At 39.6% G+C, this 288,358-nt stretch overlaps 2 protein-coding genes and 2 pseudogenes across 7 annotated transcripts; 1 reads left to right on the plus strand and 3 right to left on the minus strand.

The window, feature by feature from the left end:
• Nucleotides 1-8,682: 8,682 nt before the first annotated feature.
• Klf8 (KLF transcription factor 8) lies at nt 8,683-183,512 on the minus strand. 5 transcript variants are annotated; one of them, XM_085837946.1, is made up of 7 exons: nt 183,495-183,512; nt 182,914-183,055; nt 34,622-34,695; nt 23,815-24,376; nt 22,173-22,284; nt 21,355-21,494; nt 8,683-14,260 (listed from the first exon to the last, which is right to left on the minus strand). In XM_085837946.1, exons 3-7 carry the CDS (start codon nt 34,691-34,693, stop codon nt 14,079-14,081), a joined length of 1,068 nt encoding a protein of 355 aa, XP_085694072.1. In that variant the 5' UTR covers nt 34,694-34,695; nt 182,914-183,055; nt 183,495-183,512; the 3' UTR covers nt 8,683-14,078. The 5 variants fall into 5 exon arrangements, with proteins under 5 accessions (XP_085694072.1, XP_085694071.1, XP_021009756.1 ...); XM_085837945.1 differs by lacking the exon at nt 183,495-183,512 and adding an exon at nt 183,157-183,488; XM_021154097.3 differs by lacking the exons at nt 182,914-183,055; nt 183,495-183,512 and adding exons at nt 44,755-44,942; nt 45,274-45,394.
• Nucleotides 68,000-68,664, plus strand: LOC110286426 (uncharacterized protein C16orf74 homolog pseudogene; annotated as a pseudogene).
• A 61,469-nt stretch (nt 183,513-244,981) lies between the features above and the next one.
• On the minus strand, nt 244,982-278,634 carry Rragb (Ras related GTP binding B). 2 transcript variants are annotated; one of them, XM_021152911.3, is made up of 11 exons: nt 278,000-278,634; nt 277,185-277,218; nt 274,526-274,625; nt 269,953-270,036; nt 268,048-268,114; nt 265,079-265,301; nt 260,147-260,242; nt 257,653-257,775; nt 254,958-255,049; nt 246,556-246,671; nt 244,982-245,648 (listed from the first exon to the last, which is right to left on the minus strand). In XM_021152911.3, the coding sequence occupies exons 1-11, from the start codon at nt 278,089-278,091 to the stop codon at nt 245,551-245,553; spliced, it is 1,125 nt and encodes a 374-aa protein (XP_021008570.1). In that variant the 5' UTR covers nt 278,092-278,634; the 3' UTR covers nt 244,982-245,550. The 2 variants fall into 2 exon arrangements, with proteins under 2 accessions (XP_021008570.1, XP_029329471.1); XM_029473611.2 differs by lacking the exon at nt 269,953-270,036.
• Nucleotides 249,098-249,525, minus strand: LOC110287034 (ubiquitin-ribosomal protein eL40 fusion protein-like; annotated as a pseudogene).
• Nucleotides 278,635-288,358: the final 9,724 nt, after the last annotated feature.

Here is a 288,358-nt window from a genome sequence, read left to right on the forward strand (position 1 = left end):
CTCTCTACTCCTTTATCTGATTTGCACATTGTGTACATGCATTGGAATACCATAATATACTCCATAAAGATACATGAACATATCTTCCCCCTGCCCCACCCACTCCAGCCCCACTTGCTCTGGCTCCACTTGCTCTGGCTGGTTTCTTTTATTTGCTTGTTTGTTTGTTTATTTGTTTGTTTATTTATTTTGATGGGAGGAGAGGCTCTTGGTCTTGTGAAGGTTCTATGGCCCAGTATAGGGGAATGCCAGGGCCAGGAAGCAAGAGTGGGTGGGTTGGTGAGCAGGGGGAAGGGGGAGGGACAGGGGGAGGGACAGGGGAAGGGACAGGGGGAGGGGGTATTCTGAGGGGAAACTAGGAAAGGGGATAACATTTGAAATGTAAATAAAGAAAATATCTAATAAAAAAGATTTATGTATATGAGTACACCACTGCTCTCTTCAAGCACACCAGAAGAGGACATCAGATCCCATTATAGATGGCTGTGAGCCACCATGTGGTTACTGGGATTTGAACTCAGGACCTCTGGAAGAGCAGTCAGTGCTCTTAACCGCTGAGCTATCTCTCCAGCCCTGAACATTATCTTCACTAGAAAAAGCTCATGCTGGTACATGACTGTAATTACAATACACATGAGGACAGAATTGGGGGCCAGCCAGGGTTAGATAGTGAGACAATGATTTTACACAGAGAGAGAAGAGAGAGGGAGAGAGGCAGTGGAAGAGATGGAAAGACAGAGTGGGAGGGGGCAGGTATGAGGACGCACCCATTCTACCTTGGTTGTACAGATACCAAGACAGGATTAGAAATTTGAGAACAGCCTGTACAATAAAGTAAGACCAAATGTATAAGGTACAAAGTCATATTATGATTTACAACCATAACAAAATTATCAAATTAAATAAAGTTTATTAATATATGTACTACCGTAAGTCATTTTATGGTGAGAATATTTGAAATTCAGTCTTAGCAATTTTGGAATGCATAATAAACTACTGTTAACCATGTTTGTTGTTGTTTTTGAGACAGGGTTTCTTTGTGTAGCCCTGCTTGTCCTGGAACTTGTTCTATAGACCAGGCTAGCTTTGAACTCACAGAGATCCACCTGTTTCTACTTCCTGAGTGCTGGGACTAATGGTATGTGCCACCACTGCCTGGAAAGCATCTTTAAAAAAGAGGAGCTGGAGAGATGGCTCAGAGATTAAAAGCACTCACTGGCTGTTCTTCCAGAGGTCCTGAGTTTAAGCCCTAGTACCCACACTTAGAATTGTCTGTAACTCCAGTTCCAGAGGAGCTGACACCCTCACACAGACATGCAGGCAGAATACCAATGTACATAAAAATAAACCTTTTTTTAAAAAAGAAAACAAAAGACAAAGCAACAACAACAAAAAACAATGAAGACTAAAGTGGCAAACTCCAAGGTGTATAACAGTATTCATTATAAAGTACAGTCAAAGTGAATTCATCCTACAAAGAAAAGTAGTAGAGCAATACTAGAAAAGTGACCATCTAAACCACCAAGTCAGTATCTGAAAGAATAAAAACATATGATGAGAGTTTTCATACCTGGTGCTAACCTTTATTATACAGCTAGTATGAATAATAACACTACATGCATCATCTTCTGTTCTCAGGAATCCCTTAAAAAACATATATTCTTCTTCTGTTCTCAGGAATCCCTTTAAAAACATATATTATCAGAGCTGTGATTAAAAACCTCACACATAAGTAAATAAATTGGTGAAATTGCATTGAAAAATATTTTACATTGCCAAGCTAAGCTTAAAAATCAATTGTCCTATGTATCAGGATTCCCTTCCCTAGATACTTTCCTTTGAGAAATTCTTACAAATGGGCATCAAAAAGCATTTAGGAGAACATCCACCAAAGTTGTGTTTCTTTTTTTTTAAAAAACACTAATTTTATTATAAATTAGTTTTGTCTAATTTAATCTTTTCCCCACTTCCCTTTTCCCTCTTGCTCCCCCACCTCACCCCACTCCCTGCTCTCTCCAGCCTTCACTCGCTCTGGGCCCCAAAGTTATGTTTTGTTAAGCATTTTTACATTTAGATTTGAAGCGGTGTAAGGAAAACCCAAATACCTCAGTGTAAGAGGAACTCCATACCCTGAAAGGGATAGTATATGTTGAGTATATAAGAACTTATTTCATTGTAGTAACATGATGAAATATCTCACAGCAATGAAAATAAAAGTACTAGAGTTACATATACCATCATAGTACAAAAGTACACAAACTTCAGGTTCACAAACAAGAAAAGTAAAAGTTGTGTTTGTGTTCATTGAGAGGAATGATATGATTACTGTTAAAGTAGAAGAGAGCCCCTGAGCTGGAGGTGACCTGAAAGCTGGCTCTTGGAGGACTAGCTCTCACTAAAAAGGAGGAGCCATGGAAGTTTCCAAAGGAGGGAAGCAAGCAACAGCTGTGATTCCTTTGCACTGCAACTCCAGCATGGCAACATACCACTAGGTTTCAGTAGTGGCACTTGTAGCTTGGCAACAAGCAATAGTTCAATCTCTAACTGGATTTAAACTCTGCTCAACAATAGGGAAATGTGCCTGATGCTGGAAATGTAGCAAGTGAAGTCATGGATCTTGGAGGAGAACATACAACTGTTCATTTACCAAACCAGCATACGTAAGAGTGGTATTCACCCTTCATCAAGGAAAAATCTTTGCAACAGATGGAGACCACTATAGAAAGCACCTCATGGTACCTTCTCCAATACTGACCATATAATCTGTCACAAAAAAAGGCCTCAACAGCTCTTTGCTGCTTCCTGTTTCAGAGACAGCCGCATCTTCTTGTGCGCTGCCAGCCTCATCCCATAGACAAAATGGTGAAGGTCAGTGTGAATAGATTTGGCTGTATTGGGCGTCTGGTTACCAGGGCTGCCTTCTGATCTGCACTTGGCAAAGTAAAGATTGTTGCCATCAACGACCCCTTCATTGACCCCAACTACATGATCTACCTGTTCCAGTGTGACTTCACCCATGGCAAATTCAACAGCACAGTCAAGGCTGAGAATGGGAAGTTTTTCATCAATGGGAAGCCCATCACCATCTTTCAGGAGAGAGATCCTGCTAACATCAAATAGGGTGATGCTGGTGCTGAATATGTCATGGAGTCTAAGGGTGTCTTCACCACCATGGAGAAGGTTGAAGGGTGGGGCCAAAAGGGTCATCATCTCCATCCCTTCTACAGATGCCCCCATGTTTGTGATGGGAGTGAACCATGAGAAATATGACAACTCACTCAAGATTGTCAGCAATGCATCCTGCACCACCAACTGCTTAGCCCCCCAGCCAAGGTCATCTATGACAACCTTGGCATTGTGGAAGGGCTCATGACCACAGTCCATGCCATCACTGCCTCTCAGAAGACTGCTGATGGCCCCTCTGGAAAACTGTTGTGTGACTGCCCAGAACATCATCCCTGTATCCACTGGTGTGGCAAAGGCTGTGGGCAAAGTTATCCCAGAGCTGAATGGGAAACTCACTGGCATGGCCTTCTGTGTTCCTATCCACAATGTATCCGTTGTGGATCTGCCGCCTGAAGAAACCTGCCAAGTATGATGACATCAAGAAGGTGGTGAAACAGGCATCTGAGGGCCCACTAAAGGGCATCCTGGGCTACACTGAGGACCAGGTTGTTTCCTGCGACTTCAACAGCAACTCCCAGTCTTCCACCTTCGAAGCCTGGACTGGCATTGCTCTTAATGACAACTCTGTAAAGCTCACTTCCTGTATGACAATGGATATAGTTACAGCAACAGGGTGGTGGACCTCATGGCCTACATAGCCTCCCTGGACCACCCATTCCAGCAAGGACACTGAGAGCAAAAGAGAGGCCCTTGGTTGCTGATGAGTCCCTATCCCAACTTGGCCCCCAACACTGAACATCTTCCTCACAATTTCCATCCCAGACCCCCATGATAACAGGAGGGGCTTAGGGAGCCCTCCCTACTCTCTTGAATACCATCAATAAAGTTTGCTGCACCCCCCCCAAAAGGCCTCAACAGATACAAGAAGATTGAAATAATGCCATATACCCTATCAGATCACCACGAACTAAGGCTGGTCTTAGAAAGCTCATATATACATGGAAGCTGACCAACGCCCTGCTCAATGATAATTTGGTCAAGGAAGAAATAAAGAAAGAAATTAAAGACTTTAGAATTTAACAAAAATGAAGGCACAACATACTCAAACTTATGGGACACAATGAAAGCAGTGGTAAGAGGAATACTCATACCTCTGAGTGCCTCCACAAAGAAACTAAAAAGAGCATACACTAGCAGCTTGACAGCACACCTGAAAGTTCTAGAACAAAAAGAAGCAAATACATCCAAGAGGAATACATGGCAGGAAACCATCAAACTCAGGGCTGAAATCAACCAAGTAGAAAAAAAGAAATACACAACGAATCAACAAAACCAGGAGCTGGTTCCTTGAGAAAACCAAAAGATAGATAGACCTGTATGTAGCCAGACTAACCAGAGGGCACAGAGACAGTATTCAAATTAACAAAATCAGAAATGAAAAGGGAGACATAACATCAGAAAGTGAGGAAATTAAAAAAATGATCAGATCCTACTATAAAAGCCTATACTCAACAAAACTGAAAACTCTGGATGAAATGGACAATTTTCTAGACAGATACCAGCTACCAACCTTAAATCGAGATCAGATAAACCATCTGTATTAGTCAGGGTTCTCTAGAGTCACAGAACATATGGGTAGTCTCTATATAGTAAGGAAATTTGTTGATGACTTACAGTCTGTAGTCCAGCTCCCAACAACGGTCAACAGCAGCTGTGAATGGAAGTCCAAGGATCTACCAGTTGCTCAGTCCCACAAGGCAAGCAGACAAATAAGAGGGACCAAATCTTCCTTCTTCCAATGTCCTTATGTAGTCTCCAGAAGAAGGTGTGACCCAGATTAAAGAGGTGTGTGCCACCATGCCTGGATCTGGGACTTGCTTTGTCCCAGATGACCTTGAACTCAGAGATCTCCCTGTCCTAATCTTCTGGGATTCACAGACACTATGCCTCAAGATCTCCATGCCAAGATCCAGGTCAAAAACTTGTATCTCCCAGCCTCCAGGTGAGGATCATAGGTAAGACTTCCAATTCTGGATTGTAGTTCATTGCAGATATAGTCAAGTTGACAGCCAGGAATAGCCACTACACCATCTAAACAGTCTCATAACCCCTAAAGAAATAGAAGCAGTCATTAAAAGTCTCCCAACCAAAACAAACAAACAAACAAACAAACAAGAAAATCCAGGGCCAGATGGTTTTAGTGAAAAATCTATCAGAACTTCAAAGAAGACCTAATAGCAATACTGTTCAAACTATTCCACAAGATAGAAACAGAAGGAACACTACCCAGTTCATTCTATGAAGCCACAGTTATGATGCATAGTCTCCCTTGGAGATGGAACAGTTTCTGTCTAATCAGGAACCTGCCACCATATCCTTTCATAGAGGACTTCATAAGAGATTTTCTTCTACTTTTATCATATTTAATATTCCAAAAAGATTTTAAAAACTGGTTCAATGCATATTACTTTTAGCTTCAGAAGGTATCGTGTATATTTAAGAGGCATGTAACTATTAAAAATTATTTTGAAGACTTAAAAAGTGCCAATACTGACTTGTATGTTTTAAAATAAATTGTATTAGTTTAAAAAATAAAAATAAAAAAATATGAAGTATAGATGATTGTGAGCCACCATGTGGTTGGTGGGAATTGAACTCAGGGCCTTTGGAAGAGTAGTCAGTGCTCTTAACCTCTGAGCCAGCTCTCCAGGCCCCCCAACAGATACATTTATAATACAATTCCTGTACCTAAGGCTCAAGTAACATTGATGAAGGAAAAGGGAGAGATTGTAAGAGCCAGGCAACAGGACATTTGCTATGAGATTGTATCCTCTAGAAAAGTCAGAAGCCACATCTATAAAGTCTGAACAGGATCTGAATAAGGCATGAGCATGCTAATATGGAGGGAAGGAAAGGGGCATGAAGCCTCAACCCTAGACAAAGAACTACAGGCAACTAAGGAATGCTGATTGCAGGAGAAATAGTTTTCTTCAGGGAACAATACCAAATGATCAGCCCACAAACATAAACATGCAAGTAACATTCAATGGACTGAGCAGATTGTATTTAGGAATATGCATTATATAATAATAGTTAACAAAAATGAGGGCCCAAATTTGAAAGCAAGGAAGAATATACAGGAGAGTTTGGAGGGAGGAAAAGGAAGGGAGAAATGAGGTTATTTATAATTTCAAAAATAAAAAATAATTTTAAAATGAGAGGGGAGACATAATTGTCATTGAAATAGGATGGAGATCACTTCTTAGGAAGGGGAACAACATGTGATCAGAGTAGTGGTGGCTTCAGATGATCTGAGCAATGAATGTCTTCTTTTCAGTCAGAAGAGTACAAATAAGTGAGTTGACTCTATTCATTCAACTACAGATATAAATTTTATTCACTCTTTCCCAAAGTGTTGATGACGTATTTAGATTCTCCTAGACACCTAAATTTGCCATTTCCGTACTAGGCAGCCAGCAAAAGAGAGCACTTGAAACCTTAAAAAAAAAAAAAAAAAAAAAAAAGGTTGAAAATAGTGGAAGAAAAGGTAGAGAAACCTTTAAACTCTTACCCACTAAAAGCAGCAGAGAGGTACAGGGATGACTGCTGTAGGTACTGGTGTCAGCAGCAGCACAGAGGCAGAGATGAGTCACCTCTGATCCACCCCTGACAATGTAATGACAATCAGTCTCAATGCAGAAACTGGAAAAGGTAAAAATCTTCATTTGAGGCCTTAAAGATTTCCATTTTGGAAGCGCAGGTTCAGCAGCTCTGAATCAGTGTTCTGAAGGTGGGATAAGAACATGCTTGTATTGGTGGGAGCTGTTGGATGTTAAGAAATGGGCTCCATGACAACCAGATGACACAAAATGGAAATGCAAATGAGGAAACTGTCCATTAATCATTTGTCACATGTATTAAGCTACCAGGCACAAAATAGTGGTCATTTACTCTGGTCATTGCAGGTGCTTCTGATGAGCAGGTGGAGGTGGTCAAAGTTCACATGCCCTGTTTCCTGAATGACAGCCCAACTTCATTTTGTAAAGCTCTCTTTAATGATACTTTCAAAATATGATTTGCTTCTCACAAATTAATAGTGCCAGGGAATCTGTAAACTCTGTGAATTATGTTTAGGATCTGTAGTGAAAACCTTATTCCAACAGCCCTCGGAACAGCCACTCCTGGCCTCAATCTCCATCACTGAATCTCTAGACTTATCTTCCTCCTAATGTTTCTCTGGAATACCAATGTTTTGGATGAGACTTTTTCCAACGGGTCTGCTCAGGACTACTTATGTATTGAGATGTCTTTTAAGTTGAAAGTTGTCCCAATACCCTCCTTTACCTATTGACTTCCCCTCTAAAAAATCTAAAAAGGCAAAGAGAACAGGGCAGGAAAATCTAGGTAAAGTCTGTACCCTTCCACCATCCCCACCCCACCCCCTGCCAAAATCTAGAGAGATCCAATATAGGAAATACAAAACACAGCATGCAGTTTTCAACAAGTCCTATTCATGGTTATGTGTGAATGTATCAGCAAGAATTGGGAGGGCAGCCCGTACTTAAAAAGGGAAAATCATAGTTTAAGATAGTCTGGCTTCCTTTGTTGTCGCACACTACTTCCAGCACAACCTTTTTGTTTGGTTGGTTTTTGAGACAGAGATTCTGTGTAGTAGCCCTGAGCATCCTGAAACTCAGTCTGTAGACCACACTGGCCTCCAACTCAGAGGTCTGTCTGCCTCTACCTCCAAGTGTTGGGATTAAAGTTGTGAGTCACCAAAACTGGACAACAACTGCAGTCAGTTTCTTGCTCCATGTTGAAGAAATACAATGAGAAGATACATTAAACACAAAACCCATGGTTTCTGGTTTAAAATATTTTTATTATTAAAAAAGTACAGTAATCAGACAGAACATGATTGCTTAGTACTCAAGCACACAGCCTGGCCTGGAAGCTACAATGGGAATGCCCCACTGAGCTACATCAGAGTAACCTCTGGGTAACCATGCTTCCTGAGGCAATTCTCTTTAGGTACACCACAGACTTGTCTATGAGAGATTGCTCAACACCATACTTCAACAGGAACAAGTATAAAATGGAGTGAAAATAGGTGCTGCTCTAAAGCACTAAAATGAGGAGGCTCAAAGTGAAGAGTCATAGAGACTAATGTGTAATATACTGCTTTATAATTTCTTTAAAGAATGACAAAAATCCAATAAATCCCTTCATTGCAGGCTCCTTTCCCCACCACAAAGAGTCAGCTTCTGGTGCTGCTCTCCTGTTGTGACCTCCTGTCAAAAACAGGGATGGCCAGCACTAGGGACTTTCTTCCCCCTTTATTCAAAAATACAATGAAAACAACACTGTATACAACATAGTTATAAAAGTAAGGTCCAACACAGCTATTTGTACTGACCCTAGGAAACATCTACTGGAAGGGAAGGAGAATTTGTTAACAAAATAGCATCTCTTCCCTTGCCCCAAACCCACCACCAGAAAAAAAAGAAATGGAAAGTGATAACAGGTGTTTGGAAAACACATCTGTAATTTCCCTTCTCTCCCAGTCCATGCCCAACCCAACCATCCCACCCACTCCCCTCCTACCTTGACTGTTCAATGTACAGTACACGCAGAAAGAGAAATATTAATTGATGGAACAGAACTGATCAAAGACTGAAACCCTTTGAGAAATTGTCTTTGTGCTTCTGACAAAGTTCTATGTAATGCAGTCCAACCAGAGTAAGAAAGGGAGATGAAACACAATTTGAAAATGACAATCTACTTTGCCTCCTACTGTTTTGGGTCCTCGTATGTTTCGAGTCTGGAAACACTTGATAGTCCTATACTTAGAGGATATAGGGAAAGTGAGGGTAACAGAATAAATAATCTTGCTTCCAGTGGCCACTCTTCATTGATCTTTTATTGACTTAATTTTAGCTGTTTACTAACAATGAGGCTAATCTCCTTTTCCATAGGATACATATAGGGTACTCTAATTATCATCATAGTAATGATTATAATACTTTCTTACTCATTTAGAGATTACATATTTTTAAAACATCTATTAATAAGAAGCCTCACAACACTCCTGTGAGGTAGATATGTGGATCCCCATTTCGAGATGGGTGAATAGAGGCACAGAGAGGTGATGTGACTTGCCTAAAAACTGGGGAAAATACAGAAGAGAGGCAAATCAGGGTACCGCCCAGTTGTCAGAGATCCATTTTCAGTAGAGAAAAGGACAGTGCTAAGTGTTTCTTTAAATTAGACCCATGCAGCTGCTTTCTCTTTGATCCCTTCTATAGGAATTAACATACTACAGAGGATCAACATGCTCCCTTGGCTTATTCAAGGCTAGGTCAATCACTGATGGTTTGTTTCATATATGAGAAAGCATTTGGGGACTAGGATAGAATTGAGAATACAGATTATCTCTAATTCAAGAATCTTGTAGATCATTTTGTTTCAAAGAGTTGAAGTTCTAAAAATGTTACTATCATGTACATAAGCACCGGGTTCTAGTTGACTTTTCTCATGGGTATACAGGATAACACATAAGACACTGTTAATATGTATTTCATTAGTATTAATGTGGATTTTAAAAAATAATAAATGGAAGAAGATGAGCTATGGTTCTTCCAGATGGAATGGAAAGATATGCAGATAACTAAGGATTGAAGACAATGATATAAACTTATATAGATCATCATAAAAATTATTATATATGGAAATGTTTACAAGCATATGTATATATAAAACTTAATATATGCATATATTTCTTTGTTCTAGTGACTGAGAACTTGAAGAAATATCTGCAAAGTAGCAAACATATATAGTACCTACACCTTGGTTATAATTCTTCAGTAAAAGGGATTAGAACTTATTGACAAAATGCCTGATTATAGAATTGTCCTCCATAAAACAAAAGCAAGATGTGTCTGGAACATCTTGCAACACCAAAAATTACTCACTTACTGAAAACAAAAAAACAATAATGGGGGTATGCAAACAAGACTTCATGATCAATTCAAAAAAGCTCCTAACAGTTAAAGTTACAATTTGAGCAACAAAATAAAAGTTGCATTGGATTATAAGATAAACTATAAAATAAATATCAGTGAGTCCATGTTGACAAAAATAAATATATAAGTAAATAAATAGAGAGGAGGCAAAGCTTCCAATGCAGAAAAATTCCAAAATATTTGAACACTTGCTCTCAAAGACATAGTACCTAACTCACCATTTTTGTATATGTGGGCTGAGCACAGTAACTTCCCTCCAAAGATTGCAGTATGATAGGAAAAAGGGTATAGGGGAGAAATCTCAGACACTATCTTAGTCATGTGACTAAGGATAATATGAAGAATGATAAGTCACAGAAAGATGATGTTATGAAAATAGTAACTCACTTGTGTGGTTGTTTGGACCCAAATCCATTGGGCTCATAAAGGTAGGGTTTATTTTTGTTTTGTTTTGTTTTCATTTTTTTTCTGAGACAGGGTTTTTCTCTGTGTAGCCGGGCTGTCCTGGAACTCACTCTGTAGACCAGAGATCCACTTGCCTTTGCTTCCCAAGTGCTGGGATTAAAAGGAAAGTGTTCGCCACCATGCCTGGCTTTCATTGACCTAGGTTTTTTATGAGAAAATTTTCATGAGAAGAATATAAAATACACCCCAACTGAAAAACATACTCCAAGGTCCTTGAGAACAAAGAACTCCAAGAAGCTATCACAACGAGGAGAATAAGGAGCTGTTATTATTAATACAATGTTGTATTTTGAAGGCGGTATTAAAACAGAAAAAAAAAGAACAGCAGATAAAAGCCAAGGTAGTCTGACCAAAGCATTGATTGTAGTTAATATTAATGTATCAGTATAATTTCACTAATCATAACAAGTATACCAAACTAATGTATAATGTAGAGTCAACAGGAACTCTCTTCTACCTTCACATTCTCCTGAAAATCTCAAAAAAAAGAGTTCCAACATGTAAAGTTTATTTAAAAAGAAATTCTCTTTACAAACATTCATGGGTTTGTACATAATGAACTCCACTAATCCATCAAACCAGTTTACATTTCTTACACTTTACAATGGCAATTACCAACAATTCTGTTCAGCTGCCAGATGTCTACAGAGGGAGAAACTTCACTACAATAAACTCCTGAATATTATCCATCCGGACAAAATTTCCATATCCTAGGCAAATGTCATCCTAACGGTCTTTGGCTGTTGTAAGCCAATTACACTTAGTTAAACTTCAGATGTTAACCAAGAGAAGTGGAATGGTTTCCTTTATATCCCACTATCTAGCAAATTTATGTGCTTTTGGTGCAGTAATTCCGCACTGTACTATTTGAGTTCATTTACTCTGCGAAGTTCTCTTAATCATGACACATTTGTAAAGATTATGCTTGTAACTGGAAAGATTTTTGCCATTTGGGAACAAAAAGAGCAAAGAGAATATGGTTAGAATTGGTTCTTGGCTAAAGACAATGGACAAAGCATTTGCAAAGTCTATTATGACTCTGCAGAAACATACTTGAATAAAGGCTCAGAGATGCTAGGAACATCAGTATCTGGGATCCTCAGCTGATCACCCTTATGAGTACTATAATTTCATAGTGCTCATTAATAAACATATGTCTCAATATCCTGAAGTCTAAGGGGCACATGCCAATTCCAATCTCTGGAAAACAAATTTAGGATCCAAAGTGGAACAGAAGTACATAACCCTTTGGACTCTGTTCTATAGTATTGTACCAACTACTCAATTATAAGCTTAAGCCCATATATGGTAGGAATATACATTTTTCAATCTGTTTTACATTGTGGTCCCCATTAGTAGACTAGCCCTAGATATTGATTAGTGCTTAGTAATTAGTATACAGCCTGGAACTTGTACACCCAGAGTCGGGGCAGATCCCTTACCAAAGCAGTAACAGTAAAACCTACATGCCACATTTAAAAGTACAAGTAGGCCTTAACTTATGGAGAATTTATGCTCTGCAAAGACATTGAAACTTGAAACAAGGTAAATTAAAACAAATCTAGAATTATCAAAAAATGCGACTTGAAACACTGTGTGCCTGGTGTTAAGTGGTCATGACCATGAGCACACCCTACTTACTTTGTCACCAAATATACATGAATTTAAGTGACTTAAAAGTTTTCTGAAGTGTAACATAAAATTGGACAAATATTGCAACCAATCACATAACTTCTTTTTCTTTAATTTGGTTTACTAGTGTGATCCCTGGGAGACGGTGTATACAGGTCTGTAAGGCCTCAAGGAATTATCTGGAGAAAGAATCTGACCCGTATTTGCCTCATCTGTAAAACGTGAGGGATGGGTAGAAGTAGACAGGACCCCTTCTGGATGGTAGAATTCTAGGCTTTAGTTAGAAAGTACAGCCACAGGAGGTAGTAACCTAAATTGTTCAAGCCAGAACATTTTGAATATCTGCCAAGAAATAAAGGTTCCATATGAAGAAAACCTTTAGGCGAGAGGCTGCGTCCAATCCTACTAATACAAAGCCCCTCTCCTTTTTCCCCAGGAGAGGAAATATGCCACGAAGAGGTAGATATGAGGTCCAGGGCCAGGAACAGAAGGTTTTATGCCCCAGAGAATATTATGAACAGTCTGATTGGGCAACCAAATGTATATTATGCATCTTGTTGTTATATCTAAATAAAATAAATGGCTTGGGTATTAATAGCAGTTGTAAAACATCAAAAAAAAAATGCTTTCTATATGTCAGTGTCAGAAAGAAAACCTTTTCCATCCCGTTAGAAAGAGAAGAACAAATGCCCAAAATGGCATGAAGTAAACAAAATTCCTTTAGTGCAACCCCTCACCTCTCTATAACGTGCTCAGTGTGCAATTTCTCATCAGGTAATACGCTGAATGGTTGCCTTATGTAAACAAAAGAATAAACAGTACAGTGGAGCCCATCGAAAGTGATGTTTCAACAGGCTGCCCTCTGAATGAGGTTTGGGATAAACAGCAGTTCTAACACCTTATCCAAGTAATTGTTCACAGGGTGCTCCCAGGTCTGCTCTTGCCTGTCACTGCCCACATATTTTCCTAGAATACTTCTCCCTACTGATCTATCTTTCTGTGCTTTGAATATTTGTCCAAACTTAACCTAAAAAGAATGGAATTGTGCCATAAAACCTTTTATTCTAAAGGAGCATGAGGAGGAAAAGGAGGTCAAGGAATCCCTTCATTGCTCTTGATGAACTTCAAAAGGAGGGCTGGCACTGCCTGTAAACCAAACTGTTAAGAACAAGTAAAACTGGATCTACAAAACCTTCACGGTTAGCATGAGACTCTGTATTTCAGACTCAATTCTATGTAAATTTGATCAACCAACTCTACTGTTATGCCCCTTGTAGCTACAACTTTGAAAAAAAAACTCATTTTAGGACATTGCTAAGTGATATTAAGTACTGGTTACAGTATGTATGTGTATATATATATATATATATATATATATATATATATATATATATACACATATATGTGTGTATATATATATATACACACACACATGAATAAAATCTTTAGAAAACAAGAGAAAACCGGGGGGAGGGGAGAGCAGCGGATGTTTGTTCACAGCCTTGAGTTTGATTCCTGTTTTGTTTGTTTTTGTAGGAAAAATGTCTATAATGTAGCATGAGGGATCAGGGAGGGCAGCCATGGGCGCCGCACTGAATTCAACCCAGGAAGAGGTTGCAAAAACTGAAGTCTGGACAGTGGAGAGGTGAAAGTGGAATATGAAGAGCCGCATGGGAGACCAGCTAACTTGTTTTCCAGTCTCATTAACCTGGCTCAGTAGGCTGTTCAAACCCCAATCATGGGGGCAAGTTGTAGTCAAAGAGGCAAACGTAGTTACAACTTCAGCACACACTCAGGAGGCCATTGCAGCGTGTCTGCTGTGGCCTGTGATATTCACATGGTGTCATGACGCCGGCGGTGGAGGGACAAGTGGTCAGATCGAGAAAAACTGCGGTTGCAGTCTGTGCACCGGAATGGCTTGATGCCCGTGTGCTTACGGAAATGGCGAGTAAGCTCATCCGAGCGAGCAAATTTCCAGGAACATCCATCCCAGGTGCACTTGTAAGGCTTCTCTCCTGCAGGAAAAACATGATGATATTGAAGGTAATCAGAAAAACAGCAGAAATACATAATTTACATGTATATCAAAGCTTCAGTCAAAAAGTAAGACAGTCGCCTTGAAGAAGTACTTGTTATTCACCTTTTAAATTAATTAGTTTGACAAATGAACATCATATTGCATGTCTTCTAGTTTCACACTACGGGACTGGTTAAATACAGTTAACTAGCATATGCATTATTTTACATATTGTTTTTGTTTGTTTTGTTTTGTTTTTGTGGTGAAAAACTTAAAAAATGCCTCTACATACTGCTGCTTGAAGTTCTGAAGTTAGGCTGAGACAGTGTAGCAGGAAGAACACAGGCTCTCAAAGAGCTATTGAATTCTGCTCGAATTCTACCTTTACCATGCTAACCATATACTGAGTAATCCTTTCCCCTGGCCAGGTCTATTTTCTCAACACTAAACCAAGGTAAAAATATCTCAAAAGGTTGTTCAAAGCATTTTAAAAGGGAGACAGTAGAGGCCAGAGGCAGGAGGAACAGTGCAAGTTTAAGGTCAGGCTAGTCTACATAGTGAGTTCCAGGCTATGCAAGTATAGTAAGGCATTGTCTCAAAAAGGAGTAGGAAAAAACCCCAAACAAAAGGAAACCTAGATTGCTAGTAAACAGTACAATCTGAACAATATTCATTACATTTCCCATTTCTGGAACCAAATGCCCGGCAAGACACTTATTTTGGCTCTCAGTTTGAGGAATGAATATAGTCCATTATGGTAAAGGAGACAAGGTGATGAGAGGCTCCATTAAGTCAGGAGCTTGGCTCACATCTCTATAGATCAGGAAGCAGAAAAAGGATAGAAAGTATGCATGGGCTATAAGCCTAGTCCCGGAGATTCACCTCCTACAGTCAACCTCCAACTGCCAGAATTTCTGTAACCTCCCCCAAACAGCACAACTAGCTGGAGAGCAAGTTTTCAAACACATGAGCCCATACGCGGAATTCTACATGCAAACTGTAACAGAGATCCAGGTTGCTGCCACTTTCCACCCTATTATAACTCTGTTCTCTCATCTGATACTTCCTAATGAACAATCTGAAATAAAGTCATCTACAATAAGAACAGGCGACTCAGTGGAAAGAGCACTCAGCAAAAGCTTGCTTCTGTGTAAGGTCAGAAATGTATACATAAAAAGGAATGGGAGAGTTGTTAAGCCCAAGTATTTTAGATAGCTCCATGCTTGGAGACTTCAGGTTATAGCTGGATTGTAACATGAGATATGCATGCTAAGGAAAGGAAAAGAAGGGATTAGTATAAGAAGAACTACCACAGCACAATGTGTGTGTGTGTGTATTAGTATGTACATATAACACATACTAAAGAAACTTAGGTAGGAGGGTCAAGAATTTGAGGCTAAACTAGGTTTCTAAGTGAGCTTCTGTTGCAAAAGTTGATTAATTGGGGTTAGAGAGATGGCCTAGTTGTTCAGAGCACTGGCTGCTCTTACAGAAGACCTAGGCTCAATTCCCAGCACCCAGATGTGGCTCACTACTATCTGTAACTCCAGTTCCAGGGGATCTGATGCCTTCTTCTGGGCTCTGTTGACACCATGTGACATGGTGTATAGACATACACATGGACAAAACACCCATATACATAAAATGAAAATAAATAAATCTAATTTTTTTCTTTGGCTTTTTTCTAGACAAGGTTCCACTGTGCAGCCCTGGCTATTTTGAGATTCACTCTGTAGTCCTGTCCTGTTTAAAAGAAATGCAGGGAGAAAGATGGAGCAGAGCCTCAAGAAATGGCCGACCAATAATCAGCCCAACATGGGATCCATTCCATGGACAAGCACCAATCCCTGACACTATTAATGATACTCTGTTATGCTTGCAGACAGTAGCCTAGCACAACTATCCTCTGAGAGGCTCCACCCAGAAGCTGACTGAAACAGATGCAGAGAGCCTCAGCCAAACACTGGAGCGGGGGGACTCTTATGGAAGAGTTGGGGGAAGAATTGAAGGAAATGAAGGGAACAGGAATGCCACAGGAGACCAACAGAATCAACTAACCTGGAACCTTGGGGGCTCCCAGAAACTGAATCACCAACCAAAGAGCATACATGGGCTGAACTGAGGCCCCTAGCATGAATGTAGCAGGTGTACAGTTCAGTCTTCATGTGGGTCCCCCAACAACTGCTGCAGAGGCTATCCCTAAAGCTGTTGCCTATCTCTGGAATCCTTTGCCAACTGGGCTGCCTTATCTGGCCTCAGTGGGAGAGGGATGCACCTAGCCCTGCAGAGACTTGATGTGTCAGGGTGGGGAGCGATACCTAGGGGGGCCCACCCTCTCAGAGGAGAGGGGAGGGGTGGGGGAGGGACTCTATGAGGGGAAACTGGGGGACAGCAATCGGGATGTAGAATGAATAAATAAATAAATAAATAAATGGAGAAAAAAAGAGGCTATCAGTCTTTGTTCTTCTATCCCTCCTTTCCCATTATAAAACTTCCAAGGCATTTACAGGTTCGCAGTTTTAATGTCTGGTGCCAATCAGATTTTCTTAGTTTCTTTTAACTTACTGCTAACACCTACTAACCCTCTCAAGTGTTCACTAATTAATTGTATACCTGTTAGATAATTGGACAACAGAATGGGGTCCAGCCTGACTTCACAGGTTTGGAGTAGTACCAGGAAACTATTTGGTTGATTAAAAATGTTAGTTACTGATCATTTCAATATTCAGAAATTTTTACATTAGCCTGTAAGAAGACTGACACACACCTGGATATTTTAAGAGTAAAGATAACCTAAGTGTAGTAGTACACACCTTTAATCCCAGACCCATAAGGAAGAAACAGAGTGATCTCTGAGTTCAAAGCCAGCTTGGTCTACATAATGAGTTCTAGACTAGGTAGGACTACCTTTGTCTATCTCTCTCACCAAACAAAAGGGAAAAGCCTAAACAGTTACACATGAGTATTGACATTTAAAAAGGAGATTATAGGGAATATAATTTTTTTTTACTTTTATTCAATAAAGTAGTAGCCCACCTCCACAGTTCACAACAGTTTCGCTATGTATAGAATTTATTATAATTGTTCAAGGATTTCTCCTAGGAATTCCTATTTTCACTACACCCAAATGAATAATTGGCTTGTTAAACTGCTGCCATCATGTGGCATTCTGAGCTCACTGCACCCTGAAGAAGTCTATTTCTTTTTCTTTCTTTCTTTCTTTTTTTTTTTTCCCCCCAGGTTTAAGAGTTCTCTGGTGGATTTTTTTTTTTAGATATTTTCTTTATATACATTTCAAATGCTATCCCGAAAGTTCCCTATACTCTCCCTCCATCCTGCTCCCCTACCCACCCACTCCCACCTCTTGGCCCTGGCATTCCCCTGTACGGGGGCATATATAGTTTGCAGTGCCAAGGGGCCTCTCTTCCCAGTGATGGCTGACTAGGCCATCTTCTGCTACATATACAGCTAGAGACACCAGCTCTGGGGGCACTGGTTAGTTCATATTGTTGTTCCACCTATAGGGTTGCAGACCCCTTCAGCTCCTTGGGTGCTTTCTCTAGCTTCTCAATTGGGGACCCTGGGTTCCATCTTACTGTGATTAAAAAAAGCTTGTGTTCAAACTGAGGTCAGTGTTATCTAGATATACACCAAAACCAGATGAGGACACATCAGGAAAAAAAAAGCAAACAAACAAGCTACAGGCCAACAGCTTTGATGAACACAGACACAAAAATCCCCAATAAAGTATTTTCAAACTGAATTAAACAGCATATAAAAATAATAAGCCATGGTTAACTTGATTTCATTCTTGGTGTGTCAGGATGGGTTAATGTACACAAATGAATAATGTAACACAGTACATAAATAGGATCAAAGATACATATCCCAGGATCATCTTGATAAATGTGGAACAGGACTCAGAGATAAGCCTTGAAGAAATTAGGAACAGGAGGATCACATCTCAACCTGACAAAGGATACAGTAAGCATATAATCAGCATAATACTGAATGAGGAGAGACTAAAAGAGCTTCTTGTAAAAAAAATAAATAAAACAAAATGTATACAAGCCATACTCTTTTTAAATATAATACTGAAATTTTATGCATGGCAATAAGGTAAGACAAATAAGAAAGAAGAAACAAAGAAAGATAGGCTGAGAAGGTTCAGTTGGTAAAGATGCTTGCTACCAAACCAAGCCCGACACTTGAAAATCCATATGGTGGAAAGAGAGAACCAACTCCTGCAATTTGTCCTCTGACCTCCATACAAATACCTGTGGCACAAGCACCTACCCAACACACAATATAAATCGATAAGTGTCATTTTTAAAGTAATGAACCCCAATCACAAATGTCGAAGATTATCCTGAAATAAATCTAGCCAAGGAGACAGAAGACCAAAAGATGGAAGACTAAAAATGAAAATTATAAAACACTGAAAAACAAAAACAAAACAAAACAAAAAAACCAAAACCCATAACTATTCCAACATGGACAGACCTCCCAGTTTCTTGGACAGGTCAAGGAAGTATTATAAAATGATCACATTTCTGAAATCAATCTACTTATTAATGTAACACCTATCACATTCTTCAAAAAAAAAAATAGAAAGAAAATCTTGAAATTTATATTAAAGCATAAGACCGAAATAGTCAAAACAATCCTAAGGGGCTGGAGAGATGGCTCAGCAGTTAAGAGCACTGGCTGCTCTTCCAGAGGTCCTGAGCTCAATTCCCCGCAACCATATGGTGGCTCACAACCATCTGTAATGGGATCTGATGCCCTCTTCTGGTGTGTATCTGAAGACAGCTACAGTGTACTCATATAAATAAAATAAATAAGTCTTTAAAAAAATCAATTCTGAGGAAATGTATTATGTTGAAGGTTGTTGTGAATTGCCCTGGTGCTATTGGTATATTGATGTTAATTCTGCTTTCTCAAGAGGGTCTGCCCAGATGAGGAGTGGATCATGTACTCAGGTGATTTCATGTGAACCTTGTGCTCATTTTGACTGGTCAAATAAAGGCTAGAGCCTGTGACTGGGAAGTGGAAGAAAAAGGTAGATCTGGGGGTTTCAGAGAGTAATGGAAGAGAAGAAGAAGGAGAGAAATGAGGAAATGGAGGAAAGAGAGAGGAATAAGAGGTGGAAGGAAGATGGAACAGAACCACGTGGCCTGGAGAAGCCACAAGTAGCAAGGGATCTCATAGCTGGGGAATAGAGTAGTATAGTAGTAAATCTGCCCAATCTAGGCCTACAGTTTATAAATATTGTAACTGAGTTGTGCATTCTTTATACAGGCTTATTGGGGTTGGAGATTTACTACAATAGAAGGTACTATAATATTTCATTTCAAAACATACTACAGAGCATTAGTAACAAAAAAACAAACATAGTACTGGTATAAAATCAGACACACATACCAACAGAATAGAATAAAGAATCTAGAAATAAACCACACATCTATAGCCAGCTAATCCTTGACTAAAGCAAAACAAAGAAACAACCCATACTGTTATGTTTTGGTACAAAGGTTATGTCCCTAGCTGGTAATGCGAGGAAGGACTGCATTATGAGGGTCATGATCAATGCTTAATACATTCGTGCTCTTAAAACTCTGTATCTCTTGTACACCACCGTGAGGTGAGCCACTTTCTTCTACCATAATGCTCTGCTTCACCAAAAGCAATGGAGGCAGGCAGGTGGCCAGAGACTACAACTTCTGAAATCAGGAACCATAATAAATCTTTTCCCCTTAAAGTTGTCTTACTTCAATATTTACTTTCAATGTCGAGAAGTAGCTAATATAAATATACTTGAGAAAGTTCATCCTGAAATTGTGCTGGGGAAATCTGGTTATATCCACATGCAAAACATTAAAAATATATATCCTTAGCATTCACTAAACAACACTCAACTCAAAGTGGGACCAAAATTAGTGTCAGACCCATCATTCTGAAACTATCTGAGCAAAGTATGTGAAATACTTCAAGATGTAGGCATGAGCAAGAATCTCCTCAAAATGACTCTAATAGATCAGGAAATAAAATCAAGACTTGACCCATGGTATGATAACAAATTAAAATGCATCTGTAGAATAAAGGACACAGTCAACAAAAGATATTAACAGCCTACAGAATGAAAGAAAAACCTTTGCTAGTCATTCATAGGGAGTGGGTAGGTAGGGGAGCAGGGCGGGGGGAGGGTGTAGGGACCTTTTGGGATAGCATTTGAAATGTAAATAAAGAAAATATCTAATAAAAAAAAGGAAGGTAGATGAGATAGATGATCAACAGCCAAAATAGACAAAGAAATCAGAAAAGTTAACAGGAAATGAGTAATTCACTCTCTAAAGGGGAAGATAATGTGAACATACACTATTGAAAAGAAGAAATACAAATACTCCAGTAAATACGTGAAAAAAATGCTTAGTTTTTACCCATCACAGATGCACAAAAGAAACCTATATTGAGATTCAACCCCAGCCTGGTCAGAAGGGCGATAATCAACAAACAAACAAATGAATAAACAAACAAATGAATAAATAAACAACCAATTGATCAATCACAATTACTGAAAAGAATATGGAGAAAAATGATTTTTTAAGATACTGTGGGTGGAAAAGTGAACTAATCCATAACAAACAGGATTGGAATTACTTAAACAACAAAAAAAAAAATTGGAGGTGGAGACAAAAGCATCAAAAATTCAAGGTCAGCCTCAGCTACATAGCAAGTTTGAGGGCAGACAAAGCAAAAAACCTATGGGACTAGTGATGTAGCTCAGTTGGTAGAGTACTTGCATAGGATAGCATGCAAGATGCCTTGGGTTTAATACCTAGCAATGAAAAACTAGACACAGTAGCATACTTGCTTGGAAGGTACCAGACTTTTTGTTTTGCTAGACAGTTTTTTTTGTTTGTTTTTATGAAAGTGGTTTTCAGGTAAGAACAACACAAAAGGGCAAACCCCATAAGTGGTCTTCTCTTCCTTGTAGCTTTTTGCTCCCTCCCTAGGCTCATCACTATGTATCTATGTATGCAAGTATGTATTGGAGCTGGAATAGTGGCAGGGGCAGGGGGCAGGGCTGACCTGTATGGATTCTGCGGTGAGCTTTCAGGTGAGAGCTTTTGGTGTACACTTTGCTGCATCCTGCAAAGTCACACTGATGAATCCGTCTTCTCTTTAAATCAAGAGACTCTTCTCCCTGCATGTGGACCATTGTTGCTGGTCTAAGCAAAGAAAGAGAGACAGGCCCAATTACAGTGGTGCTATTTCATACCATCTTATCATTTAGGCAAATTTTAATGCTAGCTCCCCTGGAGAAGAAATGGTTGGAACCCTGGAAGCCATTCCTTGAACCAGGCTATTTCGCTGAGGGAATGCAGCCTCCTGAGAAAGCACCGGAGGTGGTAATATTTCCTTGTCAAACAGTGTGAACATTTCACTTCAACAAGTGCCATTCTTGTGCTTAACAAAACACATTTTTCATACAACATGTTTTGCTCAATGCAAGCTAATTGCTCCCAAACCATTTTATGATTAGAAGACCAGGCTACTTTAAACTTAAGAGAAAAACACTACAAAACTACAATTTATAAGAAATTAGAACCTTTTTTTCATGGCTAGAATTCATGATATATACAATTTGAATGTAGCTCTATGAACATGTACAAACATTCACATGTACACACACTTGTATAGTTCTTGGGAAAAAGCAGCTTGTTTTTTTTTTTTTAATTTTCCTTAAACTTTTACTATTGTGTCCTGTTAATTCTACCTTCATACATGGATACCTGTACACACATATACTTGCCATGCATGTGTGCACACACATGGATGTATACACACACACACACACACATACACACACACACACACACACACACACACACACTTTAAGTACTCACTCATGATGAAATCCCTGGAGACTCTGTAAGGCTGAAGAGCCACTTTCAATTGCACTCTCATCACTATCACTTGGAAACTCCAGTGGACACATGGAGGCGGGGTCAACTTTGACTGAAAATAAAGAAAGGGGTGCTACTGTAGACCAGAATGTACAGATCTCTATGATTATTATCAGGATTCCAAGTTTGCCCCATATTGAGAAGTGGAAGTAAAATAGAAAAATCATTCAAAAAGAAAGAAGAGAAAGGCAGTGGCTTCTCAACCTTGTTTAGCATAGGAAGCGACAGAGGTGTCTTTGAAAGGTGGGCAGCTGTCCTTCTAGTGGATTTCCCTAGGACACAATCTAAGTGTGATCCATCCATCTCTAGGCCTCAGACTCCTGGGAAAGAGTCTACTAGAAAAGACAGCTTCAATATATCCTGGAGGCACTGAAGTCTATGACTAGTTCCGTGTCTTGAGAGAAGTCCTAGGATTATCCCAACATTTACAGCCCTAAAAACCTGATTGTAATAACACCCTTTGGTGACGATAACTATTTCCAATCATATCGGAAGCAAGAGACTTTCTTTGATCATTTCTGATTATAAACTAAAATAAACATAATTGTATAAAGGGAACTGTGCTGTTGAGGACAATGTTTTTGTTTGTTTGTTTACATCAAAAGAAAGCTGGGGGCAGAGTGCAGTAATACACTCTGCATTTGTATATTGTTTAGTATATTGTTTAGTATGTGTGAGATGCTCAATTCAATCAGCAGTACTACAAAATGTAAATATATAGATCCCTGTGGTGGGTGTCTCTGGAGAGTGCACAGGCACATCCTAACACAGGATTCTGGAGAACATCTAACTCGGTTAGGAAAAGTCCTTCACATTCTTGAAATCAAATAAAATCTTAAAAGCAATCAAACCTTAAAAGGAAGCTTATATTGGTGTCAACTAATGGGCTGCACAGGAAATGTGACTATACTGCAGAGACTCTTACACAGAGACCACGGAAAGTGTCTGAGTAACCAGAGCTAAGCATACCTAAGTATGGTAATGATAGGAAGGTTGAGTTTTCTACCAATAGCACAGGAAAAAAAACCCAGCACAATAATCTAGGAAGTCCCAGGGGCAGACAATGTCATAGTGAGTGTCAACATTTTTGTTGTTTAGTTGTAATTTAACTCAGTGTTCAGATTTTGCATTTTGCTTTAAATTGGCAGTATTTTGAATATAATGCTTTAAATGATTTTCCATTAGATAATAGTATATGAAGATGCTAGGAAAATACAGACTATTTCGCTCAAGAATATGCATTCCTGTTTGAGAAACATGGTCTAAAGGAGATCAATTATATGTTCTTTCGTTACAGGGTCTCCTTATGTAACTTAAAGCTAGCCTGGGATTCACAATCACTCTGCCCAGCCGTGCAATCTGAGACTACAGATACGTGCCAAGACACATAGTTCATTATACATTCTTAAGCATTATATAGAAATTATTTTTAAAACACTTTTTAAAAATTATTAGGACAGTTTCCCTTTAGAATAGTGTCCCTCAAAATTGTAAACCGTGAAAAGAGACAAGATAGGCTGACTGAGTTAGGGAAGATCTCTGAAGGTTCGTGTCTTGAGGAAGCAGTAAACTGCTTGCTTACCTGATCCAGCACTTTTGCCGTCTCCTCCAATGAGTGGGACAGTAATGGCTGCAGGGCTCCCATCTGCAGGCAGACTGGTATAGACCATAGGCAAAGACTGGACCACCAGCGGGATTGTCTTTAGTCCACTCATCTTATTTGGCAAACTGACTGAGGGGATGGTGTGGATCACATGTAAAATCGGCTGGCCACCGGTCCCCTGAGACGAGGCCAGGATAGAGCCCGGAGTGAGAACAGTAGGAATGGCTGCTGAAGTGACTGTGTCAGCTGAAGTAGGCACCATAATGGCTTGAGGTGCAGTCGGTGGCTTGGGAGGGCGGATTGGAGCTTGCAGCATGCTAGCAGGCTGGAGCGGAGCCTTCGGTTTGTGAAATGAGAGATCAACAGGTTCCACCTGGGGCATGTTGAAATCACTCTCCAGGAGCTCTTCTGGGGGCTCGATCTTGATATCATTAAACAGAGCTGGGTTCTCCATTGGGCTGGCAGCCAGGAATGGTGGAGAAGTCATATTCCTTCTGTCTGCTCTCACAGAAGGATCTCTGGTCGGAACAGGGCCAGTGACCTAAAACACAATTACAAAGGGAGACAGCCACTGTTGGTATTCTAAAGAGACATGGGAACAAAGAAAGAAAGAAAGCTCCACTCTTACAGGAAAGATACATGATGCTGAAAGAAATGAAACAGTAATGCACTAAAGAATGAAAAAGAGAATGTTATTAAGCACCATTGTTAAGAACTGGTATTACAGCATCACACAATTGGTAAAAATCCTTTTCATAGTTTTTCACAATCAAAGATCTAAAATGAAATTCAATTTTAACTTGAAAAGTCCAATAAAAGGATATTCATTTAGAAAATAGCTCTTCAAACAAAAAAAAAAGGAAGGAGGGAAGGAAGGAAGGAAGGAAGGAAGGAAGGAGGGAGGGAGGGAGGGAGGGAGGGAGGGAGGGAGGGAGGGAGGGAGGGAAGGAAGGAAGGAAGGAAGGAACATTTTACACAATCTTTCTGCAATTGCATTGTGCTAAGTCCACTGACAGCATTTATGAATAAGACACAGCTAAGAAGTACATACGAACTGTAATGCTGAGATAGTATGAGTAGCTTATAAATCATGCCAAAATAAGTGATTTGACATACGAACAAGAAGCTTCAGAGAAACAAAAGAGGAAGTGGATGTGGCACAGTGGTACATCACTTGCCTAGCCAAATCAGTCACAGGTTCCATTTCCAACAGGAGAAGGGTTTGCTGGGGCGGGGGAGGGGGTAGGTACTGTGTTCTATCTAGAGGAAGGCTTTAAGGAGAAGGTGACATTTTAGATGAGTCAGAGTTAATAGGCTTTCTCAAGGAGAGAAAAGAGGTAAGAGTAACACTTCTACTTGCAATGGTATAGTAGTGGGTATGATGCACAGGGAATGTGATACAGGGGAATGGTTGACTTTACATGCAAAATTCTAAATTATGGAATATTTTTTTAAAAATACATGCATGGCTGTAATTCCATCAATTGGAAGGCTGAGGAGGGAAAGGCTAAAGAGAGATCAAAGATCCTGAGTTTGAGCCAGCCTGGGATATACAGTAAGACTTGGTCTCAACACACACACACACACACACACACACACACACTCCCCCACACATGCACAAAGATAGAGAGAGAGGCACAGAGAAAGAGGCAGAGATTTGCATCCCCATATTCAGTGCAGTTCTATTCATAATAGCCAAGATATGGATGAAATCTCTCTAGCAATTGATAAAATGATGGATAGTATTCATTCCCAAAAGGAATACAATCTTGTCATTACTTCAACATAGATGAAATTGGAGATCTTTATTTTAAATAAAATAATGGAGGCACAGAAAGATAAGCATACCATGATCAGACTCATGTGTGGAATCTTATAAAAGCTCAATCCGTACATATCGGGAGCAGAAAGACTACCTGAGCTTGGGGACAATGGAAGGAAGAAGGAAGGGCAAAGAATGTCCAAAAGGAACCAATCTTGTTTGATAAAGCACAGAACCCTAGAATGCTATCTCATAGCTACTGTGTGGCTACATACAACACTGGGCTAGAGAGACAGTTCAGCCATTAAGAATGCGTACTGCTCTTACAGAAGACTTGCTTTCAGTTCTCAGCACCTACATGGCAGCTCACAGGCACCTATGATTTCAATTTAAGGGACACTCAACATTGTTTTATGCCTCCAGCACACTGCATGCACATGTATTCATATACATACATACATACATACATATAAATAAATATAAATTTAAAAACAAAGGAAAAATTTTGGAAAATGTCATGATAAAATGATGTTTAAGGAATTTAAGCACATTAGTCAATGTATACAGATATCCAAATATTACATGGCACCATATTAATATGTATGAACTTTGTTTTAAATTCACCAGTTAAAAGACATTTAAAAATACTAATCAATGGTTATTGAATATATAATATCAACATATAAAGTCCCAACCTAATTAAAATATTTGTAAAAATTGTATCCAATCAGATGTCAAGGATGCTGTGTACTGTGTATACAATAGCCAAGAAACATAAATCATGAAAATGGCCCTTGAGATTGTTGTGCCACTTCAGCTGATAACAGAGCAAGCCTTCAGTCTCTGACAACACGATATTTGAGTTATGGAAATTTTAAAGAGCAAGAGATGTTCAAAATGCCTACTTTACATAAAACTGAGCTAGTCTTCAGTTATATATTTGTAAAGAAAGCAAAAAAGGGTTCAAAAAAAGTCTGGGTTATGGAAGAGTAGAGGGACATGGACAGAGATGAGTGACAAGACAGCAGTGAATGAGGAGTAAGGACACTACAAAAAGACAAACAGAACCGTGTTGGTAAGACATTTGGAGAAGTGTCACTACTGTATGGTGGTATTAAAGAGTTTTTGCTAAACATGAGGTATGATGAAACTACTATAGCAGTAACTATTATGTTTAATTAATAAAAAATAAAGGCCTGAATTCTGCAAAATATCAGGAATATGGAGAGATAGTGACCTCTTGCTGTGACTTCATTTACAGACCACCCCAGGCAAGAGCATTCTGAGGACAGAAAATGAATTTATACTCAACCTCCAAACTTAACCAGACGACCATCTGCTTTTCTCTCTTGCTTGCTGAGACAATGTTTTCCTGACTTGCAAGCCCCTGTGTCAACTAGGGCCTTGTGTTCATTTTTTTTTTCCATTGTGCTCCTCCAGATGCTTTCTTCCACCATTTTACAACTATCTAATGCCATGGATAACCTGTGTGGATTAACGCCCTCTTGTGAAAGGGGGATCAGCAAAATCCTTAGCAGGAGCAGGTATGCAGTCAGCTGAAGATGAAAGCAATGAAGCCATCAAGAACTGCTTTACAGGAAGCAGAGTGGGGGTGTACGGGGCGGGGGGGGGGGACTGGAGGAGGCAGGGAGGCTAAGGAGATGGCTCTGTGGTTGAGAGCAGAGGTGCTCATGCAGAGGACTTAGCTTCAGTTCCCAGCACCCACATCAGGTGACTCACAACTCCCTGTAACTCCAGTTCAGGGGATCCAATGTCCTCTTCTGGCCCCTGTGAGCACACACACACACACAATTTTTAAAAAATTAACTGTGTTACTAAACATGGCTTTACTGCCCTCTGGACCTCCCTAATCAATTTAAGCTACCATTTTTCCTATATTCCTACTTGCCTCTGACTGACTAGCTTCATTTACTGGTAGAAGAAGTAGAATCAAAAGAATCTGTTAGCAAGTAGGTCATCCATTTCCATAGGGTGTTTTTTTGTTTGTTGGTTTGTTTGTTTGATTTTTTTTTTCCTACCAGGGCTTTCAATGATACGGCAGTCATAATAGAAGCATGTGTTGTTGTAAGATGTAATATTTTCTCTCTTTTATTCTTTTTAAAATGATTTACTTTCATCTTTAATTATGTATACATCTATAGGTATGTGCATTTAATTCTAGGTGTCAATGGAGGCCAGGTGCTGGGAACTGAAGCTAAGTCCTTTGTATGAGCACCAAGTGCTCTTAACCACAGAGCCATCTCCTTAGCCCTAGTAAAGCAGTTCCTGATGGCTTCATCACTGGAATTTTCAACTCCACCTGCTCCTGCTAACAGGACTTTACTGACCCCCTTTCACAAAAGGGCATTAATCCACACATAATAATACACACATGAGTTATGGATTACATTAGATGCTTATGAAAGGATGAAAGAATGAATATGGAGAAGCACAATGAGGTTGAATTCCCTGGACCTGGAGTTGCACATGGCTGCGAGCTGCTTGATAGAGGAGGAACCGAACTCAGCGTCCTCTGCAAAAACAGTATATACAATGAACCATTGAGCCATCTCCTCAGCCCTACACATGATAGTTTCTTTAATAAGATCATTGGTACTGATGTATAAATAGACACAACAAGGAAGTACCTAGTTAAAAATTGTAATGGGTTTTCTAGAGCCTATGCTTTAGGCCTAGAATTCTGAGTCTTAAATATAAAACAGAGACTATTTGTAAATTCCCTTTCGCCAAGGCCATTGCTAGGACAAAGAGTGTCACCTACGATAACACTATCAGCAGGAGAGCTTGTGCTGATCTACAGTAACTCTCTTTGCTGAAAACACTATTCAAGAATATCCATAATGGAAACTGAACAAAGAAGCAATAGAAACAAATACATACTCATTGCTCTGATGAGAGAGAATGTTACAGGCCCTGTTCAAACAATCCATCTTGGATTCCACATTCCACATTGGCACCACATTCCAAGCCTGCTTTGTGATTTGTCAATATCCCACCCAAATTGTCCACAATGGTGCTTAAATCACCGCTCTCTCTTGCTCCATGGCTTTGAAAGAAATGTTAGGTGGTTATTTAGACCTTAGTGTTTTAGTAGCTTCCTCAAAGAATATCATCACGTTTTCCTTCTGGACATATTGATTTCATGTGTGCTTGTTATGTGGAAATGAATCCAGCCTATAGCAAGTATTTCCTGGGTGTTAATGCTTCTCCAAGCAAGCTTCTTAGGAGAATGTACTAGAGAGTAGCTGTCAGGGTTCTTCTTACTTTCATTCCAACTGTTGTGTAGTTAGGACTTCTGTGGGACTCCTAAAGTGAGGGTAGGAGCTGTCTCTGACTACATCGCTTGCCTTTGGATCTCTTTCCTTAACTGAGCTGCCTTGCCTATGCACAAGAGGAGAAGATTCACCTAATCTTACTGCAACTTGATAGGCCAAGGCTGGTTGATGTACATGGGAGGCCTGCCCTTTTCTAAGGAGAAAAGGTGAGGGAGAAGGGCAAGGGAAAGGGAGGGACTGGGAGGAAAGGACAGAGGGCAAGAAGATACAATTGGGATGTAAGGTACATTTAAAAAAATGAGAAAAAAAGATAATCAACCCATATTTATTCACTAGTATAAGCAATGCTTTTGTTTGCATGCACTGATGATTATCTTTTAAATATGATCAAAATAATTTAAGAGTCCTGATATGCAGTACTGTTTATCCTATATTCTGTATAAAACAGTCACTATAGTTTAAAAAAAAAAACAACAACAACAACAAAAAACAAAACCCATGCACTACCTGAGTTATTTTCTTGTTCTACATAGAATGTCCTAGTTGGGTTTACAGCCCTAGAATTTTGGTGACTCACTAGGATGACTAAGGATGGGCGCCACATTCTATTCTTCACTGAATACAATGACTACAGATTTGAAAGCCCACAGGAAAATTAATGTAAAGCTCTATGAGATTTTTCTGTGTTAACATACGCTTTTCCTTCTTCAATTCTGTGGTCCAGTTTCAGGTTTTGAGTGTCGTCTAGTCAATAATTAACCACTCCCCAAAGAGAATGGCTGCTGCCTTTCCCCAATTGTCTTATTAACGCTTGAAGCTACAGCTTGCCAGTATTTCTGGCTATGTGTGGACAGTCCAGAAACTTGGGAATGGTGTAAAAGATATTTTATTTCCTATCATCCTCCTTAAATGCCCAGGATTCTAATCCGTTTTTAAAAACAAAAAAACAAACAAACAAAAACCAGTATTTGAGTCTGCATTTTTCTTAAGTTCGTTACTGACAAATTACCAGAGATCATGGAAAAAGGCAATTCTACAAAGAAATCCAGAAAGAAAAAGTGGTCACTTTCATAAATATTAGCTCTTGAACATCTGATGAAGACAGCCTTGGCTTCAGGAGAGTAAGGGAAATCAAGTGAGGGAACCAAACTGTTACCAACTGTTAGTTGAAATAGCTCTGATGTGGGCTTTAAAGCAGGAAGGCAAGACAAGAAAGAAAATGAAAGAACAAAATACTGCAGGCAGCACAGTAAGTAAAAAGGAGAGGAAGGAGTGTTGTCATGGTAACAAGATAAAACCCAGGCTCCTCCCCAAGAGAAAGATAAAAGCTGTTTTTGTCCACAGGTCCCTTCTAGCTTTGCTCTGGGTTTAGACTAACCATTTTCATGCCTGGGTGCACTTGTGTGTGCGTACACATATATTATGCACATTCAATTATTTTGGTCGAAAAACCAGTTTTACCCTCTGAAATTCCAATCCTTCTCCAATAATGCCATGATGTGTTTCAGTATTAAGAGAAAAATGGATGGAGATGAATATTATTAAAAGGCTAAATTTAATCTAAACCTAGAGGAATTTTGAATCTTACATCCCCATCATCTCAATGGTATTAGGAAATAAAGCGCTATTAGACAATTCCTCTTTACACACACTAATGAATGTGACAATTTTAAGAGACTAGAATACTAACAAAAGCACACAGGGGGAAAAAAACAAGATCAGAAATGCATACACCTGTAATCCCAGAATTCAAGGGGCTAAAGCTGGAAGATATTCAGTTCCAGACTAACCTAGACCTATAAGAGCCTTTCCCAGAACACAAAAACAGACAAAACCACAGAATATAAAAATATGCATATGTATATATGCATAGATGAAGTCTAGGTATTTGCTTTGTATGCAGCATGGAAATATTAGTATCTAGCTTGAAACTGAAAGTAAAGAAAAAAGGAGCAAATAATTTCTTTTTGTGTATGATTGCTTTAAATGACATGATCAAAATTATTTTAACAACTACATTTTTGTAATATATATTAGAAAAGTAACATTATACCAAGCTGAAGAATGGTCGGTCACCCAAAAATGATTTGCTCACATCTTAGTGCCCAGAATCAATGAATATCACCAATTTGGGAAAAGGATCATTGCATATAGAATTATGGATTTTTTTAAGACAGGGTCTCTCTGTAGCCCCGGCTATTCTGGAACTCACTCTGTGTACCAGGCTGGCCTTGATGTTACAGAGATCCACCTGCCTCTAACTCTGGAGTGCTGGGATTATTAAAGGCGTGCGCCACCACTAGACAGAATTATAGATCCTAAAGCAACCATTCTGGAATACCTAAATGGTGGGATTTAGTGGTCAGTATCTTTATAAGGACTACAAAATAAGATGATGTGAACACACAATCAGATAGCAGAGTGATAGGGCCATATGCCAAGGAATGCCTACACCTACCAGATGTGTGAAAAGAGAAGGAACTTTTTCTCTAACATGTACATTTTGATAGTCCAGGACAGTGGAGCAACATTCTTTGAGATGTCTGTTCCTAGGATTCTTCAAGAATAGATCTCTGTTATCTTATTAGCCATACTGGCCAGCTCACAACTACCTGAAACTACTTCAGCTCCAAAGGGATACAATGCTTCTGGCCTCCAACGGCACCTGCACATAGTCACATAAAGACATACATTTACAGTCAATTAGAAAAGTAAATCTTAAAAAAGAAGGACAAAAGCAAGAGAAATGTAAATTATATGTGACATAATAACAACTGAAGATAGTAAATGTGAAGTTTAGGAGATGAAAATCATTGTTAATAAGATATGAGATATTTCCGTGCTGCCACTGACAATACAGAACCAGGAAAAGAGTGAGACTACATGAATGACTGATAGAAATAAATTAGTATTCCAGGAGTATGAGTGTACTAGGCATTTATGGGCATTAGACTGTCAGGGAAAATTCTATAGAAGATATAGAATCTGGGCTCCCAAATGTGGTAAGGATTGAGCAGACTTACTTAGCTACAGTCCTGGTAGACAAAAAGAAGTTTAAGAAAATGTGCCGCTGGGCGTGGTGGCACACGCCTTTAATCCCAGCACTTGGGAGGCAGAGGCAGGCGGATTTCTGAGTTCGAGGCCAGGCTGGTCTACAAAGTGAGTTCCAGGACAGCCAGGGCTACACAGAGAAACCCTGTCTGGAAAAACAAAAAAAAAAAAAAGAAAGAAAGAAAGAAAAGGAAATATGCCATTGAAAGTATCTCTGAAATGTTTGTGTGTGTATGTGTGTATGTATGTACGCATGTATGTATGTATACATACAAGATATCATTATGGAAATATTGTTCATTTGGGGATGTGGCAATTCTTACAGAGTTTTAGAGGATAGTGCGATTTTTGCAGGTGATACCCAGCTATTAAGGAGCAAAGTTTTTTGATGCAGCTTACTTTCAAAGTAAAATGTGGTATGTGTGTGTGTGAGAGAGAGAGAGAGAGAGCGAGAGAGAGAGAGAGAGCGAGAGAGAGAGAGAGAGAGAGAGAGAGAGAGAGAGAAATAAAAGAATATGACAGCCAAATGCTCCATTTATTAGGTATGACTACAGAAATCAATAAAACAGACAGCAGTATGTATGTCCTAAGTTAGAAAGCTTTCTTTCAGTATTATTCTGTATTACTATGACCAAGCTCCAGTGATAATTTGCAACAACTAGCAAGTTTGTGATGTACTAATAGCTTCTAAATGGCAGCAAATACAAAGGTAAACAAGGTATTAAATTCAGTTTAACATCATTAAAACATTACAAGGAGTCTCATCCAAATGCATATGTAACTTAGACCCAATTATATGCCCTAGACCAATCATTCACTGATTAAAAATAGGAGTCATTAGCTGGGCATTATGATATGCACCTGTAATTCCAAAACTTGATAGGAAGAAGCAGGAAGATTACCCTAAATTCAAGGCCAGGCTGGTCTACATACTGAGTACCAAGCCAACAAGGGTTATATACTGAGGATTGATCTCAAGAAAACAAAAAGGTACATATGTGCACATGCGTATAACACACACACACACACACACACACACATTCGGCATATATGACTCCTAAATTAAGGAACAAAAATCCGTCAATATGGGCATGCTACTAGGGCCAAAAAAATCAGATGAGTACTATATAAAAAAATTTGGATATTCAATATACATGCAATTTTGACAGATTTTTCAAGGTAATTCTGACAGTATCTGGGGCTTACTTATATGATGCCTTATAACTCAACAAACAGGCATCATACAATGCCTATAATCCCAGAACTCAAGAGTCCGGCAGGAGGTTTGCTATGAGTTTGAGGGTGCCCAAAGTTATACAGCAAGTTCCAGCTCAGCCTGGTCTATGGAATAGTAAGAGCCTATCTCAAAAACAAACACTTGTTCACATCATTTAAAACCAGTTTTCTTTTCTGTAAAATGTGAACAATGAGACTAGTGATAAGTTGATGTTCTGTGACAATTTAGCAGGGCTATAGTGTCAGGTGGCTGGTTAAACGTTTTTCTAGATGTTTTCGTTTGTTTGTTTTGAGACAGGGTCTCACTATGGTGCTCGACGTGTAGACTAGGCTGGCCTTGAACTCATAGAGATCTAATTGTTGCTACCTCCTCAATAAAACAAGTACTTTACATCACTGTTGGAATAAGCCACTCACATAAAGTGAAGAGGCTTCAATCAATAATTAAAGACCTTCATAAAACAAAGACTAAGCCTCACAGACATACCTGGGAAGATGAAATTCCAACTGAGAAGCTCTCCCCACCAGGTTGCCCTGTGAGCAGTTAGTGGGAGCATTTCTTAATGATTGATTTGGGAGGGGCCAGGTGAGGCCTGGGTTATAAGCAAAGCAAGGGAAAAGAAGCAAGTAGTATTTTCTCAGTGGCTTCAGATTCCTGCCTTCAAATTCCTCCCTTGATCTTCTTTGATTGTGAACTATAAACAAATAAACCCTTTCCTCCGAAAGTAGCTTTTTTGGTCATGCTGTTTATCACAGCACAGGAGAGGCAAACTAGGACACCAAGACCAGTTTTCACATTCAAAGTCGGAATTGCTTTGTTCCTTCTGTTTTGTCGGTCTGTCTATTTTGTTTTGGACAGGATCTCCTTAGTAGCCCAGGATGGGCTAGAAATACCCATTTTCCTGGCTCAATCTGCTTATTATAGGGATTATAGACTTGTGCCACCACATATAAAAACAAACGTGGTGGCACAAGTCTATAACCCATACACACACACACACACACACACACACACACCACACCACACCACACACTACTCACCACTCACCAAAAGTAGTGTACTAGCCAGGGTTCTCCAGGGAAACAGTTAACAAGGAAATAGAGTCAAGAGGATGTTTCCTTAGAGAGAACCTAATACACTGTTCAGCAAGGCTACCAAGAACATTAAATAAAACAAAGCACACAATTCTCACCATACCAAAAATATGGGAGAGTGCTAAATAAATGGTTATGGCTCTTCACTAACGACTATAGGAACATTATGAAGCTGTTTCTTCAAGGTTAGGCAGACCCCTTAGTTGGAACTCACAACCAGACATTCAAATCATTCTGGGAAAATCTACCTTCCTTTATCCCTTCTCAATTCCCATCCATGTCATTTGAAAATGGAGCTTCAGTTCTCTAATGTCTAAGAGATGGATATCCAACACACAAAGCTCACCTGTTTGAATACCTGCATCGAACCACTTTCTGATTTAATTCGGACATCCATGTTGTCTATGAATTTATCCATACCTAGAAAAGATACAAGGGGAAAATAGTTTTTAAAATATTGAACCCAATATAGGCATAGAGTATGACATGTACACTTGGTTTTACCTGTATGTCCTCTATGAACAGCTTTTCAGAAAAACTTTATACTAGAAAGTCATTGAAACATTCTAAGTTAATCTACTCATAGAAAAGATCATCATTTGTCTCTGACTCTAGTTGCCTACTTCCTATATATAAGTCCTTCCCTTCCTTCATCTAAGTGAATCCAGCCGCTCTGACCTATCCAATTATGGTAATTATCAAAATAGTTCTATGGTTTTAAAACCTTTCCACTCCTGGTCCAGTTCTTTTTTTTTTTTTTTGCTAAGGACTTTTAAAGTGCTGTATGGATATCGACCAGAGCAGTATATGTACAAAGCCAACCAACAGACCACTTTTGTCTATACATCTTAAATCTATAAGCTAAGCATAGTTAAAATCAGTTTTCATCTTCCTCTATAAATAGCTGCCCCTCTTACAAAGAGATGGCACTAGTAGCTTCATTCAAATATTTTGAATCATCTCATAAAAAGTACCTATGTTTTCCTCTGCAACAGGTTTTGTTTTTCACAGTTCAATTTCAGTAGAGACGAAAAGAGGTTAAGGATACAAACCCAAATCTACAGTTTACCTACAAACTAACTAGTCAGACTTCAGATTACATTTATGCTTCCTCTACCCTGCCTGGTTTTAACCCTTAGGAACTGAAGACCAGACAGTAGATGACTTGTAATTTGTCCTCACTAGAAATAACAATTTGTCAAGGACAGTATGACTGCAAAGTAAATAAACTTTGTGACACTCCTACAGGTTTTCCTGGCAACAATCAAGCTCTTCTAGCTATTGAGCGCCCCCCTCTGGATTATAAGAGAATTATCTGACCGAACAGGGATTTTTTTTCCCCTGCCATCTCACCTCCTTTCCCAACTCACCTCCTTTCCCAACTTAGGAATTGGAAACTCTTAGCTATTCCTCATAGCACGTCTCACTTCATGTTAACGACGCCACTTGTATGTTTCATACATAACCTCTTCAATTTTTTCTCATGGTTCCGTACATTTTCCCAATTCTTGTTCTTAATGTAAAAGAAAAAGCCCCCCCCTCCCTTCTTTACTCCCCCTTTCTTTCTGTGAGATCCAGATGTTTTACACTGCCTGGAACTTACCTGTACCACAACCTGGTCTCAAACACAAGCAATCCTCCTGCCTTACCCACCCAAGTGCAGGTTAATACCACACCCGACTCCTTGCTCCGTTTTTTGTCACTACCCTGATAAACATTCAAAAATTTGTTGAATATCTACTATAATTTCAGACAATGTTCTCGGGCCTTAGAAGACATGCAGGGGTAAGCGCTTAAATTCAGTTAGATGTCAAAGTTCTCTTTCACCTGGCCCTAACTGTACTTATTCCTTAGTATGTGTTTTCCTCCATGGCCCTATCCCTGGGAGGCTCGATAGAAGCAGTAGGGCCTTGCAAATGATAATGTAAAATCCTATAGTTCTAGATGGTCAAGTTGAGTTGGATAAAGAAAAACACTTTTTCCAGTTATATACAATGTGACTCATGAGCATCTAACTCTAAGATCAATACTCTCTACTGCGTTTTCTTTGTGCCTATATATATATATATATATATATACATATATATATATATATATATATGCTTGACTCAACCAGAGTCTAAACTGGTAGTATTTTGCCTAGTATAGCCTCTGAATTTTCAAATGAAACTGGAAAGAATTGGTTTCAACTGTCAAAATTCTCTAAATTCTCCCTTTTATTTTTTAAAGAAGTGTCCTTGAGAATTACAGCTTTTCCAACTAGGAATGGTTTCCTCAGTTCTTGGCTTTCAATAGATAAAATAATTGATTTTAAATTCTTTTTTATTTTCTGTTTTGTGTTGCTGTATCTTGGCTGCAAATATTCAAACCGCCCTCTTCATACTGCATCTTGTTTTGGACAGGCTCTCAGTGTGTTGTAGCCCAGGTTATCCCAGAACTCATAACACCACCCCCTGCCTTAGCTTCTGAAGTGTTCGGATTATTAACAAGTGCCACCATTACCAGCTCAAAATTCTGTAATAGTAAAAAATAAAAAAATGGGGCAAGAGTTTCTGGTTTCTGAACTCCTTGTAACAATAACCAGCACATAGATTATTGTAGGATTTCTTAAGTAAATAAGTATACAAGTGTTTACCAACACCTAGCACAGATTTTTCCGATTCCCTAGTCATGCTCCTCTCTGTACCCCACCCATTTAGCAGAGTGGAATGCAGGTAGAGGCATACACAGAACTTCATCTTCAAAATTTAAAGGCCATGCCCACCTTTAAAAGTTCCGATGGTAAATTTAAAAAGCCAGTCAAGAGTTCGAGGCCAGCCTGGTCTACAAAGTGAGTTCCAGGACAGCCAGGGCTACACAGAGAAACCCTGTCTCGAAAAACCAAAAAAAAAAAGCCAGTCAAGTCTTACTTGCCCTGTCAATTTTTTTAGTCGAACGGCATACAGAGGCTATCTGACATTTGAGAATGCCTCAACTGGGCCAGGCATGGTGGTGCAGGCTTTTAATCCCAGCACTCAGGAGAAAGAGGGAACTGGATTTCCTATGAGTTTGAGGCTAGCCTGGTCTACACAGAAAAGTATGGGTCAGTCAGGGCAACATAATGAGACCAGGTGCACTGTGACCACTGAGCACTGACACAGGCAGGCTTAATAAGAACCTAGTTCCTTAGGAGGATAGAGCATTTGGACAATGGAAAGAATCACATATACATCTATATCACATTATAATAGGTAAAGGAACAATTTCATATAATTTCCGTTACATTGCACAGATAATGAACTTGGAGGCCTGAGCTCACAGAGTTTAGGAGGACTGAATTAATAGAACTTTTGTCCTCTGAGTCCAATTACAATATACTTTATTACTTTATGATACCCCAAATCTAATGATACCTTCTTTTTAAAAAGGAAAAATGTTTCATAAAAGGATATTAATTTTTAAGATAACAGCCTAATTGTTCAAGAGAATCTTGAGTAGATATCATTCCGTTCTCTCTTCTGACAAATAGTGAAGCTGACGATATATATCATGGGTGAATGTTAGTGTGGAAAATGAGATTGCTAACATATGGTAGCTTCCTACATTTCAAGTAGTGAAGCATTGTGAAAAGAAATGAAGAGACAATGAATGTGACTTTGGGAGACTCGTTGACCCTTTCTGTACACCTGGATTTTCTTCTGTACAAAATACAGATCTGTGAGTTTAACCTACTCCACATATGGTTGTCAAGAAGATATATCATAATGACATGTGGAATTTGCACAAAGCAATTATAAAAATCTCCAGGTAAGTTTTAAGGATTACTCCTTTAATCTGTGTAATTCGGTCAGAAGAAGAAAATAAAAATCACAAAAGGTACAAAAGTATAGTCTAGTCGCCTTGTAAAAATCCAAACCAGTTACTAGCACGACACCTATCATTATTTTATCAGTTCATCTTAACAATTCCAGAGGTTGAAGTTCTGCAGTGTCATTTCAACAAGCCCCAGTCATGTAGGTGGCCAGTAGCATAGCCTCGAGGGGTTTCATCCATTTTGTTCTCTCCTCTCTCTCTCATGGTGGCTCTAGGCCCCATTTTCTTTTATACAAGAATAAAACACGTACTATTGTTGATACCGTATACACACAAAGGAGTACAGGGTCAGAGAGATCAAGCAATGAATGCTAAAGCCATGTCAGATAGAAATGGTCGTCGGGCTGGGATCTGAGTCCAGGTTTGATGTACAGAAGCTCTTTTTCCACCTGAACATATTTGAATACTTTCTTCTAAACATGATCTAGTTATCCCACTCATGACCTGTGGCTACCTGCACAAGACCTGCTGGAACGTCCAGAGTGAATGGAGAAGCCCACAAGGCTCCGCCTCTCAGAAGCTACAGTTGCTGAGGCTGAGCATTCTTTGCGGGTGTGGCCATCAGTGGGTTGCACATGCTCCCTCCAGTAGATGGCTCCACATGCATGCACAAATAGGTAGTAGCCGTTCCTTAACCTTAGAGAGTTGGTTTTTTTAAAAAGGAAAGGAAAAAATGAAGTTGAGTGGGGAACAGATGGAGGCAAATTGGAAGTAGGAAAATGAGAGGTGGATATGATCATAGTCTACTATATACCTGTATAAAATTCTCAAAAATATTTTTTAGATGAAAAAAGAAATACAACCCTGCACTCTGGAATAGTTTGGTAAAGTTGAAAACGATAACAGAGGTACTTTCATACCTCACAATAAGCTTGGTTATTGATAAAGAGGGTAAAGGTGCCCACTTAATTGTGGTATGAATCATAAGACAAAATGTGCAGTGAATGCAACTGGCACACAGCAGTTAAGTTCCAGTTGAGAAAAAGAATGAAACGCCACAGCTGCAAAAACTCATTGATCTGTAATATTGTGGGGTTTGGGGGTTTTTTGGGGGGGTTGGTTTTTCAAGACAGGGTTTCTCTGTGTAGTCCTGGCTGTCTTGGAACTCACTTTGTAGACCAGGCTGACCTCAAACTCAGAAATCTGCCTGCCTCTGCCTCCCGAATGCTGGGATTAAAGGTGTGTGCCACGATCTGTAATATTGTATAAAACCTTACCATATTCTTTCATCTAATAATTATTGGAGAAAATGGAATCTAGACTTTAAATGAAATCCAACTTTAAAATGTTGGCAACTGGCCGATTTTTAGGAGCATGAGATTAGACAAAGTGGCTTGATACCCCCCTGCCCCCAATTTGTATGTGGAAGCTGTCACTCCTGAGGTGACTGTTTATAGATATATGGCCTTTATGGAAATAATTCAAAGTAAATGAGGTCATCTAGGTAGCACGCTAATCACAAAAGAGCAGTCCCCTAAGAAGAAACACAGGAGGCTTCTCCATCTCTTCACTTACACAAAGTAGACAGCCCAGAATGCAGCAATGTGAGGTAGGAAAGCAGTCATCGCAGTACATATATATGCTATGCTGAGACCCTGATCCCTAAATTCTAGCCCCTGCAACTAAAAAACCAGAACTTCTGTTGTTTAAAGCACCCAGTTAGTGAGATTTCATTATAACAGCTTTATATATACTACATAAGAGTTTTCATTCCTATTAGACACACTACAGAAATTTCAAATATCCTAAATGTTGATCAATAGAAAACTGGCTCAATAAAGTCTTAGCGATCTAGTTACAACCTATACAGTCAAAAAGAACAATGAGGCATTTTTGTGAACCTATAGGGAGGTACCACCAAAGTAGATTTTTAAGTAGGAAGAACAAACAGTAGAACAATACTGCAGAATGTGGTAGTATTTGTGTGTAAAAAGGAAGAGATATAATTCAATTACACTCTCAAAAATAAATTTTAAAAAATTAATGAGTTAAAAAGGCAAATAAGCATGTACAGAAAGGCAAAAAAAAGCTGATATAATTACACTTTAATTAAAATGTATAAAAACAGAAAATTTAAAAATGACTCCAGATTAAAAAATTAAAAAAATAAAAATGTTGAATAATATATATGTGTGTATTAATTATTTGCTATACCTCAAATATTTCCACAAAGAGTCATAAAAACTAGTAATTTTAGTTGCCTCTGGTGAGGAAGAAGAAGTAACAAATGGCCATGAACAAGAGGAAGAATTTTCACCGTATAGCCTTTTGTTTATACATCAGGTCTTGGGCCATACGGAACATTACCAATTTAAAATACGTCCATTAAGAAAATAAAATAAAATAAATAATCTGTTCAATGAGCATTTAAAATTTTTAGGAAAAATAAAACATTTATGTGAGCTGTAACTGGTATATAAGGTAATTATTTAAGCCTCTGGCCTAAATTAAGGTTGTAGCAATTTTGAGAATAATGAAAGACAGATAAGGCTGTATATTGTTCATAAGATATGAGAAACACAACTAAAACTACAGTTTTTTCACTGCTTACTATACTTTCATAAATTCTGAAAGTGTTTTCATAAGATTAAAGCAATTATGTTCCTCAATGCCACGCAAGTAGTTTGTACTACCATCTCTAGTCCACAGAGAACGCTCACATGCATAGTTTAAGTAACTTCGTCAAGGCAAGTTGTAGAAACAAGGAAATGAAAAGGGGAAAAGTGTTGAATGAGCCATGGTAAGTCTAGTGGTAAAAAAAAAAAAAAATAGGTTCTATTTCAGAAATGGTAAGCTGGTGGTTAAAACAAAATGTCAAAATGTGAGTGGTTTTTGTTGTTTGTTTTCGAAACAGGGTTTTTCTGTGTAGAACTGATTATCCTAGAACTCAAAGATTTGCCTGCCTGTGCCTCTGGTGGAGTTTTGGGATTAATGGCATGCCGCTACCACTATCAGAAGGCATGTTTGAAATATCTTAGCAAGTACTAGAGTTACATGATTGTACCTTCAAACTCTCATAGGCTAGGGATGTAGTTCATCGGCAAAATTCTTGTAGCATATACAAGACCCTTAAATTTCATTCCTAGCACAGCCAAAAAAAAATCCACATTGTACTTTAAAAAATCTAAATACACAGTTAACATTTTTAGTATATGATACAGAGCACGTAGCACGTTCTAGAGATTTATAACTAACTCCAGACCAATCATTTACATTTTGTCCCCTTCAGATACACAATGACGTTAAAAAGTAAACAACACACTCAAAATTGAAAAACAGCTAAAATCCTTCATTTCAATATATTATTTATAACTATAATGTACCACATCATTTTTGAAATAAGGAACGAGGCTAGGGGATAAAGTTAAATTATGGTTCATAAACAGATCAGAAATCTAACTTCTACTTATAAAATTGAAACAAATGATATCCATATGTAAGCTAGAAAGAAAACTGAACAGCTGATCAATTAGGTCAGCACTGTTAACTGATCAGTTTCTCTTCACTTACCAAAAAGCAGTTTAGTTAGAATAAGAACTTAGACAGGACCTGTGGTGGTGAATGCCTTTAAGCCCAGCACTCCAGACTCAGAAGCAGGCAAATCTGTGAGTTCTGAAACCAGCCCGGATCTATAAAGCAAGTTCCAGGACAGCAAGGGCTGCACTGAAAAACTAAACAAGGAGTAAGACCTTAGATCATCATCTCACAAAATATGTACCAAGTGCTTGCAAAGGAAAGGATGTAAGGGAAAGGTAAGTGGTATGAAGCTGCAATGGTATGGAGTGTCATCAACTAGCTCTGAGTCTCAAAGGGGACTGGGGGCTTAGTTATAAACACAACTAAGCCAAAATGCAGCAGGCAGTGATCAAGGTCCTAGAAAATTCAGGAACAATCATTTAGTTCTTCAAACTAATATTTACAGATGCAAAAGAAAATAAAGTTTTCATAGTAACACATTTTAGGTAGGAATGAGAGATCGATGGAATGCTATAAATACTTATCAGGACACACATAAAAACAAGCATATTATAAGACAGTTTATTTGTCTTATAGAAGAACATATGAAGACAATCTGATAATAGCTGAGGAGATAAGGAAGATCTGTGGAGGACAGGGACATCAGCAGGACTTAAATAAGAATACAAATCTGGTTGGAGGATAAAGAAAAGAATTCATACAGAAAGCAAGCTTTAAAACTTCTCAGTAGTTATAACAGTTCATGCTGATGATAACTGGAGCACTCAGGAGGTTGAGAGAGGAGAATTGAGAGAGTTCAAGGCCAGTTCTATTACACCCTGTTGCCATTTTTAAAAACTCCAATAATACACCAGCTCCTGGTTTCAATGTCTACTAGGGTGGGGAGGTGGCGCGTGGGTGGGGGGGCACCTTTTCCCCTCGGTACCTAACATCCAGTATGCCATTTTGCTAAATGAATTCTGTATTAAGGCATTTTTCCTTCATTCAACAATTTAAGTGAGCCCATAAAGTACAACTGACTCCAAACTAAGGCAAACATATAAATGCACAGGGCTGGAGTGATAGCTACAGGTTAAGAGCACTTTTTGCTCTTCCAGAGGACCCAGGTTCTGTTCCCAGCATCCATGTTGGGCAGCTCACAATTACCCATAATTCTAGCTTCTTCATACATGCAGCATTTACTTTATACGCGTACAAAAAAAAAAAAAACATGTAAAAAAAATAATAATAAAATACGAGAATAAAGAAAACATCTAAATGTATCAAGCATTAATAAGCCCCTGGCAGAGTCGAAACGGATGAGTAGTCAAGGCCCACCTCCTCACATGAGAAACAGGCACTCTAAAGACTAAGAATAGCTGGGCTTCGTACCCTGGAAATTTCAAAAACAAAACAAAACAAAAAAGCAACCAGCAGGAACCACTAAGAGCCTCATCTCTGAAATACACACACTACAAAAATGAGGGTGGCTGCTTTTTCCCCACCAATTTTTTTTTTATCCTGTATGCTCTGAAAGCAAGAGGGTTCTTTCTATGAACACAGAGCTTTTATGCAATTTGGTCTTGAGGACAGGCTGGGTAGTTATATTTATCACTTACACATTTGAAGTTGTATTTCCACCCTTCCTGCATCTTTTGCCTATCTGTCCTCTAAGCTAACCTAAAGGCACTGTGCCTAGCCTGTCTCACCAACAGTTTCCAAGGATTAATTGTCTCTCTCATAAGGGTTACCCCCAAGACTTTGAAGAAGAGGACGAAGTCACTTGTGAGCCACTGGTTTGCTGTTCAAAGGTCTTGCTGGTTACCTCATCGTGGTTAAACCAACCAAAGAATCAGAAGATAGACAGATTAGTGGCCTTTTCTCTTGCAGCCAGGGAGAACAATGTTAAATCGCAAGCAAATAAGGCATATATTCTAGCCTGTCTTTGAGCAAGCTATTCAAACTGCACAGGCCTTCTTTCCCCTTCATCTGAAATGTGCTTTAAGGACAGTGAAGTACAAAGTCTATCAGCAGTGAGCCAGAGAAAACCCCAGAGTAAGAAAACGTGAAGAACAGGGAGTTGGAACAGCCTATATCATATATACCTTCTGAATAAGAATTTTTAATATGCATCCCTCAGAGGAGAAAAGCAGGGTGCATGGTCATATAACTAGTTCATGCTGGTAGAAGGGTTTCAAAGTAGATCTTTTTATTATCACAAACCATCTTCAGGTTAAAATCCAAGTCTAGCGATGAGTCTCTTTTCCTCTTTTCTCCATCACTATTATGCTAAATGACATACAAGTACTTTATAAATTTTTCCTGCAATTACAGTATTAGAGAAAATAAGGTACTGTTCTCCTGGCCACCTGTTACGACATGGTTTAGTTTCTACAAAATTCTTAGGGTCAAAAAAAGTACAAAAAGCTTCACTTTGTGGCTAAGCAAGTCCCTTCACTCCAGTAGTCACAGCAATTCTGGCTGATCTTCCACCTACAGGAACTAACCCCTTGGCCACATCTTAAAGAGCCTAGACAGGGCTATGTTTTGGGTTCCTCCCCCAACCAAGGGGAGCACCCCCCCCCCCCCCCCCCCCCCGCCCCGCCACCCTTACAGAGGGGCTTGTCCTAAGCAGCTCCTCCACAGAAGGGATCTTGCTATCAGTACCTAGAGGGCAGGCTCCCAACTTAACTCTTCCCTTCCCCTCCTCCCTCGTTTTAGAAGCATCTCTAGGTACCTGCTACTGCTTGGGGGAAGGGAGGGGGTGACGTAAGTGGGTTCAGTGCTCCTCCAAATCCTCTTCTCTCGCGCTGAGACTTTGGATGTACAGGGTTAAAACAAACCGTACCACTTAAGGAGGGTTGAGAGCACCTAGACAGGACAGACTGAACTAGACATACCTATCCATTCGTGTCCCTTTTCAATTCTTCCACAAGCCCCCCTGAAGTACCCTTCCTCTTAGTCTCCGCGATCCTTAAGGGAAGTCTTTTTCCATTGAGTTGAATTTGATTCCACATGATGTTCTTACTGTCTTCCGCTTACTCGTCTCCCCCATCCGACTTCACTGCTAAAACCCAAAGCCAAGTGGGTGTGTGCGGTTGGCACGCGGGGTGCGGGGATTAGAACCCTGACTGAAGACTGAAAAGAGTGGTCCTTTCCCGAGTCACTTACCGCCTATGCCTCCAGCCGCCGCCGACTCCTGAAGTGTCCGGAGCTCACGCAGTCCTCTCAGAGACTCATACTCCAGAGCTGATCTCAAGGCAGCTGTTCCCCTTGCACCCGCCCATGTCTGACAGCGCGCCTGGTAACACGCTTTAGCCTTCTCTTCCTTGGTCCCCCACCTCCCTGTTTTCTCCAGGCTGGAAAAGGATAGGGAAAACGAAAAAGGGAGGGAGTCGATTTAGACCCAGCTGGGCCACCCTCAGAACAAGGGAAACAAAGCTTTCAAGCATCCAAGCCCCGAATCGGGGCGGTGGAGCCGACTTCCTAAAAAGAATCCTCCCACTGCAGCCTTCCCTGTGCTAAAAATACAGCGGCTTCTCCGGGGCGAAGTGGCCAGCGCTGAAGCTCCTGCGTTCCCCTTTTACCTCAACCGATTCAGTTCCGGCCAAGCCCATTCTCCACCCACCTCAGAACTCCTCAAACCCTCGCCTAGAGAGCACGGGCGGGGTCCCAGCAAAGCACCCAAACCTTAGATCACGACTTGAACGCAAAGTTGAGAGAGAGAGAGGGGGAGTCAGTGAAGACCCACAAGGAGACAGCGCCAGAGGATCCCCTCCTCGCAGCGGTTAGTGCTGCACACCCGGCGCCTTCCTAAAAAGAAAGGAGGAAAAGACGCCAACGATTGGTCGAAACATATAGGAAAACACCGGCCCAGGGCAGGGACTCCAACGCGAGTGGGAGGCACTCCCGCAGGACCGCGCCTGAGAGACTTCTCGGTGGTACCTGGCCGCCCCACTGGTATACCGCACCCGCGGGTCAAAGCCTGGTGCTCTCCCCAGGCAATCTGAGCAGATGGAGTACATAGCTCTTTCTGTGTCAGACTAGGCCCAGAAGAGAGGTGCGACTATGAGGACTCCACCTAGGGTGGAGTTCCTTAAAAGGGACAAGTGGCCGCTAGAGGGGAGTGGAGTAGGAGGGGGTAGAGATGGGTGGGGCAGAAGAGGCGGAGGGACAGAGGAGGGGGTGGGGCGGGCCCTAGGAGCCAGGAGCCAGTCTCGCCCCTGGCGGCCGTCTCAGTTGGCCTCCTGCAGCTGCAGGTAGGACTGAAAGCCTTTTCGGTGCATCCTTAGTCCCCGGCAGGGGTTTTCAGGCACACTACTTGGTCAACTATCCACCCAGATTTAAGCACTCCAAGGGAGGTTGGGAAGGGTGTGGTGATTAGGAGTAAGAGATTTCTAGGGAGAAAGGGAAGCAGAATGGGGAGTGCCAGTAAGATGGTAACAGTAAATGGATTTTTTTAACCTTCCCAGTTCTCCATGGCAACATGTGACACTAGCAAAGACAGAGGGGTCACAGTGTCTTTTTAGGGATGAAGCTTAAGAGGAAAGAAGAGCTGGGTGAATTTTCTAGCAATAGGAGGTGAGAGAAACTAGGTAAAGATGAAATGATCACGGATTGCCAACAAGAAGGCTTTCTGAGTCTCCCAGCTAGCAGCTCTCCAAGAATAGAGTTCTCAACCCCCTGAGACCGCCTCTCAGCTAAGCATTGGCTAATATCCCTGAAGAACTGGATCCGTAGAATAGAAGCCACCATGTTTCCAGCATTTCCTTGTCCTTGCCTTAAAGTCTGTCTCTAGTTCATTTTAATGGAAACCCAGGAAGTCACAGATAACCACAGCCTCCTTCCAGTGCCTTTTTCCTACCACAATTCTGAGAGAGAGAGAGAGAGAGAGAGAGAGAGAGAGAGAGAGAGAGAGGAGAAACAAAGCGGAGGAACAGAAGGAGCAGCCAAGCAAAAGAAATAATAATAGGTTCCATGTCTTCAGCACCTCATATGGGCAGTTCACTAGGCCAGGTACCATTACAGTCCTCAATTTTCCTTTATTCCTCATAACAACCCTAGACAGCAGGTAGCACTATATTTTTATGTCCCATCAGGGAGTAATGGAGATTGGATTCGGGGCCTAGTATATTCTAAGCAAGCATTCTATCACTCAGTTGGATCCCCAGCTTATTTTTCTTCTTGTTTTTTTGTTTGTTTGAAATAGGAGGTAATCTTATGATAGAGCTCAGGCTAATGCAGCCTAGACTGTCCTCAAACTCACCACTCACCTGCCTCAGCCTCCTTGGTTCTGAGTTTACAGGAATGCAATGTCACACCCAGCTTCAAAAGAAAAAGAGTAAAAACACCAAACAAACCTGAGGGTCACAGCTCAGTATGTGCCCAGCATGTTTGTCCATTTGCTTAATTGCTATTTCTGCTCAGATGTGTTTTAAATGTCTCCTTTTCCTTCCCTCCCCAGTCAGTTCTCCACTAGTAGTTCACCAACTACGCAAATGTTCAAGTCCTTTAACCTGTTGTGATGATCTGGACCCTACCTTTATCTCAAGCGGCAGGGGTTTTGCTGCTCTACTGGACTCCAAATCTCTGATAAGACCAGGCTTTTCCCAATTAATCTCTAGGCCACGAGACACCTTACCTTTTTTGTTGACGTGGCCTAAACTCTGTTCACCTTTTTAAAAGGACCACGTAAAGGCCATCCCCTCTCCTTATTTTGTTACATTTGGAAGAACTGACCATTTGCTTCAGCACCTCCAGGTACCTATGTGTTGTTATAACTGCTTCTCATTATTAAACTATAAAGTCCTGGTTAGGTATCAGGTGTCAGTAGGTCTGCAATGTAGATGCTGAGTGTTATTATCATTCATAGTTACAGAGCAGTAACTAAGTGCTGAACTCTGTTCTGAGCCTCACTGAATCGTTCTGACAGTGGTATAGGTAGGTACCAGCGCTATCATTTTCATACATAGAAATCAAGGGACAAAGATTAAACAGCAGATATGTATACTTGCTACGTAAAAGAATGCCCCTGTTATAGGGGTTTTTACAAGTGCCTCACTATCTCTCTATACCAAATTTCTACCACTGCCTACACACCTGCTGCAATTACAAGGTAAGACTTATTAAGAGGAAGCCACATAATGTATAACTCTATATATTCGTCTTTAAAAAGGGTCACATTATACCTTGTATCCTTATTGTTCTTAATATATAAAATCTAGTAAGTATTGCTTTTAAGAAAAGGATATTTCTCTAGCCTAAGGCTATCTTCAGTATTGACAGAAAGTTTTAGATTCAAGGATGTAAAATTGTGTATGTTCAAGACAAATACACTTTTGTGATGTGAAAAACAAAGATGGGTAGACTTCTGTAATACTGCCATTAATAGCCACTAGAACTCTTTATCTAAGCTGGGCGTACCCTTTTGTCATGGTAAATTCTTTGTTTAATCTACGCAGGTTCAAGAAGATGTGTCAATCCACCTGAAGATAGCCAAACAATTTATACTCTCGCTAAAAGTTTTTCTGGAGACCTAATTTATTTTACATCCCAGATTCTGTCTGCCTCAACTCCATTTGTAGAGAAAACTGTACTGGATGTGCAAATTCTGATTTTGGAAAAAAAAAAAAAAACAAAGTAAATTATTAAACCTTGGATACATAAACTCAAGGATCTTTCCTGTCCCTTTTTCCATTCATTTAGTCGATGAAACACACTGAACAACAATACACTTTTATCTAGGCTAGGTGTACCCTTTGTGTCAGATGGAATGTTGTGAGGGAGCAAACATCAAGAATTAACTAGACATAAGGCTTCTTCGTTTTAGGAAGCACCACGGGCTCCCCTTTTCTTTTTTTTTTTTTTTTTTTTTTTTTTTTTTTTTTTTTTTGGTTTTTCGAGACAGGGTTTCTCTGTGTAGCCCTGGCTATCCTGGAACTCACTCTGTAGACCAGGCTGGCCTCGAACTCAGAAATCCGCCTGCCTCTGCCTCCTGAGTGCTGGGATTAAAGGCGTGCGCCACCATACCCGGCAGGCTCCCCTTTTCTTAAGGGGCTTAAGAAATAAATCAAATAGCAACCCGCAGCATCTTCAACTTCTCCCTTTTCACCTGAAGCAAAAGGGAGCTCTCCTGTACATGTGTAAAGAAGAGGGTTAAATTACATACTGGACTTAAGGAATATGGCCACGAAGCCTGCGGACACCTGGGTCTCACAAGATGCTGCTCTGTAGTGCCCTTCTTCCATTTCATTCTCCTGCTTCCCTTCCTTCTTGAGAAGGTCAGCTAACAAACTATGGGGGTGGAGCCCAGAAGGAGGGCAAGGGGGAGAAGCAGAGGAAAAACCTCAGGAAGAGGCCTTCATCACCACCACCCCTACTGCTCCCAGCAGAAAAAAACAACAACAAATTTAAAATACTTTAAGACCTGTAGCTAAGGAGAAAGGGAAAAAGAGAGTGATGGGTGCCTGGTGGTGGTGGTGGTGCTGCATGCCTTTAATCCCAGCACTTGGGAGACAGAGGCAGGTGGATTTCTGAGTTTGAGGCCAGCCTGGTCTCCAGAGTGAGTGCCAGGACAGCCAGGGCTACACTGAGAAACCCTGTCTCAGAGGAGAGAGGGAGGAGAGGGAGGGGGAGGGGAGGGAGAGGGAGAGGGAGAGGGAGAGGGAGAGGGAGAGGGAGAGGGAGAGGGAGAGGGAGAGGGAGAGGGAGAGGGAGAGGGAGAGGGAGAGGGAGAGGGAGAGGGAGAGGGAGAGGGAGAGGGAGAGGGAGAGGGAGAGGGGGAAGGAGGAGTAAGGATAGGGACAGGACAGGGGAGGAAATGGAGGGGGCCAAGAGGATAGAGCAGCCTGGGGCCAAGGAGGAAAATAAACAGAAAAATTTGCCTCCTCTAGTTATTATTGCTCCTGAGACAACAAGACTATCACCCAAAACAATACAAGAGTGTCTCCACTCCCCTCTTTTTGTTTTCCCTTTGTAGTTCCCCAGGGGGTACAGTCCCCTGCAAGCTCAGTTAAAGGGAGATCTTTTGCCTCCCTGCTAATGTTGAACCAGCCTTGAGTTCCTCCTGAGTTTCAGAGAGTAACAACTAAGATTACTGGTGGCAAAGGACTTTGGAAGAAGGATATCTATTTAGCTAAGAAGAGAAGACCTGGAAAAAGACGAGGAAGCTTGGTTTATAAGCTCCGCAACATTGAGCAAAAGCTCTCCACATCTCAAAGCACCAGTTTCCATATGGATTTCTTTTACAGAGATTCTGTTAGTCCTTACTTCCCAGAACTGTCAGAAAAGATTAAATAACACACAGAGGAGGCTTTTGCAGTGACTATCAATGTTAAACTTCAGGGCTTCTTTCCCAGAATGGAAGGAACCAAACGGTTTTTCTCTTACTATCTCCATAGTCTTATCAGCAATCAGTCCCTAAAAATCCTACCTCAGCTCCAGTGAGATTAAGGCCTACAAAGCACAGTCCTTGGCATAAAGGAAGCTCTCAAAGGTTAACTAGTGGTAGTATTCTTAACAATGGAACCTCTGAACTTTGAGTCTCCTTTCTGGCTGCAGAAGTTGAAGCAACAACCCATAGTCTTTGTATTTACTACCCTTATATATATAAGCACACTGATTTACAAAAACAGTAACCAAATAGTTTGCTCTAAGACATCCAGAGGCTTAAATTCACCTTAAGAATGTCCAGTGAACCCAGAACCTATGACCAGAATTTAAAATCCTCTAAGGATAATACCATCCCATGCAAGCTCTAGCAAGCCTACAAACTGCTATAAACTTAGTTGTGCCTTAGGCTACTAACTTTATGAGTAAAAAGCTTGATTAGCTGTGGTGCTAGTAGTGGTGGTGGTGCGGTGCCATGTTAGGCTCCTGTGTGTTGGGCTCCCATCGATTTTCATACTACTCAGACTACAGAAGTTACCACACCCATAAGTTGGAAGAAGGAAGAGCCTTCCTTTATAGTCAGCAACCAAGTCAAACCAGAAAAACTGGGAGCCTCAGCCTCACCTGCAGGAAAGGAATAATATCCTTGGCCTTTTCCCTAGAATGTATATTCCAGAGTCAGTATAAGATTTGAATTCTTGCTTTCATATTAAACATATAAACATATGAAATTGCCTACAAATTATTATCCTTAAAATGGGATAGGAATCCCTTAATCACTGAGCTAATCCAGGAATACTAGGTCCCCAAAGTCACAATAAGCAGTTATCATATCCCTATAGAAGGATATGGCCTACTTGCCATTGTATCCCAAACAAGTAAGAAATTAATCTTTACCCCGAGGTCAGTCTATTGCTACTCCTAGAAAGTAAAATGGAAGACTCTGATTGGGGTTATACCTATGGTGAGTTCTTAGAATCTTTCTTAACACAGGCTACTAAAAGTACTGAAGCTTTATCCTATAGTTCTTTAGTTCTGTTTCGCCAGAGAGCCTTGAACTGTAGTAGATCCCTCAAGTCAATAAGACAGATACAGTTAAAGCAGCCTGACAGGGAGGGACGACAGGGCATTACTCTCTCAAGTCAGTACAGCAATGAATGTAAATGAGTATGGCAGGCAGATTAGCAGCAGCAATTCACTGCCTACGATGAGATAAATGGTTTGAGTCTAATTAGTATGCCACGGGGATACACCTGTTTACATGGGTGAAACACACAACTGAAATGGTCAGAGCTGTGTGGCCAAGTAAAAGAAATATGCACAGTGATGCTGAAAATAGAATGTGGGAGACACAAATCCTCACAAAGTTACTCACCCCAGTTACAGAATGTTGAGGCCTGATGATGCTATTTTGCTGGTTTTCACTGTGTGGCATGTACGCCAATACTGCCATAAAGCATCATTTTGGGTGGCACACAGATAAATACTTTCCCATACTGTGTGTTTATTTTGATGGTTACCTTCTATTTACAGAAAATAAAACTGGTTTTCCATTTTCAGTCATGCTATTGTCATAGAAATGTATTTTTATTAAAGTAAGTTCATTTAAAGACTAATAAGTAAATGATGCTACAGATACTGTCGTAGCTCCTGAAAGTAACTCAGACATAATTGATCTTCAGCAAAACAGTGTGAAACTAACTCTTCCAATCCAACAATTCACTTATTGAATAGACATCTTGATTTAGAGGAGGATTTTAATACCCTGCTCTACAAATAAAAATCAAACTTGCCTGTTTCTCCTAGAGCCATGGCAGACTTGGTAATAGGGCTCGGCATTTTCAATGTGGAACTTAGGGAAAGCCACCTGCCCTTATTTCTTGAACCCCCACTTTGTACTAAAAGGCTTTCTTCTGGCTCTTACATCATGATGCACACCTCTCTCATAGGGCTCACTTCCTTTTATTAAATTTATCTTTTTGGTGCAATCGCACTCATTTGATGATTAGCTCCTTGATATCAGGAGTTTAGTGGTCATAGGTCACTTTCTTCATGTTTTTCACTTTTGAGTGTAGTGCCTATACTGTGGCAAATACCCAGTGAAAGCTGGAACAGTGTAATAAATAAAAATAAGAGCTAGGTGTCTTGCATGTTAATGCTGCTATCATCACTTAGTAGCTGCGTGGCATCAGACAACTTATAAAAGCTACCTGGGCCTTGGTTTCATTGTTTGTAAAATGAGAAATGCATATATATATATATTATATATATGCTGCCAACAGGACAAAAGGACACCAAGAAGTTACTATAACGATACATCGATACATGTACTTGGTAAAGAGTAATTTTGCTATTACAAGTTGAGGAACCCTAACCCAGAACTCTAAAAGGCTCCGAATTCTGATGCATTTCTTGAGTCCTTAGATAGTACAAGTAGAAATATCTCTTATCTGCTCTCATAGTATTGTACTTAAAATACAGTTACACTAGGCTGGTTAGGTATGTTGACTGACCAACCTGATGAACTGAGTTTGAGACCCAGAATTCACTTACATGATGAAAAGACAAAACGGACTCTACACAATGGGTTCTCCTACTTCCACACATGTGCACATATGCACACACATACCCATGCCTTAAGTGAATATAAATGCAAAAAGTACATTTTTATTCAATATCATATATAAATTACCCTTTATTTCTATAAGTATGAAACAAAAGTGTTTTATGTTTAAGCATGAAACCTATATCCAACGATATATTACTTATACAATCAATGTATAACTATTCCAAGATCTGAGGGAAAAAAACCCTGCAACCTAAAACACTTCTATTTCCAAGCACTTGGATAAGGGACTCACAAGCTGTATCTGCATTGGACTCAATTACACCTTCTTGGTCCTGAGACTCAACTCTGGAGAAATACAGACAAGACTACTTTTTCCATTTATGGTCATTCAAATGCCTCACCTTCTTCCCTTTCTCATTCCTAGTGGCTCAATCTACTTCTGTAACATCATTTCCACACTCTTGGCTATCTGCTATCTCAGCTAGTTATGACAAATTATAGACTCCCAAATCAGCAAAGCCATCTCACAGAAACCAAGATGCTTTAGCATATTAGTTTACTAGGTAATTAAGTGCAAGACGTAAGTCTATTAACAGAAAAACGGAAATAAGGACAAAGGAAGGTCACTTTACACTTCAATAGAATGAGAAGAGATTCAGTGCTCAACAATAAGACATTAAGTAGCTAAATTGCAGAATGCAATTATAACAAATACACTGCTAGTCAGATTTTGTGTGCAGTCTCTCCAAGTTCATATATTTAAACCTTAATTCCCAAGGTGATGGTATTAAGAGGGAGGGTCCTTGAGAAAGCTATGAGTACTCTTATACAAGGGCATAAGGGAGAGGCTTTGCCCCTTGCCCCCTTTCCATTTCCTCTGCCAATGTGAAGAAAACACTCACACTTCTGGAAGGGCAGCAACAAAGTACCATCTTGAAAGCAAAAAACAGTCCTTATACAATACTACAAGATCCTTGATCTTATATGTACTGGGTTTCAGAACATTGAGACATACACTTTTATTGTAAATTTAGCCAATAAGTGATACTATTATAGCAGCATAAAGGATATAATATACAGACATCAGAATTTATGCTTTTAGCTATGCAGAGTGGCACATGCCCATAATCATAAATACCTGAGAGGCAGAAAGAACACAAATTGGAGTCCAGTCTTGGCTGCTAAGCAAGGTCCTGTCTCAAAGTAAAAATACGAATAGTAATATACTCCAGTCAGAATAGGCTTGCTTAATTTTGAGAAGCCAAGTCCTAGGTTCAATCCCCCCAGAACTGCTAAAAAGAAGGAAAGGAAGGGAGGGAGGAAAATGAAAGTAAATTAACTTTATCAATACAATACATCCATGGCTACATAAAATATTATGTAATATTGAGTTGAACAGTAAGACACAAAAGTACAGTGTCATTAAATTTATTCACACACACATTTTTTGTAACAGAAATAACATGTAGCATTAAAAAGAACTACTTACAGAATTATCTGAAATTTTATCTACTTTATTTAAACTAATTTTTATAATGATCATGAATTACTTTTAGAATTGGAAAATATGAGTTGAACATACATTATTGTTCTAGTGAATTTAATGTTTTCACTGTACGTATACATACAACAAGCAGATATAAATTAAGTTTTAACCTCTAATTGGTTTTCCTGACAACATTTGCCATCTTGAACTGCAGTTATGATTGAACAATCCAAGTCAGAAATTTCTCAAAGTATCTGTCTCAAGACAAAACCTATTTGTTGCTAAGTATGTGCTACAAGAAAGGCCTGCAGAAATAACCAATGGTTTTCTCCATAATGGCATCTCTTCAACCAGCATATGCCACCTGATAAAGACAATGCTTTGTGAGCCAAAGTTCACAAATCTTGGCAGAATGTTCTTCCACACTCACATGTTTGGCAAATCAATTTTCCTTAGCAACAATAATCACAATTTCTAATTGTGTATACTATGCATTTCTGTGATGATCTATTTCTTCTATGCCTGCTTCTCCCACAAGACCTCATTGTAAGAAGGCAGAATGTAGGTCAGATTTACTCATGGATGTAATTTAGTTCTTGGGCAAAAAGTAATTGCTCAATAAATATTTGTTAATTTCACTGAGTGGATAACTAAATCATTGATTTTTTTTTAAAAAATGTTATGCTTATCTATTTTGTTTTTAAAAAGGGTCTCTTTGTGAGACGTGGTCTGATCTCAAACTCACTATTGTTCCCAGTATATATGCCATTGTTTATCTTTAATAACTTTAATTTGACCCATATTTATCTTTAACCTCTCTGATCTACAACGTTTCCCGATGATATTTGGATGATGTTTTGATGCGAATAGGGTCACTTGTAGAAGCTTCTTTTTCCAAAATGAGAACTAGAAAAAGAACTTGAGGAAGAAATCAGTCAAAAGTTCTATAGTAGTAATAGTACAATTCAAACTGGGTGCTTGCTATATGCCTATCACTGTTCAAAACAGTTTACAAATAGTAAAACAATCCCTGCAGTAACCCTGTAAACACCATTGTCTCTACAGAGTAGAAATTGAGACAGAGGGAAGTAAAATTTGTGCAGATCACATATCAGAATTACCAATCCAGTTGTTCTGACAGTATGCATACTCCAGGCTAGCTTTCAACTCTCTACTTCATCCTCACCAGTGTTAGGATTCTAGGCATGTACCAACTTGCCCACCCGGATAAATTTACTGTATTTAGATTCAAAGAAATCAGGACATACCATAGGGTCCTCAAAAATAGACCTTTGACATCAATTAAGAAACTTCTGAATTTATATATATTTTTCCAAATAACAGTCCATTTTCCAAACCCATATCTGTCCTTGATTGTGCTATGCTGAAATGATAGAACTGGGGGGGGGGGGTAATTCCTGTACTAATAAATAAAATAAAATAAAAACAAGATGTACTTTTTCATGATGACAAAGGCATTTACTACAGAATGTTTTGAATGTACAGATTTCTTAAAAACTAATCCCCGCAATTCCAGTCTTACTGCTCCCTTTTTAGCATGCCAGAAAAGTGTGCACTTTTTTGCATAAAACAATCATTATGGCTTATTATGTTCAATAAGAAGATATAATTTAACTTAAATTATTTTTTACCAAAGATACAAATCAGAACATTAAAAAGAGAAACAAAAAAAAATCAGATTTTTTTTCCAAAGGACTCTCTGAGCTACAACTTCATACAGAGATGACTCTGTGCTTAAGAGCATGTACTGCTCTTACATAGGGCCTGAGTTTGGTTTCCAGAATCCACATCAGGTAACCATCTGTACCTCTAGCTCAGGGGGGATCTGACACATCTGGCCTCTATGAGTACCTGCAAACACGCACATACACATACAAACACACACACACAGAGGCAGAGAGACAGAGCTCTTGGAACACAAAGCTCTAAATGAGATGTCTCCATCAAATCCTTCCCCTCAGTGGTCAGAAAGGAGAGGCAGAAAGAGTGTAAGAGCCATAGGGGATGGAGGACACCAGGAAGCCATTTAACTCAATGTGAGCAAAGCTGATGCAAACTCACATCAGTTTAATGGTAGTTTTATATTATACTTTGTTTTAAAAAAATTGATTATTTAAAAAAGAGCAGGCTATTATATAAATTTGTGCATGAAACATGAACTAATTAGGTTAGATAAAAAGCTATGTAAATAACATCTCTTTGTGAAAAATAAGTGTCTCACACAGAACTAAGGTTTATGACAGTTCTTAAACCTCCAGATCATGGACCTCACACTTCAGCTTAGAGACTCATCTGAATGTCTTCCTACAATCCAGATTGTGGAGTCCTAGTCTCATTCTGATACAGTAGGTTACTGGAAGGACCCCCAAATTGTCATTTCTAGGTTTTCAGGAAAAGCTGCTGTTTCTATTTCAGAGACCACACTTGGAATACCATGGGGCCATGGGAACATGCATTCTGTTACTGTGCAACTGTTCTATGACTGCTAGACACTCTTACCATATACACAGCAACTACTTTTTGCTGCTACCCATAGCAAGGAATTATTTCTATCATTAATTGTAAAACATTCTTTCCATGGAAGCAGCTAAAAATAATGGCTACCATATTAGGACACAATAGACTATATACTCCATTTAGACTATATACTCCATTTACTTCCCACTACAACACTGAGATTCCTATTTTACTCCAAGATCTACTGATAAATAACTAAAGACAAAAGTAGCTCTGAAAAACACAACAGGATAATAGTAATAAAATTAATAATGAAGAAGCAGTGGCTAACAAGAATTGAATGATACACTAAGCAAACTGTTCATCTTATTTAAGCCATGTCATCATCCTGAAAGTTGTCCCTGTTTTTTTTTTAACCAAGTACTTGCTAGATTATATGTGCACTTCATCCCTAATGCCTCTCAATATTGACTCAGTCTCAACCTTTCCACAATTTTTAGTTAGGTGGTAGAGGAGAGAGGCAGGAATGGGGAGAAATAAAAAATAATAATAATAAATAAAATAAAATAAAATAAAATAAAAAGAATGGGGAGAAATGGAAGGAAAAGACATTAGGCAGAAGAAGGACATCAGTGGCCTTCTCTACTACTGGTTCTCATCTCATCAGAGTATCCCTAGAGTCTAGCCTCCTGTTGATGGTTCTTGTTCATTATGGCATGCTATTTTGTGTGTGTTACTGGGAATTAAACCTGTGAAGCTATGCACGCTAGGCAAGAATGAGGCACTGACTGAGCTTTATCTGCAGCCTTGTCATATTTTTGTTTTCATGTTTGTACCTTTCGTGCTCTATTTGTTTGTTTTTGGTTTTGTTTTTCATTTTGAGACAAGTCTCTAACTTGCCTGCACTGGTACTGAATTTCCTCTTTATCCCAGGCAGGCACCACAATTGTATCCTGTCTGCCAAAATACCTAGAATAAAAGGCCATTACAGGGTTAGTTTTATTATGGGTGCTATAAAGTAAATCTGGCCCCTTTAGTAACAACCAGGTTTTAGTTGCTGACCCATACCTGGGATTTAGAGACCATTGTGTTTGTCTGCATAGAACATTTGATAAATTGACCCTTCCTACTAGCATAGCTGTGATAACTGGTCACCAACCATGTAAGTTTAAGGCCACTGTCTTCTATCCTAGCCTATCATAGGGTGAGCCTGAAAAATAGCTTGGTCAAGGCCTTGCACTTACAAAATATATCAAAGTTAGACTTATGCCCTATTACCAAATTGCACCATGGAAGAATTCATCGTTTAAATTCAAATGTGGAGTCTATAGTTAGGTAATTTAAAAGTAATTATATCTTTTTTTATGAATTTCACAATTTAAAAAAATATTCCTTTTACCTTTTGAGATTATAATATATCATTTCTCCTTTCCCTTTCCTATGTATCTTCCTTGCTTTATTTCAATTTCAAGGTCTCCTTTTTCATTAATTGTTGTTACATATATATATATGTGTGTGTGTGTGTGTGTACATGTTTGTATGTGTGTGTATTTGTGTATGTGTGTATTCCTAAATAAGTAAGGACAACCTGCTCAATCTATACTTATCTGTATATTTTTCAGGGCTGACAGTTTGGTATTGGATAACCAACTGGTGTGCTCTTCTTTGAGAGAGACTATTTCTCTCACTCTCAGCATTCCCTAGTTGCCTGCAGTTCATTGTGTAGAATGGGCTTTTATCCATCCACTGTAATGTGTCTATTGTTGTCTTTGTTCCAATGTTTAAATAGTCATGTTGGTGAGACTCTATGAGTGTAAATTCTGAAATATGGAGGAGACACAATCTCATAGCAAATACCCCGCTCCCCTCTCAAAATCCTCCTGCCCCATCTTCTACAATAATCCCTGCGCCTTAGATGTGAGAGTTAAATTATAGTTGTATCAATTGGGACTGAGCTCCACAACTCTGCTTTTTAATTGGTTGCAGTTTTTTCTGCAAATGGCCTTCATCTTGTGTATAGAGAAGTTTCCTAGATCAAGGGGTGAAGACTATGCTTGTCTTGGTTAATTTTTCTATTGCTGTGCAGACACCATGACCAAAGTAACTCATAGAAGGAAGAGTTTTGGGCAGAACTTGCAGTTTCAGAGACTTAAGAGTCCATAACCATCATGGTTGGATGCATAGCAACATGCAGTAGGCATGACGCTGGATGAACAGCTAAGGACTTACATCTGATCCACTAGCAAGAGGCAGAAAGCTAACTATGAATGACAAACCTCAAAGCCCACCAACCATGACAAACCTCCTTCAACAAGGGCACAACAACTGGAGACTAAGCATTCAGATATCTAAGCATATGGGGTAGGCAGGGCACTGGAGCACTAGCTGAGACCTTCCATCTGTATGCATGTTTCCAAAAAGAAATACAAAATGTACACTTTAAAGAGAAAAAGAACACTTGGAAATATAATGCCAAAGCCAGTGTTTGTGCTGAAACAGATAAAACTGAATAAAGGGAGAGATACCCTCAGGGCATGACCTCACCCATCTAATCCTGCAACTAGTAAAAACAAAAGGCCTGGGTAATTATCTGTTCCTACAGGGTAACAAACAAAAGTTTGTGCAAATGTAGTTCAAGAAAGGGGCCAGAGGCCATGCCCAGCTGGCAGCAGAACTTGGGAACATCAGCCACCTGGTTCATGGAAGGTTTGGGAATCTTCCTCTGAGTCCAGGGAGGCCACTGTGGGAAGCTCTGGGAAGTGAAGCAAGAATTGCATTAGAAACTGCAGGATGTTAGGAGATGCCAGAGTCCTGGGATATACGCAAAGGCAAACTGCATACATAGAATGGAAACAGCCCAAAAGAGAGAAGTGTGCCATATCAGACTTAAGAGCTTCAAGATTTGGAGTTTGCCTTGCTGTGTTTTTAACTATGTGTTTGTCCTCTCCTTCTTCACTATCCCCTCATCTCTCCCTTTTGGAATAGTAATGTATATTCTATGTTGAAAGTATTCAATTTTTTTTAAATTTCCTAGGGGGTTACAACTAAGAGATCACCTTGAAACTTCTGAATTTGGACTTTTAAACTATGTTGAGACTGTGAAAGACTACAGAACCTTTTTAAGTTCTACCTGCATTTTGCATTATAAGTCCGTAAGCCTATGGGGCCAGGGAGTAGAATGTCATAGTTTGAATATGAATAACTTCTTTAGCCTTTTATATTTGAATGCTTAGTCCCCAGTATTTGGGAAGGAATAAAAAGTGTGACCTGGAGGAAGTGTGTCACTGGGAATGGGCTTTTAAAACGTCAAAGCTATTATCATGCTATTATCAGTTAGCTCTTTCGGCCTAATAAGTGGATTGTGAATTATATGTAAGATCTCAGCTACTGCTCCAACATGCCTGTCTATCTGATGCCATGCTCCCCACCATAAGTGTCATAGACTCACCCTCCAAAACTGAAAGGGTATACTAAATGCTTTCTTCAATAGGTTGCCTTAGTCATGGTATCTTAGCATAACAATAAAAAAGTAACTGAGGATAAAAGGACAAATATGTGTAATATAATGCATCTAGGAATTATGCTGGTTTAGTAAAGTGGTAGTTGGAGGTTCTCTTCCAAGATCCATGACTTCACTTGCCCTGGGTCATTTTCTAGGTTTCCAGTACCAGACACAATCTCCCTTTTGTTGGTTACTGCCACTGGTTTGAATGCCACTACTACACCCTTAGGACTATTATATCCTGATGCTCCTTATTGTGCTTCATAGGTATTATAACTAGGTAGGATTGCTAGCTGCTTCCCTCCTTTAAAATACCAAATGGTACTTTCTCATACTACAAAGGCTACTCCTCAGAGAGCAGGCTTTTGTGTCTGTTCCAGTTTAGGAGCTTCTGGGCTCTATGTCTTAAGTGGATGGTGTTTTCAGCAATAGGGACTTCCCTTCTTCCTCTGGGGGACAGCAATAGCAGGAAGAAAGAGAGCCACAGGGCCTGGCTTGGGCTTTGGAAACCCCAAAGCCAACTCGCTCCTGAGACACAATTCCTCCAACAAGGTCACACCCATTCCAAAAATGCCACATTTTTAATCTGTCTCTAAAGACCAAGGTTCAAATATTTGATCCATAGGAGCCATTCCTATTCATACCACCTTATCTGGGGACCATGTACATTTTGGAAGTATTTCTTAGCCATTTTTCTTTCTTCTCAGGTCCTAGTCCCAATTTTTTGAATAGGTCATTTGGGGTTTTAGTAAGTTTGTTTGTTTTCTGACAATTTGGGTTTTTTTTTAATTCTTTATATATTCTGGATATTAATGCTATGTCAGATGTATAGCTGACAAAGATTCTTTTCCATTCTGTGGGCTTCCTCTCTACTTGACTGATTCTTTAACTGTGCAAAAACATTTTAGTCTTATCACTGCATCACTTGTCAAATGTTTGTTTATCTTGACTGTTGGGCAAATAAGTCTTATTGAAAATGTCCTATCCTACACACACACACACACACACAGAGGGGGGGGGGATAGATATTACCTACATTTCCTTCTAGCACTATTTCAGGTTTCAAGTTTAGGTCTTTGACCTGTTTTGTGTTAGTTTTTATACAAGATGATAGATACAGGTCTACTTTTATTCTTTTGTATGTGGACAGGCAATTCTCCCAGAACCATTTATTGAACATGCTTTCTCTTCCCCAGGTTATTTTTTTGGTTAAATATTCAGTGGCTGAAGTTATGTGTACTCATGTTTGGGTCTTCACTTTTCTTCCATCGGTTTACATATCTGTTTCTGTGCCAGTAAACATAATGTTTTTGTGACTATTTCTCCATGGAAATCCCTCTAGCATTGGGGTGGGAGGATTACAGTTTACTACTTTCTAGTAACACTCTATCATGAAAGAAGGCAGGGCAGGAAGCTGGAGGCAAGAATTGAAGCAGAAGCAGAGGGAAAAAATACTTGTTTACTGACTTGATCCTCATGGCTTACTTATTTTTTTAAAAACCTTTTATTGAAAATAGATTTTTTTTCTCATATAATATATCCTGGCTGCAGAGTACCCTCCCTATACTCCTCCCAGTTCTTCCCCACCATTACTCCCATCCAGATTCACTCCCTTTCTGTCTCTCATTAGAAAACAAACAGGCTTGTAAAATAAAACAAAATTTTAACACACTGGAATCAGAAAGAAAAGAGTCCAAGAGAGGGCACAAGAATCAGAGATGTACTCATTCACACACATAGGAATCCCATGAAAACACTAAACTGGAAACCATAATAGCTACACAAAGGACCTGCTGCAGACCCTTGAAGGTCCTGTGCATGCTACCTCCCACTATCAGTGTGTGGAAGTCTTATGTGATTTAAGCGGTAATGGTGTTCTTTTAAACATTTTTGCCCTTGCATCTGCATTGTTTTCTTGGTGGATTTTCCCTTTGCTGAATTTGTATTGTCCTTCTCTAGCGCTTCTGATTAATTTTGAAGTCATATTAAAATGGCTATACCATTTTAAGAAACAATAGCTTGCTTCTTAGGTCCATTTGCTTGGAATGTCTTTTTCCAACCCTTTACCTTGAGCTTATGTCTATTCTTAACATTAAAGTGTACTTCTTGGATGCAGTAAAAGAATGGATCCTATTTTCTTCCATCTACTCTGTAAGTCTGTGTCTTTTTTATCGGTGAATTGAAGCCACTGATATTGAGAGAAACCCGTTACCAATGACTTCTGATTCCTGTTATTTTGTTGTTAGTGGTGGTGGTGGTTCTGGTGATGGTATGCATGTTTCCCTTCTTTTAGTTTTGCTGATATGAGATTATTTCCTGTGTTTTCATAGGTGTAGTTAACCTCCTTAGGTTAGAGTTTTCCTTCTAGTACCTTTTATAGGGCTGGATTTATAGATAGTGATAAAATTTGACTTTAGCATGGAGTATCTTATTTTTTCCATCTATGATGATTAAAACTTTGGCCTGGCATAGTAGCCTGGGCTGGTATCTGTGGTCTTTTAAGAGTCTGCAGCACAACTATCTAGGCCCTTCTGGCTTTTAGAGTCTTCATTGAGAAGTCAGTTATAATTTTTAACAAGTTTGTCTTTGTTTGTTTCTTGGTCTTTTTCCCTTTCAGCTTTTAATAATCTTTCTTTGTTCTGTACATTTAGTATTTTGATTATTATGTGCTAAATTTTCTGACCCTGTCTATTTGGTATTCTCTGTGCTTCCTGTACTTTGATAGGCATCTCCTTCTTTAGGTTAGGGAAATTTTCTTCTAGATTTTCTTTAAAATATTTTCTATGTCCTTGACCTGTGTTTCTCTTTCTATTCCTACTGTTCTTAGGTTTAGACTTTTCATAGTTTCCTGGATATCCTGGGTGTTTTGTTTCAGGAACTGTGAGATTTAACACTTTCTCTGTCTGATATATCCATCTCTTCTGTCGTATCTTCAAAGCCTGAGATTCTATCATCTTCTATCTCCTATATTCTGTTGGCAAGGCTTGCCTCTAAGGTTCCTTGCTCATGTTCCTAAATTTTCCATTTCTAGATTCCCCCAGTTTGGCTTATTTTTATTTTTATTTTTAATTGACTCACTTTTAGGTCTTGAATGGTTTTATTCACTTCTGTCCACTGTTTATGTTTTCATAGATTTCTTTAAGGAATTCATTCATATTCATCCATCTATTCATGTCCTCTTTAAGGACCTCTATCATCTTTCTACAGGCTGTTTTGGGGTCTTTTTCTTGAACTTTAGCCATGTTGGATTATTCAGGGCCTGCTGTGATAGAGTTGCTGGGCTATAGTGGAGATGTATTATCCTGACTGTTATTGATTATAGTTTGTTTGTTTGTTTTTTCCGAGACAGGGTTTCTCTGTATAGCCCTGGCTGTCCTGGAACTCACTTTTTAGACCGGGCTGGCCTCAAACTCAGAAATCCACCTGCCTCTGCCTCCTGAGTGCTGGGATTAAAGGTGTGCGCCACCACGCCCCGCTTTGATTATAGTTTTAAGCTGGCGTCTAGGTTCAAGATTATAATTCTAGGTGCTGATACATGTTTTTGTCTTTATAAGGTGGGTGTATTATTCCTTGGTGTTGATTTCCCTGTCTGGTTCTTAGTAGAGTGTGAGGACTATGTGTTGCCTGGTAGGAAATTCTTTTGGAATCCTGATAGGTGTGGTCTGGAGGTTCCAGGTAAAATGTGTTTGTAGGTATTAGAAACTGACACTTAGGGATGAGGATGGGATAGGAGAGGAGGGAGGGGCTGATGGGGTCCATGGGTGGGAGGAAATCAGGGTGTTCCCCAAAGATCTGCTTAGTCCCCTGGGAATGTGGGCAGAGAGTGAGGAGAGGCCACAGCACATGGCCTGCTATAGACCAGCATTGTTCTTTTATCTTTACAAAGTAATACTCTATTATATGTGCTTGTTAAATCTGTCATTTTGAAGGCTAGAGAAACAGTTTAGATTTCATTGCCTACATAACAAGTTGAGCATCTTACTAGCATGAAAACAGCTGTATCAAAATTATGGTACATTTACACAATGGAGTACTACTCAGCTATTAAAAAGAATGAATTTATGAAATTCCTAGCCAAATGGATGGACCTGGAGGGCATCATCTTGAGTGAAGTAACACAATCACAAAAGAACTCACACAATATGTATTCACTGATAAGTGGATATTAGCCCAAAACTTAGGATACCCAAGATATAAGATACAATTTGCTAAACGCATGAAACTCAAGAAGAATGAAGACCAAAGTGTGGACACTGTGCACCTTCTTAGAATTGGGAACAAAACACCCAGGGAAGGAGTTACAGAGACAAAGTTCGTAGCTGTGATGAAAGGATGGACCATTTAGAGACTGCCGTATCCAGCGATCCATCCCATAATCAGCTTCTAAACGCTGACACCATTGCATACACTAGCAAGATTTTGCTGAAAGGACCCAAATATAGCTGTCTCTTGTGAGACGATGCCGGGGCCTAGCAAACACAGGAGTGGATGTTCACAGTCAGCTATTGGATGTATCACAGGGCTCCCAATGGAGAAGCTAGAGAAAGTACCCAAGGAGCTAAAGGGATCTGCAACCCTATTGTTGGAACAACATGATGTACTAACCAGAACCCCGGAGCTCTTGTCTCTAGCTGCATATGTATCGAAAGATGGCCTAGTCGGCCATCAATGGAAAGAGAGGCCCATTGGACTTGCAAACTTTATATGCCCCAATATAGGGGAATGCCAGGGCCAAAAGAATGGGAATGGGTGGGTAGGGAAGTGGGGGGCACTATGGGGGACTTTTGGGATAGCATTGGAAATGTAATTGAGGAAAATATGTAATAAAAATATTAAAAATTAAAAAAAAGAAAAAGAAAAAAACAGCTGTATCACCAGATCCAATGTTTCCAACAGTCTCTTCTGGCCTCTGAGCAAGCCCGGGCACATTTATCCATATACAGATATGTGAGTATACGCACATACACAAATGAAGTATTTTAGTGTTTTGTGTGACAATTTAAAATGTGCTACATTTATGGACACTGTTTTTGACAGCTCATTCAAAACTATTCTGTGACTTTCAATAAACAGTTCAGATTCCTTTAACTACTGCAAAGACCTAATACACTAATACACTTATCTCAGGCCCTAACCTGCCTATTCAGGTTAACCTTACATTTCTACTGCATCCGGGTGAAAGCCAAACCAAACCTTCAAATCCTTTTCACAGTGCTACGGACTGGAACAGGATGACCAATTAATTTCTGAACAGTTAACGTTACTAACATCCACAGTACAATTAAAGAAACTTCTTATTGGTATTTCAACTTTCCTAGGACTTGTTCCTATTGGAGAAAAATAGCAATTATGTGCTCTGATAAACATGTTAGGTCAACTTTTAATTCTTTATATCACTAAGCTATAGAGGGTTCTCTTGTTCTTTACCTGTTCTTCAGATAAAATGGGGATGTGCTTCTAACACAGAAGAAAGACTGAGAGAAGACACTGATTTTATGTATACTGGTAGCTTTGCCTCTAAGAAATAGCCAATTTACTTAGGAGTTATTTTTTTCTTTTTTGGTTTTTGGTTTTGGTTTTGGTTTTTGTTTTGTTTTGTTTTTTGTTTTTTGAGACAGGGTTTCTCTGTGTAGCCCTGGCTGTCCTGGAACTCACTTTGTAGACCAGGCTGGCCTTGAACTCAGAAATCCGCCTGCCTCTGCCTCCTGAGTGCTAGGATTAAAGGCGTGCGCCACCAAGCCAGCTACTTAGGAGTTTTACCACCAAACATTTTAAAATTATAAGAGTAATATTTTCCCTTACAACTTAGTATACAGCCGCTACCAATCGCTCTAACCCAAACTCTTCACTAGCTCGCACTGTCGCAAGAGCAGAGCTTGAATACTTCATCGGATACCTCAGATATTTATACAGTTCTAAATGAACTTACTTCAACCTTCATATTCTTCTACACTTGCCACTAGGAACAGGTTATCTTGATTCTCCTCTATACAGACACTAGCACAGATTTTTCCTTGCTGCTTTGAGTTCAATGATTCTACCTCTGATTATGTCTGCTGCTGAAATGGCTGCTTCACAGTTCCATTGCTGACTCAATTAGGTGCTGGGATTCTTCCAATTATAGCTTCACTGTGACACGCCCCCTACACACACACACACACACACACACACACACACACACACACCCCTGCAGCAAGTGACCTTAGATGTCACCAGGGACCTTGAATCTTGGGGCTAGCCACCATTTACCCCTCTTTTTTTTAAATCTATCTATATATTTTTTCTCTCTCTTAAGTGTGTACCTCATTTCTTGTTAGTCCCTGTATTGACCCTCTTAGTTTGTTTCCTTTTTTCAACATTCTGCCTATAATAATATTTGTTCATTTCCAATGTTGGTTTATTACCCAAAGGCATATTTTCATCTGTTCAGAAAGTTCACTAAATTTCCAGAAGCAAATGCCAGTAGACTATTGCAGGTCTTAGTAAATAAATCCTCATTGACAGCATCATCTACTCTCACTCATGGGTCTTCAATCTTTAAAGGAGCAATTGAGAATAGCATGGCAGAGTACTGGATTGTGCGATTTTGATCATATAGAACCTGAAATAATTACCTTCAATTTAGAATCTGATAATAAAAATATAAACAAGGGATTCTTAACACATATTGTTGAAATTCAAGGAGAGATCTGGTGTAAAATGCATACTACATATGAAATCACTACCAAGATGTGGTTCATTGTCCTTAAGTATGCAACCAAGATACAAAATAAACAAGTGCAAATTTTTCAGCTAGTTACCATTCCCAAATGTGCAGCACATATTTTACTACCACGGTGAAAACAGCCATGCATAAATTACCATTTTTAGCCATGGAGTATAGCAGAGCTAAGTATGAAACATCAATAAAGACTTCCTCTCAAGGAATCTACTTAACAGGAAAGTTTCACACATGATACATGCTATAAATTAGAGACGATGGAACAAAGTGGCATGTGAACACCATCTGCAGAAAGTACTCCTCCAAAACACAACAAGAGGAACAAGAATACATGCAGCAAACTATTAGAGTAAGAGTGATGGGAATTAACTTCTTACAAGTAAAAGGTACTTTTGAAACTCCTGGTTTCAAAGTAAAAATTTATAATAAAAAATAACAAAGACTCAAAACATATTACAGGGCAAGTCATTTAATCATCAAGTAAAGGTTTAAGACAGTAATCCTCAGAGCTCCAAACTCCAACTCTTAATGTCTCCCTCAGATCAGACAGAGTGAGACTTTAAAACCTTGGACAGGCAGGTACTGTCTTTGTCCCTGTTCAGAAGTAAGAAACTTGAAAAATGGAATATTAGGTAAAGTCTCAGAGGGAGTAAAGCAGAATGGCAGTGAAACTCAAGGAGACAAGGGAGAAGAAGGAAGTTCTTCAATCCTGCTGGCTGAGAATCAAGAAAATCTGAACTATACCACACTCGACGTTATTTACAGTCAAACCATGTCCCGATCTCTCTGTGATCTGTACATAATAATGATACTTTAAATCCATTTTGATGTTTATTTTTTATCGTGTGTTTAAGCTTGTATAGTACAACAGCTCACAAACCATGTTATTTACTAAGGAAAAGTGCTTCAGGTATATGCAGGCATACCAAAATGCTTTCACTAAATCTTTTAAGTAATTCGAGTGATGTAACTTCAAAACCTACTAAAGTTGTGTATATAGCTATCATCAAGATGGTTAAATAAAACCTTGTCTTAAGAAGCCCACACTCTTTATATATATTAGATATTAGTCCCCTATCCGATTTGGGATAGGTAAATCTAATATATATATAAAGAACTCAAGAAGGTGGACTCCAGAAAAATCAAATAACCCCATTAAAAAATGGGGCTCAGAGCTGAACAAAGAATTCTCACCTGAGGAATATCGAATGGCAGAGAAGCACCTAAAAGAATGTTCAGGGCCCACGGCTGCAGGCGCGTCGCCTGGTGTCCCTCACGGCCGCCAGTGTCCGCGCCCAGCGCGCCCCAGGAAGCGGCCCGCAGAGGCGACACCATGGGGCTGAAGCCCTCCTGTCTGAAAGGCTTTAAGATGTGTGTCAGCAGCAGCAGCAGCAGCAACAACAACAACCACGACGAGCCCCCCCCCCCCCCCCCCCGTGCTGAACGATAAGCACCTGAGTGTGCCCAACATCATCATCACGCCCCCAACCCCGACGGGCATGGGGCTTTCCCGGGATTCTAACAAGCAAGTCTGGATGGATGAGCTGGGGTCTTATCAAGACGATGGAGAGCTGGAACCTGAAGCCTGAAGCGGTGAGACCTGTGTGGCAGCTACCTGCCCCCGCTGCCCCGGGTTTTGGGGACGTGGTTACCTGAGCAGCTGGATGGGGAACAGCGAATTGGGTCCTGGACCAAGACATGGATGGCCAGAAGAGTACAGCAGGTGGCTGGCCCCAACGGAACAGACATCCGTGGCCTCTGAGTCCACACCAACCCAGACCCCGGCTTGGTGAAGAGGAGGCCACCCTGCCCTACGGTCACCGTGACCATGGACCTCGGCCCTCGAGGCCCCAGAGCACAAGGACTTCTCGCCAGAGCAGGGCCTCTGTTTTTTTACAAGTTGTTTTACAGGTATGGAACCTACATCCTGAGCGAGATTTATAAATAAAGCTCCTTTGAAAAAAAAAATGTTCAACATCCTTAATCATCAGGGAAATGCAAATCAAAACAACCCTGAGATTCCACCTCACACCAGTCAGAATGGCTAAGATCAAAAATTCAGGTGACAGCAGATGCTGGCGAGGATGTGGAGAAAGAGGAACACTACTCCATTGTTGGTGGGATTGCAAGCTTGTACAACCACTCTGGAAATCAGTCTGGCGGTTCCTCAGAATATTGGACATAGTACTACTGGAGGATCCTGCAATACCTCTCCTGGGCATATATCCAGAAGATGTCCCAACCGGTAAGAAGGACACATGCTCCACTATGTTCATAGCAGCCTTATTTATAATAGCCAGAAGCTGGAAAGAACCCAGATGCGCCTCAACAGAGGAATGGATACAGAAAATGTGGTACATTTACACAATGGAGTACTACTCAGCTATTAAAAAGAATGAATTTATGAAATTCCTAGGCAAACGGATGGACCTGGAGGGCATCATCCTGAGTGAGGTAACCCAATCACAAAGGAACTCACACAATATGTACTCACTGATAAGCGGATATTAGCCCAGAAACTTAGGATACCCAAGATATAAGATACAATTTACTAAACGCATGAAACTCAAGAACGAAGACCAAAGTGTGGACACTTTGCCCCTTCTTAGAATTGGGAACAAAACACCCATGGAAGGAGTTACAGAGACAAAGTTTGGAGCTGTGATGAAAGGATGGACCATCTAGAGACTGCCGTATCCAGGGATCCATCCCATAATCAGCTTCTAAACGAGGACACCATTGCATACACTAGCAAGATTTTGCTGAAAGGACCCAGCTATAGCTGTCTCTCGTGAGGCTATGTCGGGGCCTAGCAAACACAGGAGTTGATGCTCACAGTCAGCTATTGGATGGATCACAGGGCCCCCATTGGAGGAGCTGGAGAAAGTACCCAAGGAGCTAAAGGGATCTGCAACCCTATAGGTGGAACAACATTATGAACTAACCAGTACCCCGGAGCTCTTGACTCTAGCTGCATATGTATCAAAAGATGGCCCAGTCAGCCATCACTGGAAAGAGAGGCCCATTGGACTTGCAAACTTTATATTCCCCAGTACAGGGGAACGCCAGGGCCAAAAAGGGGGAGTGGATGGGTAGGGGAGTGTGTGTGTGGGGGGGGGGGGGTGGGGGTATGGGAGACTTTTGGGATAGCATTGGAAATATAAATGAGGAAAATACCTAATAAAAAAATTAAAAAAAAAAAAAAGAAGCCCACACTCAGCCAGGCATGGTGGCGCATGCCTTTAATCCCAACACTTGGGAGGCAGAGGCAGGCAGATTTCTGAGTTTGAGACCAGCCTAGTCTACAGAGTGAGTTCCAGGACAGCCAGAGCTACACAGAGAAAAGAAAAAAAGAAGCCCACATTCTCTCTTAAGGCATTTTTTTCTTCATTGGGCATGAGGCACATGCCTATAATCCTAGCACTTGGGAAGCAGAGACAGGAGGGTCTCTGTGAGTTCAGGGCCAGCCTGGTCTACAGAGTAAGTTCCAGGACAGCCAGGACTGTTACAGGGAGAAACCCTGTTTCAAAAAGAAAAACACCAGATCTACAAAGTGAGTTCCAGGACAGCAAGGGCTATACAGAGAAACCCTGTCTCGAAAAAACCAAAAAAAAAAAAAAATCACTTCATTCAATTTTACATTTAAGAATACAGATAGGTTGAGCAGTGGTCTACAGAGTGAGTTCCAGGACAGCCAGGGCTACACAGAGAAACCCTGACTCAAAAACCAAAACAAAAAACCAAACAAACAAAAAAACCCAAAAAACAAATAAAAAACCCAAAATAAACAAGTAAACAAAAAAACCCCAAACAAACAAAAGAATATAAATAGATCCAGAGAAAGGGGATAAGATTAGATATTCAGTGTGAATGAAAACCAAGAGAAATGATGAGTAGACAACTATTCAGAGACAAAATAGAATTTGATATCAAATATAGTTTAAAGAAAAATCAACATAATGATAGAGATGTCAATTTAAAAAGAGCAAATAACAGCTATAAATAATATATAATATCAAAGTATAAAGAAATAAAAGTATAAAACAAGTATTAATAAACCTAAGTGAAGAGACAGACTCTAATATAGTCAAGGACTTTAACAGCCATGCTCATAAACAGGAAAAGCATTCAGACATAAAATCAATGAAGAAAAAAAGAGTTACATTGCACACATGGGGCTGCTGAGATGGCTCAGCAGGTAAGGACACTTGACAAGCAAACCTGGCAACCTGAGTTCAAGACCCACAAAAGTTGGAAGAAAAGAACTGACTCCATGAAGTTGCCTTCTGACTTTCCATATATAAGCCATGATATGTAGCCCTCATGGCAATAATAAATAAAATCTTAAAAAAATAAATTTACCCTTCATTAAATGGAGATAATAAGCATTTAAAGAAATTCTAAAGCAAGAATCAGAGAGTACTTGGAAGGCTGAGGCAAAAACACCATGAGTTTGAGGCCATGAAGGCTGTATGGGTTCAAGCCTAGCCTAGGATATATAGCAATATATAGGATATATATTCTCTTCTTGAAAGAGAAGAAGAGGAGGAGGAGGAGCCCATTCAATCACAGGGAAACAAATGTTTTCCTCATCAGCACAAAGAACATGCTCTGTGACAGATTATGTACCAACAAGGATTTTCACAAAGGAAAATCATACCAACTATTTTTCAGATTACAAAACGGGAAATCTAGAAATGAAAGACATCAAAAGAGTTTACATTTCACATGTGTATGAAAATAACTATCTTTTGAAAAAACGATGGAAGCAGAAAAATTTTTAGAAACAGCATGATTTTTGTTTTTGTTTTTGTTTTTTTGTTTTGTTTTGTTTTGTTTTGAAGAGAGGGTTAGCTGAAAGAACTAAACCCATGTTGTTGTTAAGTTCAAAGAAACACAGAGCTGCTTAAGGAAAAAAAAATAACTCAATAAACCTTGAAATGGAAACAAGAAGAATCAAAGTAAGAGATTACAACTGACAACAGGGGGTGCAAAAATATCTCATTAGAGATTATCACAAACTACTATATGTCCAAACTTCAATAACTTTGAAATGGAAAAATTCACCAAAACAGAAACATTGCCAAAGCTATATTAGGGAAACTTAGAAAACATGAACAGGCTAGTTGTATGTAATAAAAGGTTTCCTACTCCAGAAAAGCTGAGGACCAAAGAGTGTCATTAATAAGTTCTATCAAACATTTATGGAAGAAATAGCATAAAATTTCCTAAAGATATATCCCTTAAATAAAAGACATTCTTCCAAACATATTCTGCAAGGCAAATATTAGCTTGCTACCAAATCAGACAAGAACACAACAAATATTATAGCCTAATATTATTTTTTTACATTTTTATTAAATTTTTCATCTAACGTACTTGATACTATCCTTTTCCTTTCCCCAAGTCCTCCTAGATCTTCCACAGCACCAAACTTCACATTCTTTCTCTCAAAACAAAACAAAACCCCAAAAGACAGAAAACACTAAACAATAAAACAAAACACACACACATACACACACCATGGAATCGCTTTTGTATTGGTCAACTACTACTGAGCATGAAGCCTGACCTGGATGGAGTGTTGGTGATATATCCAGTATCACCCCAACAGAGAAACTGAATTTTCCTTTTTCCCAGCAGGTAGTAATTGGAAATAGCTTCTTGGTTAGGATGGGCCTTTGTGTTCACTTACCCTTTCTCTGTGCTGAGATTTTATCTGGCTTGAATCTGTGAATGTCTTGTACATGCTATTACAGGCTCTGTGAGTTCATGCGTGTATCAGTACTGCTGTGTGTAGAATATACCATTTCCTCAGAATCCTGCACTACCTGTGCCTTTTACAATACTTCTACCTCCCCTTCTACACCAATCTCTAAGCCTTAAGGAGAAAATGTAATACAGACATCCAGCACAAAGGCTTATGAGGTAGAGACCCTTGCCACACAAATCTAGCAATGAGAGTAGAAGGGGAGAACCAACTCCACAAAGCTGTCCCCTGACTTCCATCCATATGCCATGCCACATGAAGCACTCAAACAACACAATAATAAGGAATGAAACAATGTCTTAAAACAATATACCAGAAGTGGAGAATGTGAATCTAATATACAAACAGCAATAGTATTTTATACTACAAAAGGAAATTCTATAAAATGAACCAATAACTGAAATAAATTTAACTTAATAATAAATAATAAATTTAACTTAAGCAATAAAAAAATCTACAATGAAATTATAAAATGTGGATGAACAAATTAAATACCTCCCCAAAACACTGAAGATATTCTGTTGTTATAGACTGAAAGAAACAATATTGATGAATATCATATTGCAAAGCAATGCATAATTCAATGCAATCCCCATCAAAATTCCAATTAGCATATTTCTTAAAGCTAAAAGACATTCTAAATTTCACATTTAACCTCAAATATCTCCAAACCAACAAAGCTATTTTGAATAAAATGACCAGAGGAGGAGGAACTATGCTACCTGATTTCAAAATATACTGCAAAGCTGTATCAATCAAAAGAGCTGGCATCACAACACAGAGGCCAATGTGACCAAGTAGAATGACTGGAAGGTAATCTACACATCCACAGCAAACAGTGGAGTCAACTCCAGCATGGGATAAAATACTTGCCATGCACATATCCAACAAGGGAGGTTGCTGGGAATTTAAATGAGAAAAACTCAAAATCAGAAATTTCTGAAAATAAGACATAAATATCACCAATATAATTAATCCTTAGGCAATCACAACTCCAAGGCACGGGTTGAAATGGTTCAACCATAGCCTGAGGACCAATTTGATCCTTAGCACCCATATGCTGTAAAGAGAGAACTGAGTGTCACAAATGTCCTCTAACCTCCACATGTATGTTGTGGCACACATGTTCTGTATACCCTCACGCACATACAATTAACTAATTAATTAATGTAAAACCGTTATGGCACATCACTGCACTCTAGTAAGAAAAGCTTTTATCAAGAAGACATAGGAAGAGCTAGAAACATGTCTCAGTCCCTAAAGTACTTGCTATGTAAACATGATAACCCGAACTAAGATCTATTGTACTATGGAACATCCAGGTGCAATGAAGCACTGTTACAACCCCAGTACTGAATGAAGAGTGGGGTCAGAGACAGATGGATCTCGAAAGGTTTGTGGCCAGTCTGGCTAAATCAATCAACTCCAGGTTTGGTGAGACGTCCTATCTCAAAAAATCAAGATGGAGTGCAGTCAAAAACAGCATCTGGTGCCACATCATGCCACAGGGGCCCATGCTCCACTATGTTCATAGCAGCCTTATCTGTGATAGCCAGAAACTGGAAACAATCTAGATGTCCCACAACAGAAGAATGAATACAGAAAATGTGGTTCATTTACATAATGGAGTACTACTCAGCTATTAAGAATGAGGACATTCTGAGTTTTGCAGGCAAATGGTAACTCAGACCCAAAAGGACATGTGTGGTATGTACTCACTAATAAGTAAATATTAGCCAAAAAAAAAAAAAAGAAGAAGAAGAAGAAAAAAAAAAAGAAAAAGAAAAATCCCATACAGAACACACAAGATACAGTCCACAGAATTCAAAAGGCTCAACAAGCTGAAGTGCCCAATCAATGATACCTCAGTCCCACTTGGGATAGAGAAGAAAGCAATCACAAGTGGGGAGGGAGGTAGGGAGGGAAGGAGGGAGGGAGGGAGGGACTTAGGAAGGAATGTGGACAGGTTGGGGGGGACAGTAGTGGGTAGAGGGGAACCTGATCTGGTATTGGGTGAGGGCCAGCAGAAAGAACATAAACAGGCAACCTCAGGAAATAGGACCCACCCCCACCCCCCCACCCCCACCCCCCACCCCGGAATTCCCCAGAGACCTGTGAGGTGAGAGACTTCCAGGACTCAAAGGGAGGGACCTTAGATGAAATGCCCAACAGTAGAGAGAGGGAACGTATATAGCCCACCTCCAGCACAAAGACAGGACATCAAGTGAGGGATGGGGTTGCCATCTCACAGTCAAAAACTCTGACCCATAATTGTTCCTATCTGAAAGAACTGCACGAACAAAAATGGAGAAGAACCTGAGGAAAAGGAGATCCAGCGACAGGCCCAAGTTGAGATCCAGCTCAAGGGGAGGTCCCAAGGCCTGGCACTATTACTGAGGCTATGGAATGCTCACAAAAAGGGATCTATCATGACTGCTCTCCAAAAGACCCAACAAGCAGCTGGAAGAGTCAGATGCAGATATTTGCACCCAACCAATAGACAGAAGCAGATGACCCCGGTTGTTGAATTAGAGAAGGCTGAAAGAAGCTGAGGAGGAGGGCAACCCTGTAGGAGGACCAGCAGTCTGAATTAATCTGGCCCACCAAACAGACAGCATGCACCAGCTGATATGAGGCCCCCAACACACATACAGTAGAGGACTTCCAGGTCTGTGTTCATTCAGAGATGATGCACCTAACCCTCAAGAGACTAGAGGCCCAAGGAAGTTTAGAGGTCAGGTGGGGTGGGGGTGAGGGCATCCACATGGAGATGGAGTGGGGTGGGGAGGAGGTGTGGGATGTGGAGCACTCAGAAGGTGGATGGGGAGGGGTAGGGAATGGAATATGGAGGTGTAAAAAATGAATTACAAATAAAATTAAATTTAAAAAATACTCTAAAAAACGGCATCTGGTGTTGAACTCTGGTGTTCACATACATGAAAGCATATGCATACACACAAGTATACACATACAAAGTCTAAATATAACAAATGTTGATAAGGATGTTGGTGCAAGGGAACTTATGAACACTGTTGGGGGGAATGTAAATGAGTACAGCCATTATGGGAAACAGTGTTGATGTTTCTCCCCAAATTAAAATACAATGATCATATACCTCAGGGGGTCTATACTCCTTGTTCATTACAGTACTACACAGAATAGCCAAGAAGCCAAAATAACCTAATGGGAACAACAGTTGATGAATGGGCAAAGAAATTGTGGTCTATACATGCAATATGATTTTAGAAAAGAATGGAATTTATAACTTGTAGCAAGATGGGTGGAAGTAGCTATCCTGGTGATAAGCAGATAGATAGCGAAGTAATACTTCACTCATATGTGGAACTTACTACAGAAGTATAGAATGATAGTTATAAGAACTCAGGGAGCTTAGAGCTCAGGAATAGAAGGTGGCTAACAGGGATAGTGAGTCATAAATTAGACGGGAGCAAAAAGCTACAGTGAAGTGGTTGTAGATAATGAGGCCAAGAAAAGGGGTTTTAAACTTACACCTTGAGAAAACTGCCATGCTTTAAAATAAATATGATTAGCCTTATTTAAACATTATATAACACATACATATATCAAACTTTACATAATATGATATGAACAGCTTTTTACATTTAAGTATTAGTTGAAAAATAAGTATTTCAGATATGCCAGTTAAGTTCTGGATAGCTGAGCCGGGCAGTGGTGGCACACGCCTTTAATCCCAGCACTTTGGGAGGCAGAGGCAGGTGGATTTCTGAGTTCGAGGACATTCTGGTCTACAGAGTGAGTTCCAGGATAGCCAGGGCTACACAGAGAAACCCTGTCTCAAACAAACAAACAAACAAACAAACAAACAAACAGGTTTGGATAGCTAGTATAACCATACTCCCTACACAATGTCCTATTGTATACTTAAAATGTGCTGAGAATAGATATTTCCTTAAAGAAAATTATATTTTTAATTTATTCTTTGAGAATTTCATACATGCTTACAATATATTTCTATTATAGTTACCTTCTACCCCACCCCACCAACTCCACCCACACCCTCCACACCTCCTTCCAACTTCATGCCTCCCTTTTTAAAAAGAATGTTTTTATTAATTATTTGAAACTTTCATACATTGTACTTTTGATCATATTAACTTCCCTCGTCTAACTCCTCCCAGATCCACCTCCTTACATACCCACCCAAACTATGTGCCCTCTCTTTATACAATACAAAGTATAATTTGTGCTGTCCATGGTCTCAAGGGTATGGGGCTACCCACTGGATTACAGTCAACTTTACAGGGGCCACACCCTTAAAGAAAACTGACTGCCCCTTCCTCAGAAGCCATTGGGTATCAACAGCTCTTTAGGTAGGGCTGGGACTTGTGAGCCCTCCCCCATTCACTCTGGATTATTGACTGGCTTGATCTTGGGCAAACAGCTGCTGTGAGTTCATGAGAGCAGTGGTCCTATCATGTCCAGAAGTTGTCCCATTTATTCCTGAGCACTATACAGATATGTAATCTCTGTACTTTGACTGGTACATTCCAATACTATTAAAATTAGCTAACAGGGTGGAAGCTTCCAGGTAATCAAGTTCGATTTCTCCAATTCTTGTGACTGAAGTGTGCAGTGTTCTTCAGCAACAGGGGTCTCATCATTAACTTCTGGTGGGCAACCAACACCAATGGCAATAGCTTTTATTATTTTGGGGATCTCTTGAACTGACAAACAACTTGACGGAATGTGTCCCAGACCTTGCACTGAGATTATTCTGCTTGGCAACCTATAGCTTGTAGGAGAAGCATTATTCTCTGAGTAGAATATTCCAACTAAATTCCTTAGTAGGTTTCCATATGGCTCTTTCAAATGTTCTTACTGTTGATTATATTTCTCCTACTTCCTCTTCTGCCCCCCACTTTCTTCTCCCTATCTAAACCTCATCCAATTATTTGGGAATAGATCTTACGTTGTATTCTCATAGTTTAAAAAAATCCTACCTTCCAACTTCCCATCCTCTTCTGTTTTAAATTAATAACCCATTAAGTTCATTTAGTGCTTCCTATGTGTTCGTGAGTATGGAGCCATTCATTTATACCCAGAGACGGGGCTGTTCTCAACCTTAGTCAGAGAAGTTTCATTTCACAGTGCACAGAAGTCAAGGTAGAACCTAAGTCTGAGCAAAATTCAGAGAATGATTGAGTATGAGTGTTCTGCGCTAAATAGGACATTGTTATCAGCTCCCTTCTCTCAGTGTCAAGTCTTGGGAAATATCAAAGGAGAGGAGGCAGAAAAAATATAAGTAATCTAGAAAACATAGTATAATATCACAAACATGCAAAGTCTTTCTGTTTTTAGTCTCATGCTTTTTTCTCAGTAGATTATAATTGCTATTATAGAGGTCTTCTTACTTCCTTAGCTATATATATATATATATATATATATATATATATATATATGAGATGTTATTTTCCTTGTTATATAGTTCAAAAATTTGGCAGATTAACTATGCATACAGAATTTTCTCATAAATTGTTAGTTCTAAGGGCTTTTTTTCAAGTTTTAAAAACCTTTTTTATTATTTTGTATATGAGTGATTTGTTTGCACACATGTATGTTTAACATGTGCACATAGTATCCTCAAAGGGCATAAGATGGTATCAGAACCATGGAACTGGAGTGAACCAACAGCTGTAAGCTACCATGTGGGTTCTAGGGATTGAACCCAGGTCCTCTGAAAGAACAACCAATGATCTTAGCCATTGCTTGAGTCCCCAGTTCTGAGAGTTTTAAGAGTCTTTTTTATTGAGACGTATAATTGATGATTTCTTTGTCTAAAATTTCAAGTACTATAATTGAATGGAAGTAAAAATGAAACTTTGGTCATGTTTCTGATTTTAGAAGAAATGGTTAGGTTTTCCATTTCAGTATGATATTACTGTTTTTATATGCAGGTTTTTAAAACTATTTTATGTATATGAGCACTTTGTCTGCATGTATTTGTGTATACCACATGTGTGTCCGGTTCCCTTGAAAGTCAGAAGAAAGTGTCAGATCCACTGGGAGTGGAGTTATGGATGTAGGTGCTAGGAACTGAACCCAGGTTCTGTACAAGATCATCAAAACGCCTTCATATTTTTCTGAATTCATTGATGTGTGTTGTAATGTTTCCTTGTTGGTTTCTGACTCTGTTATGGGTCCCCTTCTCAAGTCCCCTTCTGTTCTGTGTAGACTCTACTGCATACATGTGCTTCCTTGCCCTAAACAAATGCCTTTTTTCAACCCTGATTCTGTCTGCTACCTGTTCTTCTTGCCTTTTAAGTCTTTAAAAGGCAGAGAAAGGCAGAGGGAAAACAAACTAAATCAAAGCTCCCTTAACAGTATCACTTTGGGGACTTTATCCCAAGATTTCTTTTGAGGACCACCAACTCATAAAAGTGAGTTATAAATCGGTCAAACCTCGAAAGGGTAAGAGAATATGCCCCTTAAGCTGCCTACACCCTTTCCCCACCCTGGGGAGAGACTGGCAATTTTCTTTTCTTTTTTTTCTATCAATGATTGGGCCCTCAGACCTTCTAACTCTAATGTTTGTGTATCCTAGGAAGCCAGTTAAACTGGTGATCAGAGACCTGCGAAAAGATACTAAAGCTACACTCCTAGCCTAAGCCCTGGCTCCAGAGCAATGTAGCCTCATTCTGGTCAGAGAGAAACCTGGATCTGATCTGTGTGCTGGAAGGAGACATTATTAGGGAAATTTGGAAAGTTCCTCTCTACTTGGAGACAAACAGACCTTTTGACATTCCTAAGTGCCTGTATCTCCTATCCTTCCCTCCACAACACTGAGAGAGACAGACAGAGACAGAGACAGAGACAGAGACAGAGACAGACAGACTACTGTTTTGAAATGAAATTGGATGGTGGTTAAATTTCTTCCCTATAGTGAGAATTCTGGAATTTTGGTTTCTTTTAAAAAAAAACACACGGAAAATATTGTAAGAATGTGCTTTCATTTTAATCCCAGGTGTGGGATATGGGCCTGCTTTAGACTGCCTGCAGCAGCTGACTATGAATTGCCTCTTGCTCTAGCAGAGGCATAGTTTTGCCAGCTGCAGATAAATTTCTACAGTTGTGTGACATTTGGAATTCTGGAAGCTTTTCAGAAGGTACATGAGAGACAGGGTTGGTAGATATTGGTCACTTGGGGGACAGGGTAGTGGTCGTGGTTTGCTAGTAGTCGTGTTCAAAGAAGAAACAGAAAGAAAATACATTCACAGATCTCTCTCCCCTCTATTCTTCCTTCCTATCTAGTGATTAGGGGTGAAACTGGGGGTTACAAAGGGTGGAAAAGAAGAATTAGCAAAATGGCAAAGACCAGCTAGCTAACCTTCCCTCTCCCTCTACAAGCTACCCGAGGGATCTCCCACTGGTGGTAGCTTTTCTGAGATGAGACTGTGGAACTCCTTCCTCTTTAGTGTGCTTTTGGAGGCCTACTTGCTGAGACCATAGGATTGCCTACTTGTATATCCACATTTACCTAACTAAAGTGTCGCTTGAAAGAAAAGGGTATAAAGGTCCACAATTAAACTGTTGTGACTTGGCTGCCATCTTTGCTAATGTCACATTTTTTGTTTGTTTGTTTGTTTGTTTGTTTGTTTGTTTGTTTGTTTCAAGACAGGGTTTCTCTTTTAGCCCTGGCTGTCCTAGAACTCACTCTGTAGACCAGGCTGGTCTCGAACTCAGAGATCAGCCTGCCTCTGCCTCCCAAGTGCTAGGATTAAAGGCGTGCACTATGTCACATTTTTAAAAAGACCAAATGCCACATGACTTTATCCCCATGCCTTCAATAACAATTAAGTCCTGGATATCTCTCAAAATGGCTTGTAACTGTGAAAAGTCACCTGTTCTCTTGTTTAGAGGGGACCTCATTGAGCAGACACTATCCAGTGTCCAGTCTATAAAGAGAGGGGGGGGGTCAACAGAGAGGAAAACATTTCCTCTACACTTTCAAATGAAACAATGATCGATGCCTTTGATTTCTCACTTAAATAAGAGGATAGAGGAGTCAGAGAGGCTCTTCCCAAGCACAGTTGACCCCTTAGGTCCAGATCTTCAACTGGCAGTTGAAGTAAAAAAAAAAATTCACAGTAAAAAAAAAAAAAAAAGAAGAGGAGGAAGAAGAAGAGGAAGAGGAAGGAGGAGGAGGAGAAGAAGAGATTAATTTTGGCCACCTATATGTTCTTAATCACCTGTCAGGAAAGGGTACCCAGGATTAAAGCAATCAGTATGTTTCCTTAGACACTGTATTTAACCATGTGAGATGTTATTTGGACAACTATTTCCCACTAATTAATCTCTTCCTCACAACACTATTTCTTTCTAAAAGATCACTTCTCACAGCTGTAATATGAGGCCCTATGCCCTAACCAATCATGTTCCCTAACTAAAGGAGGCTATCAGGTACCTTACTAAATTCACAGATTTGGGAAAATATTCAAGATATCCTGGGACATTGCTGAACAATTCGAAAACACAAAAGTATTTCCCTTTTACACAGTTAATTAAATGCTATTGTCTGGTTTGTAACATCAGTGAAGGAAGTCTGGATTTCATTCCATACTGTATCCCTACCCTGGATGTTACAGTTGGCACAAGAGCAGAGACATCTCTTGCTGATAAAGTACTGCCTATAGGCCTTGTACAGGATTCTGGTACAAAGGTTCTGGTACACAGTGCAGCCAGCTACACAATTATGCCTCACCTTAGTGAACCAAACTTATGTTAACCATGACGTTGAGTAACTTTCCACATTAAAAGTTTGTCTCTTGCCGAGCCTGGTGGCGCATGCCTTTAATCCCAGCACTTGGGAAGCAGAGGCAGACGGATTCCTGAGTTCGAGGCCAGCCTGGTCTACAAAGTGAGTTCCAGGACAGCCAGGGCTATATAGAGAAACCCTGTCTCGAAAAACAAAATAATAATAAAAAGAAAATTGTCTCTTAACATTCCCTGTTAGGTAACAGTAGAATAAACTCCACAGCTGACTTCTGAACTTAAACTGGCTGAGGAAAGGCTCCGTGAACTCTTAAACCAGACAAACAGCCTCCTTCGTGGTATACACCTCAAACGTTACAGTTTTAGCAGAGAAATCATCAATCATGCGGATCCCTGTGACAAAGCCTGCTACATGGTTTTCTTGCCTATTCTCTTCCTCAATTAAGGGCAGGACTGTCCAGCTATTTTTCTATGCTGTTAATGGCAGTCCCACTTTATATTACAGATGCCACCGCCCTGTGCAGCAACCTTCAAAGACATAGACTCATACCACATGGCTGGCTATCTTACATTCTGGATCATCACCAGTGGGTAAGTTTATCATGGTCCCTTAGATCAACCACTCTTTGAGCCACTCTGGCTACTGCCTTCCCTCCCATCTACCCTTGTTAGAAAGAAGCAGTTAAGAGCAGTCAGTACCACCCAACTTCCTGAGAGCAGTTAGGCTGACAGCTAGAAGGGAGGGAATAAGAGACTGGGGTTACACAGACTCTCTGGTAGGCAGACAGATAGGGAGAGGGGCAATAGCTAGGTAATAAAGTTGGTAAATTTCCAAGATGGTCAGCTTCTCCCTCACTCTCCTGATTTGAGACAAAAGTCTGGCAGCTTAAAACAAAGGCTTTGCAGGCTTTGGTCTCCCACCAGCAAGCCCCTACTGACAGACTGGCTCAACAAGTTCCAGTCTGGATCTGGACATGTTACGCAACAGTTGTGGGCTAATCAACCATCCTATCTTTTTTTCAAACTAATCAACCCTAAATCAGAGGAGGAAAACTCTTCAGAGACTTCAAAATCGCAGCCCTCAGAAGGAGACTGGATTTTTCAGCTTCCCAAGTCCTCCCTCTGCTTTACAGAGGGTCATTTTCTCTGTGTGTCTGTAATATGCTTGTGCTTCCTCACCCCCCATAAACACATTTCTTTAACTGCTCAAACAAGCAGAAAGTAAAAGAAAGAAAATCCTTGAGGTTTTTGTCCTCGCCAAATAAAAGGATGGAATTACCAGGTTAAAAGGACAAGACTACAGGTCATACATGCCTGATGATGAGGGAAAACAAGAATCAAGTAGCTGGTAGATAAAAAAAAAATATGATTCTTATAGGCATGATTTTATTGCAGTGTATAAAACTGAAGAATCATCTGCATGGCATGCACGATTGTGTGAAGTCATGGGATTAGATTTCATTAAAGGGGAATATGTGTAGAAGAAATATAAAGATTAAGCTTTATAGGACCCAAAAGTTTACAGTTCAAATGTGCAATTTAGCAAAGGAGACTGACAGATGAGATCAGAGGTTAAGGAAAAACAAAAACAAAAACAAAAGACAATGATAAGAGCCTGGACGCCAGAGATGGAAAATGATTTCACACCATTGGAATGACTAAGGTTATCTTTTGCTATATTAACTTGGAGGTCATCAGTGACTGGCTTGCCCACAAACATTTTCAATGAGATGGCACAGACCAAGGCTTATAGCTAAAAAGAGCACAAGAACAAATAGGACCAACAAGGAAAAGAATCAGAAGTGTGAAAACAAACAAAAAACAAAACAAAACAAAACAAAACAAGAATCAGATGTGTGGAAACTTGTATGTTTCTCTCAGTAATAACTCTAAAGATAAATACCTTAACTCCACAAATTAACAAACTAAAACTAGATGTTTGAATTTTAAAACCAGATCTAACTGTGTATCCTCTACTTCAAACATAACTGTCCTGGTTAGTTGCTGGACAAGTTGACACAAGTGAGAGCCATCTGGGAAGAAAGAACCCCCAAATGTGAAAAGACCTCCATCAATTTGGCCTGTAGACAAGTCTGTTAAACATTTTCTTAAGTAATGATTGATGTAGGCCCAGCAACCCTGCGCAGATGGTCCTGCATAAGAAAGCAGGCTAAGGAAGCAAGGGGGAGCAAGCCAGACACTCCTCCAGGAATTCTGCTTCAGTTCTTGCCTCCAGGCACTTGTCTTGAATTCCGGTTCTGAATTCCCTTCATGGACTACTGTGATAGGGATATGGAAGTTACAATTAGTACTCTTCACTCCAAGTCACTTGTGATCATGGTTTTTACAAAAGCAACAAACCAAACTAAAATATCACCTCCCAGGCAAAGAAGGACAATATAGAAAGGAAAGGAAGACAGAAATGGTCTATTAAATACAGAGAAGCAGCAAGCAAATTGGGCTAGCCATCTTCATATCTAACAAAATAGACTACAAGCCAAACTTTGTCAGAAAAGATAAAGAAGTTCAGCACATATTAATAAAGAGAATAATCCATCAAGAAAATATATTTATTGGGCCGGGCATGGTGGCACACACCTTTAATCCTAGCACTTGGGAGGCAGAGGCAGGCAGATTTCTGAGTTCGAGGACAGCCCGGTCTACAAAGTGAGTTCCAGGACAGCTAGGGCTACACAAAGAAACCCTGTCTTGAAAAACCAATATATTATATATAATATATATATAATATATATTATATATATATGATGTATATATAATTATTGCAAATATATATACATCAAACTTTCAACTTTTCTCAAACTTGTACTACTGGGTATAATCAGACTGATTTGCAAATACACAATAGCTATGAGAAGTCTCAATAACTCATCTAATAATCAGACCATCTAAACAAAAGTAAATAAAATAGAATTAAATTACAATATACTTAAGTGGATTAAATTACTGCTTTAGAATATTCCATCTGATAGCTGTGTAATATTCACTTTTTTTTTTTTTTTTTTTTGGTTTTTCGAGACAGGGTTTCTCTGTGTAGCCCTGGCTGTCCTGGCACTCACTTTGTAGACCAGGCTGGCCTCGAACTCAGAAATCCACCTGCCTCTGCCTCCCGAGTTCTGGGATTAAAGGCGTGCGCCACCATGCCCGGCTTCAAGCAAGTCTTAAAAAGAAAATTTTGAAATGATTTCTGGTATCTTATCCTAACACAATGGAATAAAATAAAAAAATCAACATCAAGAGACACTACAAAAAGTACAAGAACATGGAAATGAAATATTATGCTTTTAAATGTGTTATTGAAATAAGTGGGGAGATTGAAAACTTTCTAGCATTGAATGAAAATAAAAAAACAGCATTTATGGAACATTTTTCATATAACAAAAGTAGCCACAACCCACCCACAAAACTTTCAACCCAAAATTTATTCTGTCTACAAAAATATAGGCATGGGGGAGGGAGCCGAGACTAGGGGATTGGCCAACCAATAACCAGCCCAACTAGAGACCCATCCCATGGGCAAGCACCAACCCCAGACACTATTAATTAGATACTCTGTTTTACTTGCTGACAGGAGACTAGCATGGCTGTCCTCTGAGAGGCTCCACCCAGTAGTTGGTTAAGTCAGATGCAGACACCCACAGCCAGTGGATGGAGCTTGAGGACTCTTATGAAAGAATAGGAGGAAGGATTGTGGGCCCCAAAGTGGATAGGAACCGCACAGAAAGACTAATAGAGTCAAATTACCTGGACCCTTGGGAGCTTTCAGTCTGAGCCACCAACCAAAGAACATACACGTGCTGGAACAAGGTCCCTAGCACTTATGTAGCAGACATGTAGCTCAGCCTCAGTGGGAGAGGATGCACCTAATCTGGCACTTGATGTGCCAACGTTAGAGGTACCAAGGTGGGGGGGGCACCCTCTCAGAGTAGAAGAGGAGGGACTAGAAGGGAAAGCAACATTTGGGATATAAATAAATAAATAAGCACCTCATGTCATGGCCACATTACACAAAGGAGGAAGAGGAAGAGGAGGAGGAAGAGAAATATTATAACTAAGCATACTATATTAGAACAAATCAGAGAGCTCTCAGACAGGTAACCAACCACTGGCTACTTACAAATTCCATCTTACAAACCATAATAAAGCTCTGAGTTGGTCCACCCCCCCAACATCCCACCCACCTATGAACTGCTGTAACACATGAAGGGGCCAGGCCTGTCACGCAGATCCAAAGCTGTGGGATGATACAGGGCAACAACAGGATATTTGAGAAGAGTCCCAGGGATGATCCAGTGTTGACAGTGTGGCAGAAGCCAGAGGTCTCAGACCAATGACTCATTGCAATGACCATTTGCAAGTAAAGTATGGCCTGGAGGGTAGACTGTGTGACACACCACAGCTTACCAAGGCAAGACTTTTGTTTGCTTGTTTTTTGGTTTGGTTTTGGAGGGGAGGTTGGAGGGACAGAGGGCAGATATGAGGGTGTGGGGACATAGGTGGGATTGAGGTACATGATGTGAAATTCACAAAGAATAAATAAAAATTTCAATTAGAAAAGAACTAAAAAGCTGGGCGTGGTGGCGAACACCTTTAATCCCAGCATTCAGAAGGCAGAGGCGGGTGGATTTCTGAGTTCGAGGCCAGCCTGGTCTACAGAGTGAGTTCCAGGACAGCCAGGGCTATAGAGAGAAACCCTGTCTCAAAAAAACAAAAACAAAAAAAGAAAGAAAGAAAAGACATGCAATGTGTTATTAAGAAATGCAAATGTTGCTCTAATGAGATGTTTTAGACAAGTATGAAAAAACAGGTGTATGTGCAGTTGAAGCATATGTTAACTGACACAGACAATCTATTACGATTAAAAAGGGAGGAATAAAAATAAAATCTGGAGTGTAAAATAAATAAATAAATAACACAAGCGTCTTCCAGTCAGAAAAGCACCGGGGCAGCTGGGGTGCAGGGTCGGCTGACACTCACCAGCTACCCACAACACCCGCCACAGGATCTTAAGACTTCTGGAGAGTGGAACACAACTTCTGCTCCAATCCAATTGCGCACGGGACCTGAGACTACATTAGTTAGGGAAGCAGAAACCGGCCTGAGTAGGGCCACAGGCCTCATCCGGCCGGATCAGCAGCGGGGTAGCTGGAGCGCAGGGTTGCCTGACACCCGCCAGCTACCCACGACCCCCGCCGCAGGATTTTGGGACTGCTGGTGAGTGGAACAGAGCTTCTGCTCCAGTCCAATCACGCGGGACCTGAGACTGCTCTAGTTGGGGAGAGAGAAATCCGGCCTACATAGGGCCACAAGGCTCTTCCGGTCAGAAAAGAACCAGGGCAACTGGGGCGCAGGGTCGGCTGACACTCGCCAGCTACCCACAACACCCACCACAAGATCTTAAGACTTCTGGTGAGAGGAACACAGCTTCTGCTCCAATCCAATTGCACGCGGGACCAGAGACTGCATTAGTTAGGGAAGCAGAAAACCGGCCTGAGTAGGACCACAGGCCTCTTCCGACTGGACCAGCACCGGGGTACCGTCAGCTACCCACGACCCCCGCCGCAGGATTTTGGGACTGCTGGTGAGTGGAACACAGCTTCTGCTCCAATCTTTAAACAGTGACAACGATAACAACTAACCCCAGAGATTACCAGATGGCGAAAGGTAAACGTAATAATCTTACTAACAGAAACCAAGACCACTCACCATCATCAGAACCCAGCACCCCCACTTCGCCCAGTCCAGGGCACCCCAACACACCGGAAAAGCTAGACACGGATCTAAAAGCATATCTCCTGATGATGGTAGAGGAGTTCAAGAAGGACTTTAATAACACACTTAAAGAAATACAGGAGAACAATGCTAAACAGGCAGAAGACACTAAAGAGGAAGCACAAAAATCCCTTAAAGAATTGCAGGAGAACACTGCTAAAGAGTTACAAATCCTTAAAGAAAAACAGGATAACATAATCAAACAGGTAGAAGTCCTTACAGAAAAACAGGAAAACACATCCAAACAGATGATGGAAATGAACAAAACCATACTAGACCTAAAAAGGGAAGTAGACACAATAAAGAAAACCCAAAATGAGGCAACACTGGAGATAGAAACCCTAGGAAAGAAATCTGGAACCATAGATACGAGCATCAGCAACAGAATACAAGAGATGGAAGAGAGAATCTCAGGTGCAGAAGATTCCATAGAGAACATCGGCACAACAATCAAGGAAAATGTAAAATGCAAAAAGATCCTAACTCAAAACATCCAAGAAATACAGGACACAATGAGAAGACCAATAGGAGTGGATGAGAATGAAGATTTTCAACTCAAAGGACCAGCAAACATCTTCAACAAAATTATAGAAGAAAACTTCCCAAATCTAAAGAAAGAGATGCCCATGAACATACAAGAAGCCTACAGAACTCCAAATAGACTGGACCAGAAAAGAAATACCTCCCGACACATAATAATCAGAACAACAAATGCTCTAAATAAAGATAGAATACTAAAAGCAGTAAGAGAAAAAGGCCAAGTAACATATAAAGGCAAGCCTATCAGAATTACACCAGATTTTTCACCAGAGACTATGAAAGCCAGAAGATCCTGGACGGATGTTATACAGACACTAAAAGAACACAAATGCCAGCCCAGGCTACTATACCCAGCCAAACTCTCAATTAACATAGATGGAGAAACCAAAGTATTCCACGACAAAACCAAATTCACACATTATCTCTCCACGAATCCAGCCCTTCAAAGGATAATAACAGAAAAAAACCAATACAAGGACAGGAACCACGCCCTAGAAACAACAAGAAGGTAATCCCTCAACAAACCTAAAAGAAGACAGCCACAAGAACAAAATGCCAACTTTAACAACAAAAATAACAGGAAACAACAATTACTTTTCCTTAATATCTCTTAATATCAATGGACTCAACTCCCCGATAAAAAGACATAGACTAACAAACTGGCTACACAAACAAGACCCAACATTTTGCTGCTTACAGGAAACTCATCTCAGAGAAAAGGATAGACACTACCTCAGAATGAAAGGCTGGAAAACAATTTTCCAAGCAAATGGCATGAAGAAACAAGCTGGAGTAGCCATTCTAATATCTGATAAGATTGACTTCCAACCCAAAGTCATTAAAAAAGACAGGGAGGGACACTTCATACTCATCAAAGGTAAACTCCTCCAAGAGGAACTATCAATCCTGAATATCTATGCTCCAAATACAAAGCCAGCCACATTCATTAAAGAAACTTTAGTAAATCTCAAAGCACACATTGCACCTCATACAATAATAGTGGGAGACTTCAAAACACCATTTCACCAATGGACAGATCATGGAAACAGAAACTAAACAGGGACACAGAGAAACTAAGAGAAATTATGAATCAAATGGATCTGGCAGATATCTACAGAACATTCTATCCTAAAACAAAAGGATATACCTTCTTCTCAGCACCTCATGGTACCTTCTCCAAAATTGACCACATAATTGGTCACAAAACAGGCCTCAACAGATACAAAAATATTGAAATTGTCCCATGCATCCTATCAGATCACCATGGACTAAAGCTGATCTTCAATAACAAAATAAATAATAGAAAGCCAACCTTCACGTGGAAACTGAACAACACTCTTCTCAATGATACCTTGGTCAAGGAAGGAATAAAGAAAGAAATTAAGGACTTTTTAGAGTTCAATGAAAATGAAGCCACAACATACCCAAACTTATGGGACGCAATGAAAGCATTTCTAAGAGGAAAACTCATAGCTCTGAGTGCCTCCAAAAGGAAACTAGAGAGAGCACACATTAGCAGCTTGACAACACAACTAAAAGCACTAGAACAAAAGGAAGCAAATTCACCCAAGAGGAGTAGAAGGCAGGAAATAATCAAACTCAGGGGTGAAATCAACCAAGTGGAAACAAGAAAAACTATTCAAAGAATCAACCAATCAAGGAGCTGGTTCTTTGAGAAAATCAACAAGATAGATAAACCCTTAGCCAGACTCACTAGAGGGCACAGGGAAAGCATCCTAATTAACAAAATCAGAAATGAAAAAGGAGACATAACAACAGATCCTGAAGACATCCAAAACACCATCAGATCCTTCTACCAAAGGCTATACTCAACAAAACTGGAGAACCTGGATGAAATGGAGAAGTTCCTAGATAGATACCAGGTACCAAAGTTGAATCAAGATCAGGTTAATGATCTAAACAGCCCTATATCACCCAAAGAAATAGAAGCAGTCATTAATAGTCTCCCAACTAAAAAAAGCCCAGGACCAGATGGGTTTAGTGCAGAGTTCTATCAGACCTTCAAAGAAGATCTAATCCCAGTTCTTCACAAACTATTCCACAAAATAGAAACAGAAGGTACTCTACCCAACTCATTCTATGAAGCCACAATTACTCTGATACCTAAACCACAAAAAGACCCAACAAAGATAGAAAACTTCAGACCAATATCCCTTATGAATATTGATGCAAAAATCCTCAATAAAGTTCTTGCTAACCGAATCCAAGAACACATCAAAACAATCATCCATCCTGACCAAGTAGGTTTCATCCCAGGGATGCAGGGATGGTTCAATATACGGAAATCCATCAACGTAATCCAGTATATAAACAAACTCAAAGACAAAAATCACATGGTCATCTCGTTAGATGCGGAAAAAGCATTTGACAAGATCCAACACCCATTCATGATAAAAGTCTTGGAAAGATCAGGAATTCAAGGCCCATACCTAAACATGATAAAAGCAATCTACAGCAAACCAGTAGCCAACATCAAAGTAAATGGTGAGAAGCTTGAAGCAATCCCTCTAAAATCAGGGACTAGACAAGGCTGTCCACTTTCTCCATACCTATTCAACATTGTACTTGAAGTCCTAGCCAGAGCAATTCGACAACAAAAGGAGATCAAAGGGATACAAATTGGAAAAGATGAAGTCAAAATATCACTTTTTGCAGATGATATGATAGTATATATAAGTGACCCTAAAAATTCCACCAGAGAACTCCTAAGCCTGATAAACAGCTTCGGTGAAGTAGCTGGATATAATATTAACTCAAACAAATCAATGGCCTTTCTCTACACAAAGAATAAACAGGCTGAGAAAGAAATTAGGGAAACAACACCCTTCTCAATAGTCACAAATAATATAAAATATCTTGGCGTGACTCTAACTAAGGAAGTGAAAGATCTGTATAATAAAAACTTCAAGTCTCTGAAGAAAGAAATTATAGAAGATCTCAGAAGATGGAAAGATCTCCCATGCTCATGGATTGGCAGGATCAACATTGTAAAAATGGCTATCTTGCCAAAAGCAATCTACAGATTCAATGCAATCCCCATCAAAATTCCAAATCAATTCTTCAACGAATTAGAAAGTGCAATCTGCAAATTCATCTGGAATAACAAAAAACCTAGGATAGCAAAAACTCTTCTCAAGGATAAAAGAACCTCTGGTGGAATCACCATGCCGGACCTAAAGCTCTACTACAGAGCAATTGTGATAAAAACTGCATGGTACTGGTATAGTGCCAGACAAATAGACCAATGGAATAGAATTGAAGACCCAGAAATGAACCCACACACCTATGGTCACTTGATCTTCGACAAGGGAGCTAAAAACATCCAGTGGAAGAAAGACGGCATTTTCAACAAATGGTGCTGGCACAACTGGTTGTTAACATGTAGAAGAATGCGAATCGATCCATTCCTATCTCCTTGTACTAAGGTCAAGTCTAAGTGGATCAAGGAACTTCACATAAAACCAGAGACACTGAAACTTATAGAGGAGAAAGTGGGGAAAAGCCTTGAAGATATGGGCACAGGGGAAAAATTCCTGAATAGAACAGTAATGGCTTGTGCTGTAAGATCAAGAATTGACAAGTGGGACCTCATGAAACTACAAAGCTTCTGCAAGGCTAAAGACACCATCAATAAGACAAAAAAACCACCAACAGATTGGGAAAGGATCTTCACCTATCCTAAATCAGATAAGGGACTAATATCCAATATATATAAAGAACTCAAGAAGGTGGACTCCAGAAAGTCAAATAACCCCATTAAAAAATGGGGCTCAGAACTGAACAAAGAATTCTCACCTGAGGAATACCGAATGGCAGAGAAACACCTGAAAAAATGTTCAACATCCTTAATCATCAGGGAAATGCAAATCAAAACAACCCTGAGATTCCACCTCACACCAGTCAGAATGGCTAAGATCAAAAATTCAGATGACAGCAGATGCTGGCGAGGATGTGGAGAAAGAGGAACACTCCTCCACTGTTGGTGGGATTGCAAGCTTGTACAACCACTCTGGAAATCAGTCTGGCGGTTCCTCAGAAAATTGGACATAGTACTACCGGAGGATCCAGCAATACCTCTCCTGGGCATATATCCAGAAGATGTCCCAACCGGTAAAAAGGACACATGCTCCACTATGTTCATAGCAGCCCTATTTATAATAGCCAGAAGCTGGAAAGAACCCAGATGTCCCTCAACAGAGGAATGGATACAGAAATTATGGTACATTTACACAATGGAGTACTACTCAGCTATTAAAAAGAATGAATTTATGAAATTCCTAGCCAAATGGATGGACCTGGAGGGCATCATCTTGAGTGAAGTAACACAATCACAAAAGAACTCACACAATATGTATTCACTGATAAGTGGATATTAGCCCAAAACTTAGGATACCCAAGATATAAGATACAATTTGCTAAACGCATGAAACTCAAGAAGAATGAAGACCAAAGTGTGGACACTGTGCACCTTCTTAGAATTGGGAACAAAACACCCAGGGAAGGAGTTACAGAGACAAAGTTCGTAGCTGTGATGAAAGGATGGACCATTTAGAGACTGCCGTATCCAGCGATCCATCCCATAATCAGCTTCTAAACGCTGACACCATTGCATACACTAGCAAGATTTTGCTGAAAGGACCCAAATATAGCTGTCTCTTGTGAGACGATGCCGGGGCCTAGCAAACACAGGAGTGGATGTTCACAGTCAGCTATTGGATGTATCACAGGGCTCCCAATAGAGAAGCTAGAGAAAGTACCCAAGGAGCTAAAGGGATCTGCAACCCTATTGTTGGAACAACATGATGTACTAACCAGAACCCCGGAGCTCTTGTCTCTAGCTGCATATGTATCGAAAGATGGCCTAGTCGGCCATCAATGGAAAGAGAGGCCCATTGGACTTGCAAACTTTATATGCCCCAATATAGGGGAATGCCAGGGCCAAAAGAATGGGAATGGGTGGGTAGGGAATTGGGGGGCGCTATGGGGGACTTTTGGGATAGCATTGGAAATGTAATTGAGGAAAATACGTAATAAAAATATTAAAAAAAATAAATAAATAAATGAAAAAAAATTAAAACATGCTCTGGATGTCAAGCTCAGTGCTTGAGTCCTTATAAAGCATGGGTAAAGCCCTGGATGCAATTTCAGCACTATTTTAAAATACTTAAAATGTGGATACTTTTCTCTCAGTAATGTCTTATCCAGAGATCCAGCTATAGGTGTCCAAAGAGACATGATTGCATCAATGTATCATCATCCCTAATTACACAGGAATATGAACAAAGATTTTACCTATACTAGTCCATCTCATCCTCACAAGCCTGAGGCAGCTCCACTCACTTAGTATTCACTTTAATATGATGCAGCAGAAGGAAGATAATTTTACCCTTGAAGAAAGTGAGCAAAAGAATTCCTCCTTCCCACCATGTGTGCTGCATATTATATAGTCCCAGGAATGTCTCTCAACTTTCAAACTTATCCTTTTACATTTCAATATTATTCTATTTGCTCTCCTCTCAATGTGAACATCTTGTCAATATACCACTCAACACACCAACTTTCTCTCCTGTTAATCACTGAAGATTTGGCTCCAACTGTAGGTCACATATTTCCCTGCTCATAAAGCCTTCCATGGCTTATATCATCAAGCTCCCTCTTTAAAAACCCCACAGCATATGCAAAACTGGCATTAAGACTTATAATTATTTTTTTTAATTAGTGTATTATGTATGTGGGGCCTGAGGAAGATGCTGGGTTTTCTTAGCTACACTGCCTTATTTCCCCAAGACCTAGTCTCTTACTAAATCTGGCAGCAGCAAGCTCCTCTTGTCTCTGCTCCCCCAAAGCACTGGGGTTGGCTTTTCATGTGGATGATTAGAATTTGAACTCAGATCTTCACTGTTGCACAGGAAACACTAACCCACAGGACCATCTGCAGCCACTGTATTCTTATATGATTTCTTTTGAGGCATCATCTTTCTCCCACAGAGTACCAACACAGTTTTACGTGGAAGAGTTTATGGTTTACTTTCTCATGGTTTTATGAAGTAATTACTTGTCCCCAAATTTAATAGGGTATAAATGCCAAAACTGTGCATATTTATAATCTATACTGTGAGGTTTTAATGTATATACACAATGCAATAAGATTACCAATAAGTCTTCATCTTAGTTTTTGAACTCTTCAAGAGAAAGTTCATGATTTGTCTTATGATTTGTCTTAAACCTTTTTCAGAACCAGCATAATTGCAAATAATAAAATTCCCTATAGGTTTCATTGTAATCAAAGAAAATGGAAAATAATATGCCAAAGAAAGTAAGAATGTCTGATGAGGAATGCTTGAGACATTACTTGGCTATTAAACAGACCCCTCTGCAGTGGCAAACACAGGAAAAATGAATGCATATGGCTGTTAGAAAAGGATTCACACATAAAGAATGCCAGGTCCAGTGGGTTGAATAGAGTGAGTGAATGGGCTAAAGGTAGAAGATGGTATCAGAAGGGAGCAAACCTGAAGATTGTTGCATACCATGGCAAGCATATTGACTTTCAGTTGGAGTCAGACAGGAAAACAAATTTGTGAGGAAAAGCAATATGCTACCATTCAGGTGTAATAGAGCCACAAAGAGAGAAGAGTTGCGGCTAGTTAAGAGACCGCTATAATTCTGTAGGGGAGGGAAAATGACCCATTGGACCAGCTAGTAAAGCTTAATGGTGGTGAGAAGGGATTTGATTTAGGACTTGTTGTATTATGTATAGAGATAATCTTGTTTGTTCTATCTCTTATACAAAGATGACTGTGATCACTCTGATGTGTGGGTATACAAAAATACACTGCAGTTTACTGGTAAGGAGAAGTCTAAGAGTAGGTTGGTGCTAAGCATGGCATCTTGAATTCTGTGCTTCAGCCAAGCTAAACACAGAACAAGTTAAATGAATGAGTAAACACAGTTCTCATTTATTTCCTACAAACAGAAGTTTGCTTGCACATGTGTGTGTATATATGTGTGTATATACATATATACATACATACATATATACATATACCTATACATATACATATTTTAGTCTCTGCATCTGTTCACACACATAAAATATATAAAATATCTCTTGGAGTATCATGCATTACAAAGTTAACAAAATCCATTACTGCTTTTAAAATCCTTACAGACTAGAGCTGCAGCTCTGTGGCAGACTACCTGCTTAGCAAGTGCAAGAGCCTTAGGGTTGACTCCTAGCAACATACATGGAGAGGATTGTTACATGTAGCCTGCAATACACAGAACCATCCTCTTTACTTGTCACTGTCGTTTGAGATATTTTATTCCAGTACTCAGACAATTATAAGATGAAAAGGTGTGCATAACCCCCCCCCACACACACACACACAAACAAAGATGGCTAATAGTCTATGAAAGATATTAGTGAGGATTTTTTTCAGGGAAATGAGAAAGATTTGCATGAGATCTCTACACTATAGTGATTCGTGAATGAGCAAGATGTTGCTGGGTCTCACGTTCTAATTTAAAATGCATTGCCTCTCATACTTTATACTTCTTATAATTGTGGGCAAAAAAAAAAGTTATTATCAGCTGGGCGGTGGGTAGCGGCTTATACTTTTAATCCCAGCACTTGGGGGAGACAGGTAAATCTCTGGAAGTTCAAGGACAGCCTGGTCTACAGAGACGGTTCCAGGAGAGCCAGGGCTACACAGTGCGACCCTACCTCAAAAAAAAATCAAAAGAAGAAAAAAGTTACCATCATATCCATCCATACTAGCGTACGGAGGCATGAAAGGAGCTGTGCTTAGCCGACTGTGATGTCAGAGATCTTTCAGCAGTAGTCTGCTCACTTGACTGCTAGACTAAAACCCACTTCATACTAAAAATAAAGGTCAAAAAATAGCCAGGCATGGTGGCACATGCCTTTAATCCCAGCACTCAGGAGGCAGAGACAGGCAGATTTCTGAGTTCGAGGCCAGCCTGGTCTACAAAGTGAGTTCCAGGACAGTCAGGGCTATAGAGAGAAACCCTGTCTCGAAAAACAAACAAACAGGTCAAAAAATAAGATGATTCCTAATGATATTCTGCTAAATTCGTAGGCCAGTGCATAACCCAACTGCCATCAGAGGCTCCTATATCTGATGTTAACTGATGTAGAGATGATACACAAACATTTTTTCTTTTCTTTTTTTATTGGCTATTTTCTTCATTTACATTTCAATTGTTTTCCCCTTTCCAGGTCTCTCCTTCAGAAACCCCCTATCCCATCCCCCCTCCACCTGCTTCTGTGACGGTGCTCCCCCACCCACCCACCCACTCCCATCTTCCCTCCCTGGCATTCCCCTACACTGGGGCATCGAGCACCCTCAGGCCTAAGGGCCTCTCCTCCCACTGATGTCTAACAAGGCCATCCTCTGCCACATATGCAGCCAGAGCCATGGGTCCCTCTATGTGTACTCTTTGGTTGGTGGTCCAATCCTCAGGAGCTCCAGAGGAGGGGTGTCTGGCCGGTTGACACTGTTGCTCCCTCCATGGGGCTGCAAACCCCCTCAGCTCCTTCAGTTCCTTCTCCAACTCCTCCATCTGGGACCCCCATGCTCAGTTTCATGGTTGGCTGCGAGTGTCTGCCTCTATATTTGTCAGGCTCTGGCAAAGCCTCTCAGGAAACAGCTATACTATGCTCCTATCAGCAAGCACTTCCTGGCATCCACAAAAGTATCTGGGTTTGGTGGCTGTATATGGGATAGATCCCCAGGTCAGACAGTCTCTGGATGGCCTTTCCTTCAGTCTTTGTTCCACACTTTGTCTCTGTATTTCCTCCGGTGAGCATTTTGTTCCCCCTTCTGAGAAGTACTGAAGCATCCACTTTGGTCTTCCTTCTTGGGCTTCATATGGTCTGTGAATTGAATCTTGGGTATTCCAAACTTTTGGGCTAATAGTCACTTATCAGTGAGTGCATAACATGAAACACAAATATTAGCAAGAGCTTTGGAAAACCTGAAGATGGAGAGGAACAATTGAGGAACCAGAGAAATTAATGACACCAGGAGAACATGGTCTACAGATTCAACTAAGCAGGGATCATAGGGGCTCACAGAGACTGAACAATCAGGCAATCTGATTGGGTCTAACCTAGGTTCTCTGCATCTATGTTAAAGTTGTGTAGCTTGGTGTTCTTGTGGGGCTCTTAATAGAAGGAGTTGGGGCTGTTTCTGATACTTTTGCCTACTTTTGGGACCCTTGTCTTCCTATTGGGTTGCCTTGTCCAGCCTTAATATGTGAGGAGGTGCCTAACCTTATTGCAACTTGATAATCCATGCTTGGTTGATATCCCTGGGACCCCTGCCCTTTTCTGAAGGGAAATGGAGAAGTGGGTAGGGAGGGAACAGGTAGGGGAGATGGAGGGGTACGTGTTAGAGGGAGGGAGAAAAAACTATGGTAGGAATGTAATATATAAAAGAATATATTAAACAAAACAAAAACAAAAAAGAAACTTCTTAAAGAGATGCTGTAGTGTATTTCTACCTATGAACAAACTACACAGTTGAACTTCCACTGATTTAATCTTCATTAACAAGAGTTCTCTGACTCTAAAGGGGCCAGTGAGAAAAACTAGCCACTAAACACTGCAGTTAAATCAAACAAAAGAATCATTTTCTCTATATTCAGTAACAGCCAAGACTAAAAAAAAAAAAAAAAAAAAAAAAAAATGCACAAACCCTGATCTTGTCACCTTTCCTCAGTCAGAATGACTACACTGTCCATGAATCTGGCTAAGCTGAGCCCACAGGGGCTTTTTTTATGCTGTGATTGCTCCAGGGAAATACCTTACTGGTGATGAAGAAAAGTCTGACCTCTCCCTGTAGACACCACAGCGTTCTACGACTTATGGAGGCAGGTGTGAAAAGCACTATGTATCATATGACATAAAATTGATGAATAATTTATATTCTTCCGGTAGAAAACTAGTATAATCTAGTGGTTAAGAGAAGGCACTGGAGTTGCCTGGGCTTAGGTTGTATAGCCTCAGCTAACTTATCCAACATATATTTATTCTCCTAATATGTAAAAAGATACCTTAGGCATATTAGATGTCTCAATGAACAAATGGTAGGGATTCTTATCTTTGGAAAATATGAGTGAGACTTCATACTCTATTACTAACGACAAGCCTCTTTGCCATCCCCTTCCTTTAGACAACGTTCTGTTCTGTTTGCTTTTTTTTTTTACTGCATTTTGTGTGTGTGTGTGTGTGTGTGTGTGTAGGAGTGCATGGGGGAAGGTACATGTGTGGGGATCAGTGTGTGTATAAGTCAGGGAACAATTTATAGGAGTCAGCTCTTGCCTTCCACCAGGTGAGTCTTAGGGATTAAATGTGGGGCATCAGCCTAGGTAGCAAGTGCCTTCATCTCCTAAACCATCTTGCTGGCCAATTTGTTTTTGACAAAGGGTTTTACACCGTAGCCCCAGACTATCCTCAGTGCCATTATATAGCTCAGTTTGGCTTCAAACTCATGGTGATCCTCTGCCTCAGCTGTGATTTCAAGCCTGGCCTACCATCGCCAACTTAGCAAAATTTCTTCTTATAGTCTCAGTACTGGCCTCTTCCCAAATTCCTTGCTTTAGTGTGATAGTTATAGAGGGATTATAGCATTAAAGAAGCCAGAGTTTGTTTCTAGTTATCACCAATTTTAGGTCATGACTAACCATGATTTGTGACTCTTTTTGTAAATTAATGTGATTGTACTGGTTCTCTGCCAAATACACTTGACAAGAAAGTTTAAGAAATAAAAACAGTACATGTTAAAAAAAACAAGATGCCTCTTAAGACACTGAGACGTCAGGGAAGCAGGTACACTCATACATAGCTTCTTGGTTCCCATAGACTTACTCACTTATCAAATATATGTGGCTTCTGGGTTAGAAGATGAGAATTCAGGTAGATGGGAAGAATGATAGCCACCAAAGGAAAAAAAGTAAAGAAGGGAGGGGAATACAGGGAAACAAATGAAATGAGGGACTGAAAAATGACTTTCAAAATGTACCATTAAGTAGTATTTCATTTTTCTTTAAGGATGAATAATGCCCATTAAACACACACATACCATATTTTCTTTATATAGACATGGGTATTGAATTATCTCTCTGTTAAGTTGATTTCAATTCCTTTGTGTGTATACCTAGAAGAGGGCTTCTTTAATCATTTCGTATATTTACTTTTTTGGTTTCTTTTAGGAACTTCCATACTGATCTTCCACATGGTTATAGTCATTTACATTCCCATCAACACTGCATCAGAGTTCTTTCTTCCATACTCTTACCATAATTTGCTTTTTTTTTTTTTGTTTTTTCAAGACAGGGTTTCTCTGTGTAGCCCTGGCTGTCCTGGAACTCACTTTGTAGACCAGGCTGGCCTCGAACTCAGAAATCCGACTGCCTCTGCCTCCCTTTAATCTGCCTCTGCTGGGATTAAAGGCGTGCGCCACCACGCCCGGCTATAATTTGCTTTTTATTTTATTTTTAATCTCATTATTGATTTTTACTTTCCTGATGACTAATGATGTCATTGTGACATGTTTCCACATGCCTCATGGCCATTGTATCTCTTCTTTTGAGGAGGACCTATTCAAAGACTTTGTCCATTTACAACCACTTTGCTAGACCAGCATAATTTCTTCCTACATTCTAAATCTTACTCTTCCACCAATAGATAAGTCTAGCTTACCAAATAAGCTTCTATTTACAGCAAAAGAAAATACTTTATGTTCATAGGTGTTTTGCCTAAATGAATGTCTGTGCACCATATGCATGTCTGGTGCCCCCTGCATGCAGATCCCATGGAACTGGAGTTAGATTGTTGTGAACCACCATATGGGTGCTAGGAATCAAGGATGAATCCACTGAAATAGTAGGCAGTGCACTTAATAACTGAGCCATCTCTCTAGCCTATTTTGCCCTTTTAAAGTTTAATTATTGGGTATTCTTACTAGCTTTTCCAAGACCTTTATACTGGATAGCATTAATATTTATCATATAGACAAATATCAAATATTTTTTATTCTATAGGTTCTTCTCATTCAATTATTTCCTTTGCTGAGCAGGTCCCCGCCCCCCAGCTTGGTAGATATTATTTGTCTGTTCTAGCTATTGTTTCCTTTGGGGGTTATGTAAAAAAACAAAAAAAACCAAAACACTATTGACTACACAAATATAAATGTTCTCAAAGGTTTCTTTCATATATTTAGCTCATATGTTTAGATATTTAATCCATTTCAAGTTAATCTGAAGCTAGCCTTACCTAGATACCAAAACCAGATAAAGACATAACAACAAAAGATATACAATAATATTGACATTGAAAAAAGACATTATAATTTTCAACAAAATGCTAGCAAATGGAATCCAATAGCACATCATAAATCTTACTAATCATTATGATGAATTCACTTGGCCCAAAGAATGCAGCTACTAAATAGTAGAACCAGATTTTAAACTCAGATTTCAATCTTTCAATTGCCAACTTTTTCATTTAGTATGTTTACTTCCATGTATAACCTTTTCATATTTTGTCCCCCCCCTTTTTTTGTATATGAGTCCTACCTTTTCAAAAGATTGACAAACCATAACTGAGGGTTTTTTCCCCTCATCTGGCCCATAGCCCATATCACAGAGTACAGTATATAACCAATAGTATTAATTTCCTGCCAGACAGCCATAAACCTTTGTGACATTATCAACACTTTAGCTGACAATCTTAACAGTAATAAAAATTATCAACTTTTTACTCAGGATATAACTGTCTATTGAATATTGCCTAAGTACAAAGATTGCATAATAAAAGCACACATCCCGATACTTCTCGTAAACTGGGCGGAGTAAATTGGGTGGAGTAAACTGGGCAGAGTGGAGGTAGTATAGGACCAATCTCAGAACTTTAGATATAGGAGGAGGACCAGCAGTTCAAGGCCAGCCTTGTATAAAATGTACAAAGTAAGTGTGAGGCCAGCCCAGGTCAGAGTAAACACTGTCAAAACAAACAAAACACAAGACCACACCTCTAAAAATATTTCTCCTAGTTCCCGCTCAGTGCTCATTAGAAATGATACTTCAAGGTATTACACAGGTCATTTTCTTCACCTAATAAAACCACATTTACTAAGCACTGCCTGCTTTTTGATGTTTTCTAAATGCACCTCAAGATTATGTAGGTACTTTTGCACTATTAAAAGCTATCAGCAGGATACTGGAACAGCAGGTCTGTAGTGAACTCTAAAATATGCCAACATGAGGCATGTGGTTCTTCTCTAATAATCCTCCTACTAAACTGCGTCTGAAAAGCTAACTTAGGCAGAAATGCGTGACAAGGTCCATCACAATTCTGCTGCTCTGTCCTTGGAGAAGGAAGGTTTAAGTTAGGAGAACCAAATGCTCGGGGCAAAGTGAGAGAATTATAGCCACGTGAGTACTGAAAGACTCAGCTAGTCACAAACAAGAGACATCCCAGACAAGACAGTTCCACCCTCTCCCTAAGACATTTGCTTTTCCTTTTTTGGGAAACTTCCCTTCCTTTTGTCTCCTCTTCCATTCCTCTCTTTTCTTCCTTTCCCCTTTCATGCTGCTGGATTTTCTCCCTTTCACAGACTGGAGCAAGAAACCTTACACATGAGTGGGCTAAATGGAAGGCTTTCCTCCAGTGCGGCTGGAGCTATGCTCACACTACTCAGAACCCAGTGAGGATCCTTGAGAAAGGTCACACACTAACCCTCACTTATTAGAGGAGATTCTTTTGGTCTGGCTTTAACAAAACAGCATGGGCAGCTAGATGTAGATAGTAGGTACAGGCAGGCAGGGATGAACAAAGGTATTTTTCTGGCGCTACTAATACATATCATACAACAGGGTGACATTGAAAATGGAGAGACTAGGTAAAGGCTACATAAACTGGGGAAGGATTTTCTCCTCTCAGGCCTACATCTAAACATCAGGACACAGAAATGCCTTATGCAGTGCCGGGTCCTGTAGTGACCCAGGAATGTGCTCTCTCTTAAGATGAAGGGAGGCTGAAAATAAAGTAGAGATAGGAAGACTTAAAAAACACAAAGCTGTATTTGCATTGAAAGTATATTGTTTCCCTTAGATTGTAGATTACCAGTTCATTAAATGTGAAGTTTTCAAAGATGAGCTTATTTGCATTTGATACAAGACTGACAGAATACCATCTGACCACTTAAAAAGATGTTGTCAATACTACTGATAATATTGGTATGGTTGAAAAATATGGATGAAAATTATGTAGACACTACATCACACAGAGCCAAGGTAAGATGTTAAATGAGGTAACCAGGCCTTCTCAGGTGGCCTACAATCCTCCCCCGCTTCGCCCTTCAACAACAGAAACCCTTTTGGTGAAGGACTCTGGCTAGAGGGAAGAAGGCTCTGTGGGAAGTAAACTGGTCTCTGATTTCCTATTTCCTTCATACAAAAAATTCTTCGAACTATCGCAAATACATTTTGATCCTAGGGCTCTGATGACAATAGCCCTTAAAGACGAAAGAAAACTACCCTGTGTCCTACAACAATGAAGCATGGTCAAGTTACTCTACATCTTCTCATTTAAGAATTTCTAAATCTTTCTCTTACTCCATCCATCTATGAACCTCTGAGCACTACATTTACTATACAGAAATCAAATCTGAGATAGAAATACACACAACAAATAAATACATATAGAGTAAAAAAAAAAAAAAACAAAAAACCCAAGGTACATTAAAAACTCCTTCACAATAAATAGCATGGGCTCAGTTCAGTTACTGTAGGTCTCATGTACATATATAACCTTTATAACTGAATTCTAAATGATTCTTAAAATACATTTATTTTACTTGTTTTTATTAGTTCTTTGAAGTTTTTATACAAAGCCAGGTACTATATTAATATATTTGAGAATAACATACTACTGCTGAAAAGACACAGTCACAGAACATGGAGATATCAAGCTGTTTTCCAAATGCAACAGAGCAGCTGTACATATGAATTCACAGTGATTGGGACAGTATACATAAGCCCCATGTAAGCACAAGCTAGCCTAAATCTCAGACTGGAGAGGGAAGAGAGACATGAAGTCCCACCCCTAGTTGAGGCAACTGATAGCCATTAGGAGAAGCAGAGTCAGATTTCTTCAAGAATATTGCCCCTGCTAGGTTGACCACAATTCAGTTAGAGACCACACATCCATGAATATATGGACATTAGAAATTAGACTTGATGGGTGCAAACCCACAAAATTGGGTACATAGCAAAGGGAAGTATGGATCTGAGGGAAATTGGGGAGGAGGTCAATATGACTGAAATACATTGTATAAAAATGTCAGAGAACTAACAAAAAGAAATAAAAGAAATGTATTTTGAGAATAAAATTTAAAAAAGAAGATACTACTTACTATTTCAGAGTTCTCAAGATGTATCTGACTTTCCAAGCCACTGATGGAGTAACAGAATTCAGGAGCTGGCTTCCTATGGCACATAATAGTACATCATGACAATGACAACTATTTACACAGAGCAGTAGGTGCCAGGTACTATAATAAGTGGTTCTCATATATGACTAACTTTTAAACACACAATAGACCTATCAGGTAGGTAAACTGTTCTGTGAAAGGGGAAGTAACTTCTTTAAGGCAAGAAGTTGTAGCCAAATAGTGGTGATGCACATCTTTAATTCTAGCACTTTGGACAGGGAGGTGGGAATATCTCTGAGTCTGAGGCCAGCCTGGTCTATAGAGTAAATTCCAGGACAGGCAGGGCTACATAGAGAGACCCTGTCTCAAAAACAAAAACCAAAGCAAAAGTTGTTATATACTGAATATTGCATATTTCTCTCCTCAATTCACATATTGAACTCCTAATCTTCAAAGTGATAGTATTTAGAGGGATGTCTGTGAATGTGGTAAGGCTACAAAAGTGGAAGCCTCATAAGTGAAATTAGTTCCCTTACAGAAAAACACCACAGTGGGATCTCTTGTCTCATTTCTTATGTCAGAATACAAAGAGAACATAGCTTTCCATGAACCCAGAAGTAAGTCCTTATAAGATACCAACATCTGCTGGCACCTTCATGTTTAACCACCCAGCCTCCAGGGCTATTACAATTAAACTTAGTTCTTTATAACAAAAACAAAGCAATACAGAACAACAAACCAAAACCAAAAAAAAAAAACAGTATTTAACCAGTATTCGGCTACAAAATCACAAGACAGGTCTTGTTTAGGTAGCCATATTATTGTTGCGGTATCATGAATGAAGCTTGCCTGTCCCTTTTATAATATATACAAATTCACAGCAGAGTTCCTTATCCTCTAGCTCTCCCAGCCCTCTTGTGTAGTGTTCCCTAGCCTCAGGTGCAGGAGCTGTATTGTAGGTGGTGTTGTAGCTGGATTGCACACCGTACACTAGCTGTTCTCTTTGCCTGGTGGTAGTTTTCTATAAGCAACTCTGTCGCAAAAAGAAGTTTTATTGACGAGGGTGAGAGCTATATTTATCTTAAAACATTTATATATTAATGTCTTTGGATCCTACACAAAAATTTGATACATGAGGGAATACAGGTGATCAGAAAGGATCAGAAAGGTGGTGCATGCCTTTAAACCCAGCACTCAGGAGCAGAGTTCTGGGTGGATCTCTGAGTTCCAGTCCAGCCTGGTCTACAGAGTAAGTCCAGAACAGCAAGGGATACAGAGAGAAACCCTGTCTCAAATAAAAAAAAAAAAATCCAGGAATTTACTAAATTTATTAAGGCATATTATTCCATCTGAAAAAAAAAAGCAGATGAAAATTCTAACGCATTATGTTTCTGAACTGTTAACTATTTTAAAACCAGAACATTTTAAAAGTCTTGAACACTCTACACCAACATTCTACTCCAGTATAAATTCAATCCCAGTGCAGTCCTTTAATTCAAGTGTATTTGAGAGAAATCATGAGCAAAGCAGAAGGCTTTCTGGGACTTGAGTGCCAAATGCTTATTTCCTCTGGATTAAACTTGGAGCCTTCTCTAGTCATCATTATCATCACAAAAATCACACAGTTTACTAGAAATCAGGATTTTAGCTAAGTAGATTTTCCTATAAAAGGTCCCCCAAACAAAATAAAATTGTTATAAAATATCCATGGGCTATGGCACAAACCAGATACTTAACCAAAATGTGCCTCTCTTAAGTTCTGGCAAACTAATGATGGCATCATAAATATTTTCTAATAATAATGTACTATTCACATGTAATTCCCTAAGAGAGTACATCATAAATGTTTTTCAGCATACATGTACATATCAGCATACATGTACATATTAAATGATAACTATATTATGTGAATTATGTTAATTAGCTCAACAGTCTGTTAGCCACCATGTCGGTGCTGGGAATCAGACTGAGGTCCTCTGAAAGAGTATCCATTCAGCAATGCTCTTAACCACTGATCTTTAACAAAGGTCCATGCCCACTTCTATACTAACACACAGAGATTTTCAGTAACTTCAATTTCTCTTTCCCACCTCAGTTAGGGTTTTACTGCTGCGAGCAGACACCATGACCAAGGCAACTCTTATAAAGGACAGCATTCAATTGGAGCTGGCTTACAGGTTCTGGGGTTCAGTCCATAATCACGAAGGCAGGAAGCATGGTGGCATCTAGGCAGGCATGTACAGGCAGAGCTGAGAAAGTTCTTCATCTGAAGGCTGCTAGCAGAGTACTTACTTCCCAGCAGATAGGGTGAGGGTCTTAAAGCCCACACCCACAATGACACACCTATTCCAACAGGGCCACACCTACTCCCAACAGGGGCACACCTTCTAATAGTGCCACTCCCTGGGCCAAACATATTCAAATCATCACACCACCCTACAATACTTAAGACCAAACCTAGTACTTTGAGCATGCTAGTTAAGTACTCTTAATCACTGAGCCATATCCCCAACACCTCTATTATTTTGAGGCAGGGTCTCCCTGTGTTGTTTGTGAGACCCTGGAACTCACTCCATAACCACAGGTAGCCTTCAAGCTGCAATCCTCCTCCTGCTTTACCCTCCCACATAGCTAGGATTACAGTTATAAGCTACCTGACCTGGATAGAACTTGAAATCTCTGAACCTCTAGGTATAATATTGATTATGGGCAGAAAAGCAAGTTCACTGAAGAGGAAGTTATCTGAATCAGCTCTTCTCTGAGAAGATATTAGGACACTCATTCATCAGTTCTCAGACCATTTTTTTTCTCACAGGTACACTACTACAAAAGAACATGCTTTCCTCTCAGAATTCCTCACTTGCTCTATATTCTCACGCCTGTCTCTGTCAGGTGTCTCTACATATATGTGCTTAGACGCAAGCTGTGCACTACCATGTGTTCCTGCTGAGTTATCTAGATGCCCCCAGTATGCATAAACTCATATGTACTCAATATGTTTAATCATTTTGAGACTTGAAAACTAATGAACAGCTCTCAGGGAATAGAACCTTTAATTTTTTTCACAGCATATATTACTTGTAAAAGTAATGGGGAAAAATGGCCCCCATATATACTTGAATGTTTGTTTCCCAGTTGGTGGACTGTTCTGGAGGGGTTAGCAAGTAGGTGTCCCCTGGTCAGAGAAGGTGTGGGGGATGGGCTTTTAAGTTTCAAAAGTCTAGGGAAGTCCCCGTCTTGCTCTCTGCTTTGCCTCCTGCCTGCTGATCAGAATGTAAGCTCTCAGCTACTGCTCTAGCACCATGCCTGCCTACATACTACCACATACCCTACCATGAAGATCATGCACTAACCCTTTGAAACTGTAAGCAAGCCCCCAGTTATACGCTTTCTCCTAAAAGTTATGGTGCCTATTCACAGCACTGGAACAGTTCACTAAGACAGGTTTCATTAAGACATTTGCATGCATGTATATAACATACTTTAATGACCTTCAGTACGTTTTTGGCACCTGATAACCATGTTTCCTCTTTCCTTGTTTCTTTTAACTCATACCCCTCTATTTTATTTCCATGTCATTTTAGCCCTAAATTTTACATATGGGGAAAACAACATTTGTCTTTAGGAAGCTTCTATAGTAGGAGGTTTTCATATGACTTTTTTGAAAGGTCTTTAATGTTAGATATCTCCACTTGATACCTATATTCTCTCTTATATTTGCCCTCTCATCCCAATTCTAATTAATACTCTCTATTCCATTATATCCTCTTAATTTTTTATACCACCTAGTTCTATATATTTTCCCTCGAAAGCTTTTCCCACACTTCCTTACTGACTTTCTGACTCCTATGGGTATTCCAAATGAAACACTCATAGCAAAGCTAACATCCATAAATAAGAGAAACCATGTGCCATTTGTCTTTCTGGGTCTGGGCTATGTCACTCATGATTACTCTTTCTAGTTCCACCACTGGCCTTTGAATTTCACAACTGTATATTTTTTTTCTTAATAGCAGAGTAATATTTCACTGTGCAAGCATACCATATTTTTATTATTTTTCATCAGTTAATGGAAATCTAGGCTGCTTCCGTTCTTGACTATTATGAACAGAGCATCAATGAACATGGATGAAAAGGTATCTCTATAGTAAGCTGCAGAGTCCTTGGGGAATGTGCCCAAGAGTAATAGAACTGGATTATGTGATAGATTTATTTCTAGATTTTGGAAGAACTCCCACATCGATTTCCATGTGGCTGTACCAGTTTTCCCTCCAACCAGCACTGAGGAAGTCTTCAGCTTTCCTCACATCCATATCAGTAAGAGAAAACTCCACCAACAGGATATAACAATCCTAAACATATATTCAGCAAACATGGGTGACCTGGGGCTGGAGAGATGGCTCAGCGGTTAAGAGCACTGACTGTTCTTCTGAAGGTTCTGAGTTCACATCCCAGCAACCACATGGTGGCTTACAACCATCTGTAATGACATCTGACACCCTCTACTGGTGTGTCTGAAGACAGCTACAGTGTACTTACATATAAATAATAAATATTTAAAAAAAAAACACACGGGTGGCCATCCAGAAAATAATAGAACAAGAAATATTAAATAGGGTGGTTGATATGAGAGCAAGGTAGAGGAGGAAATAAGGAAGAGATAGTTAAATTCTAAGAATATTCTGAAAAAGTCATGTGAGAACCTACCACAAAAGGAGTTAAAATGAAGTTACACTGCAACAGAATAACAATGCCCCTACTAGATAACATAGGCAAACAAATAAAATCCCCAGTGCCAAGGATGCTTTCCTTCTTTTGGAATCATCAACAGTGAGGTCCCATGGACCCTTAAACATCACAGGCTCTTGTCAATGTTAAGACACGAATGCTGAAGAGACCATGTATTTGAATCATAGAACAGAAAGAACTCAAGCTAACATTCAACAGAAGATTCTTCTCTACAGACTAACTTTCACAGTACTGAAAAGAGCTATACATGTTGTCAGAGTTGAAAAGTAATAACCAATCTTATAGCGTGCTGTGAATCCTGTGAACAACAATAATTTCTGTCCTGGCAAAGCATGCTCACTGGTGCACTAGTGGCACAAACATCATAGAAGTAACCAACTACTTTCTGTTGGCGTTTAAGTCCCACTCCAAAAAATAAAACCCATATTTGACACTATTAACAGGGCCAAGGAGCTGTAGTCAGGTCATAAGCTCTAGGAGGAGAAACCACTATGATATTCTGCTCAATGGGCACAGTATTAAACCAACTCCTAATGATTTAACATTATTATATCCATAGATAGATGAATTTTTTTCAACATTCATTTCAAAAGCTTTTTCTTTTTCTTTTTTCTTTTCTTTCTTTTTTTTTTGTTTTTTTTGTTTGTTTGTTTGTTTTGTTTTTCAAGACAGGGTTTCTCTGTATAGCCCTGGCTGTCCTGGAACTCACTTTGTAGACCAGGCTGGCCTCGAACTCAGAAATCTGCCTGACTCTGCCTCCCGAGTGCTAGGATTAAAAGCGTGCACCACCACGCCCTGCTCAAAAGCTTTTTCTTGTAGCAGATGTGAGTAACAGAGATTCACAACGAGTCATGGTGTAGAGAAATAAGAGAATGCTTAGCACCAAATGGGGCATCTTTATTATAGGCCCTCCTCCCAAGTCTAGTAGATCATTTTCAAAGAGGAGGCAGAAAGAATATAAGAGCCACAGGTGGATGACTACAAGCAAACAGTGTTTTTTGGCCACAGACAAGCAACTGCACATATGAACTCATGGTAGTTATGACAGCATACACAGACCTATGAAAGCCCACACAGACAAAATCCCAGCATGGAAATGAGAGGAGAACATGAAGTCTCAAACCTCACTGAGGATCCCTTGTCAGTTAATAATTGCCAGGAGAAGGAGAGTCAAGTTTCTTTAAGAACACAGACTCTTGTGGATAGAACAGACTTCAGTGGGAAGCCATACATAGAGGACAAAGTGAACTTGATAGGTTTTTTTTTAAGCAAGACAAAGTTGGGTAGGTTGAAGGGGGCATGAACAGCCAGGCGTGGTGGTGCACGCCTTTATTCCCAGCACTTGGGAGGCAAAGGCAGGTGTATTTCTGAGTTCAAGGCCAGCCTGGTCTACAGAGTGAGTTCCAGGACAGCCAAAGCTACACAGAGAAACCCTGTCTCGAAAAACCAAAAGAGAGAGAGAGAGGAGAGAGAGAAGGGGGTATGAATCTGAAAAAAGTTGAGGAGGAAGGGGAATGAACATATATGAAAGTACAATGTAGGGGCTGGAGAAATGGCTCAGAGGTTAAGAGCATCAACTGCTCTTCTGAAGGTCATGAGTTCAAATCCCAGCAACCACATGATGGCTCACAACCATCCGTAATGAGATCTGATGCCCTCTTCTGGGGTGTCTGAAGACAGCTACAGTGTACTTACATATAATAAATAAATAAATAAATAAATAAATAAATAAATAAATAAATAAAGTACAATGTACAAACTTCTCAAAAAATTAATAAAAATGTGAAAAACTAAAAAGATCAATAAAAAGAAAATGATCATACTAAAAATGTCCCAAAGTTAGGACAAGAGATGTTAATTCAGATACAGAAAGCATCTGGGGTACCAAACAAGCAAGATGAGGAAAGAACCTACACTTGTCCAGGTATTATTAAAGTACTAAATATAATACAGAAGAAATACACTATATTGGAAGTAGTACAAGAGAAATAACAACTCACATATAAAGGGATTTTCAAATTACAGTGGATTATTCAACTGAAACTTTAAAAGACATGTGCTAACTGAGTCTACTATATTCAAAAATCAGCAAAGCTGTCTGTCACAATTGAAGGAAAAATAAAAACTCTGCATAATAAAAATAGACTGAAAGAATTTATAACTGGTAGCCCAGCTGTACAAAAGATATCTGAAAGGATTCTTCAAACAGAAGAGAAAAACAATTCCATCACTGAGGCCACAGGAAAGAATAAACCATGCTGGAAGAACAGTTAAGCATGAAAGGAAGAGGGGCAAGAACACCACAGAGAGAAAAGCACCAGGGCAGCTGGGGCGCAGGGTCTGCTGACACTCGCCAGCTACCCACAACACCCGCCACAGAATCTTAAGACTTCTGGTGAGTGGAGCACAGCTTCTGCTCCAATCCAATTGCGCGGGACCTGAGACTGCATTAGTTAGGGAAGCAGAAACCGGCCTGAGTAGGACCACAGGCCTCATCCGGCTGGATCAGCGCCGGGGTAGCGGGAGCGCAGGGTTGCCTGACACCCGCCAGCTACCCACGACCCCCGACCCCCGCCGCAGGTTTTTGGGACTGCTGGTGAGTGGAATACAGCTTCTGCTCCAATCCAATTGCGCGGGACCTGAGACTGCATTAGTTAGGGAAGCAGAAACCGGCCTGAGTAGGACCACAGGCCTCATCCGGCCGGATCAGCGCTGGGGTAGCGGGAGCGCAGGGTTGCCTGACACCCGCCAGCTACCCACGACCCCCGCCGCAGGATTTTGGGACTGCTGGTGAGTGGAACACAGCTTCTGCTCCAGTCCAATCACGCAGGACCTGAGACTGCTCTGGTTGGGGAGAGAGAAATCCGGCCTACATAGGGCCACAACCCTCTTCCGGTCAGAAAAGCACCTGGGCAGCTGGGGCACAGGGTCTGCTGACACTCGCCAACTGCCCACAACACCCGCCACAGAATCTTAAGACTTCTGGTGAGTGGAGCACAGCTTCTGCTCCAATCCAATTGCGCGGGACCTGAGACTGCATTAGTTAGGGAAGCAGAAACCGGCCTGAGTAGGGCCACAGGCCTCACCCAGCCGGATCAGCGCCAGGGTAGCGGGAGCTCAGGGTTGCCTGACACCCGCCAGCTACCCAAGACTCCCGCCACAGGATTTTGGGACTGCTGGTGAGTGGAACACAGCTTCTGCTCCAGTCCAATCACGCGGGACCTGAGACTGCTCTGGTTGGGGAGAGAGAAATCCGGCCTACATAGGGCCACAACCCTCTTCCGGTCAGAAAAGCACCTGGGCAGCTGGGGCGCAGGGTCAGCTGACACTCACCAGCTACCCACAACACCCACCACAGGATCTTAAGACTTCTGGAGAGTGGAACACAGCTTCTGCTCCAATCCAATTGCACGCGGGACCAGAGACTGCATTAGTTAGGGAAGCAGAAAAACGGCCTGAGTAGGACCACAGGCCTCTTCCGGCTGGACCAGCACCGGGGTACCGTCAGCTACCCACGACCCCCGCCGCAGGATTTAGAGACTGCTGGTGAGTGGAACACAGCTTCTGCTCCAATCTTTAAATAGTGACAACGATAACAACTAACCCCAGAGATTACCAGATGGCGAAAGGTAAACGTAATAATCTTACTAACAGGAACCAAGACCACTCACCATCATCAGAACCCAGCACCCCCACTTCGCCCAGTCCAGGGCACCCCAACACACCGGAAAAGCTAGACACGGATTTAAAAGCATATCTCCTGATGATGATAGAGGACTTCAAGAAGGACTTTAATAACACACTTAAAGAAATGCAGGAGAACACTGATAAAAAGGCAGAAGACAATAAAGAGGAAGCACAAAAATCCCTTAAAGAATTGCAGGAGAACACTGCTAAAGAGTTACAAATCCTTAAAGAAAAACATGATAACATAATCAAACAGGTAGAAGTCCTTACAGAAAAACAGGAAAACACATCCAAACAGATGATGGAAATGAACAAAACCATACTAGACCTAAAAAGGGAAGTAGACACAATAAAGAAAACCCAAAATGAGGCAACACTGGAGATAGAAACCCTAGGAAAGAAATCTGGAACCATAGATACGAGCATCAGCAACAGAATACAAGAGATGGAAGAGAGAATCTCAGGTGCAGAAGATTCCATAGAGAACATCGGCACAACAATCAAGGAAAATGTAAAATGCAAAAAGATCCTAACTCAAAACATCCAAGAAATACAGGACATAATGAGAAGACCAAACCTACGGATAATAGGAGTGGATGAGAATGAAGATTTTCAACTCAAAGGACCAGCAAACATCTTCAACAAAATTATAGAAGAAAACTTCCCAAATCTAAAGAAAGAGATGCCCATGAACATACAAGAAGCCTACAGAACTCCAAATAGACTGGACCAGAAAAGAAATACCTCCCGACACATAATAATCAGAGCAACAAATGCTCTAAATAAAGATAGAATACTAAAAGCAGTAAGAGAAAAAGGCCAAGTAACATATAAAGGCAAGCCTATCAGAATTACACCAGACTTTTCACCAGAGACTATGAAAGCCAGAAGATCCTGGACGGATGTTATACAGACACTAAAAGAACACAAATTCCAGCCCAGGCTACTATACCCAGCCAAACTCTCAATTAACATAGATGGAGAAACCAAAGTATTCCACGACAAAACCAAATTCACACATTATCTCTCCACGAATCCAGCCCTTCAAAGGATAATAACAGAAAAAAACCAATACAAGGACAGGAACCACGCCCTAGAAACAACAAGAAGGTAATCCCTCAACAAACCTAAAAGAAGACAGCCACAAGAACAAAATGCCAACTTTAACATCAAAAATAACAGGAAACAACAATTACTTTTCCTTAATATCTCTTAATATCAATGGACTCAACTCCCCGATAAAAAGACATAGACTAACAAACTGGCTACACAAACAAGACCCAACATTTTGCTGCTTACAGGAAACTCATCTCAGAGAAAAGGATAGACACTACCTCAGAATGAAAGGCTGGAAAACAATTTTCCAAGCAAATGGCATGAAGAAACAAGCTGGAGTAGCCATTCTAATATCTGATAAGATTGACTTCCAACCCAAAGTCATTAAAAAAGACAGGGAGGGACACTTCATACTCATCAAAGGTAAAATCCTCCAAGAGGAACTATCAATCCTGAATATCTATGCTCCAAATACAAAGGCAGCCACATTCATTAAAGAAACTTTAGTAAAGCTCAAAGCACACATTGCACCTCATACAATAATAGTGGGAGACTTCAACACACCACTTTCACCAATGGACAGATCATGGAAACAGAAACTAAACAGGGACACAGTGAAACTAACAGAAATTATGAATCAAATGGATCTGGCAGATATCTACAGAACATTCTATCCTAAAACAAAAGGATATACCTTCTTCTCAGCACCTCATGGTACCTTCTCCAAAATTGACCACATAATTGGTCACAAAACAGGCCTCAACAGATATAAAAATATTGAAATTGTCCCATGCATCCTATCAGATCACCATGGACTAAGGCTGATCTTCCATAACAAAATAAATAATAGAAAGCCAACCTTCACGTGGAAACTGAACAACACTCTTCTCAATGATACCTTGGTCAAGGAAGGAATAAAGAAAGAAATTAAGGACTTTTTAGAGTTCAATGAAAATGAAGCCACAACATACCCAAACTTATGGGACGCAATGAAAGCATTTCTAAGAGGAAAACTCATAGCTCTGAGTGCCTCCAAAAGGAAACTAGAGAGAGCACACATTAGCAGCTTGACAACACACCTAAAAGCACTAGAACAAAAGGAAGCAAATTCACCCAAGAGGAGTAGACGGCAGGAAATAATCAAACTCAGGGGGGAAATCAACCAAGTGGAAACAAGAAAAACTATTCAAAGAATCAACCAATCAAGGAGCTGGTTCTTTGAGAAAATCAACAAGATAGATAAACCCTTAGCCAGACTCACTAGAGGGCACAGGGAAAGCATCCTAATTAACAAAATCAGAAATGAAAAAGGAGACATAACAACAGATCCTGAAGACATCCAAAACACCATCAGATCCTTCTACCAAAGGCTATACTCAACAAAACTGGAGAACCTGGATGAAATGGAGAAGTTCCTAGACAGATACCAGGTACCAAAGTTGAATCAAGATCAGGTTAATGATCTAAACAGCCCTATATCCCCCAAAGAAATAGAAGCAGTCATTAATAGTCTCCCAACTAAAAAAAGCCCAGGACCAGATGGGTTTAGTGCAGAGTTCTATCAGACCTTCAAAGAAGATCTAATCCCAGTTCTTCACAAACTATTCCACAAAATAGAAACAGAAGGTACTCTACCCAACTCATTCTATGAAGCCACAATTACTCTGATACCTAAACCACAAAAAGACCCAACAAAGATAGAAAACTTCAGACCAATATCCCTTATGAATATTGATGCAAAAATCCTCAATAAAGTTCTTGCTAACCGAATCCAAGAACACATCAAAACAATCATCCATCCTGACCAAGTAGGTTTCATCCCAGGGATGCAGGGATGGTTCAATATACGGAAATCCATCAACGTAATCCAGTATATAAACAAACTCAAAGACAAAAACCACATGGTCATCTCGTTAGATGCGGAAAAAGCATTTGACAAGATCCAACACCCATTCATGATAAAAGTCTTGGAAAGATCAGGAATTCAAGGCCCATACCTAAACATGATAAAAGCAATCTACAGCAAACCAGTAGCCAACATCAAAGTAAATGGTGAGAAGCTTGAAGCAATCCCTCTAAAATCAGGGACTAGACAAGGCTGTCCACTTTCTCCATACCTATTCAACATTGTACTTGAAGTCCTAGCCAGAGCAATTCGACAACAAAAGGAGATCAAAGGGATACAAATTGGAAAAGATGAAGTCAAAATATCACTTTTTGCAGATGATATGATAGTATATATAAGTGACCCTAAAAATTCCACCAGAGAACTCCTAAGCCTGATAAACAGCTTCGGTGAAGTAGCTGGATATAAAATTAACTCAAACAAATCAATGGCCTTTCTCTACACAAAGAATAAACAGGCTGAGAAAGAAATTAGGGAAACAACACCCTTCTCAATAGTCACAAATAATATAAAATATCTTGGCGTGACTCTAACTAAGGAAGTGAAAGATCTGTATAATAAAAACTTCAAGTCTCTGAAGAAAGAAATTATAGAAGATCTCAGAAGATGGAAAGATCTCCCATGCTCATGGATTGGCAGGATCAACATTGTAAAAATGGCTATCTTGCCAAAAGCAATCTACAGATTCAATGCAATCCCCATCAAAATTCCAAATCAATTCTTCAACGAATTAGAAAGTGCAATCTGCAAATTCATCTGGAATAACAAAAAACCTAGGATAGCAAAAACTCTCCTCAAGGATAAAAGAACCTCTGGTGGAATCACCATGCCGGACCTAAAGCTCTACTACAGAGCAATTGTGATAAAAACTGCATGGTACTGGTATAGTGACAGACAAATAGACCAATGGAATAGAATTGAAGACCCAGAAATGAATCCACACACCTATGGTCACTTGATCTTCGACAAGGGAGCTAAAAACATCCAGTGGAAGAAAGACAGCATTTTCAACAAATGGTGCTGGCACAACTGGTTGTTAACATGTAGAAGAATGCGAATCGATCCATTCCTATCTCCTTGTACTAAGGTCAAGTCTAAGTGGATCAAGGAACTTCACATAAAACCAGAGACACTGAAACTTATAGAGGAGAAAGTGGGGAAAAGCCTTGAAGATATGGGCACAGGGGAAAAATTCCTGAATAGAACAGTAATGGCTTGTGCTGTAAGATCGAGAATTGACAAGTGGGACCTCATGAAACTACAAAGCTTCTGCAAGGCTAAAGACACCATCAATAAGACAAAAAAACCACCAACAGATTGGGAAAGGATCTTCACCTATCCTAAATCAGATAAGGGACTAATATCCAATATATATAAAGAACTCAAGAAGGTGGACTCCAGAAAGTCAAATAACCCCATTAAAAAATGGGGCTCAGAACTGAACAAAGAATTCTCACCTGAGGAATACCGAATGGCAGAGAAGCACCTGAAAAAATGTTCAACATCCTTAATCATCAGGGAAATGCAAATCAAAACAACCCTGAGATTCCACCTCACACCAGTCAGAATGGCTAAGATCAAAAATTCAGGTGACAGCAGATGCTGGCGAGGATGTGGAGAAAGTGGAACACTCCTCCATTGTTGGTGGGATTGCAAGCTTGTACAACCACTCTGGAAATCAGTCTGGCGGTTCCTCAGAAAATTGGACATAGTACTACCGGAGGATCCAGCAATACCTCTCCTGGGCATATATCCAGAAGATGTCCCAACCGGTAAAAAGGACACATGCTCCACTATGTTCATAGCAGCCCTATTTATAATAGCCAGAAGCTGGAAAGAACCCAGATGTCCCTCAACAGAGGAATGGATACAGAAATTATGGTACATTTACACAATGGAGTACTACTCAGCTATTAAAAAGAATGAATTTATGAAATTCCTAGCCAAATGGATGGACCTGGAGGGCATCATCTTGAGTGAAGTAACACAATCACAAAAGAACTCACACAATATGTATTCATTGATAAGTGGATATTAGCCCAAAACTTAGGATACCCAAGATATAAGATACAATTTGATAAACGCATGAAACTCAAGAAGAATGAAGACCAAAGTGTGGACATTGTGCACCTTCTTAGAATTGGGAACAAAACACCCAGGGAAGGAGATACAGAGACAAAGTTCGTAGCTGTGATGAAAGGATGGACCATTTAGAGACTGCTGTATCCAGGGATCCGTCCCATAATCAGCTTCTAAACGCTGACACCATTGCATACACTAGTAAGATCTTGCTGAAAGGACCCAAATATAGCTGTCTCTTGTGAGACGATGCCGGGGCCTAGCAAACACAGGAGTGGATGTTCACAGTCAGCTATTGGATGTATCACAGGGCTCCCAATGGAGAAGCTAGAGAAAGTACCCAAGGAGCTAAAGGGATCTGCAACCCTATTTTTGGAACAACATGATGTACTAACCAGAACCCTGGAGCTCTTGTCTCTAGCTGCATATGTATCGAAAGATGGCCTAGTCGGCCATCAATGGAAAGAGAGGCCCATTGGACTTGCAAACTTTATATGCCCCAATATAGGGGAATGCCAGGGCCAAAAGAATGGGAATGGGTGGGTAGGGAAGTGGGGGGCGCTATGGGGGACTTTTGGGATAGTATTGGAAATGTAATTGAGGAAAATATGTAATAAAAATATTAAAAAAAAAAAAAAAAAAAAAGAACACCACAGAATCAACAAAACAAATCCCAGGAATTATTGTTGAGAATACAGTTCTCAACAATAATTCTTAATATTAATGGTCTCAATTCCTCAGTCAAAAGATGCAGAAAAGCAGACTACATAAAAACAAGAAAACATCTATTTGCTGACCCCCCAAACATCTCACCACAAAAGATCGAAACTACCTTAGGATAAAAGGATGGGAAGAGGTGTTCCAGGGAAAACGAACTAGAAAACAAGCAGGCATCACTCCACTAATATCTGGCAAAACATACATTAAAACAAAACTAGTGAGAAAAGATAAAGTTACTTAACAGTGTTTAATCTAAACATATACCGTGAATACAGATGCATTCAATTTCATAAAAATTGTATTACATGTAAGGTCACAGCACAACAGTAGTAACTTCAATATGCCACTCTTACCAACTGAGATGTCTTTTCAACAAAAAGTAAATGAGAAATATGCAAATTAATTGGTGTCCTGAATCAAACGGACTTAAGAGACATCTACAGAACATTCATACAAACACCACAGGATGGATATGTATTTTCTCAGCAGTTAGTGAAACTTTCTCTAAAATAAGACTGTATATTAGGGCACAAAACAAGTGTCAACAAACACACAGGAAAATCGTGATCATTCGTTGCATTCTAGCTGATCATAATGTGACTACAAATCAGTAGCAAAAGAAATCCTTGGACACACAGAAATATGCCAATGAAATAGCACACAATGACTTGGTCCTAGAAGGAATCAAGAAGAAAATGAAAGTTCTTGGAATCAAATAAAAATGAAAACACAGCATATTAAAATGCATGGGATACAATGGAAGCATAGGGACGTTTATACCTCTAAGTACCTACATTAAGAAATTGGATAGATCTCAAACAACATAATGATACGCTTAGCCTCTAGGAAAAGAAGAACAGACAAACTCCAAACATTAGATGAAAAGCAATCCAACATCAGGGGAGAAATTAATGAAATGAAAAAAATAAAAGAAAATCAGTATAAGAAATCAATGAAATAAATAGTTGATTCTTTCAAAAAAGAAACAAGATTGAGAAATTCTTAGCTAACCAAAGAAAGGAAAGATCAATATTAGAGGTGAAGCCTGGCAGTGGTGGTGCATGCCTTTAACAAACCAGCACTTGGGAGATGGAGGCAAGCAGATTTCTGAGTTTGAGGCCAGCCTGGTCTACAGAGTGAGTTCCAGGACATCCAGGGCTACACAGAGAAACCCTGTCTCGAAAAAACTGAAGAAGAAGAAGAAGAAGAAGAAGAAGAAGAAGAAGAAGAAGAAGAAGAAGAAGAAGAAGAAGAAGAAGAAGAAGAAACGCACATAAACATGCAAAATGGTGTAAGTAACAAACTTATGATTATACTAAATGGGAAAACTCAAATAATTCCCACTAAAATACGGAACAAGAAAAGGGTTCCACTTTCTGTACCCGTATTTACTATATCGCTCTAAGTCTTAGCCAGAGCAGTAAGACAACAGAAGTAAATGAAAGAACTCCAAGTAGGAAAGAAAAATAAAGGGTGCTGGGCATGGTGGCGCACGCCTTTAATTCCAGCACTTGGGAGGCAGAGGCAGGCGAACTTCTGAGTTCGAGGCCAGCCTGGTCTACAGGGTGAGTTCCAGGACAGCCAGGACTACACAGAGAAACCCTGTCTCGAAAAACCAAAAAAAAAAAAAAAAAAAAAAAAAGAAAGTAAAAAGGGGGTATCCTTGTTTGCAGATGGCATGACCTTATGTATAAGAGACAATAAAGACTCCAACAGAAAACTCTTAGATTTAATAAACACTTCCAGCAATGTGGCAGGATGCAAAACTGTCATAAAAATCAGTATCCTTCCTATATACCAATAACAAACATAATGAGAAGAAAATCAGGGAAATTTCTATCTGCAAACAAAATACTCCAGAGTAAAACTAACCAAGGAAATGAAAGACCTCTACAATGGAAACTTTAAAAGACCAAAGAAAGAAATTGAGAAATACATCAAAAGCAAAACATAACAAAACAAAACCAGGAAGACCTCCCACATTCCTAGACTATGAAATTCAAAATTCTGAAAAGGGTCACCCTACCAAAAGCAATCTACAGATTTGATGCAACTCTAATAAAAATTCAGTGAAATTCTTCATAGAAACGGAGGGAAAGTCATAAAAATTGATGCAGAAGCACAAAAGACTTCAGACAGCCAAAACAATCCTGAACATTAAAAACACCATTGGAGATACCACCATCCATGATTTCAAGTTATACTGCAGGTTCATTTTAAGAAAAACAGCATGGTACTGTCACAAAAGAAAAAAAAAGGTGCAAGGCAATTAAACAGCATAAGGGACTCAAATAAAAAGTCAGGCTACTACTGCCACCAGTTTTTTTGACAAAGATGTCAAACATACACATTGGAGGAAATATGCCATCATCAACAAGAAGTGCTGGGAAGTGGGTATCTCCACATAGAACCTTATCTCTCATCCTCCACAAAATATTAGTGGACTGAGGAACTTTCTATAAGACCCTAAACTCTGAAACTGCCAGAGGCAAAAGTATAGCAGATTTCAAGAGATAAGTCCAGGTAAGGACTTTCTGAAGAGGATTTTGATCACTCGGGAAATAATGAGAATAATCAACAAATGCGATCTCATGAAATTAAAAGGCTTCTGTACAGTAGCAAAGGAAATTGCCACTCAAGTTAAGAGGCAGCCTATAGAATAAGAGACATGTTTTGCCAGCTTTACACACAACAAAGGATTAGTGTCTAGAATATACAAAGGATTCAAGAAACTTTAATTCCAGCACTTGGAAGGCAGAAGTACGTGGATCCTTTGTGAGTTGGAGGCCAGTCTGGTCTACATACATACTTCTGTGACAGCCAGAGTTACATAGAAAGACCCTGTGTCCAAAAAAATATTTCAAGAAACATCAATAAGACAAACAACCCAATCAAATTCACATTTGTTGAATGTGATTATGGTGTCTACGAGATTCCATGGATATTCCTTAGGGTATTAAAATGAGAAGCATGTCATTTGCAAAAGGGGTTCATTTGGATTCTTCCTTTTCTGTCATTTTCCTTGCCTCCTTGTTCTGGTTAAAGTTCCAAGCACTACTCAGTACAAGTGATGAGAGTGGACACATTTTGTTCAGGATTCTGGAAGAAACGGTCTGTCTGTATCCTGTTGATCATGGTGTCTGCTATAGGTTTGCAGCACATAGTCACATTACATTACATTGGGAATGACTATTTTTTTCTTACATTTTCAGGCATTTATCATGAAGGGATATTGAATTTTCTCAAATTCATTTTCTGCATCTATGAAAATAATATGGGATTTGTATAGTCCATGGTTATATGTTAGACTATGTTTATTGATACCCAAATTTTGAACTATCCTTGCAACCCTGGAGTGAAACTATGTTAATGATGGTATGTGATGTTTTTAATGGGTTGCTGAATTCAGCTTTCAAATATTTTGTTGATTATTGTTACTTCCCTGGTTATAAACTTTCTGTTTTGTCCATATGACTTTTTTTCCAGTTATCTTTTGAAATGCTGCGTTAGTTCTCATAAATTGCTCTAGTTTGTGCTTATCGTGGAAAGACTTTGCTTCTTTATTCATTTTAAAGGGTCCTATCTGCTGGACATAGTAATCACAATTAGCAATTATATGCTCTCAGGTTCGAAATGTACCCCATGCTTTCTTGGCCCTTAGGCTTTCTGCTGAGTAGTCTGATGGGATTCTGATACGTTTACCTTTATAAATAACTTGGCAGTCCTCTCTTGCAACTTTTAATCATTAACAATACAGTCTTGTTCTGTGCATAGATTAAGACTACAGAGCTAGGTTTTTTTTAGGTTAGTGTTAGGATTTATCCTGTGATCTTCATTCACATGGGCATGTGTTTTTCATATTTTGTTCTCATTCACTCTCCTTCCTTCCTGTCCTCCCCTGCACTCCTCACTCACATCCCCTAGCTAGTCTATGTTCTTTGGTTAGTCTCCTCCTTCTTCTGTCCTATTACATGTATTCCATTATCCTATTTTCACCTTCCCCCCACCATATGATCCTTATTCTTTTTTTTTTTTTTTTTTTTTTTTTTTGGTTTTTCGAGACAGGGTTTCTCTTTATAGCTCTGGCTGTCCTGGAGATCTCTTTGTAGACCAGGCTGGCCTCGAACTCAGAAATCCGCCTGCCTCTGCCTCCCGAGTGCTGGGATTAAAGGCGTGCGCCACCACGCCCGGCCCCCTTATTCTTTTTTTATGACCTACAAAATACACGCATATAAAAGCATGCATATGCAAAATACATATTCATATAAATTTTGATTTAAACAAACTTTTGGTTTACTTTTGCACTCCTCTCATACAATATACCCTAGTTTCCCCTCCCTGCACTCTGCCCACACCCACCTCTCCTCTCCCCAAAATCTACTGCTCCTTCATTTCTCTCCAGAAAGATTCATTTGTTTTATATGCACAAGTGTTTTGTCTGCATGTGTGCATGTGCCCAAGTGCTTGGTGGCTTGGTGGCCACAGAGTTAAGAAGAGGGCACCCGATTTCCTGGAACTGGAGTTATAGACAGTTCTGCAATGCCATTCAGGTGCTGGGAATCAAAACTGCTAGCACAATTAGAGTCAGCTGCAAAGTCTAGGTGCTTTTAATGTCTACCTCAAAGACTAAAGTGAAAGAGCAGTAAAGGAAGATTCTTGGCACCAATCTCTGACCTCTCTACATATACCTTTGTGCATACACACATTAGATATACATATGGAAAGAAGAAAAGATAAAAAGAATGGTTACACTTTATGTTATCTCCTTGGTCATTACTAAAGTGAGAGTAATGGTGAGTTTTGCTTTAAAAGCCTAATAGTGTCCAATCTACTATCTCCTCAAAATTATTTCCTCCTTCCTTCACTATGTTCCAGGTACTTGGGTCTGTTGGGTCTCTGTCATATATCTTCTTTCATTTCTACATGTCTGTTCTTTTTTCTTAGAATAGCCTCATCTCAGTTTTGCATAGCCATCATAGGTAAGGGATCACACTCCATTGTCATTACGTTTGTTTGTTTGTTTGTTTTTTGAGACAGGGTTTCTCTGTGCAGCCCTGGCTGTCCTGGAACTCACTCTGTAGACCAGGCTGGCCTCAAACTCACATTGTCTTTACTTTTAAACCTACTGCCCTGATTGTGTGTGTGTGTGTGTAAAATTTTATCTAAACATGTATGAAAATTATGTTATAAATGTGTTTTTTTCCTTCACTCACATTACACAAGCTCCATAAGAGAGATGATTTCTAGACACTACATGCCTAGCACTAACACTACTTAAAACAAAATAGACAAAAAATAAATGACTTTTACATTAAATAATCAAGGAATAAAAATTGCTGTGTCATAAGTATTGCCAAAGTCTGACATGTACATCACTGGTGACACAAGATGACTTAAGTTAGCACACAGATGAATTATTTTTAATGATCACTTTTCATACTATTAAATATTGTTGGCACATTCAATACATATGTATACACACACAAGAAATCACTGCAGAGAGCAAAATTAAGTACACAAAAGTTAAGATGTGAATATAGCTGGGCAGTGGTGGCGCAGGCCTTTAATCCCAGCACTTGGGAGTCAGAGGCAAGCAGATTTCTGAGTTCGAGGCCAGCCTGGTCTACAGAGTGAGTTCCAGGACAGCCAGTGCTACACAGAGAAACCCTGTCTCAAAAAAAAAAAGATGTAAATATAAATGTTATATATATATATGAATCTTCTCATACTCATTAGACTTTTCAAATGTTCCTTCAAACCCAGCGATTACATGGCTGTAAGGATTAACTACAGAAAAGAGATAAAGATTATAGTCATTGATTACTGATAGTCACTATTGGTTGACTTGACCCTTCAGAATAGCAAGTTACAAGACAGCCAGAACTATAGAAAGAGATCCTGCATGGTGGCGCACACCTTTGATCCCAGCACTTGGGAGGCAGAGGCAGGCGAATTTCTGAGTTCGAGGCCAGCCTGATCTACAGGACAGTCCCAGGGCTACACAGAGAAACCCTGTCTTGAAAAAATGAAAAAAAAAAAAAACCAAAAAAAGAGAATCTGTCTAAAAAACAAACAAACAACAACAACAACAACAACAAACAGACTAAAGATGACATTCTAGACTACTATACCGAGCATAACTTAAAGGAAAAAGAAAATATTTCCATTATATAAACAGGCTAAAAGAATTCATATCACACAGAATACCCCTAACAGAATACTGTAAGCAAGATTTTGGACTAAGGACAGGAATGAGCACAGCCAATATACTATAGAAGGAAACAAAGCTATAATCACTGAATCAGAAAATATGGCTATAAATACAATGAGCAAAAATGACTACAACTAACATATATGATTCAACAACAACTTTAAATATTAATGGCGTCAACTCTCCAATCAAAAGCTACAAATTAGCTGAACAGATTCAGAAACAAAAATTCATCTTTTTGTTGTCAACAAGAAATTCATCATAGTTTTAGTGATAGGTACCATTTCAGTGCAAATGGGACCAGGAAGCAAGCAAATATCACTCTCCTATTATTTGACAAAATAGATCTCAAACTAAAATTAATCAGAAGAAAAAGGGGTATTTCATTATAATGGAGGGAAAAATTACTAAAAGTTCAACATAATTCTAAACAAATATGCACCCAAGGTTTGTGTTTCCAATTTTATAAAGTGTTTATTAGTAGAATTAAAGACAAATATTAATCTAAAAAATAGTGGTGACTTCAATACTCTACTTTCTCTAAGAGACAGGCCATCAGAACAAAACCAAAACATAACAACAAAGAAATATCAGAAATAAATGACATGATACATCAAATTGACCTAACTTAGCTTCAGAGATTCTATTTAAATACCAAACAATGTACAGTGCATTTAGCAACCAATGGAAGATTCTCTAAAATATACCACATCCTGAATACAAAACAAACCTTAACAAATTTTAAAACTTCAAATATCTTCATGCATCCTATCTGACCAGGATTTGTGTATCCCTATCTGTCCTGAAACTACTGCTGTAGACTAAGGTGGTCTTGAACTCAGAGAGATCCATCTGTCTCTGCCTCTCAAGCACTGAAATTAAAAGCATGTGTCACCACTGCCCAGTGGCAAAAAAATATCCAGCATGTATCCATATTCATGAGCATTAAACAACAGTGTGTTAATGAATGATGAATGAATCAAAGAATGGATCAAAGGTGATATTTAAAATTTATTAGAATTAAAGAAAAATTTAAAAAATGAGACTCAAAATATTGAAACTGCTAGAAGAAAACTTCTTCCTTCTGCAGAGGTCAGGGATGGATGGATATACAGCTGATTCTTTTACCACCAGTTTCTAAGAGAAAATGACTTCCTAAATAGGATTCTATTTGCCCAAGAATTAAAGCCAACAATTGACAAGTGGGACACATGAAACATAAAGGAAACAAGCACTAGTTTAGAAGAATCCTACAGAGCAAGAAAGAATCATTGCCAGCTATACATCAGAGAAAAGATTAATAACAAGAAAATGCAAAGAACTCAAAAAGATAAAGATAAAAGAAACAAAACAAGATTAAAAATTGGGCTTCTGTCTTAGGGTTTTACTGCTGTGAACAGACACCATGACCAAGGCAACTTTTATAAGGACAACATTTAATTGGGGCTGGTACAGGTTCAGAAGTCCATTATCATCATGATGGGAAACATGGCGGCATCCAGGCAGCTAGGTCGAGGATCTTAAAGCTCACCTACTCCAACAAGGCCACACCTCCAAATAGTCCCTCTCCCTAGGCCAAGCATATTCAAACCACCACAGCTTTAGACCAAAATGGAGAGTTCAGTAAAATAAAATGGCAAAAAAAAAAAAAAAAATTCACAAGACGTTTTCATCATCCTTAGCAATTAGGGAAATGAAACCAAAAATATCTTTGAGATTTTAGCTTACCCAGGCCAGAATGGCTCAAACTAACAAAATAACTGAAAATAAACGCAGGCAAGGGTGTGGAGAAAAAAGGAACCCTTATTCATTATTGTTGGAAATGCAAACTAATGCAGCCACTCTGGAAATCAGTATGGAGAATCCTCAGAAAGCTAGAAATAAATGCCCCACATGGCCAAGTTATACCACTCTATGGCATGTGGACTAAACATCTTCCTCCACAGACAGTTGCTCATGTTCACTGCTGCTCTATTTACAACAGTCAGGAAATGAATGTCCTTCAACAGATGAACAGATAATGAAAATGTGGTATGTATACATAACAGAGGAGAAAAATGACATCGTGAAAGTTTCAAGTAAATCTACAGAACTAGAAAATATTATATTGAATGAGGTTAACTCAGACTGAGAAAGACAAACGCCACATTTTCTCTCATCTGTGGTTCCTAGTTCTAAATCCTCAGTTGAGGGTATATATAACCTAGAATAACCACATAAACCAGGAAAGTAAAAAGAGACTGTGGGGACAGGCAAGGGAGGGGGATAGAAGGATATAAGTAATCTGCTGGAGGACATGAGGAAACACAGAGGGAAGTTTTAGCTGGGGACGGGGTGGAAGATTAAAACAGAAGGAAAGCTAGAAAGAATAAATAACACTACAGATGTTTGAAAATGCCTTAATAAGTCAGATTAAATTCACCTGTAATTACATTTAATCAATATAATTATATGGTGAGAGGGAGAGAGAGAGAGAGAGAGAGAGAGAGAGAGAGAGAAAGAGAGAGAGAGAGTTAGTTTAATGCAGTTGCACCATTTCGAGAGGCAACCTCAGGAACTATAGACTAACAAAATCCCAGTTGCCAGGCACAGAAAACCTCCTTTCAAGTTGTTGGACAAGGGAGTCGAAGAGACTCCTAAAATAATATTGACTATTGCTACTACCATGGCTTGTCTCCCAGAACTTGAAGGTGAATCCATATTGCTGAAGATACCATACTCTTTGGACACCTGACATGAAGCAATCTACATGGATCTGACTCAATAACATCCTCCCAGAGGATGAGTGATGGGAGATGCCAAGGGAGGAAAAGTAATTAATACGAGCAATGAGCCACAACAATGATACACACGACACACACACACACACATACACACACACACACACATATATATATATACACACACACACACAACACACACAAGCAACACTAACCATACTCAGCAGGTTGCATTTATATATTTATATACTTATTCATTTATAGACATGTAACAGTAGGGGGAATTATGTAGTTATATTTAATTAAAGATGATTAAAATATTAGGAATACATTAAACTGCATAATACTTGCAGATCATAGTAATATATATTTCAAAACTGTGTCAAAGACATATAAGGAAAACATGAATGAAGAGCTCATTAGGCCTGATTGATAATGTCTGGTTTTTTGCTAGCACCTTGCCGGTTTTAGTATCTCATTTTTATAATGCAACTTGAAATAAGGTATCATGATATTCCAAGCATTATAATTTATTGTTATGGGTCCCTTTGTCTTCCATGTGAATTTTTTTAATGATTTATTTATTTTATGTATATGAGTACATTGTAGCTGTACATATGGTTGTGAGCCTTCATGTGGTTGTTGAGTATTGAATTTAGGACCTCTGCTCAATCTGGTCAGCCCTGCTCGCTCAGGCCCAAAGATTTATTTATTATTATATCTAAGTATACTGTAGCTGTTTTCAGATCTCATTATGGGTGGTTGTGAGCCACCATGTGGTTGCTGGGATTTGAACTCAGGACCTTCACAGGAGCAGTCAGTGCTCTTACCGGCTGAGCCATCTCACCAGCCCCCATGTGAATTTTAAGCCTCTTTTTTTTTTTTTTTTTTTGGTTTGTTTTTGTTTTTCGTTTTTCGAGACAGGGTTTCACTATATAGTCCTGGCTGTCCTGGAACTCACTTTGTAGACCAGGCTGGCCTAGAACTCAGAAATCCGCCTGCCTCTGCTTCCCAAGTGCTGGGATTAAAGGCATGCGCCACCACGCCCAACTAAGACTGTTTTGTTTATTTCTATAAAGACTACTATTCGAATTATGACAGAGTGCTTTGAATTTGTAGATGATCATTGGCAGTACTGCCATTTTCACAGTATTGATATATTCTAATATATATTTCATCTTCTAATGCAGCAGTTCTCAACCTGTGGGTCACAACCTTTGGGGGTCACATATTAGATAGCCTGCATATCAGACATTTACATTACAATTCATGACAGTAGCAAAATTACAGTGATGAAATAGCAACAAAATAATTTTATGGTGGCAGGGAGGGGTCACCACAACATGAGAAACAGCATTAGGAAGGTTGGGAACCATTGTTCTATTGTCTAATTCAATTTCTTTTTCTTTTTTTTTTTCAGAACAGAAGTATTTTTTTAATTAAGTATTTTCTTCAGTTACATTTCAAATGCTATCCCAAAGGTTTTAAATGTTCTGTTGTAGAGGTCTTTCACTTCTGATCAAGAGCTGGGGTTCTTTTTTTTTTTTGCTATATATATTTGCTTTAGGCAATTATAAGTAGGATGATTTTTCTGATATCTTTCTCAGCATGTCTGTTACTAGTACATAGGGAGATCTGTAGTATATAGCCTTCGTTGTGTTAAGGTACAACTGTTTTTTGTCAAAACCCTTTTAAGAGGGGATCGTGTAATTTCTAACACTGTGTGTCTTTTTGTTCTTCTATTACTGACTTCATTTCTATTAAATACCTTGCAACGTACCATTTTAATTCCTTTGTTTCTTTTATTGGTTTTTAAATACAGTCACTAATTTACAAATACTTTATTCTTATAAATCTCAATTCCCTACCTCGTCTTTTGTTGTGTAAATGGACTGTATGTATTGCATGCTCATCAGTATTCCTGTAGACATCACTCTCCCCAAATTGTCTTGCTACGTATTTTTATTAAAGTATTCTTTAATTGAATACTGAATATATTACCTTGGGTATCCGTGATAAATCGTTCTCTGGTTCTCCTGACAAATTTCCCTGGGTATAGAGTACTAAACATGAAGAAGATCTCAGTCAGACCAATAAAAGACACATTTGCACATGAGGCATTCCAAAGGGCTGCCACAAAAGTTAAATAATGACAATTTTCTGGAAATGGGACTTTAGAGAACTGACAAGTCTATTCTTCCCTTGCTAGTGGCTGCCAGATTTCTGCTTTCACTGAAAGCAGCTGGAGAAGAGAAATGGGAATGAGACAAATTATAATTATAAACTCACTGCTCTTACCAAAAAACGTTTCTCTTAATAAATGTCCCATGGATTTTTGCAAGCCTCAGGCTAATTCCCAGTATGCTAAAAACATCTAGCATGAATTTTTATTCCAGTGTTGTGTTGTGTGTGTGTATGTATGTGTATATATACATATATACATATGTATATATGTATACACATACACATATATATGATAGACATTCTATATAGGTCCTTGCTACAGCATTTTCACTAATGACAATCAAGCTGCAACATCTTAAATTCATGTGTTTTATTATTTGGATTTATTCTAATGACTACTCCTGCTTTAAGTTTTTCTAGGCTCCATTATTTGGCATTATTTGTCTCCATATTCTTCTGAATAGATGTATGGGACCCCAATAATCTTAATGTCCTGAATAAGGCTACAAAAGTGTACACTGAGGACTACCCTGAACATGTACACAGTATTCACTTGGTCAAAGGCAGTGCCAAGGTGAAGTGATCATAAGTTCAAGTGTATTTATTATGTTGGATTCCACTTTCATTAGAAGACATCTTACTTACTTCCCCGTCTTAGTCAGGGTTCCTACTGATGGGACAAAAATCAAGTTGGAGAAGAAAGGGTTTATTTGGCTTAAACTTCCACAATGTTGTTCATCATTGAAGGAAGTCAGGACAGGAAATCAAACAGGGCAGGAACCTGAAAGTAGGAGACCGTGGTGGGGTGCTGCTTACTGTCTTTGCTTCCTATGGCTTGCTCAGTTAGCTTTCTTACAGAACCCAGGACCACCAGCCCAGAGATGGCACCACCCACAATGGGCTGGGCCCTTCCCCATTGGTCACTAAGCCTTACAGCTGTATCTCATGGAGGCATTTTCTCAACTAAGGCTCCTTTCTCTCTAATGACTCTAGCTTGTGTCAGGTAAACACAAAACTGGCCAGTACAATCACTCATCTATTAATTAATATTTCCAGCCGGGCATGGTGGTGCACGCCTTTAATCCCAGCACTCAGGAGGCAGAGGCAGGTGGATTTCTGAGGCCAGCCTGGTCTACAGAGTGAGTTTCAGGACAGCCAGGGCTACACAGAGAAACTCTGTCTCAAAAAAAAAAGTAAGATTTCCAAACTTTGTATTTGTGAACATGAAACAGAATTCTATAATCTCTGCCACTTAACTGCCAAAAATGGAAATGAGAGAAACAGCTTTTCACATAGGGAAAAAGGAGAATGAATAAAGCCACATGAGAGATGTGTGTGGCAGCACTGACTAAACACATGAGTAACCTGTAACACAATTCAATTCTGTTATATATACCCAAGAGAAATAAATGTGCTTGCAACAAAAAAGTATCTATTAAAATATAAAATCATACAGCATCATTAATAACCAAAACTGCACATAGCTCACATATCCATGAAATGTACAATAATAACTAAATTATGGCACAGATGTGTAATGGAAATTTATGATAATATGAAAATAAATACAATGCAATATTATAAACCAATGTAAAAAAAAAAATCAAACCACTGCTGTATACAACAGCGTCAATAAATCATATAAAGCTGAGAAAAAATAAGCTAAATATAAATTAGTACATACCATATGGTTCCATTTAGATGATATATATAAACAGACAGTATTAATATATGATGCTAAAAATCTGCATAGTGGTTTCCTTTGGGATACAGCAGCTAATAGAGGATAGTGGGGACTTTTGACAGGCAAGTCATTTTCTGTTTTGTCTGATGTGGTTTATAGATGCATGTTCAGTTTAGGAAATTCAATACAGCAGTGCATGTGTAATTTCTGTACTCTCACTTTCTTTTTTATTTATTTTATTTTATTTATTTATTTATTTTTTTAGTTTCTTCGAGAGAGGGTTTCTCTGTATAGCCCTGGCTGTCCTGGAACTCACTTTGTAGACCAGGCTGGCCTGGAACTCAGAAATCCTCCTGCCTCTGCCTCCCAAGTGCTGGGATTAAAGGTGTGTGCCACCACACCCGGCCTCATTTTCTTTACTGCAATAAAATAGTGGCAAACCAGACTAACCTACATACTCTGAGTCCAGAAAGGATGTATTTAGCACAAAATTTATATGGGTACTGTGATATAGCAAAGTACTCTGTGTTCTTGGAATGGTGACTGATTTAGTGGAAAGGAGCCATCTAGCTAAACATTCCAGAAGCATATATACTGTGCAACAAAATGTCTGCACTCAGGAGTTACAGAGACAAAGTTTAGAGCTGAGACAAAAGGATGGACCATCTAGAGACTGCCATATCCAGGGATCCATCCCATAATTAGCCTCCAAACGATGACACCATTGCATACACTAGCAAGATTTTGCTGAAAGGACCCAGATATAGCTGTCTCTTGTGAGATTATGCCGGGGCCTAGCAAACACAGAAGTGGATGCTCACAGTCAGCTATTGGATGGATCACAGGGCTCCCAATGGAGGAGCTAGAGAAAGTATCCAAGGAGCTAAAGAGATCTGCAACCCTGTAGGTGCAACAACATTATGAACTAACCAGTACCCCGGAGCTCTTGACTCTAGCTGCATATGTATCAAAAGATGGCCTAGTCGGCCATCACTGGAAAGAGAGGCCCATTGGACATGCAAACTTTATACGACCCAGTACAGGGGAACGCCAGGGCCAAAAAGTGGGAGTGGGTGGGTAGGGGGGTTGTGGGGGAGGGTAGGGGGGACTTTTGGGATAGCATTGGAAATGTAAATGAGGAAAATACGTAATAAAAAATATTTTAAAAAAATATCTGCACTCAGATACTATAACCATACATGAAGAGTTGTTTTTTACTTGGTACCTTGCACTGGTCTCTACTCCATTGTCCAAGGCAAAAACTTAGGAGTCACCCTCACTTCCACCTGGCCCACAACTAATCAGCTACTCAACACTGTTGCTACTACCATGTCTTGTTTAAATCTTCTTTTGGTGTCTACTGCCATAGTGTGGGCCCTACTTGTTTGGTTGGTTTGTTTTGGGGGGGGGGTTGAGAGGGAAGGTGAGATTTTATTTTTCTTTTCGTTTTTGAGACAGGGTTTCTCTGTATAGCCCTGGCTATCCTAGAACTTTCTCTATAGCCCAGGGTGGCCTTGAACTCAGAGATCCACCTGCTTTTGCTGGGATAAAAGGAGTGCACCACCACCACTGCCCCATTCACAGTATTTCTGGTCTGAATATTATTGTCTTCTCTAAATAAAGGGGATATCCTTTTAAACATCACCGGATGTTTAAAACGCGCAGATTCCAATTACTAAGAGACTGAATGTCCAGCCCTAAGCCAGCCATCTAATTAACCCTAACACAAGAAGCCTCAGGGAACATCTCAGAAGCAGAAGCAGAAAGAATGCAAGCACCAGAGGATAAGGGAGGGTGAAAGGATAAGTTGTCTTGGCTGTCATAGCAGCTGTGATTACCTACCCAAGGCCTATACAAGATCAAACCAGGCAAACTTCCTGAACAGATGTAGTGGAGGCTCCCCAGGCCCCATGCATAGGGAGGGACTACTGGCAGTGGACAGTTGCTGAGGGAGAGAGACTCCTTCTTTTGTTAGGATGTGGCCCCTAGTAGGTTTGCCATGCTCTACTGGGTAGACCCACATCCATATACATATGGGCAATACTAACTAGCCCTAGAGGTTTATACTACAGGGAAGTTGTCGGGAAGAAATGAGGGGGAATATGATCATATTTTCTCATAAATATGCATGAAATTCTCAAAATTAAAGAAAAATATCATTCTACCTTAAAAATCCCTTTTATTTAGTGCTTGTAGAATTCTAGAATGGCACTCATTGTGCAAATAAATAAATAAATAACAATACAACAAATGACTGTCAATCAAGATAACCCAATAACCTTAAAAATTGACAGTGAGCAATTTGCTCAGAGAACAGCACATTTCATGCCTACATGTTCTTAGTGCTCTCTCTGAAATAAAAAATTATAAAATATCAAGTATAGTTTAATAGAGGTACAATCTCTGAAAGAAAAAATTGGGGACCATCTCCAGGGATGGAGTTGTATATAAAATGGACTGTCTGCCAAGATTTGGTCACAGTTACATAATTTGGTACAAATTTTTCCACTGCATATAAGATTAACCATCATACACAGCTGTATATTATTAATGCTAATGGTGCATTTCTTTTCATTCTTTAAGAATACAGAATTATTTATTTCTTTTCATTCCATAAGAATACAGAATCAAAGCAGGATCAGTTTTCAGAAAACTGTTTGTTATGTGAAAACACATAACAAACAAAGGCTGTTAGAGCCCCCTCCCAAACCACTGAAGCTTGGTGAGAAGCTGTTTAACTGCCTTCCTTTAAAACATGAAGATGGCAGGAGAGACAACTCAGCAGTTAAGAGCACTGGCTGCTCTTGCAGAGGATCTGGGTTCAATTCCCAGCTTCTACATAGTGGCTCACAACCATCTGTAACTCCAATTGTAGGGGGCTCGATGCCCTCCTCCACCCTCTGCAGGCACCAAGCACACACGTAGTGGTAGTGCACAGACAGACATGTAGGCAAAATACCACAAAAATCATAAAAAAAAATAAAAGAAAATAAAGATGAAAAATACGAAGAGCAAGATCCTCCCTGTGACAAGTCAGTGCTGGGAAAACCACCAGCTCACCGTGGGCTTCAAATTGCTGTGGGAAAAAAAATGTGATATCAACCATAACTTCAGTAAGTACCAACAGCAGGGCCTACATGAGATGAACATCTGCTGATATGGCAGTGGTCATAGACATGTTAAAGTACATGACTTTCCTGAGTGACTTAAAGACCATGGTGGAGACTAAGAAAATGACCAGGCTTTTCTTGCTGGGCACTTATGTAGATCACATCCCGATCCTACAGACTCTGGTACACACTACAGACCTCAGCAACCCCATCAGCTACTGGAGCTGTAAAACCAGTGAACTGACCACATTATAGCAAAATTCATCCAGCAGAGAGATTAAGAAGAGACCAGGCCTGTTGAAACAAGCATGTTACCAGCATGGAGAAGTCTTAGGTGACTTTCACAAGAACATAGTACACATGCAATGGGAGATGTGGGAAGACCTCACCCACCCAGATGCCCAAATATCTTAGACATATTGTAAGACAACTAGGACTAGTTATTACTATAGTACCATTTAGCAGAGCCCTTAGCAACCACTGCTGGAGGGCCAAGACACAATAAATTCCAGTTTAAGTTGACAGTAAAGGAGGAAGAGGAAAATGCATTGGACATTCAGGATTGCCTGGGGCTGGTAAAAACACCCTTTGCTCCAGATGAGATCACTGTCTAGGTGGAGAAATCATCCAAGGTCAAAGGCTGTGTGACTGCAGTGGTAGAGGTACAAGAGAATTTGAGGTAGAAGGAGACTGCAGGCTGTGGCAGCCCCTCAAGTCTTAGAAGCATTCCTGCTGCCTATCTTGAGAACCCCACACATACCAGAAGACTCTATAGGCTTCCTGGGTCTCCATTCCATGAAGACCTCTAAGCAACTGTCTAACTGCAAAGGGGGCTTGCTTTGCCTGCTTTGGGAATACCAGGGGATTACCCAGACCACCTAAAACCTACATCCCTCATCCTCAGACCATCCCTACTGCCTCCTTCCTCAGTCTACCACTGACCCCCTTCTCTGCTGCCTTAAAGACTCTAGGCCATCCTAAAAATAAGACAGAAAGGCCAAAAAGATTTGAAAAGCAAATGTTACATTCTTTCTCTAAGGCAGCTAATGAAATGACAATCAAGTCTATAACTGTTATCATATACATGGTTATAAGAGAGTCCTTCCTAAATACAGGTTTACAGATTCCTACAACTTGCAAATTGAATCTGTACATACATGACATACACCCCTTTCTCTTTCCATTTTCCTCATAACTCTACCTTGTGTTCATCCTAAGATGTATATACAACACACATATGTGCATATATATATATATATATACATATATATATATTACATATTACATGGACTTTCTGATAGGCAATACCATTTTTCCTGGCACTTTCACAGTACACAGTAAAATAATTAATGTTATCATAGGTTGAAGAAGAATGAGAGAAAATAAAGAGAGAAAAACAGAATTTTTTAGGGTATGGATCTATTCTAGAAGGTACTAGAATGGTGAATATGAAACACTATATGTTTACCAATTCTCACAAATCTATACAAGTACTTCAGCTATTAATGCTAGATCAATACTGATACCATTATATTGGTTCTGTGCTTACAACAAATACTCCACAGTAATGCAGGATGTAAATGACAGTAAAAAAAAACTGTAGTGGAGTACACATATATGATCATTTTTTTCTGTAAATTCATTTTCTTAAAACTGTCTGCTGAGAGATCTCCTTGGGGAAACCAGTATGAGTGGCTGAAAATCAACACCAAGGAGCTGCACTGATGTCATAGGAGCCCCAGGGAAGCATCTCCCCTCAAACACACTGGTCATGAAGGAACACAGCTGAATAGACAAAGAATGAACACATAACTATCAGTAAGGCCTGGAAGCTGAAGAATCTGAAGCTCAGAAAAGAGATTGCCCGAGATCAGTGGGTACCATAAGGCCCCATCAAATACCAAGAAGAGAGTTCCTACAAGATTCATGATGTAAGTGAAATCAAGGGCCCTACATACTTCCATGGGAAGAAACCACAGAAAACCATTCTGGCCAAAGTGAAATATTACAAGACCTTTGGAGACTCCCTGCTAAGACTGTACAGAGGTCAGCTAAGTTTTCCATGCTCCTTTCCCTAACACAGCACAGATCCAGACAGAGTATGAACCTGGGAACTACACAGCTCAACAGAGCATACCTGGACCAAAAACTCAATCCAACGGCTAACTATCTCAATGCTACTGGGGCAATAAATAACCCAAATATGATCTCATAAGCTTGAATTGCAATTATAAATTACATCACCCTCATCAGTGCAATTTGTTGCATGAAACATCATGTGGGAGGGATATTCAAAATGCATCCCACCAAACACTACCAACTAATGTATGTGATCACTGTAATTTAATGTACTTTATTATACTTTGTCCATTTTTTCATGTTAATATTTATCATTTAAAATATTTTTATTTGTTACTTTCATTCTCATAAGGGTCCTGTTTTAGTTTGTATCTTACTAGTTAGGTTTTATCACTGTGCTCTGTATTTCTTAACCCAGCCTACTGAGTCAGATCTACTGTTCTACTCTACTGATTCTTTCCTTCTCATTCCTCTTTTCTTCCTTATCTCTCCTCTACTGTCTTCAGGTTTCTATTGCTGTGAAGAGACACCATGACCACAGGAACTCTAATAAAGAAAAACATTTCAACAGAACTTCCTTACAAGTTCGGATGTTTAGTCTGGTCCATTATCATCATGGCGGCACATAGACAGACATGGTGCTTGAGAAGGACCCCAAGAGTTCTACATCTGGATCTGCCGGGGGGGGGGGGGGGGGGGGAAGGGGGGAGGGAAAGAGACAGAGACAGAGAGACAAAGACAGACAGACAGAGAGAAGAGGCCTGGATTGGGCTTCTGAAACCTCCAAGCCCACCCCTACTGACACACATACTCCAATAAAACCACACCTACTCCAATAAGGCCACACCTACTAGTAGCACCACTCCCTAGGAGCCAATGGGGCTATTTTCATTCAAACTACCACACCTACCTTTCTTCCGGTCATTACTTCTAGACTACAGCATTCCAGAGCTCCAAAAATCCCTAAAATCCACAGGCCTTAACAGTACCCTAGACTTCTCCTACCTTAGTTTTTTTCACGGCTGTTATATTAATTCTTTTTGTTTTGTTTTGCTTTGTTTTGTTTTTTGTTTTTCGAGACAGGGTTTCTCTATGTAGCCCTGGCTGTCCTGGAACTCACTCTGTAGACCAGGCTGGCCTCGAACTCAGAAATCCGCCTGCCTCTGCCTCCCAAGTGCTGGGATTAAAGGCATGCGCCACCACCATCAGGTTGTTATATTAATTCTTATCCTCATCTTGTCTACTTCTCTTTAGCTCCTAATATTTTTAAAATCATTACTACTACTACTCTATTGTTGGTGTATATGATATATGTGGGGGTTTGCAGCACATACCATAGAGGATACTCGAAGGTCAGAGGACATTTTTGTGGAGTCAGTTCTCTTCTTCCACCTTTATATGCATTCCAGAGATTAAATTCAGGTTATCCTAGCACTTCATTCACTGTCCCACCTTGCTGGCCCTTCAGTCTTTACCTTAGTAACATGCTATCCTTAACTATTTCCATTTCTCTCCCTATTGAAGGTAAAAGGAGCACTACTATGCATTGGCCAGTAGATTTGCATGGTGGGCCTACTCAGCAATAATGGTTTTCCTGTAGTTATTCTACTCTCTAGGAGTAATACACCAGATACCTTGAGCATATAGACTGAATGTCCAATTTCTAAAAGGATCAAGTCAAAATAATCCCACCACTCAAATATTATAAATACTTCAAATGGAAGAATACAGCTAATTTAGAACTCCAAGCAAAGAACCACCACAGATGTGTACATTCCAATGCAGTAATGTAACGAAGACAAAAAAAAGCACCCAAAACTGTATGACACACACCCCTGAAAAATACCAATTCCACATTAGTGGCTCCCAAATACAGTGAATTCAATGAAATCTCAAAGACTTTAAAGGAACGACTAGAGAGAGGCCCTTGGTCTTGCAAAGATTATATGTCCCAAGACAAGGGAATTCCAGAGCCAGGAAGTGGGAGGTGGGTTGGGGAGCAGGGTGGGAGTGTGGGAGATGATAGGGGACTTTTGGGATAGCATTTGAAATTGTAAATGAAGAAAATATCTAATTAAAAACACTAAAAGAAAAAGAATGATTAGGAAGGTTTGATAAAAATGAGGATACAAATAAACTCTTAAAAAACTCTAATAGAATACAAATAAACAACTGACTTCAGAAAATCAGCAAAGCTGGGCGTGGTGACGCAGGCCTTTAATCCCAGCACTCGGGAGGCAGACGCAGGCGGATTTCTGAGTTCAAGACCAGCCTGGGCTACAAAGTAGCCCCAGGGCTATACAGAGAAACCCTGTCTCGAAATCCCCCCCCCCAAAAAAAAAGAAAAAGAAAAGAAAATCAGCAAAAAGGACGAAAGGATGGACTATCCAGAGACTACCCCACCCCGGGATCCATCCCGTAATCAGCCACCAAACCCAGACACTATTGCATATGCCAGAAAGATTTTGCTGAAGGGACCCTGTTATAGCTGTCTCGTATGAGGCTATGCTAGTGACTGGCAAATACAGATGTGGATGCTCACAGTCATCTAAAAGATGGAACACAGGGCCCCCAATAGAGAAGCTAGAGAAAGCACCCAAGGAGCTGAAGGGGTCTGCAACCCTATAGGTGGAATAACAATATGAACTAACCAGTACCCCCAGAACTCGTGTCTCTAGCTGCATATGTAGCAGAAGATGGCCTAGTTGGCCATCACTGGGAAGAGAGGCCCCTTGGTATTACAAACTTTATATGGCCCATTACAGTGGAATGCCAGGGCCAAGAAGTGGGAGTGGGTGGGTAGGGGAGCAGGGTGGGGGAAGGGTATAGGGAACTTTCAGGATAGCATTTGAAATGTATATAAAGAAAATATCTAATAAAAAATCAAAAAAAAAAGAAAATCAGCAAAAGATTCAATAGCAATAAAATACTAAAACAAATGGAACTTAAAATTTAAAAATGCAAGACTCAGTAAGTCTAGTAAAAAAAAATCAGCAGAAAGGCTTAACAGAAGATTGGTTCAAGCAAGACAGACTAGGAGAAAAGGAGGATAAAACAGATGAATTAAGACATTCAGATACTAGCCGGGCGGTGGTGGCACACGCCTTTAATCCCAGCACTTGGGAGGCAGAGGCAGGCGGATTTCTGAGTTCCAGGCCAGCCTGGTCTACAGAGTGAGTTTCAGGACAGCCAGGACTATAAAGAGAAACCCTGTCTGGAAAAACCGAAAAAAAAAAAAAAAAAAGACGTTCAGATACTGACATGATATGATAAAACAAAATATGAACAGAACATGTATGTTCTGTAGGACACCATTATAAGACAAAATTTACAAATCATAGAAATAGAATATCAGAATAAAGGCATAAAAATATTCAATTAAACGGGGCCCTAAAAAATCCCTAATATAACGGAGATGATAACCTAGACTCAGGAGCCTTTAGAACTTCAAAACAAGACCAGAAAAGAATGTCCCCACCCCATGTGACAATTAAAATATTAACTAGAGAGAACAAAAGAACAACATTCATTGCTGCAAGAGGGAAACTCAACAGAAACCATAAAAGCCATGAGAATGTAGAATATTGACCAGCTTAGATTACTACAGCCAGCAAAACTAATTGACATCCTTTTGCAAGGAAAAATTACTTTTCCCCAATGGGATCTCATACATATATTAAGCATACTTAGGGACAGCCACATGCCCAGCAGTAGATGGCCAACAAAAAAAGAACTCAGTGATATTCTTTTTTTTTTTTTTTTTTTTTTAGGTTTTTCCAGACAGGGTTTCTCTGTGTAGCCCTGGCTGTCCTGGAACTCACTTTGTAGACCAGGCTGGCCTCGAACTCAGAAATCCACCTGCCTCTGCCTCCCAAGTGCTGGGATTAAAGGTGTGCGCCACCACGCCCAGTGCTCAGTGATATTCTTGTAGAAACTTTGTCTAATATTGCTTTGACTGGGCCTTGTTTTAAATCTTACTTGTTTTTTGCTTGTATATTATAGTTTTCGATTTTATGTTTTTATGGTTTGTATGTATGTGTGTGCCCATGCACATGCAAAAGTACCTATGTGTCTGTATGTTTTTTCTTCTTTTTCATTATGGCTTGTTTGTTTCTTTGTCTGTTTTCTAAAGAGGGGGGCGGATAAAAGGGCATAGAGTTGGATGGGTGAGGAAATAGGGAGGATCTGGAAAGAATTTGGGAAGAAGAAATCATGATCAGAATATATTACATAAAAAATAGTATTTTCAGTGAAAATATATTAAAACTTGTCATTTTGTATAGTTCAGTTATCTCTCTCTACATAGATAGAAAGAGATGATAAAGTAACATATATCACATATGTGTTTAAATATTTATATAAACAGTTCCATATACTTTTATTCCTGGAGATTTAGACAATATATAAGCTCCCACAAATATCAAATGACTAAATTTGGTGCCAATTTCATCATAATACAGATTAATTACTTGTTGCATTTTCCTTTTGTGATTGTTGGTCTTAGTTGTCAATTTAAGACTATTTAGAATCCACCAAGAGACTCTATGAGGGCATTTGAGGCAAGGTAAGGGCCATCCTGAAAGTTGACATCACTTCTCAGTTAAAAGTCGGAGAGAAAATTTGCTGTCTTCCTGACAGATCCTCTTCATGAATGCTTGAGTCTACAATCTCTACTGCCATCTCCTGCTGCTCTCAGAGCACAGCTTCAGCCTTCCAGTGTGAACTGATCTCCAACAGCTTGCCAAGGAGCTTCCAAGACTTAGAGTTAAAGCTATTTTCCTCCCGAGCGCAGACAGCTATGGGACTAACAAGCAAAGACATTGCAAGGCAATCTAATAAATTTTAACAAATGTAGAATAGACTACATATTATATACATAAATATTCTGCTGCTTATGCTACTCTATAGAAGGCTGTCTAATACAGCTTTTGATGTAAGATACACATTCATACAACAAGCAGAGGCAACTCAAAGCCTTTAAAATCACAGTGACTGAGGGCTATGTCAAAGACTGGTTTCATTGTCTCCTCTAAGCAGCTCATTTCTACTTGTAGTTACTAACATGGAAATTAAAATTTAAAAAGTATAAAAAATATAATATATAATAATATAATAAAATATAACAAATATAATAAATAAACGGTTCAAAATCTATTTAGAACAGGGTGATAATAGCAGAGAAAGGAGCAAAGCAGTAATGTAAGTAGAATTCTATTCTTTCACTCAAAATGAACACTAGTTTCACTTACTTTTGTTGTTAAAAGAAAAAAAACTCTATCTGGGGCTGCAGAGATGGCTCAGGGGTTAAGAGTACTGTTTGCTCTTCCAAAGGATCCAAGTTTTGTTTTGTTTTTGTTTTTGTTTTTGTTTTTGTTTTTGTTTTGTTTTGGTTGGTTTTTCGAGACAGGGTTTCTCTGTATAGCCCTGGCTGTCCTGGAACTCACTCTGTAGACCAGGCTGGCCTCAAACTCAGAAATCCACCTGCCTCTGCCTCCCAAGTGCTGGGATTAAAGACATGCGCCACCACTGCCTGGCTTAGGAACCAAGTTTTATAGCTAACATGCATAGTCATCCACATTAAATAAACAAATAAATACATAAATCCTCTTTCTTTTACCTTGAACTTGAGAGAGAATTAAATAAAGGATATTAAAGGATCAATATCTAACTCCAGGTGAGTCCTATTTTGACCCAGGCTATAAAGATCCAGTACCTATAAAAACCTAAACAGTTATGATACTAATATTCACTAATACCTCTAAACATTCAACAGTCCACTAGCAAAAATACACCACAAGCATTATCAATACCAACATTTCCCATGAGCACTGTGGAACAACGTGCTCATTTTTCATTTGAAAGCAATCGTGACACTAGCCCAACACTCTGACTAATGTCACCCTGCGACCCGCTGATATACCCTACACTACTTGTCCCTATTCTCCCTCCTTACACTAGACACATACACATCCTTCTTTTTCTCTAAAAGGCTTACTGTGTCTTTTGCTTCCTCCAGAGAATGAATGCTTTCATTGCCAGCCAGTAGCTTTAAACAGGGCAAGGAAGGAGGCTCTATTCTGAGCTTACTGCAATTATGCTTTGAAATCTACTTTTACCTCCATTACACCATCTGTAGAGCAAGTTCACCAAAGTGAATATGTCTCCAAGCTTGGTAGGTCCCAACTCCTAGCTCTATTTGCTTCTGTGCTATAGGAAAATAATGACAACGAATGAAAAATTTGTTTTTATGAGTCTTGCTGCTATTTCTTTCAGTCAAGACTTTGAGACTGAAAACATTAAATAAATTTCTAGACTATGCACTATTGTATACTCCAGAATAGGAGGCCCATTCTCAACTTTAAAGCAAATGGTAAAAGAGCTATAGCAACTCCTATAATGATCCAAATGAGCTAATCCCAAAGAGCTAATAAACTCAGGAAGGATTCCATGATGAAAAGCTTTCTTTTATAATATATCCCTAGGATATTTCGTTTGAATGTACATTTGTGTAACAAATATGAAAATAAACTCATAATGTAAAGTAACTAACATAGTAGAAGAGATTTGACAGGCAAAATATATCCTTATACAACAGAAAGACCCAAGATCTAGACGAGAACCTAGTCTAACACTAACCAATGGTGTAGAAGTTCCCCTTGAGTAAAGTGGTTAAAATGTAGACTTCAGCCAGTATGCACAAGACCATGACTTGCTTTACGCCTTCATTTCCCACCTAAAAAGTGATAATAATAATAATAATAGCATCTATTTCATAAGGGCTTAATTAATGTAAAACACTTATGCGAATATATAGATACAGTATTTAATGTGAGAGTTTTCCTTTCCTGTTATTTTTCATCTAAAATAGCAAATAGATGGCATGTTCTCTCAGGCTCGTGGTCTAGTAGCTAAGAATTACTGTTTGTATCACCAGAAATCGATACTTTTTAAATTAAATTATTATACAAGATAAGTTGGTAGTTTTCAGAACAACTCCAAATTACTAATCCTTGACTTCTAAAACGTTAGCAGTGATTGCAGGAGTTTAACTGATCCATTCAGCAAATGTGTGACAGGTACTTTCCCATGAACTTTAACTATCTCATACTTATCTAGCATAATATGTGGATCTATATTAAATTCTTTAAGGAATTCGAATACTGTTTCCATGATGGCTATCCTAATTTACTCTTCCATCACTAGGATATCAAGATACCCTTTCTCTGTATCATTAACATCTGGTATCGAAGTTGTGTCCCTAAAGGCTATGTCAGTGGATGTGAGACGATATCTCACTTTTGTTTTAATTTGAATATTTAAAATTGATTAGCACACATTTTTGAAATCTTAAGTGCTCTAACTGCAGTGGTAAATTCGGAAACTATTACCTATGACAGGAAAATGAATAAACTATAGCATAGCTGAACATAGCTGTAAACAGAGGAAAGACTTAGGTTTTTACGTATGAATATGGGTACATTGCAGAAGCCTCAGTGTGTATAGAGAAAACATGAAGATTAGCATGTGCAAGATACTTTCATTTATATGCCTATGATTCTGCATGTTCAACTATATGATCTACAGGTGAACCCATATATACAGATGTATTAAAAGCAGCAAATGGACTATGGATATAGGTTAAATATGAAATGCCCTCTGTATGTTTGTAGTGGTGCTGTTTTGGAAGGTTGTGGAGCCTTTTGGAGGTGGAGCCTTGCTGGAGAAAGTGAGTCACTGTGGCAGGGTGGAGGTGGGGGTGGAGGTTTTACAGCCAGGCTTCCAGACTGCTGATGCAGTAATGATCAGCCTGCCGCCTGCTCCTGCTGCTTCTGAGCTTTCCCTGACACGGGGGACTGCATTCCCCTGAGCTGTAGGTAACGTCCTTCTTTCCTTAAACTATTTCTTGTCAAGAACATGGCCACAGAAAAGAGCAAAGTAAGTAATGCATACACCAAACCCACCTAATGGCTTCACCTTGTGCAGCAGAGATGTCAGTCTGACAAGTATTTCTGAAATAATTCTACATTTGCACATTCTACCTCTTTGTATTTTTTTCTTTCACTGAAATACTTGTATTATCCCAACTGCTGAATGCCTATATCCAGAACTACTTTCCAGTTACTAGTGCCTGTAAGCCCAGGGCTCAAGAAGAGAGAAAAGAAGGTTTATGCCACAAGTTTAGGTCAATGTGTGCTACACAATGAGTTCTAGGCCACCCTGAAAGCTAGAACAAGACCCTGTCTAAAAAAATCAAACAAGTAAACAAGAATGAACAAGAACCATTCTTAAAAGTTTATATGATTTATATATGATATTAACATGTTCACAGAGCATTGTGTCTTTAAAGCTTTATTTCTACCATGGCGATATTAAGAGTTCATAGGACTTTTATGGTAGAGGGCCTAGCAAAAGTTGATTCCGTCAGTTAGACACAGCTCTTAAACGAAAGTTGCTCTTATAGACCTGAAATAGTTCTGACGAGCGATTCAAAAAAGAAAAAAAGAGAAAAAAAAAACATGTTTCTTCCTCCTTGATTGGCTTTCTGTCTTTCCGTGTGATGCTTCCCACTCTGTACGCATACATTACTGTCATTGGTATTCCATTATGTAAGTATTCATCACTGCCACACAGATACCAGTGATGCCCTTGACCTTCACAATGGTGAGCTGAAAGCACTTTCTTTAAATATATCCAACCATGAGTACCTCATAATACCAGGGTGGGAGGGTGGGGGGAAGGCAAGTGTATGGGGAATAAAAATCAAGGGAAGTCTTCATTGGAGCAGCTTCTGTTGAGATCATTAACTTGACTTCGAAACAAACTAGTTGATATAGTTTGGATCCAAAATCTTCCCCTAAGGATTATGGCTGAATACTTGCTTCTTGTCTTCAGGTAATGCTGGAAGTGTCTTTGGAAACGTTAGGGAGAGCCTTGCAGGTAAAAGTAGTCACCCAGTAATATTTCTAACCCTGGCTTCTCTGCTTCCTGATCTTGCCATCACATGATATTATCTACCACACACTCCAGTGACCATGCACTGAACTGTTCTTGCCACCAAGCCTCCTTTGCAGTAAGCTGAACCCTCTGAAACCATGAATCTAATTTATCTTTTCCTCCATTATATTGTTTCTGTTGTGTATGCCATAGTGATGCCAAACTCATCAACATTGTGAATAAATTTACGTGTAGACCAACATATATACCTTCCTAAAAAAATCTTTAAGGGCACATGCAGGTGATTTGTTCATAACAATACTACTTCACAAATTGTTTTCTATACAGAGAGTCATGACTGTCAATATTTTCTATTTTGTCCTGCAGATCATCTCCCCAACTCTCTCCACTCTGGGCTGAGACCCTGGAAGCTAGCATATGTATCATAAATGGGCTCCTTTTCTGTAGCTTTTGTCGGTGTTTACCAAATCAGAAATACCATCAGGAGTCCTGAAGGAGGAAGAATAAAGATGGCTGCAGACTGATTGCTACATCTATTCAAAGATCATCACTCTGTCCAGTGGCTACTAATAGACCTAAATATTAACTCTGAGTTTTCCAGATATTGTTCTCTATGTACGCCATATCAGTTCAAAGAATAATAATATCACTTGCTATTATTATACATAGAAAAAGATAATATCCTTTCCAATGATTTCCCTATCACTTCCTTGGAACTCTGTAAGTAGTTACAATACTAAACTCCCCCCAAATTACTAAGTATGACTTGGACCTACATTCTTTGATAGAATCATCTATAAATTACCTTATCCCTCCTTTTGTTCTTTCCAATCTAGATGGTTTCCTTTCCTTTCCACTATTACAAGAAATGGGGGCCATCTTGTTCACACATGGTTCAAAGGAATATAAAGGATAAGGCCTCCCCTATCCACCAAGAAATATAAAACTAATAATAATAAGGTAGCAAATAGGACATGTTGTGATATTCAGAATAAGATAAAACCTGAGTAGGGAAGCTTATCAACTGTATAATCCGAAAAATTGTATAAACAGAAAAGGTTCTTCCCCACCTTCCATTCTATAAAGATTTTTTTGTCCTTCTGTCACAGATAATTATTTTAAGACTAGACAGAATAAAGAGAAGTAAAAGGAAAGACAAATTATAAGGGAGTGAACTGTTTGATAAGCAAATAACAGAAAGAAATTATATCAATGGGTTTAAGAAATTGTTGAAATTATTCACCAAAAAGAGAAATAAAAAGGACTGTACTTAAAACGAGCTAGAAATGCAAACCATCAATACCTAATTAGAAATGTAGTGGGCTGGTGAAATGGCTCAGTGGTTAAGAACAATAGCTGCTCTTCCAGTGGACCTAGGTTCAATTCCCAGCACCCATATGGCAACTCACAACTGTCTGTAACTCCCATACCAGGGGATCTGACACCCTCTCACAGGCATACATGCAGTCAAATCACCAATATACATAAAATAAAAATAAATAAATAATATTTTAAAGTATTTGTTTAAAGAATATGGTCTTTTATTCTTCTGTCTAATGCTTTGTGATGATAACGGATTACCTCACACCATGTGCATGTGTGTCTGTGTATTCCATATACAGTCAGCTTATTGTTTAGTTATCTCCTATATGTTCTTGTTCTATTACAAAACAGAGGAAGATCCTTCCCTTTATGCATAAGGGAGCTTCTCTAAAAGGATTCTCACCAGAGATTTCTATGCTCCTGAAATGCCATCTACACTGTTTTCAAAGGCTGAAAGGATTGGGGAAGAGAGTACAGAGGGAAGAACTGATTGGCTGGTTTGGGAAGGCTAAAAACAAATAATGGTTTCTGTTTCCATTCAGTTTACCCTTTCCATCTCATTTTGAATCACATTCCCCTTTAGCTGCTGTATTTCAGTATATCAGTCCACTTGTGAAACACAGAAAATCTAGACTTCCCTTCGTATCAAGGACTTTGTAGTTACCATTCTCTTTGTCTGACATGCTAAGACAAAGACACAAATTCTATTATAGCAATTATATAGGAGTAACAAATCTCAGAAAAGAAATTTTCATTAATTAGGCCAATCACGCATGCCAGGTGTAAATTACAGTTCAACACTGGGTGTCTCTCTTAACTATTCCTCAACCTTAGTTTTTGAATGGATCTCAATTAAGCTGGGTTCAGTGATTTCACTAAACTGGCAGGCTAGTAAGCTCCAGATAGCCTTCTCTTTCTATCTCTCCAGTTCTGGGATTTCAGGGAATTTTTGTGAGTACAGGGAATCCAAACACATGTTACTATAACAAGCACTTTACCAAGAGAGCCTTTCCCTCTGTACCATTAAGCAACTAATTATATTTATATTTCTTATCAAAAATCAGGTGCTGCTGGATCCTCCGGTAGTACTATGTCCAATTTTCTGAGGAGCCGCCAGACTGATTTCCAGAGTGGTTGTACAAGCTTGCAATCCCACCAACAATGGAGGAGTGTTCCTCTTTCTCCACATCCTCGCCAGCATCTGCTGTCACCTGAATTTTTGATCTTAGCCATTCTGACTGGTGTGAGGTGGAATCTCAGGGTTGTTTTGATTTGCATTTCCCTGATGATTAAGGATGTTGAACATTTTTTCAGGTGTTTCTCTGCCATTCGGTATTCCTCAGGTGAGAATTCTTTGTTCAGTTCTGAGCCCCATTTTTTAATGGGGTTATTTGACTTTCTGGAGTCCACCTTCTTGAGTTCTTTATATATATTGGATATTAGTCCCTTATCTGATTTAGGATAGGTGAAGATCCTTTCCCAATCTGTTGGTGGTTTTTTTGTCTTATTGATGGTGTCTTTAGCCTTGCAGAAGCTTTGTAGTTTCATGAGGTCCCACTTGTCAATTCTCGATCTTACAGCACAAGCCATTACTGTTCTATTCAGGAATTTTTCCCCTGTGCCCATATCTTCAAGGCTTTTCCCCACTTTCTCCTCTATAAGTTTCAGTGTCTCTGGTTTTATGTGAAGTTCCTTGATCCACTTAGACTTGACCTTAGTACAAGGAGATAGGAATGGATCGATTCGCATTCTTCTACATGTTAACAACCAGTTGTGCCAGCACCATTTGTCCTCTCCTGGGCATATATCCAGAAGATGTCCCAACCGGTAAAAAGGACACATGCTCCACTATGTTCATAGCAGCCCTATTTATAATAGCCAGAAGCTGGAAAGAACCCAGATGTCCCTCAACAGAGGAATGGATACAGAAATTATGGTACATTTACACAATGGAGTACTACTCAGCTATTAAAAAGAATGAATTTATGAAATTCCTAGCCAAATGGATGGACCTGGAGGGCATCATCTTGAGTGAAGTAACACAATCACAAAAGAACTCACAAAATATGTATTCACTGATAAGTGGATATTAGCCCAAAACTTAGGATACCCAAGATATAAGATACAATTTGCTAAACGCATGAAACTCAAGAAGAATGAAGACCAAAGTGTGGACACTGTGCACCTTCTTAGAATTGGGAACAAAACACCCAGGGAAGGAGTTACAGAGACAAAGTTCGTAGCTGTGATGAAAGGATGGACCATTTAGAGACTGCCGTATCCAGGGATCCATCCCATAATCAGCTTCTAAACGCTGACACCATTGCATACACTAGCAAGATTTTGCTGAAAGGACCCAAATATAGCTGTCTCTTGTGAGACGATGCCGGGGCCTAGCAAACACAGGAGTGGATGTTCACAGTCAGCTATTGGATGTATCACAGGGCTCCCAATGGAGAAGCTAGAGAAAGTACCCAAGGAGCTAAAGGGTCTGCAACCCTATTGTTGGAACAACATGATGTACTAACCAGAACCCCAGAGCTCTTGTCTCTAGCTGCATATGTATCGAAAGATGGCCTAGTCGGCCATCAATGGAAAGAGAGGCCCATTGGACTTGCAAACTTTATATGCCCCAATATAGGGGAATGCCAGGGCCAAAAGAATGGGAATGGGTGGGTAGGGAAGTGGGGGGTGCTATGGGGGACTTTTGGGATAGCATTGGAAATGTAATTGAGGAAAATATGTAATAAAAATATTAAAAATCAAAAAAAAATCAGGTGCTAAGCCATGGATATGGCCATGTGGTCACGAGCTTGCCCAACTACATACTCACTTATAAGTGGATATCAGCCAAAAAAGTACAGAATTTCCATGATACAACCCATAGACCGTAAGAAGTTTAACAAGAAAGAAGACCCAGGTGAGATGCTTTAATCCCACTAAGAAAGGGAACAAAATAATCACCCAAGATAAAGGGAGGGAGGGACCTGGGTGGGACAAGGAAGGGGAAGCAGAAAGAGGAGCAGGATCAGGTATGGGAGGAAGGAAACAGGAGAGAAGCCCAGAGGGCCAATGAATGGAAATATGCAGTTTCTGGGGGTGGGGGTAGGAGGAACATCTAGAAAGTACTAGAGACCTGGAATCTAAGAGACTCCTAGGACTCAGTGGGGGTGACCTTAGCCAAAATGCCCAACAGTGGGGAGAAGGAACTTGAAAAAACCATCTCCTGTAGATAGAAAGGGTGGAGAGATGGGGTTACCAACCCACCATCAACATTTTTGACCTAGAATTGTTTCTGTCTAAAAGAAATGCAGGGACAAAAGATGGAGTAAAAACTAAAGGAAAGGCTGACCAGTGCCTGGTTCAACTTGGGATCCATCTCTCGGGGAGGGGGCACAAAACCCTGACACTATTACTGATGCTAAGATGTGCTTACAGATTAGCATGACTGTCCTCTGAGAGGCCTTACCAGTAGCTGACTGAGACAGATGCAGATACTTACATCCACCTATTGGATTGAAGTTGGGAGACCCCTATGGAGGAATTAGGGCAAGGATTGAACATAAGAAGAACAACAGAATCAACTAACCTGGACCACTGGGAGCTCCCAGAGACTGTGCCACTAATCAGGGAGCATACGTGGGCTAGCCCATGGCCCCCAGCACATATATAGGAGAGGACTGATGTGTCTGGTCTCAATGGGAGAGGATGCACTTAATCTTGTAGAGATGATGCCCCAGGGAAGGGGAATGAGGGGGGAGAGCACCCTCTCGGAGGCAAAGATGAGGAACTTATGAACAGGGGACAGAGAGGGGGAAACATTTGGAATTTAAATTTAAATAAGATAATTAATTTTTAAAAAGAGCTTGCCTGCCAAAGCTTAAAGCCTGGAGTTTGAATTCGCAGAACTGATGGAGTAGCCAGGTGGGCATGCTAGCCTGCCTATAATTCCAGCCTTAAAAGGTAGAGACACAGCCGGGTATGGTGGCGCATGCCTTTAATCCCAGCACTCAGGAGGCAAAGGCAGATGGATTTCTGAGTTCCAGGCCAGCCTGGTCTACAAAGTAAGGTCCAGGACAGCCAGAGCTATACAGAGAAACCCTGTCTCGAAAAACAAAAAACAAAACAAACAAACAAAAAATAAAAAATAAATAAAATGAAAAAAACTAAATTTTAAGGCCGAGTGGTGGTGGCACACACCTTTAATCCCAGCACTTGAGAGGCAGAGGCAGGTGGATTTCTGAGTTCGAGACCAGCCTGGTCTACAAAGTGAGTTCCAGGACAGCCAGGGCTATACAGAGAAACCCTGTCTCGAAAAACAAAACAAAACAAAACAAAACAAACAGGTTAGAGACACACAATCACAAGATCTCCTAAACAAGTTAGGAAGACTAGAATCAATAAGAACTTGGTTTAAGAGCCCCTGACTCAGTGAATAAGTTGAAAGAATAATTAAAGCTGATTTGAAATAACCATGGGCATACATATAAATACACACACACACTCACACTCACACACATTAAAATGGAAAAAAACCTCAGATGTTTCAGGATTCCAACTCAATTAATCAACCAATATTATTGGAGTAAGAAATATATACAAAACATTTTAATCATAATTTTTTATATTTAAAAATTATAAATAATCCCTGTTCCTGTGGAATATATTCTAGTGAAAGAAGTTAGTTTTTTTTTTCCAAGACAGGGTTTGGCTGTCCTGGAACTCACTCAGTAGACCAGGCTGGCCTCGAACTCAGAAATCCACCTGCCTCTGCCTCCCAAGTGGTGGAATTAAGGGCGTGCACTACCATTGCCCAGTGAAGAAGTTAGTTATTAAAACAACATAAATTGATTGTTTTCAATATTATCTACACTAGAAGTATGATGTACAAAGATCAATGAGTCTTAACCACAGAGAAAGCTCATCTATTCTGGGTATAGGAAGCAGTTTCATTAAGACATGACATTTAAAAACAGAAAGACAATTAAGAATTAAGAGGACAACAGGAAGTATATATATATATATGCACAAATTACATGATATACAAATATGAAATTATCATAAAGATACCAATTTATTAAAATTAAAATAAGAATGTTGACTCCCTGGAAGCCCACAGGCCACTCTGGTCATGGAAGCAGTTAGGCTAATGCCAGACCCTCACCTTCCCTTCTGTTCTTCCAAATCCAATTCCCCCAGTCTTATCCTTAGCACTGCAGACCACTTGCACAGCCTCCCTTCCTCCCTCCGCCCCCATCTCCAGTGAATCTCATATCTATCCCACTTCTTACTCCTCACCCCCAACTCTTGCTTTGTTGCAGACCCCAACTCTAGCAGCCACTCCCTGGGAAAGCACAGGCCACTCTGCCAGGCAAGCAGGTAAGCTGGCTGCAGATCTTTATCTCTCCATCTGCTCCTCCAGATCCAATCCCCCAGTCTCATCCCCAACTCTACAGCAGACCTGCTAGAGCCTCCCATCTCTATTACATCCCACATACTCTACTAACCTCCCTTCCCCAACTCATTTCTTTAATTCAGCTCCTTACTCTAGAATACACAACTCTAAACACACACACACCTCTACAGCCAGGGAAACAAGTAGGCTGACTATAAATCATCACCTCTCCTTCTGCTCCTTCAAATCTGACATCCCAGTCTCATAAACAGCTTTTGCCCCTACAATTATCTCCAGTGGATCATACAGATCTTCCCTCCAAACCACGTTCCAGCCACTCATTGCTTTATCCCAGCCCCCAATTCTAGCAGACACTCCACAGCAGGCTAACTGCAGATCAGATAAGCAATTTAAATAAGTCTACAACCCTTAGTGAAATATCACCTTTTGTGATTTCAAGTTGTACTATAGAGCTATGGTAATAATATAGTCTGTTTTATTGGCATAAAAACAGACACAGTGGTCTGACCAACAGTGGTCAATGGAATTAAATTGAGGGTCTAGATATAAATCTACACACTTATAGATACCTAGTCTTTGATTTTAAAAAAAGAAGAAGAAAAGGTCAGAAAATACACTAGAAAAGAGACAGCATCTTCAACAATGTTGATCAAACTATATGCATGTATAAGAATGCAAATAGACCCTTACATATCACTCTGCTGAAAACTCAACTCCAAATGGATCAAAGACCTCAAAATGAAACCAGATACACTGAATCTGATAAAAGAGAAAATAGGGAATAGCCTTGAACTCATTGACACAGGAGAAAACTTTCTGAACATAATGCTCTTAGTGCTGGCACCAAGAATTAAACAGGATCTCATGAAAGTGAAAAGCTTCTATAAGGCAAAAGACATTATCAATTGGACAAAGCAGCAGCCTCCAAAATGGTACAAGATTTTAACCAACTCCACATTCAATAAAGGGCTAATATACAAAATATATAAAGAACTCAAGAAAGTAGATATTAAGAAAACAAATAACCTAATTAAAATGGGGCACAAATTTAAACAGAAAACTATGAATAGAAGAAACTCAAATGACTGAGAAACACTTAAACATTCAACATCCTTGGTAACCAAAGACTACTTTGAGATTTCATCTTATATCTATCAGAATGGCTAAGATCAACAAAACAAGTGACAGCTAATTTTGAAAAGATGTGCAGTAAGAGGAACAAACATCCACTGCTAGTGAGAGTACAAACTTGGTACAACCATTATGGAAACCAATGTGGCAGTTCCTCAAGATGATGGCAGTTGACCTACCTCAAGATCCAGCTATACCACTCTTGGGCATAAGGATGTTTCATCCTACCACAATGATATTGTAAACATGTTCATTGATGCTCTATTTATAACAATCAGAAACTAGAAACAACCTAGATGCCTCTCAACAGAAGAATAGATAAAGAAAAGATGGTATACTTAAAAAATGGAATAGTACTCAGCTCTTTTTAAATGATATCATTAAGTTTGCAGGCAAAGCTCGTGGAACAAATGAATGGAACAAACAAACAAACAAAAAGTCATCATGAGTGAGGTAACCCAGACCCAGAAAGACAAATGTAGTTCATATTTACTGACGTGTGGATATTACCTGTGAAGTCAATGATAACCAAGCTACAATCATAGAATCACAGAGCATAAGTCTAGAGTAAGGAACTAGAGGGAACACATCAATCTCTTAGAAAAAGGAAATAGAATAGTTATGGAAGCATAGGTGGGGGTTGGAAAGGCAAAATCAAGTGGAGAAGGAGTGGAAAGAGGGTAGTGACAGAGGAAATATGGGGAAAGAAAGCTAAAATTAAGGGGCACTTGAAAGATTGTATGGAAACCTGATATAGTAAAAACTTCCTAAAGTATATGAATATATGATCTAGATGAAATTGCCAAATAATGGAGGAGAGAGAGTCCCAATGAACCATCTCTTTTCACCAAAGGAAGCTTCCAAGACTAAGATTAGGTTACATTTAATTGAGTTGTTGGCCAAAGAGGTTGGATAGAAATCTCCAAACATGCCAGACTGTTGTCCAGACTATAGGTTGCTTTTCACAGTCAGCAAGGCCCCATTGCTGAAGACCATATCTTCACATGGAAATGTCAGTGCCTACATAGAGCCTTCACCCCTACTTTCAAGCATTTTTGTTACAGGAAAGTACTCTGCACACTACCAAAGGAGACACATGAACACCAAGCCAGCGACAAACCCTTTGAGCTATAATGGTGTCCTGCCTGCAAGGTATGCTAGGGCAATGGTGGCATGAGTTTGTACCAACCAATAACTGATTTGACTTAACGCCCAATGCATAAGATAGAACCCATAACCCATACCCGATACTACTTGGGTGACCAAGAACCAAAGAACAGCCCAAAGACCTAGGGTAAAACCAAATACTACTGGTCTTGAAAGAACAAAAGAAAAGTAGTGATGAAATGCCTCCTAATGATATTCTGCTATACTAATAGATCAACCTATTTCAGCCATCATTAGAGAAGCTTCCTCCTACAGCATATAAAAACACATTTAGAGACTGGCAGCCAGATTATGGGGAGAGAGAGACAGAGAGACAGAGACAGAATACAGACAGACCTTGGAAAACATAGCTGTAAATGGGGTACCTCAATCAAATGTCTCCCCTCAGAGCTCAAGGAACCCCATAGAAGAGGAGATAGAAAGAGTATAAGAGTCAGAGGGAATGGAGGACACCAGGAGAACAAGGCCCTCTATATCAACATGAGCAAAGCTCATATAAACTCAGAAACTGAGGCAGCATACACAGGGCCTACATGGGTCTTCATCAAGTCCTAAGCATATATATCATGCCTTTGACTTTAGTGCTTTTATAGTATTCCTGAGTGTGCAAAGGTAAAGTTAGTTTGTACAAGGAGGCACCCATGTTTGAAAGTGATGTCTAATTGAGTGGCAGACAAAGTGACAAATGAGAAAATGATTTGACAAGATAGGATATGCCCAACTCTCTAAAGAAGCGAGAAGAAAGGAAAACTACTTAAGGAGCAGTGCAGAAAAAAGGCGAGGCAGTTTTACCGGGACAGTTTTACAGAGGCAGGTTGCAAAGAGAACAAGCTAGACAGAGATAAAGACAGAAGGAGCCAGAAGAGTAGAACTTATTGCCAAAATTAGTATGAGTCCAAGCAGAACGATTCAGGAGATGGCTGAGAGAGAAAAGCCAGACTGAATCAGTCCACTTGGAGAGGAGTTTGAGCCAGAACAGCTAATTGAAGCAGCCTGGCAAGGTTCAGAAACAACTAGAAATGGTGAGCGTATTTAGCAGTACATGTCAGAGGCTGAAAACATTCTAGGCCTAGATTGTACAGAGGCTGCAAGCCACTAGGACTAGACCTGGGTTAACAGATTGAGGCAGTAAGCCTCAGAAACAACAATTACTTCAGGAGAATAAAAGTGATTCTTACATAATGAATTGAAATCTGTAAAAGTATGAGCCCAAACAGACCTTTTTGTTTTGAGTTGAAATACACCTAGTAACACACATACCAAACTGACACCTCCATATACATCTTTAGAGAAAAGCAATTTACTACAAAGCCTCCTCCACAAAAGAGGTAGGAATAATTGATTCACCCGATATGCAAATTTCAACACAGAAGCACAAGAAATATAAACAGAACCCGATGAGAGATGACACATGGTAAGAAATTTAAAGGAGCCAAAGCAACAAAATGACTCTTAATGTAGACCCAGAGATCAGTGCATTACTCAGCCCTCAAGAGAAGCTGCTTTTTGCAGTAGATAGGAATTAATACCAAAAAAAAGGGGAACTTAAAGCAAGCCAATAGTGGTGGCTTACATTTGTAATCCCAGAATTTAGGAGGATGATATAAAGAGGATCAACAGTTGGAGGGCAGCCTGGATGACAGATGATTTGTGTCCAGTCTGTACGAAATATGAAGACATTTTGCTAGACAAATAAGAATCCGATAAAACAAAACATAAAATTGAATTGAAAAAAGAATCATATAAAATGATCAATGGAATTCAAGAATACAAATATATACAGGAGAAAATTAAGAGAATAACAGCTAGTAGGAATAAGATATTCAGCAAAGGAATAAGATATTCACACAAATCTCATTATAAGGAGCTCAATAAGTCAAATAAAAGATACAGTTTAGCCAGTTGTGGTGGCACAGACTGATAGTAGTCCTTGCTGAAGGATGTGGAAGCAGGAGGATCATGAAAAGATTGAGTTTAAAGCTACAACAATAGACTCTATCAGGTAGAGGAAGTAATACCTGAAGCTAAAGCTGGTCAGTATATTGAAATACCAATCAGACAAACAAAAAGAATGTGGGGAAAGGACTAGGAGAAAGGCCAGAAGTGGAGAGGAGGGGGGACACACAACAGTAAAGGTGATGGCAATAACCAGAATATACTTTGTCAAAGAACAAATTCAACAGAAGTTATTAAAAAAACAAAAGGAAGAAATAAGACAGCCTTAAGATGTAGGGTGTTATGAAAGCAACAAATGTACACATTCTGAGGTATTGCAGGAGAGGATCAAGTAAAAGGTGGGGGAAAACTGTACAAAGAAATAACAGCAGACAACTTCCCTAACCTCAAGGAAGATGTGAACACATACGAACTGGAGGCCCACAGGATATTAAATAAGCATGGTCTAAATAGAAAATACCTTCGCTCCTGACATATGTCAAAAATACAAGACAAAGAGAAATTTCCAAAAAGAACAATAGAAAAACACTGAGTTATATTTAAGAATAGCATTATTTGATCAACATCATTATTAACAGAAACCTTACAAGTCAGGAGCAGATGCAAAGAAGCCACCGTAAAACAATCACTTTCAAAAAAGACCTACCAGCAATACTTCTTAAAACACCCCCAAAACAAGAGTAACAAAAGGAGCACCCCCAAACTCATTCTATGAAGTGGAGACAAGACCAAAGGATCAACACCACTCACCAATCACTAGGCAAATACAACTCAAAGCTACAATTGACACATAACCTCACACTATTTCTTTTTTTTTTTAACATAAAGAAAATTTTATTATTATGTTTTTTTTAATATTTTTATTACATATTTTCCTCAATTACATTTCCAATGCTATCCCAAAAGTCCCCCATAGCGCCCCCCACTTCCCTACCCACCCATTCCCATTCTTTTGGCCCTGGCATTCCCCTATATTGGGGCATATAAAGTTTGCAAGTCCAATGGGCCTCTCTTTCCATTGATGGCCGACTAGGCCATCTTTCGATACATATGCAGCTAGAGACAAGAGCTCCGGGGTTCTGGTTAGTACATCATGTTGTTCCAACAATAGGGTTGCAGATCCCTTTAGCTCCTTGGGTACTTTCTCTAGCTTCTCCATTGGGAGCCCTGTGATACATCCAATAGCTGACTGTGAACATCCACTCCTGTGTTTGCTAGGCCCCGGCATCGTCTCACAAGAGACAGCTATATTTGGGTCCTTTCAGCAAAATCTTGCTAGTGTATGCAATGGTGACACTATTTCTTTTAATTCATTTAGGTTTTTTGAGATAATGTTTTGCTCTATAGACCTGGCAGGCCTTTCTATGAGGACCATTTTGATGGCTATGAAGTTGCATTTCTCCAAGCATGAACCAACATACCCAGAACCTCACTCTTCTTCAAATAGCTAGTAACTAAAAGATGGAAGGTTTATTTTTGTAAGAACAGGGGTTCCGGGGGGGGGGGGGGTAGGAACCAGTATTCACTGCTGATATAAATTTTAATTGGTCTAGCCCTTATAAGAAATAGTTTGGAGCTGTCTCAAAAGAATAAAAATAGAACTACCATGCCAGCCAGCCATCCCACTCCTGCTTAGACATCCTCAGAAACTGAGCTGAGGATCCTAAAGGAGTTATATACACCCCTGTGCCTGTTATAGTATTATTCATTTGATTCATACAGAACAATCCAAGTATCACTCACCATATAAAGTTATGGCAGGTGCACAAACACAGATACAAACAACATGGAATATTATCTACTTAAAAAAATAAAAAGAAGGAATGACCCTAGCAGACATTGTACTAAGTGAAAAGGATCAGGTACAAATATTACATGATCTCACATGTAGAATCTATAAAGTTGAACACAAAAAAAGCAGTTTGAACTTAAGTTCTCAGGGGGAAAAGCCAGTCCTATGTGAAAACATAAAAGACCAGTTGATTAGAAGAACTTCTGTGACTCTGGAGAGGTTAATGCTTCAGGTCTGGAGCCAAATTATCTTGAGCTATCTTTAGCCCCTTAATAGCCATTTATTGCCTACTTCTGGTGTTTGACCCAATTGCCTTGTGACTATCAGTCAAATCCTTTTTGAAATGTAAAAACAGACACTTAGTTTTCATCAACCCCAAGGTTACTAAGGGGACCAGATAGAATCTGGGCCTAGAGCAGACACTCACTTTGATGTAACCTACCTACTGGATATTCCCACATTATCTTTAATTTAAAAAAAAATCTTCATTTGTGACTTTCTTTGTTGTTATTACAAAAACTTCAGTAAACTGTTAGTGTACTGGTCAACCTGAAAAAACTATGTCTTGTTCCAAGTGAGGTGAGAGCTATGTTTTCGTGTGGACAATGGAGATGCAAAAAGCTGCAGGCTTTAGAAAAACAGGGACATGCTGCCCAAAAGGTACAGTTTTAGTTATGAAGTACTAAAAGTTCTGTAATTTTTGCAGTAAATTCTATTCCTGAATTTTTCCTGTCTCAACTAAAAGCTAAAAAAAAGTTCAAAAGAATAACTTTTGGAACTTAAAAAATTTATGAAATTTAAATGTGAGTGTCCATGTATATAGTTGTATTAAAACTATATTGAAATATATATTAAAGTATACCTTTCAGACACACTTAAACACAGGTTACATTTATCCTACCATAAAAATAAAAGGTCATAAGTATATTCAAAATTATGTGTGATGCTTATATAAGGGGAAAATCCTTTGAGACAGTGAGATGAGAATAAAACAAAAGAAATACAAATCTGAAATATCTATAGTAAAGATTTCATTACAAATTCTATAACCCTATATTCCTGTCTTCCTAGTCTTCTTGGTCCCTTTCCTACCACACTTTGTGTCCCTATAGCACAGAAATTCTCCAATAGGTAGCTCATTCTGTCCTCAATGCCTTGGGCAGAGTTTTCCTATAAATAGTGCATCTTCCTCTCAACTCTGACCTTGCAGGTTTTCTTTTGTCATTCAGATCTCACTCAAATGCTACTTCCATAAAGTCCTCCTTTGAGCAAGTTGACAAGACCTCCCTTTAGTCTGCCCGCTTCACTACACCTTGTTATTTTCCTTTATAACACATTTCACAGTTTACACTAAGGTGACTGTTCAGTAGTATATTTATCTTCCTTATTATCTGTTTCGCTCCACTAGACTAGATCCATTATATTTATTTCAGCACCTGACACATATGGAGGGTATGTGGAGGGGATACTATTCAGAATACCTTTTGGAAAGTATTTATCCAGGTTTTATGTTAATTATGGTATCGCTTATAAAGGAACAATATCTTGAATATCCATCAGAGAAATAAACAATATACAAATGGTTTTCAGCCAGTGAAACCTGAAACCATTTTTTGTTCTCAGTGCACGTAATCATAAATTACACAAATGACAGGATTCTTATCTATCCTACACCCTATTCATTCAATGCATAAATCCTCTTTATTATAGTAATAGGTGGCTTTTTTGTTTTTACAAAATATTTCTTGACAAATTCAGAGGAATTTTTAGTCAGATTATGTAAGTTCTCTCTAGTCCATGAAATGATTTCAATTAGTTGAAGAATTATCTCCATGCATGTATAAAGTGGAAAGCATACTTAACAGGGATATGGAAAATATGGAATTTGGGCTAACAGGACCAAAACAACACCACCAACAAAAACCAATATTACACAAACATCCCTAACCCAACCTTCCATTCTGATGCCAAACAGAGATTAGAACAGCCTGAAGATTTTCTTCCCATAACGTAGTGGTACTCATAAGCATGAACCTTCTTCCTTGATGCGGCAACAATGGCTTATTCTTCCAATCATCTACCTCAGTTTCTGTCACTTGGCTTCTTATAAGGGAACAAACTAATGGGTCTCACTCAGGAGCAGAAGGCCAACAGAACAGAGTCCACGTGTTGTACATGTGTCTTGTTTTTTTTGTTGTTGTCGTTTGTTTTGATTTAGTTTTGATTTTTTTTTAATAGGGAGACAGAATATGAAGTGGGAGAGTAGGAAAGGGGAGGATCTGGGAGGAGTTGGAGAAGTAGAAAATATAATCAAAACATTGTATGAAAACATTCAAATGTATAAATAATAAAAATAGTAGTATCGCATCATCTAGTCATGCCAGTTTTCAACATGTCTCTCCAAGAATCAAAGACAGGATCTCATGGAAAAGCTTATATACTCAGCTTCACAGTGGTATTTACAATAGCCAACCAATAATTGTAATAAATGTTTAACAGTTGGTAAATAAATGAGTAAAATATGTTTGCATTAATTAAGGAGGAGAGAGGAGGGCTAGGAAAATATGGTGCTTGGGAAATTATGGAAGAATTGAGACAGCAAACTGAATCCAGAGACAAGACAAGCAGAGTTCCAGAGCAAGTATAAGTTCCAGTCTGAAAACTGACACAGGCTGACGAAGAGATAATATTTCAGTGCAATCCTGAGTTCCAGAAAAGAAAAAGTAACTTATTGCTCATGGTTTTTTTCTGTATTCATCGTCAATTCATTGAATTTGCAATTATTTGGAATTGATTCCCAATTCCACCCACAGAGCTAGTTAAATGTGTTCTATCTCTCAAAACTTAACATTTCTGGACATTCTATATACATACACATGTAATATATAATTTACTCATAATGTTTTAAGATTAATCTCATTTATCACTGAATATTATTCCATTCTATGACTATGTCGCTCTTTGTATGTCTAGCAATTGATGGACATTTTGTACATGAAGGTTCTCTTTTTAAAATTCTATGTGTTCTCTATTTGTCCCATATTGGGTGTTATGACTGTATGGTTGTGAATTTACAGAAACCTGTCACACAAGTACTTCTACACAGAGCATGCATTTGAAAACACAGCATTGATAACGGAACAGCAACAGTGTTGTGCATCATCTTAATCTACCACATCCTCAACTACTGTCAAGCCAGTCACTTACTTCTCTGGCTTCTTCGAGCGAAGACGGGCGAAGACAACTTCCCAGAGATTATCAGCTACAGTGAATGCCAATGGACCTAAACAATGCACATTTTTTATTACTGTAGTACATGGCTAATTCCCCAGAATTCAGCTTTATGCTGTCTCGTAGCTTTTTTAGTGTGCATGTGAATTATCACTTTGGGAGTTTCTGTTTTCAGCATTTCAATATTCAGTATTTTAATCTTTCATGATTGTGATTTTCAAGATGCCCAGCTAGAAGAATATATCCCAGGTACAGCCACCAGCTTTTGGAATAGCCTCCACTCCAGTTGTTTGGGACCCACATTAAGACCAAACTACAGATCTGCTACATATGTGTGGGGAGGCCTAGGTCCAGCTGTGTATGCTCCTTGGTAATTCAGACTCTGAGAGGCCCAAGGCTCCAGGTTAGCTGACTTTGTTGGTCTTCCTATGGAGTTTCTATCCTCTTTGGGACCCACTAGACATGGAAAATAGCAGGAGTTCAGGAATATGGTACTCAAGACTGGTCCTTCAGCGAATCATGTACAGAATTCTCTGGCCCTTTTGTATATAATAATTCTGTGGCACACCCACCTCTGTGATTTGTACACTCTCAATTGCTTCTGTTTGCCTTGCAGCACTTCTCACTAACTTTGTTTTGTCGTTACATTTGTGTAGCCTCCTCAAGAATATGAACCCACTGATATCAGAAGCCTTGGCTTGTTTACTGATACATCCAGGTATCTGACACTTGGTATGTACTCAAACAACCATCTTGTCTTTTGAATGAATGGCTAAGCTCTTTTTTTAAACTTTTTTTTAATTAGATATTTTCTTTATTTACATTTCAAATGCTATCCTGAAAGTTCCCTATACCCTCCCCCCACCCTGCTCCCCTACCCACCCACTCCCACTTCTTGGCCCTGGCATTCCACTGTAATGGGCCATATAAAGTTTGCAAGACCAAGGGTCCTCTCTTCCCAATGATGGCCGACTAGGCCATCTTCTGCTACATATGCAGCTAGAGACACGAGTTCTGGGGGTACTGGTTAGTTCATATTGTTGTTCCACCTATAGGGTTGCAGACCCCTTCAGCTCCTTGGGTGCTTTCTCTAGCTCCTCCATTGGAGGCCCTGTGTTCCATCCTATAGATGACTGTGAGCATTCACTTCTGTATTTGCCAGGCACTGGCATAGCCTCACTCAAAACAGCTATATCGGGGTCCTTTCAGCAAAATCTTGCTGGATGGCATATGCCAGCAAGATTTTGCTGAAAGGCTAAGCTCTTAAAGTCAGGGATACTAGGGAAAGTATTCAACAAACTGTGGTTACAACACTAAACTCAAAAGCATCTGGGCTTGAAATCTAACTTCAACATTCACTTGTTATGTGATTTTGAACAAGTCACTTCTGTAGATAATAACTGCACCTGACTCCTAAGCTTGAAACTGAGTTAACATTAACACATTCATCACAAGCCCTGTCCTACAATTTCTTTGTAAAGGTATTATGTTAGTGTACAAAGGAACTTTCGAGATGCGCTTAGGAAATTTGAGATTAAGCTAGTCTATAATATTATTCCACTGGGCCCAATGTAATCAAAAGGATTTATAATTGCAAGGCAGGAGTGGGAGAGAGAAGAGGAATAAGGTAGCTTTTCAGCTGAAGAACATGGAGCCTTTAGAAGCTAAAAGCCAGCTGGGCGTGGTGGCATGCGCCTTTAATCCCAGTACTCGGGAGGCAGAGGCAGGCAGATTTCTGAGTTCGAGGCCAGCCTGGTCTACAAAGTGAGTTCCAGGACAGCCAGGGCTATACAGAGAAACCCTGTCTCGAAAAAAAACAAAAACAAAAACAAAAAAGAAGAAGCTAAAAGCCTTCTAACTTTGAGAACAGTGATAAAATAAACCATGCTGTTTTGAATCACTAGGCTTGTAGCGAATTGCTACAGCAACAATATAAAATTAACATAATCACTGTCAATATTTCCCAGAGAAATGAATTCCTTTGAGCTGTGGCAGTAATTTTGTTATTTTAGAGTGCTTTTCACACTGGTAGAGAGATTGCATGTCCTTGACAGAAGTGAGCAGACTATTATTTTACTGTATCAGATGGACGGACTATAACCTAATAATGCATTTGAGGTCCTTACAGAAACATGACTTGTACAGCCGTGACTCTCAACTTCAGCTGCAGGGCAAAAATCACTGGAGTGGCTTAACACAGCCACAGTCCCCACACTCTATCCCAGACCAATCACATCGGAATGGTTGGGGATTGAGGGATAGCTTTCATCACTTTAAACCACTCTCAAGGTGTATAGAAGAACACCACACACCACCTTCATGAGCTACCCAGACAGGAACTTCTTAAAGCTTCCTTTATGAGCCAGGAAATAAAACAAAAATGTCATAGTTATAATTTCCTTTCTTTCCTTTAGAGCTTTACATATGTATCCCCATAAACCTGCCACAATCTCTTTTTTTTCCACACAAAATAAAGCCAAAAGGTATGGCTTTAATTGACTTGGCAATGGTTATTGCAATTTTGTTCCACTCCCTAGGAACTTTGGAAATTCATATCTATGACAGATAATCTTGAACTATCTCTATAGAATATATGATGATGAACCTCTGAAAATAAGTAAAAGAGGGCTCAGTGGGTAAAGGCACTTGCTGCCAACCCTGGCAACCTGCATTCAAGTTCCAGAATCTATATGATGGGAGGAAGGGACCAACTTCTACAAGTTGACCACTCTGACAAACACACACTACATCAATAAACCAATCAATAAACTAAGAAAAAAACTTATAAAGAAGTGAGATGAAAAGTCAATGGGAGTACGGCCACATGATACCAAGTGTCACTATACTTTTATAACTCTTCTGTAAACATAACCATTTCAACCTAATTCAGCTCAACAAGTATTAAGAACCTAAGAGAAATAAATAGGGTATACTCTTGTTCACTGTGGCAGATATGTAAATTCACCACTGCTTTCAAGTTATTTTTCACAGACTATGAAGGGCTGATGCAAGAACATTCATAATTTTAATTATAAGGTGGAGGGAGGGAGGGAGGGAGGGAGGGAGGGAGGGAAGAGGGAGAGATTCATATAGAAACTAAAGTAATGAAAATCCATGCAACTGCCTAGAAATTTGTCAAATTATAACCCACTGCTATGTGTTTTCCTACAAGCACAGTTACAGATTTTCAAGAAATTAAGCATGTAGGAGAGCAAATGGCAAGCGAGCATCTTGGTAAACACGAGCATGGGGAAGCTAGGCAGATGATAGATGCTATGGATTTACAAAGATGGTCTTCGCTGAGCTCCTGGATGCCCTCTCTGGTCCTCTGTTTCCTCAGACTCACAGGGCTTGTAAAAAACAATCATCCATAAGAGAATTCTATGCAAAATATTTCCTACAATCAACCTGCATTTCTAACTGCTCACTTATTCAGACTGTGTTCCATCCAAAGTTCCCAATTCAGAGGTGTTACACTGTGTCCACAACTCTCTCTTATGTGGTCAACCATGCATTCAGCACTAAGAATGTGGTATTAAAACAGGCAGGCATGGTTCTAGACCTCCTGGAAATTAGACGCAGACAGGTAGACTTCTGAACAGTTCTTGTCCTCACCAAAAAAAAAAAAAAAAAAAAAAAAAAACCTTGTCTCGAATGCTTCCTTGACAAAAACTTCACCTCAAAGCTCAACTCAAGCCTTTAAATGTCACTGAAGTATTTTTTTCAACCATTGTCACCCAGATCATTCATCTTAAACCTGCATTCTTGGAGCGTCATCTGTCTGTTCCCTTTAAGTGGGGCATGCAGCACTGCCTGCTGTAACTATTTCCTTATGGGCCTCACCCACCCGAGTGGACCATAAATATCTTCACAGGACATATTAAGCCATATTCATTCTTACCCTACTGCCTGGCACAGTGCCTGGCATGTAGTAAATGCAACAGATGGTACAATTGCTGCTGCTGTTGCTGTTGATTAAGATAGTGTAGTACACTGTGGGGGGTATTTATAGTGATGCTACAGTTTGCCATTGCTTTTCTTGGTTTACACCCACACTCTCACATTTATCATCCCCTCACTGTTTTCTCTGGCCAATATCCATGCCTCTTTCCAAAACCGGTGAAATGCCACCCTCTTTCTGCACCAAGTTCTTACTTAGCTCACAGAGGAAAAGGCACACTTTCTTAATTAGAAACACTACAATACAACCATGAATTGAATGGAAGCACCAACACTGACATAATAGGAGAGGCTGATGCCACTCGGTCCCACTAGACAAACAGAAGGAGCTGGTTTTTATACATGCTTTCACTTGGTCTTCCCTTGTTTATTTGCTGTTATAAAACCCCTCCAGCATGGCTCAGTGATTAAGAGCCCTTGCTGCTCTTCCAGATGACTAGGGTTCAGTTCCTATCACCCACGTGGCAGCTCAGAACCATCTGGAACTCTAGTTCCAAGGATCTAGTACATCCTCTTCTGACTTCCGGGCATGCACTCGACACATATCCATACTTGCAAGCAAACACTCACACACAAAATAAAAATGAATGAAAATACCTACCATCACATTTATGTTCCAGAAAGACCTTCTTTCTCTGTGTGCACTGATTGCATAAACAAATACTAAAATGTTCACAGTAGGCTATGTACCACTTCAAGTTCTAGAGAAAACACCATTGAACACTAACAAACAGAATATACAGCCTTCGTGAAGAGGTAGTCAGTAGTGAGAAACAAACAATAAGCTAAATAAATACGTAATAGCAGGATACTCTTTAGTATAAATAAATATATACATAATACATATGTAATATATAAACATATAATAATATACTAGTTGGACAGTCTTCAGATGGGTAAAATTAAAGACGCAAAGGAGACTAAAAATGTCAGAACTGACAGTAGATGTATTAGGTAGAAGACTGTAAATGCAATATCCAGGTAAAATGTCTTAGCATGAACAAGAAATGGCAAGTCAGACTAGTATTTACTGATCCCCGCCTCATCTTTATACTGCACATGGATAATATATATCTTTACAGCGAACCAATTGTTTCAGGTTGAGTTGTGTTCTCCCAAAGGCTATCTTGAAGCTCTAACTGTGTAGATTACATATTCAACAGGTTTATGAAAATTCCATGCCAGGAGAACCATTATTAATCTTGATTTAAAGGAACAGAGAAGAGCAGAAATGAAAGAGGGAAGTGAAGGGGCAGGGTGTGGCTACAGAGGCCTGGCCCAAACACAGAATTTCCAGAAGTAGGAGAGGATTGGAGGGTCACTGTCCCATTGGCTAGAACAGCAAATCTACGAAGCCAAGGGGACAGAAAAACAAACCACAGGATTATTCTAAGACCTCTAATACAATGTTCCTTGACCTGCTTTGACCCCCAAGACCACTTTTATTCTTTTAGTTTGAAGTATTTTGAAATGACAATGCCTGTTTTGGCCCCATCCTGGCTTTCTTAGTTTTTCCTCTAGTTTTTTTTTGGGGGGGGTTGTTTTTTGTTTGTTTGTTTGGGTTTTTTGTTGTTGTGTTTGTTTGTTTGTTTGTTTGTTTGTTTGAGACAGGGTTTCTCTGTATAGCCCTGGCTGTCCTGGAACTCACTTTGTAGACCAGGCTGCTCTCAAACTCAGAAATCCGCCTGCCTCTGCCTACCAAGTGCTGGGAGTAAAGGCGTGCACCACCACACCCGGCTCTTTCCTCTAGGTTTTACAAGTCTGCAAATGCAAAAGAATTTTGCCCCGGGGGTTGGGGGGGCTCTCAATCAACCATATCTTATTGAAATGAATGGCAGATGAAACTTAGGACTTTTGTACTGATTTTATTTAGTTGACATTTTAGACTTAGAACTGATGCTTGAACTGGGTTAAGACTTTTGAGAAGACAGGGATAAGGTTGAAAATATTTTCCTATATGAAGGACATGCATTCTGGAGAGTCAGAGAACATGCCCTTGTGGCCTTCAAAATATGCTCTTGATATATTGACATCAGTCCTTGACAATGTGAGCTTCCTTGGAAATAATGGCTTTGCAGATAAAATCAAGATGAGGTGATTAAAGCAGACCTTGGTTCAATATGATTATGTCCTTACAAGAAGATGCCATGGTGCTGGTGAGATGGCTCAGTGGGTAAGAGCACCCGACTGCTCTTCCAAAGATCCGGAGTTCAAATCCCAGCAACCATATGGTGGCTCAAAGCATCTGTAACAAGATCTGACTCCCTCTTCTGGAGTGTCTGAAGACAACTACAATGTACTTACATATAATAAATAAGTAAATCTTTAAAAAAAAAAAAAGAAAGATGCCATGTGGAGAGAGAGAAACATACACACAAATGAAAACACAGAGACATCGGTTATCATTGGTTATCCTGTCACAAGCCAAGGAATACATAGGGGTATAAGAAGTTGAAAATGTCCAGGAAAGATTTTAGCCTAGAGGTCTGTGTGGGTCCCTGGCCTTACCAGCATGTTGATGCCAGGCTTCTACGTTACAGAATTATGAGAATAAATTTCTGTTTTAAGCCACCCACTCTGTGGTCATCTATATTCTCCTCAGGTTCTACCTGCACTGTAATCACAAACAGGTCATTTATGCACAGAAATTTTGAACCATACTGAATGTTCATGTATAAGAGACATGAAAGAATGTGTATTTCATTACAAGGTTAGGAGGCCAAGTTTGGTAGAATGGATGGACCTTAAGATAGTATTGTGGTTTTACAATAGCAGGAAACTAAGTATATTCATTTATGTGATATATCTTTGTGAGTCTTTTTGCTTTTGTTTTTTTGTTTTTTGTTTTGTTTTGTTTCGAAACAGGGTTTCTCTGTATAGCCCTGGCTGTCCTGGAACTCACTTTGTAGACCAGGCTGGCCTCGAACTCAGAAATCTGCCTGCCTCTGCCTCCCAAGTGCTGGGATTAAAGGTGTGCACCACCATGCCTGGCTTCTTTGTGAGTCTTTATATATCAGGATAACAATTTTTTTTTTTTTTTTTTTTTTTTTGGTTTTTCGAGACAGGGTTTCTCTGTATAGCCCTGGCTGTCCTGGAACTCACTTTGTAGACCAGGCTGGCCTCGAACTCAGAAATCCGCCTGCCTCTGCCTCCCGAGTGCTGGGATTAAAGGCGTGAGCCACCACGACCGGCTAGGATAACAAATTTTGAATGCATATATTTATCAGTCTACAGACACACATAAATAACTTACATACCGATGACAACAAATGTGTAAAACAATATACAACCTATCAAGATGTTACAAATTATGTAGATGACTCCCCCAAACTGGATTTATTCATACACTTATTTATTCATTACTTCAGTGAGCAAGTATTCTCTGGATTTCTCTTATGCTGTAGACACTGAAGGCAGACCAAGATATTCTGAGATAACTGAGTCTAAAGGTATGGGAAGTCCAGAGGTTCCTATAGGTCTATGATCAAATTTCCACTCACTGTAAGGCAGTAAGAAAGAAACAAGGAAATAACCGGTGAATACATATTAAAAAAAGAGGTCCACAGCATCAGAATCTGTCACTTTGCTAACTTTGGTGAGTAAAAATGGCATGACATATCACTTAAGGTACAACTTGTGGGACCTAGAGACAGGGAGATTTAGTTAACTTCACTATTTCTACATTTGGAATTTCATAGGTTTGTATTAAGTAGATTCAACAAAATAACATTTACACAGAGGGGAGAAAAAAAAAACAATACTGGGCATTCAGAAGCTTGTGCTGCTCTGACCCTTGACTACTCAACAAGAGGCTGTTTTGCTGGAATATTTTTCCCACTCCATGAATGTGCTGTTTCTGATCAGCAGAGGTTGAAATACAAAATTAGATTCCCGAGGTTAAACCTACCCAATCATGAATATTATATTTTACATTCCCTGGCCGAGTCAAAAAGGACAAATTTAACACAAGCGCCCCAAATGCACTTTTAAAAACAAGAGAAGGCTTGAAGGATATTAAAGGTACCACTCACTGGGCATCATAAACATGCTCACATGTACCACAGCACAGCTGAAAGCGAAGAACTCAACTGGTAGATTCCGGTGATGCTGAAGAGGAGTTTGCAGGTTCTCAAATGTCACATCGAGGGGCTATCAAATTATCTCAAGTAAATTCACCAACTTGTAGGTATTCTGAGTGGAAGGGCCAGGAAAGAAATAGTTTGAATGGTGTATCTGTAAAAATCTGTGGGTTTTCCACTTCAGCTAACGAGTAAATTGATCATTGTCCCCTCTATGCACTGGGTCAAGGGGATCTCAGCGTCATTTAGATAGATACAGTGGGCATGCTTTAAAGGAGAGCTCATTTTAAACAGTTTTTAACCTCTCCCTCATTAACAACTATGAATGCTATCTCTAAATATTCGAGTCAGCCTCACTTCTCCTTTTGGACCAATAAAAACTGTATGAATAATATAATAAGTTGGCTTCTAAGTTATAAAAAGCTTTCGTAAAGCAGTCATCCCACATGTTCAAAATTTGACTTAAATCTATTTACAAGGAAACTTGAAGGTAAATACAGTAGTAATTCAACAAAATAAAATTGTGTTCAACCAAGACACCATAAGGCTCCTCTGCTGTACTTTCATAGGCTTAGTTGAACTATAAAAAGCAATTCAAAATCAAGGAACTGTTTCCAGAAATGATTATAAGCAGAGAATATAAAAGACAGCATGAGAAATAGTCTAAAGTCTGGATTCTGTCTTTTAACCAGCTCTGTGCCCTTGATAAAGTCGTTTAACATATTTAAAATAGCAATCACTTGACCTTTAAAGAAAAGGCAGTTGAAGGTGTGTTATGTTATCTTTTTTCTGCCCCTACTACACAGTGGGTGATCTAGTCTGGAGCTTCAGCACCACTCAGACATTAGAAAGGCACTCTTCCCCAGGCTCTAGCCCAGCTCTGTACTCAATTTGCATTACAAGCATGACTTTGACTTTGAGCAAATCAAGAGAAAGTGAAGGATAAATGAAAGAACATCATTTATTTTATTTATCATTGGTTTCATCAACAAGTTGGTAAATATAAAAACAAAAAACAAAAAACAAGAGAAAGGGTAGAAAATACAACCATACATAATTCATTGATTGAATGTTATATACTGCAGACTTATTTTCATCTGCTTTCTATTGCTATAACAAAATAACAAAGACTGGGAAAATTATCCCCTGAAAAGTCCTCACTGGTTAGCAAAGGTGTGAGGCCTCAGGAGGGATCCATATAGCCGGGAAGGATCAATATAGCCATCCTTAGCTAAGTGAAGCCAGGAATAACAGAGTGCTGTGAGTTTGGAATTGAATGATGAGATCCCGTGGCTTTCCATGTGAATGAGCCATAATAACTGTAACAGGAACTCAGCTGACAAAGAGGCTATATCTCTTGCCCTTGACATGCTAAGACTTTCTAAGAGAAAGGATGACAATGAATACACCAAGGGAGAGATATCTAATATTCACTAGAAACCTTGGATTCCTATCAACTTTCCATTCTTTTCATGTAATCTGACCTTTCCTTGGTTTAAATAAATATTTCAGTTGACTTGGGTTGGTTAAAATGTCATTACCACCACTACCAGTATTAGTGGGGAAGATTTATCTTGGCTCATGTGATTTCAGAGGTATCAGTCCATAGTGGCATGTGGGTGTGATAGAGCAATTCAGTCTTGCAGTGGGCCAAGAGGCAGAGAGGAGTGCTACCACTCCACAACTTTCAATGTCATAAACTCAGTCCATTCTTAAGATCTAGGGGCAGGGACACATGAATCTTGGTAAGTTCCAGGCCAGCTTGCTCTATATAATGAGTCCCAGGGCAGCCAGAGATACATAGTAAGACCATGTCTTAAAATAACAACAAAAGATCTAGTCACATTATTAACCAAAAGCTATTAACTTCAATTAGTAAATTAAATGTTTAAAGTGTAAGCTCCTGCTCATGTTTTGGTGATTATCACCATTGGAGCCATAGAGATGAGATATATTGTAAGAAAAGGTCTATGTGTATTCTATCACTTATTTTGTTTGTTTGTTTGTTTGTTTGTTTGTTTGTTTGTTTCCTGTTTGAGACATGGTTTCTTAGAGTATCCCTGGCTGTCCTGGAAACTCTCTCTGTACACCAGGCTGGCCCTGATCTTGGAAATCCACCTGCTTCTGTCTCTACCACCACCCAACATGAACTCTATCTCGTATACACTGACAATGAATTCTACTTTTGAGAAAACATAGTTTAAAACCACAGACATGTGCACATTGATAGTGGTACATAGGTCTTTGAATTGTTATCTGTCAAGAAGTATTCTATCTTACTATTTCCTCACATTTCATTAAAATGGCAGTGTGATCCAAAGTTAGAAATCCATCTTGAGTTGTTGCAGAATATTTGATCACACTGCGAACTCCAAGATTATGTATTTACTGGAAAAAAAAAAACCTGCTTCTAGTTGTGGTTTAGCTTAGTCCTTAGTACACACCTTTAATACCAAACAATGAAGGTACAGTTAGTTTGTAGAAGGAAGCACCCATGTTTGAAAGTGATGTCTAATTGAGGGGCAGACAAACTGGTGAATCAAAGAAAGATCTGACAGAATAGGAAATGCCCAACTCTCAAAAGAAGAAAGGAAAGGGAAGCCACTTAAGAGAGCAGAGCAGAGAGAGAGGGAGAGAAAGAGGCAGTTTTACAGGGACAGTTTTACAGAGAGGTTGAAGAGAAAGGACAAGCTAAACACAGGTGAAGACTGAATGAGCCAGAGAATTGAGGAGACAGAAGATTAGAACAGACTGCCAGAGTTAGTAAGAGACCAAGCAGGACAATTCAGTCAGAGGCTGAGAGATAGCCAGGTTTCTCTCTAACCTTCACCATTCTTATCTAAAAGATGGGCATAACCTTGTTACAAACTTAATTGAAAAGTATGCAAAGGGCTTAGCATGGTCACCAGCATAAAGTAAATAATCAATAAATTATAAAGGATTGTTTGTTTCCCAGCTGAGGAGATCTGATGAAAACTGGAGTCTTAAAGTTTTGTGTTCCCAAGCTGTAGCAAAGAGCTGCCTACACAGGGTACTGGTATACACTGAATGAATGATTGACTGACTGAATGAATGATTGAATGAGATAAAGGACTAAATGTTTCTTTCATTATCATCTGCATTATAAGTAGAAATGGTTAATCCATATGACAGATTTTTAAAAAATGTATTACTATTTTATGTTCACTGATGTTTTCCCTGCATGTATGTCTGTGTGAGTGTGTCAGATCCCCTGAAACTGGAAACAGACAGTTTTGGGTTGCCATGTGTATCATAGGATTTGAACCCAGGTATCCTCCTAGAAGAACAGCCAATGCTTTTAACTGTTAAGCCATCTCTCCTGCCCCTATATGAGTAGATTTAATTAAACCAAAGATACTATGACCCAGCTTTAATATGTTACCTTCAATCATACATGCATGTACAACACACACACACACACACACACACACACACACAGTGAGAGTCTGCATACTACTAAAAGATCCAGTTTTCCACACTCTCATTTCCAAATACCATGAAAAAGGTTAACCAAAGAGGTGAAGACTAACAATGGAAATTATCAAAGGAATATGAAAAATTCAAAATATTTAAAGATATCACACTCAAAAGTATAAACAACATTAAAATATGCACACTGGCTGTAAAGCAAGGCACACACACACACATTCAATGCAAACCCCATTAGAATGCCAATGACATTCTTTTCATGGACAGAAAAAAAATCATAAAATTTGTATATAAACAAAAAATTTCCTAAATACTCAAAGCTATCTTATAGAAAAAGAAAAAATAGGTATTGCAATACCTGGCTTCAAAATATACTATAAAGCTGTAGTAATCTGAATAAAAGCACAAACACATTCCAATTGTTTGAAATGGTCTAAAAATAGATGTAGAGACTAATGGAACATAATAAGAGAGCATAAAAGTAAGCCCAGAGGTACAGGCAATAGACTTCTGGCAGACATTCTAAGAGAATGAGTTGAACAAACGGCAGTCTTTCTAGAAACGGATGCTAGGAAAACCGAATATACATGCAGGTACAGAGATCAACTCAAAATTGATTAAAGAATTAAATGGAAGAGACCAAACTGAAACTATTAGGAAAAACAAAAAACAAAACCAAACCAAAACCAAAACAACAACAACAAAAAACTACTTCAAGACGTTAAAATAAGCAAGGAATTTTGGACAGGTACCCAAAAGCATGGGAAGGGAAAAGGAAAGAAAAGAATGTGATTTTGCATCAAACTAAAAAGTGTCTGCACAGTAAAGTAAACAATAGAAGGCAATCCAGGGAACTGGAAAGATATTTGTAAGTATTGTATTTAGTGAACAATTATCATGTAGAGGCTAAAAACTCAACAGCACAGAGGTGTGGTGGCACACACATTTCCTCCCAGGACTCTTAAGGCTGGGGCAGGTGGATCTCTATGTTTCTGAGGCCAGGATGGACTACCTAGTGAGTTCCAGGCCAACTAGGGCCACACAAAGAGGCCCCATCTCAAAAAAAAAAAAAAAAAAAAAACCTCAATAACGAAAAATAAATAATAATTAAAAATTAAAGGCTTTATTTTACTAATAATGAAGCTGGGTGTAATGGCGTATGCCTTTAGTTCCAGCACTTGGGAGGTAGAGGCAGGTGGATCTCTGTGAATTGAGAGGCCCAGCCTGGTCTACAGAGTGAGTTCCAGAATAATAAGATCCTGTCTCAAAAACAAACAAAAGGATTTTTTGGTTTGGTTTGGTTTAGTTTTTTTTTTTTTTTTTTTCAAAACAAGGTTTCTCTGTGTAGCCCTGGCTGTCCTGGAACTCACTCTGTAGACCAGGCTGGCCTCAAACTCAGAAATCCACCTGCCTCTGCCTCCCAAATGCTGGGATTAAAGGCATGCGCCACCACTTCTCAGCCAAAAGCTTTATTAATAATGGATTTAAATTAACACTTTTCAAAAGACGCTATCCAAATTGCTAACATGAGAGGAGTCTAAAGGATGTTAGATTAAATGAACTAAGCCAGGCACATCAAGTACTGTATGGTCACACATGTAAAATCTAAAAGGGTTAATGCTATATGAGTATTCAATATTGGTTCCCAAGCCCAGGGTGGATAAGAAGGAAGAAAGGATGGGCCGGGCGTGGTGGCGCACGCCTTTAATCCCAGCACTCGGGAGGCAGAGGCAGGCGGATTTCTGAGTTCGAGGCCAGCCTGGGCTACAGAGTGAGTTCCAGGACAGCCACGACTACACAGAGAAACCCTGTCTCGAAAAACCAAAAAAAAAAAAAAAAGGATGGAACATGGCTTATTAGTGATTACAAAGTTTTAATCAAGTAAAAGCAAGTACTTTGGGTATATCATTACTCATTAAAGTGACTATAAACAATAGTAATGCACTGGTTATTTCTAAACTCTAGTAGAAAGGATTTTGAATAGATTCACCATAAAATAATAACTATTTGAGGGGGAAAACATATTGATCTTTTTTTAAAATGGTAAATAATATATGTACTTAATCTAATACTTGATACCCCTACATATATATAACTTTATGTCTTCATATATAATTTAAATTAAAATAAATAGATTTAAATTTTACAAAGAAGAAGTCCAGATTTCATGTGATAAAATATGGGGGTGACTTAAGTGTCAGGATTAGGCTCAATTCAGCATTAACATCACTCTTTGAAGCTCAGCTATTTTCCTGAAATACTATAGTGGAAAAAACCTGTGGCCTTTTCCTCCAGCAGCTGGTTTTGCTTCACCACTGGAAGGAATTTCCTTTTTTAAAAAAAAAAAAGATTTATTTATTTATTATGTCTAAGTACACTGTAGCTGTCTTCAGATACACCAGAGAGGCCATCAGATCTCATTACAGATGGTTGTGAGCCACCGTGTGGTTGCTGGGATTTGAACTCAGGACCTTTGGAAGAGCAGTCAGCGCTCTTAACCGCTGAGCCATCTCTCCAGCCCTGGAAGGAATTTCCTAAGCTCACTCCTTCTCTAATTGTACTCCAGCCTCCTTCAACCCATATGACAGTTATACTTACTTCAGCCTTGTTTATACGGTTCTGTTGTTCCTGATTGGAATATCCCTTTCCCTTCAACCTGGCTATTCAAGTCCTATTTATACTTCAACATACTGTAAGACTTCATAGAACTTTAAATGCATATCGCTATATACCAAGGAGTTTGCCAAAAAAGAGAAAACTGAGATGAAAGGGTGGGATGAAGTAGAAAAGGTTATGGAAAAGGGGACTTTTTAAATGTTTGCAGTGCTAGGAATGGAACTATTTGGTTGGAAACCCTGCACAAGCTAAGAAACCCTGTTCACTCTTCCTTCCCTAACCCCGCCCACGTGCAAGGAGAACTCCAGCTAAGACAGCATCTCTTCTTCTCTTCATGTTTCCTGCAACTGACACACCAATGCCCGCCCAGGGGCTCAGCTTTTTTTTATCATACACGGGTACAATTCTAGCTCCTAGTTTACACATCATCCATCACCCTATGCCCAAGACTTATAAAAACCACCCCTTGCTTTAGCCCAGGCATGTGACTCCATTGACTTCTACCCTTGAGATCAGTGAACTTGCCTGAGAGCTGCCTTTCAATAAGCCTGCCTTTGTACTCTTGATTTGGTTTGAACTGGCTTATTTCATTGGAGAAACACATCATCATAGAAACACAGGACTATGGTCATGCTGGGTAAGCACTCCACCACAGAGGTACTCTCCTAGCCCATAAAAGACATTCAAGATAAAGGGACTACCAAATAAGGAATGGAATTTTTGAAAACACATGGAATATCCAAGCAATAATAATAAGTTTAACAGGACTCTTGTAACAAGGGGGAAAAAAATCACATGCTATATACATAACAGGTTGCAGACAGAATGGAAGTGACCTATTAAGAGGCATGAATTTAATCCTATGATAGGGCATCTCTAAGATTCTGAACATTGAACAGGAAAGGTTTAAAAGTCACAGAAATTGCCTAATTTGTAGAACAGAGTGAAGTCTATATTAATTTATCAGGTGTACCATTAAAAAGCATCCCACAGTAATTTAACAGTAGAAATGCACTATTCTATAGTCCCACAGACAAGCAATCTGAAATCAAAGAGGGAGGAAAGGATTTCTTCTGAGGGCTATGAGGGAGGGATTAGGTATAGGCTTCTCTTTTTACTGTCTTATAGTTTCACTTAGCACCACTGGGTGAGTTTTGTGTCCAAATTTCTCATCTTATAATGTTTCAAGTCACTAAATTAGGCTCTATCCTGTTGACCTCATTATAAGTCCATCACCTATGTAAATAAAACCATCTCCAAATACACTCACATTCTAAGGTACTGAAAAAGTTAGGGCTCCAACACGTGTTTGAGTATACTCAACCCATAACAGAGAACACAGATATTGCAGACAGAACAACAGCAAAGGACCTGTTTTAATAAGCCATATTTGATATGATAAAAAATTAGAAATAATTTGAAGGTAAAGGAAAAGAGAGTAGAAACTGATGCTGTTAGGTCATTGTTGATCGAAGGACAAAAATGGAAATGGAAGGTTTGCTAATATAGAAACGGTGTTAGACACACCACATGTAAGATGCTGAAATGTCTGTCCAGTTAACAGATGAACCATCTAGGGCTCAGAAGAAACATTCCGTTTGAAAATGGAGACTTGCCATGCAGACAGACATCATCATTCAAGTGGCAGTAGAAACATTTAAGGATTACAGAGCAACAAGAGAAGAGAATGCAAAGAACAATCAGGCAAGTGGCAATCCAAGAAATAATACTGACATGAAAGTCAAAGAAGAGGAGGTTCTAAAGAAAGGCTAGTCTGCAACCCTGAATGTTAAGAGTGAATTGGGTTAAAGACCTAAACTGGAGCACTAGGCAGGATAGAGCCTGTAGCAACTGGTAAGAGCAGTTTCAGTAAGGATTTCAACTGAAAGTAAAGAAAAAGTGGGTTTTAGTCTGTATGTTAACAAAGAAAGATTGCTTGAGACTGGGAAAGAAAGTATATTCTAGAAAAATGTATCAGTTACTTTCCTGTTGCTATGTCAAAATGCCATGTGCAAGGCAGCCTATAGAAGAATGGATTTATTTGGGATATGGTTTCAGAAGGGTAAGAGTCCATCATAGTACGGAGATATGGCAGCAAGTGGCAATCATGGTGGTCAGAGTCATGAGCTCAAATTCACATCTTAAACCACAACACTAAGCAGAAAGAGCGAACAGAAAGTAGGGTGAGACTATAAACACTCAGCGCCTGCTTCCGGTGATATGCTTCCTCTAACAAGCTTCCATCTCCCAAAGGATCCACAACCTCCCATCAGTCCTACCAACTGGGGGCCAGGTGTCCAAATACCCAAGCCCCTGGGACACATATATTTCTCATTCAAACTACCACAGACGATAAAGCAGTGTGAGACAAGAGTGTACAGACTTTGGACACTGTGTGACAGATGTCTGTCCACCACTTCCAAGCTCTGGAAGCTTAGGCAAGTTGCTTGGTTTTCCTGTGCTCCAATTATAAAAATAATTGGAGGAATAATAATGGCACCTGCTTCGAGGGATTGTTGTGATCAGAGTATGCATTAATGCATATAAAGTGCTTACTAGAGAATCTGGTGCATGGTAGTATATATATATCGTGTAGGCATGGTCAGATGAGAGGAAGAAGAAAAGAAAAGGTAAAGAGGACAGAACAGGAGGACACTAGGTGATAGAACCCAATCCCATAGGATTCAAAAGAGAAAATATACCTTCCACTAACTAGCAATGTGATCTTTAGTATTTTACTTTCCTCTGTCTTATCTGTGAACTAGTTACTATGATGATTAAATAACAGTGCACCCTTTAAAAAAAAAAAAAAAAAAAGGTGAGCCGAGCAGTGGTGGAGCACGCCTTTTATCCCAGCACTTGGGAGGTGGAGGCAGGTGGATTTCTGAGTTCGAGGCCAGCCTGGTCTACAAAGTGAGTTCCAGGACACCCAGGATTACACAGAGAAACCCTGCCTCGAAAAAAAGCAAAAAACAAATAACATAACAAAAAAGGTGGACAGATGATAAATGTAATACAAACACTGAGGGATGACATGGGAATGACTTTCTGACACGGGATGCTAACGGGCACATCGTTCCTACCTTTCACACAAAAACATAGGGAACTTCTCTTACTGAAAGCAGGCTATTATTTCCTCAGGTGTGTTGGAACTGGAGCGAACCTCTAAATTCTAAAGCAGTGGGCAACCAGAAGGGCTTGTTCAAGTCTGTTTCCCTAAGAGTTTCTGAACCAATTCATCTAAGGCATGGCCTGAAATTTGACTTTTTTTCTGTTTTTTTTTTTTTTTTAAGACAGTGTTACTGTGTGTAGCCCTGGCTGTCCTGGAACTCACATAGTAGACCAGGCTGGCCTCCAATTCACAGAGATTTGCCCACCTGCCTCTGCCTCCTGAGTGCTTATGCCACTACACCTGGCTGAAATTTCACAGTCTTTTTTGTTTGTTTTTGTTTTGTTTTTCAAGACAGGGTTTCTCTGTGTAGCCCTGGCTGTCCTGGAACTCACTCTGTAGACCAGGCTGGCCTCGAACTCCACCTGCCTCTGCCTCCCAAGTGCTGGGATTAAAGGTGTGCACTACCACAGTCCAGTGAGATTTGACAGTCTTAGAAGGTTTTCAGGTGATGAGATTGCTTCTGATCTGGCTATCACACTGGAATAACCTCAGATCTAAAACAGAGCTGGGTAAGCCTTGCTTCCACATTAGAATCACCTGAAGACTATTTTTTAAAATCTTTTTTTTTTCTTTTTAGGTAACTGCTGAAGTAACCTAATCTGAATCTTTGCAGATAGGCCAAGGTATCAGAATTTTCTTAATATATTTCCGAAGTGAGTCTCTTATATGTCCAATTGAGAATTATCTAGAGAAGATGCATCCAGCATACACACCTAACTTCCCCCTAATAAGGATCTGCAATGAGAAGGAGGATTTTCAAGGCCTAAAAGTCATGGAACTTTCAAATTATAAAATGGAGATGCGAAAACTCTTGTTACATTTCTCCCTGTGGACTCTGGGTCTTTTTCTCTCACTTTTAATTCCCTTCTCATTCTTCTCTTTCTGAATTCCCCAGGCTAAGGATAAATCAAAATTGGAAGCTTCTACTTGGATAACTTGAGGAAAAGCAAATTGAACTAACTTAAAAGGAATAATGTGCTGGCAGTACTGAACGTTTAAAAAGATTTCCAAGCAAATACTTCATATTTTTATGATAAATAGCACTATAAAATCTGTGACACTTCTGTAATTAAAGCTAAGAATTTTCCTAGTGCTAATAAATTTTATGGTGATTTTTTTTGTTAAAATGCACTAGAGCCGTTTGTGTTTAAGTATTTTCATATGTGTATGAAACCATCTTCAGATAATTATGTTTATAACAGCCACAATAAAATTATGTCCTAGATGACATGAACAACTCAGCAAAAGCTTTCCTAAGATTTTCTACAAGGAACATTGCAGCCAAAATGACAATCTACCTCAGCTTTGTCAAGATGAACAGTTCAACACTCTTTAGTGACGTAGAATTTGAAATGATTGTTGATAGTTTTCATAAAAAAAAATGTATCCTTTACATACAAGCAACAAAAATGTACTCAGCTAATTATATTTGCATATTTGTGCATATGCATACATATTAAGTCTAACAGAAATAATCAGAGGAAAAGACACTATCTATTTATAGAGTGGTTAAAAAAAAAAGTACTTGGGAGTACCTGGGAGAGGCAGAAGGGAAGAAGAGATGCCCTGGAAGAGGGCAGAAGAAGTGATGTAATACTATTGCAATTAAAAACAAAGGAAATTACAGTATTAAAGAACAGGGGGAAATGCATCCTAACCCTGTCCAAATAAAAGCCAAAATATTTAATTTCCTCAATCTCCCTGACCTCATGTCAGGAATGATGCTCCTCTCTCTCCCCTTCCTTTCTTTCTTAGAAAACCTTACTATGTACCTCAAGCTAGCATTGACATTGCTGTCCTTCAGCTTCCAAAGTCCTGGGATACCAGGTATTTGCTTTCATGGCTGGCAATTATGTGCCTCCAGCTCTTCCTGGAATATATTCCAAGTAGAAAAGCCTTCTCAAATATCCTTGTGACTATCTCCCTTATTTCATAAGATATATTGTTCTTTATCATATCAAAGAGGCTTTCCTTAAATATTCTATATTAATTAGCTCTCCCTAACATGTCACACTATCCTATCCTGCTACTACTTCAGAGCTTCATTAAACACACATCTTTGCTGTCTATCCCCTTCAAGAGCACCTCTCACTATCTCCAAGATGGTGCAATGGTCCAGAAAAGATTCTTAGCATACATTTGTTAAATGAGTAAATGACTAGCATGACACTATATAATTTTGTGTTGCAATCTTCTCATTTGCAGCTTCCTATTCTTGAGGACTGAGTAAGAACCAGAACAGGATTTAACCAAAGCTGTCCAAATTTTTCTAGTATAAGAAAGTCTAGGCATTCCAAGAGGTAATTTGAGGGTTGGAACTAGTGCTATAGAATTACAGAAATAGAGGGCAGAGAGAAGCAGAGGCAAAGGGAAAAGGAGGGAGAGGGAAAGAAAAGGGGACAGAGGGAGAGAGGGAGGGAGAGGGGGAGAGGGGAAGAGGGGGGAAGAGCGAGAGACAAACAGAGACTGAGCAGAGACAGAGAGCCCCCCCCTGAAGGTTTTTGTTTGGTTTCTGTAATTATCTCTCATGAAACCACTTTTCCTTGTCCTAAATGAAAATTCTAGGAAGCAGAATGACACAAATAATTCAAAGTGCTGTGGGAAAGCTGCTTAAATCCCTTGGAGAAAAATTCTACTCTTTCCTTGAGTACTTCTTCGAAGGTTCATAAAGCTTTCCTCGTCCTATAAAGGCAATAAGCACATTTCAACAACAGTCTGACAGCTAAGAGTTTCCCAGTTCCCATATATACAACTAGAAATTCCCCACAAAGATAATCGAACCAGCCACGAACACCAAGAGACGAGCAAATGTTAGAAGAGAAACATAGCAGCCCCTAATAAGTGACACAGAATACCAAAGGCAGAATACTGGTTGTGGTTTCAACACATAGTTCCTTCCCCACCCTCCATTCAAGGGGGACATGGCATGCACAAGTGGCTTTTGACTCAATAACAAGACTACACTCCCAAACAGTCAAAATCAACTAGCAGTGTTTCTGTTAAATGTGTGCTTTTCTTTGTTTTCAGAAGGTCATAGGAAAAAATGTTGAGTCTTTTTATCTTAATTCCTTCCCAAACTCAATAATATAGGCTGTCTAGAATAAGACTGTTTTCAAGTTTAGATGATCTACCAAGAAGACACAGAATAGAGGACTCTGCTTTGCTTTAAAACATTGTCAAGGAACCTACAATAGGCACCATCCCTGGATGAGAACTCGTACTGGAGATGCACTGAAACCCAGCATATTAGAGAAGAAAGCGACTCTGGACTTTACATTTAATACTGGAGACAGCGAACTGCCGACTGATGGGAACTGGGTCATTCCATCACTCACACAGAGCATTTCATGGGGAAACGATAGCCCTCAAACCTCGACAACAATTTCATCTCTTTGGTCTGTAGACTATAAAGCTCCATCCACAACCCTGCCACCCTCCCTAAGCAGAAACAAAAGAGAAGCATGTAAAAGATGTCACTGGTCCATAGAAGCCATTTCTAATGAATGGTTGCTATACCAACTCTTTCTTTATCTAATGGGAAGGAGCTAATGAGGCTCTCCTTACCAACACAATGTAGCAGGTAAGACACCAAGGCGAAAATCAGAGCATTCAGGATGGCCTCAGATTTCCTACGGAAACATTCTGTCCTGTGCTCTTCCAAAGGCTTTTTCTTTTCAAGACACAGTTTCATTCTCTAGCTCTGGCTGTCCTGGAGCTCACTATCTGGAGCAGAACAGAATAGCCTTGAACTCAGTGATCTACCTGCCTCTGCCTCTCTGCCTCTGCCTCTCTGCCTCTGCCTCTGCCTCTGTGCCTCTGCCTCTGTCCCTCTGCACCTCTGTCTCTGCCTCTCTGCCTCTGCCTCTCTGCCTCTCTGCCTCTCTGCCTCTGCCTCTCTGCCTCTGCCTCTCTACCTCTGCCTCTGTCTCTGCCTCTCTGCCTCTGCCTCTCTGTCTCTGCCTCTACTTCTCTGCCTCTGCCTCTCTGCCTCTGCCTCTCTGCCTCTGCCTCTCTGCCTCTGCCTCTCTGTCTCTCTGCCTCTGCCTCTCTGCCTCTGCCTCTCTGCCTCTGCCTCTCTGCCTCTGCCTCTCTACCTCTGCCTCTGCCTCTCTGCCTCTGCCTCTCTGCCTTTCTGCCTCTCTGCCTCTGCCTCTCTGCCTCTGCCTCTCTGTCTCTGCCTCTACCTCTCTGCCTCTGCCTCTCTGCCTCTGCCTCTCTGCCTCTCTACCTCTGCCTCTCTGCCTCTCTGCCTCTGCCTCTCTGCCTCTGCCTCTCTGCCTCTGCCTCTGCCTCTGCCTCTGCCTCTCTACCTCTCTGCCTCTGCCTCTCTGCCTCTGCCTCTCTGCCTCTGCCTCTCTGCCTCTGCCTCTCTGTCTCTGCCTCTCTGCCTCTGCCTCTGGACTGGCACGCACCACCACACCCACTTCACAAGCCATTTGACTTGCTACATGTTTTCCAACCTGAGTTCCCAGTTCCTTTGAGTATATGGATTCCCAGCACACATGTGAAAATACATATGAACAAGGAGAGTATATGTTAGAGATGGTTGGCAAATGTTAAAATCAAATTCCACATTCCTCTCCCTATCCAGGGAGGAGATCTTGGACACCAATCAGCTAAAAAAGGAGTCCATAGCAACATTCTGCAGGGCCTTGAGATCTTACACACAATGTCCAGCTGCATGATCTGCCTGCCACAGGCAATGAAGTTGGCATTAAATAAATATTGGTAGAATTGATTAATTAGCTCGAAGTCATCTACACAGTCATATTGCGTCTGAATGGAAATGCTACCCTTCAGCTAAAACTATAGAACCCACTGACTCTGTGGGTAACTAATGTGCATATTGGCATGAATACCCACACTGCACCTTTTAAAAATCCACTGGATGTTAGAACCAAGTTTGAAGGATAACCTGGGAGAGGGAGGAGCTGTCCTCTGCACATAAATTCCTTCCAATAAACAGACAGTGTTACAACAAGGTAAGACACTGACATTCTTTAAACTGAATTTCCAGTCCAAGTCCCTTAGGTAAAATTGTGCACTGTCCCTTTAAGAAGCCAGGCAAGATGGAGCCCTCCCAGCTTGAAGCTAGAGGTTTTGAGCAACCTGATAGGGATGCTGGAGTATGACAAAAAGAAAGAATGCCAGAAGGATGATAGTGAAGCAGTAACATCAGGAGTGGAAATCGAGGCTGTAAACACACAACACGCTTCAGTGTGCACGAGCTGGCGCCGTGGCCACTCTGGGCACCAGAGCACCACCCTCCACCCCTCTCCTCCGCCCTACTCCACCCTGCCCCACCCTTCTTTCCTCCTGGAGTGAGCCACCAGCAGAACTGCGGCCATGTCCCCGCCCCCTCCGAGACCCCGGGAGGGCAGCCGAAAGCGAGCTGGCTGGACAAAATGAAAGGGACTTACTTTGGGGTTCTGCGCCTCCGAAGGCATCCTCTCCTTGCAGCCCCTGCCAGGGGCAGCGCACGCACGGGGTCCTCCCTGCCTCGCGCCACGAACCGAGCCCACGAAGACTTAGGGAGATGCCGGTACACTAGATATTACTGATCTTAAGGCGAGACAGAAGGGTATGAGGGAGTTAGCCGGTGGCGGGAGTGGTGGTAAGATCTAAAACCCTCCTCTCCCCTCATTCGCACGAGCGTCCCTCACCCAGCGTTAAGGATTTCAGGGGCAATGGTTTTCTTTTTTTCCCTTTTGGTTTCTCCCAGCTGCCTGTCCCAGACCCCACCCAGCGGCTCCACCCCATCCACTGCTACACATTCTGTCAATCACCAGCCCCTTTAAAGCTGCATCACACAACTTAGCTTTTCCTCCCTCTCTGAATGGGCGGACAGAATCCTGGGGCCTTTTTAACAATGCCCCGGACATTTTTGTTGGGTTTCTGAAGCTGGGGTTACCTCCTTGTGGAGGCCTCTCCTCCCTACCTCTGGTCCGAAGCTGGCCCACTGTACCCCACCCAAACTCTTTCCGGACAAGCCAGGCCCAACCTCACCACACCACACCCGGGTCTCTTAACTTCGTCTCTGGTGAAAGCTCTTCCTAAGCCAGCCAGAACTCCAAGAAAGTTCCTGTAACGCCCTGCTTGGCACCGCCCACTCTCGTGCACTTTTCTAGACTTAAGGGGCTTAAAAGCTCTCCTAACCTTGGGGCTTCTTCAGTTCTGCCTGGCAGAGGGGGAGATAATGTCTTCATCTTTCATCCTTGTGATTCTCCAAATTTCTAACGAGCCTGGAAAAAGAACAGTAGTGATTCCCAGAAATCTGTGTGATACCTTTAACAAACCATAAAAAGCTTTCCAGTACCATCACCCCCACTCCTGGATCAGGCAACTCAAAAGTCAGAAAAGCATGGAGGACCAATCCCACCAGCTTAAACTGGAAGCCCACACTAACCCATAAGTTACTTTTGTTGCTATTTCTAAGCTCAGCTGCTGATAACACCTGGTTTCAGAACAAAACCATCGTGGGGGGCCAACTTTGACTTTCTCCCTCTCCGGCCACTTTCTTTTTTTTTTTTTTTTTTTTTTTGGTTTTTCGAGACAGGGTTTCTCTGTATAGCCCTGGCTGTCCTGGAACTCACTTTGTAGACCAGGCTGGCCTCGAACTCAGAAATCCGCCTGCCTCTGCCTCCGGAGTGCTGGGATCAAAGGCCTGCCCCACCACGCCCAGCCAGGGCAAATTTTAATAGCAAACCTGAACAAGAGGTACTTCTTTTGTAAAAATCTTTTGTTCTAATTGCATATAGAATCCAAATTCTACCAGAAAGAAGATCTGTCCGTCCTTCCCCACCAATTTCTAAGCAACCTTGTTCACAGTGGTAGATGTGCTGGTGGTTATAGTTCTGTATGCTAAGATCTGTCTCAGTTTGCCCTCTGTGTTACCTTTCTGTTTTGTTCACTCCATATCCTATATCCAATATTAACTTAGAACACAGGAGACCTCATCCCATCTTATTTTTACCACAACACTGGTCCCAATTTCAATGAATGGTATTCACAAGTTTTTTGGTTTTTCGAGACAGGGTTTTTCTGTGTACCCCTGGCTGTCCTGGAACTCACTCTGTAGACCAGGCTGGCCTCGAACTCAGAAATCCGCTTGCCTCCGCCTCCCAAGTGCTGGGATTAAAGGCATGCACCACCACCGCTCGGCTTTGCAAGTTTTTTTTAAGATGGTTTATTTATATTTTACGTATATTGATGTTCTACCTGCTTGTATGTGTGTGTAATGTTGTCAGATCCTTAACATACTGAATAGTGGCCGCCATATAGTGTAGCGTATATCGTTTAAAGATATTATAGACAGTATCTTCACAGATATATTGGATAATATCTATTATTATTTATTAGGTTTTTGTTTGGTTTGCTTGATGTTGTTGTTTGACACAGGGCTCCTCTGTGTAGCCCTGGCTTTCCCGAAACTCACTGTGTAGACCAGGCTGGCCTTGAACTCAGAGATCCACCTACCTGTGCCTCCTGAGTGCTGGGATTAAAGGTGCATACCACCACTGCCAGGCTTCTTCCTTCTGCTGAGAAGAGTTTATGGAACATTTTTTTGGGGGGGGGGGGGGCAGGTACATTGCAAGTTTATAATAGCAAACTAGATGAAAAGTTTCAGGTAACATTCAGGGCATTCATGAGCAGAAGTTTGGAGACTTGGACCTGGTAACACCTGTAAGCATCTCTTTCAAACATATGATGGCTGAGCACTTGAAAACCTGGTGATAATGGCTTAAGACAAATCTTAAAAACTTCTTGCTTTTTTTCTTTCTTTCTTTTTTTTTTTTTTTTTGTTTTGTTTTTTTCGAGACAGGGTTTCTCTGTGTAGCCCTGGCTGTCCTGGAACTCACTCTGTACACCAGGCTGGCCTCAAACTCAGAAATCCTCCTGCCTCCACCTCCCAAGTGCTGAGATTAAAGGCATGTGCCACTACTGCCCGGCTAAAACTTCTTGCTCTTTTTTTTTTTTAAGATTTATTTAATTATTATACATAAGTACACTGTAGCTGACTTCAGATGCACCAGAAGAGGGTGTTAAATCTCATTATGGGTGGTTGTGAGCCAACATGTGGTTGCTGGGATTTGACCTCCAGACTTTCAGAAGAGCAGTCAGTGCTCTTACCCCCTGAGCCATCTCGACAGCCCAACTTCTTGCTCTTATAAGGCTTTTTTTTTTTTTTTTTTTTTCTTGACACTAAATAGCCTTATGTGCTCGTACTGGTGAAGGAAGGTGAGTGCCTTTGCTAACCTTGCATCAAAATAAGGTTATAAAATTGCTCAAACAGTCCCTCACATACATACCTAATGCCCTTTCTTTGCCTTTCTTTCCTCTCTGACTGATTAACAGCCAGCAGATTGGCTTGACTTTTTCTTCCCAATATCCTAATTAACTACAAGTTTCATTAAGAAATATAATGGGAGCCGGGCGTGGTGGTGCATGCCTTTAGTCCTAGCACTCAGGAGGCAGAGGCAGGCAGATTTCTGAGTTCAAGGCCAGCCTGGTCTACAGAGTGAGTTCTAGGACAGCCAGGACTACACAGAGAAACCTCGTCTCGAAAAACAAACAAACAAACAAACCAAAAAAAATAACAAGGAACCCTAAGCTAGAAACTGCAAATTCTAAAGCCAACCCAAAGGTGTGAGGCTAGCGGGCCACAGCTTCTACCAATTAACCCAAAATTATCAGAAGGGTAAAGTACCTATCTGACAGATTCTAAGGGATAATAAAGGCAATTTGTTTATAAAAGGCATGCATGTCTTTGATTTTCTCTCTCCCTCTCCCTCTCTCTCTCTCTGGGGGGGGGGGCATGTTTAAAAATAGATATTATGGTGGCACTTGCCTTTAATCCCAGCACTCAGGAGACAGAGGCAGGCAGGCCAGGCAGATCTAGAGAGCAAGTTCCAGGACAGCCAGGGCTACGCAGAGAAACCCAAAACAAAACACAACAGGAGAATAAATGAACGAACGAACGAATGAAAAATGTTATCCCCTGCCAATTTGGTAGCCCCAAACTAATTTAAATCTCATTTTTCTGACCTTCCATTGCGTTCCAAATTGTTTAAGACTATAGCTATTTAGAGGTCGTCTTACTAGATCATACAAACTCCTTAGGAGTTTGGTCTGTATCTTGTTTATCGTCAAACACTTTTCAATATCTGCACTATTTGCAGTGTTGAACTGACTATATATGGTTCTCCACTTAGTCATCCAGCGAACAAACAAAACATATCCTTGACTGATATGAAAGGCAGCTGTGCTATATAGTGTGAAGTGTTAGGTCTCAGAAACCCCAGACAGCAAGCTGAGATACCTATTAACATATCAAAGTGAAGTCAAGGCCAGTTCCCTCGGAGACAGAGAGACGCTCAGCGCCAGTGGCTCCTCCCAGTTCTGGCAGCATTACTCAGTACCTGTGGCTCTGCACAGCATTTCTCACCCCGCCCCCTACCTTAAACCTCCGGCTCCCAGGGGGCGGTCTTCCACTTCTCTTTCCCTAACCCTGATTCCTACAAAATACAGCCATTTTGGCTACAGCACTCCCTTGGCCTTGGCCCTGGCTGCGCATAGGTAGGCCACTCCTCTCTTGCTCCTCCTCCTCTTTCTTCTCATGGTCCAGTTTACTCTGTCAGATATTTCCACCCAGGATTCTTCCCTCTCTCTCCTTTCACCCTTGTATCTACATTAAAATCGTCTCCATAGTCATGTCCTCCTTTATTTCTTTGTCTTTTTTCATTCAGAAAAAGATTGGATGTGTATTTTTAAGAAAATCTCCAAGTCCTGGGATATCATTGACTAGCCCCGTACCACAGAATCTGGAGGAAAATAATTCTGTTATCAGGTTTCTCTACATATACCCTAATATAGCTAAGAAGGTAGAGACTTTGACTACAAAACATTTCTTGTTTAAAAAGAAATAGGAAAAACCTCTGATAGTTCTTGATGTTAAAAAAAAAAAGCCAATTTCGTATTTTTAGTGAAAATCGGAGCAGGCATCATAGTGGAAAGATTTCTGGCAGTCTGGCAACAAGAGTCAAATTGCTCTAAAACAGAGGTCACAAATCCACAATTCATAGGTTAATTGTGGTCAACAGATTTATTTTGTTTAGCCTACAGTATATGTGTGCAGCTATATATACATACATATGCCTGTTAAATTGAAGAGATTACAAGCATTGAAAAATTAAGAAATTTCTCTATAAGATCATTTTCCATGTTTATGAAGACAACAGTTACACAATTGGCCATTAATCTGTTGGAAATAATCAGTACCTATTGTCTTCTGATCTCTTGAGCTCACCATGGTCCCTACCTGCACATTTACCTCATTTATGCAATCACTTTGTCCTGAGAAGGCATTTTAGGGTTTTTTTTTTTTTTTTTTTTTTTTTTTTTTTTTTTTTTTTTTGGTTTTTCGAGACAGGGTTTCTCTGTATAGCCCTGGCTGTCCTGGAACTCACTTTGTAGACCAGGCTGGCCTCGAACTCAGAAATCCGCCTGCCTCTGCCTCCCGAGTGCTGGGATTAAAGGCGTGCGCCACCACGCCCGGCTGCATTTTAGGTTTTAATCTTTAATAAATAGTAAATGACTAAGAGGTGGCCATTTGAAAGTTCCCAGTGATCCTTAAATATCCAAGAGCAGTTCTTTTAGTATGGTTCAGAGGGACTTTGACTTCATGATACTATGTGGCCTGGCAGATTTTGCAGAAAGCATACCATATCAATATGCCACAACTGTGCCACCTTTCTGACTTGAACACAGTGCCCAGAGAGAGGGAATAGAGACAGCACATAAGTTCGTTGCATTTAAGAAATATTTCTTGCATATTTATCAGGTGGGAAGAACTGTGTCAGGTACATAAAGTGTGTGTTTTCTTTCCCTCTAAAAGCTTCCAGTCAAAAATTCCCCATATGGTTTCTCCAATATTCTTTGTGGAAACTTAGTCTCTGAGAATTTGTTTATTCTTTTTTTGTTGTTGATGTTTTTGTTTTTCGAGACAGGGTTTCTCTGTATAGCCCTGGCTGTCCTGGAACTCACTCTGTAGACCAGGCTGGCCTCGAACTCAGAAATCCACCTGCCTCTGCCTCCCGAGTGCTGGGACTAAAGGCGTGCGCCACCACGCCCAGCGAATTTGTTTATTCGTAAATATAACTCAGCCTGCTTTTCTTCCCTGTGACTCCACTGAAATGGTAATTTGGAAGATCCACAGTGAGCTCCACATTTCTAGATCCAATGGTCATTGTTCAGTCCTTGAGTTTCTTCGCTGTTCAGCAGCATTTGGCTTAATTGACTGGTGATTGTCTCTTGGCATTCTTCATGATTTTTATATAGAACTACTCTTATGATTTTGCTTTTCCTTCACTGGCTGATCTTCAGACTGCTTTTCTCCCACTTCACTGAGACCTAAACAATAGAGTAGCCTGGATTTCCCCTTTAACTTTCTGCTCTCTCTCTATTGTCTTCTTAGGAGATCTTACACAGTACTGTGGCTTTGAATCTGAACTGATGTATTCCTAAATCTGTATCTCACATTTAAACCTGTTGAAACTCTACCTCCATATATAGAACTGGTTCTGAAGAATCCTACTCACTTTCTATTACTGTATTACAGACATCACAATCAAAACTACTGAAGAAGAAAGGGCTAATTTGGTCTACATGTCCTGCTCACAGTCCACTATAGAGGAAAACGAAGGCAGAAACTCAAGCAGGGTGGGAACACGGAGGCAGGGCTGGAGCAGAGACCAGGAAGGAACATTACTTCCTGGCTTGCCCCTCATAGTTTGCTCAGCTTCCTTTTTGATACTGTTCAAGACAAGCAGCCCAGGGGTGGCACTGCCTACATTATACTGGGCTCTCCCACATCATTAATTATCAAGAAAATTCTCTACAAACTTGGCTTCAGGAAATCTGATGGAGACACTTTCTCAGTTGAGGTCCCTTTTCCTAGGTGACTCTAACTTCTGTCAAGCTGGCAAAAAACCTAACTAGGATGACTGACTGCTTGACAATTTGACACACCAATATACCACTGATAAACCATGGCCTTTTGTTTCTTTCATCGCCAAATTCTCGTTAATATCAGTACCACAATAAAAAACACGTTCCGTTTTTTTTGTCTTTTTTCCTCAATAATTTATTTTTTTATTCATTTTACATTCCAGTCACAGCCCCACTTCCTTCTCTCCTCCCAGTCCCTCCCTTACAAGTCCCTCCCCACAATGTCCTCAGAGAAAGGGGAGACCCCATTGGGAAGGGAGATATAAAAACTGAAGTGGCCAACTCCTGTAGCCAGGGAGGGAGGATTTTTGTTTTTGTTTTTCTTTCCCAAGATAGGTTCTCTGTGTAGCCTTGGCTGTCCTGGAACTCACTTAGTAGACCAGGCTGGCCTCAAACTCAGAAATCTGCCTGCCTCTACTTCACAAGTGCTGGGATTAAAGGCCTGCGCCACCACTGCTGGGCCAGGGAGGACTTCTAAAGGAGGGAAGGGGGACATCAATTTACCTACAAAACCTTCAGCTCAAAATCTGTCTTGCCCACATTCCAATTTTTTTTTACTTTTTTTATGGCTTTTTTAATTGGATATTTTCTTTATTTACATTTCAAATGTTATCCCCTTTCTCGGTTTCCCTCCCTCCCATAAACACCCTATCACATCCTCCCTCCCCCTGCTTCTATAAGGGTGTTCCTGCACCCACCCACCCACTCCCACCTCCCTGCCCTAGATTCCCCTATACTGGGGACTACTTCCTGCTGATTAGGGGCATCAAGTTCACTGGGGCAACTCCAATTTATTATACTTAACAAACAGCAACCAACATCATCCAAACAGCAAACATCAGCAGCATCACCAGGAGCCAGGGTGGAGGGCTAGGAGCAGCAGCCACTGCCTCTCTTGGGACTTTAGCATTTATATACCCTCTGAAGAGTCCCATAAATCCCAAACATAAACTATCTGTAGCTGGCAAAACCATGCCTCTGCCAGAGCATGAGACAAATCACAGCAGCTGTGGACAATCTGAAGCAGCCCAATACTCCACACCTGGGATTAAAACAAAACCATATTCACATAACATTTCTGCATTTTTAAAGAAACCAAAATTCTCACCACACAGGACTTGTCTGGTTTTGCAGTCTTGCAAACTCAGGCCAGCTCCACTTTACACCTGTCACTGTTTTGGGCACGTGCCTCATGGTTCTGGTACCTCTAATAAGCTATGGTCTCCACTATAACTGAGACTACACCTTTACAAACGGCCTGGCATATCTGTATGGATTCTAATTATGCTATTTGGTGACAAGCATCAAGATTTTAAACTCTGGGGTTCCCATTGCAACTGAGGCTGTCCCTTCACCAGTGGTATCCCCTGGCCTCTCACAGTGGCAAGGCTTAGGTATTTTCCACAACCCCTTTAATACTGCAGTTTGCATTACTGACAAAGCCCATAACATAGAGAAGACCCTTACGAGCTACCAAATTCCTCTGCCAGCTTGAGATGCAGCCTTAGTTCTGCTGTGGACCATGCTCTGTATACTGACTCCTCATCCTGACCCCCAACCCCTGACCTCGTTACCTAGCATCAGCTGCCCCAGGAAACAAAATGGTTCTGACCAATATAACTAATTATTAGAACTTTCCACATGTCCCATTTGATGTCATTATTATCCCTCTCCAATTGTGGGAAATGTGCCCTTATTTCTCCACATCAGTTGTTTATGTTCCTAGGCAGTCATTTTGGAAACCAAAGATGCTCTAAATGCTACACTCTAAATGCTACAGGTTCTTGATTTCATCTAACAAGTTTTAATTTTTCTCTGACCACAGAGTCCTAAATAAAAATTTTGTTTTATGCCCTTTCTTGGGAGAAAAGAGTTCAATGGAAAGTTTTGTCCTTTTCTCCACCATTCGTTTCTTGTCAAAGTTAAAGACCTCTTGCCAAAGGCCTGAGGTCGGCATCCAGTGTCTTCCTTGATCACCTTGTTCATCTCAAAGGCATTAAGAGCTTGCTAATACAGGCCACTCTGACTGGTCAGATTGCACCAGGGATCTGGTTTGCCTTTGTGCCCCAGAAGTATATTCAGGCTGCCACACCCACCCAGCATTTACAGGGGTTCTGGGGATCTGAACTCTACAAATATAGACTGGGTGTAGTGGTATGAACCTATAATTTTACTACTAGGGAGGCTAAGGAGCAAGTTTGTAAGATTAAGGCTAGAGTAGTATACACAGACTCTATCTTAAATGTATTTTAGAGGGTTTGGTTTTTAAAGATAGCGTCTATGTATACCACTATAAACATTTTATCATCTCTTTAATTTAAATGTAAGCAAATACCTAATATTTACTACTTCAGTCTGAACTGCACTAGCATAATAAGGACAAAATTTAGGAGGCTTTTTAGAAAATAAATTAAGAATAAAAATGGACAGGATAACGTTCTGGAGTCAGTTCTGTCCTTCTACTACATGGGACCCAGGGATCAAACTTGGATTTTCAGGCTTGGTGGGTACCCTTACCCACTGATCCAATTCACCAATCCTAGAAAACTTTTTTAGATGTCCCTCAACAGAGGAATGGATACCAAAAATGTGGTACATTTACACAATGGAGTACTACTCAGCTATTAAAAACAATGAATTTATGAAATTCTTAGGCAAATGAATGGATCTGGAGGATATCATCCTGAATGAGGTAACCCAATCACAAAAGAACACACATGATATGCACTCACTGATAAGTGGATATTAGCCCAGAAGCTTGGAATATACAATTTGCAAAACACATGAAACTCAAGAAGAAGGAAGACCAAACTGTGGATACTTAGAGCCTTCTTAGAAGGGGGAACAAAATACCCATGGAAGGAGTTACATAGACAAAGTGTGGAGCAGAGACTGAAGGAAAGGCCATCCAGAGTCTGCCCCACCTAGGGATCCATATCATATACAGTCACCAAACCCAGACACTATTGCAGATGCCAACAAGTGCTTGCTGACAGGAGCCTGATATAGCTGTCTCCTGAGGGGCTCTGCCAGTGCTTGACAAATACAGAAGTGGATGCTCACAGCCATCTATTGGACTGAGCACAGGGTTCCCAATGAAGGAACTAGAGAAAGTACCCAAGGAGCTGAAGGGGTTTGCAGTCCCATAGGAGGAACAACAATATGAATTAACCAGTACCCCCAGAGCTCCCAGGGACTAAACCACCAACCAAAGAATACACTTGGTGGGATTGATGGCTCCAGTTGCATATGTATCAGAGGATGGCCTAGTTGGTCATCAGTGGGAGGAGAGGCCCCTGGTCCTGTGAAGGCTCTATGCCCCAGTGTAGGGGAATGCCAGGGCCAGGAAATGGGAGTGGATAAGAGTTGGTGAGCAGGGGGAGGAAGGAGGGGATAGGGGGTTTTCGGAGGGAAAACCAGGAAGGGGGTAACATATGAAAGTATCTTTTTTTTTTTTAAAGCCACTAAAGCTGGGCGTGGTGGTGCACGCCTTTAATCCCAGCACTCGGGAGGCAGAGGCAGGCGGATTTCTGAGTTCAAGGCCAGCCCGGTCTACAGAGTGAGTTCCAGGACAGCCAGGGCTATACAGAGAAACCCTGTCTTGAAAAACAAAAAACAAAACAAAACAAAAAAAAGCCACTAAAAAAAAATTTAGAAGCCACATAATCTTTGTATTATTTAATCTTTTAATTTGGAACTAAAGGGAATGAATTCACAAATACACACCCAAGCACCTGTTTTACATTAAACATTCACTTCTGTTTGCATAATGGAATAATAATAATAATAATACAGAGATCAGGTTGCAGCACAAGAATCATGCCCATTGTTTTCATCTTGGAGAACAAATCTGACAGTGGCATCCTAAGAGCTGCTGGTGACTAAGTGTGAGAGACAGAGCAAAGGGATAGCTGGCTTTTCCATTCCAAAACAGGAAGGTAACGTGTAGAAAGACACTCACACTTCAACAGAGAAAAGTGTCTGTCTACAAGAAGCAGGACCACTAACGTGAGACATAACACTGAAATTCCTGCCGAGTCCTGAGTTCAGAATTTTAACACAGATTAATCCAAAGCACTGAAGGTCAAGAAAATACTCTCCCTTTGTAATAAGGATCTTCACAGGACTTAGAAGACACATTCAGCTTCCCCGGTCCAGAAGTAAACTGGACTGTGGGGCTCACACTACCATCTTTACTCTGATGCCATAGCTCCTTTCCTTGTCTAGGAATCGGCCATGGGCAGCTCCTACCCATTATAAGTTAATTGACTAGTTAATTAATTTTTAATTTTTAATCATTTGTCATTATCTTGTGTGTATGTGTATGCATGTATGTGTGTGTGTGTGTGTACAATGTGCTATGGTTCTTCTGTGGAAGTCAGAGGACAACTTGCAAGAGTCAGTTCTCTCCTACTGTGTGCATTCCAAGGATTGAATTTAGGTGGTCTGAGTTGGCAGCAAGCACCTTTACCTGCTGAGCCATATTGCTTTTTTTCCTTCTTTCATGACACAGACTGTGTGATCCTTCTGACTATGGGGACTGCCAACACACAGAGGTCTTTTTCTTTTTGATTCACTATTGTGATTGCCTACATAGAGACAAGATTTCTTTAATTTTATTTATTTACTTATTTTTTTTCAAGATAGGATTTCACTGTGTCACTGTATAGTCCTTCTTCTCCTGGAACTCACTCTGTAGATGAAGCTAGCCTTGAATTCACAGGGATCTGCCTCCCTCTGTATCTCAAGTGCTGGAATTAAAGTCCTGCATCACCACCTCCTACCCTACCTGTCCTTTCTTTATTTAAGGAACACTGTTTTGACAGTTATTTCTATTCTAGAATGCAAATGTAAGGAATAGGAAAATAGGAAAGGAAAAATATGGGCAAAGAGATCCAAGGTACAATACTACAGTGTTTGTGTTGAAGTTTTAAGAACAATCAATCTAACAAAGGTTGAAATATTGTGTAGTCTTTAATATTATGTTTGCAAAGTGGTTAATGACATGGAGAATGACTTCAAATATACCACTAAAGCAAAAATCCATTAAAGTGGAGTTTTTAATGCTGAGTTCGGATCTCTGATGTAAAAAGTCCATAGAAACTGTGTAGACATGTGTCCAACGTTTTTTCATTGCCAGCACTGCGTCAGTGAGATGGGCTGTGATTTTCATCTAGTTCCTATCTTCTTTTTTTCCCCCAGATTTTAGAAAACATAATCAAGAGAAAATTTAATTGTAATCAGTTGCTTCTGTGGCCACTAGATTGGAATATACATTGATGAGCATAGGAATATTGTTCTTAATTAAAGAAAAGGTGGTTAGCCGAGCGGTGGTGGTGCACGCCTTTAATCCCAGTACTTGGGAGGCAGAGGCAGACTGATTTCTGAGTTTGAGGCCAGCCTGGTCTACAGAATGAGTTCCAGGACAGTCAGGGCTACACAGAGAAACCCTGTCTCGAAAAACAACAACAAAAAAAAAAAAGAAAGAAAGGAAAAGAAAAAGAAAAAGGAAAAGGAAAAGAAAAAGAAAAAGAAAAAGAAAAGGAAAAAGAAAAGGAAAAAGAAAAGAAAAAAAAGAAAAAGAAAAAGGAAAAGGAAAAGAAAAAGAAAAAGAAAAGGAAAAAGAAAAGGAAAAAGAAAAGGAAAAAGAAAAGGAAAAAGAAAAAGAAAAAGAAGACGTGGTGCTGAAATTGGGGTAATTTCAAATGAAGAATAGATAGATGTTGTTAGATGTGTTTACATGCCATAACTCTTCTAACTGCCCTGTCTGTCCAAGCATCTACTGTTTCTGCACCGCTTGAGAGAAGGAAATGAAATGATATTCATGAATGTTTACCATGTGGTGAAAGTTCATTCAGGCATCACGTTTCCCATTCCCCTCCCAAATCTTCAGCAACAATTTCTTGTGATAAAGTTACCATGACACAACAGCAAAGTGGCACTACATGCAAAATTGGCTGACAAACATTTACAGAGCAGCATATACATTATTAGGCATGAAATTTGAAACAATAAAGTTTTCCCTGATTGAAAATTGTATAAAAACCTAGAACTTAATCCCCAAATCGGGGCCTAAAGGAAAAGCAAACAATTGAATGTAGTCACTCCACTTAAGCCAGTAAACAGGATACCTTTGTACTTTGTCAGAATCCTGTGTCTTGTGTACCTTGTGACTTCTGGGAACGATCTTGGTGGTACTTTTTGGTAATGTAATTACTATTGAAAAGATTTGAAACAATGTGATCCTACCTTAAAAGCAAATGTTAGTGTTGAAGCAAATAAATAAATAAATAAAATATGAGGCAGAGACTATAGCTCTTGTAAAGAACTTACCAGGCTTGCATGAGTCTCCAGGTTCAGGTCCCAGCACCACAGAAAAGAGTTCTAAACATGGGTGCCAATTCTTCCTCATCCTGGATAATACAGAATAAAAGCCAATTTTGTCAAATGCCAGGATTGCAAGCTCCGAAAGTTAAGCTTTAAGCTTCAATGGTTAAAAAGTTTTGGAAAGGGGGCTGGAGAGATGGCTCAGCCATTAAAAGCACTGAGTGCTCTTTCAGAGGTTCTGAGTTCAATTCCCAGCAACCACATGGTGGCTCACAGCCATCTGTAATGAGATCTGACGCCCTCTTCTGATATGTCTGAAGACAGCTACAGTGTACTTACATATAATAATAAATAAATATTTTTTTAAAGTTTTGAAAAGACATATGCTTCAATGATTAAACTGCTGAGAAAGTCATAGGTAGCTTTCAAAGAAAGCCAATCCTAGTAAAGTAATATCACTAACGATACTTTATTTTCAGAATTCTGCACCAGAAAGAAAAAGATAATAGCAGTTGATATTAATGGACCATAGACACTTCTGGCTATGGAACACATTTAAGGACCCAGTCAATTCTACACACACCTGTGATGGGACGCTGTGCCAGAGAGAGATGAAACAAGTCCTTCTCCTAGAGAGGCTCCTAGTCTAAAGGCAGCCTTAGAGAATTGATTAACATACCCATTGTCAGCTCCCTAGGGAAAAAAGGACTTGAGGACAGCTGCAAGAAGAAATTATTGACTTGTGTTAGGCATTTGAAAGGGTAAATGTGATAAACTTTGTTGTTCTCTAAGGATATCTTTCAAGATTGTGCTGGTCAGTTCAGCTATTCAAGTGTGCAAAGTAGAAGGGTATTTCTTCTCTTCCTATTCCAGATAAAGACATTTTCACAGCCTGTCACTGATTAACGAGACTGAATTGTTGCCATTAAGTAAACCTGACTGTTCTGTGTGCCCCATGTAAATAGGTTTGTTTTTTGAAACTGGGATTTCCATTTAATTAAGAATGGTGAATTAAATGTCTGTCACTGTGAATGCCTGTTATTTTAAGTTAAACTGCCTAAAATGTGATTTGAAAAAATCGGCATGCTTATAGTTTAAACTAGAAGCAATGGAAGGCGTTAGGGTTTATTGTCTGCTGCTGTATTTCTAATGACAGATGGTGCTTTTAAGAAGTAATTATAGGAACTAGAGAGGACAGCTCAGAGGTCAAGAGAGCTTCCTTCTCTTGTCGAGGAGCAGAGCTGGGTCCCAGTACATATGGAATAGTTCACAACTACTTGTGACTCCAGTTACAGAGGATCTAATGCCCTATTCTGGTCTCTGTCCTTGTACATGGGCATATGTACACACATACAAATAATTTTTAAAAAATCTTTCAAAAGATATAACTATAATTACAAGTAGACCATGAGTGCTGTGTCAGTTAGGGTTTCTATTTCTGTGATAAGATACCACAACCAAAAAGGCAACATGCAGAGGGAAAGGTTTATTTCAGCACACACCTCTCAGGTTCATCAGCAAGGAACTCAGGGCAGGAACCAGGAGGCCAGAACTGGAGCAGAAGCCATGGAGGAATGCTGCTTACTGGTTCACTCTCCATGGCTTCCTTTCTTATACACCTCAGGGCCACATGCCCAGCAGTGGCACCACTGACAGTGAGCTAGGCCATCCTATATCTATATCAATATGATTCCAGATCCTATATCAAGAAAATGGCTCCACACATTGGCCTACAAGTCAATGTGATGGCAGCATTTTCCTCAGTTGAAGTTCCGTCCTCTCAGGGAGCTCTCTACCTTGTGTCAAGTTGACAAAAACTAGCCAGGACAAATGTGATAGTTGGCTTTTTTTTTTCACAATAGGATCACAATTTTATAAGGGCTTGGGAGTAGAATGGGGCATGACCGGCATAACACTGCAACAGAAAAAGGCAGGCCCTAAACCTCTAACCACAATTCAGAAAAGCAGGATGAGGCCTAGTGCACGCATGCACACACGCGCATGCTCCAGCTTCACCTCTTTTCCTAAGAATTAGGGTAAACAAGGATCAGTCATTTGAAGCTCCAGCTGGGCCACTAATACCAGGAGGAATCTGAAACTAGGTGTGAAGTGGTACTACTTATTTCTTTAGCCTAAGAAAGGAGAGGATAAGCTCCCTGGGATGCCTCCTCAACCCCAAGGTTGCAGGTTCTGGGCAGAGCATGCTGAAACCGGCAAGAGCAACTGATAGAAAAGTAAGGCCAGACTTATAGCTAGTCCCTCTGAGTCTACTTCAGAGCCACAGGACACTCCTTTCACGGCCATATTGGCTGATCTACAGGGGAATGCACGTGGGCATGTGCTGAACCCTACCACGACATAGTCCCAAAGAGCTGAGACCTGGCCAGAGGGTCAGGCAATCTGTCCAGCTTTGGGAAGAGGCTTTTGGAACGTGTCTGACTATAAGGTCTTGCCCTCCCCCCCCCCTTGTCTCCATCCCCCCCAGCCCCGCCCCAACAATAAACCTCTGCCACATGGAAAAAAAAAAAAGGATGAAAGGTCTTAAGAGGGGTAAAGGAGCCAGGAACAGTGACACACACCTTAAATGAGTGAAGGTTCAGGCTGGAGAGATGGCTCAGTGGTTAAGGGCACTGGCTGCTCTTCCAAAGGTCCTGAGTTCAATTTCCAGCAGCCACATGGTGGCTCACAACCATCTGTAATGAGATCTGATGTCCTCTTCTAGGGTGTCTGAAGACAGCTACAGTGTACTCATATAAGTAAAATAAATTTAAAAAAATAAGTGAAGTTTCTTGCCCTACAACCCTGCTGAGCTGAGTTAGATCCCTGGGACCCATATAAAAATGAAAGGAGACAAGGTTTCCTCTAACCTCTACATGTATGCTATTGCACATTACACCCATCATGCACACATACAATTTTTTTTCATTTTCTTTTTTTTTTTTATGGGAAAAGGGAAATAAACAAAGTGGGACTTCATTTGCTTTGCTTGGCACCTGAAGAGCCAGCTTGGGCCAGTCATGATGATACACGCTTTTCATCTCAGCACTTATTAAACAGAGGCAGGAGGATCTCTGTGAATTAGAGGGCTTGGTCTACTTAGCAAGACCTTGTCTCAAAGAGAGAATGTGGGAGCACCAGCTTGGGTGGTATCATTGGATGAGGATTACCTCTAAGTGCCCAGTCAGCAGGTCTGTCTACACCTCAGGATGACACAGGAGCCCAAGAGTTTGGCAGGACAGCTTCACCCTGCTCCTGTTCATCTTGCCCCCTTTCCATAATGGCTCTAAACCAGTGCTCGACACTAGAACTTTCTGCAACTACAGCCACTTGAAATGTAACTATATACCGGGCAGTGGTGGCACACGCCTTTAATCCCAGCACTCGGGAGGCAGAGGCAGGCGGATTTCTGAGTTCGAGGCCCGCGGATTTCTGAGTTCGAGGCCAGCCTGGTCTACAGAGTGAGTTCCAGGACAGCCAGAGCTACACAGAGAAACCCTGTCTCAAAAAAACAAAACAAAACAAAACCAAAAAAAAAAGAGAGAAAGAATTGTAACTATACAACTAAGGAAGTACGTTTTAATATATTTAGCACAATTTAAAATTGTGTAGAGCCAGTCCAGTCTACAGAGCAAGCTCTATGCCAGTGAGGGGTACACAGTGAGACCTGACCTCAAAAATAAATACATAGAAATAATTATGGGGCCGAGGGAGGGGCTCGGTGTAAGAAAGCATCTGTTTAGCCTGAACTCAATATCCAGCACCAAGAAAATAAGGGAGGGGAAGATAAAGTTCAGCTGCAGTGGTTTATGGCTGTTACATTAAACAATGCAGGTCTAGGCAGCCACTTTGATGGGTTTTGTTTTCTTTGGACAGTCACTTTGGATGTCCCCCTCCCGACCCCCAATAAGCAGGTTACATCCACAGGAAAGGCACAGAGCTCTGCTTTGCCTGCCTACTCCTGCCCTGAAACACAGTGGCACTGCTACCTTGAGCTGGCCTACAACCATGCTGATGTTGCAGCTCTCTGGTGTAGGCTGGTGGTCCTGCGCTGTGACACTATGCTGAATGTTCTGGAACGGGAGGCTAGATAGCTTCTCCTCAACGGCAGCTTTCCCCTGAGACTGCTGTCCTTCCCACATAAGGCATGATGACTCAATCCATGTAAATTGCGCCTAGCTGGGTTCTGCCGTTATCAAATAACTGATAGTAATGCGGAATAAAGCCGGATCCAATCTGCTCCCAACCTGGCTTGTCTCCCATCCTGGAGAGTCACCCACCTCACTGAGACCCGTGGGGCTGGCACGATGGTGGCAGCGGTGGCGGCAACCCAGCATGGTCTGCGACTGTCGATAGCCGACATTTCTTTTTTTGTTGTTGTTGGTTTTTTTGTTTTTTTTGTTTTGTTTTGTTTTGTTTTGTTTTTGTTTTTTTGAGACAGGGTTTCTCTGTGCAGTCCTGGCTGTCCTGGAACTCACTCTGTAGTCCAGGCTGGCCTCGAACTCAGAAATCCACCTGCCTCTGCCTCTCAAGTGCTGGGATTAAAGGCGAGCGCCACCACTGCCGGGCTCCGACATTTCTTAAAATATAAAATTGTTTTCTTTTGTGTGTTATACTTGGAAGCTTTTTAAGAAGGGCTGGAGAGATGGCTCAGCAGTTAAGAAAACTGACTTCCAGAGATCCTGAGTTCAAATCCCAGCAACCACATGGTGGCTCACAACCATCTGTAATGGGGATCCAATGCCCTCTTCTGGTGTGTGTCTGAAGACAGTGACAGTGTACTCACAGACATGAAATAAGTAAATACATCTTTTTTTTTTTTAAAGAAGGCTTTTAAATATTTTCATGGCAAAAAAAAAATCATGAATTTACAGTAGATGCCAGATTGATTAGCAACTAAAAGCTGTGACAATATATTTACCATCAGGAGCATAATCTGTGCTTTGGTTTGTTTTTTATTTTTGTTTTTCGGTTTTTGGTTTGTTTGTTTTTGGTTTTGGTTTTGGTTTTTTGAGACAGGGTTTCTCTGTATAGCCTTGGCTGTCCTGGAACTCACTCTATAGACCAGGCTGGCCTCGAACTCAGAAATCTGCCTGCCTCTGCCTCCCGAGTGCGCCACCACACCCAGCTGGTTTGGTTTTTGGAGACAGGTTTTTTGGATGTAATAGAGCTTCTGCTGTCCTGGAACCCATTCAGTAGACAAGGCTGGCCTCAAACTCACTGAGAACTGCCTGCCTCTGCTTCATGAATGCTGGGATTAAAGGGGTAGACCACCATTCTGGGCACAATCTATGCTCTTAAACTCTTAGAGTCAATCCTGCTAAAGAGTAGCACTGAGGCAAAAGACTGCTGTAATTAATTAACATGAGCTCTCACAAGGAATTCCACCTTAAACCCTGCATTATCTTTAGCATTCCCTCCTGACTAAAGGGAGGGGTACTCCTATTGTGTCTCCTTTAAACATTTGGAAATAGGTTCAGAAAGGTTAAAAAAAAAAAAAACTTGCTCCAAATGGCAGAAGTGAAAATGTCCTGTGCGGCAAACATGGCTGCCAAGCTCTCCATCCGTCTATTAGCCTGATGTTGCTATTACACACTTGCCTGTGATCTCACTCCATCTATGGTTTCCATTAGCATTGTTCTATGTGTTTATTGTCATGTCTTAATTTCCTTGACTTGAACCTTTTTTCCTGAGCATCAGATCTCTATCTGGGCCTTCCATTTACTCACCTGCTTAAACCCGTGTTCTCTTTTCCTCTCCCACATCTGAGTAAGTCACGCTGACTTTACCTCTAATTTTTTAAAATAAAATGTATCATTATTATTGTTGATGCATGTGTGTGTGTGTGTGCTCATTCCATGGTGTGCCCCATGGAGGCCAGAGATCTTTGTGTAATTGGTTCTTACCAAGCCGGGCGTGGTGGCGCACGCCTTTAATCCCAGCACTCGGGAGGCAGAGGCAGGCGGATTTCTGAGTTCAAGGCCAGCCTGGTCTACAAAGTGAGTGCCAGGACAGCCAGGAATACACAGAGAGACCCTGTCTCGAAAAAACAAAAAAAACAAAAAAAACAAAAAAAAAAAAATTGGTTCTTACCTAGGCTTCTTTTATGTAAGTTTTGGATAGCAAACTCAGGTTGCCAGGCTTTCAAGTCAGTGCTTTTATATGCTGAGTCATTTCCCTGCACACACTAGTTTTAAAATCTGGTTCTTCTTTTTGACTCCTAGTTACTCTATCTTTTCATGAAGGATGAAAGGCACCAAGACCTCAACCCTATCTTCCTAGGGCTCCCCTTTGCCCTATATTTCAGGCACAAGAAATCATTGTGTTTTTCTAAATGTCGTGGGAGAAGCATTTATTTCATGCCTGTTTATCTGTCTTTGTTCCAAGCATGCACTGTTCTTCCATGACCATAACAAGTATGTGTGATTTTTCCACTGGTGAAATGAGGGAGGGAGGGAGGGAGGGGGTAGAGAGGAAGATGGGGATGGGGAGAGAGCGGGGAGGAGAGGGAAAGAAAGAGTTTGCAAAATGTTCGGATTATATAGGGAAGAGCCTCTGAGGGAAAGAGCAGCCCAGCCCCTGGGCTGGAAAGTTCAAGGTTGGGGGCAGGGTATGCTGGGTAGGGACTGAGGGATGCTGGGAGAACCTGGAGGTTAGGTCTGCTTTGATATGTAAAATATGCACCTCAGTTCCTGGTCCCGGGTTTGAAATCAAATATCCCAGTCTTTTGTTGATAATAAATAAGGCGTTCCATAATCATCTAGGACTCCTTCCTGCTGACCTTGAGGCATGGTTTGGAGGTATAGGCCAAAAGCTGGATTGCTGGCCAAGTCTGGGAAGGGCTGAGTATTTCACTGTGTCCAAGTTGTAGGACCGTCTCACGGTAGGAGTGTAGGCCCAGCTGAGGCAGTCTATGAGGCTGGGCCAGAGCACCTGTGAGGAACTGATTTGGATCTTTCCAGGATGCAGGTTCTCAGGGAAAACCTGGCTGTTAGGGCCAGAAGGTAAAGTTCGGGAGTTTAGGGAGAAAGCCTTTCCCTTGGGTGTACATTTGAAACTCTTAGGGCCCTGGCTTTGGGAGGGGGTTCCCAGAACCAGAGAAAGGAAAATAGACCCCACTCTCAGGAATAGGCAGGTGAGGGAGAGAAAGAGGCTGTTAATTGACAATAATTATCTTGAGTCCATTTGGCTTGTGAGAGGCAGATTCCCTGAAGCTTATAAGAATTTTTTTTTTTTTTTTTTTTGGTTTTCCGAGACAGGGTTTCTCTGTATAGCCCTGGCTGTCCTGGAACTCACTTTGTAGACCAGGCTGGCCTCGAACTCAGAAATCCGCCTGCCTCTGCCTCCCAAGTGCTGGGATTAAAGGCGTGCGCCACCACGCCCGGCTAAAAATCTTTTTAAGTTTTAAAATAAAAGATAAATCACTTTCCTATCACTATCTGATGTTTTTTCACATTCTCTAACTTTCATAACTTGAACTACCAACCTCATTTACTTTCCTAGACCTTCAAACTCTTTCTTAGACCCTCAAATACTTTCTTAGAAGCTTTCATATCCTCAGAGCTTACATAAACTTTAAACTTTATACCTTTTCCTATCCAGTTATTGACCATGAGACACAGGTGGATGATCATTGGGAGATGTCTTTGAAAAGTGAGTTTCTTTATCTAAAGGAACTATAAAAGTTATTTCTTAGCCAGACATGGTGGCACACGCCTTTAATTCCAGCACTTGAGAGGCAGAGGCAGGCAGATTTCTGAGTTCGAGGCCAGCCTGATATACAGAATGAGTTCCAGGACAGCCAGGACTACACAGAGAAACCCTGTCTCGAAAAAAAAAGTTATTTCTTTCACTAGAGGGGGTTCCGTCCACCCCTGCGACAGAAGTTGATGATGGAACCGTGGGACCAGAGTGTGAGGGTAAGACAGAGTAAGTAGCTCCTGTGTCCATCAGAAATGAGCTGAACTCACCCACTACTGTAGCATTACTTAAGAGATTTGTCTTCACGGGGTTGGAAGTTAAAGGACTGAGCAGTTTAAGGAACTCTCAGCTTTTCCAGAACACCTGAGTTCAGTTCCTAGCACTGACATCCAGCAGCTCACAACCAACTGTAAGTCCAGCTCCAAGAATTGCATGCCTCTGGCCTTTGCAGCTACCTATTCTCACATCAACATACACAGAGAGAGAGAGAGATGCACAACCTGTACATAATAAAAATAAAATAAAATATTCTCCCCAAATAAGTTGTCTTTCTAAAATACAATACTTACGTCATAGTTTCTCCATAAAATTTAAAGATTCTTATAGACCATTGTGGAATCCATAAATAATATATCTGATCAATGACTCATTTTGTAAAATGAACACATGTGACAGTGTTTCTATACTTGTGGAATTATTGCTACTACAAGGATAACCTACACTTAAGCACCTAGTTTGCTGTAACAGTGAAATGAGCTTTGAAGATACTACACATATAGTATATAAAGGAGGCAATATATGACAAGGCTGGAACAAGGTTCTCCATAGGAATACATGTGCTTTGAATCACTATCTAATATATGATGCCTTTTCTACCCAAACTAGAATTCGTATGTCTAGGTATCAAGGAATGGCAATAAGAATGTACCCACAGTCACCCAATGCAAACATTTTGTCTCTTCTGTGTCTTTAGTTTTGTTTTGCTAGATTGTAGAGGGGAAAAAAGCTCTCCCTCTCCCCTTCCCTCCTCCCCCTCTCCCTCACCTTCTCCCTCTCCCCCAACACCACATGAGGTGAGGAGGCAGGGTTCATGTTGGTTTCTTTGGCGACTCCTTACACACTTTTCTTACAGTGCCTTTTTTACAGCTTTTATATCAGAGTCATTCTAGCCTCCTAGAGTATGTTAGAATTATTTCTTCCTCATCAGTGCTTTAAGTGGTTAGCATAGATTCATGTCAATTCTTTTAAAACATGTTTTAGATACCCCCAACTGAGCTTGAGTCCTGGCAGCTATGAGCTTGCCTTGAGCCTAGGACAACCAGGCTTAACTACTGGAAGTAGTTGCTTCCCTTTGCTCCACCAGGGAGCTACACTGCCTGCTGTGCACAGGTGAGAGGGTGGGAGGGGTTGGACCCAGTATACAAGACCATTTTCGATCTGCTGTGAGAATGATGTTGGCAAGTGCTCCCTACGTTCTCAGATAGTATTTCTTCATCTGGGTTCTTGTATGGGCAGGAATAGTCTCAGATTGCAGATCATAGGAACTGGAGTCAATATTCAAGGTGATTTCAAGGTTTATAGCTAGGACTGAGATTTATGTGCCTGTCACCTAAGGCATAAATAAGCATAGCTCCTACCAGGTGCCTTGGCAGATAGTTCTCATAAAAGAACTAAGGCCCAGTGGGGGAAAACTAAGTCCACAGAATAGCTATTTCTGGGTCTGGAGATAGGACTGCAGTTAATGAACCTGTCGTCTGGGTTAGGTCTCTGCTCTCAAAAGACGTCTGCTAGGTCATGAGTGCTACAAAGATATCAGAAATACCTACCTCAATTCCAAAACTCTCAAAAATGCACTTTTATCCACAGATGTCTATGAATTTATTGTTGCTATGGGAAAATATAAGCAGGTGACCTCCTATTCTGAGATCATGTTAGCACTGCTCCTCCATGAGGCTTGAGCTACATGTATTTCTGAGTATAATAACACCGAATACTCCTTTACAACACAGCCAGCTGGGTCTACCATTTGGCAAACTGCTTACAAATATCCTCTCTTGAATGTGCTAAATTTTAGTTGATTTATTGCTTTCCACCCTTCCAGTACTTATAAGGAATTTTAATTGAAATTTCATTAAAATGTACAAATAACTTGAGAGATAATATTGTTTTTATACTAGATTGTCTTAGTCATGCATATGACAGATAGTTCCACATTGTCAGGCCTTCTTTATTAAAAATAGCTCATTAAAATATAATTTACCATAATATTTGCCCATTTTAAATATCAAGTTTATTCCACTTTTGACTTGCCATCATTATTTAACCTCACTTAATGTTTGTACACTCATTATGTCAAAATAATAGTTTTTCTTTTCTTTTCTTTTCTTTTTTTTTTTTTTTTTTTTTTTTTTAGTTTTTCGAGACAGGGTTTCTCTGTATAGCCCTGGCTGTCCTGGAACTCACTCTGTAGACCAGGCTGGCCTCGAACTCAGAAATCTGCCTGCCTCTGCCTCCCAAGTGCTGGGATTAAAGGCGTGCGCCACCACGCCCGGCTTCTTTTCAATTTTTATACTAATAATTTGTTTGAGTAGTAATTCATGCTCAATATTGGCCTTATAATACTTTTATTTTAGGTTTAACACAACCAATTTAGTTATGAATACACTGAATTTTGGTTTTACCCATTACTTTATGAATTTTAGAAATACTTCTAAAATAAAATGCTGTTGTTTTAGTATTATGCAAAATAAATACTGGTATGTCTCTTTGTGTATTTGTAGTGCCCTCCAAACATTTATCTAGAAGTCTGACGATAAAAGAGCTCAGACTGAACACAGAAGTGAAGTCTGAAACACATGGAGAAACCATGAGAAGTAGCACTAGCTGCAGGAAACTACCCAAATTTGAAACTGGCTACGGAGAGTGCGAAGGACTTTGAGATAATTGTCATTATGATAACAGAGGACCTTCATTAGAAGTATCCAGGCGAATAACCAGCTCTCTACATCATGTCGATACTCATACAAGAGCAGTGGATATTGGGACAAAAGCCAAAGAGGCAAGGCAATGAGGCCTGTACCTAATGAGGGATCCTTATATTCAGAAGACAGTCTATTACCACACTCTCCATTTTGATCTGCTTCCTCCCACGCCTCTGCTGGTCATAAGTGGAGACTTTCATTTGGAGATAGTCTAACAGGAAATGAACCTTGGTCCTCTGCAAAAGCAGTACTGGCTTTTCACTGCTGAGGGGTCTCTCCAGGTTCTAAATCCACCCCTCCAGGGAAGTTTAGACCTATAAATGCCTGCATTGAATATCAGAGTGCAAACCAGGCCCAGAAAGACAAACATGATATGTATTCACTTGTAACTGGGTATTAGCTGTTAAGTAAAAGATAATCACACTACAACCCATAGACCCAGAGAGACTAAGTAGCAAGGAAGGCTCAGGGAGGGTGCTGCATGGATCTCCTTGGGAAGGAGAAACAAAGTAGATTTTTTGGGTGACTCAGGGCAGGTGGGAATAGGGACAGAAGGTGTCATGTAGGGGAGGGAGGGAGTACAGAGGGAGAGACAACTGGAATAGGGGGACACTTACAGGACTATGTAGAAACCTAGTGCAGTGGAAACTTCTTGGAACCTATGAAGAGTTACCCTATTGAGGACTCCTAGTAATGGAAGATACAGAGCCTGAACTTGCCATCTTCTGTAACTAGGCAAGGTTATCAATGGTGGGACTGGAACACCAACCCAGCTACAAAACCCTCAACCCATACCTGTCCTGCTTGCAAAATATGCTGGGGCAATGGGTGGTTCAGCACATCTTGCTGTGGCCAATCAATGACTGGTTCAAATTGAGCCCCAACCCATGAGAGGGATCCATCCCCTATACTGATTGCTTGGATTGCCAGAAACCAGAAGCTGAATAGCTCAGGTTCCTAGAGAAGAAGCAAATGTGACTGACATCCCTACCCACTACACACACACACACACACACACACACACACACACATTAATGAAAGGAATCCTAATGGTATTCTGCTACACTTTGTAGATTGGTGCATAGCCCAATCAACATTAGAGAGGCTTCCTCTGGCAGCTTATGGGAGCAGATGCAGAGATGCACAGCCAGACATTAGGCAGAGCTTGGGGAATCCCACAGAAAGGGAGGGGGTATTGTAGGAGCTGGAACAAAAATAAGGAAGAAAGTCTTAGAACTAGTAAAGTTCTATTAGTGGGAATGGAGCAAAACACTCATACACATAGAAATACTCAATACTACACAATGGGATTCAACATCATATCAGAAATATTATTCACTAAATGAGAGTTATTCCCAGAATATATAAATTGCTCAGCATACAGAAATCTATAATGCATGTCATGTTAATAGACTAAAGAGGGAAGGAAACATAATATTATGGTTTTTTTTCTCAAATGATAGCAGGAAAAGCAGTTGGCAGAATGTAGCACTCATTCACAATGAAAATCAGGAAAGGGAAGAAAGACAGAGACCTAGTAAGGAATGTGTAAGACTTCAGTACTAAATAATAAAGCAGGGTGCCCTTTCCTTTCCTTTGATTTCTTTTTTCATTCAGAATGAAATGTCAGGATGCTTACATTAGAGAGGACCAGCATGAGGCAGGAACAAATATGACAGCCCTTACTGTATGTTATACACAAGGAGTGTAGTCAATAAGGCTACACTTTTTGAGTTAAGAGAACACAGACTATTGCAGGGAAACAACAGAGGACATAAACACAGAGAGCACATGAAGCCCCTGGTGATGCTTCCACTTCAGTGATGAGACCACTCATTGCTGGAATAAAGAATTCAAATTACTGATAGTGTGTTAAAGGAAATCAAGGAAAATTCAAGAACGAAAAGAGAAAAGTTCACTTTTCATGAGGTCTAGCAATCCACCGATAAAGGGATTTATGTAAAGCATAAAGGTGTCAAAGCTCCTTCTGTCTGCCTGGGAGTTCTTTCAAAGATAACAACCACTTCTTAGGAGACATTAAGGTTCCCTGCGGCCCTAGACTCCTTGCTCATCCCATCAGCATCAAGTTCAAGACCTGTGCTACTTAGGTTTTGTCAACTAGAGTCACTTGGGGAGAGACTCTACTGAGAAATGGCATCCATTATATTGACTTTGGGCATGTCTCTGGGGGTGTTTTCTTAATTGATATGGGAAGGCCCAACCCACTGTGGCCAGTGACATCCTTGGGAAGGTGGCCCTGGAAAGGAATCTTATATGCCAATAAGAAGCATTCCTCCATGGCCTCTGCTTCAGTTTCTACCCCAGCTTTCTGCCTTGACTTCCCTCTATGAAGGATTGGAAAGCCTTTCCTCTTCAAAAACCAAAGTAGGCCAAAACTCCACCTCAGAGCAACAGGGCATGATTTTTCAAGAAGACAGTGAGAAAAACACAAGTAAGAAAAGCCACACTGAGAGAGCTGCATTAAAGAAGCACAAAGGCTGGGGTGCATGTGTTAGAGCAAGAATGCCTTTAATCCCAGCACTCGGGAGGCAGAGGCAGGCGGATTTCTGAGTTCGAGGCCAGCCTGGTCTACAAAGTGAGTGCCAGGACAGCCAGGGCTATACAGAGAAACCCTGTCTTGGGAAAAAAAAAAAGAATGTCCTTATCTTCTGAGGAAGAATGGAATGAGGAATTACTGAGAGGCTGGTGTGTGATAAGATCTCATTGGAAGAATGTAAAAGCTAAAGCAAAAGCCTACTGAGCACAAACACTGTGCTCCAACATTTAGACCATTCCCATTAATTAGTAGTTCCCTGAGACATTAAATGTTTTATAAGCTAACCAGGTAAAGCAGTAAATGGAAGACCATATCTTTGAGCCAACCATGTGATTGCAGCTCAAAGTTGTCTGTTTTAGCTACAGGATCTTCACTCTGTCACTACCAGTGTATTATAGACCTCTAGCCCAGTAGTTCTTAACTTGTGGATCACGATCCCTTGGGCTCTTTTACAGGAGTCACCAAAGATAATCGGGCAACACAGATATTTACATTATTGATAACAGTAACAAAAACACAGTTATGAAGTAGCCACCAAAATAATTTTATTGTTGATGGTCACCGTAACATGAGGAATTGATCTCTCTCTCTCAGAAGTCTCTAGCTGCTCTTTCTCCCAGAAACCAGGCCCTGATCCCTGCTGTCTGCTGTGACCTTGCACTCTGACAGACCTGCGTTCTCTCCCTCCCACTCCTTGCAGCTGCAGGCAAGGTCACTCTTCCTTCCCACAGCTAAAACCCAAAACAACCTCCAATTGTAATTCTCTCTTAACTGGAGGCGCCTTCCGGACTTCTAGCATGCAAACTAGGCACGGAACTCCTCCCACCGAAAACCTAAATGAACCAGATACTCCCTTTGTTTTTGCAAATGAAAAGTCAAGGTATTTCCCCTTAAAAGCTTATAGTAGGGCCGGTCGAGATGGCTCAGTGGTTAAGAGCACTGACTGCTATTCCTGAGGTCCTGAGTTCGAATCCCACAACCACATGGTGGCTCACAACCACCCGTAATGAGATATGACACCCTCTACTGGTGTGTCTGAAGACAGCTACAGTGCACTTACATATAGTAATAAATAAAACTTAAAAAAAGAAAAACAAAAAGCTGGGTGTGGTGGCTTATGTTAATTTTCCTAATTCTTGGGAAGGGAGGACCTTTTCTTTCTTTCTTTTCTTTTTTTTTTTTTTTTTTTTTTTTTTTTTTTTGGTTTTTCGAGACAGGGTTTCTCTGTGTAGCCCTGGCTGTCCTGGAACTCACTCTGTAGACCAGGCTGGCCTCGAACTCAGAAATCCGCCTGCCTCTGCCTCCCAAATGCTGGGACTATAGACCTTTTCTTTCAGTATGTTAACACTATATCCTTGGTGGCTATCTTCTAATGAAGCTCTTCCTTCCACCAGAAAGCACACTCTCAGATTCAGTTACTTGGGACCTTGATATTATCATTTATTTCCTCCTAGTAAAATCCATCTGAAGTATAAATTTATCTCAGCTTCTATTGGGCGACAAGACTTCTCCAGGAGGAGATGCAAGCAACACACACACACATGTACTCCACTCCAGATAGAAACCCATGACAGACCAAAGTATGGATACTAACTACTAAAGTACAACTTAGTAAGCAGTCAATTTTATTGGGCTTGCTTATAGGTGGAGTATGGGTGAGGGGTTCCTTTTACGAACAGAAATGACTCAAAGAGAGCTACATCTACAAAGCTAAGTGCAGCATGAATGACTGACCACTCAAGAAAGCTGGAAGAATGGAGCACACTGCACAGCCTGTAGGCAGTTCAAAAGCTGGAAAGGGTCCTTTTCCCGGAGCCTCAATTAGTTTAAAGTCTTATAGGCAGCTCCACTGGTTTTTACTTTTTTTTTTAGGCAGCTGGGCTGGTCTCAGAGTATCCTTTGCAACTTGGGTTGTCTGAGAGTCTTTGCAAATTGGCTATGCTGTATCTGAGGGGAACTCTTGGCTTGTGTTGCTTACTGTGGGTGGAAGATCCTAATAAATCTGGTCGGTTTCATGGACTTCCTGAAGCTATTTTGAGTTGCTTACCTTCTGCCTTAAGAACCCTCCTGCGAGGTGGACTGTTTTAATCCTTGAGGAAACTGTTATATAAAAGCTTTCTTTTAATGAATCTGCCTTCTATAAATTACGGCAACTATAATTCTCTAGTTCATTATTCCTATGTTGTAGGGAGCGATATGTGGAAGGAAGGGTGCTACTGTGTAAATTTTCCTGGAGATACCATGAGCAAATATCTATTTGTCCCAGATAGAGACAAAGGCAAGATGGAAGAAACAACCCTCCCTAGTCTGAATCAATGAACCACTAAATGTATTAAGGTTACTCACAGAAGAATGAGTGAGGGTTACAGGAGGATAGGTGACCCAAAGGCAGTTCAGTCACCAAAAAGCTCATCCAGGTCTGGTTGATAACTCACAAATCTATATCCTTGGAGCTCCCAGCAGAACTTGCAATGTTCTCCACCAAAGAAGCATTTCCTCCAATGTAGTTGTTTATACTTTCTGAATCTTGTAACTTCTGTGATCTTATCAAGTCTGGTTACTTTCTTTAGGTTCCTGATATTTTAAGAAATATTCATTTCTTTATTTTTATGTGCATGCATGTATGCCTGTGCATCACATGCATGCAGCCATAAGCGGGTATCAGATCCCTTCAGACTGGAATTACAGATGGTTATGAGCCACCATGTGAGTACTAGGAATCAAACCTAGATCTTCTATGAGAGGACAATTACTTTTAAATATTAAGCCACCATTCCAACTCCGGGTTCTGGATTCTTACATACTTCCTTTTTCTTTCCGGGATGCAATGTTGGAATGAGGAGAAAATGGCTGTTCAACAGATGGGTAATACTTATTTAACAAGGGTGTTGTGAGACTTGCAGAATATGTTCTGCATTCAGTAAATGATTATGTTTTAGTAAAATAAGATGTTTACTATACAATTAATACAAATCCATTTAGCAAAAAACTAGCGTGTATATATATGTATATATATATATATATATATATATATATATATATATATATATATTTGCTAACACTCCTAAATGTAAGTATTTGGTGTTCACAGTGTTACTTCAAAGACCCTCAGAAAATATCAATAATGTCAAGTAGTGATGTAATATTTACATAACACTTATGGCCATCCCCTCCCATTTATTTGCATGTATGACTGTGTGTGTAAGAGAGACAGAGAGAAAAAGAGAGACAGAGACAGAGAGTGTTTATTGTGTGTAGCTCCCAATGGAGGCCAGCCATTTTGAATCTCTTGAGCTGAGAACCCAATTCAGGTTCTCTGAAGAGCAGCAAGCACTTTTAACCACTGAGCCACCTTTCCAGTTCCAATCTCTAAATTCGCTTTTATAATATCTAATACAGTGTAAATGTTATAGAAATACTTTTTAGAGTATAGTGCTAAGATAATAATGAGAAGAAAATCAGTATTCATTCAGTAAATGTAACTGTAAAAATATTTCGACCCATAAATGGTTGAATTCACAAATATGAAACTCATGGATATAGAGAACTGTTTTTTTTAGATATACTTTTTAAAACTATGTATATCTGTGTGTGAGTATGTGCACATGAGGCCTGTGGCATCAGTATTGCCTGGAGCTGGAGTTGCAGGCAGTTCTAAGTCACCTTAGGTGGGTGCTGGGAGCCAAACTCCGTAGTATATGCTCTTAATCACTGAGCCATGTCTTCACCCCCAGAATTGACTTTCATAAATTCATGCCTTTGAAAGCTGCTACTAGAATCCCCTTCATGGTATTGTAGGAATGAAATGAGATGATACTTGTAGAAATGTTTTATAAAAGCAACTTATAACATATATGTGTGTATGCATATATATATAGTAAATGTGCAATAAATGTTGAATTCTTTTATTATTATCATAAATATATCGTTATTTATAGCATAGGGATTAAGTCCTATAAGTATACAGAGTTGAATTTCAGGTCTTACAAATAATTGTTCCTAACATGACAATATTTAGAAACAATTTCCTGTTGCCATCCAGTAAGACCTTTCTTTTCCTCTTTCATAATGACCATAATAACAACCAGAAATAAGCCTATCAAGAAAACAAATACCAGGATGGAGAAATGGCTCAGTGGTTAAGAGCACTGACTGCTCTGCCAGAGGTCCTGAGTTCAGTTCCCAGCAACCACATGGTGGCTCACAACCATCTGTAATGGGGATCCGATCTATATATCTTTGTACCTCATAAGGTAATAGAAGATAATGGTAGCATCAACAGTATAGTTTTTTTTTTTTTTTTCTGGAGCAGATTAAGGGACAGAGTGTACAAAAAGTGATTAACCAGAAAAAGAGGCAGCATTTCAAGAAAACCCCAGTGTAGCCAGGCATGGTGACGCACAGCTTTAATCCCAGCACTCGGGAGGCAGAGACAGGCAGATTTCTGAGTTCGAGGCCAGCCTGGTCTACAAAGTAAGTTCCAGGACAGCCAGGGCTATAGATAGAGAAAAACCCTGTCTCGAAAAACCAAAAAAAAAAAAAAAAAAAAGGAAAAGAAGAGAAAAGAAAAAGAAAACCCCAGTGTAAAAGTAGGATGATCATGTTGAGGAGCACTTGAAGCATGTGGAGAGCAAACTGCACTCAATAAATGTGAGCAGGGTGGTGACCCTGAGTGACCAACAGTGACCCCTTCAAGGAATGGTGCTGCTATTAGAAGGGATTGGGGGACGATCGTAGGAAAAATAAATCAAAGGTTGATATATGCATACATGGAAATGACAGAGTAGAACCCATTCACCGGTACAATTTATATGAATTAATAAGTATAATTTAAAATACTCAGTGGTCTAGTGTGGCTAGTACAAGAATTACCGGGTGCACAGGCCATATAGTAAACCATTGTGATGAAAAACCAGTACAGAAGGGATGTTCAGCCACCCTTTTTTACATTTTATAGCTCTGAAGGCAACTCCAATATGAAGTCAAAGTTGACAATCTTTATATGTTTTATGCTAATATTCTTTTATATATTTTGAAGTTGGTATATAAAATATTCTATATATTTTTAAAATTTTATTTATTTATATTTTCTCTGTATGGGTGTTTTGCCTGCATGGATATCTATGCCCAGCTAGTGTGACTGGTGCCCACAGAGGACAGAAGAGGGCATCAGAATCCATTGCAGATGGTGTGAGCCACCATGTGGATACTAGGAATTGAACTCAGGACCTCTGTAAGTGCAGCCATTGCTCTTAACCACTATGTCATATTTTTAGTACCCCCAGATATTTTTAAATACTTAAAAATGATTGAATTTTGGTGTCATAAATGTTGACAATTTAAGATACTCCATAGACTCTCACTGATGGAACTGAAAACCAGAGTTGGAGACCTGCCTCTGCCTCCCAACTGCTGGCATTAGAGGCATGCACTGCCACCACTTTTTTTGTTTTGTTTTTTTTGTTGTTGTTTTTCGAGACAGGGTTTCTCTGTATAGCCCTGGCTGTCCTGGAACTCACTTTGTAGACCAGGCTGGCCTCAAACTCAGAAATCCGCCTGCCTCTGCCTCCTGAGTGCTGGGATTGAAGGAGTGTGCCACTACCGCCCGGCCCCTGTAACTTTTTAAAAATTACTTTACAGGAGCCCACAGTTAACAGTTTTGGGGGGTTGCAGAGACTGTATTTTAGAGAGACTCTAATTTTTTTGAGAGGCTTCAAACTTTTAAAAAGACTGAATAAGTTAAAGAGACTGAACTTTTAAAGTGTTCAAATTTTAAATGACTGGCAGTTTTCAAAGTTGGAGTGTTTCATATTGTGATATTAAAATTAACATGGATCTTGGGAACAAATGACAGTTGGTAGTTGAATAGTGATACGTTTCTGTGTCAAGTTGATAAGGGGTGAATTGTGCTGGCTAATTTTTTTTTTTTTTGTCAGTTTGACATGAATTAGAGTCATTTGAAGGGAGGGAGCTTCAGTTGAGAAACTGCCTTCATAAACCTGGCCCATAGGCAAGCTTTGTGGGGCATTTTCTTAATTGATGATTGTTGTGGGAGGGCCAAATCCTATATGGGTGGTTCTTCCCCTGGCCTGGTGGTCCTGGGTGCTGTAAGGAAGCAGGATGAGTAAGCCGTGTAAGCATCACCCTCCATGGCCTGCCTCTGCATCAGCTCCTGCCTCTAGATTCTTACCTGGCTTGAGTTTCTGCTCTCTTTCCTTTGATGAAGAGTGTGATGTGAAAGTATAAGCAAAATAAGCCTTCTTCCTCCCCACATTACTTTCAGGAATATTTTGTATCACAGCAATAGAAACCTAATGAAGACACATGCTTTGAGAAGTAGGTTGTTTTTGAGGCCAGCCTGGTCTACAGACTGAGTTCCAGGACAGCCAGGGCTACACAGAGAGACCCTGTCTCGGAATACCAAAAAAATAAAAACAAATAAAAAAATAAAATAAAAAAATATAAAGCATTAGGTTGTTTAGCGTTCTGCCTCTGGCTCTACTTCCTGATTCTAAAGCTCACCAGAAATGAGAACTAGGGACTTTCAGATCATCACTGACCATGCGCACCATTCGAAGAATAAATATGGCCTTCTAGATTCCCAGAACATATCAAAGATTTTTAAAGTCACTATTATTCCAGATTTGCCTTTTATGGTTAGACAACTGTTTTTGATATCATGCTACAGATTCAGATAGCTCAGTGCTCAACAACCACCTGTGGTGGGTTCATTTTGTTTTTGTTTTGTTTTGTTTTATTTTGTTTTGTTTTCTTTCTCATGAATACCTGATGGGTAACAGATACTGTAAGCTCTGAATGAAGACAGAAGAGATAAGCTCTGTGAGTGAGAATGTATAGGAAACTCCCAGACAGGTCAAATAATGAGCATTTTCTAAGAATGAAGCTTTGAAGGCATGCCAACTCTATTGTCACTGCCCCCGGTTGCCAGGCTATGGTTTATTATTATGATAGTTGGCTTTCAAATCCACACTGAAGATGAGGAGAGAGCATAGCAACAAGAAAGTCTTCTCATAGCTATTTGTTCTCATAGCTTATCTCACCTTACTTAGATAAATGTTGCATTACTGTCAGCCTTCAGTTAATTTTCAGGATCCTCAAAAACTTGTGGCAGTATTACTGTTCCCTCTTTTATGGAGCAGAGGATTTCTGAAGGTCCATACAACAGTATTTTTGTTGATCTCTGTCAACACAAATCACAACTACCATTCCAAAAGGAAAAAGATATGGCATATTCTAAGATAAATATTAGTTAGTGACCATGGTTCAGGAATGACTTTGGCTGTTCTGAACAACATATTCTATCACATAAGTGCTTCTATGAACCTTTTCTAGTTATGGAACAAAAAGAATTCATAAATCATCTACAAAATACACTGGTGGTGACATCAGAAAACAGGAAGTCAGAGCAGAAAGAAATATATTACAGGTTTCAGATGCTATCTTAGAGCATACTTAGCTTTGGGGTCAGTGGAAGCAAATGGCCAGCTAAGTCACTTCACTTTCAAAGGCTTCCCTGATAGTCCCATGGCTGTTAGATCAGATAGAGGAGGGAATGATGGATGGGTGATAAAGAGGATAAAGATCACCTAAGATAATGTTGGTTCATTATCTGTAACATTCCAACTCTTCCCAACCAGGAGCCCGTAATGAGCAAGTCTGCCGAACTTCCAACATACTTGTAGCTTTTCTGGGAAATGTCAACTCATACACCACTCAATGCTATAAGTTTTACAGGGACCCAATGATGGACTTTAGAAATTAAAAATGTCTTCATCTAATCTTATGCCTGGGGTGAATTTTGAAGGTTTAACATCAAAAGGAGACCTACCCACTGCATCAGGAAAAAAAATTTTCACACTTCTGATAACTTAGCTCATAGCTAAACATACAGATACTTCCTAGCTTTTGTTACATTAGAAGAAATTGTTTTAAGACTCATACAGGAGAAAAGGAAATTAAGTCCTCACTCTAGTTGTAGCCCAAACTATAAATGAATCTGTTATTCTTTAATAATTTGTATTGCCTGGGTTTTTGATAAGACCTGAAGCGCTCCCCTTTCTTTCTTTTATTTTTTTAAAATATTTATTTATAGCCAGGCATGGTGGCGCATGCCTTTAATCCCAGCACTCGGGAGGCAGAGGCAGGTGGATTTCTGAGTTCGAGGCCAGCCTGGTCTACAAAGTGAGTGCCAGGACAGCCAGGGCTACACAAAGAAACCCTGTCTCGAAAAAACAAAAACAAAAAAAAATTTATTTATTTTTTATTTATATGAGTACACTGCAGCTGTCTTCACACACACACTAAAAGCGTGCATGGGATCCCATTACAGATAGTTGTGAGCCACCATGTAGTTTCTGGGAATTGAACTCAGGACCTCTGGCAGAGCAGTCAGTGCTCTTAACTGCTGAGCCTTCTCTCCAGCCCGCTCCTCTTTCAATAGTGCTCCTGGTCTAAAAAACTACACTATTAAAACCATCCACTCCAGAGGCAGGATGAGCACATTCCATTATACACATAAACACCAGCACAGATCAGCAGTACTTACCCCTGAAAGTCAAACAGTACCACCCTACAAGCATACTAACAAAGATAATCCCACATAGGGGATTTCAAACTATGTAGGAAAAATCAGGCCCATGAATTTAACAAACACACCAGACCAAAGACGAATGAAACTCCTTCCCATGGACTGCATGAAGGGAAGGAGTCCTACATCAATTGCAGATGGTAGGATTCAATACATAAAAGACCCTAAAGCCTCCACCAAACAAACAGAACCTGTAAGAGCTGATGAACACTCTCAGCAAACTGGCAGGATACAAAGTTAATATAAAAAGAATCAATAGCCTTCATATACTCCATATACTTCATATACTCCTTATTAGGAAATAAGGGAGACAATGCTACTCATAATTTCCTCAAAAAAATATATGGCAGTGAACCTAAACATGAAAGGCAAAGGCCTCCATGATGAAAACTTGGAAATACCAAAGGAAACTGAAGAAGACAAAAGGCCTTCCTACGCTCAGAATTCAAAGAATCAATATGTGAAAAGTGGCTGTACTATCAAAGGACTTTACAGACTTGGTGCAACACTCATCAGCCTCCCCATGACATCTTTCCTATAACAAGAGTGACAAACTTAAAATTCACATGGAAACACAAAAGAATGCAGTTAAGCAAAGCAGTCCTGAGCCAAAAGTAACAATTAGATGTAATGCCTGCAGCACTGATGTTTATTGTAGCATTATTAACAATATGTAAGTCATGAAAACAACTTACATGTCCAATAGCAGAGGAATTAACAAAAATGTGGCATATAAAGACAATGAAAATTTTTTCCAGTCATAAAGAAGAATGATGCTTTATTTGTGGGGAAAATGGCTGAAAGATAAGTAACCTATGTTTTCTCTCATACACTGCTCTTTCATTTTACATAGAGATGTACAAACAGGTTTGTGTCCACGACAGGAAACTACCCGGTATGACAAAGGAGACTAACTGGGGCAAGAGGTAAGAATGGTAAGGAGGAAAGAAGGAACTATGTCCAGAGTGTAACATTCACAGGAATGAAAATGCTCTTAGGCAACACATCACCATGTATGGTAAGTAGACAGTACAACTAAAGAAGGCGCTTAGCACAGAGATTGTGGCAGCCCCACCAGTCCATCAACTAACAAACAGATCTGTGTATCAAAGGCCAGGATAGCCTCAAAGGGCTTCTGCTCAGCTCTATCTCTACTTCTGGCCAAGCCTTCTCAAACTGCAATCTTGATGTTCTTCCTGCACCTTAAGTCATCCCAGAGGCTTGGCTCAATCCTGTCTGTCACCTTGTGGCTTGAATGTGCAGTGTCTGCAACATGGTTTCTTAGGTATTGACCAAGCTTCTCCTAGACTCTCCATCTGCACCCCTTCTCCTCTCCTGCCTCCAGAAAGGCTTCTCTACCTCCCCAACACTTCTGTGGCCTTGTTAACTCTTTGTAGCCATTCTGCAATGTAAACATAGACAGAAATACAGAAATAATTTGTGTGATATGTGACCTAAGAAGTAATTTTAGTAATTAGAATTAAAGAAAAGAACCTGGGTTTTCTAACAGCTATCCCTCAAGGGAAATTGGGATCATTTGACAAAGCTACTGATCTAGCTTGTGAGTTTATTGTTATTCAACAAATGATGACAACTTGGAAAGATACAAACATGTCCATCTGTGTCTGTGGTATAGGGCATTCATGACATTGAGTCCGATTTTGGGTAGTTTTCCACAGATATTCTGATAAGATGTTTATGACAACTAAAGGGCCAGTGGGCTCAAAAGCCTAGGACTGGCTAAGGAACCTGGGTAGGAATGTTGATAGCTACTAAGATCTGAAGACTGCCGGGATCCTGAAAGCCCCTGATAAGAAAGTCTGAAGCTGTGTGGCCTCCTAAACTAAGGACAGGCTGATACTATCTGCCAGCCTCTAGGATCTGGAAGGCTCCTCACAAAGGAGCCCAAAGGATGGTCTGGTCTCATAATCTAAGAAATTTCCCTTCCCCAGGAGAACATCCATCCCTCCTGATAAGGCAACTTTAACCACTGGTAATTATAGCGTTGACACTGCAGGAGAACAGACCTGCAGATGGACTCTTGTGGCCCAAGAACACCCTCTTCCCAGAAAACCCCTAAACCACATACACATGGGCCCTATTCCCACGGAAACATTGTCACCTCTCATTGTTCTGATTTAAGGACAATCTGCTCCTGTTGTTGGTTGATTTATTCTTTTATTTCTATGCAACCTAGGACAATCCTGATCTAACAAGATCAGTGTTGGTACAAAGCACAAGAAAGAACCTATATAAGTTAGCAACAGGAAACCAATAAAAATACCTTGTCTAGCTATGATTATAACATGGTAACTGTAAACATGAAGCTTTTTACCTAGTAACAGATCCACTGCCAAGTTACTGAGTTGAGTGAAGAAAGTGGAAGCAGACATATTAATGGAGTGCTAATTTTTATATGAAAACATGACCTCCAGATGATTTGTAAATTTGTAAAACATCACTAAAATAATATATAATGAAGTGTTAGCTATTAATATCCTTCATGGATAGGAGGCTTGGGATACTGAAGACTAAAGTGTGTGTGTGTGTAAGTTGTATTTTGCTTCTTTGTGTTATTTGAATTTAAAAACTTCTGTATTTGTATTCCTTAGAAATTAAATTGCTGGGGGGCTAGAGAGATGGCTCAGTGGTTAAGACTGCTCTTCCAGAGGTCTTGAGTTCAATTCCCAGCAACCACATGGTGGCTCGCAACCATCTGTGATGGGACCCAATGCCCTCTTCTGGTGTGTCTGAGGACAGTTAAAGTGTACTATAAATAAAATAAATAAATCTTTAAAAATAAAATAAATAAATTAAAAATTAAGTTGTTTATGCCAGGCAGTGGTGCTGTATGCCTTTAATTTCCAGCACTTGGGAGGAAGAGGCAGGCGGATCTATGTGAGTTTGAGGTTTACAGAGTGACTTGGTTTACAGAGTGACTTCCACGACAGCCAGCACTCTAACACAGAGAAACCCTGTCTCGAAAAAAACAAGACAAAACAAAAAGTTGTTTTATATTCAGAGCATCTGTGTACCATATTATTCCTTAAATATCAATGGCCCAACCAACAACACTAAAATACACTTCTCTTAAGAAACTGAATGTAGTAATATTAAGACCAATTGTCTTCAGACCAAATATACATAGTTAGAACTAGAACAGTTAGCTTTATATCCTCTTTCATAACTTGCAGCCACTGATTTTGTGCAGGAATTGTGCATACAGTCCCAGTCACTGTGAGATAATGTGCACAACAGCCCTGCCACTTTTGGAAGACAATTTCAAGTCAATCCTCTCCTACATCTAGTTCTCACTCTCTTTCTGCTCCTTCTTTTGAGTTCATCCCAGAGCCTTACGGGGAAGGTGTGTGATGGATATTTCCATTTAGAACTGAGCACTTCAGAGTCTCTTATTCTGTCCACTCGGGCCATTTCTCAGTCTCTACATTAACTTCCATTCTATTGGCAATTGTGGGCTTCTGTGGGAAGGAGCCAGTGTTCTTTAGATATGGGCCCTGACCTGAAAGGCTGCCCATGTTCCAGTGGGCGGCTATACACCCGTGCACACACTGGCAGCACTGAATAAAGTCAATGGTTTAAAAAGAATTCATAGATTTCACACCTTCACTATTGAATATATTTTATGCAGGTATCCACCATCAAACCCAAAAGAAGCATAATAGAGTTAGCACTAGAAGAAGTCAGCTTTACATCCTCTTTCCTAACTTGCATCCTTTATCTACATTCAGTGCTTCCTATTGTCCTAATATGTAACCTTTCTTGTTCTTTTCTCTACTTGTTGCAGTGTACCCATATGCACATCCCTTTACATGACTACATATATTATTAACTCAGTTCTGCACATGAGGGAGACATATGCTTATTTTCTTTCTGAGACTGTGTGACTTTAGTTATTATTATATGTTTTAAATCCACTCATTTTCCTGAAAATTTTGTGAGTGCACTTGGTATTCTATTTTTTATATACACAGCAAATTTTCGTTATCCATTTATCTCTTGATGGTCATCTAGGTTGATTCCAGGTTGCTGCTAAATGAATAAAGCAGCAATAAATGTATGGGTGCAAATATCTCTATGATGGGATATGGAGTTCTTGGTGTATATGTCCATGAATGGAATAGCTGGGTCATATATGTGGTTCTATTTTTAATTTCTGAGAAGTCTCCAAACTGGTTTCCACAGTGCCTGCATTAATTTGATTATGTATCTAGGCCATTTAGATCTACATAATTAAATCAATGCATAATCTCCTAACAGTGTGTAAAAGTTCTTTCTCGCTACATCCTCTCCAAACTCGGACGTCAAATTTCCTGATGAAAGCCTTCTGACTCCAGTGAGGCGCTATCTCAAAGTAGCTTAATGTGAATTTCTCTGTTAGCTCAGAATACTAAACACTTAAAAAAAAACCAGTTATTGGACGTGTACGTTTCTTTTTTTTCCTTTTTTTAAAAAGAAAACTATCTATTAAGTTCATTTGACCATTTGTTGACTGGCAGCTTTATTTCTTTGGTGTTTAATTTCTACAATATTCTTTTGTAAATTCTGAATATTAGTCCCTTGCCTGAAGTGCAACTATTTCTCCTATTCTGTAGGCTGTTTGCTCTGCTCACTGTTGCCTCCTGCCTGCTGATGCTCGAGGTTTGTTCCTGTTGCTATTCATGTTCTCTTCGAAAAGTTCTTACTTGCTGCAATATCTTGTGGGGGGCACTCTTTGTGTTTTCTTCTAGAAGTTTCAATCTCAGTTTCTTTGTTTTGTTTTGTTTTTTTGGTTTTTCGAGACAGGGTTTCTCTGTATACTCTGGCTGTCCTAGAACTCACTTTGTAGATCAGGCTGGCCTCGAACTCAGAAATCTGCCTGCCTCTGCCTCCCAAGTGCTGGGATTAAAGGCGTGTGCTACCATGCCCTGCTAGTTTTTTTTTTTAAGATTTATTTATTTATTTATTTATTATATGTAAGTACACTGTAGCTGTCTTCAGACACTCCAGAAGAGGGAGTCCACCATGCCCTGCTAGTTTTTTTTTTTAAGATTTATTTATTTATTTATTTATTTATTAATTATATGTAAGTACACTGTAGCTGTCTTCAGACACTCCAGAAGAGGGAGTCAGATCTCGTTACGGATGGTTGTGAGCCACCATGTGGTTGCTGGGATTTGAACTTGGGACCTTCAGGAAGAGTAGTCAGTGCTCTTAACCGCTAAGCCATCTCACCAGCCCTCAATCTCAGGTTTTAAAGATTTATTTATAAAGATTTATTTATTTATTTTATGTATGAGTGTTTGATGTGCATGTACGCCTTCCTGCCAGAAGAGGGCATCAGATCCCCTTAGAGATGGTTGTGAGCCACCATGTGGTTGTTGAAAATTGAACTCTTAACCACTGAGCCATCTCTCCAGTCCAGCTTTCCGTTCAATCTCTCTCTTTTTCTCTCCCTTTCTCTCTCCCTTTCTCTCTCCCTTTCTCTCTCTCTCTCTCTCTCTCTCTCTCTCTCTCTCTCTCTCTCTCTCTCTCTCTCTCTCTCCTTTCTTTCTTTCTGGATTTATTTATTTAGAGTCTCAGGTTTTAAATTATGGCTTTTGATCCCTTTTGAACTGTTTTTTTTTTTTTTTTTTTTTTTTTTTCCGAGACAGGGTTTCTCTGTGTAGCCCTGGCTGTCCTGGAACTTACTCTGCAGACCAGGCTGGCCTCGAACTCGGAAATCCGCCTGCCTCTGCCTCCCAAGTGCTGGGATTAAAGGCGTGCACCACCACTGCCGGGCTTTGAACTGTTTTTTTTGTTTGTTTGTTTGTTTTGTTTTGTTTTGTTTTTTGTGCAAGGTGAAAGATAAGAAATTAAGTTAATTCCTCTGCAAGCAGAAACCACCAGCACCATCTATTGAACAGTCTATCTATCTTTTTCCAATTCAATCTTTTTCCAACTTAGTTTTTGCCTCCTTTGTAAAAAAAAAAATAATTAAGTGAGCATAGGTTTACTGTTTAATTTACAGATCCTCTATTATAATGCATTTTGTTCCTGCCTATTTTATGTCAGTACCAGACTGTCTTTATCACTATAGCTCTGTAGTATAATTTGAGGTTGGTCACTGTAACGCCTCCCTCATTGTTTTTGTCCTTTAGGATTTTTTTTTGTCTATTCATGGTCTTTGCTGATTCCATATGGATTCTTGTATTTTTTTTTTCTGAACCTATGACATATGACATAGGAATGATGATAGGTAATTGTGTTACTCCTGTAAATTAATTTTGGTAGCACGGCTACTTTCTCAGTATTAATTCTGTCAATCCAGGAGCATGCAATATCTTTTTATCTTCTGGAATCTTCTGTGATTTCTTTTTTCAATATTGCAATGTTTTTGTTGTTGAGGTCTTTCACTTCTTTGGTTACATGTATTCCAAAATACTTAACCTTTGAATACTTTTGAATGGAATATATAAAAATAAAAAGAACACATGGTTGGGTGTAGTGGCACATGTATTTACTACCAGCACTCAGGAGGCATAGGCAGGTAAATCTTTATGAGTTCTAGGCCATTCAGATCTGCATAATGAATTTCAGACTTGGCAGAGCTACACAGTGAGATATGCCTCAAGAAAATCAAGCAAGTACATGAAGCTGGGAGGGAAAAGTAGTAGAGGAGTTATAGGAGTTGCCTCTCTCTTGCCTCTTGCCCCCTTACTCCCTTCCCCCCTCTCTCCATGTGGCCATGGCCGGCCCCCATTTCTCTACTCTCTCCTTCTCTCTGCCTTTCTCTGCCTTTGCTACCCTCTTAACTTCTCCCCCCATGCCCTGAATAAACTCTATTCTATACTAAAAAAAAAAAAAAAGGAGTAAGTTTCATTGCAGAACATAAGGAACAAGCCTAATTTTTTAAACTAAATTCTGCTCTGTCCGTAGAACATCTTACATCCATAACAGTGGTACCCAAGAATAGTAAGTGTTCTACGAATAGGAGTTTACAAGTTTGTGTTAACTTTTTTAATCCAAAAACTACATCAGGGAACATAATAATAAAGCTACGACCCAAAATTGTGATTTTTCTATCTTAGTTGGAGATCATGTCCATAACCACTCACCCACTGTCCATGCCAAATAGACAAAGATTGTGCATTTAGAAGGATAAGGCTTGGAATTTCACCTTCTGTATGTGTGTTTTTGCTTTACTCTTCTGAGCTCCCATTATTTCTATCTGAATAGTGGAAGACTTTTAAGGTCCACAGGATTGTTAAGGAGACAAAATGAGCTCTTGTTTGATCATGAAATATTAATCTTTCTTTCCTTCCTTCCATGTCTCTGCTCCTACTTAAACTTCCGAACACAATATACATCAAGTAGCTCAGAAACATTCTGGACAGGAGTTTTGTTTTCTTTATTCAGCGTCATGAGACTGAGGCCACATACGATTTTCATTCCCCATACCTAAGGCACAATGTACAGGATATGTGTTTGCTATTATTATATGAAAACATCTGTTGAAGTTTGGCTTGGAAGGTAAATGCTTGCTAAAATTTGATAGCTGATCAATAATACTATGGAACTGAAGACATGGCTTTAAATAACCTGAATATTTATATATTAAAGTGACAGGAAGCATATGGTCTGTTAATGTACAGCTTAATAAGGCCATCCTAACTAGCAGAACGGTTTGAGTTATAGAAACCAGGAGAGGTCCAGATAGTGTCAATTGGAAGTAACCAATTACCCTGATGTCCACATCCTGAAATCCAGAAATAATATCTTGGTTTTGTTTTCCTCTCCTAAGAAAGCAACAACAACATACCTTTTACTATTATTCTGCCAAAGGAAAAAGTCTTTGTCTTTTTGTTTATCATGTGTTTTTTTTGTTTGCTTTTGTTTTGTTTTGTTATTTCCTCATGAGAAAGGGTCTTATTCTCAAGCCTAACTTAGCCTAGAACTCACATGCTTGCCTCAAATTCTCAATCATCCTACATTAGCCTCCCAAATGCTCCCAAGTACTTTTAACCATAGAGCAATCTCTCAAGTCCTGTCCTTTGGGGTTTTGTTTTGAGACAGGCCCAAACTAGCCTTGAACTCCCTATGTAACTGAAGAGAAACTTGAACTCCTGATTCTGCTGCCTCCACTTCCCAAATGCTGGCCCTTAGAGAAGTGGACCACGGTATTCCGTAGCAGTCTTTTAAAGTAAAGTCATCTTCCTTTTCTCAACACTTGTCTCTTAATTGGCTTGTGGTAAAGTCAGTATACAGCTGGGTCAAGTAATCAGATAAACCCCACAGTTTTCTGTTGCTCACTGCTCTCATCTAACTCCCTAGCCTTCTTTCTAGGCTCTACTTGGTTATCAATAAGAAGTTCTGGAGGAATGTGATGGAGGAAACCTGTTTACCTATTCAATTAGAAGTCAGTGTTCTAAAACACTTGGCTCTGGGCTACTGCTTAACATATCCTAGTAGCTTTGTTTCTGCAATATAACTATCATGTATGTGTGCATTTGCTAGGATTTTATACCTCTTTCACAGAATGATACATTCATTCATACATCCATTCTCCATTCTCTCTCTTTCTCTCTTACACACACACACACACACACACACACACACACACACACACACTATTTATCTACCTTACCAAAACCACTGGAAAAGTATTTAAAGCAAGAGAAAAATGGATTTTATAAACCCAGAAAAACTATTCCTAGTCTATATAAAATTACTGCAGTCAACTCGATTGCTCTAATCTAAGGAGTTAGGCAAAGCCAACCTCTGTTAGTGGGGGTTCTCTAGAGGAACAGAACTGACAGAATGAGTCTCTCTGTGTATAGAAAAGGGATCTATTAGAGTGGTACAGCTTGTCCAGAAATGGCTATCTACCAATGGAAGGTCCAAGAATCTACAAGTTGCTTAGTTCATGAGGCTGGATGTCTCAGCTGGTCTTCAGTATTCTCTGAAATGCCAAAGAAATGGGTTGTAATGGCAGTGAAGAAATGGACTTACTAGCGAGGCCCAGCAATTAGGCAAACAGAGCAAGCTTCCTTCTTCCATGTCCTTATATAAGCTTCCAGCAGAAGATGCAGACCAGATTAAAAGTGGATCTTCCCATCTCAAAAGATCCAGACTAAAAGTGGTTCTTCACACTTCAAATGATTTAATTAAGTAAAAATTCCTCACAGTGTACCCAGCCATATGGAATTTGGTTAAGTTCGGATCTAGTCATGTTCACAACCAAGAATTAGCTGTCACACCAGCACATATTAGTAACAGAGTTGGAATTTAAAGGCATGACTCCTTGTGCCTCAGTGGAATACATCTGAGTGTGTGAACTGATATAGGAATGCTTTGTTTCCCTGAGTGAGTGGCCATCCAGTTTCCCATTTTTATTTCTCAGAAAGAGCCTCCCTGGTGATGCTCACGAGAAGCACAAAGCATTTGGTCAGAATCTAGAAGTTCACAACAATTTCTACGTGCTTGGGTCATAAGCACTTCTCTCTGTCTGTCTGTCTGATGTTTGTCTTTCTCTCTCTCTCTCAGTGTTAACACCACAGAACTAAAGGGAAAATGTGCAGATGCAGAGTCACGTGTCATTGATCTGAGAAGTTACTTAGGATTCTAAATAATAATCATGGAGAGATTCTGGTACTTTGCTTTTTTAACTAAGTCACGCTCTGGCAGAAGGAATACGAGGAGCCAGTGGGTCCCCAGCTCCTGTGTAATTGTAACCTCTGTCTGATAAGTAATGCAGTTCCAGTCACCTTACCAAGTCTCACATTGGCACAGCATGTAGTACATGCTCTTGGTAACCTTGCAAACATTACATATTCAAATGTTTCACTTGCATATACTATGTTTTTAGTTCTGATTTTGAAGATACAAAAACATTTGAAATTATTTGACAGAGCAGAAGGGACCAGGGAAGGATCAAAATGAAGACTGGCAAACTGTTTAAAAGAAAGATGCCTCATTTGGGGAAAAAGAAAAGGTTTTTCAGGGCTGGAGAGATGACCCAGTGATTAGTAGCACTGTCTGCAATTCCAGAGGTGCTGAGTTCAAATTCCAGCAGCCACATGGTGGCTCACAACCATCTGTACTGGGATCTGATTCCCTTTTTGGGAAGATAGAGCACTTATCTACATAAAATAAATAAATCTTTTAAAAAGTTTAAAAAAGGTTTCTGTCTACATCTCTCATAGCTAACTTAGTCTGAATACATGCTTGGTATTATTACACTCAAGCCAGGTTTATCTAATTTCACTTTTTTTCAAACTAAAACAAACATGTTCAGGTAAAGAATAAGGGTAAAACCCAACTAGATGAGTACATAGTATCATACCAGGAGACACAGATGATTCATTCAGTTTTTTATTTTTTTCAATAAAAATTTATTGAATGTCTCCTACATTCCAGGTATTGTGTTAACCCTAAATGTATAATAGTAGGCACCATGGCATGGTTCTTGTACTTTCAGGGCATACAGAAACACAGCCAAAGATAGATTTTAATCAGTTACACTAAGGGCTATATAATTATATGACAGATATGACTCTGTATATTAGGAAGGATTCTCTGAAGCAGCAGCTCTCAATCTGTGAGTCACAGTCTCTTTGGGGGTTTAATATCAGACATCCTACATATCAGATATCCTACATATCAGATATTTACATTGTAATTCATAAGGGTGTCAAAATTACAGTTATAAAGTAGTAACAAAATAGTTTTATGGTTGGGGGAGATATCACTACAACATGAGGAACTGAATTAAAGGGTCACAGCATTAGAAAGGTTGAGAACCACTGCTCTGAAGGAACAGAACCAGTATAGTGAGTATATATTGTGAACAGAGATGGATTAAATTGGCTTACATGATATGGGGCAGTTAGTCCAACAATGGCTGTCTGGATGCTGGAGAGATAGAGAATCCTGTAGTTGCTCAGTCCACAAGGCTGATGTCTCAGCAGTCCCAATCTTGTGCTGAAGCCTGGAGGATTCTTGGAGAGTGCTAGTCTTCAGTTTATGTTAGAAGGCTGAAGAAGATGGGTTCTGATATCAGTAAAGGTGGTATCATCAGCAACAGCAACATAGTAGATGCAGTGACCAGCGAGGAGCAAAGGTGGACAAGCAACAACATTATTTTTCCCTGAACCTTTTTATATCTGAGTCACTACTAGAAAGTGATGGCCGCTCTGGAACAAACAAGAGTCGCGTTTCTTGTGTTTCTTAGTAGAGTCCAGGTCCAATCAAGTTGATAGCCAACACGGTTATTTTCCAATTCCATAAGTTCACATATTAGGATGGTTAACTGGCAAGTTAAGAAACACCTGGGGTATCAATAAAGCATACCTTTCAGTGTCTATGAGGGTTTTAAAGACAAGATTAATAAAAGTGGAAATGACTTGCTCAGAACATGCATGGCACCATTCATCCATGGACTGGAGTCCTGACCCAAATAAAAATGGAAAAGGAAAAGCCAATTGAGCTCTCCTGATTTACCAGGATGTGAACATGGCAGACTTCTGTTGTTGCAGACAGGAACTGATCCTGGTGTCAGAACTGCCTCAGGATGGCATCCAGGAACCGTTAGTCAAAATAAACCTTTCTTCCATTAAGTTGCATCTTGCCAGGAATTTCTCCCTTTTACTTGAAGTAGTAAATTACTGTCTCTAAATAAACTATGGACAATTAATTAGGGATAGTAAGATTCTAAATATGAGGCTAGAGAGATGGCTAAGTGGTTAAGACCACTAGTTGTTCTTCTAGAGGTCCTGAGTTTAATTTCCACGGTGACTCCAACCATCTGTTGGAGGATCTGATGCCCTCTTCTGATGTGCATGAAGACAGCTACAGTGGACTCACATACGTTAAAATAAATAAACCTTTTAAAAACAAGGTTCTAAATATCTTTCTCATGTCCCATTTTATCAAACTGGTAGGATAGCTGATATAAAGCAACAGTAATAAAACCTCTACCACATTCCACCTCCCATTCCTTATCGAACTCAACAATGAATGGATTTGCAGAGCATTTAATCTACTATTTTCCCAGATTCTTTTGCATAATATATGATCTTATGTAAAAACCTGTATGGTCTTTTGCCATTAAGATCTTCTGAGGGTGGGTGATCATGTGCTTGTTTTTAAACTTGGTAAATTTGAAGGGCTTCTAGACAATTCTAGTAGAGATATCATGTGGGCATATGTACTGATGACAAAATCACACAAGCAAATCATAAAAGCAAGTTGGAAGGCTTCATATACAATGCAATTTAAAGCCTTTGACTTGTCTATGCAGAATATACAGTGAGAAGAAAATAAGCTTTCTTTTTCCTTTTTTTTTTTCCAAAAAGATCACTGTCTTAGGGTTTCTATTGCTGTGTGTGATAAAACACCATGGCCATAAGCAACTTGAGGAGCACAGGATTTATTTCCTTTACACTTCAACATCACAGTCCATTATCAAAGGAATTCAGAGCAGAAACTCAAGCCAAGAACCTGTAGGCAGGAGCTGATTGGGGTGCTACTTACCGGCTTGCTCTCCATGGCTTGCTCAGCCCGCTTTCTTATAGAACCCAGGATCATTAGCCCAGGGATAGTACTTCCCACACCAATTGTTTCTCAAGAAAATGCATCACTGGCTTGCCCATGGGCCAATCTTAATTCTCAATAGAGGAGTCATCTCATATAGCAGTAGCTAGTTAATTTGAGAAGTGACTAGCCAGCACAGATAGATACTGTAGACAACAGTCAAAAAGGCAGTGCAGTTGTGCTATCAGAAGAAATTTAAAAAAAAAAAAAAAACGAGTGTTCCCCTCAAAAGTGAGTAGTAAACAGTGCCAAGTATTGTCTTAATAGTCAAGTAAGATGGATAGAACTCTCCCATTGGCTTTTCTAACATGGTTAGTGACAGTGATGTTAAGAGGCACTGTTTTAGTAGAATGACCTGGACAGAAGGCAGATTGGACTAGGCCAAGAAATGAATGGGAACTTAACAAATTTTGGCTATAAAAAGAAGAGATGGGCAAACACCAATCCCTGGCACTATTAATGATGCTTTGTTATGCTTGCAGACAGGAGCATGTTGTCCTCTGAGAAGCTCCACCCAGCAGCTGACTCAGACAGTTACAGCCACCAAGAGCCACCAAACAGTGGTTGGAGCTTGGGGATTCTTATTGAAGAATAGGAGGAAGGATTGCAGGCACAAAGGGGATAGGAACTCCACAGGAAGACCAACAGTCAACTAATCTGCACCCCTTGGGCTCTCAGAGTCTGAACATCAGCCAAAAAACATACACAGGCTGGACTTAGGCCTCCTGACACATATGTAGCAGTTGTGCAGCTTGACCTTCATGTGGGTCCTGGACAACTGGCATGGGGGCTATCCCAAAAGCTGTTGCCTGTATGTGGGACATGTTTTTCTGCCTTGTTTGGCCCCAGTGGGAGAGGAAGCACCTAACCAGGCAGAGACTTGAAGTGCCAGGGTGGGGGGATACCCAGGAGGGCCCCACCCACTCAGAGGAGAAGGGGGGAGTGATGGGGAAGGATTGTGGCAGGGGTGACCAGGAAGGGGGCAGTGAGTGGGATGTAAAGAGAATAAGTAAAAAAATATATTTAATTTTTAAAAAGGAGAGGAGAGATAAAATGGCCTTTGGGGAAGTATGTGGAATCTATGCAAATCTCTTTTCCAAAGATGGGAAAAACTCAAGTGGGTGCTCCAGGGAAAAAAGGGGGAGCTTTTCTTTGTCTGAAGACTATGCAGGAGATCCTTCTGTCTAGGCCCACAAAAGGAAATGTTATTCTACAGTATGAAATCAGTTAAAGGGCATTTTTAAAAAAAGGATCAGTAGATACCAGAGAACTGGGTAGGAGGTAAGGAAGAAGACATGAACACCATGGAGGGGTTGGTTAGAAGAAATCATCCTGTATAATACTTTCCTTATAATTGTCAAAGCTCATAAACCACACAAAACAGTGAATCCTAGTATATCATGATCAACTCATCGAATATAACAAATGTGCCCCATATTGGTAGCAAAGGGAGTCCAGGATATATAGGAAATTCTCACATATCTGTACTCTACGGGAATTTACAGATAAACCTAAAACTGCTGGTTTTTTTTTTTTAATCTACCTACAAAAGTCCTTTAGCAAAGGCCTTGTGACAGTTATTGGTATAGTGTCTTTCCAGTGTTTTCTCTTTTACTTTGATTTAGTTTGTTTGATCTAGTTTATTGTCTCATCTGTAGCTCAACACCTTTCAAGATGATTTTCAAAGAAAAAAATAACCCAAAAGGAAGGCATGCTGGCTGCTTTATGCCAACTTGACACAGGCTAGAGTCATTTGGGAAGAGGGAACTTTAACTGAGAAAATGCCCTACCAGATTGGACTGTGGATGAGCCGCTGATACATTTCCTTGATGAATGATATGGGAGGGCCCAGTTCACTGGGGCAGTACCACCCTGGGCTGATAGTCCTGGGTGTTATAAGAAAGCAGACTTAGCAAGCCAGTAAGGAATGTTATTCCATGACTTCTGCATCAACTCCTGCCTCCAGCTTCCAGCTTCTAGCTTTTTTGTTTGTTTGTTTGTTTTTGTTTTTTGGAAACAGGGTTTCTCATATAGCCCTGGCTTTCCTGGAACTCACTCTGTAGACCAGGCTGGCCTTGAACTCAGAAACTTGCTTGCCTCTGCCTCCCAAGTGCTAGGAATAAAGGCATCACTGTCAGCTAGCTTCCAGCTTCTTAACTGCTTTGTGGAACTGTGACCTGCAACAAACCCTTTCCTCTTTGAGTTACTTTTGTTTATGATCTTTGTCATAGCAATCAAAAAGTACCTATGAAAGCAGGTTTTTTTCAACTCTTTCTAAAAACAAAAAGGCAGTTGCATTGAGCCCATTCTGTAACAGAACTCGATAGTCACAAAAAGTCCCTTCCTCTGGTATCTGTCCAACCAGCTTCTTAAGGACATACAGTGAAGAAGTTCTAGTGATACTGTGAGCAGCACAGTCAGGAGCACAGCGATTGATGGGTATATACCAAGGACAGCCATTCAGCATCATAGTCTCTGAAAGTCATGATTCCCTGGACATATGTGGGCTTCTTTTGGATTACTTTCCACTCTGCAGTCCTTTGGAGCATGCCATTTAAGTGGAAGCCATGTGGTGATATGTAATCCTGCAAGAAAGATCTACCATGCCTGTTATGGGGCCCCTCTGCTTCACTGCAAGCAGCATCAGTATCCTCCATACACCTAGGTCTCCTCCCATATCCTAAAGCCAAATCTACTCAATGGCAAGATTAAAAAGATATTTAATGACATAGCTAGTTCACTGTGCCCCCAAATGTGCATTTTCTTCTCAGTATACATGTGTAATTTTATAGAAAAGAAGCAGCATGCTTTTGCACTTCCTCAAATTACCTGCTCAGCTTTTTCAGTGTGTGTTTCAACAACTCCTGATGAGAAATCTTGAAAGCCTTAGTAATTAGTCACTGCACTCAGGTGTACATTTGAATTATTCAAGAGAAACAATCTTCCCACTAATAAATGAAACAAAATATCCTTTCTCCGATCTCCCTGCTTACTGTTATAGAGGGGAAAACAGGGAGACACCCAAATGAACATTTTATTTCTATAGATTTAAGATTGTTAAGGCCTTCTTTAATGGTGGTCTATGCATATTCATGTCAATTATATAAGACTGTAGCAAGTTGAGTGGTTTTTTGTTTGTTTGTTTTGTTTTTTTGGTTTTTCGAGACAGGGTTTCTCTGTGTAGTCCTGGCTATCTGTAGACCAGGCTGGCCTCAAACTCAGAAATCCTCCTGCCTCTGTCTCCCAAGTGCTGGGATTAAAGGCATGTGCCACCACTGCCCGATGACTTTTTTTTTTTTTTTAATTATTACTCCAACAGCGACTCTCCAATTTCTTTAGTGAAAAACATGTTATTTCATTTGGGGACACAGTTTACCTAATGAGAAATTGACACTTCTTAATCTGATGATTTAGATTCTGGCCAATGTGGTGGGAGTGGTGTGTGTGTGTGTGTGTGTGTGTGTGTGTGTGTAAGAGAGAGGGGGGAAGAGGAAGAGGGAGGAGGAAGAGAGAGAAAGGAGGCAGAGACACTGAGACACACAGAAAGACAAAGACAGATAAAGATACAGAGAGATTTCCTGAAAGTAAAAAGCATCCTGTTGCATGGACAATGGTTGTGATAGTTACAGTTTAAATGATCATCTTGAACCATAAGGTGATATTTTAAGAGCAAAGTACAGGCAGCTTTGGAGATGACTCAGTGGGTTAAGTGGTGTTGTGAGAGATGAAGGCTTGAATTCACACACACACACACACACACACACACACACACACACACACATATGCAAGCAGGGAGGGAGGGGACGGTAAGAGCAAGTAAAGCACATAAAACTGGGTCTTTGGAGGCAGTCCAATTCTAGACAACATGATGCTCTTTTGCATTACATCTTTAGACAAACAATAGGTATCTGAAATGTTCCCACTGCTCACTACTTTTTAAAGATTTATTTATTTTTATGAATGTGCGTACACTGTCACTCTCTTCAGACAGATCAAAAGAGGGTATCGGATCCCATTACAGATGGTTGTGAGTCACCAAGTGGTTGCTGGGAATTGAACTCAGGTCCTCTGGAATTAGTCAGTGCTCTTAACGACTGAGCCATCTCTCCAGCCCCACTGGTCACTATTATTTGTAACTCAGAATTATTTTTTTTTCTTTGTAAAAGAAATTCCTTCAATATACTTTGACCATTTCCTTTGGTTATATTTTTCCAAATAAAAGGAATCATACCAAAGTGTTGGAAACATTGTGTCACATTTCTGCCATTACACTCATCAGAAAGAACAAGGTTGAAGGGATAGTGGTTAACAGAGAAACTCACAACTGGTCAGAGTACACAGAATATGCGTCAGTGGAGTGCTCTGCCACAGAGCATTCATATACTCCAGACCCCTCAGGCTCAGAGACCATCACAGAAATGGAGACAAAAAAGATCCTAAGAGCCAGATGTGAGGGAGGACAGAAGCTAAACAGTGTCTTCTTGACATGACAGGACTGCAGCACTCAGGAACTCACAGCAGTTCTGGTTGCCTGTGTTAGGACCATGCCAATTAACATTCTAATATAGAGGGAGGAGGGGATCACAAGCCTCCACACATAGCTGAGGAGCTATTGACAGTTGGTAGCTTCTGGGAGAGTCGGTTTCCTATAAGGTTGGGGGTCGCTGATAAGTTGACCATGATCCAGTGGATGACCATATGCCCAGGAAGAATATGGAGAGGACAGATTGGTGTCAATGGACTACTAAAAGTTGAGGGGGTACAGTGGTGGAGGTAGATTTGGAAGGAGTTAGGAGTGAATATGATAAAAATACATGGCATGAAATTCCCAAAGAATTAATAACATTTTTCAAAGAAAGGCCAATTTAGGAAAACTCAGCAATATGCAAGTATAAACCTAAATATTTGTTTTGTATTTTGAAAGGTGCACAGTGCTATCTTAAATTGCATTTTTGATGGTTAACAAAGCAATGCACATTTTTCTACTAAATTAGCTTTATATATTGCATAATTTCACCCAAACTAGAAAGGAGATTTCCTAATACAACAGAACTAAATCTAATACATCTTTAATTTATCTATTATATTTGTAACATATTGCTGAGTAACAACTGTATGGGTTTAATAAGCTAACTAGCTTTTCTTAGTTTTATAGATGTACAAATCAGGTGGAACATTAACTATGTCTCTATCTCAAGGTCTCCTTGAAGCCAGCACTTAAGAAAGTGATGGGGACTGTGGGACTGTAGTGTTTTCTAAAGTCTGTATTGGAAGAAATTTTGCTTCCCAGATCACTATGTGGTTGATAAAAGGACTCAATAAACCTTGGATGCGTATTAAACTGAAGTCTCATTTTTCCTCTGGCTACTGGCCAAAGGTCATGCTCAGTCAGTCTGTCTAGATAAACATGCAAGAAAGAGAACAAATGAAAATTCTGTAGCCTAATCTCAGAAGTGACATGCAATCAGTGTCACCAAATTCTCTTTGTAGAAGTCATGAGATACAGCTGAAACTCATGGAGTGGGCTATGTGGCTATGTGAATGCATGGCAGCTGCTGACTACAATGCTTGAAAGGCCTGAAGGAAGCATTTGTTGAATATATAGACTATAAAAAATTTTCAGTATTAAATTCAGACACATTTAGATTGTATGATGGGTGATTTGGGTTGTCAGGTTAACTACATTTGGAATTAACTAAAATCCAAGTGGCTGAATACACCAGGGAGGGATTTTTTTCTTTTTTTCTTTTTCTTTTTTCAAGACAGGGTTTCTCTGTATAGCCCTGGCTGTCCTGGAACTCACTTTGTAGACCAGGCTGGCTTCAAACTCAGAAATCCGCCTGCCTCTGCCTCCTGAGTGCTGGGATTAAAGGCGTGCCCCACCACTCCCGGCTCAGGAATTTTTGAAGGCCTATATAAGGACATGGAGAAGGAAGCATATGCTTTTTGTCTTCTTGCTTTTACTCTTGCTGGTAAGTCTATTCCTTCATGGGCATTAGAGCCTACTTCTTTGGGATTCTAGAGTATAATGAAGACATCCAACCTTGTGGACTAAACTGGATTCTTGGACTTTCTGTTCATAGCCAGCCATTGTTGGATGAGCTAGACCATACCTGTAAAGTCATGATATTAAATCCCCTTTTTATTCACACAGAGAAATTTATTCTTTTGGTTCTGGTCCTCTAGAGATCCCCGACAAATACAGATTTTGGTATTAGAAAGAGTTCTCAGGGATCTGAACCCTGCCCCTTAAGGAAGATTGTACAACATTGTTAAAGAAGGAGAACACAAAGCAAGGGAGGAGCTGGTGGGAGCTGCAGTGCTATCCAATTGTATTTTGAGATTAGGGGCTAAAGAAGGGAGTACTCGTTGGAGACTGGGCCATATCTAGGGCACCTGACTTCAAAGTCCTGAATTCATTCTTCTAGCATTAGGTCTAGAGCTCAGAGTGATAAGGAGACAAAGGAGCGGGTCAGCCCCTTGTAGTTAGGGCACAACAGTCAATTGGTAATAGATTTTTAAAACGTATGCACCTTGGTTTAGATAACAGCAATTTTTATACTGGTTGCCAGATAATTAAGAAAACATTTGGAGAAATGGGGTAAGTGTTCATTCCTAGGCCTGGGAACATCAACAACTTGTTTGACCCTGCCAGCAAGGTGGAGAAGTTGTCCTTGAGATGGCTAGACTCAGACAACTGTCTCCTTACAAGTTGTCCATGAGATGTCTCTGGACCCAGACAACTGTTTACATCAGAAGCTATTCAGCTTCCCTAGGACCTGGGACCTTGAATTTAGTTTCTGAAAACAAAACGGGTAGTACTTAGAATAAGTTTCTTTTGCTTGTTTCCAACATTATCCTAAGTTTGTTTGAATGGTTGGCTAAAGATTGGTCAAAAGATGACCTACTGAAAAGAAGTTTGAGATGCTTGAGATCCCTCAGTTTAATGTTGATGAAAGGATTTTAAGGCTGAGGGAAATTGCAATGCTAGAGTGTAAGTGCTGTGTAAAACCTAATCCTCCATAATGGGAAGACCCAGAAGACTAATCCTGTAAGACAAAATGGTGAGAGGGGCATCAGTACATATGAAGAGCTTTGTTGGTGCCCCCTTTTTTTTTTCTTGTGCCAGACCTTAGGGCTGGAGACTCTGCTGCTCAATTATATGAATTAAATGCAATGAATTTAAATGACCTCCATGATAACGGGGGCCATGTGACAGCCCTGAATTGTCAAAGGCAAGGTAATCCTAGTTATCATACTGGGCAGCATAGGCAACACAATGTGAAGCTATTTGTGTCCCATGTACAGGACCATCAAAGGGTGACCTAAGCAAAGGAGGAGTTCAATAATGAAATGAATAGGATGTCCCCTTCTGTTGACATTAATTAAAAGAATATCAGTGGTTATCATATTTAAATTTAAGATATTAAGAGAATGTCCCTCAAGTGACATTGTCATCTATTCTAAAATTTATATTGTTGGCAGTTGTACAAGGGATAGTTACATCATGTTAGGTGTAATTATGACCTAGTTGAATGTAAAATGGATTTGCAGTTGTACATGGGATATATCATGTTAGGTATAATTATGACTTGGTTGCTGTTTTCATTTGGACATAAAGCATGTCATAAGGAGATAGGATTGTATGTCTAATTGACAAGGGGAGGACTTTGATGGCTATTCTTGGTTGTCAATTTGACTACATCTGCAATTAATTAAAACAGAAGTGTTTGGGTCCTCCTGTGATGAATTTTTTTTTAAATGAGGGTTTTTTTTCATGTACATGAGTACACTGTAGCTGTCTTAAGACACACTAGAAGAGGGAATTGGATCCCATTACAGATGAGCCACCATGTGGTTGATGGGAATTGAACTCAGGACTTCTGGAAGAACAGTTGGTGCTCTTTACCGATGAGCCATCTCTCCAGCCCTGGAGTTATTTTTCTTAATTAAATCATTTGAAGTGTGAAGACCCACTTCTAATCCATATCTTTGAAGTGGGAAGGTACAGCTTTAATTCAGATCTTTTGAGGTGAGAAGATTCAGCTTTAATCTGAGAACACCTTCTTCCATGTTCTATATGTAGGACATGGAAGAGGGAAGCTTGCTCTATTTGTTTGATTATTTTTCTTCTAAGGCCACACTAAGATCTTTCAGGCATCTATTATAATATGATCGATAAGTCATTTCCTTTCTGTAAGAGCTAGCATTTTAAATACAATTTAAATATCTTCCTAATTTATTTTTTTCTGTGCTCACTGTTTAGTTGGATCAAACAGTATTTACACTAAATGAGAATGTCTAGGCTCCATCTCACCAGAGTTCAAAATGGTATACCTGAATAAGCAGGTATGTCTCTGTTCATGGCTTTCATGAACAGAGCAGTTCCCAACTCCCTTTCTAAGATGGATTCTCCTACAGTTACTCAGTACTTTTATTAATTTAGTTGCTTAAACTGAAAACCCTGACTTATTTTATTCTTGTTGGAAACACCTCATTTAGAACTCCTTTTGGCTTTAAGAAACTAGCCAGAATCCTTCCAATTTTCATTATTCTGGCATAAAATCCCATCTTGCTACATTCCATTTACTCATAGCTCCAAACAGTTTATTTTCTATCAGTAATCAGTTTTTGAAAATATGATAAAGCCAGTTCTCAGCCAAAAACCTCTCTAGTGGCTTTCCCACTTTAGTAGGAAAGAACATCACAATCTTCAGTCCCCTAAAGAACCTGATGGACCAGCTGGAGAGATGGCTCGGAGGGTAAGAGCACTGACTGCTCTTCCAAAGGTCCTGAGTTCAAATCCCATCAACCACATGGTGGCTCACAACCATCTGTAATGGGATCTGATGCCCTCTTCTGGCGTGTCTGACGACAGTGACAGTGTACTTAAGTATAATAATAAATCTTTGGGCTGGAGTGAGCAGGGACTGAACGAGTGGGGTTGACCAGAATGAGTGAGTCCAACAAGCACCAGCAGAGGTCCTAAAATTCAATTCCCAGCAACCACATGAAGGGCTCACAACTATCTGTACAGCTACAGTGTACTCACATATGTAAAATAAAATAAAAAGATAAATATTAAAATAAATAAATAAATCTAAAAAAAAGAACCTGATGGACTTCTCTCTCACCCCCTTCCTATTTTTAGATTATATCATGTGTGCTTGTGAATACACATAGGATGGTTCACATACGGAGGTCAGAGGACAACTTTATGGAGTCAGTTCTACCCCTCTCCCTTTACACGGGATATGGGGATTGAACTCAGGATGTCAGGCTTGCTTGAGAAGTGCCTTTACCTGCTTACCTTCAATTAAAAAAAAAAAACAAAAAACTTGGGCTGGTTAGATGGCTCGGTGGGTAAGAGCACTGACTGCTCTTCCATAAAGGTCCTGAGTTCAAATCCCAGAAACCACATGGTGGCTCGCAACCACCCGTAATAAGATCTGATGCCCTCTTCTGACGCATCTGAAGACAGCTACAGTGTACTTATGTATAATAATAAATAAATCTTTAAAAAAAATCTCATGCCACTTCATCTATTTCTCAATACCATTGACCTTGCTTCTGCCCCTCCAATATTTCCAGAACCCTCCCAATCCAGAGACTTATTTCCTCTGCCTGGACTACGTTTCCCTAATGACATAGCTCATTAATTTTATTCACCTCTTTCTTCGAATCTCATTCCATCACGGAGGCTATCTCTGCTTTCTGTGACAAAATAAGTCCCTGATATTAGTTTTTGTCAACTTGAACCATATGTTGTACAAAGATATCATGTCCATGACCATGTTTTTGTTTTTCATTAAAATAACATTTAAATTGGTAGACTGAGCAAAGCAAATTGGCTTTCTACGGTGGGTTAACCTCATCCAATGAAGATGAGAAATAGAAAATATAAATTGATCCTTCTGGTAGCAACAGACCAGTCTGATTGTCATAAGTAGGGATAATCATTTTTTTCTTCCTATTTTTTTTAATATTTTTTATTACGTATTTTCCTCAATTACATTTCCAATGCTATCCCAAAAGTCCCCCATACCCTCCCCCCTACTTCCCTACCCACCCATTCCCATTTTTTGGCCCTGGCATTCCCCTGTACTGGGGCATATAAAGTTTGCATGTCCAATGGGCCTCTCTTTCTAGTGATGGCCGATTAGGCCATCTTTTGATACATATGCAGCTAGAGTCAAGAGCTCCGGGGTACTGGTTAGTTAATAATGTTGTTGCACCTACAGGGTTGCAGATCTCTTTAGCTCCTTGGACACTTTCTCTAGCTCCTCCATTGGGGGCCCTGTGATTCATCCAATACCTGACTGTGAGCATCCACTTCTGTGTTTGCTAGGCCCCCGCCTAGTCTCACAAGAGACAGCTATATCAGGGTCCTTTCAGCAAACGCTTGCTAGTGTATGCAATGGTGTCATCGTTTGGAGGCTAATTATGGGATGGATCCCTGGATATGGCAGTCTCTAGATGGTCCATCCTTTTGTCTCAGCTCCAAACTTTGTCTCTGTAACTCCTTCCATGGGTGATTGTTTCCAATTCTAAGAAGGGGCAAAGTGTCCACACTTTGGTCTTCGTTCTTCTTCAGTTTCATGTGTTTTACAAATTGAGTTTTAATTTTCTTTCTAGTAGTTCTGTCTCCCAATATAGCATACCTAACTGGTAATTGTCCATCTCCCTTATTAAAATGTGAGACCATAAGTTCTCTGGGTTTCCATCAGGCTCTGAGGGTATTATTTGAACCATAGTATACTGTGGACAAAATATCTTCTGACTACAGTTATAAGGCTTGTGATTTTGTAGTGAGGAATTGGTGTTTCTGCTTTAAAGAGAAGCACCAAGTTTAAGTAGGAAATCACAAGTGGTATTTTGTAAAGGATTGTTTTTGGAAACCTAAAATGGATACACATTTTGCTTCTCCTCTTTTAAAGGGCTCCAGGGAAATGGACACTATAATCCTTCACAGTTACAGTTAAGGAAAACTTTACAGATTACAAAATTGCTTAGGAGTGACTTAAACCCTTTTCAGTGCTAGAGTTTTTCATTTTCGTTTCCTGTTGAGTGTTTTGCATCTTCTTTCTTCTTCTTCTTCTTCTTCTTCTTCTTCTTCTTCTTCTTCTTCTTCTTCTTCTTCTTCTTCTTCTTCTTCTTCTTCTTCTTCTTCTCCTCCTCCTCCTCCTCCTCTTCCTCCTCCTCCTCCTCCTTCTTCTTCTTCTTCTCCTCCTCCTCCTCCTCTTCCTCCTCCTCCTCCTCCTCCTCCTCCTCCTCCTTCTTCTTCTTCTTCTTCTTCTTCTTCTTCTTCTTCTTCTTCTTCTTCTTCTTCTTCTCCTCCTCCTCCTCCTCCTCCTCCTCTTCCTCCTCCTCCTCCTCCTCCTTCTTCTTCTTCGGTGCTCTTAACCTCTGAGCTATCTCTCTAGCCCATTTTGCATATTCTACTGTAGGAGGTTTTTGTTTGTTTGTTTGTTTGTTTGTTTTAAATAAAGATGTATTTTTATTTGAGTGCTCTATCTGCATGTACACCTGCATGCCAGGAGAGGGCGCCAGATCTCACTATAGATGGTTGTGAGCCACCATGTAGTTGCTAAGGAATTGAAATCAGGACCTCTAGAAGAGCAGCCAGTGCTCTTAACAGCTGAACCATCTCTTCACCCCTTGTGAGAGTTTCTTAATCCATTCAGCAAAGCCCCAGGGAAAATGGAGTGAGAAAGATTTGTGTCTGCTTTACTATTTCTATAGAACAGGTAGGCCGATAGACAAATCGCACGCACACACACACACACACATCATACTTTTCATCATTAAGGATGAATGAAGTTCAGGAAGGCCATATAACTTTGGATATGTGAATGAGTTGTGGATTAGATTACTGGAGTCTTACCCGTAGCTTCTCCAATAGTATATAACTGTGCTTAAGTTATCTTAAACAGTTTTCTAACTTGCAAAATGGAACACTCATAAGAGTACTTATAGAATCCCCATGAAGATCAAAATGAGATAATCTTTATAACACACAGCTTCATACTTAAGTAGTCACTGTTTTCCTTTGGCAACTTGGCTAATCCTTCACACTTTATAGAGTCAGTAAACTGATAGAAAGTGAAAAAAAGAAGCCAGGTTCAGTAAGAGTCAGTACCCACAGTCTCCTTACACCAATGACTACTTTCATTTGCAATATATTACCTAGAAAATGGAAGCTTCCAAATTATTGTTTTTTTTTAATCTAAAACAGTTCTGTTTGATCTCAAATTTGATGATCATTTTGAGAACCAGTGATGTGAATTTTTTCTCTTAGTATAATATCTGGTGACCATGTTTTGTCATAACTACTCCCACACCTAATTTCTTCTCTTCTCTGAAGCAATGGTTTCCAAAATGGAGTCCCTGGATAAGTAGGTTCAGCTTCAACATCACTTGCAAACCTGTTAGAAATACAGATTCATGAGGCCTACTCAAGACCCATTGAATGGATGGGTGGGTCTTGGGCAGCCATCTATGTATGTATGTATATATATATATATATATTATCACGTGTGGCTGGTGTCTGCAGATGTTAAGACAGGGGTGCTGGATCCCCCGGCACTCAATTTACAGGTTGTCGCAAACCACCACATGGGTACATGTGGTCCTGGATCCAAACCTGGGTCCTGTACAAGAGCAATGGGTGCTCCTACCTGTTAAACCATTTTAGGCCCAAAGAATGCTTTTTAATGAGCTATAGGTGATCCTACCTTTTAAACCATGTTAGGCACAAAGAATGCTTTTTAATGAGCTATCTCCAAGTGATTGTGGTATATACTGACATTGGAGAACCACTGTCTCATTTGCTCACATATTAGTATAGAAAGCATCACTTCATTGGGTCATTTTCACATTTCTCCTTTTTATTTCTATCCACATTGCCATATGCATGCTTTCGTTATCTTATCTATGTATTTAAAGAAAGCTTTCCAAATCCCACTGTAAACACTAAAGATGAGAACAGGCTAAAGCATGACTCTCATCAGTCACAGAGCAGACCTCACTATTCATTTGGTCTTTTTATTTTACTATATACTAATGGGAAAGAGTCTAGAATATCTACCTAAAGATTCTTCTTTGCATGAATACAGCTTCTAAAACTACTCCCATAATGTTCTTTTCAGTTCATAAGAACATAGGCTACTTAAAAACATGGTATTTTCAACTTAATGAAAAGTACTTATTTCTCAATTGGGAATAATAAACCAAGACAGTGTGAGACTGATCCTGGAAGATATTTCTTTATCTTTAGTTGTTTTTTCCTTTTATCTATCTATCTATCTATTTATTATTTTTGAGTCAACAGCTCTCTATGTAGTCTAAAGGCATATATCCTAACACCTGACACTGGAAGACATTTTAATATTTATTTATTTATTTATTATATGTAAGTACACTGTAGCTGTCAGACATTCCAGAAGAGGACATCAGATTTCGTTACGGATGGTTGTGAGCCACCAAGTGGTTGCTGGGATTTGAACTCAGAACCTTCGGAAGAGCAGTCGGTGCTCTTAACCACTGAGCCATCTTGCTAGCCCTGGAAGGCATTTTATACCATAAATTATAGGAGCAATGAGACGAGTCTATAGTGTTGTGTATCTCTAAACACATGTTTGTGTCCTGTTTTGTGCTAATGGGAACTGAAAAGGTTTGAAGCTATGGCAATTCTAGTTAATGTTTCAAGGTCCATTCCTATTTGGAATATGTAAATAAAATAGTAACCACTGTTGGACCTCAAACATTTTCATCTCGTAAATCTTACTTTCTATCCAGGTTTTATTCATTCATTCTCTAGTTGCTTCCTAGAACTACTTTTAATCTTTCAACATTTTATTTATTCAGTCTCTGTGTATATGTTTATACATGTGGGCACATATGGAAAGATCGCAGGACAACCTGCAAGAAACAGTCTTCACCTTCCACTCTATAGTTTGTGGAAATCCAACTCAGCTCACCTGGCCTGGCTGTGAGGGCTTTGATCCACTGAGCCAGCACTGGAGACTTTCAATCTAGATCAGGCCTGGATTACTAATATAGCATCTCCAACTGTTGTCAGTTTATACAGTATAGATAAATTACTTTTTTTTTTAAAGATTTATTTATTATATGTAACTACACTGTAGCTGTCTTCAGACACTCCAGAAGAGGGCGCCAGATCTCGTTACAGATGGTTGTGAGCCACCATGTGGTTGCTGGGATTTGAACTCTGGACCTTTGGAAGAGCAGTCGGGTGCTCTTACCCACTGAGCCATCTCACCAGCCCGATAAATTACTTTTTAAACATTGAAGTCACATAACTATCCTGCTCAGTAGCTTCTTGTGTTTTCCTTTTTTTTAAATCTTTTTCCTTTTAAAGATTTATTTATTTAATTGATATGAGTACACTGTAGCTGTCTTTAGACACACCAGAAAAGGGCATCAGATCTCATTACAGATGGTTGTGAGCCACCATGTGGTTGCTGGGAATTGAACTCAGGACCTCTGGAAGAACAGTAGGTGTTTAACCACTGAGCCATCTCTCCAGCCCTGTTCATTCTTTAGTGAACTTTATTTTATACTTTTCCCTAGGAAGCAAGTTCTATTTCTTTTTAGCATAAATGAAATGTTTTGCTCTTAGTGAAAAGCTCAGGATACAAGAAAAAGAAACACAGACACTGGAATCCCTAACAGCAGAAGTTTATTTACATTGAAGTGAAGTTAAGGTATATATATATATATATATATATATATATATATATATATAAAATTTTTTGAAACAAGATCTTGATATACATCCCTGGCCTGACCTCCCTATGTAGACAGGCTGGCCTTAAACTTGCAGCAATCCTCTTGCCTCTGTTTCCCAAATGCTGGGATCACAAGCATGAGCTACCTTGCCTGGCTGAGTTACAGAATATTTTTAATTCATGCTGAGAAAACAGTAATACTTCAAACTTACATGTATATTTTTGATAATGAATACAAGAGGTGCTGGGAAAGACTTTGGCATACACAACTATTAAAAGCAGGTTATCAGAACACTTAAAACACCATTAGAGTCATGTTATCAGAACACTTACATATATTGCCTACGTATACATTACATCAACATCATAGACACCTCATCTTCTAACTCCTCAAGCTATTTGAATAAATAGCATTCAAAGATAAACGTTAAGACTGGGGAGTAGAGAAGAAATACAGACGTGGTGAGCATCACAATATTTCAGATCCTACATATATGAATACAACAATAAAATTAAGAAACAGTGTTTCAATTTTTGTGTGAAACAATATTCGGCAATGTTTAGCGCATGAGAAGACACTGTTTTGGTCCATCCACTCTCTCCAGCTTTTCAAAGTGTTTTCTGGCATTGCGGATGTTGATCAGAGTAGCTGCAGAAGCTGAGGGTAGGGTGGGGAGACACCCAACAGAGTAAGAAGGGCAGTCAAAGGTATGTCTGTCTACTAAAAGCAAATCAATTAAAAGATCCAAATCCTTCAGTGTGTGTCAGAGCATAGGAGCAGAAAGCCTCAAGCTATCAAGGTTTTATATTTGTAAAGCAGAATTGCACATATCCTAAACAAAACTTCACAATCTTTTGGTTTGAGACTAATAGAATAAACCTCAATAATTTATGTTAGCTTTAAATATTAACCTAATATAGATAAAACCAGGAGAAGAGAGATAATTTAAATACATGGGGGATATTTTGCAGACACGGTAAGAACCTTTAGTCTAATGGCTGTAGCAGATATGGCTTCCAAGATATGGAAATAACAAATACTGCCCCTTAATACCCATAACAGAAATATGCGGCTGTAGAATATGCAGTGATCCACAAAATGGTTCAGCTTTTAATAACTTAGAGGTCTTTTAAAAGTTCACGGATCTGGGTTCCCATTTCTTTAAAATTCCTCAATTTAGTGATCTGCTTTCTTAAATTCTCATGAAGAAAAAACACAATACCTGAGAAAAATTATTTTTAAGCTCCAAAATATACACCTATTAAAATTATTCAACATTTCTCCTCCTACTATTACTAATTTCTTTAACTATAGCTATATATGTATATATTATGTTATTCATGTATACTATATATATTATGCATTATTTATGTATAATGTATAAGATGCTTACCATGCTTGTCATGTTTAAGTGTACAATCCAGTGAGATTAAGTACCTTCGTGTTATTGTGCAACTACCTCCACTATAAAATAATTTAAAAATATCTAGTAAAGTTCTAGCTCTACGGCATTTGCTTAAAAACTCTATAACTTTGAAACTGCATCAGCCAAGTTTGAACTTACGAATGGATGGATCAGACATCACGACCATGACGTAAGTGTTGGATGTGAATATGTCAATGAAAGCAGCAAAGTTAGAGTTCCTCACTTCCATACTCTGGAAAGAGGCAGCCAGCTTGCTATGGGAGAAAGCAAAACGGTGGTTAAAGAAAAAAAAGACTAAAAGAAGTTGCTTATTTTAGACATTTTATAGCACTGTATCTTAATTCACCACGTTTTAAATTTCTATGGAAACTGTACTGATAAACTTAACATATTTAGATAGTCACTAATATAGACTCACAAGTGAAAAGGGGTCTAAATCTAGACACATATTAAAAAGTGCTACCTCTGGGCGTGGTGGTGCACGCCTGTAATCCCAGCACTCGGGAGGCAGAGGCAGGTGGATTTCTGAGTTCGAGGCCAGCCTGGTCTACAGAGTGAGTTCCAGGACAGCCAGGGCTACACAGAGAAACCATGTCTCGAAAAACCAAACCAAACCAACCTCCCCCCCAAAAAAAGTGCTACCAAAGATTTTCTAATAGTTCTTATAATTAGCATATAAGGTAGTGGGTTTTCATTATGGCATTTCTCTTGTCACACAATCACACACACACTTTGTTCTTACTTTCCCTCATTCTCTCAGAACCCTCACTGCTGTGAGTTCCTTTATCCCCAAAATAGTGCATCATATTCACCTTTCTTCCCCCTAATCAAACTTAAGATATCTTCCTACTCTCTAATGGTCCCATTTCTTATTTTTATGACCTGCACAGAAAGACCCAAATTTACATGAAGATTTCTCATATAAAAGAGAACATGTTATTTGTTTTAAGACTTATTTTATTTATATGAGTACACTGTAGCTGTCTTCAGACACACCAGAAGAGGGCATCAGATGGTTGTGAACCACCATGTGGTTGCTGGGAATTGAACTCAGGACCTTTGGAAGAACAATCAGTGCTCTTAACCACTGAGCCATCTCTCCAGCCTGAAAACATGTTATTTGTTTGAGTAGCTTATTTCACTTAACATAGTATTTCCACTTCCATTTATTTTCCTTTTCCTTTTTTTCCCTTTCTTTCTTTCTTTCTTTCTTTCTTTCTTTCTTTCTTTCTTTCTTTCTTTCTTTCTTTCTTTCTTTCTTTCTTTCTTTTTTTTTTTTTGTTGTTGTTGTTGTTGTTTTTTCGAGACAGGGTTTCTCTGTATAGCCCTGGCTGTCCTGGAACTCACTCTGTAGACTATGCTGGCCTTGAACTCAGAAATCCACCTGCCTCTGCCTCCAGAGTGTTGGGATTAAAGGCGTGCGCCACCACGCCCAGCTGGGACTACTTTTTTTTTAAAACAAAAATTTTGAGATTATAATTACACCATTTCCCTCTTCCCTTTCCTTCCTCCAAACTCTCCCATGTATTCCCTGCTGCTCATGTGTTTGTATTTCTAAATATAAAAATACAACCTACTTAGTTTATATAATGACTATTGATTTTTGAATGTGGATTTAGGATCCTGTTACTTTGTTGAAAGTGTTAATTAAACAATTATTTAGTTGAATAGTTATTTGCAAATAGAGATAACTTTTCTTTCCTATAGTCCTTTTCTTTCCTTCTTTCCTTCTCTCTCTCTCTCTCTCTCTCTCTCTCTCTCTGTCTCTCTTTCTCTGTGTGTGTGTGTGTGTCTCAGTGTTGTGTCTCTAGTTTTGATCATTATACCGAATAAAATGGAAGGAGTGGGTACCCCTTTATAATTCCTGACTTTAAAGGGAATGCTTTCAATTTTTCGCCATTTGGTAGAATGTTGGTTATAGGTTTGACATACATAGCCTTTATGATGTTGAGATACATTATTTTTATTTTGAATTTTTTGATGCTTTTATCATGAGAGGTTGCTAAATTTTATCAAAGACCTTTTCTGCACTTGATATATAATTGTGTGAGTTCTATCCCTGTGTTCATTTATGTACTATGTTATACTTATTAGCCTATGTTGAACCAACCTTGGATGAATGAGATGGAAGCAACTTGGTCATGGCATATAATAGTAATTTTCTACAATTTAGTTTTCACATATTTTGTTGACAATTTTTGCATCCATGTTCATCAGGAAAACTGGTCTAGGTTTTTTAGTGCATCCTCATCTGGTTTCGTAGAATTAATCTGGTATTCATAGAATTAATCTTTCCCTTTATATCTCATGGGACAGGTTAGGTAGGTTATAAATGCTTAGGAAAATACCCATGTCTTCCAGATTTTCAAGGGTTTTATTTTTTAATAGAATTATTCAATGTGTTCCCTAAGAATACCCTGGATTTTATTAGATTCTGCTGGAGCATCCCCATTTATATTTCTGATTCTATTGATTTAATGTTTTTTCTTCTTCTCTTTAGTTTAGCTATTGGTTTATCAATAATGTTTAACCTTATAGGGGGACATATTTTGTGCTTAGTCTCTCCATTTTATTAACTTCTGCCCTGATTCTTATTATTTCTTGCCCTCTACTGCTTTTAGGTTTGACTAGTTCTTGTTATTCTGTTTTTTTTTTCTTTTTCTTTTTCCTTTTTTCCAAGTCAATGGAAGAGGATTTTATATGGTCCTGGGCCAGGTACAGTCCCAGCTTTATTTGACCTTCTTCTTGGGGCACAGAAGTTGGTATGGCCACACTTCCTGCAACAGTTGACTGCACAAAGGTGCAGATGTGATTAGCACTTGCAGCAGATCATCTTGTCACGGTTTTACTTCCAAGCAAGCTGCTAAAGGGATGGCTCCATGATGCCACCACGTAGGCACAGTACCAGGTGCAAGGTAGACTCTGGATGTTGTAGTTGGATAGGGTGCGGCCATCCTCCAGTTTCTAGCTAGCAAATATCAGCCTCTGCTGGTCATGTGAGATGCCTTCCTATTCTTGGATCTTGGCCTTGACATTCTCAATGGTATCACTGTGCTCAACCTCAAGACTAATGGTCTTGCCTGTCAGGCTCTTCATGAAGATCTGCATGTTAGTGTCTGCCACTGGACTGCCTCCTTGAAGAGAAAGAGGATGGCTGACTGGAAACCTTGTTTTCCTGAGACCCCAAGGTACATAACTGCTATTTGAGATGTGTTTAACTGCTAATGTAAACACTCATAGTTTATACACTTTTCTCTTAGAACTGCTTCAGCTATATACAGACATTATGGTAAGTTGCACAATCATTCTCATTTGACTTGAGGAACTTTTAAACGTCCTCTTCGGTTTAATCTATTACTCAGTGTTTTAGTCTATTTTAGTTTAGTTTATTATCCAGAAAACATACATTATCTACAATTTCTTTGTGTTTTTGTTGTTTGTCCTTTTAGTTTTGGTCCCACTATTATCTGACAAAATACAAAGAATTATTTTATTTCATTTGTCAAGGCTTATTTGGTAGCCCATCATATGAACCGATTCAAAGACTGCTCCATGGACTGCTAAAAATAATGTGTATTTCATGGATGACAGATGGAATATTCTGCAGCTATCTGAAAAAATTATTCAATTGGTGATATGGTATAGGTCTGACATTTATTTGGTAATTTTCACTTTGGATGACCTACCTAAAGATGAATATTAATAGCACCAGTATTAGGATCTAACTGAATTTTCATACCCCTGTATATTTGTTTTATGAAATTAGGCATAGTAACACTTTGTGCATATACATTTACAATTGTTATAAATGCCTGATACGTTTTTTATATAGTGTTCTAATTTATCTCCTCTGACTAATTTCCATTTGAAGCATACTCCATCAAGAATCAGAACGGCTGTGCCTGCTTGTTTTCTCCTTACATTTGCTTGAGTATTCTTCTACTCTTTGGCTATATGTTTATAGATTTGTCTGCCAGTAAGGTGAGTTTATTGTATGTAGCAGTTAAGTAAGGAACTGAGGGCATTACCTTTAAGGTTTATTATTTCCTATTGGGACTATTTTATTGTTTAGATGTGATGGGCTCCTTCTCAGCTCTCCTATCTGCATCTTTTCCTTATGGAATTTAGTCTTCCTGGGACCTTATGATTGAAACTATCTTTTTACTGTGTATGGTATTCTCATTCTCTCTCTCTCTCTCTCTCTCTCTCTCTCTCTCTCTCTCTCTCTCTCTCTCTCTCTCTCTGTGTGTGTGTGTGTGTGTGTGTTATTTCTCCAGTAACTTTAAAAGATAGCTTTCCTGTATATAGCCACTTTTGGTTGTCAGTTGTTTGGTTTCAGAGCCTGAAATCTATCATGCCATGTTTTTCCAGCTTTTAAGATAAGAGATTTTATGTGGGGCCTGGAGAGATGGCTCAGTGGTTAATACTGGCTGCTTTTCTAAAGGTCCTGAGTTCAATTTCCAGCAACCACATGGTGGCTTACAACCATCTATAATGTGATCTGATGCTGTCTTCTGGCATGCAGTGTACATGTAGATAAATCACTCATATACATAAAATAAATACATAAATTTTAATTTAAAAAGGGCATTTTTATCCTTTTTTAAAAATTTATTTATTTATTATATATAAGTACACTGTAGCTATCTTCAGACACTCCAGAAGAGGGAGTCAGATATCATTACGGATGGTTGTGAGCCACCATGTGGTTGCTGGGATTTGAACTCTGGACCTTCGGAAGAGCAGTCGGATGCTCTTACCCACTGAGCCATCTCACCAGCCCGGGCATTTTTATCCTATCCTGATTTTTCCTCACGGCTTTTAATTGTGTTCCTTCGCTTAATATTTTTGGCTGATCTGTCATGGAAAAGGTCTTCCTTGGTCATGATCTGTCATGGAAAAGGTCTTCCTTGGTCATGATCTGTCATGGAAAAGGTCTTCCTTGGTCATGCATGATCTGTCATGGAAAAGGTCTTCCTTGGTCATGCATGATCTGTTATGGAAAAGGTCTTCCTTGGTCATGGTCTGTCATGGAAAAGGTCTTCCTTGGTCATGATCTGTCATGGAAAAGGTCTTCCTTGGTCATGCATGATCTGTTATGGAAAAGGTCTTCCTTGGTCATGGTCTGTCATGGAAAAGGTCTTCCTTGGTCATGGTCTGTCATGGAAAAGGTCTTCCTTGGTCATGCATGATCTGTTATGGAAAAGGTCTTCCTTGGTCATGGTCTGTCATGGAAAAGGTCTTCCTTGGTCATGATCTGTCATGGAAAAGGTCTTCCTTGGTCATGCATGATCTGTTATGGAAAAGGTCTTCCTTGGTCATGGTCTGTCATGGAAAAGGTCTTCCTTGGTCATGATCTGTCATGGAAAAGGTCTTCCTTGGTCATGGCTACTTGCAGTTGCAAGTGTCTCTTGAGTTTGGCTATCCATTTCTTTCCCTAGATTTCAGACTTTTTCTGTTATAATTTCATTGAACATTCACCTAATGCCTTTACAATTTTAAAACTTAAGATTTAATGGAGGAGCTAGAGAAAGTACCCAAGGAGCTAAAGGGATCTGCAACCCTATTGTTGGAACAACATGATGTACTAACCAGAACCCCGGAGCTCTTGTCTCTAGCTGCATATGTATCAAAAGATGACCTAATCGGCCATCACTGGAAAGAGAGGCCCATTGGACATACAAACTTTATATGCCCCAGTACAGGGGAACGCCAGGGTCAAAAAGTGGGAGTGGGTGGGTAGGGGAGTGGGGCGGGGGGAGTGTATTGGGGAATTTTTGGATAGCATAGGAAATGTAAATGAGGAAAATATCTAATTAAAAAAAAACTTAAGATTTATCTTATATGTATGTGGGTTTTGCTTGGATGTATGTCTGTGCACAATGTAAGCACATGTTCAGAAGAGGGAACCATATCTTCTGGAACTGAAGTTACAGAAGGTTGTGAACCACCATGTGGGTACAAGTAACCAACTCAGGTCTTTTACAAGAACAATAGGTACCTTAACCACTAAGACATCTCTCCAATCTGATCCTGTAATGTTTATATTTGCTCTTTTCATATTCTTAGGTCTGGGTTCTTGAACATATCCATGTTTTGGTTATGCTATTTTTTTACATTTACCCGAATGCATTTTGATCTCTATTTTTATTTTATTTTATTTTAGTTTAGTTTAGTTTTTTGAGACAGGGTTTCTCTGTATAGTCCTGGCTCTCCTGGAACTTACTCTGTAGAGCAGGCTGGCCTCGAACTCAGAAATCTGCCTGCCTCTCTAGGATTAAAGGTGTGCACCACCATGCCCGGCTCTTGTTCTGTAATTTTAATATTCTTGTTTCTGCGCTATTTTGTGTGCTGATTCTTCCCATTGTACTGATAGATTGTTTTGTTTGATTTCCTTACTTCTCTTGTCTGATTGATTATTTGAATCCTCTACTTGAATATTGGGATTTCTTAAACGTAGGATTTGGAAGGCTTTTTGTTGCATTTCAGATATCTTACCATCTTTGGTTTCCAGTATGAAGGGATTGTGAGCAGATATACACAGTGGTTCATTTTCTCTTTGGTGATGCTTTCTTGTGTTTTCTGCCTCTGTTGGGATGTGGCTTCTAGTTATACTGTTTCTTTTTCTTACTGGTTTTGTTTATTTTATGTGAGTCATCACGGTGAGCTGCCTTCACTTGGGTTTATATTCCTCACAATTATGTAGCAGGTGAAGGCAATCCAGTAACAGAAACAATGGTTTGACAGCAATCCTGATGTTAGCTTGCTGTAAAAAACCCTTCTGTGCTTCATTTATGTCTTTAAGGTTCAAGACTCGGGTGCTACGGGGAAATGTATCTTAGTTGTTTAAAGTTAAAGTTATTAATAACTAAAAAATAAAAAGAGGAAGGGGTGTGGAAAGGGGAACAAATGGGATAAAGTATAATGAAAGGAAAGTACAGGGCTACAGATATGAGAAACAATAGAGGAAACCAAGAATAAGTGTGGGGAAAGCCATTATAAAAACGTATTCTTGCAAGATATAAATGAAAAGAAAACTATTAAACAACTAAAATACAAGCATGTAAATAAATAGATGAAAATAATAAACGAGATGAGAGAACCATCATTATAATGCTAGTATTTCTTCCTCTGGGGTGAGTACAGTTTTCCCCCTCTTTGGTTGTCTCTTTTAGCTGCTTCTGTAGATAGACGGCTGTTAGTCTCTGCAATCTAAGCAAATTATATGGGTATTTCTTCCCTGTTGTTAGATGTTTCTCTGTTGCACATGCTTTCTGTAAGAGTTCCCCAGTATGAAACAATCCATCTCTTAGCTACAGCCTTGTCTTTGGATTATTCCTGATCTCAGTTTCTGTGAGGAGCTTTGCGAGTCCAGGGCTCTGAGGGAATGTGAAAGGAGGGTCTATACTTGTATTTACTTCTGTCATATACTTGTATTTACTTCTGTCATATACTTGTATTTACTTCTGTCATATACTTGTATTTACTTCTGTCATATACTTGTATTTACTGTTGTCCTTAAACACAGAGCGCTGATGTTCATTTGCTAATGACCCATACACCTTGTCCCCAAATACTTCTGTCCATCCATAACAGCATGCCAGGTTCAGCATAATTCTTTTGTGTTGCCGTGGTGTTGCTTATGCAAGCAGTGCTGGGGGGAGCAGTGCTTTCCATTCATTTTTCAGGTTAGTCACTCTGGGGTTCCGGATTCCTACTCCCTTGTTGCATTTCTATCCTGGTATCTCCAAGAGTCTCAATACTCATGGTGTACTACCAAGTTCCTGGTTGTGTCTCCAAAGCCTGTCTCAGACCACTCTTCCTATGACATGCATGCTCAGGTGGGGACAGCTTCTTCCTGTTATTATTAGTGCCCTTGATCCCAGTAGAAGCAATGTGTATATTCCCATCTAGTTGCTCACTGTTTCTACTGAAGATAGCTTTTCCCATCTCAACTCAGCTTATTTCCTTTCTATGTCTGCCCCCTCACCCCCAGCCCCAACCAACAATTTGAGCAGTTCTACTTGGATGTTGGTGTTAGCAACAGTGTTTCCCTTTTTAAAAAAAATCCAGGCTTTTCTTCTTCACCAGGTCACAAGTTCCCCCTTCCTTTTCAAAGCCTTTTCAGTATTCTATTTTTATTTCCCAAATGGTATCAAACATCTCTAAGGGATACTCGACTTGCATATTTTTTATATGCTTCTGTATCAGTTTGGTTCACTTAATCCATGGATTTGGATTCTTTTTTTTTTTTAATTCCTGAATTTAGTAACTTACTCTCTGAAGTTCCCATGATATTCTTGCTCAATTACTTTTCATATTCAAAATATACACCTGTCATGCTTCTATTAAAAGGACAATGGAGGACATTTCACACACTTGTACGCTTCCTTAGACCTCAACTTTTCATTTGATTAAACAAACTATTGTAAACATAAACGTGCAGTTTCCTTAAACCTCAAAAATGATAACTACTATCCAGAAACTAACAGTTCACATGTATAGTCTCTTACCTACAGTTCGCATGTATAGTCTCTTACCTACAGCTCAGCTTGAATTGCTTAATAATGTTGCTGATTTTCTCAAATCGGTGGGCATCTCGCTGTTCTTTACACTGATAATGAGAAATCACCTGTGAAAAGGGATAATGTAATGTGAATTTATGAAAATACTCATAACACTGTTACTAATTAAAACAGACATCTGGATCCGGGCAGTGGTGGTGCACACCTGTAATCCCAGCATGTGGGAGGCAGAAGCAGGAGGATCTCTGAGTTAGAGGCCAACTTGGTCTTACAGAGTGAGTTCCAAGATAACCAGGGCTACACACATGTCTCAAAATAAATAAATAATAAACAAATAAATAAATAAAAATAAAGCTGACATCTGTGAAGCCTTTGGTCATGCTGGTAAGCAATGCACATTCAGTATAAACCATATTTTGAATTTTCCCAAGTTTGGAATATTCTGTACAATACTTTCTTGTGAAGCTGAACAGCAATAGTGTACCCTGAGTTCCATTTTACAAAGGTAAATTCCTGGATTACAAAAATAAAGATCGGATCATTTTCAGAGAATTTGCATTGCTACCCTATTGTGCTTAGTAGGTTAGACACATTTAAATGCATTTTCAGGTTAAGACTTCACTAGAACATAACCTTATCCTAAATCATTTGCTGTTTTTCTTAATTACCTTAATCGTTAATTTTTACCATAAGACTCTCTCATAAGACAGTCTGATAAGACAGTCTTTAACTTAAAATGGTATAAATAAAATGGAACGAAATAAAAATATTGAGCTGCTCTTGAGCAGTACCAAACATTTTAAAGAAGACTAACAAACTAGCTGTTGAAATCATATTTAAAACCTTTTACTAGATGATCCCAAGTACTGACTATCATAAAGGCATGTGTTCAGGACAGACACCCACACCAGGTAAAAATACTTTAAGAACACCTTCCAATTTTAATAAAAAACCACAAGTACTCTAAAGGCTGAATATAAGTTGTTCATTTCTAGCAGAAGAAAATCCATATCACCTGCTAGAAGAAAATTCACAAAGAAATCTTGATATAATGTTAAGTATTTGAAATACAACTCTTATACCAATGAATGAGCAGATTACCTTGCCTGAGTTTATCTCCCTTAGTACAAACCATCAATAACACATAAACTTTTTTTTTGAAAAGAGAAACAAAAGCTTTCTGTTAGGAATAGAGTCTGCATTGGGCTGTCACTGTATGACCATATGTGGTAGGTATGGCAAGGGAATAGTTCTGAAACAGGGTTTTGTTGTGTGATATATCAAACATAGCAGTTTACTTCCTTATTGGTATGAATGTTAACCAGAAAAAATGTAGGTTGAGTAGTAATTCCAAGGAAGTAGGTTGTACCAGTGGGCTGACAGAAAGAAGTCCTCCAGTTAGGACTCAGCCTGAGCTCCACCATCTACCAAGAAGAGTGTGTTTTCACAAAGGAAGAAACTACACGCATATTCTCTATCCTCCATTGTTAATTACGTGTCAAGGTTTGTGCTGGCTGCTTACCATTACCCTGTCCCATTGTAAAGATTTGTTTGTTTGTTTGTTTGTTTATATGAGTAGCTGTCTTCAGACATGTTAGAAGAGGGCATCAGATCCCAGTACAGGTGGTTGAGAGAGCAATCAGTGCTCTTAACCACTGAGCACTCCATCTCCAACTCCATCAATAAACCAATGATATAAGCATTATTACTTTTGTTTTGGAGAAGAGGAAACAAGCCCAGAAGGAGTAAGACATTTGCTTGAACTCAGCTAAGCACTGGTAAAGTTCAGAAAATTAATTCTTTACTGGGAGCTGCTTTGAGCATTACATTAAATGAGCCTGTTATTTATGTAATGTGTTCTGACTAATTAGCTTGTATTGCTGTTTTGTTGTTGTTGTTGTTGGTGGTGGTGGTGGGTTTTCAAGACAGGGTTTCTCTGTGTAGCTGTCCTGGAATGCACTCTATAGACCAGGCTGGCCTGAAACTCAGAAATCTGCTGCCTCTGTCTGACAAGGGTGTGTGCCACTACTGCCCAGACACTATTAACATTATTTTTAAATTTATACATTGGGCAGGAGTGATGACTCAGTGATCACGAGTGATTCCTGGTGTTCCAGAGGACACAAGTTTGATTCCCAGTATCCATGCCAGGCAGCTAATAACTGACTGTAATTCCAGCTCCAAGAAATTGGAACACTTTCTTCTGGCCTCCATGAGCACCCAACACACAAGTGGCAACTCCCTCACAGGCAAACAGACAGAACATAGACACATATAAAATTAATTCTTCAAAATACATGTACGTATTATACAGGTTTTCACATCACTCACAGCTGTACAGCAAACTCTGTTAACATTGCTAAATTCAATTTATAAGAAAATTAAAACTACCAGTGTTTTTTGTCTTAAAAGAAAAATGTCATGCATTTCTTAATATAGTGTGGTGGGTAATAGGGGCCATTTATTATAATAGTTATTACTAGAACTAATCTGAACTTTCTAACAAGGCATACCTGCAAAAAATCTAAATTTTACTAATTACTGAAATGTTATTTACCAAAGGATTTTTTCCACATCACTGTGGCTTTATAAATAGGAATATACATGCTGATGTAAAAGGGTGGGTAGTTCTTCCTAAAAGTAATAACATGGTGCTCTTTGACTTCAAGAAGGCAGACTGAGATATAGCTGTAGAGCAGAAAGTCCTTACCAGAAAGGTAGCTCTCTCAAACAGAAGAACTTCATCAGCCTCAATAATTTCAGCAAAATTCCGCAGGTTCATTTCCAGTTGCTGAACATTGGGAATCAGCTGATAAACAATGCTGGACCATGCCTAAGAGGACAGAAGCACAATTGACTGTTACTTACAGGTAGCCAGTTCCAGGCCTTGGAAATGAGTAAGTACCATACAAGACACAGACAGGAAAAATCATTGATAACTGAGTTAAAAAAAAATACAGACGTTAAATCTAACAAAGATGAAAGAAGAAAATTAGCCTATGGTGAGATGGCTCAACGGGTAAAAGCACCGACTGCTCTTCTGAAGGTCATGAGTTCAAATTCCAGCAACCATATGGTGGCTCACAACCACCCCTAACAAGATCTGACGCCCTCTTCTGGTGTGTCTGAAGACAGCCACGGTGTATTTACATATAATAAATTAATAAATCTTAAAAAAAAGTCTGTAGTCACAAAATTAGAAAAACTAAATAAAATAAATGAAAAAAAAGAAAATTAGCCTAATACTTGATTTGCATCCTTGAGTTGAATTTCTAGAGTTCAAACACTTAAAAAATGCTGGAGAAACTTCTTTCCATGAGTAAACAGTAATTTAATGACATCCTGTAGCTTTAGGGAAAAAGTTGCAAAGTATGATCTATTGTGATAAGACTCTTTTAATCCAGACATCCAACAAATATTGAAGTCCAATATTGTGAACAGCTTTAAAAAGATGAAGTAATGCTATATTTAACTTACATCCAAGAGTCTATTTTCTGAAAATATCAGAGCCATAATGACAAGTGTAGCCCCTCCCTTCAAAGATATAGTATGTCATTATAAAAGAAACAACTGGGATTGTAATTTTCAAATGTTTGGTGACCTGTGAAAAAATTCCTGGTACTGAATTTTAAAAGGCTTATCATGTGACTGCCTGAAGCTGACTTCATCCAGGAGTATGACTAATACATGCAGATGACATTAGTTTCACTCCCCTAGTGTTCTCTTAAGGTGCTTGTATTCCTCTGTCCTTTACTCTCTCCCAATTTCTCTTGTTAGGTGTACTTTGTTCTTACGTCTCCTACAAGACATCAGGAACCTTACTGGAGCCATTTGTGTATGTGACAACATCTAAGACAACGAATGCTTGTTGAATAAAACATAATACACAAATTTAAGTCAGGTCTATGCAGCAATGATGTCAGAGATAGTAGTAGTGCCATGTCTCTGTTCCAATTAGTCTTACTACTTAGGCAGAGTGTTCCAAGTTCCCAGGTTGGTGTTAATGTCACTGCTGAATTTACCTTGGAGAAGGCACCAAAGCTAACCACAGCAGAGACATTGTCACTCACAGCAGTGTTGTGATTAGCCAATTGTCTTTGGTCGTGTTATGTATTGCCATCCTTCACACCGCAGCTGGTTCTTATCAGTGTGTCATGTCCATCCTTATTCCCGGTTACCTGTTCTATGGGAATAAGGCTTTGAGAGAAATTCCACCCATAGTTATCTAGAACAGTACTTCCTACATAGGTTATCTCAAACTGTTGTTATTAGAGTGAACCTGGGTCAACATAATATTGAGGGAGGAAATGCATTAGATTAAAAAATCAACGGCTATTTTTAAAAGTCCAGTGGTTTTCCTCCTTGCAAGTGAGGGTTCTGTGTTTCTGGTTGTTGATACTTGTCAGATGAATTGATACTGAAGCTCTACCTACCAGTGACAGAGAAGCAGCCTTTGCCACCTAGAGTCACACTTGTCAATGAATACCAGAAGCAGACTGAAGGAAATGTCTGACCACATGAAGAGACAAAAGGAGTCAAACTTTAAGCCACTGGTAAGCATGAGAAATGGAAGAAGCAGGAGCTTTTGTACCACTAAGGTAACTTCATCCCCAGAACTACTGAGAGAACAACCCCTAGGCTGCAAACAGTGTGCTGATCATTCCAGCAATGCTAACAATGAGGGTTGAATGCTAACCATATCATCTCCAATGACACGAAAGCTGAACTTACAACATACAATATACATATCACATCTCATTAAGATTCACTTCTCCCATTTCTCAACTAGACATTTTTCTTCTATGACTGTCTGAATTTAGGCAGATTAGTTTATCCCATTAGCATGTAGAAGGACCTGAACATTAGATGTAACTACAATAATCACTGAGACCACAATGGGTCCAAATGGATGGTGGATGTTAAATAACAGTTTTTGCTATGACAACAGAGTGTAGCAGAAGATTAATCATATCCCCAAGGCAAACCCAGTGTGACAAGGTGACGAGGTCCACTCAATCTAAGATTAAAACCAAAATCTTTTGATGTTAAGTTTGATGTTCTCCGAAGAAAGTGTTACAGATTATTTTCTTTTTAGTGTAACAAATCTAGATGGCTATGAAGTAGTTTAAAATATTTTAGTTTTGTTAATATCTTTCTAACTTCTACTCATGCTCTTAAAGTGGAGACTTAGGAAACATACACACCTTATACAGAGTTTCATCCCAGATAGATGTTCGGAAACAAGAACATTCTAACGGACGCGATAAACGCCTTAAGTCTTCTTCTCGTTCTTTAAATATCTGAATTAAAAAAATCCAACAACCTGATGAGCATAGACCAGCTCTACTCTTTCACTGAAATTTTTGAGATTTAATTATTTTATCATATTTTGACAAGAACCTCTTACTTTGTCTTCATAGCAACCTTTGAGTATTATTATTTCTCAAACAAGGCTATAAATGTATTAATGACTATTAGATTTCTTCAGGCTTATCCAACTTTTACTAAATATTCATAGAGAGCACTATGTTATAAAATAAAATGTATCATATAGATCTTAAACTATATAATCCAATCACCAAATCTAGGTAATTTTAATATGACAATACCTATATTAAAATTGTACAACTCAAAATACATTTAGTTCTCCAGTATTATAGATGTGGGTTTTAATAACATATATTACTCATGTATACATGAACATATATATGTTTAGTGTACTTAATTTACAACACATTTATAACCCACATGATCAACTAAGCTCTAGCCAGCTAGGATTTGTTTCTATGTATCCATCCCCACATATACAGAGAAAATATCTATATAAAATATGGACACTCGGATATGTTTCCCTGGATAGGGAGATTGCTAGTATATGTGTACACACAATGAAGGCTAATTCTTTTTTAATTTTTAAATTACATCTTAAATTAAAATATAATCACATTACTTTCCTCATACCTGCCCCTCCCAAGTCCCCTCCTTCCAACTCCTTCCTTGTCCCCCTTCCTTTTTAAATTGATAGTATTTTCCTTTAGTTATTATTGTTATATGCACACATATACACACGCACAAATATATAAATGCAACCTGCTATGTTCATTTTTGCTGTTTGTATATATTTGGCTTAATTTGCACTAGGAAGCCAACTACTGTCTAATTGGACTTTTAAGGGCCCAACAAGAGGGAAATCACGCCTAGTACTAAAAACCTAGTCAACTTCCAGGGACTAGTAGTGACGTCATGGATCTTAAAAGAGAATCTACTATTGCTGCTCTGCTAGCCCAGCATAATTTCCTGCTATATTCTGAAGCTTATCCTTACATCTACAGATAAGTGTAACTAGTACCCCTCATCGAAGAAGCTGCTCTTTACAGCAAATGGAGACTATCACAGGAAACCCCAACTGGATGCAACGTATCTTGGGGAGCCCAGTCCCAATGGACTCCTATCATAGCTCCTGCATCTATAGCTCAGGAAACACTGCAGAAGAGGGGGCAGAAAGATTGTGAGAGCCACAATACTGGAAAATCTGCTGTGAAACACTCTCCTCTAGACATGTCCAGATTGTCTTTTTACTTCTTGGACAAAATTGAAGTTTTATAGTTCTGTAGTATGTTGGCCTCCCATCCAATTTTCATACTTGCCAGCCTCCACCTGACTCCATGTGTTCATTCTCTGTCTCTCTTTTAAAAAACCAAAAAAAAAAAAACCCCAAACCCCAAGACAAAACAAAACCCAGAAGTTAAAACATTGCTATACCCATAAATGAGAGAAGCTTCTTGCAGTATATGGTAATTCACACAATGACCCACAACTGCTGGACATGGTGCCCAGAATGAGAAACTTGGCCACACTCAGCCCTCAATGAGATGTCTTAACCCAAACTCCTATACCAAAGGCTTGGGCAATGTACTCAAAAGAGGAAAAAGAAAGATTCTTAAGAGTTAGAGTAGAATCTTGTAATGAGTTTTCTGAATTGATTTTGATTCTGATTAGAGTTAAAGATGCAATTTTAAGAAGTAATGAGAACACTCAAGAAAGCCTGGGGGTGATGTGGAATTCAGATCTTGAATCATACAATGTTCTGGCAATCATATAGGTGGCTATTTTTGTCAAAATGAGTAGAATGGATTTGGTAGCTGATCCTAATTTTGCTGTATAAAATGGACAATGATAAGGATGAGCTCAGATTTGAGTATCCAGTTGAGTGATAATACAGATGACCTGAAGTTCCTATATTTGCCCTGAAAGATACCTTAACTTCCTACAGCCACAGGCTTGATACTGCTGCAAAGTAAACTTGGACTCTCATCTCATGAGCACATAAATTACAGTGCAAATTGAATGCTCATCTCCATGTGATACCTGCTTAGAAAGCATGACACTGGCGGGGACATGATTCTGGAGACTGGAACTGGTCTCATCAAGTAAAAGCTTGAGGAAATTGGGAGTGCCTAAATGCTCAATTCTTTGCCCATAGAAGCAGCCACTACATTTTTATCTAAGAATAATACAACTTTTCCTTAAAAAAAAGAAACTAAAGTGGCCTCCATGGAGGTAGCTTGAAGAGACTTGATTCATTTCTACCACAGCCCTTTGCTCCTAGCACTATACAGATTCAAGAATCAGAAGATTTCTAAAGGTGAAATATACAGCCTCTAAAAGAACTATATGATTTTTCTACTGTAGACCAAAATACAGGGATAACTATGAGAATAGATATTAATGGCTCAGGACAATTTTATTGATGTGGATGCAATAAGCAGAGGATTTGTAGGTGAAGGGTTAAGAAGGCACTCTGTTTAGTTCCTAGCTGAGACATGAATGAAAACATAACCTGTACTAACTGAAGTTAAAATGCCATAGCTGTGAAGCTGGAGAGATGGCTCAGCAGTTAAGAGCATTGGCTGCTCTTCCAGAGTCCCTGAGTTCAATCCCAGCAACTGCATGGTGGCTTACAACCATCTGGAACGGGATCTGCTGCCCTCTTCTGGCAAGCAGGTGTACAAGCAGATAGAGTACTCATACATAAAATTCTTTTTTAAAAAATGTCAGAGCTGCATCGATCTACTTACTACATAGGAAGGAATCTAAACGCTTAGGGAGATGACAATGCTCAAGGTTTTTAGCCTACAATCTATTCATTCATCAATACTGGGAACACAAAGCCAATGAGAAACAGATGTGTAAGAGGACCCCTAACCTCCTCCAGCTCTCTGATCACTTTCTCCTATAAGCCAAAACTTACAGTGGTAATTGCTACCACTTAATTGGGAAGCCTAATAAAGGGGAAGTGGGTGCTAGAATAATGGGCAATGTGAAGACATTTTACCATCAAAGACAAGAAGGGTAAACTTATTTGATTGGACAAAGGAGTACAAGTACCAACTCACAGAAACCTATAGTTTTGGCTAGTTGATCATAGTGCCCCTATAAATGAACTAGATGGGATATCTACTACATTCTTTTTTCATCTACATAAATGAAATAATTTAGGTCAAATGATCAAAAGCTTAGCATGAATCATAAAATATCATGGCTGCTCAACTGGTATCCATCCAGATTTGTACCATTTTGTAAATCCAGAGAACCTCTTGAATGAAAGAGAAGGTTGGTTCAAGTATAGGAAGGACGCCGACACAATTCTATTCAGGTTACCTATTCAGTTTCTGTAGAAGACATGGCTATTAGAAAGTGGGGTACCACATACTTAAGAAGTTTCTGACTGTAATTGCAGACCAAATGTACTTAACATACCAACTCATCTATTGATATAGGAATCCGCATTTCCTGTTGTGTATAAGAAGGCTACTGATTTATTTCTGTTAACTTTGTATCCCACTACTTTGCTGAATGAATTTATAGCTTTAGTTTTCTGGTGGAGTTTTTAGGGTCTTTATGTAAAGAAACACATCATCTGAAAATAAGGATACTTTATTTGTTTCCTCTCCTTTATGTATATACTTCTTTTCAGGTCTCTAGCCCATCTTCCCAGCTCTCTAAATTTCAAACTACTTCTAGAGGTGGCTTCCAGAATCAAGTGAGCTAATTCCTTAAATGAAATGGGTCTTTGTCTTTCTATACGCAAACACATCTGACTGGATCTGTTTCTCTGGAAAACTCAAACATACATATTAATGTGTAATTGAGGATATTTATACGAACATTAAAAAACAGTAAAGGAAATAGAAAGTGATTAAAACATTCAAAAGGAGCTCACTTGTTGTTGTTCAGCACACATGTAATTCCAGCTCCATGGGATCTGACACATTATATGTATTATGAAACATGTTTTCCTGACAAAAGCTATCATCAAAAAATCCTTTAGTATAAAGCTTTCCTTAAAGCTCCAAGCCAAGGGCTGGGCAGTAGTGGCTCATGCCTTTAATCCCAGCACTTGGGAGGCAGATCTCTATGAGTTCTAGGCCGGCCTGGTCTACAAAGAGAGTACCAGGACAGCCAGGTATGAAATTAAATTCTATACAACTAGTATAATCTAAAACCCCTTTAATTCTCTATAATATAGAGGATTTTCTTTTTTAATCTTAAACATTAATATCTAATGCTCTTATTTTTTACTGAACAAACTGAAGGTAGAATATGTCTTACCAGACCCAGAATCTCATAGCTAGATAAGAAGTTGCCTATTTTTCTAAGCCTCTTCTATACTGAGCCCCCAAGTTCTCTATGGAACATTTTGGGTTATAGGTGGTTAATTTTATGTTTTTGTTGAGGAACTGAAGGTTGATATTTCCTACTCTACTATACTTAGTCATTTTTGAGTTATCCTCATGCATACTAAGTTATTTATGCCAGTGCGATTCTGAGGACTTGTGAACAGTGCTTGACACAATGGGGTAGGCCCTTGAACTGGTGCATATCACGTTCCTAAATTAATTCAGTGACAGCAACAACCTCTCCTCATCTTACTCCTGGTGGGTCTTTCAGCTATGACAATACAACAGGGGCAACTAACTACTTTTTAACCTGATAAACGTTACTTAGTGAAAGCACATGGTCAGAGACTTATCTCGTTCTAAAATACAGAATGGTACAAACTGACCTTCACTGTTTATAAAGGAGGTCTACAATGCACGCTAACCATTTGGTACAGCACTTTTTCCATTTCTTACCAAGTCTCGCTGATCTTCCTGTACCAAATCCATTTTGTGTACCAAGCAAAAGATTTTGGCTTCTGGAGAATTCTGCAGAATAGCCTCAAGGCATGACTGATAGTAGTGCATGTCCTTTTCAAGTTCACGGCTCTCCACATCAAAGACATAAATCAGAACCTCCACATTTCGGAAGATGTTGTCACGCTGGCTAGTGAAATAATTTTCCATGAAGGTATCTTGTCTGGTAGGAAAAAAAGTCTAGATAGTAAACGAATCTTCTGTTCAGTTACTCCTGCCTGAACTTTTGTTGCTTGATCAGGTGAAATATGATCTTAAACTTTAATTCAAAGAGGAAATAACAGCCAAATGTGGTGAGCTTTACCTTACTCTACTTCATGGTCATTACCTGCAATCATGTAAAATCCTCCTTTCTTATATTTTGTTATTGTTATTACTGTTGTTCTTGAGACTCCATAGCCCTGGTTAACCTACAACCAACAAAGATCCACCTACCTCTGCATACTTATCATGTCTGGCCCCTCCTTTGGTTATAAACACACCTTCTGTTCATTCTTTGAGTGGTTCACGGTTTAACTCATGGGTCTTTTACATACATTGATCACTCTTTCATGCTACTTGTTCACCTCTTCATCTATAACTCCAGCTTATTTCCTTATATTTCAATCCAGTCCACACATCTTCATAGAAACTACCTCTATCTTGGGCCAGCTCACTCATTGTAGGTTCTCTACCAACACATCCCTCTCATTTGCAACACTTAGCACAGGCAAGATGCTATACTTATGTTATGAGTTCTTGATTAATAGCATTCAATTTTCTATACAACCAGATAAGAATCGCCTCTGATATTATCTCCCACTGTCTCACAGCTTTTAAAAGAAGGATGGTACATTTTTTTAAAGATTTATTCATTTATTCATTTGTTTTATGTGAGTACACTGTAGCTGTCTTCAGACACATCAGAAGGGGACATCAGATCTCATTACAGATGGTTGTGAGCCACCATGTGGTTGCTGGGAATTGAACTCAGGACCTCTGGAAGAGCAGTCAGTGCTCTTGAGCCATCTCTCTCCAGCCCAGGATGGCACATTCTTTTTCTCTTTCTTTTATAATCAGAAAAGAAATTTATTTTGAATAAACAACTCAACTTTGCAAGATGACATTACCTCAACTTTTCTTTGAAGAAAGATAAGTATCTGATCAGTTCATAAAAACACCTTTCTCTCCCCTGTGCAGGGCAAAAACACCAAGCTAAACCGAACCGAACCGAACTGAACCAAACCAAACCAAACCAAACCAAACCCTTTCTCTGCCTGACCTTTCAGATGTTGATAATGTTAACAAAGGACAACCACTGAGGGCTTGTCACTCTGTGCTCCATCCTATTATGCAAGTCAACTCAGTTTCCTACTCTCTGCCACCTGTGCTCTTCCCCAGGACTCCAGCTCCAGTCAGAAACGTTGTAAAGCAGAGGCAACCCCGGGGACCCCTGCAGTGCAGAGGCTCAGTGGGTGAGCAGTATCAAGTTACATTCTAAGTAAATAGCTAAAGGGTGAAGCACTCCAATGCCAATTTATTTTAAGCAGGCTCTGTGTTATCTATGGTTTGCAAGGATGGCACATTCTTAGTGTACATTTGCTGAATAACACTAGCCAAATAGTCTACATTTATGAAAATATTACTTCAATGATGGCTTTTCAGCAGAATGCTACCCTTTGCTCCTAGGTTGGCTGTCACTTCCCAAAAGATCTCAACAGTTAGACAGCAATAAAAGAGTAGTGTCATTTAGTGGTGCATATGGAGTGGTATTTACAAATTTCTAATTCTGCATCTTGCTAAATACAGCTATGTAACCTTGGAAGAATCATATTTTCCCCAGCGTATAGATACTTGATCTACAAAATTGAATTTCATATTATAGTATCTAAAAACAAGGAACTTGGGTAAATCTGTTGACATAGACTAGAGAATTAGAAGCAATTACAATAAGGGAAGATTTTTAGCCAAAATGTTAACTCAGCTGCTATCAAGAACGAATTATTTTCTTAAGACCACTTAGTTATTTATTATTTTTTCAAAACCACTCACTGAGCAACTTTTGTATGTGTGGAGCTGGGATATACTTACCAGACAACAACATCTATTTTTTTTTTTTTTTTTTTGGTTTTTTTCGAGACAGGGTTTCTCTGTATAGCCCTGGCTGTCCTGGAACTCACTCTGTAGACCAGGCTGGCCTCGAACTCAGAAATCCACCTGCTTCTGCCTCCCAAGTGCTGGGATTAAAGGCGTGTGCCACCACCGCCTGGCAACAACATCTATTTTGTAAGACACTATAATGTATATTTTATGCATTTTAACTTAATTAACATAACCAATATATGGGTTGGTTACTTTGCTCTATTGTACAGGTGAAGTCACAGTGCAGAGGGTTTGAATAATATACCCTAGACAAAGAATCTGTGTTTTTAATCACTCTGGACTACACACTGTTGCTTCAACACAGAGGCACAATAAGTGCAAATTTTATGATTGCCCTGGTTATAAACCAACAATAGGTAAGTGCATGTTCGGAATCCAATCTACAGTGACAAGACTACCTAGAATTACTATTTTAGATTCAGAACAGTCTAGTATACTAAATAATAGCTAAGAATGCAATACTAGTGCCAGTCAACCTGAAAAAGAAATCTAATTTATGCCACTGTAAAAGAGGCCTGATCTATCCCATAGTATACATATTCAGGTAGAGCTTATATTAGAGCTACTTAAATGTGTTTTATGTAGAAGGTATTTTCTAAGTTGTACAAAACACAGATCTTTATTAATCAGCTGACAATACTGAAATATGTTTTAGCCAGTACATCTATGCAAATGATAGTTTTCTATGTGTATCTGCCATGCTGATTATACTAGATGACATCATTATCGCCATCAGCTTCACAAATAAGTAGGCACATAGTACTTACCCACCACAATCCCACAGGTTCAAAACCAGGTTTCCCAGAAATCGAACATGAGAATGTTCTACATCAACTGGAAGATAAATGTTACAAGTCTAGTATTTGTAGTAAAGAACATGACATTAAAGATAAGCAAAACACTAACCCATGGTGTTTAGAAGGACCAAAGTGGAGTGAAATGCTCAAAGCCATAACAAGAAGGTGATTTTTTTAGCTTAGTCATGTGGTTTAGTGGCAAGGTGGGTACCTATACTACCCTATGCTAAGGAATTGGCTCTTGTGTAAGTAATTTTTAAATTTCAGTAGTTTAGTATCCAAAGCAGAAACAATCTCCAATTATAATATTAATGTTAAAATTTAACACGCAAGACAGTGACATACACCATTTAACGAATATTCCCAAACCCACATTCTTACTTCCAAACAAAACAGACAGAAAGCAAACACAAAACAAACATAGAACATAACAAAACTAACTCCTGTACTAACTTCCTCTTCAGTGAATGTGTCTGGTGATTTTTCTTTCTGACTCTCCTGACATATTCAATTCACTTTGAGTCCTTTGTAGTATCTCTTAATTTCAGTCTTTATTTTATAATCCATCGCTCAACATCAAGGAAGGCCCTTATCTCCTCATGCCTATACTATAAAGTCAGTAAGACTTTATAGTAGTGTGAACCTACCACAAGGTTCATCTTCTTAACACTACTTTGAACATATCACTCCCCGTTCAAAACACTCTCAATGGTTCCTCCATGTTTAATGGGGGAACACTCAAGGTCCTTCATACTTTGGCTTAAAAATCTACCTTTATATCTACCCAGTAATTGCATTAACAAATCCTCTCACTTCAGCCCAGTATGTTTTTATTCATAATTCCCAACCCTACTACCTCCCCAGTCCCCAACACATTTTCCTCTCAGGGGTCGCAAACTTGCTAAATCAGGCCATGTGAGCAAACCTGTACCATTAAAAGCTTGCTAAATCTGAGAATAAACATCTACCATGGCCTCACGGAGGTGAGAGTTACTCAACTCTTGTTCATTTCCATTCAAAGTTTATTGGCTCAGGTTTACTAGATCTTTAACATCTTAAAATAGTAGCCTGAATTCTAGGTTATTATGAAAACGTTTACAGGAGATTACTATTTCCAATTTTTCTAAAACAATGGACAGGCCAAAAAAAAAAAAAAAAAAAACGCATCCACAGGCCACATCCAGTACACAGGCTATCTGTTTGCGACCTCTGGTGTTTTGTTCCCTCCCAGTATCCATTGCCTTTTCTGTCATTTGCTGCAAAGCCCCCTTCTTCCTTTCAGAGTTAATCCTAAAACCCAGACTAATTCCCACCTCCTCCAAAAGCCCTCTTTCCCTGACAAAAAAACCCACCTACCATTATCTCTCCCTCGGAACTCATTTAAATATTTATTAAGCAACTACTCTCTGCCAGGCACTAGAAAAACCTCAAGAAAGAATAATGGAAGAGTTTATCAGGAATATTTCTCAGTATCTAGCAATTTTACTCTACATCATTTATGTGATTGTTAATTCAATCACATAGTAATATTTCCTGTGTCTATCTCCAAGTTGTCACCTAAACAAACTGCTCTCTATTTTTCTACAATTTTATCTTCTCATAATGTCTAGATACAAACCATCATGAGAAAGGAAACCATACAGACTTTAGTTTATATAACAGTTCTGTCTCTGCATGACCTTAGGCAAGCTAAGAAAGCTTTTAGAATTAGCTTCTACTTATGTGAAAAAAGAACATAGATAGTATTGACCTCACAGGATTGCTGTGAGGATTCAAAGAGCTATATACACACAGTGCCTGGCACACAGTAGATACTCAAACTACTTCCTTTTTCCCCTTCACTTCCCCCTCCTTGGAAAAGGAATCATATCTTACATGTCTTTGTATTTCCAACAGAGTCTACGAGAGAGTAGGTGCTCAAACTGCTATTAATTTGAAGACTATGTATACGGTCTAGTACTAAAAAAAAAATGGAAAGAAGTGCTACTGAGAAAGGGAAAGACAATAACAAAAGAAGCGACAGGATTCAGTGACTTTTAGATATGGGGCATATGGGATAGAAATCTGGTTTCTATTCCCATATCACAGAAACAGTTCTCATCAAGTGACTGATGGCCCCATTGCCAAATCTAGTGGACTTTTGAGTCCTTGTCTTACTTTCTGCAGCATGACACTGTTGACTACTCTCTTTTCCTGAAAATTAATTCTCTTCCTTGGTCTCTGGCATCACAGTTACAAAATCTTGGGAAGTTTCTCCCTCATGGGTTCCTAATCTTCTTTCTGTCCCATAAATGTGAGGGTTCTTAGGGACTCAAAATAGTCTTCCCCAAAGCAATATACCTGACATAATATTACACTTACCATGTAGATAGTAACTAGGCAACACTAGTGCCAATTTCTCTACTATTTTTCTGACTCATATATTGTATGTCTGTACTGTAAATATCCCAAGCTCAATATATCCAATGTGGCTCATCTCTCCTTTCATCCCAGCAAACCTGTTCCTTTTTCAGTGTTCTCAATCTCGGTGAATTTAACCAGCTGCCTAATATAAAACCTCTCATCCTTTCATTCTTCTTCCCCCTCACAATTCTCTCCAAGGTCCCCAGAAAGTCCTGTTGACTCTGCTGCTTAAGCATACCCTCCAGCTCAGTAGCTTTGCGCCATAGCTACCACCACTACCCCAGTCCAAATAAAGTCCCTGCAATCCCTTAAAAGTTGTTTTTAATACGATAAAAAATTACTTCTCACAGTTCCAAAATCTTGAAAATTCTGAGATCCAGCCACCAGCAATGTGGAAGTCTAGTTAAAACAAGTCTTCTGGCTTATAAGTGGAACCTGTTTCTTCTACCGTTGCATCGTTCCAACCTGTATCCGCATTACAGATACAGTGATGTCTCCAAATTGCTGAATTTTATACCATTCTTTAAAAAAGACACATCCCTGATTGTGTACATTAAGAAGAAGGCCAGAATAATAACCCCAGAATTATTAGTGGTGGTTGTCTCTAGAAAGTTGGCTTGACAATGAATAAAAATGAATGTTTTATACTTAAATAACATTCGAAGCTTTCACAAGTATAATTTTGAATTAAAAATGTAACTTTGACCATGCTATTTCTTTGTTTAAAAGATCTCTCATAGGTTGACAACTTTTCTTGGCTTATAAGACATATCTATATCTATATCTATATCTATCTATCTATCTATCTATCTATCTATCTATCTATCTATCTATGTATCTATCTATCTATCTATCCATCTATCTCCCATTTCCTGCTTCCCTGCTAAATTTTATGTTCCAGGTATGCCCCCCTCTGGTTCTCCTATAACCTTGCTGCTCTGTTATCATTAGAGCAACTGAAAAGAATAAAGAAAGACAGAACTCTGGGGAATCATATTCACTTATGGGGCAGAAAGAAGAAAACATTATAAAGAAAAACTCATTTTTTTAAAGCAGGGAGGGATGATTAAATGCAAAGGAAGAAAATCAAGAGTAATAAAGCATTAAATAAAAAGCCAAGAGAACAGAATTTTGAGGAGATAGGAAATTTTGGAGTTGTCAACAGTGTTTGAGGCTAAAATATTTCATAATCATTTTAGTGACAAATTTACCATTCCAAAACAACCACATTTTTAACATTTACCTAATAAATTAATAATATCATCATTTCTGTACTTAAAATTTCAAAGTTCAGGCGGCTTTAAATTTAACAAAATAAAACTTGACTTTTTTCAGGAATGACAAACCAGGAAAACATTAACACATTAAAGGCAAACAATATTTTAAAAGTAGTATTCTTTTTACTACCTTTAAAGAAAATCAGTAACTGCATCAAAAGGGATAACGGATACAAAGTAATGTACTAGTCCACACATTTAGCAACAAACACAGACCTGTCTTCATTAGTGACAAACTCATTAATGATGATATGCTAAAACATTAAGACCAATATTTTTCATTATATTTTTTGCTATCTTTGATGGAATTCAGGAAATACTAACCAAGTCTTACCAGTCAACTTACTACATCTTTAGGGGCAGGAACCCTATCCCTCTGACATTATTTGACAAGAAATACTTCCAGATTGTACTTGTTCAATAAATGGCCTATTTTAGTGAATATGATTATATAATTTACACCACTATGCTCATAATGATGCTGCTGGATTATGTCAAAAGTATTTACAGCAGTTTCAGCAGTTCTGAAATTCTTGCTGTGAGACTATTCATTGGATTCAGGGCAATAAAGCAACTCCGCTGGCAAATTAGAAACAGGAGTATCGGTGGTACCGAGAAAAGATGTTTCAACAAAGCGAACTGAATTTAAAGTATGAAGAAAAGGTCTTCCAGGAATTGATGAGCTGTGTAATGTAGACAGGCTTTGTCATAATAAAAAGAAGAGCACAGACTGTGATTCCAACACTGACACTTTCAGGCTGAATGTGATTAATTTTGAAGTTATACTTTCATTGTCTATTAGAATAAAGATAATAGAAAATTAGAGTAAATAAAAGAGGGCATAAAAGTTACAGTAGTTTAATAAGCATCTTTACTGAAACCACACAGACACTAGCCCTATATATTTAGTCTAGAAGAGAAAAAAATTGAATATATCCAATCAAGGTACAAGAAAGAAAAACATTTGGACAATTACACTTTCTAGAGGCTAGATATCAGCTACAAGTATGACAAGATAGGAAACTATCTTGACCAACATTTTTTAAAAGATTTATTTATTTGTTTATTTATTGATTGATTGATTGATTATATGTAAGTACACTGTAGCTGTCTTCAGATACTCCAGAAGAGGGAGTCAGATCTTGTTACAGATGGTTGTGAGCCACCATGTGGTTGCTGGGATTTGAACTCCGGACCTTCGGAAGAACAGTCGGGTGCTCTTACCCACTGAGCCATCTCACCAGCCCCTTGATCAACATTTTTGACAATTACTTAGATACTTATCAATTATAGAACTATATATAACTATGAAGGACAGCTAACATATCAAATGAGAGAATAAGTAGCTAAAATCCTTTGTATTATGTACAAGAAAACTGCAACCCAATGGCTTGGATTTTAAAAAAGAAACATGAACCATCTAATATAAGGATTCATTATTACACTCAAAATATAAACTGTACAAAAAACGGCGATGTGTATGCTTCAATAAAATATATGCAAAGAAGAGTTGTGGCTTTAATTATTATTCAGTTAAAATGAAGGTTGTTCCAAAACAAGAAGGTAGGATTTCGCCATTCTAATGACAAAGTAATGCCCAGATTCAGAGATGTAGTAGGCCCACCCTGCCCTGATTAGACCACATCTGCATTCGTCTTATAAGAAGAGGAAGTCCTTAAAAACATTTCAAAAGTATGTCACATGAGGAACCAGAGATGTTTAAGGTAAGGATAACAAAATCTGGGAAGCAGAGAATGAGTAAGATAAATTAAGATATTGAGTGTTTGCAGATATTTGTAAAGACCAGAAGAGAACCATAATAGAAAGAATAAAGAAAGACTTGGTCCTTTTGTTAGGAAGTAGTTTTCTGATCACCAAAACTGCTCTAGTTATGAAGTCTACACTACACTCCAAGCCCCCAAATAGCAATAATGCTCCTCCTCCTTTGTATACCTCCTTTGTTTCAAGAACATAATGTTCTTGAAACCAGATTAGGGCACCTGAACAGTCCTAACTTGTTGCTAAAAGTACTGAACGTGCTAGAAACCCAGACTGTAATCTGAAGGCTAGGGAGAGCAATGCCTGCCCTCACCCTGAAGCCAAGAACAAAGGCAGAATTCAGAAATGCTTCGATGCTTCAGAACGAAATGACAATCTGCATCAGAGTAGGGCACTCCCAGGATCTTCCATTTCATTGCTCTGATAGCCCTTATAGCCAAGAAAGATTATACTAACATTCTAGCCATAAAGGTCAATAAGATATTTCCCAACTCAGAGTAGATTCCTGAAGGAGAAGACCTAGGTGTATAAAGAAAAAGAACAGAGTGTAGAACAGGTATACCTCTCCTTACTATCTCCAAGTTTACCTTTTAATAAAGACAACCACTAACTCCTGTATTAAAACCATCTTAGGTTTTAATATAGTCTAGTTAAGATCTATGATTTTCCCCTTTGTATGAAAAGTTATAAACAAGCATTCTCCCCACAAAATAAGCAGGCAAAGGGTTCCTATCTTTGCCTAAGAAACTGCAGGATACACAGGAAGTTAGCTGAGAACATTCCACTTTGCAAGCAACCTAAAAAGGAAAGCAGCTCCCCAGGATAGTGAGCAATAATAATCAGAATTAGGCCATACATTCTGAAAAAGGAAAGCATGCTCCAAAGCAAATTCATCAACCTGTGCATTCTCAAGCTGCTGCAATCAAGTGTGTTATGCAGATTATTAACAGCCAAGTCACCTCACTTTACAATAGGATGAAACATCTTACTTGTTGCACCAAGACGACGTGTGTCTCTGGCAATATAATTTGCAAAGATAATAGACCTCATGCTGGTCTTACCAGATCCACTTTTACCCATCAACAGGACCTAAGGACAAAGTAAGGGAAAATGTTAGCAAAGCTAGAGCAAATCTAGTGTAAATAAAGGGAGCCATTTCTCTTCTGTAGCTGGCATTTTACAGATGTGCAAGTACCAATGACCAGTATGGATCTGTGATTAAACCATTCCTCAGCCAATCGTTGAGGACATTTCAAAAGTCAAGCAATTACCTGCTATGAGTTACACATCACTTAGCAATACAAGCGTGGTAAGTTCGTGTGTGTGTATCTCCAACAAGCAGATTTCATATAGTATAACTAAAAAGTTCTTCCTACTGCTCTGTTCAAGGTCAGGCTGTTTTCCACTTCAGCCCATGATTTTATCCCTTCTGCATATTTCTATAATTTTTATTTCAGGTTTCTGCCTCTTTAAATTACACATAAGACCATTCTTGATTAAGCTTATCTACTTCTGTCATTACCTTTTGATTCTCCTAGCCTCAAACTTTTAGCATCCATTCATATTTAACTGAATGGCTTACAGTCTCTTTGCTTCCAGCCATTTAGGGAGCCCTGACTCTGTGTCTGGATTCATCCTATATTCTCTACCATCCTTTATTCTTCTTTCTACTAAGTCTCAACTTATCCATCAAAACTTGGTTCAACAATCATCTCGGGAATTTTCTCTGGAGCTGGGGATGTAGCTCAGTAGCTCAGTACTAGGGCACTTACCTACTATAAGTGAAACCTGGGTTCAATCCCCAGTATTCTCCTCATAAAGTTTCTTTGACCTAAATGCCTTAGGCCAGCATTCCTCAACCTGTTGGTTGCAACCCCTTTCGGGAGTCAAAAAACCCTTTCACAAGGGTCACTTCAGATCATCACAAAACACAGATATTTATATTATGATTTGTCACAGTACAAAATTGCAGTTATGAAGTAGCAACAAAAATAATGTTGTGGTTGGGGAGTCACCACAACATGAGGAAGGGTCACAGCATTAGGAAGGTTGAGAAGCATTGGTTTAGGCTGACAGGTATCATGCCTGCCCCTCAGTGGTACTACTATATCATTGCAGACCATAAAGCTCTGTAGTCAGTCCCTCCGTATGACAACTCTCTCACAAGACTGGAAACATTTGAAGGACAGAGGGACAGTCTTTGTATCCTTTGTGTACTTTTTTATCTCCAGTGCCTAACAGGGAACAAAAGCTTGAAATGCACTCATCAAAAGAATGGTGGCTCATGCCTTTAAGCCCAGCACTTGGGAGGCAGAGGAAGGCAGATTTCTGAGTTCGAGGCCAGCCTGGTCTACAAAGTGAGTTCCAGGACAGCCAGGGCTATACAGAGAAACCCTGTCTCGAAAAACCAAAAAAATAAAAAAATTAAAAAAAAATTAAAAAAATGAACAAGCCAAGAGGAAAAAAAGAAAGGACAACTATCTGGTAGAGAGCAAGGCTTTACAGACATCTTTCTTGTGAAAGGATTTGACACAAGAAAAACACCTGTTAAAGCCAAATAATCTTGCACTACAAGGAATCAGAGTTAAATGACTTTCACAGTCCTTTCTAAGCACAATGTTTATGAGATACAGTTCTGCTAACTTTCCTTTTCAAATGAAAGAGATACAGATTCGACCTCCAATCCTAACATATCAAAATGTCTGATTACAAATATAAGAAGCTTTAATGAAAACATACCGGATATGCATTTGTTCAATTCAACAATTTAGATATCCAGGTTTACCTAAGAAAATTTAATTGCTTATTTAGTCTAAAATTTATATGGACATTTTCCTTGTCCTTTGCAAAACAAATTAACTAAACAATTAACTAGATTAACTAAACATTAATTAAGCAATAACTGTATCTATCTCTGAAGGTCAAGGCTGATCCTTCAATGCATGTGCATTGCAGAACCATTAAAGCAAATGGCAGTTTGCCCCCTTTCTCTTTTCACAGTTCCTTAAGCTTTTCTTTGTATCTACTTTTCCCCTCCTAATTATGTAGAAATTTCTGGCATTTTTTTAGGCATCCTTGTTGACAGCAACTTCAGACATTCATCAAAAAACATCCTCCTAGCAAACTTGAGGCCCAGAATTAAATTTTAGATAAAGTCGGGCTAAAAATATGGGAGCTTTTTTAACCTTACACGGTGAGGATAATTATGTTTGTGGTGTACAGGGAGTTTATTCATGCAAACTTCCTAATATCCCTATGAAGGTTATTACCAGTACTTCACAGGTGATACTAAATCCCAAAAAGGTCAAGAAATATTGCTCCTGAGCTAGAGTCTTAGGGATATTGTCTAAGTCCCAATAAAAGTGCAAAGCAAAGCAAAGAACATCCAATTCCAGCTAGAAATAAAAATTGCACGTAACATTTGATTTGGGTTAAAGAATCAGTGCACACACAGAGGGCTGTGTAATATTTGTATCTGGCTTGACTCCATGAGATTAATTTTAGACAAAGTAAATCTGACAGTAAATAAAGGGATGAGTGTCTCAAAGACCACATAGATTCTTGCCATAATCCAGAAAAAGCCGGATTTCCTGAACTGCAGCTTCTTACCTTTTCCTTTATGTTACTGATGTATCTAACACGTCTTACCTTTTTCTTCATGGCTGCATTTGGCATTGCCCACCTGTAGATATAAACCAAAAGATAGTGTTTTCGTGATCTAATTGCCTTGGGGGGTGGGGTGGGGGGACAAGTAAACTGAAAGATGCAGACAAATATTCTTTAAAGCAGCTAAGTATGGATGAGACCTCTTTTCTAAAGTCTTCATTTTCCTAAATTATAAAGCTGGGTTTATGCTCCCTGTTTCCTTCATCAGCTCAGGAGATGCTTCCTAGGAAGACATATTTAGGAATATAGACCATTTAAATTCAAGATTTGATATTTTGTCATAAAGCTGAAGCAACACTCTGGGTATTTTTATAAATCAAACAATATTGTCATAATCTGAATACTATTTTTTAAATTCATCTCCGTATTTTTCAAATCTAGAAGCATCTTTGGACCTTCAATCGTCCTTCCAAGCTGTATTTCTCATTCATTAAAGGCACAAAGTACATATAACGCAGTTCTCAAATAGGCATATCGCACTATACGTCATTGGTCAGCAAATGTCTGTCCTTTCCTTTTTTATCATCAACAAGGTGATAACATCAAATAACCTTTATAGAAAACAGAAAACAACTCAGAACTGTCTCAATTAGAAGACTACGCATAAACCAGGAATCTCACATCCAGGCAAAGGGTGTTTCTATTCTGTTTTCCGTCATCAAGGGCATGATATCAATCAACCATATTGGTAAATTAAAGCAATTCATTACTGCAGGTTAGGGGTTGTTGCATCTCACAATACTCTTTACAATTAGCATGCCCTCCCTCCCAGGTGCAACATAATCCCCTTTACCCACCCAAGCGATCCTTCCGGCTCCCCTAGAGGAGGCTCCACTTTTGGGCCCACATTCTCTTTCTCTGTCTTTTTCTCGGAGTCAGATTCTTCCATCGCGCAACAAGTCCTTCACAGTGCCTTCTAAATCCGCAGTACCGTTCTTCTGGCTCACCTGCCTATGCTCAGCACCCAGGGCCCGCGGGGCCTGATCTATCCCTGCCTCCGCCTTTGTCCACTGGGGGGCCGCTTTTCCCACAGTTACCTTTACCGACCCGAACTTAGTCTCCAGGCACAGCCGAGCAGGCCAGCCCAAAGGAGCAAGCGATTCGATTCGGTGCGTGCAAAGGAAGAGATGGAGGAGAGGGAGGGCAAGGTGGATGAGGAGTTGGTCCCGAGTTTGGGCCTCACTCGCCAAGGTCTCAAGACCCAAAGGTAACTTGGTCAGCTTCTGTACAGACTGCAAAGGCTGAGATAACGGAATGAGCTGAGCCGAGCTGCAGAAGCAAAGCGGACACTGCCTGGTGGCTCCTCCCGACCTCGCCGCCAGTCACGGTCCGCCTGAGGATGCTCTTACTTCCGCGCCCGCCCTTCAGGAGCGCACGAACCTCACCGCAACCACGCTACTGCAGGCCAGGATCACGTGGGAACCTGCCGTAGTCCCAGGGCCTGTCACGTGCCGCTACCCTTTTGGGGGGGCCCTGGGTTTGCTTGGAAGAATACCATAGAGACTGCTTTAGGAAAGCCAGAGTGCCACCCGCCATCACGTGGCCCGGGCTCTCATTTCCGCGCCATTGGCCCTTAGGGCGGCCTGCGGGCACCTAGACACTGATGGACGCGGCCCCGCCCACTCGCTGCTCAGAGTTAAAGGAGAAGGTTGCAATTTCAGCACCTGCCAGCTAGCCATTTTCACTACTCCTTATGATTAGGACCCTGTGCATTTTTGCATTTTGGTAACTTTTCTTCCCGTTAATCCTTATGACAGTTGAAGTAATTAAAAAAGCAATACATCTAAAGTGTTTTAAACTGTCTTTCCCATAGAAAACTCTCAATAAGTTGTTATTGCCAGGACCAGAACCATACAGAGGGTTTAACACGTCCACCACTTAACTTTTAAAAGTTGCAAACATAATTTTAAATTTTCTAATGACCATGAGATACTTGCTACATACAGAGTTTTATGTGGAAAAGAACTGATTTGTCAACCAGCTCTCAAATCTCAACGCAGCAAGTTCCAACCTCAATGACCTAAGAGCTTCTTAGGCTTGGAACTCTTTTAAATGTGACACCAAGGGAACAGGCTGGGAAAAGGAGTTGCATAGATTGATGCTCCCTTGAAAGACTGAATTTGCCATTCACAGTTTGTGATGGCCTCAACTTTCTCAGCTTATAGGTAATGTCCTCTAGAGGTCTTCCTGACCCATACTCTATTAGAGTACAACAGTCTTTTGAACCTGAAGTAGTTATTTTCTGTCGTATGCTTTTTAATTCATAATATTCCTTTGTAGTTTTTCTTTTGTTGTTGAGATTATACTGTAGACACATTGCTTCTCTCCCTTTCTTCCCTCCAAACCTTGTCATATAAACAACTATCCTTGCTCTTTCAAAGTCATGGCTTTGTTTTTCATTGGTTGTTGTTATATGCACATATATGTGTATACATATATATTCCTAATATAACCTGCTCAGCCTGTATAATAATCTCATATATATGTTTTCAGGGCTGAGCAGTTGGTATTGAAGAACCAGACAGTGTATTCTTCCCTAGGGAAAATTATTTCTCCTCCTCTGAGCATTCCTTGGTTGCCTGTAGTTCTTTGTGTAGAGTATAATACTTACTGACATGGCAATAATCTTGTTTATTTGATCTTTGAGTATAGGATTTCTATTTAAACGCTATAAGGACAAGCACTTACTTTTGAAAAATGTCCTCCTATACACTAGGTTCACAGACCAGAATGTGTGTATATACTCGATATTCACTGAGTACTGTTTTTTTTTTTAATAAAGATAAGAACAAATATGTTAAGGAATTTCTGATTAATAACAGAAAGGAGAAAATGTATGATAGTTCTTTAATATCCACAACACGTGAGTGTATTTTGAGAATGAGCATGCCTAGACATTTTTAGGAAGTAAAGCCAATGAAAAGAGAGGAAACAATTGCTACAAAATTTCTGGAGAGGAGAAGGAGAAGAAGCTAGAGCACAGCTAGCAACATTCCTTATGGATAGAAGACAAAAATTCTATGGAGACATGAGTAGGAGACAAGAGTAGGCATGGACACAAAGCAGTCTCTAGAAGTTGATGATAGGTGGTGTATATGGGTAACTATCCCAGCTATTGTATTCTATTATCAGTGTTGGAAAAGCAAGATCATTTTGGGAAATTGGCCGAGATGTTAACCATTTGAAAGATAAGCGAAAGAACAGCATAAAGAAGCATGCCACAAGGATTTCTGTTCGGTACTGAAAGAACAATTAAGGTTGGAAATAGTAAGATAGTATGGCACACATGCATGGATTGGTTTGGGGGTGTGTTTTTTGCTCTAAATGTAATCAACAACCTTAGTGGAGATGATTATAAGACAGGCTAGGTTTGACCTTTGAATCTTCTTCCAGGGCTTTTGAAGTTTAAGTAGGAAACAAGGATAAGGAGTCAAGAAATTTATAAACACTCATCTTCACATGTCCAGTGGATGCTCCTGTGGGTAAGGAAAAATATAAACACTTCATAGAGTTGGGTTTTCTTAAAGACAGAGGAAGTGGGAAAAAAGCTAAATTGAGATTGATTTTAGTGAAATAGTGTGATGCTTTGAACAAAAATGTTCCCCAAAGGCTCATGTGTGCATTTGTTCCCCCAATTGAAGGTGCTGTTTGGAGAAGTTTAAGAGGTGTGGCCTTATTGAAGGAAATATGCCACTGAAGGCAGCTTTTGAAGAGTTTAAAAACCTGCACCATTCCATTGTTCTCTCTGCTTCATTTTTGTGTTTCAAGATGTGAGCTCTCAGCATCCCGATCGAGCTGTCATGCCTGCTGCTTGCTGCAATGCTTCCCTGCTGTGATGGAGTCTTATGTCTCTGGAACCATTGCCCAAATAATCTCTTCCTGCTCCAAGGTGTCTTGGTCACTGTATTATATCAGAGTAGTAGGAAAGGAACTAATACAGATGTTTGAACTCAATTTCATATTTAAGTTAAGATCTGCATACTGAGATCTTGATAAAACAGCAGGCCTTAAACAAATTATTAGAATTCTCTGAACCTCATTTTCCTCTAGTATAAAATCTTTTTAAAAACAACTTTCTCAGATGTTTTAAGGATTGAACTAGACCATGAAAGAAAATTGCTCCATATAATGGCTTACCTATAAATGGTACTTAATAAATGATATTTTAAAATGTGAAATTCCATGCAAACAGAAAAATGGCTATACAAGTATCTGATAAACTAGAGTTGAAGTCTGAGACAAAAGAGCCATTCTATCATAAATAGAGGCATCAACTCCTCAAGAATATATAACAGTTGTAAGTTCATATGTATCCAATATAATATTTCCCAGGTATATAAAACAAATATTCTGGCTGTAAAGTGAAAAACTCTAATATGTTATAGCATGGAATTTCAATACCACACTTTACACAACAAATAAACAAACATCTAGACAAACTCAGTAAGACTTAAAATACACTTTCTACTGAATGGACTTGATAGACATATCTAGAGTATTCCACAAAAGAGCACAATAGAAATTTTCTCAATTCCACTTGGAAAATGCTCCAGGCTATTATATTATATCACAAAAATAGAAGAAATTTAAAGATTATAATTGTTATTAAGTTTCTTTTCTGATCACTATGCTATAACACTAGAAATAAGTAACAGAAGTAAAGTTGTAAAATCCATAAACATGTGAAAATTAAGCAATATACTCATGGATATCCAGTGAACAAAGAGGAAATTACAAGAGAAAAGTAAAATGATGTTTATAGCAAAAATGCCTATGTTAAAAAAGAAAATGTTCAAACTAACAAAGCAGAACTTCTCACTTCTCAAGTAACTAAAAATAAAAAATAAAGTCCAGAGTTACAGAGATATTCCCATCCAGTAAAGATCAGAGCAAAGTGTTGAAATAGAGATAAGAAAAACCAATACAAAGCTCAACCTGAATAGCGTTTAAAAGATAAATAGAAGTGGCAATCCTTTAGCTAGGCTAATTAAAAAAAAATCCCCCTCCCCCCCCAAACTCTCAAATTGTGAAGAAAACAGGAACAATTACACCTGCCACCTGCAGAAATTCAAAGGCTTATATGAGATTGCTATGAGCAATTTAAGGACAATAAACTGAATAACCGGGACAAAATGGGTAAATCCTTCTTATTTTTTTTCTTTTTTCTTTGTATGTATTCTTCTCTCATACAATACATTCCAACTACAGCCTCTCCTCTCTCCACTCATTCCACCTCCCCTCCTCCCCCACCTCCCCTCTCCCTGCTCCTTTGTTTCCCATTAGAAAAGAGCCAAACAGGACTGACAAAAAGAAGAAAGAGAGAGAGAGAGAGAGAGAGAGAGAGGGGGGAGAGGAGAGGAGGGGAGAGGAGAGGAGAGGAGAGGAGAGGAGAGGAGAGGAGAGGAGAGGAGAGGAGAGGAGAGGAGAGGAGAGGAGAGGAGAGGAGAGGAGAGGAGAGAGGAGAGGAGAGGAGAGGAGAGGGAGAGGGAGAGGGAGAGGGAGAGGGAGAGGGAGAGGGAGAGGAAGAGGGAGAGGAAGAGGGAGAGGAAGAAGGAGAGGAAGAAGGAGAGGAAGAAGGAGAGGAAGAAGGAGAGGAAGAAGGAGAGGAAGAAGGAGAGGAAGAAGGAGAGGAAGAAGGAGAGGAAGAAGGAGAGGAAGAAGGAGAGGAAGAAGGAGAGGAAGAAGGAGAGGAAGAAGGAGAGGAAGAAGGAGAGGAAGAAGGAGAGGAAGAAGGAGAGGAAGAAGGAGAGAAGGAAAGAAAGAAAGAAAGAAAGAAAGAAAGAAAGAAAGAAAGAAAGAAAGAATATATTCTTAGTAATACACAACCTGCCAAAACAGAAGCATGAGGAAACAGACCATACGAACTGACCTCTTAAAAAGAAAGGAGAATAAATACTCAAATATGACCTATAAAGATGAAATCCAGGACCTGGTAGCTTCATGGGGAAGGTCTACTAAACACTTAGTGAAAAAAATATAGTCTTCTGTCTCATGCTATTCCTGAAAATTAAAAAGAGAGGAATGCTTCTAAATTCTCTTTGGGAAAAATGGAAGAATTTCATAAAATTTCTATTTATTGAAATATATGTGTAAGTTTGTGTGTATGTTTAACTTAGAGAACAAAAAAATCCATTCACCTTATAGGCCCTTAAGTATAAGAACTTACTAATATCTTTGGAGCGTTTTCATCTTCTTCCCTGGGTGTAATTACTATCCTGGATTTGGATAAATCTCAGTTCACTATTATTTTTATCATGTTTATCTAGTCCTAAGTAATGTGGTTGGGTTTTTTTTAAATGGTTTTACTACATATATTGTCTTGATTTTATTGAACCTAATCTGAAGATTTACATCCTTAATAAAATTAACATCACCCCATCACATTGTATATACTATAAATATATGTAGCATGGCAATGGTTAGTTTTAATTGTTAACTTGAAAAAATGTATAATCACCTGGAAGATAGAGCTCCGAGTATATCTGTGGGATTAATCTAATTAATTAATTAATTAATCAAGCTGGGAAGACTAGTGCCTAAGTGAGTGGGGTCATTCCCTAGGCAGCATATCTTGGACTATAAGAGTGGAGAAAGTCTCACACAATATGTATTCACTGATAAGTGGATATTAGCCCAAAACTTAGGATACCCAAGATATGAGATACAATTTGCTAAACGCATGAAACTCAAGAAGAACGAAGACCAAAGTGTGGACACTGTGCTCCTTCTTAGAATTGGGAACAAAACACCCAGGGAAGGAGTTACAGAGACAAAGTTTGGAGCTGTGACGAAAGGATGGACCATGTAGAGACTGCTGTATCCAGGGATCCATCCCATAAGCAGCTTCTAAACGCGGACACCATTGCATACACTAGCAAGATTTTGCTGAAAGGACCCATATATAGCTGTCTCTTGTGAGACGATGCCGGGGCCTACCAAACACAGGAGTGGATGTTCACAGTCAGCTATTGGATGTATCACAGGGCTCCCAATGGAGAAGCTAGAGAAAGTACCCAAGGAGCTAAAGGGATCTGCAACCCTATTGTTGGAACAACATGATGAACTAACCAGTACCCCGGAGCTCTTGTCTCTAGCTGCATATGTATCGAAAGATGGCCTAGTCGGCCATCAATGGAAAGAGAGGCCCATTGGACTTGCAAACTTTATATGCCCCAATATAGGGGAATGCCAGGGCCAAAAGAATGGGAATGGGTGGGTAGGGAGGTGGGGGGCGCTATGGGGGACTTTTGGGATAGCATTGGAAATGTAACTGAGGAAAATATGTAATAAAAATATTAAAAATCAAAAAAAAAAGAGTGGAGAAAGTGAACCAAGTACTAGCATGCATGCATTTACTATTCTCTGTTACATGTACGGAGGTAAATGAGCAGCTCCATGGAGTTCTTGTTACTGTGACTTCCCTGCTATGATAGACTATACCATGGAACAATGAGCCAACCACAACAGAATGAAGCCTTTCTCCCTAAAAAAAGTTGTTTTTGCCACGGGATTTTAGCACAAGTAACAGCAAAGAAACTAAGGCAAATATATTTCAAAGAGAAAGAAAGAAAGACATTAACTGTAAGTAGGATAAGTTTAAGAGTACATGTGTTGGGGCTGGAGAGATGGCTCAGTGGTTAAGAGCACCGACTGCTCTTCCGAAGGTCCTGAGTTCAAATCCCAGCAGCCACATGGTGGCTCACAGCCATCCGTAACGAGATATGACTCCCTCTTCTGGAGTGTCTGAAGACAGCTACAGTGTACTCAGATATAATAATAAATAAATCTTAAAAAAAATATTTCTGGCTAGCCAATCTCTCTCTCTCTCTCTCTCTCTCTCTCTCTCTCTCTCTCTCTCTCTCTCTCTCTCTCAAAAAAAGAGTACATGTGTTAAAACATTGGGGCCTCTAAGGAGCGTCACACTACACTAGTACTTTGTAGATAGTAATCTGATGTTGAGAAGTAGTTGCTTATATGCCAATCACTAGTTCTATAAAGAACAATTCCAAATGAGCTTTGTTAATCCCTCTTACCTATGACATCATCTTGTTGTTACAAAGGAAAAAAATGACCTAAGACTCAATGTGCTCTTACTTCTGAATGTGTGAGGACCCTGAGGCATAAACTTGTAAGTAGCTGAAAGGATACAGAAAAAGAAGCATTCTGCTAATACATAGTATGAAACCCCACCTGATCTATGTAAACTGTTCTAAGAAAAGATACTGCACTGGGAAAAACATAGGTGTTGCATATATCCCTAGGACCCAACCTGTTATTCATGCTTATGTGAGGAAAAGACCTCATGGAAACTGGTAACTCCCACAAAGGATTCAGAACTTCATTTCCCCAGAGTTTCTGACCTAACATAAGATAATGTACTCACTTGAAAAATTTATTCTAGCTGATGAGATAAGCCTGGCTGTCATCGCAGCTGCTAAGGAGGCAATGCAGGAGTATCCTAACCTGAGTGTTGTAGTATGCCTTCTTCCTCTGGGAAGCTGCCGAAGACCCTTGACTCAGTGTACACCCAGGAGCAGGAAGAGAGCTGTTCTTTGTCCTTGTGTCCCTGGCTGTTACACTGATGGCTAGAGCCATGACAATGCTCAAGACCCCCTCAGCATGTTCCTCTGGTCAGGGAAGCACTGGGAACCATGACATCCCCTGTTATCCTATCAAGAGGCACCTTAACACAGTAGAGTAGGGAGGGATGGTGAAAGTCTCCTGGGCATCTGCATTCAGTCTTGGCGATTGCAAAGGTCTACATGCAGCTGCCATGCCCCTGGGCAAACCTCATTTCCTAGTTTAGGAAGGTGCCATCCCTGCTATGTTACATCACACACACACTACAGTGCATGGCACCAAGTGGGCTTGATTCACAGTCACTCTTACTGATTCATTAAAGCACTTGCTAATACAGGCAGGGCTAAGTCCAGGGTTAGAATCCCCAGAAACTTACCTAAATGCCAGATGGGTGTAGCAGCCTGCCTATAATTCCAACCTCAGAAGCTGAAGAAGGGACTGCCAGAGAAAGCTGCCAGGCAAGGATGGCCAAATTTGTGATCTCTGGATTTGACTGAGAGACTATAGCTCAGTGTATAAGGTGAGGGAGTGATTGAGGATAATTTCCAATATCAAACTCGGGCATCAATATGCATGTGCACACACACACACACACACACACACACATAGTTCTTAAGTTGAGACAAAGGAAAACTGTAGATTACATTTGTTTAGAACATAATCCTATGAGAACCATTTATCTTTTTTTTTCCATCTTGTTTAACTTCAAAAGGCTTGGATTAATAACACAAATTCAGTGATCCTTGAATCACCAGAGACTAGTGAAGAACTGCTGTGACTACTTACTGCATCGTTCATGGAACCAGAGCAGGAGGAAGGAACAGAACAACTCCAGAGATGAAAAGCCCAAAATTGTTAGGTTGCATGCACACAGCATGGTTGTGTTCTGAAAATGAAGGTTTCCCTTGTTAGGAAGTGTACAGAGTGTATATGAAGAATGCAATTTGTGAAATTACAGAATGGATACATTAGGAATCAAGTTTATACTTAAAAAAATAGTCTTCTGAGTTTTAGAGTTAATTTTGTGAAAACCAAGAAATAAACATCAACTCTATTAGGTAGAAAATTTTATTAATTCCAGACTGTTTTGTCAACATTTTCAAAGTAACTATGATGCAGAAATGACATTTACAATTACTTTTGGAAATGATTTTGCTGAATTATGCAGCCTTTGCGATAACATAAACAGTTTTGTATCTGCTGTAATAAGCCATTGAAAAGTAAGGTCTCCCTTGTTGTGATCATATTAAATTAGCTGCTTTTGTATGGTACAGATATTATACTCTCATTGAATGCTTGGCAACTAAACACATACTTAACATACTAAGTATTGGTATACATTTAAAAATGAATTAAGACAAATGACAAAAACTATCTTTACATTTCATGAACTTAGTGTCTACAAAAAAAAATACATTTTAAAATTAGAAAGCCAAAGGCTGAAACATTTGTTATGTTGGTATTTTGTTTGTGCTTTTTAGCAATGCACAAATTATGTCTATTAGTTAACATGTAAGCACAACTTAAAAGCAGTTTGGTTACCTTTCTTACAGTGGCTCCTGACCCTTGTGTAGCTGTCTTCCTAGAATGCATCAAACACCTGGTTAATGCTATTCACACTGTCCCCCGTATAATGTTTCTTCTCAGCTTATGTGCTCAGCAAATTCCTATTTGTTCTTCAAATCTAGCTCAAAAGGCACTTCATTTTTAATGCTTTCCTGTTTCCAGGAAGGATGTCTCACCATTTCCATGGCAACTTCGCACCTCTGTTTTATCACAGATAAATATCGATGCCTTACAAATATGTGTTTGCTTTCTATCTTTTAACACCTAAGATGGACCTTACATTTCCTCAAATAATGTTTGGTGAAAAACACAAATGAGCACCAGTGCATTGTCATCAAAAAGCTTAGTGTTAATACACAATCAATGTAAGGACTTTCAATATTCAAACAAATAACAGCTGCCTGCATTTGTCATTGCTGGAACTGGATAGCAATAGAACAAAGCTCTTAAGTCTAGGACTAGAAAGAAAAGTGAGGCTCTGATGGATACAATGGGTCACTTCAAAAGAAGATGCAAAAGATGAATGGTAGAGGGGAATATTTGAGTCTCCATACTTTAAACATCAAACTTAGTTCACTTTATACACATATACCTTCACATAGCATATGAAGGTTGCCCATATCCTGGATTTATTTCATATTCGTCCTTTATATTTCAAGTTTGCTCCAATAGATGTAACATACTCTTCTATCCTTAGATTGCTTGCCATGGTTCCTAAGACTTTCTGTCTCTGTTCAAAGTGTAGAAGAATTGCAGCTGTTGTATAACTTTCCATCATTCTACATCTGGATTTAATCTCTGCCTCCCCTGTGACAGTCACCTCTGACTACTTAACGGTAGCTAAAGACAGGCTTGGCGCCAAACAAACAGGATTACGGATGAGTAAAAGTTAATTCAGCACGGTAAGCAGGGCAGTGTTCCAGAAAGTGAGCAGTTGTCTTTCAAAAATGAAAGAGGAGGCTGGGGAGATGGCTCAGCAGTTAAAGTGCCTGCCATGCAAGCAAGAGGAC

This window comes from Mus caroli, unplaced genomic scaffold (genome assembly GCF_978045245.1).
Source record: "Mus caroli unplaced genomic scaffold, Mus_caroli_1 scaffold_5, whole genome shotgun sequence".
NCBI classification, from domain to species: Eukaryota; Metazoa; Chordata; class Mammalia; order Rodentia; family Muridae; genus Mus; species Mus caroli.

Bases quoted from the DNA above. Each gene is read 5' to 3' on its own strand.
- Klf8 (XM_085837946.1), bottom strand. From the start codon at position 34,693: ATGGATAAATTCATAGACAACATGGATGTCCGAATTAAATCAGAAAGT. The intron at 24,377-34,621 runs GTGAGCTTTGTG...ATTGTGTTTTAG, and splicing joins CGATGCAGGTATTCAAACAG to GTCACTGGCCCTGTTCCGAC. The intron at 14,261-21,354 runs GTCAGCCCTGCC...TTTTTCCTGCAG, and splicing joins TCACCGCAGAATCCATACAG to GAGAGAAGCCTTACAAGTGC.
- Rragb (XM_021152911.3), bottom strand. From the start codon at position 278,091: ATGGAAGAATCTGACTCCGAGAAAAAGACAGAGAAAGAGAATGTGGGC. The intron at 270,037-274,525 runs GTAAGATGTTTC...TTTTTTTTTTAG, and splicing joins ACGTCGTCTTGGTGCAACAA to TACTAGACCGTATACATAGT. The intron at 255,050-257,652 runs GTAAGGACTTTC...CCCTTTTCACAG, and splicing joins TTGAGAGAGCTACCTTTCTG to GTGATTTCTCATTATCAGTG.